At 38.8% G+C, this 288358-nt stretch overlaps 1 protein-coding gene across 1 annotated transcript; it reads right to left on the bottom strand.

Moving 5' to 3' along the window:
* Nucleotides 1-60018: 60018 nt before the first annotated feature.
* On the bottom strand, nt 60019-269902 carry LOC149183788 (phytochrome-associated serine/threonine-protein phosphatase-like). The gene is made up of 10 exons (XM_089417247.1): nt 269563-269902; nt 196049-196195; nt 195861-195928; nt 87576-87633; nt 61561-61671; nt 61209-61259; nt 60933-61076; nt 60717-60812; nt 60528-60599; nt 60019-60443 (listed from the first exon to the last, which is right to left on the bottom strand). Exons 1-10 carry the CDS (start codon nt 269641-269643, stop codon nt 60360-60362), a joined length of 912 nt encoding a protein of 303 aa, XP_089273373.1. The 5' UTR covers nt 269644-269902; the 3' UTR covers nt 60019-60359.
* Nucleotides 269903-288358: the final 18456 nt, after the last annotated feature.

Below are 288358 nucleotides of genomic sequence, written 5' to 3'. Positions count from 1 at the left end.
GCTAGTGTAGTAAATGGTGTAATAACCTAGCTATTAATTTATATAGACTCAAATATCTCATTTAGATTTGATGTCAAAATAAAGTATAATTAAATAAACATATTAGTTGTGAACGATCATCTTGTAAGTTGTGTTATGTTAGATGAAGATGAATACAATATTTTTTCATTGACATGTAGAACATGATATAGTTGAAATATATATATATATATATATATATATATATATTATTTTTATATTGTGGTTTATGAATGTTTTGCCATGTATATATATGTATTGTAACATTGAAAGGAACATAATGAAAAATCAATTTGGTAATCTCGATTTTGGGATCTAGGGGAAAATCTTTGTGTATATATGTTTTATGTTTTATTCTCTCGCTATTGTTTATTTCTATTTTTTAGAATTCATATGCAGGTAATATTTGTACAGGGTTAAAGCCTACATTTGGTATCAGAGTTGTTTTGGCTTCAAGGGGACACCTTTGTTGTTGAGGGGTTTTTTGCTTAGGCCTATGGTAGACCCTATTCAGTGGGAGATCTGTGCGATAGATTATTATGGTGAAAGAAGATGGTGAGCAGTGGAAAGATAGAGATCAAGAAATTTAATGGTCAAAATTTTAAGTTTTGGAATCTCAAGATGGAGGATTTGCTGGTGGATAAAGATTAGTGGATCGTGATAGATCTGGTTACTAAACCAACAACAATGTCCATTGAAGACCGGGAAAAATTGGATCGAAAGGCAAAGAGAACAATAGGATTGTGTGTCTCATATTCAGTATTGTTGAATGTATCATGGGAAGCTTCGGTGAAGGCTTTGTGGGACAACTTAGGGACTTTATACCAATCTAAGTCTCTAATGAATAAATTGTTCCTACGGAAAAAGTTGTATAACCTATGGATGAAAGATGGAGACTCAATGATAGAGCAACTGAACACATTTAATACTATGGTAATCTAGTTATTATCTGTTGATATTAAAATTTCAGATGAAGATAAGTGCATCAGTTTGTTTTGTTCTCTACTAGATTCGTGGGATATTCTGGTTGTTGCAATAGGTAACAATGCAACTGCCTTGAAGTTTGATGAAATAGTCTCATCCTTGTTGTCAGAGAAGATGAGACAGAAAAATATGGAGGGCCAGAATGGTGATTCCTTGTATGTACGAGGACGGTCCCAGAATAGAAACAAAAATAAGTCCTCGAGTAGGAGATCTAAATCTCTTGTAAAACCTATAAAGGTGTGCTGGAAATGTGCAAAGGAAGGGCGCTCCAAAAGGGAATGTAAATCTAAAGCTCCTAAGAAAGGAAAGGGATATCATGATGCTCCATCTGTAGAGATGAAAACCACCTTAGATGAAGGTGGGGATGTATACTGGACTTCTTCTTCAAGTACACATGTAGCTCATGAGGCACGGTTAATTAACTCAGGTGCATCCTTTCACTTCACTCTCCATAGAGAGTGGTTCTGCGAGTACGAGAAATTTGATGGTGGTGATGTCTTCTTAGGGAATGACAAGAAGGCTAGAATCGTTGGTTGCGGAAAATTCAAGTTGAAGTCGCAAGGTGGAAGGATTAGAACACTTCCGGGTGTTCTTCATATTCCTGCATCAGCCAGAAATCTGATTTTTGTAAGCAAGTTGGATGATGCATGTGTAAAAACAATGTTCGATAAATATACCTACAAGACGGTTCGGGGAGCAGTGGATTGATGTGGGGAATTCAGATTGGAACTTTGTACAAGCTTCAAGGTAGCATTGTTATTGATGGGTGCAACAGTTCTATGGTTCCTAAAAGTGGAGCAGAAAATCTAGTGGTCTCTAGAGAAAAGACCATGTTATGGCATCAAAGGCTTGGACATATTAGAGAGAAAGGCCTTCAAATACTTCATGGTAATGGTATGATAGAAGGTATGTCTAATTGCTCTCTAGATTTTAATTTCTGTGAAAATTGTGTATATTAGAGCTTGTGCACAGTGATGTGCTTGGACCTGTGTCGATTTAATCACTGGTAAGTTTGTGTACTATGTATAATTTATAGATGACTTCTCAACGAATACATGGATATATTTCCTCAGGAAGAAATCTGAAGTCTTTGACAGGTTCAAATAATTTAAGGCTCTAGTAGAAAACTAGACAAGGAAGTAGATAAAGGTGTTGAGGACAGATAACGGTGGAGAGTTTTGCAAGAAGGAATTTGAAGAGTTTTGTAAGAAGTGTTGTATAACACAGTAGAAGACTACTCCATACACACCTCAGAAAAATGGATTTGTAGAAAGAGTGAACAAGACGTTGATAGAAAAATAAAGAAGTGTGCTCAGTGGTGAGGGGTTAGGGAAGGAATTGTAGGCAGATGCAGTGGAGACTGCTTTTTACCTGGTCAACATATCACCTTCATCAACATTGAAGGATAAGACTCCACACGAGGTATGGACTGGTAAGAAACCTTCTCTTTCAGATCTGATGGTATTTGGATGTGATGCATATGTACATGTTCCAAAGGAGAAAATAACAAAGTTGGATAGTAAATCTGAAAAGTGCATCTTTATTGGGTATAAGGATGGTTTAAAAGGTTATAAGCTTTGGAACTCAGAAACAAGGAAGGTTGTGTACAGTTGAGATGTGGTGTTTAGAGAGGTGAAAGATGTTATTAAACATGAATTCCTACCAAAGGAACCTGAGAAGATAGAGTTTGAGCTAAAGGAGGAAGAATCAGACTCTACAACAGAAGAGGAATTAGAAGATGAAGAGCCACAAACTCCGACTATGAGAAGATCAGTTCAAGAAAGAAGGCAGCCAGAAAGGTATAGTCCATATGATTTATGTTCAAATTTTACTTTATCTATTACTGATGATGATCCCAGAACTGTGAGGGAAGCAATAGATTCAAAGGATGGAAAACTCTAGAAAGAGGCCATGGTTGATGAAATGGCATCTCTGCACAAAAATGAGGCTTGGGATCTAGTGGAGTTGTCAGTTGGAAGGAAATCCATTGGCAGCAAATGGGTGTTTAAGAAGAAGATAAATGCAGAAGGAAAGGTGGAGAAATACAAAGCTCGGTTGGTAGCAAAAGGTTATTCCCAGGTGTCAAGAATTGATTTTGGTGATATTTTTTCTCCTACTACCAAGGTAGCTTCTATTAGATTACTTTTATCTTTTGTTGCTACTTTTTATTTTGAGGTAAAACAAATGGATGTGAAGATAACATTTCTTCAAGAGGATCTGGAAGAAGAGATATACATGAAGCAACATGAAGGCTTTATGGTGAAGGGTAAGAAAGGACTGGTATGCAAGTTAAAAATGTCTTTGTATGGGTTAAAATAGTCACCAAGGATGTGGTATCAGAAACTTGATACATCTATATGGGAACTTGGCTTCATCAGAAGCAAATCATATCACTATGTGTATTTTAAGTTAATTGGTCGCCATGTTATTTAACTGGTATTGTAGGTGGATGATTTGTTGCTGGTTGGAAATGACAAAGAAATTATCTAGGATTTGAAGACCCAATTGTCCTCCAAATTCGACATCAAAGATATTTGTGCTGCAAACTATATTTTGGGCATCGAAATTAAACGAGATCGAGCAAAGAGGAAGCTCAGGTTAAACCAGAGGAAGTATTTCGAGACAATACTTAGACGTTATCTATTGAACAAAGTCCCAAGACACAAGAAGAGAAAGAGGACATGTCCCATGTTCCATATGCAGGTGCAGTCGGTAACCTAATGTATGCAATGGTCTATACTAGACCATACATTGCACATGCAATGGGAGTATTGAGCAGGTTTATGTCAAAACCAGGGAAGGAGCATTAGACAGCAATGAAGTGGTTTTTCAAGTATTTGTATCGCACTAGTGATTATGATTTGTGCTACCAAGGAAGACTAGGGTTGGACATATTTTTGGACATCCATGGCTTTGTTGATGAAGTTTGGGCTAGAGAACTAGATCAGAGAAGGTATACAAGTGGGTATGTGTTTAACCTATTTGGAGGTGCATTTAGTTGGATTCTTAAGATACGGTTTGTAGTGGAACTTTCAAGTACAGAGGCAGAATACATGGCAGCGACTCATTCAAGCAAGGAAGAAGTTTGGTTACAGAAATTGTGTTCAAGTATGGGGTTAGTACAACGAGCTATAAGGATAGACTATGATAGCCAAAGTGAAATTTTCTTGGCAAAGAACCCTAATTATCATTCAAAGACAAAGCACATTGATGTTTAGTATCACTTTGTGAGGGATATGGTTGAGGACAAAAAGGTGTTGCTGGTAAAGGTGGACACTTTGAAGAATATTGTAGATGCATTGAGAAAGTCTATGGGCAATGAGAATTTCTCTTGGTGTAGAGAAAAAATGCGCACTATAGGGATGGATCAATGACTAAGCTCTATTGTGGAAATAAAACAACAAGTGAGAGAATGTTGGGTTGCGTTATATTCTTTCCATGACTACCCCATGCATGAGGGGGTGACAAGGGGGGCATAAGCCCCCCCATACGTTGCACAGGGTTCTTCTAGGGGGTCACAGGGGGGGGCAGTTTCCCCCCCTGTTGGGGGGTATGCAAGGGGACCATAGCCCCCCTACATAGGGGCTGGGGCAGCACCCCAAAAAAAATGGACCCTATATTAGGTGAGCGGACCTACCTATAGTTTTGTGCATGGATTTTTCACACGGTTTTGGGCATGATGGTTTTTTGTCCATGGTATTTTGTAGATCCAATAAAGGGAACTACAGTAATGTTCTAATCCAAGGTTAGTGGATTGGGGTTTATGAATGCTTCGGTATGTGTATATATATATATATATATATATATATATATATATATATTGTAACATTGAAAGGAACATAATGAAAAATCAATCTGGTAGTCCCGGTTTTGGGATCTAGGGGAAAATCTATATGTATATATGTTTTATGTTTTATGCTCTCTCTATTGTTTATTTTATTTTTTTTAGAATTAGTATGCACGTAATTTATGTACAGGGTTAAAACCTACAAATTCTTTTTACTTCTTTACATTATGATCTTCTTTACTTAAGTTATTAATGTTCTTCTTCATCAAATAGCTACCAATGCATGAACATAAATAGACAAGAGACACAAAATATAGGCTATGAGCTAGGGCCAAAAACTCTCACTCTTTGAGAGGAAAACTGACACAAATTCTTCTTATAGAAATTCCAATTGACGAATACCAAGGCCAAGACCATTGACCTATTAGCCACTCCAAGACTAAGACACTAGTTCTCGGTCTTCTTCTCCTTTGTTCTTATTGAATGTTTCTCCTCTTCGACCTTCTTAACACTGAGATCATCTCCTCAATGAGTTGTAGATATACTAGAGATGGCACCGAAGCATGTCAATGTAATGACACGAATATGTGACCACTGTAGCAACATCAAAAAAACTGTGGTCTATCACTAAACTGTAGTTCCTTTATGGCATTGAACTACATTCTTATTATTGCCTTGAACTATGTTCTCTTCGTAGCATCGATTTGTAGTATATATACCCTTGACCGAATATTGTTCCTCTACTGAAGTACCAAGACTTTCTCTTAGAAATCCGAATTGTTATTTCTATGATTAGCCCTAGACAAAACTGCGTTGTCCCTTCATCTCTGCTCGTTGTCCCTTCCATCTGAACTATGTCTTTTTTGTGATTTGAATTTCAGAGGGATCTGAATTCCCTTGACTAAGAGACAGCACCAAATTGTAATCTCCTTTCCTTTCCAAAATGTGTCATTGTAGTTCTCCACATAGATATTTGAACTAGGCCACACAAATTCAAAGAGTTCGAACTTGAAAACTGCCTCTGCCCATCCAAAAATCTCATAGATGTATCTAAACTTCACTATGTAAATGTGAAGACCCCAACCATGTATATATAGTTGTTGATTCGTATAAATAAGATGACATGTGATCTTGAACTAGTGTGTCTTCAAATAGGTGAGCCAACATGATTTTGTTACTTCATCTTGAAATCGACTTGCAGAGGAGAAACAAGTGCATGTCTTGTAGGGATATTTGACAATCTATTGACTCATATACATTATTCATACATGACATTGACTCTATATGACTTTTATGACAAATCCTAAAGGCTCTTAATGGGGGCCATCTAAAATAAAACCTTTGTCATGAAACCCATGAAGCAAGGCATTACAACAATAATTTTATTTTTCCTCTTCACATCATTTACAAAAATCAAATTACATGTCATTATGAAGACAGAACCTAGTTACACTTTTCAACACCCCATAATCCAAATGAAATGTAACAAAACCAAAACCCTTCATAATATAAGTAGAGTTGTCCCCAAGAATCATCTTCAAATTAGTCTCCCTCTCAACTAGGTTTAAGAGAACTTCATGATACTTACAAAATTGTCTAGAGGCCCCATTGTCTACCAACCAACTATCAAACAAATTTGAAGGGGAGGAGCTAGAAAGTGCAGAAATAAGAAAATAGTTAAATTGAGTGGTAATAGAATTATTTCCATACCTTGTACTACTTGATCACTATTTAGGACAGCGACCTTCATCATGATCATAAAAACCATATATTCTTCTTCTATTAGTGAACCTGTTGTTATTGAACCCATGATTGTTTTTGTATGACCTAGGAGCATTTTCATAATCTATGAAATGTTTAGAAAAGTGTCCATACATATGGAACTAGAAACATTCAACTTGGTCCTTTTTAAATCTTTTTTGAGAGTCCTTGGATGTTGGTTCTAACTTTCTTTAATTAAATTATCTTCCTCTTCCTTTCCTCTTCTTGTCTTGAGTAGAAAAGTTAGAGGGCTCTCCTTCTTCATGGTTTTGAATTCTCCCTTTGGAAGTAATCCTAGTTTCTTCTTGAATGCACTTGCCAACCAGCTCATCAAATGTTGGAAACTTGTCATTGTTGCTAATAGTAGTAATGAATGTCTTCCAAATTGGAGGAATACCTTGAAGTCTAACGAGTACTAGATCTCTATCAGACATAGATTCTCTAGCATTTTGGAATTGATCCTTGAGTTGGGATATCCTCATGAAGTATGTTTACACAATCTCCCCCTTGTTCATTTTGATGTCCATGAGTTGATTCTTCAAGAAAACAATGTGGTTCAAATTTTTGACCTCATACATCCAAACTATATTATCATAGATGTCCTTGGACTTCTTCAATTCTGAAATATAAGAAAATGATCTCTTAAAGAATCAACAATTATTTTCTTGGATTTAATCTCACCTTTGTTATACTTGGCCCTGGCAGTGACAGGAGTATTTTCTAGAGGCACAAGTACCTTTCCTTCAACATATTCCAAGACATCATTCTCATCCAAGGTCACTTCCAACTTGATCTTCCAAGTAGCAAAACTAGATGAATCATTCATCTTTTCTGCATCCTTGAAGTATGAGGTAGACATCGTGACCAAGTAAGCTTCTTCCAATCAAATTCCTTCAAAGGTGAATTCTCTTGTCTCTTGTCTCCTTGGACTTGTCTTCAACTCATATTTGATACCATGTTAAATTTCTAGAGTTCTACGCTTAACACAATCACTTATTCCAAAATCTTCTTTAATTAGAAATCAATTTATCTAATATAATTCAATATTCCAACAATAATAAGAAATTGTAGATAGAACAGTAAATTTAATACACAATATAAGTCAATCAAGAACAAGAGAGACACAGTATTTGGTCAAACACCAGGGGGAACCCCACAAGGGGGAAATCACCTTCAAAATTATCCTTTTATTAGATTGTCATCAAATGTTCAACAAAGAGATACAATGTTCCAATTCATCAACAATTAGTCAAAGTAAAACCTTTGACTATCCACGAATCAAGTAACCAATATCCAATCTAGTGATGAGCTCAAAAGTCAAATTTGGTCAACAAGTCAAATCAATCATTCTGGTCAAAATCAACAACGGAAGCAGTAGCCCTAAGCAGTTAATGGTAAACGGTCAAACTTCCTCTAAATTAGCTCGGTTAATTAACCTTCTTTGCTAGTGAATGTCCAGTCAAAATAGTCAACAAAATTTCAGTCAAAGGAGAGAGAATACCTGCATTCAAACTTCAACAAATACGTCACCAACCTTGGTCAAACTGCCCACAAAACTTTAGCCTCTTGACCAATCAATTTGGCCTTCCAAAACAAATATTTTCTAATTCAAAACAAGTCAAAGATTTCAAATAATAAAGTCAGTGCCCTAAATATAAAGCTCCTTCTCTTCGCACTTGTGAAAACAAACCTATAATTTCAAATGTACTATGAACTATTCAAGAGAAGAGAGATTTGTGTGATGATGCTCCAAAGTGATGTGACATGAGATCTATTCATATGTGACTCAAGGGGTCCAATTAGCTTGCCCAAGTCAACTTTGTACTTTTGTGCACATGTGGGATTTTCATCAAAAATAATATTTTTCTTTGACAAAATTAAAATCTTCCAAGGGCTAGTAGGGGTTTCTCTGGATGAGGAAAGTTTTCCAATGGAAGGAATTTCTCCCTGAGCTACCAAACCTAAACATCACAAGTATCGTTGTCAACATGTATCATAGTCATAACTTCCATAGATCTTGTCCTTCATCACTATAATAATTACCAGAGTTATTATCTAAACAAAACAAAGGAAAAGGGGTACATATGCAAGCCGCTAAATATAATGTGAGCCACAAATAGATGCGAGCCACTAAGAATAATTTGAGCCATTGTGAATACAATACGAGCCACAAAGAGAGACCACGTGAGCTTTTTCACAACCTGACACAGTGAAGGAGCTCTAATGGCGGCACCCATGGAGGTTTAGGGGCCCAACAGCCCTAGACATGACGGTCTGGGTATCCCTCCTGGCTTTTCTGATCTCTAACTGTCTACCCTTCCCAACCCTCTGCGACTCTCAACCTTTCACCTCGCAGTTACCTGGTCTACTTTAGCTCTTCATCTGGCAATTACCTGCTTTCCTCACTGTCTCGTTTTTTTTACCTCGACAAAATTAACTTCCACCAACCATTTACTGTCGGTTACTATGGAGTTGGATGAGCTAGACTATGAGGAGGACCCTCATCCCCAGGAGGTCATATGGTCTCACCAATGCTCCGTGGCGGGCTCTGGTCCTTTCGCTGCAACAATGTGCCCTTTGTCAGTTGTACCTTCTGTCTAGGCACGCCCAGGTCCTTCTGCGCCTCATCCCTCACCCTCGGTTCACATCGACGGTGCCCGTGTTCTAGATTTCCCCCCACTGTCTCCGCTACCCTAAACCTACTTGGAACCTGCCTCCAGCCCTCGCCCAGTTTTGACGCTCCCTTACCCCAGCTCCCCCACATATCTACTCTGCAATGCACCCCGTACACCTCTCGCATCCATTCATCTGGGCCTCCCTCCCTCAATAACCCTGTCCTCTCTAGTGCAACCCTAAACCTAGGCGGCCCTAACCCTAAAACCCCTAGCTGCTCAGGCTGCTTCAGCTCCCTGATACCCAACCCTAAATCTACCCCTTCCACCCCCCAAACTGTAAATCAGGGATGTCGTGGTCTCCTCAAGGATTATCTGACTGCATGTCGCTCGGACAAGCCCAAGAAAGGTAAGTGCCTAAAAACAATGGATAAGGACATTAACCTAACACTAGGTGAAGACATTTCGATGGATGAAGTTGCAGAGACTACAAAGAAGGTACTGGTTGGTCGTGTGCATGGCAGAAACTACTCAGTTGAACGTCTTCGTCTATGGACCACTGAGATCTGGGGCTCCTTGCTAAAAGAACTGCCCATCATTCAGTTACTGGATCGAGGGTCGTTTTCCCTGCGCTTCCACAAGGAGGAATACACAGACTGGATCTTATCCCGGTTTTGGCACATAGAATTTTCTCCAGTCCTGCTAAAGAGATGGGATCAACTCTTCGACCCGGAGAGGGAACAACTGGGAGCTGGGTCGATCTGGGTCCGCTTTTCGGGCCTTCCGATGCAATTTTGGACCCTTGTGGTCTTCAAATGCATTGGAGATGCTTTTGGCACATACTTGTAACACGATCAATCCTTCGAGAAGACTGGAATCATGACAATGGCGCTTATTCTGGTACATTTGGATATAAGGGAGGGGCTAGAGGAAAGGATAACCCTCCATTGGAGACATTTCTCGCGTCGTCAAAACCTTGACTATGAAGGTGTTCCATTTCGTTGCAGAAGATGCCATAAGGTCGTCCACCTCTACAAGGATTGTCCTCTGCTCACTCCTACTACACAGATTGCTACAAGGGGAATGAAGCATCGTCAGTCAGAAGACCCAATTGTGGATGAGCAACCCACAGGTCTGGATCACTCAAAGGTTGCAGATGGAGTCACTGCACAGCAAACCAGTGCTCCAAAGATACCACCTATATCCCCTCCACTGACTCGATCCCGGTCTGCTGCGGAGGTTGCTCCTACATAGGGTAATGCTTCTATTTCCTCTCCCTCTGCTTTGTTTTTAATAATTTAAATGTATCTCTGGCTCATTCTACATCCATCTCTAGCATGATTACCCCCATAAACTATGTGCTTGATCCCCTCTCCCCCATTTTTTCCACCACTCTGTCGATTGTCCATGGACAGAGCCACCTTCACCATCCCCCTCACTCCCCTATTGTCTCAGGCTCGTACTCCTACAATCTCCACTCCCGTCAACTGACAAACCCTAATCTGCTGGGTCTGGGCATCCCTCCACCCTCCATCGATCTCAAACCCACCTGGGGTAGACCTTCAAAGATTTCCAAATCCATCAAATCCGCGGGGGCAGATGTGGGCCAGGGACGCCAGAACACCATTTAAAGGGCACTTAGAGAAACCGACACCCTTGACTATGTTCCCTGATGAAGTGGCTTTCATACAACTATAGGGGTTTGGCCAACCCCTCCAAAAAATTGGCCCTCAAGCGACTCTTTATCGTATACCCTGTGACATGATACTACTCTAGGAAACCCTAGGTCCATCTGAATAGATTGTTAGCACCCTTCAAGACATCTTACCTGGCTGTCACCTCCAAGCTCTGGATGTAGTAGGAAGATCTGGGGACCTAGCCATTGGGATAAACCCTCTAACTATAAAGGTGATTTCCTCATGGGGAGGCCACAATTTCCTAGGCATGGACATGTTCTCGACAGAATTGGGCAAGAAAATTCGTATCATTAATATCTATGTCCCAAATAAAAATAGACTAGCCTTATGGCAATCCTTTCTAGAAAATCCCTTGATCAGCAAATCTACAATTCTAGGGGTGACTTGAATTTCTCCATTGGACATGAGGAATCCTAGGGACACCACTCGCATCTAGACCCCCTCTCAGATCATCTGAGCACCCTCCTGGAACAATATGGACTCATAGATGTCCCCATGAACAAGAAGATGCCAACATGGCATAACAGACGGACTAGTGAAGTAGCTCTTAGCCGAAGGTTAGATAGATACCTCATTCAGGAAGACCTCCTGCAACCCCTCACCATCTACAAGCAATGGGTGGGATCAGGGGGAATATTGGATCACTCCCCCATATACCTAGAAGTGGCTGGCACATCTAGTAAACATAGGGTGCCTTACAAATTTAACTCCACCTGGTTAAAGGACGTTGACTACATCAAGATGGTCTCGGATTTTTGGCAAGCTCAACCACCACCCATGGACTAGAGGAAGGCTGAAGGGTTTTGTCGCAACCTGAAATAGCTAAATAGATTAACCATTGAGTGGGAAAAAATAAAAAAGGCTAAGGATGAACACACTCTGGCTGGCATTGAATCACAGTTGGCCTCCTTAACGGATGAAAGTGGTCAAGGTTTCTTATCCATAGAAGCTAAGCTACATCTAGTAGATCTGGAGGCACAGAGATCTAAGATCCTACTTGACCAGGAAGAAACATGGAGACTCAGAAGCAGGGCTATCTAGCTCCAAGCAGGGGATGGCAACATAAAGTTCTTTCATAAATATGCAAATGGAAGGCAAGCTAGCAATACCATCTGGTAGATTCCCTCAGGCCTAGATCAGATTGCCAACACACACCCTCAGCTTGCTCAATTGGGTATCTCACATTTCAAGCAGCTATTCAAAGCCCCTCATGGAAAATCACTTGCTGAAATCATTAGCATTGTAGGCCATTTCCCCAGCTTTGTGGAACCTGATGGGATGGAGAACCTTATCAAACTAGTCTCCATGGGGGAATTAGAGAGCACTCTCAAGTGGTTCAAGAAGGACAAAAGTTCAGGACTGGATGGTTGGTCTGTGGAGTTCTTCCTTGCTTTATTCGACATCATTGGACCAAACCTACTAGGGATGGTGGAAGAAAGTCGGATCCTTGGCCGCATATATGCCCCTATAAACTCTACCTTTATTGCCCTCATCCCTAAATCGAACTCCCCGCTCTCCTTCAATGACTTCCACCCTATATCTCTCTACAATTGTCTCTACAAAATTATTGCAAATCGCATCAATCCAATCCCATCTGAACACATCTCACAAGAGCAATTTGCTTTTCTTCAAAATAGACAAATCGATGAAGCCATAGGATCTGCCCAAGAGGCCCTCCACTCCATCAAGCTAAAGAAACAGAAAGGGGTTTCACTTAAAATTGACCTCTCAAAGGCTTTTGACAAGGTTAGTTGGTTATATTTTAGAATGATACTCACCCATTTGGGGTTCCCATTGGTATTTATCAAATGCATTATGGGGTGCATTACTTTAGTTTCCTTTGCAATTCTAATTAATGGGTCCACCTCCAAAACCTTTCAGCTGGAGAGGAGAATCAGAAAGGGTTGCCCCTTATCCCCCTTACTTTTCCTACTGGTTATGGAAGGACAGAGCATACTAATAGCGACGGAGAAGAGAGCTAGGAGACTTTTGGGCCTCAAGATCTTGGGACAATGCCTTATAACACATATTTTATTTGTTGATGATATACTCATATTCCTAGATGGGGGAATACAAGACAGCATCACCCTCACAGAGATATTGAAGCTTTTCAGTGTTGCTACAGGCATGGAAATAAATGGGGAAAATTCTACAATTTCCTTCTCTAACTGCACACAACAAGAAACTCAACTAGCACTACAAAATTTCCCCTTCTAAACCTTGGCACTGAAGGATGGACTTAAGTACTTGGGCTTCAGGATAAAAGAAGATAGTTATAAAATTGTAGACTGGACCTAGTTGATTGCAAATATGGAGAAAAGATTAAATCATTAGAGCCACCGCTTACTCTCCAGAGCTGGTAGGTTGGTGCTCATAAAAGCAGTGCTGGAAACAACCCCAGTTTTTTGGATGTCCTTGGCATGGATCCCCAAGGGATACTACATAGGATTCAATGAGTCTGCAGTCATTTTCTATGGAAGGGACACAAAGAAGGAAATCCCTTTACATGGTTCAAATGGAGCAGGATCACAACTCCTAAAAAATGGGGTGGTTGGGTCTTAAAACATCTCCCTGCTTTCGCACGGGCACTGGCAGCAAAACTTGGTTGGCTCCTCCTGAAGCACAAGAGCCTTTGGTCGGAGGTGGTCACACACAAATACATATGGTCGAGCATTGCCTTGGACTATCTAAGATGACACTCATGGAACAAGAAGGGTATGTCAGTAATCTGGAGGGTTGTAATAAACACTCTTCCCATCTTTAGAAGGGGCCTCATCTGGAGGATTGGAAATGGTGGGTCTGTCCGGATTGGGATCGATCTATGGATAGGCAGTGGAAATTCCTATCAACTTCCACCGGATATGATTACCTTGCTAAACCTCAATCGAGTACACTACATCACACATCTTGGAGACCCTCACATCACAACCATTGCTTCATGGAAAACAGGGGAGGCATGGGACATCCTGGATCAATGACAAATATAGTGGAGAAATTATTTGCAGGAATTAATAAAATCCCATGTTTTCCTAAGAGACAAGGAGGATGAATTGATCTGTGGATTTTCAAAGAAAGGGCACCCCTAAGGAAGGGTATGATATCATACATGCTGACCACAAGCCGGATAGACTAAAGAGTTGGTGGAGTCATCTATGGAAGTTAAAATCCCCTCCGTGCACCAAAATTTTGATGTGGAACATTATAATGGACAAAACACCTTCAGGAGAAAACCTTAGAAACAGGCATTTCCAAGCCCGAATTGGTGTGTATTATGCCATGCAGAGGAGGAATCGAACCACCATTTATTCCTCTCATGTACCACAACTCAACATACCTGGACTCAAGTCCTTCATACACTAAGAATCCCTCATTCCTGGAGTGGTGACGACATCCCAAACGCCTGGGAAAGGTTGTAGGCATCATCAACTGAACTGAGAGCTCAGAACCTACCACTTTTGGTATGCTAGTACATATGGATGTGCCTGAAAAACATTATATTTAGGGACCGAAATATAGTCTGGCCATTGATCCCCCCAAAAATCTATATGAGCCACGGGGAAATCACGACAAAGGAACAAGCATTTAGGACCTGGAACATCACATAGGAACTGATAGAAAAATAACACCCCTAGGCCTACTTCGATGGTGCAGCACAAGCTAAGGGTTGTGGTGGAGGCATAATCCTTCATCTGTCTGATACACATTTCTTTCATATCTACATGGGGTTGAGAGAGGGCACAAATAATTTTGCAGAGCTGCTTACACTTCAACACCTCCTATACTTTGCAATACACAAATAGGGCAGACACATACAAATATTTAGAGACTCAAAAATAGTCATAAATGGGTTCAACAACTCAACAACATGTCATGCATATGCACTCAAAACTATTTTGGATGATATTATTTTTCTTAAAACATTTTTTGATCATGTTTCATGCACTCATATTTACAGGGAACGTAATGAAGGTGCGAACAAGCTATCGAAAGAGGAAACGCTTCATCCTCGAGGAGAATGGATGATTATAGAACACTCACCTGAGCAGACCTATCGCTTTTTCCACATACCATATATGGACCAGGAATTACAGAGGGCAGACATGCCCTAATTTCATCAGTCTCTTTTTGTTTATATTTTTTTTTGGAAACAGAACAATAATCACTAATGCTGAAATTTTGAATATGTAATTGATTTGCATATGAACAGCAGCCATCAGTACACCCAACACAAGGTCATTTTATAGAAATTTACAGTCTTGTTTTTTATAAACTCTTCACAGCTAACTATGGTCACGGTACTTGCATAGCCTATGGCATTTACAGCATGTAATTTTCACAAATTAATGGAAATTACAATATTTTCTCCCCGGGAAAAAAAATACGAGCCACAAAGAATACAATGTGAGCCACTTTAACTTCATCTAAAAGAACACAAAAAAACCATTCACTCTCCTCCACCTCAGATTGACTCTTATAAGTCTTGGTTGCCTCAGAGAAAAGATGCCTAAGAACTCTGATTTGAATGTATCAAAATGGGAGGATAGGTGTCCAATTTATAGTTGTTTCTTTGAGAGAAAAGTCACAACCATTGGGGTAAATCGACATGATGACGCTGATTTGTAACTTGGAGAGAAAACACAAATTTATATTTTCTTTAAATATATTTACAAATTCCATGATGTTGCTTGCCCAAATAAATTTGTGCCACAATAAATAATGGAGAGGAGTGTTAAATAATCATTTTCTTTTATCCAAATTAAATTATCTTTTGGGGCAAGATGGATTTTCCTTGGGGTAGTTGGGTTCCTAAGGTAACATTCATCCCATAATTGCCCTAATTTTCAACACTCCCTCTCAGCTAGGGAGGAATTTTCATCTTCATCAGAAGTCTCATCTCGAATGTACATGTATTGATATAAAAAAAAATCTCATCTCATCTCATCTCATCTCATAAAAGAAGAATACTCCACAAATGATAGTACTGGATATCAATCTACAACAAGGGTAGAGATCCTCCAAACCCTACTGATCTCTAGTTCAAGCTCCATGACCTCATCTCAGCTGAACAATGATCTCTCGATCTAAAGAAGAAGAAGAATCATAAGGGAGATCAATTTACCACTAGGATAAAGATCCTCCAAACCCTATATTAAAGACAATAGGGGAGATTGATTTACCACAAGGGTAAAGATATTCCAAACCCTATGTCCACCAGTTGATCCTCATCGACCATAAGGGAGATCTGTTTACCACAAGTGGTAAAGAGCTTCCAATCATATGTCATATCCAACATAGTCCTTAGTGATCAAGTGGTTGAACACCATGCATTTCAGACTTAGGGAGATCAATTTACCAAAGGTGTCTGCCATAGGTAAAGATCCACCAAACTTAAATCTCCTCACAAATTGCCTAAATGAGTGGCACTCAAACAAGCTCAGCTTATGGGAAGGATGTATGTTGGGTCATGTACTTTGTCGAGTCCAAAACTTGACTAGGGGATATCAACTTATCAAAATGATAAGGATACTCCAACCCTGTAGCTCCAAGGAGTACCCCATGCCCCTAGGAGCTCCCAAAGCTTAGTGTTTGTGATAAGCCAGGATCCCTTCCTAGAAAGGACACTTTCTCCACAATTCCACGTTTCTCTCTGAAGACCAAGAACTTCCCTTTCAACAAAGGCTTGGTAAGAATGTGAGCAACTTGCGCATATATTGAACCTTCATTACTTCAATTCCAAAACAAATCATTGTTCGAACCTCATTGTTTCCTCTATGCTATGTTGTAGCATTTTTTGGTTTAGGTAAGTTAGAATCAATTAGCCAAAAAATGAAAATATGTTTCAAAAAATGTTAAGCTAGGATATGGACAAAAGAATATTGAATAAAAAATGTTACGAAATATTTTGATAAATATGTCCTTATCAAATAAAATGTTAGAATAGATTCCCTAAAAAATGAAGGCAAAAATAAAATGTTAGGCTAGAAAGAAAAGCAAAAAACAATGTGCTCTAAAAGTGTTTCAAATCTAAATGCCACTACTTTAGTCTAGTTTACTTCTGCAAATAAAAGTTGTGTGCAGTTTGTTTAAAATGCCAAACTAGTTTATACCATCCAGTTATACAGTCTAATCGTGATTGAATTTGTATTAATTTTTTGTCAATAGGTAGCAAGTAAAATTGGCTCAACAGTTTAAACTGAGCCAATGGAGGAAATAAGGGATAGAGGTAGATTAGGCATAAAAAAGAAATGTTGAGTTGCTAGCTTAAATGCACTCTGAAAAATAAGTGAAAATGTTAGGAGTAAAAGGGGTAGGTAGACATATGAAATGTAATTGGAGCATCAAATGTTTTTATCCTAAGCTATAACATTGGAAAAACATACATTCGATGATGGGTTTTAATTAACCTAAATTTTTAAAAGTTGCAACGTTATTTCATAAATATTCCCATTCATCCATTTATTCGCCATAACCTGCAGTTTTCACATCTGCCCTCAAAGTTGTGACCCCACCATCACTTCTGCTTATGTGTTAAATACCCCCCACCTCACCTTTCATCCCGCATGTGCACCCAAGATCTGATGGCCCACATCCCTCCTCGGCCCTCATTCACTGTCCGAACTTTATCAGTGGTGAGGGTCTGAAATGGGCAGTTTCCAATATCGCTGACATAAACAACCTTTTCCGCTTTTTAGTGTTTCAAGACTTAAAATCTTGAAACTACTTACCACCCCACCTTACCCCCGAACGCAATATATCAAGTGATCATTTACCGTTGCTCCACATCACACTCCACTTCATGCCTACCATCCAATTAACTACTGCCTATCTGTTATCCTTTCAATGTCGCTCCTGTGAATTTATAATTCAAAGACCCATTAATTAATCTCATTGGGTTATTAATGCAAAATTCAAATGTTCATTGCCACCCCCACTCCATTTTTTCATTTATAAACCATGCTAATTCATGAGAGCAGTTACACAGTCCATTTCTGCAACTAAACTGATCATTGAAGGTTTCTTGCCTACAACTCAACCACTATCCGACATTAAGTAATTATTTGTCCTATTCGAGAAGCCGACATCCAAGTCCACTTACCTCTTTCTCAATTATCTGTTTTTACTATAATCACTCTATTTCACACCAATTTCTGTCATTTTCAGTCTAAAATTTGTTTGACAAAATGCCTCCCAAAGGAAAAGACTTACAGAAGTCCCAAATCCTCTGATACATCCACAGGTCGACTTCCATCATAACCCATTAGTCGATAGAGATTGTAAAATCATTGAGAATTCTTCTCAATTTGATTTATATGAAATCTATTGTTGGATGGAAGATCAGCTAATTGACCAAACAAATGAAATAGGACTCTCGGATTCCCAATTGCTTCACTACATTTTCACTTAGATACACAGAGCACCTAAATTTGTAAGAAAATGCCATGAATCCTATGATCCCAGCCAAAGAGAAATTATTTCACCCATAGGACAAATCCTCTGTTCAATTAATTCTGATTCCATTGAAAAAATGTTGGAGGCCCCTACTACTACACCAACCCATCCTTTTTCCTACAAAAACCTGATAGAAGCCTATCAAAAACTAGACTTTACTAAAAGATCCCAGACCCTTGAACTCTTTCTAGCTATTGATAGTTCTCTGCCTAAAAGAAACCCTCCTTATGATCCAGCCATGTTCCCTGATAGAACCAACCAAATCACCACTATTTTGTCCTATCTTCTTGGTTATAACTCTTATCAAAATGTCAATGAAGCCATCCTTGGTTTCTTATAAATATTTTATGTTGATTCCAAACCCACTGTTATTTATGATTTTAGTCATTTCATAGCTAAATCTATACATGAGAAATTTTTCAAGTTTAATACTAAAGAAGTATTCAAGTATGCTTCAGTACTTGTTCACCTTTTTATATATTTTCAAGGAGACGAATTCCCATTTTCTTTACAGAAGCTAGATGAGGAAAGAAAACAACAATTAGTGATACTCTAGACTTCAATGGGGATGAAGGAGAAAGAAGAATTTATATATAAACAGTTCATAGAATTGTTTATTCATCTAGCTATTAGTCTTATGAGTAGCACTCCAGTACCGAGGATCAGTGAGGATATTATCAAGGTGTTACAGTTGGTTGATCAAGCTACAACAGGGGATTGGATTGCTATCAAAACTACACAGAGATCATGGTTTATGGTTGTGAGCTTCCACCCTACCAAGTACCTCCCTATCAGAATATTTTCACTAGAATACATAAGTTAGAGGTTAAATGCAGATGAAGTACACTTTGTGGCTACAAAGAAGAAATCACAATTCAAGTTGAAATCCCAAGTTGGTCCATTCATCTGTAACACCAGGGCTACAGGAGAGGAAGCATACAAATTACTATGGAGATGAAGTTTGGTCTCAGCTTCAATTGGTCTTATGACCCAATGGGAGTGGTTTCCAAGCTCAGGGTGAAGAACAAATTTACAGCATATCATCACACAACCAGGCCTAAGATAGAACAATATAAAAATCAATCAGAGAACACCTTCCAAGAGGCTGAAGAGAAGGCAGTCTCTACATCAAACTTGCAAACTCCACTTGCACAAGAAAAGACAGCCAAGAGAGGGAGGGAAGAACAGTCATCCCCTACAATTGAAGCATCGAGCCAGGGTTTTAGGATTATCCACAGAAAGAAGAGACCTAGAATCTCTATGATTGCAGGTGGAACACATGAGTCTCTGAAAACCACATTCAATAGACTTGGAGAGGCTATGCTCCATACACAATTGGGTGCATAGTCTACACAGTACCCAACTCTTTCCACTACTTCTCAAGAATAGCAGGTAATTCAGATTAGTGGAAGCACTCAGAAGGACAAGGAGGAAGAAATCTTTCATGTTTTCGGTGAGATCAAAAAGAATAATGAAGAGTTGAATTTGAACACCTACACACAGTTCTGGAAACATTCCTCCAGCTCTCATGCCAGACTTCTTTTAGTCTTTGACTCTAAGAAGGGTAAAATGCAGTTGGCTTATCTGCAGGCTCAGGTTCCACAATCTAGGACTGTTGCTCAATATCAAAAGCAGACCTCTTTTGAGTTAAATGTGGAGGATGTGCATCCAAATGATCAAATTGAGATGCACAAACAAACTGGGCAGATGATTGCTTCCACCTTGACAAACACTGCCATGAGTTTATCAAAAATGCAGGTTACCTTGGCCAACACTCAATAAAGTCTCCTCATTAGCAAAGGATACCAAGATTCAATCCTTGGAGAATCTAGTGTTGAATATGAGATATGATCCCTCAAACATGAATGTTGCAAAAGATCTTATTAAAAAAAAGAATGTTAGAGTTGCATCATTCAAGAAACAGCTGAAATTGCCAACTTCTAAGGACCCAATGGCCAAAGAAATTGAGGAGACAGAAACTCAAAAGTCCGACATGATGAAGCTCAACATAGAACAAAATCTGCAGATAAAACAAATGGAGGCGCAGATGGAAAAATTGGTCAAGGAGAAAGAGGAAGCTGTAAAAAAAGGTTCAAATTCAAACTCCAATGGACATGGTACCCCTTGCAGTAATCCCTATAACCAAAGTTCCCACCTCAACCACAACAAAAACTACAGGTGCAGCAGAAGGAGCTGAATATCTTACTGAAGTTGTTCAGACCCTGTCTATCCAGACAGGGGAAATCAAGAAGCTAAAGGATGAACTCAAGGAGTTACAACTTATGAAGTCAGAAGTAGACAGTTCACATGCAGCTGAGTTGAACAGGATCAAAGGTCATATTGAAGTACTACAAAGGGAGCTCAAGGAATCTTTCATTGGAAACAAATTGGGTTTAGCAAAGGAAATTTTGTGGGAAGAAATTATTTAACCAATCAAGAATATTTGGCCCTACATCAAGATAGTGTTTGATCAGAAAGATCTCTTAGAGAAAGCCCAGGAAGCAGTTGAAACCATTACTAAAGAGCTTGAGGATATGCCAGAAATTGCCTCTGATATAATCAAGTTCCTAAACTCCAAAGACAGCTATGAACTTGAGGAATTAGGCATCAGTGACAGAAAATCAACTATATTGGAGGTAAAGAAGATAATCACCAAGAAAAACCTCATCCTTTAGCTACAAGAAAAGTGCATCAATGTCAATACCATAGTTCAAAGGTTTTTCAGCAAGATAGAACCCTTGACCAACAACGGTTTACCCTCCATGCTTGTCATTAATGACAAATTGATGCCAATTGAAGATTATGTTCAGAAGTTGATAGAGGTGGGGCAAACATGCAGCTTCATTTTCAAACATAAGAGGTTTAGCAACACCAGCACTTATAGTAAATACACTCAGGGATACTTTCTTTATTTTGAATGATATCAGACACATATTTTTAGTAAAACGCACTTTTACTAAATATACAGAGATGGATGAAGTTTAAAGGAGGGTAACCAAGATTTCTATCATAGATAAGAAACACTGGGAAGAATTAACAGATTTACTCGACTAGAAGGTAATCAAACAACATTCAGATTTTGGAGGAACAATCAATTAGCTTCAACAGTTTTCAATTTTTCCAACGACAGTGATCAAAACCTCAGCACCAAAATAGTGCCATATCAACTAGAAGTTTTTATTTTTGATTTTGTAATAATATATTTTTGTAAAAATAGTTTAGGATATTTTCTCAGTTCTACTGTTGTATAAATAACTCTCTCCGCGAGTTATGAAGGGTTGCACCCTTGAAGAAGCATTTTTAAGCATCAAATGTACTTGACTTTTCTGGATCATTAATATATAAGCAAAGGATTCTGAATTCTAATTTACACAATTTTTTGTTTCCTGTAAGTTTTTCCAGTATTATTTATTATGTTTTTCTTCATATTCTTATGTCTTACAAAGATGCCTAGGTAGGAATAATTGGGCTTCAATCTATTCTTATAAGCTTCTGAAGTGATAATCTATAAAGAGAATGAATTAATGAATTGTTTGTTTAATTAATTCCCTCTAAATCAATAAATCATCAGCATCTCTTGTAAGCTTAAGCATATTTTGTTAAACCTTCCGAACATAGTTTAAAGGTTTTCATACTTATTATTATTTAATTTTCAATCTGAAGACTGTGATAATCATATCATTTCTCTATTTCTGCTCACCACCATACAAGCTTTATCACTATGTGAATTTTAATAGCAGCCCTCTGTTTTAATATTAATATTATTCAAAAGGTTAGGCATTATAGTGTTACATTTGTTTCATACATTGGTCCTCCAAATTAAAACAAAACCCCCAAAACAATTAATCTTAGATTCCATGGCATGATAGTTGACCATTATCATCTCAGAGATACAACATCAATCTGGCGTCGTTGTTGGGGACTCGAATTTCATTAAGTTTTCCCTATGAAAACGATATTAATCCTATTCCTTTAAGGTGACTAAAGGTTTAGATAGCTCAAAATCCTTCACCTGGAGACTCCACTGTGCCAAACTAGCACCTTTTAAGCACACAAGATCCCATTCTAAGTCTAACAAAGTTAATCCTCTGTCAGATCCAGAAAAACTTCTGAAAAGGACCAGTTCCAAAAGAAGACATCGACCATCTTCTTGCACTTCAACTTTACACACTGAATATACTATACATTTTGATCCCTATAATAACATTCCATATGATCCAGATACCACTCATTTATCACCTACGGTTGTTGAATTGTTAGATAGGGGAGTTGATTTCAAAATAGCTTTCCTTATTCATTCACTTGAATCACTTTGTTTCACACCAATTTCTGTCATTTCCAGTCTACAATTTGTTTGACAAAATGCCTCCCAAGGGAAAAGACTTGCAGAAGTACCAAATCCTCTGATTCATCCACAGGTCGACTTCCATCATAACCCATTGGTCAACAAAGATTGTAAAATCATTGAGACTTCTTCTCAATTTGATTTATATGAAATCTATTGTTAGATGGAAGATCAGCTAATTGACCAAACAAATGAAATAGGACTCTCAGATTCCCAATTTCCTCGCTACATTTTCACTCAGATACACAAAGCACCTGTATTTGTAAGAAAATGCCATGAATCTTATAATCCCAGCCAAAGAGCGATTATTTCACCCATAGGAAAAATCCTCTGTTCAATTAATTCTGATTCCATTGAAAAAATGTTGGATGCCCCTACTACTACACCAACCCATCCTTTTTCCTACGAAAACCTAATATAAGCCTATCAAAAACTAGACTTTACTAAAATATCCCAGACCCTTGAACTCTTTCTAGTTATTGATAGTCCTCTGGCTAAAAGAAACCCTCCTTATGATACAGCCATGTTCCCTGATAGAACCAACCAAATCACCACTATTTTGTGCTATATTCTTGGTTATAACTCTTATCAAAATGTCAATGAAGCCATCCTTGGTTTCTTATACATATTTTCTGTTGATTCCAAACCCACTGTTATTTATGATTTCAGTCATTTCATAGCTAAAGCCATACATGAGCAATTTTTGAAGTTTAATACTAAAGAAGTATTCAAGTATGCTTCAATACTTGTTTACCTTTTTTATTTTTTTCAGGGAGACAAATTCCCACTTTCTTTATAGAAGCTAGATGAGGAAGGAAATCAACAATCAGTGATATTCTGGACTTCAATGGGGATGAAGGAGAAAGAATAATTTATATATAAACAGTTCATAGAATTGTTTATTCATCCAGCTATCAGTCTTATGAGTAGCACTCCAGTAACAAGGATCAATGAGGATATTATCAAGGTGTTATAGTTGGTTGATCAAGCTACAACAGGGGATTGGTATTGCTACCAAAACTACACAAAGATCATGGTTTATGGTTTTGAGCTTCCACCCTACCAAGTACCTCCCTATCAGAATATTTAGACTAGAATACATAAGATAGAGGTTAAATGTAGATGAAGTACACTTTGTGGCTGCAAATAAGAAATCACAATTCAAGTTGAAAGCCCAAGTTGGTCCATTCATCTGTAACACCAAGGCTACAGGAGAGGAAGCAGACAAATTACTAAAGGAGATGAAGTTTGGTCTCAGCTTCACTTGGTCTTATAACCCAATGGGAGTGGTTTCCAAGCTCAGGGTGAAGAACAAATTTACAGCATATCATCACACAACCAGGCCTGAGATAGAACAATATAAAAATCAGTTGGAATGGGTAGAGAACACCCTCCAAGAGGCTGAAGAGAAGGCAGTCTCTACATCAAACTTGCAAACTCCACTTGCACAAGAAAAGACAGCCAAGAGAGGGAGGGAAGAACAGTCATCCCCTACAATTGAAGCATCAAGCCAGGGTTTTAGGATTGTGCACAGAAAGAAGAGACCTAGAATCTCTATGATTTTAGGTGGAACACGTCTTTGAAAACCACATTCGATGGACTTGGAGAGACTATGCTCCATACACAGTTGGGTGCATAGTCTACACAGTACCCAACTCTTTCCACTACTTCTCAAGAACAACAGGTAATTCAGACCAGTGGAAGCACTCAGAAGGACTAACAAATATATTTAAGAATCAATGGGGAGTGAATAAATATGCTCTTTAACTTTTAAATGAGTTTGATGAACTTAAAATAAAGTATGGTGAACCTTTCTCTGATCTTATCAAAAGGTTCAACAAACTTTATCATAAGATGCTCACTGATTGTAAACCCCCTTTAGCAGTGGCCAAATCAAGATTTTCAAAAGCTTTTGAAGATGATTTTGTTGTTATGTTAAGAGAAAGAACTTCAAGAAATCTTGAAGATATGAAAACTAATGCTATAGAGGTAGAAGCAAATAGAGCTTCCTCAGCCACTTTAAAGGCTAAAGAGGAAAAGACAAAGAGAAAACGTAAAACTAGTCAAGAGGCCTCTACTTCCTCTAAAACTAAAAATGAAGATTCTAAAATATATGAAATAACTTCACTTCTCAGAAATTTGTCCAATAGGATTTCCAAGATTGAGATTCAACCTAGGACAGTTCAACAAATAGTTACTAGACCCCAAAATCAAAATCAAGGTCAATATAAAACAAATCCACAATTACAAATTCTTCAGAGACCTAGTAATGATAAAAAGGTTCCAACTCCTTTATTGATAGATGATCAGCAGCCTGATGACAATACTATGACTATCACTAAAGATATTAATAATATGGATACCTTTTCTGGTCAAACTGCTATTATTCCCCTCTCACAACAAAAACAGGTTCAAGAAGATCCAGAATCCTCACAGGTTTCTAAATATCATGTCTTCTCTGAATTTCTAATTGCAAAGTTAAATAAAAGATACGATCTAAGGCCTAGACTTGGACCTGGTAGACCTCCTAAGGAAACTCCAATAATTGAACCTTGAACCAAAGCTATTGAAACTCAGACCACTATCATTCGACCATTAAATCAGTCATTTGATACTATTCAAAATGAAAAAATTGTTTTAACTTCATTTAATGTTGAAAGGGAATTAGAAAGAGTTAAAATCCCCATACCACTTTCAGAACTTTCTAAAAACCCTGGATATAAAAATCAAGTCTCCAAATGGATACAAAACACCTCGGTTGATGTTGAAAGTGATATCATTAGTCTGCAAGATGAAAAACCAACAATTGTTTTTGGTCCTAGCTCAGATATGATAGATGAGATAGTACTCCCTTTTTATGTGACTCTTAAGACAAATGATTCCATGTTATCAATTGTATGCTTGATTCTAGAGAATCACATAACCTCATGCCAACAACTATCATGGACCATTTAAAACTTGACATAACTAGATCCTATCATGATTTGTACACTTTTGATTCCAAAAGTGTGCCTTTCTTAGGATTGATTAAGGATTTAGTAGTCACCCTTGCCCAAATTCCAGTGAAAAGTGTGGTGCTTGATATAGTTGTCATAGATATCCCTCCCAAATTTGGAATGCTCCTTTCTAGGTCTTATTGTGCTAAATTAGGGGGAACTCTTCAAATGGATATGCCTTGTGCCACTATTCTAGTTTATGGGGGGGAACGACTAAGGTTATATAGAGAGGTGAGATTTGTGCACACTGTCTGCAAAACAGACCAACCTAGGAACCATCCTATTTATGCAATTGATCAAGATTTTGGTTGTTTTCAACTCTCTTCAAACCAAACACATCAAACTCAAGTTAAAATTGAAGATGTAATTGAAAGTCTTGTACCAAATCAAACTGATGTATGGAAACTATTCTTTGATGGTTCTTGTACAAAAGATGGAGCAGGAGCTGGGGTAGTTTTAATTTCACCAGAAAAAAGAAAATATTACCCAATCATGCAAACTCGACTTCGAAGTTACAAATAATGTGGCTGAATATGAAGCTTTCCTTTTAGGACTGCAATTAGCCAAAAGCTTAAAGGTTCAAAACTTAAGTGTTTTTACTGACTCGGAACTTATTGTCAAACAAGTAAGAAATATTTTCCAGACCAAGCATCCTAGGCTTAGGTCTTACTGAAATGAAGTTTGGGATTCAGTTGATAATTTCTTTAATGATTTTAATTTGACTTATATTCCAAGAGATCAGAATATTCATGCAGATTCCTTAGTTGTTTCTGCTAGTTCATTTAAAATTCCTTATCAAACTAATGTACTCTATCAAATACAAGTCAAATAGAGACCATCCATCCTAGATAATCTCAAATATTGGCAGATATTTGAAGATGATGAACAAATAAAATCTTTTCTCCAAGTTATAGATGAATTTTCAGTTCTACAAATTGATGAAGATAAAACCAAAACAAATGAAAATGATATTTTGAATTTTAATTCAAAAATTGTTGATCATGATATCATTCAATTATCTAACAATTTCATTCCCAAAGGTCTAATTCCTTTAGAGAAGTTGTTTGATCAAAATGATGTCCTCAAAAACCCACAGTCAATTTCTTCATCAGATGACATAGAGGAAATTAACATTGGAACAAATGATGATATTAAAAACATCAAAATCTGTGCATCTCTAGATCCTGAAATCAAAACTCAATACCTTAAGTTACTTGAAAATTACAAAGATGTTTTTGCATGGACTTATGTTGATCTAAAGACTTATGACACTTCATTAATACAGCATAAGATTCCTTTAAAACCAGAAGCAAAACCTTATCAACAGAAACTTAGGAGGATTAATCCTGCTCTTCTACCAATTGTAGAAAAGGAAATTAAGAAAATTCTAGATGCCCAGATCATTCTCCCTCTTAGGTATTCTAATTGGGTTGCTAATTTAGTTCCTGTTAGAAAGAAGAATGGAGAAATCAGACTGTGTGTGGACTTTAGAAATTTGAACAAAGCATCACTAAAAGATAACTATCCTTTACCCAAAATGGATCAGTTACTTCAAATGGTTTTAGGAGCACAAAGACTTTCTATGCTTGATGGTTTTTCAAGTTATAATCAGGTAAATGTTGATCCAGTAGATAGAGAGAAGACAGCCTTTACTACACCCTCGGGTACATTTATGTACTCTAGAATGCCCTTTGGCTTATCTAATGTTGGAGCAACATTTCAGAGGGCTATGGACATAGCTTGGGTTAGGTAAATAAATTTGTAGTTATTTATCTTGATGACATAAATGTTTTTTCTAATTCTGATCAGAAATATTTTAAGCATTTGAGGAAGGTTTTTGAAAGGTGTAGGAAATTTGTGATATCACTAAATCCAACAAAGTCTCTTTTGCTATCAAAGAAGGAAAATTGTTGGGCCACATAATCTCAAATGAAGGAGTGGTGATTGATCCCAAACATGTATCTGCCATTAAAACATTGTCCCTACCTAGAAATAAGAAGGAGATTCAAGCTTTTCTAGGCAAGATTAATTTTTTAAGGAGATTCATCCCTAATTATGCTGAAATTGTAAAAGACATAACTGATATGCTCCAAAAGGACCATGAAGTTAAATGGACTATCTCTTCAAGATATGCATTTGATCAGATCAAGAAGGCTATCTCTGAAGCTCCAACCTTGGCCAGCCCTGATTATACCAAACCATTCAGTATCTTTTCCTTTGCCTCAGAAACAACCCTTGTTGTTGTTTTATTACAAAAGAATGAAGATTCCCATGACCAATCCATAGCCTTTTTCAGTAAGGTTATGAGAGATTTCGAGCTTAAGTATGAAATAATTGAGAAGCAATCCTATGCCCTTATTCAAGCCCTGAAATCATTTAGGATGTATGTCCTACATTCACCCATTACTGCTTATGTTCCTAACAGTGTTGTGAAGATTGTTTTAACCCAGCTTGACTATGATGGGAAGAGAGGTAGATGGATCACTCAAATTCTGTAGTTTTATCTGACTATCAAAACCACAAAGCTAGTAGAGGGTCAAGGATTAGCTAAGCTTCTAGATGAATCCAACTGTAAAGTTCTCGAAATCAATCATGTTTTCGAAATACAAGGGAAGAATCCACAAGAACCTTCCCAAAATTTGAATGAGAAGAATCCACAAGAACCTTCTCAAAGTTTAGATAAGAAGAATACATAAGAACCTTTTGTTCTTGCAGAAGGGGAAATTCCACAAGAACCTCCCCTTCACCCTGAAGAAAGAAATCCACAAGAACCTTTACCTTCAAATCATATCAGCCCCATACACATTGATGATAAATTTCTATTATCAAATTGGTATCAGGATATTGTAAATTTCTTGATCCATTTTGAATGTCCAACATCATTCTCCAAAATTTAGCGTAAAACTCTCAAATTGAAAGCAGACAAGTTCTTTATCATAAATGAAAATCTATACTGCAAAGACCCACTTAATATTTTTCTATTGTGTTTAACAGAATCAGAGACTAAAGGAATCATTGACTAGTTTCACACAAAATTTTGTGGAGGGAATTATGCTTGGAGAGCAACAACATATAAGATATTAAGGGCGGGGTTTTATTGGCCCACATTATTCTTACAGGTAGGAGTAAAGGTCAGAAGTTATGTGCCCTGTCAAATGTGTTAGAAATACTGAAGGGGGGGGGGGGAGAATCAGTATTTCGCTTTTTTTTAATTGTTCTAGTGATTGCCAAAAGTATATATAGATATGTATATGTATACACAGAATATAGAAATAAATAGCTGGAATTAATGCTTTTATTAAAACTCAAGAAAATGCAATGAAATAATACAATATCAGTATATATCTGATTGTGAATAGTTCCCAAGCTCCAACTTGGACTTCAGTGAGGCTCCAACCTCAAGAGCACCAACTGTGTTTTGCAGTGGTTCTGCACTTAGGAGCACCTACCCCCAATGACTTCAGTCCTGTTGAGGCTCCAACCTCTTGAGCTCCAACCCAACCTTGGTATAAATTGATATGCTGCTACACTCTATTCAGCTGAGGTCCTCTCACTCCTACTCTACTGCCTCTTCTGCTTCTACTACCTCTACAGCCTCCGCTGCTTCTGCTACCTCACACTCTGGTTCTTCACCTTAACAATAGCTCAAACAGTTCTCTGTTTTTACTGTTTTATACATTCCCATGCCTCTGTCCATTCGTTTCCGCTTACACCACCTCTTAGGCTTCCTCCTCGGTTGCTACGGCTTCCTTTGCACTGTGCAAGTTCACTGACTTTCTGGGGATATGTAGATTCATTAGACTGGGCCAAATGATCCGCGGAAAACACATCCTCTCGGTTTACTGTAATAGTGCTCCTTTTGGCAATGATTGCGGCATACACAAAGTTCTTTCAATTAAACGGAGATGTTTTTTCCCGATTGCAATCATAATTTCCATGATTCACCCCTTTTCACTGACGTTCAGCCTTCTGAACCATCGAAACAGCCATCGTAAGCCTTTCGGCTTAAAACACCCCGCACAAGCTAGATATTCCATTACACAGAGAATATGAGAAAAAACAGTCAAACAGACTAAAAGGAAAACTTCAGGAAATATTACAATCGCACCTATTCTTGTATCGGGTCGGTGCTTAAATCACAATCGGTGATTCGTGACTCCCAGGGGTCCTTTATATATCGAGCACCGACAGTCGATCCTCCACTGCTCCGATGGACTGGATGCGATATGGTATTAAACCATAGTTAATATGCCCGTTAAGTCCACAGCCTATCGCAGTCGGTGCTTCCAATGTGGCAAGGCTTTACGGCTTGCGATATGTGACGGATGCGATCATAGATTAAGTCATATTTGTAATGTGCAGTGGATCCGCGTGGATATGCATTGCAGTCAGGAGTTCCCCTGGCGGAGGTCTGGTGCGATATCGCTATTGGTGATCACAATGGACTGCTTGACATATTGTAGCTCCCACTTCCGAAGTGTCGATGCACCCATTTCTCCTCTGATGGCTCTGTCTACTTCCTTATAGCTCTACTTGTTCCTCTATTGCTGCGATGGTTGTTTGCATCCTATGTTCTGCTCCTCTTGGCTCCTTTTTCTCATCGAATATTTCCATATTGACATCAATGACAATCTGTGTCCAACAATCTCCCCCTTTGTTATTGATGGCAATATTCTTCTGCTCTCCCCTTTTGACATCAATGGCAAAGGAATGCATATGGACTCCCCCTCTCAAACTGCTCCCCCTGTCCTGCTACATCTTTATGAATGAACTTGAGTGATTATAAAGAAATAACCCCCATCTTTTGACGCAGATGTTCGAATGCTTCTCAAGGAAGAGGTTTTGTGAAAATATCAAATATCTGCTCCTTAGTACTGATATATTCCAAGACGATGTTTTGTTCAGCTACTTGCTCATGGGGGAAATTATACTTGATTGGTATGTGTTTGGTTCTTGAGTGCATCACTGGATTTTTGCTGAGACTAATAGCACTTGTGTTGTCACAATAAACGGTAATCAGTTTATTTGTACATATGTCAACATCTTTTCGAGCTTCCTTCATCCATAGTATCTGAGTACAACAGTCTGTTGTAGCAATATACTTGACTTCGGCTGTGGATAATGATATGGATGACTATTTTTTGCTGAGCCAGGATACTAAACAGTCTCCTAGGAAGAATGCATTTTCACTAGTACTTTTCCGATCATCTATACTTCCAGCCCAATCAGCATCGGTGTATACAGTGACAGTCAGTGTTGAGCTCTTTGGGTACCAAAGACCAAAATCAGAAGTTCCTTTCAGGTATCTGAGAATTCTTTTTACAGTTAATAAGTGGGATTTTTTGGGAGTGGATTGAAATCTTCCCACCATTCCTACTGCCTGCATTATGTCTGATCTTGTAGCTGTTAAGTATAGAAGGGCTCCAATCATTGACCTGTAATGAGTTGCATATACTAGAGGGGAGTCATCATCTTTGCTCAGTTTGCAGTTTGTGGTCATAGGTGTGATCATGGGTGCACAGGCCTCCATTCCATATTTTTTGAGCATGTCTTTTAGATATTTGGAATCCTGCTCTAGTTTGAGATACTCGAAGTCCAAGGAAGTGGGACAGCTCTCCTGTCATTGACATCTCAAACTCTTTTGACACGCTTTGAGAAAATTCATTGCTCATTTCATCATTATTACTAGCAAAAATCAGATCATCGACATAAACAAAAGAAACTAGTAACTTACCTTCATCTGTCTTTATGTATAGATTACTTCCAGCCACTCCATTTTTGAAGCCTTGTTGTTGTAGATAGTGACCCAATCTTGCATACCATGCTCTAGGAGCTTGTTTCAACCCATATAAATCCTTTTTCAACTTACAGACTAAGTTCTTTCCTTCTGTTAGATCAAAACCTTCTGGCTGCTCCATGTAGACTTCTTCCTTGAGTTCTCCATTTAGAAATGTTGATTTCACATCCACTTGAAATATTTTGAATCCTTTTGAGCAAGCAAATGCCAAGAACATCCTGATAGCTTCCATATGGGCTACTGGTGCAAATGTCTCTTCAAAATGGATTCCTTCAATTTGTGAATAGCCTTTACAGACAAGCCTTGCCTTGTTTCTGATGACACGCCCTTCCTCATTCATTTTATTTTTAAACACCCATTTGGTCCCTATTATGTTTTTGTCCTTTGTACGAGGTACTAGCTCCCATGTCTTGTTCTTCTCAATTTGGGACATTTCTTCTTCCATGGCTTTTACCCAATGAGGATCCTTACTTGCTTCTGCAAATGTTTCTGGTTCTATCATAGATAGAAGGGCAATGACTTTTCTCTTGGGTGTAATTGTTATCCTTCTTCGGGTCTGCACACCTTCATCTCTGTCGCCAATAATCTCCTCTTCTGGCTGATCTCTTTGGAAAAACTTCATCTTTGAAGGGGTATGAGGTGGTTGTTTCTCCTCTTCTTCTTCCTTATCTATTTCTTCTTCTTCGGGTTCTTCTTCTTTAGGTCCTTCTTCTTCAATGAAAAAATCATCTTCATATTCTTCAATTTCTTTTTCTGGAAGTCCTTCATCAACCTTTACATCAATGCTTTCCACTATTTTCTTCAGTCGAAAATTGTAGCACTTGTAAGCCTTGCTCCTTGTAGAGTATCCAAGAAATATCCCTTCATCAACCCAAGAATCAAACTTTCCTGGTGAGCTATCATTGATTTTTATGAAGCACTTGCTTCCAAATATCTTGAAGTACTTTACTGAAGCTGGTCTTCCTTTCCATAACTCATAAGGTGTTTTTTCACAGTTTGGTCTCAATAGAGTTCGATTTAATGTATAGACATTCATCCCTACTTCTTCTCCAGAATTTCAACTGCAAGTCTGCTGCTAGTAACATTGTTCTTGCCATTTCTTGCACTATTCAGTTTCTTCTTTCAACTACCCCATTTTGTGAGGTGTTCTGGCAGCAAAGAATTCCCTTTTAATTCCATGAATATTACAGAACTTACTAAACTCGTTTGATGTGAATTCTCCCCCTTTGTCTGTTCTGAGGCACTTAATTTTTGAATCCTTTTCATTTTCTACAAGGGATTTTAGATTCTTAAAACATTCAAAAGTTTCATATTTATACTTTATAAAATATATCCACGTCATTCTAGTATATTCATCAACAAATAGCACAAAGTACCTTTCTCCTTGGAGTGCCTGATTTCTAGTTGGTCCACATAAATCAGCATGGATGATCTCCAAGGGCTTTGATGTAGAGAGCTCCTTTGTCTTGTGGTTGGTTCTAGTTTTCTTTCCATGTTGACGTGGACCACATACTCCTTGATTTGGTTTGAACAGCCTTGGGATGTCTCGTACAGCTCTAATCTTGCTAATATTGACTAGATTTTCGAAGCTTGTATGTCCAAGTCACTTGTGCCACAACCAACTTTCATCTCTCTGACTCAGGTAGCATTTATTTTCCTTAATCTTGTTCAGAATGTAAATGTTGTCTGGTGTTCTAACCCCTTTCGCCACAAGTTCCCCTGAGGAAGAGTTCCTTATTTCACAGCCTTTGGTGTCTTTGGTGCTGAAGACAACCTTATGTCCTCGATCACAGATTTAGCTGACACTCAGGAGATTGTGTTTGAGCCCATCTACTAGCATAGCATCTTGAGCTTTTCCTTTTCCATTGATTAGAGTAACAGTTCCTTTTCCCACAATTCTGGCAGATCCACTTCCAAAGGATACATTTCCTTCCTTTTTGCTCAATGAGACAAACTTCCTTTTATCTCCTATCATGTGTCTGGAACACCCGCTATCCACAAACCAATGATTTCCATTATTTTTAGCGTATAGAGCTAGGCCGCATTTATCCATGTTGGAATTCTTACTACTCGTCTTTCTTCCTTTGAGTGGGCAATTTTGTTCATAGTGTCCATTATTGTTGCAGGATGAGAAAATTAGATCAAATTTGGTCAAGGGATCAAATGAATTGAAGATTTTGATTTGTCCCTCCCTTTTGGGGGCATGTGAATTGATTATTCAGTCCTTTAGCTTAGGTGTTTCACTTCTGCAGGCCATGCAATGTCTGGCTTGATGACCGAAGTTTTTACAATGAAAACAGTGTCCAAGAAAGATGGTTTTGTACCTATTGAAGTAGCCATGGTTTGAGTCGATTTTCTTCCTGGGAATTACTCCTGCCTCATTCTTTGGATTTGAGATGGGCCCTTGGTGGAGTACAAGTTTGTATTTGCTGTAGTATCCATGATATGACTCCACATTCTTCTTTGGAGTAATTCTCTCTTCATTCTTCGGATTTGGGATGGGATTTTGATAACATACTTTTTCTTCTTTTGGATTGCAGGAAAGTGCATTAGCATAGCTTTTCGCCCTATTCTTAGTGCTTGAGTATTCTCCTTTGAAACCTATTCCAGACTTGTCATGTTGGGGTTTTTGAATTTTTAGGATAGTCTCAAGTATTTGAGAGCTTTTACAGCCATTTTTAATTTGCTCCAACTCCTTTCTCAGAGACACTATTTTGGCCTCACGTTCTTCACAAGTCTCTTCTTTTTCTTTTAGCTTTGCTTCTAGGAGATCTTATCTCCTTTTTGTTTCCTTGTTTTCCACCTTGAGAGAGATTGTTTTATTCCGTAGTTTTTCATTTTCTTCAATGGCACTAATTAACAGTTCATCTATATTTCCTTCCAACCCTGAGTCATCATCATTTGTCAATGCCATGAATAATGTTTCTTGGCTTTCATCATGGTCACTTTCCACATCTGATTTATTTTTGATGACCATAAACTCATCCTCATCGGACTCATCTTGCTTAGAGAAGAAGTTCTTCTTATTGAACCCTTTCTTTTTGTGTGCCATTCTTTTAGAATTTCCTTCATCATCACTATCATGTTTATGAGGACATTTTGCTGCATAATGACCTATTTTTCCACACTTAAAACAAATAAGAGGGTACTTGCCTTTAAGCTTAGATCCTTTCTTAATATTTCGTACAAATTGAGCCAATTCGGATTCCACATCGAACTCATCACTACAGTGATTCCTTTCTTTCCCCTTCTTTAACTTTGAAGCCTTGAATGCTGCATCTTTGGGGCTAGGGCCACCTTTCCTCATCTCATAGGTAGTGAGGATTCCATGGATTTCATCCATCTTGAGGGCATCTAGATCCTTTGCTTCTTCTATGGCGCTTATTTTGGAGTCAAATCTGTCTGGAAGAGATCTTAATACTTTTTGAACAATGGTACTTTCTTCAATTTTTTCGTCCAATCCTTTAAGGGAGTTGACCACTTCAGCTACTCGGAGGAGGTATGCTGCAATATATTCTTCATCTTCCATCCTCAGGCTTTCAAATTATCTTCTGTGAGTTTGAAGCTTTTCCTTCTTGACTTTTGAGTCTCCATCGTATAAGCCAACTAGTTTGTCCCACATTTCTTTGGCGGAGTCACAGTTCATGACTTTTGTGAACTCGGAATTAGTGATTCCACTAGTGATGGAGTTTAAGGCCTTTGCATTTACAATGTAGGATTTCCTCTCGTCTTGATCTATTGGAAGAGTGGTAGGCATATGATACTCATTTTGAACAAAATGCCAGACTTCAGGTCCAAGGGACATTAAATAGTAGGTCATTCTCTTTTTCCAAAAACCAAAGTTAGTGCCATCGAAAAGAGGAGGTCTTCCTGATGCTTCATGATTTCTCATCATGGTTGTGGATCCTTCTTTAAGCTATTAGGCTAGTATGAAGAAGCTGGCTCTGATACCAATTGTTGGAAATATTGAGAGGGGGGTGAATCAGTATTTCCCTTTTTTTTAATTGTTCTAGTGATTTACAAAACACAGAAATCAACAGCTGGAATTAATGTTTTTATTAAAACTCAAGACAGTGCAATGAAATAAATACAATATAAGTATATATCTGATTGTGAATAGTTTCCAAGATCCAACTTGGACTTCAGTGAGTTTCCAACCTCCAGAGCACCAACTCTATTTTGCAGTGGTTCTACACTTAAGGAGCACCTACCCCCAATGACTTCAGTCATGTTCAGTTTTGAGGCTCCAACCCAACCTTGGTATAAATTAGTATGATGCTACACTCTATTCAATTGAGGTTCTCTCACTCCTACTCTCCTGCCTCTGTTGCTTCTGCTACCTCACACTCTTGTTCTTCACCTCAACAACAGCTCAAACAGTTCTCTATTTTTACTGTTTTATACATTTCCATGCCTCTGTCCATTCGTTTCCACTTACACTCCCTCTTAGGCTTCCTCCTCGGTCGTTGTGGCTTCCTCTGCGCTGTGCAAGTTCATTGGCTTTCTGGGAATACGTCGATTCATTAGACTGGTCCAAATGATCCACGGAGAACACATCCTCCCGATTTATTGTAACAGTGCTCCTTTTGGCAATGATTGTGGCATACACAGAGTTCTTTCAATTAAACGAAGATGTTTTGTCCCGATCGTAATCATAATTTCCATGATTCACCCCTTTTCACTGACGTTCAGTCTTCTGAACCGTCGGAACAGCCATTGTAAGCCTTTCGACTTAAAACACCCCGCGCAAGCCAGACATTCCATTACACAGAGAATGTGAGAAAAAATAGTCAAACAGACTAAAAGGCGGACTTCAGGAAATATTACAATTGCACCTATTCCTGTATCGGGTCCGCACTTAAATCGCAATCGATGATTTGTGACTCCCGGGGGTTCTTTATATATCGGACCCATGACTCCTCTGATGGCCAACGCCCGATCCTCCACTACTCTGATGGACTAGATGCGATATGGTCTTAAACCATAGTTAATATGCCCGTCAAGTCCACAACCTATTGTAGTCGGTGCTTCCAATGTGGCAAGGCTTTATGGTTTGCGATATGCGATAGATGTGATCATAGATTAAGTCATATTTTGTAATGTGCGACGGTTCCGCGTGGATATGAATCGCAGTTGTGAGTTGCCCCTGGTGGAGGTCCGATGCAATATCGCTATCGGCGATCGCAATGGACCACTTGATATATTGTAGCTCCCACTTCCGAAGTGTTGATACACCCATTGCTCCTCTAATGGCTCTGTCTACTTCCTTATAGCTCTGCTTGTTCCTATGTTGCTACGATGGTTTTCTGCATCCTCTGTTCTGCTCCTCTTGGCTCCTTTTTCTCCTCGAATATTTCCATATTGACATCAATGACAATCTATATCCAACAAAATGTTTGTTGGTAAGCAAAAATTAGCAGCTCTTCCATTGATCCCAACTATAGTTTCAACACCTTTTCTCCAATGGGTATTAGATTTTATTGGAGAGATTCATCCTACTTAAAGTAATCAGCATAGATGGATCCTCACTGAAACAGACTACTTCACTAAATGGGTAGAACCAATCCCAGTAATAAATGTTATTGATTCAATAGTAATCAAATTCAATGAAGAAAACATCTTATCTAGATTTGGTTGCCCGACTCAAATTGTTACTGATAATGCAACAACATTTTCTAGTGTCAAGATGATTGAGTTTTTCCAGAAATATTAGATATTGTTGCATCTTTCAACTCCATATTACCCTCAAGGTAATGGCCTTGCAAAATCCTCAAATAAAAATCTGGTGAAGGTAATCAAAAAAACTTTAGCAGATCATAAAAAGAGTTGGGATTCTCACCTAATTTATGCAGTATGGGGAAACAGGATTACTCCAAAGAGATCTACTGGAAAATATCTTCTTCAGTTAGTCTATGGGAAAGATGTAATCTTCCCTACCAATTTGGCCTTCCCTGTTTTGAAATTCCTACAGGATTCAACAGATGAACCTGATGATTTTTCAAGAAGAATAAATCAGATTATTGAACTAAATGAAAACGAAGATGAATTTCAATACAAATTGAAAAATTATCAGAGCAAGATGAAGAACCTGTTTGATAGAAGAGCCAGGGAAAGGGACTTCAAGGAAGTTGATCTAGTTCTAAGATGGGATTCCAGAAGAAAAGATAAGGAAAAACGTGGCAAGTTTGACAACCTGTGGTTTGAACCTTTAGAAATTGCTGAAGTGAAGGGAAATAACACTTTTGTGCTACAAAATCTTGAGGGGTTGTATTCCACTTATCCTATTAATGGAAGGTTCCTCAAGCATTATATTCATTACTAACAAGTTGATGTAGATTTTATTACTATCAGTGTAAAATCTCCGATGTGTTTTACTTCTCAAGATGTCAGTGTCACCTTTTACAGCAAAGACTCCATAGCCCGAGAAGGCACGTGGATCAGTAGGTTCTCTACATTCTACAGGAGAAAGCAATCCCCAGTTGGAGCCAATGTTGTAGCGTTTTTTGGTTTTGGTAATTAGAATCAATTAGTCAAAAAATGAAAATATGTTTCAAAAAATGTTAAGCTAGGATATGGACAAAAAGAATATTAAATAAAAAATGTTAGGAAATATTTTGATAAATATGTCCATATCAAATAAAATGTTAGAATAGATGCCCTAAAAAATGAAGGCAAAAATAAAATGTTAGGTTAGAAAGAAAAGAAAAAAACAATGAACTTTGAAAGTGTTGCAAATCTAAATGCCACTACTTTAGTCTAGTTTACTTCTGCAAATAAAAGTTGTGTGTAGTTTGCTTAAAATGCCACACTAGTTTATACCATCCAGCTATACAGTCTAATCACATGATTCGATTTGTATTAAATTTTTGTCAATAGGTAACAGTAGGTAGAAAATAAAATTGGCTCAACAGTGTAAACTGAGCCAATGGAGGAAATAAGGGATAGATGTAGATTAGGCATAAAAAGGAAATGTTGAGTTGCTAGCTTAAATTCACTCTGAAAAATAAGTGAAAATGTTAGGAGTAAAAGGGGTAGGTAGACATATGAAATGTAATTGGAGCATCAATTTTTTTTTCCTAAGCTGTAACATTGGAAAAACATATATTTTATGACGGGTTTTAATTAACCTAAATTTTTAAAAGTTGCAATGCTATTTCATAAATATTCTCATTCATCCATTTATTCACCATAACCCGCAGCTGTCACATCCGCCCTCAAAGTCATGACCCCACCATCACTTTCGCTTATGTGTTAAATACCCCCCACCTCACCTTTCATCCCACATACACGCCCAAGATCTGATGGCCCACGTCCCTCCTCAGCCCTCATTCACCATCCGAACTTTATCAACGAGGGGGTCCGAAATGGGCAGTTTCCAATATCATCGCCATAAACAGCCTTTTCTGCTTCTTAGTGTTTCGGGACTTAAAATCCTGAAACTATTTACTGCCTCACCTTACCCCCAAACGCGGTATATCAAGTGATCGTTTACCGCCACTCCACATCACGCTCTACCTCATGCCTACCATCCAATCAACTGTTGCCTATCTGTTATCCATTCAATGTCGCTCCCATGAATTTATGATTCAAAGACCCGTTAATTAATCTCATTGGGTTATTAAAGCAAAATTCAAACGTTCATTACCACCCCCACTCTGTTTTTTTTTCATATGTAAACCATGTTAATTCATGAGAACTGTTACACAGTCCATTTCTACAACTAAACTGATCATTGAAGGTTTCTTGCCTACAGCTCAACCACTGTCCGACATTAAGTAATTATTTGTCCTGTTCGGGAAGCCGACATCTAGGTCCACCTACCTCTTTGTCAGTCATCTGTTTTTACTGTAATCACTATGCTTCACACCAATTTCTGTCATTTTCGGTCTGTAATTTGTTTGATAAAATGCGTCCCAAGGGAAAAGAACTTGCCGAAGTCCCAAAACCTCTGATTCATCCACTGGTCGACTTCCATCATAACCCATTAGTAGATAGATATTGTAAAATCATTGAGACTTCTTCTCAATTTTATTTATATGAAATCTATTGTTGGATGGAAGATCAGTTTATTGACCAAATAGATGAAATAGGACTCTTAGATTCCCAATTGCCTCACCACATTTTCACTCAGATACACAGAGCACCTGAATTTGTAAGAAAATTCCATCAATCTTATGATCCCATCCAAAGAGCAATTATTTCACCCACATGAAAAATCCTTTGTTCAATTAATTCTGATTCCGTTGAAAAAATGTTGGAGGCCCCTGCTACTACACCAACCCATCCTTTTTCCTATGAAAACCTGATAGAAACCTATCAAAAACTAGAATTTACTAAAAGATCCCATACCCTTGAACTCTTTAAAGCTATTGATAGTCCTCTGCCTAAAAGAAACCCTCCTTATGATTCAACCATGTTCCCTGATAGAACCAATCAAATCACCACTATTTTGTCATATTTTCTTAGTTATAACTCTGATCAATATGTCAATGAAGCCACCCTTGGTTTCTTATCCATCTTTTCTGTTGATTCCAAACCCATTGTTATTTATGATTTCAGTCATTTCATAGCTGAAGCCATACATGAGCAATTTGTCAAGTTTAACACTGAAGAAGTATTCAAGTATGCTTCAGTACTTGTTTACCTTTTTATATATTTTCAGGGATACAAATTCCCATTTTCTTTACAGAAGCTAGATGACGAAGGAAATCAACAATTAGTGATATTCTGGACTTTAATGGAGATGAAGGAGAAAGAATAATTTACATATAAACAGTTCATAGAATTGTTTATTCATCCATCTAATGGTCGTATGAGTAGCACTCCAATACCGAGGATCAGTGAGGATATTATCAAGGTGTTACAGTTGGTTGATCAAGCTATAACAGGGGATTGGTATTGCTACCAAAACTACACAAAGATCGGGGTTTATGGTTGTGAGCTTCCACCCTACAAACTACCCAAGTACTTCCCTATCAGAATATTTGCACTGGAATACATAAGGCAGAGGTTAAATGTAGATAAAGTACACTTTGTGGTTGCAAAGAATAAATCACAATTCAAGGTGAAATCCCAAGTTGGTCCATTCATTTGTAACGCCAGGGCCGTAGGAGAGGAAGCAGAAAAATTACTAAAGGAGATGAAGTTTGGTCTCAGCTTCACTTGGTCTTATGACCCAATGGGAGTGGTTTCCAAGCTCAGGGTGAAGAACAAATTTACATCATATCATCACACAGCCATGCCTGAGATAGAACAATATAAAAATCAGTTGGAATGGGCAAAGAACACCCTCCAAGAGGTTGAAGAGAAGGCAGTTTCTACATCAAACTTGCAAACTCCACTTGCACAAGAAAAGACATCCAAGAGAGGGAGGGAAGGACAGTCATCCCCTACAACTGAAGAATCAAGCCAGGGTTTTAGGATTGTTCACAGAAAGAAGAGACCTAGAATCTCTAACATTGTAGGTGGAACACATGAGTCTCTGAAAACCACATTTGATGGACTTGGAGAGACTATGCTCCATACACAGTCAGGTGCACACTCTACACAATACCCAACTCATTCCACTACTTCTCAGGAACAGCAGGTAATTCAGACCGGTGGAAGCACTTAGAAGGACAAGGAGGAAGACATCTTTCATGTTTTCGGTGAGATCAAAAAGAAGAATGAAGAGTTGAATTTTAACACCTACACACATTTCTGGAAACATTCCTCCAGCTCTCAGGCCAAACTTCTTTCAGTCTTTAACTCTGAGAAGGGTAAAATGAAGTTGGCTTATCTGCAAGATCAGGTTCCACAGTCTAGGACTGTTGCTCAATATCAAAAGCATACCTCTTTTGAGTTCAATGTGAAGGATGTGCATCCAATTGATCATATTTAGATGCGCAAAAAAATTGGGCAAATGATTGCTTCCACCTTGACAACAATTGCCATGAGTTTGTCAAAAATGCAGGTTACCTTGGCCAACACTCAATCACAACTTAAGTTGGAGAAAGTCTCCTCATTAGCAAAGGATACCAAGATTCAACCCTTGGAGAATCTAGTGTTGAATATGGGATATGATCCCTCAAACATAAACGCTGCAAAAGAGCTTATTAAGAAAAAGAATGTTGAAGTTGCAGCATTAAAGAAACAGCTGAAATTGCCAGCTTCTAAGGACCCAATGGCCAAAGAAATTGAGGAGACAGAAACTTAGAAGTCTAACATGATGAAGCTCATCATAGAACAAAATCTGCAGATAAAACAAATGGAGGAGCAGATGCAAAAACTGGTCAAGGAGAAAGAGGAAGTTGTAAAAAATTCTCAAATTCAAACTCCAATGGATATAGTACCCCTTGCAGTAATCCTTGTAACCAAGGTTCCCACTTCAGCCACAACATCAACTACAGGTGCAACAGAAGGAGCTGAACAACTTACTGAAGTTGTTCAAAATATGTCTATCTAGATAGGGGAAATCAAGAAGCTCAAGGATGAACTTAAGGAGTTACAGCTTATGAATTCAGTAGCAGACAGTTCACATGCAGTTGAGTTGAACATGGTCAAAGGTCATATTGAAGTACTACAACGAGAACTCAAGGAATCTTTCATTAGAAACAAATTGGGTTTAGAAAAGGAAATTCTATGGGAAGAAATTATCGAATCAATCAAGGATATTTGCCCCTACATCAACATAGTGTTTGATCATAAAGATCTCTTAGAGAAAGCCCAGGAAGCAGTTGAAACCATTACCAAAGAGCTTGAGGATATGCCAGAAATTACCTCTGATATAATCAAGTTCCTAAACTCCAAAGACAACTATGAACTTGAGGAATTAGGCATAAGTGACAGAACATCAACTATATTGGAGGTAAAGAAGATCATCACCAAGAAAAATCTCATCCTTCAGCTATAGGAAAAGTGCAGTAATGTCAATACCATAGTTTAGAGGTTTTTTAGCAGGATAGAACCCTTGACCAGCAACGGTTTACCCTCCATGCTTGTGATTAATGACAAATTGATGCCAATTGAGTACTATGTTCAGAAGTTGACAGAGGTGGGCAAACATGCAGCTTCAATTTCAAACATAAGAGGTTCAGCAACACCAACACTTATAGTAAATATACTCAGGGATACTTTCTTTATTTTGAATGAGATCAGACACATATTTTTAGTAAAACCCACTTTTACTAAATATACAGAGATGGATGAAGTTTACAGGAGGGTAACTAAGATTTCTATCCCAGATAAGAAACGTTGGGAAGAATTGACAGATTTACATGACTAGAAGGTAATCGAACAATTAACTAAGTTCAACAGTTTTCAATTTTTCCAACGACAATCATCAACACCGTAGCACCAAAATAGTGCCAAATCAACTAGCAGTTTTTGTTTTTGATTTTGTAATAATCTATTTTTGTAAAAATAGTTTAGGATATTTTCTCAGTTCTACTGTTGTATAAATAACTCTCTTCACGAGTTATCAAAGGTTGTACCCTTGAAGAAGCATTTTTAAGCATTAAATGTACTTGACTTTTCTGGATCATTAATATATAAGCAAAGATTCTAAATTCTGATTTACACAATTTTGTGTTTCCTGTAAGTTTTTCCAGTATTATTCATTATGTTTTTCATCACATTCTTATGTCTTACAAAGATACCTAGGTAGGAATAATTGGGTTTCAATCTATTCCTATAAGCTTCTGAAGTGATAATCTATAAAGAGAATGAATTAATGAACTATTTGTTTAATTAATTCCCTCTAAATCAATAAATCATCAGCATATCTTGTAAGCTTAAGCATATTCAAACCTTCTGAACATAGTTTAAAGGTTTTCAATTTTATTTTAATTTTCAATCTAAATACTATGATAATCATATCATTTCTCTGTTTCTGCTCACCACCATACGAGCTTTATCACTGTGTGAATTTTAATAGCAACCCTCTGTTTTAATATTAATATTATTCAAAAGGATTTGCATTACAGTGTTACATTTGTTTCATACATTGGTCATCCAAATTAAAACAAAACACCCAAAACAATTAATCTTAGATGCCCTCGCATGATAGTTGACCATTATCATCTCAGAGATACAACATCATCCAGCTATCAGCCTTATGAGCAGCATTCCATTACCGAGGATCAGTGAGGAGATTATCAAGGTGTTACAGTTGATTGATCAAGCTATCATGTTTAAGATGAATTTTCAGTTCTACAAAGACAATTGGTTGATCAAGCAAGCAATTTGTTTAAGATGTAAATTTTCAGTTCTAGAGCCTAGTTGCTCCCCCCATGTTGGATCCTCAATGCTCCATCAAAAATCCTTATTTTTCACAATATGATTAGCCATGGCTTGGACTAAGTGCAATAGAAGTTTGTTACCTACCTTTCCAAGGAATCCATTAGAGAAATTGAGGTCTAAAATGTGTCTTCTAAGTAATATTATAAAATGATAGTGGAAATAATAAAATAAGATTAGATTACTTCATCAAGTTTTGGAGGAAAAAAACAAAAATTACTATTTCAACTTAACTCCCTACGATTTTACTCAAATTTTGAGTGGAAACACTCGTTGGATGCGGAATTTAATTTTGCATCCAAGGAGTACCCATGTTGCATACTTTTGATGGAACCCACTACACGAAAAATGTGAAATACAATATATTTAAAGAAAAAAAAAAAAAGATTGCAATAACGTTTTTTCATGTATTTCACATTTTCCGTGTAGTAGGGTCCATCAAAAGTATGCAACATGGATACTCCTTGGATGCAAAAATAAATTTTTCATGCAACAAGTACTCTCACTCTAAACTTGACTAAAATTGTAAGGAGATAAGTTGAAAAAATAGTTCTTTATTTTTTTATGTTTTTGTCTTTTTACATTTTTACTCCAAAAATGGTGGATCATTCCCCATGCTTGACATCATCATATTGAATCATATTAGTTCTTATAAAGTCGATTTTTGTTGTACATTTTTGTTTTGAGGCCCATTTTTTACCTCAAAATTTCTCTAATGAAAACAAGATCCATATTGAAGCAACACCTCAATGTGTTCTTCATGTTCACAACACTCCTAGTTCACTTGGAACTGACTCAATCCATGACTTATTGTATCATATAGGTATCTCAATACCAGCTTTGCAGCGTCTCAATATATATGTCCAAGCTCTCTCTAGCTCAGAGTACACGATGCAAAGCAAGGAGGCTCTATCTGGCTCAAAGTACACGATGCAAAGCAACGATTCACTTGGGTACCTTCTCATCGTGGGATCCACCAAAACTGAATCTGAAGAGTCACTCAGCTAATTCAGTGTAATCCACCATGTCAAGCCTTTGACAGCATACATCCCTTAACAAGGAAGTCATGATCATCTCTCTGTTACATACCTGATCTCAAGAAGTGGATCATGAGGGCTCAAAGGTCAACTCCCTTTAGCACTGAACACAGAGATGATTTGATCGTGTCAAAAATATATTGTTAGCATCTATAAAACCAAACATCAAAGACATACCTTCAACCTTGGAGAGGTTGGAGTCCACATCAAATGATCATTAATCGAAGAATTAAAGCCTAGGGGACTTGCTTAAGTCAATATGGGGATTTCTTTAGTATGAAAACTCGAGTCTCTTTCTTATGTACCTCAAAGCTTTGATGTAGCACTAAGAATGCGTCTTCCTTAAATACATCATGGAAGAATCCAATTTCATATACATTTGAAATAATACATTTGGCAACATGTGATAAGATCTTATCATACTCTTCTCCCTCTGAGAGCATTTTCCTTATCATTGTTGAACTTAATATCGCAAAAGCATTTGACACCACTGCATCTTGTCATCTAGAATGGTCCTTGCATGGACACATTTCTCTCATCATCTCATCATCTCATCAAAGTATTGCATTCAACATTGCAGTTTACTCCGTCTAAATAGGAAGCCTCTTCAGTCATAATCATTAGCCTGGAAGACAACAAACCTTCCTTCAAAATTTGAGCTCTTGGTCATTTCAAGTGCCATTGTAATCATGGGATGTTTCTACATCCTCCTCAATCTCGGTATTGAGGATTGGGTCCTTACATCCATCTGATGTACCTATAGACCCTAGAACAAGAGCAAGAGCAATAATAGAAAAGTAAATAAACATAATGAAAATGTATCTAGTAATGAGGCATGACTATCTTTCTTCTCTAAATATGAGAGTGGCTACTTCATTTTACTGCACTAGCTCCCTCTTGGAACTAACTCTTCCTGCAATACTCTATATCCTAATGACCCTCAAGAAGGATATGTTTTCCTTGATAACACCCTCATCCAAGAAGTTAGAAGCATCAAATACTCTTGCAGGGAGAACAAACAATAGCCTAAAATGATAAATTTAAACAAGAGCAATGTCACAAAGAAATATCATGAGCCTGTATTCTCATCCCAGATTCTTCCAAACCCGACTATCAATGTACAATACTAGCCCATTTAGGGTTACACTGAGGCTATCATCATAAAAGAATCCCTAAGGTTTCCTTCACACCCTACCATTATTTTAGGTCTCTAATATATTCATCCCTTTCTATCTATTTGATCAAAAAATTCATCACAGGTGTCTACATGGGGGTGATCTCAATGACTTTTCTTCAGCCCAGCTTTGATCCCATGTTAATTTTTTAGGGCTAGATTGTTCTTTGTTGTATATAATTGAAATTTAAAAAAAAACAACATTTTCACATTATATTCACCCCATAACATCATATCATCATTAGCAATTATGTAGACAAAACAAAAACATCGACAATGCAATAGAACAATAAGGAACAATAGAAGAAAAGCATAAACAATAGAGACACCAAGATTTAGGTCAGAAATCAAGGGAAAACCCAACCAAATTCTTCTTCTTAGATATTCATCAAATGTTCAGCTGAGATGCAATGTACAAATAAAAACGAGACACGTTTTTCATCATCAATCACATTAGGCCACCTAGGGTCAATCCTGGATCATGGTAGATCCTCGTAAGATAGTAACAATCATATCACTTAAGGAGGTATCATAAGCATCATTGGCATATACATCATGATCATAGTCATCACTTCATTGTCAAATACACTGGTCACATTGTACAATGTCATATATATGGACAAGTATCATTATGATACATTGTCATATCATTGATATTAGAACACTACCATTCATCAATGTCACATCACTGCCATATATATATATATATATATATATATATATATATATATATATATATATATCATCCATTACTATCATATAACCCAATCACAGCTCATCTATCTATCACTTCCATTAGCCCATCATTGTCATGTAGCATTGTCATACATTATTATTAATAATCATTAATATAAAGCTACTACCATTTATCACTCTCATAAGCATAGGTATGATTATCACATGTCATTATCATGTATAATAGGTCACTATTATATAGATCATTGTTACTGTCATATATCATTATGTCACTATCATAGAACAAGGTCATTATCATGTCAAGGTCACTACCATATCAAGGGGTCACTACCATACAAGGTTACTGTCATGTCAAAGGGGGTCATTGCCATACAAGGTTACTACCATATCAAAGGTTACTTTATCATATATCATTATCATAGCCATAATGTCATCACTAGTATCATTGTCAGCATATGTTATTGTCATATCCAAAGGCATCACTACCATAGATCTTTCCCTTCATCACTGTAATAATTACTAGAGTTATTGATCAAACAAACAAAGGAAAAGGGGTACATCTACGAGTCACTGAGATAGATGTGAGCCAGCCACTTAAATACAATATGAGTCATAGAGAATAATGTGAGCCACTGAGAATAATGCAAGCCACAGATAGATGCAAGCCACTATGAATACGAGCCACGGAAAATACGACGTGAGCCACTTTAACTTCGTCCTACAAGAACACTAGAAACCATTTGTCCTCCTGCTCCACCTCAAATTGACTCTTATAAGTCTTGGTTTTCTCAAAGAAAATATGACTCAAAAGTCTAAATTGAATGTATCAAAATGGGAGGATAGGTGCCCAATTTATAGTTGTTTCTTTGAGCAAAAAGTCACGACCATTGGGTAGGACGACATGATGAGACCGACTTGTAACTTTGAGGGAAAACACAAATTTAAATTGCTTTAAATATATTTAACAAATGCCATGATGTTACTTGTCCAAATAAATTTGTCTAGATTAAATAATCATGATGATTATTAAATGATAAAAAAAAAATTATCCAAATTAAATTCTATTTTGGGGCAAGATGGATTTTCCTTGGGGTAGTTGGGTTCCTATGGGGAAATTCATCCCATAGCTGCCCCAATTTTCTACAAATTAGATATTTAAACAAGGCATGTGGTATGCCTAGGAGATCATCTCTCTTTTCCAAGTGTAAACCAACCAAGACGATGGACAATTGGAAGTCAGTTGGCTTTGGTGATGCAGGTTCCCATGGTGATGTATTGATGAAGCACGGTTGATTGTTACTCCGCCCACAAGAGATCATAAATTCTCTGCAAGGAATGTTGGTATGGTCCCTCAAGAAGGATAAGTTTGAGAATGTCATAGAGATCAGGGGGGATTCACGTTTAATGGGCGTAAAGTAGCGTGATGGTGGGAGTTTGGAAGGCAGGGCTCTATATATAATAGTCTCTCTGAGCCTTTAGGTACCCATTCTTCATTTCCCCTAGTGTTAGTCTTGTATTTGTTTGTTGTTAAATTGCAGATTGATGGCGTCGAAAGGATCCCAAACTTTCGAGGTCAATATGGCAAGGTGGAAGGAGGCAGAGTTTCTCTTCAAGTTTCTCATGGGTCGAATTGATATTTTGTCATGCAAGATCGAACTACTGCAGAGCGACAAAGAGGCAAAGGAAACCATGATAGAGGCAAATTTTGAAAGCTTAGAGGCACGGGTGGAAAGGAAATTAATCAAGTTGGAGAAGGAATGGATGTCATGCAACACCTAGCCCACCAACAATGGTCTATTTGTTGAGGTTTGTGATCTTCAATCTAGGAAATCAGCTCTCGAGTCCAAGGAGGCATAATAGCCTTATGGCGTAGGTGAGGATGATAGAGTGAGTAAAGGAAAAGAAATCTTCTAGGTAGATAAGGATGAAGTCAAACACTCTAAGCCTGCTTAAATTCACTGTTAATTTAAGTATGGAAAATATTTTTTTGTTGTGTCAAATTTGTCAGACATATGGAAGGTTCTAGTGTGGAATTTTAGTTCAAAGAACTCGTAGAAGCAACAAGACCCAACTCTAGATCTATTGGAATATGGAAGTTGCAAAAATCACGAAGTCAAGTTTTTTAATTTCTGATGTAAATGGTTCTAGCCATGTAATACAAACTTTAAAATATAAAAGTACATATTTCGGTAAAAAAACTTAAAATAAAAATAAAAATAAATCCTTAGTAACATCAAAAAAAATTAATGTACAAATTGTACCTATTAGCTCTCCAGGAAACTCTCCTAGGTTGTAGCTCGGAGATACCTGGTAACATATAATCTTCGGAACTTATTGGAATGGGATGGTTTGGTTCAAGCCAGATAACCACTTCTACTCAGTTTTCACTCTAAACGTGCATGAACACCCTCAAACTACAAGGCTTTAGACCATCAATGCTCAACAGTTTGGGAATTAGATGAATAGATGAAGAATACTAATCACACCAGCAAATGCATACAGAATGTATGATGGCCAGCTACCACTAGTAAAGAAACTTGCAAATCTAATCTATCAATGCAGAGATAAGACGACAGTTATCTTGCATCAGATACAGAAGAAGCCTGAGTGACCTACTCACTGATACATTCAATTGTCTAATCCAGAGATGGGATGACAGTTATCTAGCATTAGATGTAGAATAAATCATGAATACAACACTTCAGGCACAAGTTTAGAACAGAGGAGAAATGGGCATTGAGTAATTAACAGCAAAAAAAGCTTGCATTACTGAAAATGAAGATGAGACGCTGCAAGTTACAAACTATCTACAGTCTCCAGAAGTTGAACCAAAGCACAATTTCCAACCCCGATTACCTCTATCTTCTGGCTATTTATAATCTATCATTACAATGGCCTTTAGCGGCTTAGGGATGGAGGGGTCATAATTGACCACCAACCACCATTAACTGTCTGATAGTGTCTTTGAACGTAGCATTCTTCACTATGAAAACCTGATCGGTTCTGGTACTGTGTTGTCCTCCAGGTGGCTGGATTAATTATGGTTGTGGAGCTCCATGACTGTTTAATTCGGTTGCTGAGTCGTGCGGTGTCCTTTTCTCCCTCAACCATGCTTTCCGTTAATTTAGTTTCATGGTCAGACTATCACCAGACCGACAGAGTCGGCCATCTTCTCCTTCGTGGAACAAACAGGGAGTGGAGTATGGAGTGCATGGGCAGATGAACGGTTGGGAGTGATCGTGAATGGTGGTCATTGGATCAAAGGAGATGTGCAGCGGAGATCATTTTTGGAGGCTAGCGGTCGTGGTGGGAGTGGAACATGTCCGGGTCGTTGGATCTTCAGGCAGGCGGATCGGACGGTTATCAGGCTGCGGAGATGCGTGGATGGTAACGTATAGGGTGGTTTGATTTGAGTGGTAATGGTTTTTATCGCACGGGCATCGGGCGGTAAGCGATAAGTGTCAGAACGCGCCCGATGCCATTCAGTGGATTACACATAGCGGCGAGGAAAAAGAAAAACCACCCTCATCGGGTGGGTATCCGTCGTGCTTGATGTATGCGCAATATGGGCACTGACGGTTAGATCTGGTGGGGGTGATCTAACGGCAGAGGAGTGACGAACAAGTTGGTGTATCAGATGGGATGTGAACCGTTGGATTGGCGAGGAAAGATCAACGGTGAAGATGTCGTGAAGGTACAAGATGTCTTCGGGAAATGTGCAATAGGCGCGTAAGGTATATGGGTGAGGTTTTATGGGGATTTTGGCTATTGCGCTTGGGGATATGGCCAAAGGGGAATTTTTCGGGGCGCGAAGGTTAAGTTCGGAAAGAGAAAGGGTAAAGTGGGAGCGGATTAAGGTAAGGGGTAGGAAGTGGCCCGTGTGGGACCCCTTTTATGAATAGCAAAGCAGACCGAATTTTCCTATTGACCTTCAAAAAGTCAGCATTGCACCTCAAGGCTAACACTGGCTCCTTCTGGGGATGAAATCGTCACTGTAAGGTTTCAAGAACCGTAGACCACTGCCTTTTACATAAGAAACAAGATCAGAAATATTACCTAGTATTCCATTGGGCATGGAGTCTATCTAAGCCTACAGTAAAACTTTGAAAAAATAACATATTTACAGTACTGAGGCTTGAAAGCTTTAAACAAAATAAACTTTCAAAAACCGCCCATTCACTGGGCCATCAAAAACAGTTTCTCCTTCCAAACTTTGCAGCACGAAAGTATTGTTTCCCTGAACCTGAGAGATGACAAATGGTCATGTCCAGAGGGCATCAAATTTACCATGATTGCTTCAATGCATCCCATTTTAGAACTCAGTCACCAACCTCAAAATTGTCCATCTTTGCCTTCCTGTCAAATGCTTCCTTGATTTTCCTTTGATGTATTGCAGGCCTCTCAATCAGTTGATCTCTGATCTGATGGACTTCAGCCAAGTCACTCATCCTCCTTCCCATGTCGTTTTCCTCATTCTACTCTTCTTGCAAGAATTTGGCCACAAGGAGAATCAATTGGATTGGAAAAATAGCTTCAATGCCATATACCAAGTTGAATGGAGAATTCCCTGTGGACTTCTTGATGGTTACCCTGTCAGCCCACAATGCAAACTTCAGTTTGGAATCCCAGCTCCACTTGTTGTCTTCCAGCATCTTTTTTATTATCCTCACTAGGCTTTTATTGGATGATTCTACTAGGCCATTACCTTGAGGATAATATGAGGTGGAATGCGCTAATTTAATGCCCATTGACTCACACATGTCCACCAACTCTTTTGCCCTGGAAGTTGTTACATTGTATGTAACCAATTTTGTTGGGCAACCAAACCTGATGAAAATGTTTTCTGTCAAAAATTTCATGACAACCTGGTGATCAGCTTTCTTAGTGGGGATGGCCTCAATCCATTTGGTAAAATAATTAGTGGCTACTAAAATCCATCTATGATAGCCACTGGAATGTGGATTAATCTCCCCTATGAAATCCAAACCCCACTGCTGGAAAGGGCCATTAGTGTGTACTAGTTTCAGGGGCAAAGATTTCAGCCGTTGTCTTCCTGCAAACCTTTGGCACTCATCACAAAATTTCACAAACAAAAACACATCAGAGAATAGAGTGGGCCAATAATACCCAGCTCTCAGGATCTTGTGGGTTGCGGTTTTCCAATAATGATGTCCTCCACAAATGATGGAATGGAACTGGTGCATAACGTCCACAGTTTGCTCCTCGTCTAGACATCTTAAGAGAATTCCAGTTGGGTCCTTCCAATAAAGCAGGTTCTCATTGATGCAAAACTTGGTTGTTTTGAGCTTAATGGTCCTGGCTTGACTTGAGCTAAACCCTGGAGGGACTTCTAGCTTCAACAGGAAATGAGCTATTCTAGAATACCATTCACAAGAAGCCAAATTTTCAGCCAAAGACTGGTTCTGCCTTCGTTCTTATGTTGTCTCCTCTGCTTGTTCAACCTCTAAATCTGCACCTATGCAATTTATGTCCAGCAGACTGCAATTTTCCTCAGCCATAAGCTTAGCCAGGCCCTGGCCTTTGAAAACCTTGGTGAGCTTCAATTCTATGTTGAACTCAATGAGCTTTGCAATCCATTTAGCCCTTCTTCCATCAACATTTGGCTGAGTTAGGACATCCTTTACTGAGGTAGAGGGTACATAGGTAATTACGTTGGAGTGCAGAATGTAAATTCGGAATGCCTTCAAAGACTTAATGAGAGCATAAGCCTGCGTTTCAATAATGTCATATCTTAATTCAGCATCCCTTAAGGTTTTGTTGAAAAAGGCCACTGGGTGCTCTGTTCCTTCATCATCCTTCTGCAACAAGACTGCTGCAAGGGTGTCACAGGAAGCAAAAGAGAAGATATGGAACTCCTTGTTATGATCTGGGTTGATTAGAGTGGGAGCTTCCATAATAGCTCTTTTGATGGCTCAAAAAATTTTCTTGCTGCATCGGTCCATTTAATCTCTGATCCCTTTTTCAACATGGAGGTGATATGTTTCGCTAGTTCTGCAAAATTGGGAATAAACCTCCTCACGAAGTTGATCTTGCCCCAAAAGGATTGAATGTCCTTTTTTGATCTTGGGACAGACAATGCCTGTATTGCTTTAATTCTTTCTAGGTCAATCTTGACACTTGTAGCATAAATAATGTGTCCTAAAAGCTTGTCTTCTTCTAAAGTGAATTGTGACTTCTTGGGATTTACTGAAATCCCAAACCTTTTGCACTTCAGGAACACTTTCTTTAAATGCTGCAAATGATCCTGATGACTGCTGGAGAAAATTGTTATATCATCAAGGTAGATAAGGACAAACTTGTCCTTCTCTCCTACAAAAGCTATATCCATGGCCCTCTGAAAGGTGGCCCCTGCATTCATTAGTCCAAAGGGCATCTTGGAGTACATAAAAGTGCCCCAAGGAGTGGTGAAAACAGTGTTTTCTTGGTCCTCCGGATGCACAGCAACTTGGTTATACCCTGAAAATCCATCCAAGAAAGACATGACTCTAGCCCCTAAAACCTTTTGCAGCAAATGTTCCATTTTGGGCAGGGGATAGTTATCTTTCATAGAGCATTCGTTCAGGTTCCTAAAGTCAACACAGCCTGATTTCCCCACTTTTCTTCCTCACAACTATCAGGTTGGCTACCCACTTTGAATACCTCAGGGAAACTATGATCTTGGCAGCCAACAATTTCTTAATTTCCTTTTCAATCAAAGGGAGTAGCAGAGGGTTTATGGGTCTCAGCTTCTGCTTGAAAGGGATTGTGTCTCTCTCCAGTGGGATCTTATGTTGAATGATGTTTTCGTCATAGGTCTTAAGGTCACTGTATTCCCAGGCAAAGACATCGGCAAATTGCTTCATTAGGGTGCAGTATTCAGAACTTTGGGCAGTAGACAAGTGGGTGGACAAATGTATATACTTTGAATGATCTGGGCTCCCTATGTTATGTCTATGGACTGCAGACTTATTTTCTTTTTGGGCAGTCTTATAGGGTACATCATTATAGTCAAACAACTTCTCTAGAGGCACCAACCCTTTAGGTATATGCTTACTAGGTAATTATACAATGTTGTCTTGGCCAATTTTGTTTCTTCGCTGAGACTAGTGACGTTCCTCCATGGCTTCATTCTCTTGATCAATTTGTATTTCATAGAATTCATCAATGACTTGCAGAAACCTATTGACTTCATCATCATCCTCAAAAACTTTCCAGTATTTGACATTATCAGGCAGAGCTGGTCTTTTTTTTACCTGAACTTCATAAGCCAATTTAGGAGGTATGGGAGGGATGAACATGCTAGCAGACACAGCAAGGGAATCAGCAAGCTGATTTTTTACTCTGCGAATATATGAGATACAAAAGCTACTAAAAGAATCTTTGAGCCTCTATACCTCATCTCTGTATGCTTTCAGCGTGGGGTGTTTTGCTTGGAACATTTTGTTCACTTGTTGAATGATGAGATCGACATCTCCAAATACCTTTATGTCTCTGATTCCCATTTCTTTAGCGGCATTTAAGCTCAATATCAAAGTCTCATACTCTGTTATATTGTTGGTGACCTAAAAAGTCAGCTTGAAAGACAGATGTATGCATTCTTGTGTTGGGGATATCAACACTACACTTACTCCTGTAGCTTCCCTAGAGCAAGTTCCATCAAAAAACATATCCCAAATCTGTGGCCCTTCCTTCTCCATGACCTCGCATACTGGTTTCTTGAGTTGCACTGAGGCCAACTGGGATTCTTCAATTTGGAGAATAAATGCTCCAAAATCAGTGTCCACAGCATAAATGGGATGATTAGTGGGATTCTTTTCGTCACTGATGATATAGGCCAATTGGGCTTCCCTGTATAACCTTCTTCTTTCTCCCCCAAAAACTGGCACAGTGGCATAGGACAGGTCATTTTGCAATGTCCCACCCAATCTCTTAATCCATCTTCTAGAAAGTAGCATGCCAAACTTAGGGGGGACATCTGCTACTACAATATCCATCATCATGCTCTTCATGGGCAGCTAAGATAAGGTGATGGCCAAGTCTTTGATTAACCCCAAACATTTCACCTTTCTAGAATCGAAAGAGAACAAGTCATGATAAGGTCTGGTGATATCAAGGTCCAACTCATCCATAACAGCCTTGGGCATTAGATTATGACTGACACCTATGTCCAGTAGGCAATTGTGGAGGATTTTGTCATGAATGGTCAACGAGACATAGAATGATGGGGAATTGTCATCAGCGGGTTCAGTCATGGTACTAAGAACAACTAGAGGTTTATCATCTTGCAAATTGACAGTCATTTGATGCTTGTGTGGCTTTGAGCCCAAAGGCATCAAGGATGGGTTTCTTAAAGGCCTCATTCTTTACTAGTTCTATCAAAGGTACAGATATTTTCAACTTCTGGACTTCTGATTCAAAACTAAAAGGAGAAGGGAACTTGTCATGACCTCTTACCTCTTGCGCTGGTGCTTTGAGGATGTTGGGATCAACTATTGTTCGCTTATGCTTGCTAGCTTGTTGTTCTACAAGGACAGCAGCTCTTTGGACAGGGCTTTCTTTGACATTACTCATCCTTACCTCAGGTTATATCTCTGCTGATCTTCAATTTGCAGAACAAACTCTCTATCCCACTCGTGGCTGGTCTAGTCCTTGAGTAATGACTCCTCACAGGTGGCTAATGTCAAAAAGGAAGCACTGCCTGTCTTCCATGCAGTGGATCTCATCCTCTTCATCACTGCTCCTCCACGACTACGTTCTAGAAGGGAGTCTTCACCCTCTGTTCTTCATTGACCTCTTTGACCCTTTGCATGATCTGCAATTGTTCATTTGCTCTCCTATATTGATTTGGGTTTCTAGGAGTGAATGTGTTAGGAGCCCTTCCTTTCCCTGAATGCTGCTCAACTTTTAGCTTAGAGATTTCTGAGGCCAATGACTCTATCATCTTGGTCATTTTGTCTATCTTGGGGTCTGAAGATGAGGAAGATTCACCCCTCTGTCTCCTTCGGTCAACATGCCCTTTGAGTTTTTCTGCAGCCATGATGTTGGATTCTACTTCCAAGGCTACATCCTGCATCTCAACCAGAGAAGCACATCTTCTTTCTCTCAATAGCAGGCAGAAATCAGAATCAAAGGCATTGGCATAGGTGAGCTTGGCAAAGGTGGGGGTAGGTTTCACTTCAGCCAGTATCTTGTTGTACATGCAGTTAAACCTTTTATTGAAATCAGACAATGACTCCCCATTTTCCCTCTTTAAGTTGCCAAACTCAGTATGAAAATAGAGCAGATCTTTCTTATCCCCCCAATGCTTTAGGAACACATCATCTAAGGCCTCAATTTCTGTTATAGACCTAGGGGTTAATTCTCTAAACCATTTTCTAGCCTCTCCATCTAGGCTTTGGACAAATACTCTCATCCACACATCATCTTCACTAATGTCTAGATTATCAGCATCGCTATAGAATGACTCAAGATGTTCCTCTGCTGTGACTCCTTCTGTCCCAGTGAACTTAGGCATGTACTTCTGATATTCTCCTACAGGCATGGCATTCAAAGGAGTAGGCAATACCAAGGGCCCATACCTAGCAGCTATGATTCTTTCCATTTTGGTGGGCTGCTTGTGGGCGTGCCATAACTGGGGTAGATGAAAGAGTGATGGCAGTCTGAAAGGTAGGGAGTTGAGAAATGACTGACAGGGTTAAAGGAATATGATGGACAGGAGGGGAGGTTTCCTTTGGGCTAAAATCCAAAGGAGGACCTAAAGGATAAGGAGCTTTATGAATCTCTGAAAATTTTTCTTCACTGCTAATGCTAGAGGCTATATTCTCAACATGTACATGCTTTGTTACAGGGCTTTCTTGCAGAGATGCATAAGATTGTTTAAATTTATCTGATCCTGATGCTCCCTTTTGTGATAACTTTCTTCCTTTGATAATCTTTTCAGGGTCAAGTATTGGGTCAGCGGGTGATTTCTAAGGATTTCTCCGAGTGTGCCTCACGAACTGAGCCAGAACTGTGATGTGGAGTCGCCAGGAGGTTCGGGCTCCAGTAGAGTCACCAGATAGATGATTACAACCAAAAATGTGTCTAGACTATGTCTATCATCAAAGTTGGATCTGTGTCGTCTCCTAGGGAAGTTGAGCCTCAATCTCCTCTCCTTGGCAACGGCGCCAATTATGTTAGCTCTCCAGGAAACTCTCTTAGGTTGTAGCTCAAAGATGCCTGGTAACATATAATCTTCAATATGGTTCTAGGAACTTATTGGGATGGGTGATGGTTTGGTTCAAGCCAGATAACCACTTCTACTCTGTTTTCACTCCAGACATGCATAAACACCCTCGGACTACAAGGCTTTAGACCACCAATGCTCAACATTTTGGGAATTAGGTGAATAGATGAAGAATACTAATCACACCAGCAGATGCATACAGAATGTATGATGACCATCTGCCACTAGTAAAGAAACTTGCAAATCTAATCTATCAATGCAAAGATAAGATGACAATTATCTTGCATTAGATACAGAAGAAACCTAGGTGACCTACTCACTGATACATTCAATTGTCTAATCCAGAGATAAGATGATAGTTATCTAGCATAAGATGTAGAAGAAATCATGAATACAACACTTCAGGCACAAGTTTAGAACAGAGGAGAAATGGGCATTGAGCAATTAACAGCAAAAGAAACTTGCATTGCTGAAAATGAAGATGAGACACTGCGAGTTATAGACTATCTACAATCTCCAGAAGTTGAACCAAAGCAAATTGCCAACCCTAATTACCTCTATCTTCTAGCTATTTATAATCTATCATTACAATGGCCTTTAGCCACTTAGGGATGGAGGGGTCATAATTGACCACCAACCACCATTAACTGTCTGATAGTGTCTTTGAACGTAGTTTCTTTTTTCACTATGAAAACTTGATCGATTTTGGTACTGTGATGTCCTCCAGGTGGTCGGATTAATTGTGGCCGTGGAGCTCCATGATTGTTTAATTCGGTTGTTGATTCGCGCGATGTCCTTTTCTCCCTCAGCCATGCTTTCTGTTAATTTAGTTTCATGGTCAGATTGTCACCAGACTGACAGAGTCGGCCATCTTCCCCTTCGTGCAATAGACAGGGAGTGGAGTATGGAGTGCATGGGCAGATGAATGGTTGGGAGTGATCGTGAATGGTGGTCGTTGGATCAAAGGAGATGTGCGGCGGAGATCATTTTTGGAGGCTAGCGATCGTGGTGTGAGCAGAACATGTGCGGACCATTGGATCTTCAGGCAAGCGGATCGGACGGTTATCGGGCTGCAGAGATGCACGGATGGTAACGTACAGGGTGGTTTGATTTGAGTGGTAATGGTTTTTATCGCACAGGCATCGGGCGGTAAGCGGTAAGTGTCAAAATGCACCGGTGCCATTCAATGGATGACACGTAGCATCCGGGAAAAAGAAAAACCGTCCTCATCGGGCGGATATCCGTCGTGCTTGATGTCCACATGATATTAGCACTAACCGTTAGATCTGGTGGGGGTGATCTAACGGTAGAGGAGTGACAGACAAGTTGGTGTATCGGATGGGACGTGGAACGTTGGATTGGCGGGAAAAGATCAACGGCGAAGATGCGGTGAAGGTACAAGATGTCTTCGGGAAATGTGCTATAGGCGCGTAAGGTATATGGGTGAGGTTTTATGGGGATTTCCGCTATTACGCTTAGAGCTATGGCCAAAGGGGAATTTGTCAGGTCGCGAGGGTTAAGTTAGGAAAGAGAAAGGGTAAAGTGGGAGCAGATTAAGGTAAGGGGTAGGAAATGGCCCGTGTGGGACCCCTTTTATGAAAAACAAAGCAGACCGAATTTTCTTGTTGACCTTCAAAAAGTCAGCACTGCACCTCAGGGCTAATAGTACTCAAAACTTTTAGATAAATAATTAGATCCAAAAACCCAATTAATTTTTTATTCATTATTTGTAACATCAAAAACATTTAAAATTATATATATATATATATATATATATTCAAAACTTTTAAATAAATAATTAGATCTAAAAACCCAATTAATTTTTATTTAACTATTTGTAATCTCAAAAAACATTTATAAAATATATATATATATATATATATTTTTGTAATCTCAAAAAACATTTATAATATATATATATATATATATATATAATCCCAAAATTAATTAAAAAACAAACTAAATTTTTAATTGAAGAAAAATAAAGCAAAACATTTACCATTTTAAAAAATAAAAAACACAACTATGTCAAAATATTAAACTAATTCTCAATAATATCAAGATCCCAGTGTACAGCTCCAAAATATGCATGTTATTAAACCAATTCTCAATAATATCAAGATCCCACCGTACAGCACCAAAATATACATGTTATCAGCATTTGTTCATAATATGCACTGAGTTGAGACTTGTAACAATTTAAATTACCAAAATAAATCATGATAATTTTGTTAAAAATTTATTCATGTTAATTATGGCATTTGTTCATAATAACTTGTAACATATTTGATTCAATTTAAATTACTAATAATACAGGTTAAAAAATTTATTGAGATACCACCTTGAAGAGGAGCCACGATAGCCGTGTAAAATCTAATATCTGCACAAAGATATACACATGCGAATATATGCATCTGTATACTTGAATGGATTTATCCAAAGGTCTCATATCAGATATGTCCACCTCTCTTTCTCACATTGTGGTGTTGATGGTATCAACCATTAGTGTTGGTTCCAAGGTTTCATGTCAGACATGTAGTCCATTAGATTTATAGTGGGTTGTTGAAAGGAATGATTATTATCTTCCTTATACAAGTTCAATATACAAGTTCAATTCCAGCCAGTAATATGTTAAACTAAAAAACAAAATAGTGGGTTGTTGAAAGGAATGATTATTATCTTCCTTATCCAAATTCCAGCAAGTAACATGTTAAACTAAAAAACAAAAAAGGAATGATTATTATCTTCCTTATACAAGTTCAATTCCAGCCAGTAATATATTAAACTAAAAAAACAAAATAGTGGGTTGATGAAAGGAATGATTATTATCTTCCTTATCCAAATTCCAGCAAGTAACATGTTAAACTAAAAAACAAAAAAGTCCATCACTTGAAATATGTCGTGTACTTATGCACTAACACTTCCAACTGTACTCTTAAGGCCTTACAAAATAGAAGTTTATTTGTAAAAAAATTGCACTGATTTTTGGCCATGCTCCCCTAACAATACGGTACTTAATGCACCCTCTTTCTCTCCTACTGGATTTAGCAGCTGAACTCAAGAGCTATGGAAGCTGCATTACCAACAGAAGACGTTTTATACATGTACATCGGTGTTTACAAGAGAAAATCCCTGATACATTAAATGATGAATAGACGCGAATGTTGGCTGGACATCCAAATTTGAACTTTCAGGTGTTAAAGTGTAATTTAATTTTCTGTACAGAGGAGATTTGTTTGGACATATTATTGACAAAGCTCAAGCATCGAGAATCTTAGCATTTTAAAAAACTTTGTACACAATTATCTATCCAACATGGACATCTGCATTATCAAACAACTATATGTAGCACAAAACTTAATGAATTCGTATCAAGAATCCCAATAATTTGCCGGGCTTTATAACATACAACAGGATGCAAAATTTCCATCTATATCCTCTACAGGTGAAAAAATGCAGCATCGTTTACAAATGATACAATGCACCAACCAAATTTATTGATTTTCTATAAGAAATATGCACCGGCAGTCCGAGAACCCATCATAGAATTGTTCTCCTCGGTTTCAGTGAAGAATTTCACATCCCTTTCCTGCATTCGAAAGATAACACATATAAAACAGCTGTGATCAAACCGCAGTCAAAATTTGCACAAGATCAAACGGTTCCTGCATACCATGTTCTCGTTAAAGCTCAAAATTGAAGCTACATTGCCACATCGGTAGCAGTAATTTGGTGCTGACCAAACCTGTCAATGCACAAAATAAATTTATTCAGTACGACTCGGGATCAAGAATATATATGCTTCACCACTTTCAAAGACGACAGTCGCATAAAAATTTATATCAAAGGTGCATTTACATACCGTTACTAAGCTTTTGTCTTCGAACATGTACTTCAGGCCTTCCTGCACCAGTTGATGTGCTCGGCAGACAAGTTCCAAGTCATTAATGTGATTGAACTGCACAAGCAAGTCAATTTTAAATGTCTAGTCAGCTAAAATTTCAAATTAAAAATCTGTAATACACTATGCAACTGTCCTTGACATACACATAATAATTAAAATCATACATGCGCTCACCTCGGAAGTTACTCTGCACCCAAAAAGCCATCCAGCACCACGAGGACTAACCGCCCAAGTATCAATATCTTCTGGATCACTCCACATCAAATCACAGAAGGGTCCTTCATGTGGTATTTCACAATGCCTGTCAATAACTCTGATCTGGAAAAATGAGAACACAAAGACACAATATCATAAACCGGCCATCCCATTCTAAGATCAGCAAATTTAACCGAAAATTATTTCTCCAAAATGGTATGATTTCACAGGCTTCTGAGGAAGCTTTATACTAGCCTGATCGATTGCCCGGATGTCAGGTGAGAGACCCCCATGGACACAAAGGACCTACATTTCAATAGCCAACAGACGGTTAAGACGCAATTATTTGCTTCACAACAATATCCACCCCTTTATCTAGCCACCTTCCTCAGGAAGCAGACATCTTAGAAGAGGATCAAATAAAGTTCATGCACTGTTAGAAACACTAATGTTGCAAAGTGAGGCAAGATATCAATTATTGATATGATGATAGAGGGATTTATCATTTTGCCGAGTATAACAGAATATAACATGAGAGATGACATCGTTAGAAGTCGTGTAAAACTCCTCTGAACTCTAGGGAAAATTGAATGATGTACAAACTTACTCGTCTATCAATGATTGCTGACAGTGTGAGGTAATCAAATACATCAGTGCAAAAACGCCATGCATTTGCATTCCCGTACTTTCGCTGGCATTCATCATAAAATCCATAGACCTCATAGACAACCATAGAAAAATCTGTTAGAAGAGCTTGATAGTATGGACTCAACACCTTAAAATAAAATAAAAAGATACATTATGTATACAGTATAGCTTAGGCCTTGATCCTCAGTATCAATTTGCATTTTCAAAAAAAATGAAATTGCAATATGTATTAACGTCCAGTAAAGACCAAAAAAAAATAAAAAGTCAAATGGACTAGTGACTACAAATAGCAATAACAGTCAAGCAAGAGGGGTGCAAAAAGCACCCTAAAAGAAATGAAACGAAGAGTACAAGATTAGCACAAAATTAACTGACTTATACATCTTGTTTCTTCATCTAGTGGATTAGGCTTAGCAAGTCACTCATCGAGCTTAGGACTTTCTAACTCTTGCACCAGGCTATCCTTTGCCTCCAATGCTCGCACAGAGATCAGCTCCTTTAGACCATAATGAGCTGCCCACCTGGCAGATTTCCTTGATCAACTTTTCAAGTCTGAGCTTATCCCTTCAGCCCACACACTACTTGCTGTCAACAGAAAACTCCTCAATCAGCCCTAAGTATTGTTGTTCAATCCCTTCTTGGATCTCGGTAAGCTGTTATAGCTCTGCTAATGATCACTGCACTACCTATGTTGTCTTTACACATACAGCAGCATGTCAACACACTCTCTATATCAACAACAAGCCATTATCTTTGCTCATCAAATAGATCAAACCCTAGCTGCAATATATTCTCACTCAGACATACTCTTAAGACTCATCAGCATGCTATGGCCTTAATAGAACTTTATGACAACTACAGTATATTGGAGCAATACAATACATCAGTAGCACAATATATGAGTGTCTACACAATACGCTGTCCAGCAATATGCTACTCGAGACTTCTGCAACAGTGATCCTCAGCATCAATACACTCTTGCTAACAAAGCCATACAAAGTTCTTGGTCAAAATCCATACAATAGACAGCAGCATACATACAACAATATCAGACAAACAGTCTGTTTCTGACATTAACAATGCATCTCAACTCGGCTGCTCAGTGAGACTTAAGAGACTAACTTTTTGCAATTGATTTTGTGTTCAAGTTTACTTCAAGCAGGCCAAGGATGTGGACAGTGCTCATTAGTCCATTGCGTAACTTATAGTTTCAATTAATCTGAAGTGTCATAATTTGATGCATTATTCTTTCCTCCGGCTCATACACTGTCTACGAAGCTAAGACGATAATTGATCCATGATTGATCCTGAGTTGTAGTGTCACAAGGTTCCTGTGTGTCAGTTACACGACCAATCAGATTCTGCTCTAAGAGCTGCTTGTTTCGCTGCCGCTAAGATTCAAAACCAAATCCAGACATTAAAGATTTCTCTAATCTTTACAAGTTTCTGTTTGACCGTGTAACCCACAGAACCGAGAAATTGGCAGTGCCATGAAATATTTTCTTTTGTTAACAGTCGACAGCAATTACGTACTCTGTGAGGTTTTAAGAATTAAAAAATAAAATAGAACGATAGCGAACATTTGATCTGTTGCAGGATGTTGCAAGTAATAAAATAAAATGCAAGATATCACTTTGTCTAGTTGGAGAACTGGTATTTTAAGTGCAACATATACAAGCACAAATTTCTGAAATAGTGATAATTACTTCTAATGATGTAGAACTTCTTTTAACAATTCCAGTTTTATCATTAAGCAATTGCACTTTAAAAATTCAACCATAAAAACACGAAGACAATAGAGATTACAATACACAAAGAGAACACAAGATTTACCCTATGAAAACCTACTTGGGGGGGGGGGGACCCAGCAACCTTTTCCTTGGAGAAATTCTTCAGTTCAACAAGAGATACACCTAATGCAGCTAGTCAACTATGAGGTCGAACTGACCAACAATGCTATGGTCAAACCTAGTCAAGCAGCCCTCTTGTCAAGCCAAACTTCTACCCTTCAACTTCAGCGCTCTCTGATATACATAGAACGAATTTCGGCCTCCCAGAATATACCCAGAAACTCAGCCTTGCTACCCAGACATTCGACCTACTGCCCAAAAACTGCCTAAAAGTTCACACGTGCAAAGTCAAGAAAGAGAGAGATAAATGCTAAAGATGAACTCATCCTTCTTCTTCACTAAGATGCCCAGAATATTACTTGTCTTGTGTGAGGTCGAATGGTGCTTTGTGGAGGAGGTTGAATTCTCTATATATGGTGTTCCTCCTGTACGAATAAGTGTGTCTCTTCACTGAGGCCGACTTGACTTGAGGGAGAGCCGACTTGACCAGTTTTGAGCCAAAATTTCAAAATTTTCTCTTTTAAATCCGACATGAAGAACCTGTCTTATAATATTATTTCAAGGTCTAACCAATGAGAATGACATGAAGAACATCTTACAAATACATTATATATTTCAAGGGCTAAAATATAAATTACGAAGACCAACCATAGCTACAAAAATTCAAACACTCCCTCTTGGCTAGGGAGGTATTCATAATGACTAAACATGTTTTTTTGTTGACAAATTTCTCTAAGAAAAGGTTATAATCAATCATCACCATAATCAGATCAACAAAAATGTGACACATGGTGAACCAGTAGCATCAATCAGTTACCATAATCTAGCCAAACAACTTTGACACATGGTAAGTCAATAGCATCAACAAGTTACCATAATTTGGGTCGGTACCTCAGAGCTATGGTATATCCTCACCATAATCCCAGTAGATACTCCAGACAAATGGTACATCATTTAGCATCAACTAGTCACCATAATTCAAGTCGGTCCTTGACACAAGGTATCGAGACTAGTCTTGGTTCACCATCATTCGGGTCACTTTCTTTGACACGTGTTGAATCTCCAAAGGCCACACTCTAACTGAGTAATTCGGGGCCTCATGGTTAAACAAACCTGATGCTCCAGGACCAAACCTAACATGTCTTTCTTCATCTTGCATCTGATTTTTATTGTTTTTTATTTTATCTAGATCACCTTCAATTAACCACTTTTCAATCGAACCAATGACCTCCTCATAATAAGATGGACCCTGTTGCAGCAGATAAGGAGGCTTCTGATCTGTCGGCATCTCCTTGTTTCTTTCATCCTCTGACCGATGCTGAAATTTTTGTACCTGTATTGTAATGGCATCCATCTGGCTAGAGTGTTCAACCTTCATAACACTGATTTCCCTGGCATGGTCTTCCTCCATGGTCAATAACTTATTCTGAAGACATATCTAACTAACTTCCATATCTTTTATTACTTTGTCATTATTTGCCTTTATGGTCATCAAGCAATGTTGCATAGAGTTAATCTCTTTCTTATCATTTCCTTGCATGGTAGCCAACTGATTATTATAATCGAATGTCATGATAGTCATTTCTTCATCCATAGTTAATAACTTGTTTTGCATAGAGTTAATTTCCCTATCATGATTAGCTGATAACTAGTTATCTTTGTTCTTCTTCTTCACGAGATTAAGTCAGAGATCTTTGTCACTGTGAAGGCAACCCTAAAACATTTCATCTTCCACTAATTGTATTACACTAAAACTTCACTGAAATATATCTACTATGACATCAAACGGAGGTCACTTAATTCCATTGAAAGTCATCAGAGCTTATATAGCGAAGTTATATCTTTATTTGTGTCTTCACCAAAAATGTCCATACTTTGCCTTTACGAAAAATGTTAAGACTCCATTTTGGAAAAGATCTAAACTTCTTTCTCCTTCATACTTGATGTCTTCATTGTTGTAGCACTCAGCCTGTACCACTGTAACTTTAAACTTAGACTGAACCATGATTACTGTAGTTATACTTTTCCTTCATTGTTGTGGAACCGAAACAGAGATATTGTACCTGTAGTAATTTGAGCTTCATGTCAAAGATATCCACACTTCATTTTAGGGAGATCCGAACTTGTCATTCTGTTGTTACACCGAAACTTTCCCTCTGAAATCCTTATTTAAGTTCTGTGATTGTAATGTGAAGTCCTCATCCTTGCAATGGCATCGAACTTGTATCATTGTGCCTTTCAAGATGTTTAGAATTCCTTTAGACTTGATCTTTAGCACAGATGCACCCAAGTGATTTTCAAATTGCCCTTAACGATAGCTCTGATACCATGTTGGGAAATCCTAGGAGTTGGCAGTTTAAGCGATTTCCCTTATTATGACATTAACTTTTGATGTTTTCATTATTTGTATTAGATCTCTTAATTATTTTTTCTTATCATCAAGATTAATGCTAAACAACAAAAGAAGAGAGCACAAGATATAGGCATGCTTCCAAGGCAAAACCCCCCTCGAGGGGAAAACCCAGTCACAAATTCTTCCTTCAGTAGATTCAAAAGATGAGACGACCAAGACCCTTACAATATAGACTTGAGACTACCTCCATCAAGTCACCCTTCTTCCTTTCACTGTGTTAGCATCGAATACTTGCCATTGAGTTTTCACTGAAACATCATCACTACAATATCTCTGAGGTCATAGCAACGATAGACTTCAGTTTTGTGATGACACCAAGCCCACCATATTGTACTTACACCAAGGCAATATTGGCACCGAGACTGAAGTATGTGATAGCATCAAAATGTGGAAGCACAGAAGTGTGGTATACTAAACAATCTGCATTTTCTTAACTGTGATAGCACCGAGGGTATGTCTCACTGACATCCAAACTTCTCACTGTAATTAGCACCGAAATTGTCTCTGAGATTTCACCGAAACTTCCTCTGAGATGCACCGAAACTTCCTCTCTGTGATCACCAAAATTTGTCTAAAATTGCAAGCTCTAGGTTGATGAAATGCGAAGATCCCGGACTGGTATATATAGTGGTTCATCCGTCCTAAATGAGCCGACATGTATCATGAAGAAATGTGTCTTTTAATTGAGCTGACATATGTTCTTTTGATAATAATTCTTTTGAAGCCGACTTTGAAGAGGTTGTCTTTGATGAGTAGATGACTTGATGGAGGAGTCAAACAATAAATGACTTTGACAATAACCTAAAGCCTACAATGGAGGCTTGACCTATAATTGACCCAAGCATGAAACCCATGCTTTAATAAGTCAATTCAATTTAATAATAAAATTATTTTCACTTTCTTTTGACAAATAAATTACATTTTGACTCAATTACAATAATGAAGACCGAACCTAGTTACATTTTCCAACATGGTCAAACCTGGTCAAGATTCCCTCTTGTCAAGTAAAACTTCTGCCCTTCAACTTTGGCCCTCTCTGATATCCCTAGGCTGAATTTAAACATCCCAGAATATGCCCAGAAACTCGGCCCTGCGGCCTAGTATAATCTGCCCAAAATTTCAGTCTTGTTGCTCCAAAATTCACACATCTGAATTCAATAGAGAGAGAGAGATAAATGCTAAAGATGAACTCGACATTCTTCGTCCTACTTCATCCTTCTTCTTTGCTGAGATGCCCAGAATATTACTTGTCTTGTGTGAGGTCGAATGGTGCCTTGTAGAGGAGGTCAAATGCTCTATATATAATGTTATGCATGTCTGAATGGGTGTGTCTCTTCATTGAGGTCGACTTGACTTAAGGGAGGGCCAACTTGACATGTTTGGAGCCAAAAATTCAAAATTCAAATTTTGAAATTTTCCCTTTTAAATTTAACATGAAGAACATGTCTTATAATAATTCTTTCAAGGGCTAGTCAATGGGAATGACATGAAGAACATGTCTTACAAATACATTATATATTTCAAGGGCTAAAATATAAATTAGGAAGATCAGCAATAGCTACAAAAATTGAATAGAGACTCGACAAAGATGGAAACCAATATTGGATTCATTACTTTGTCATGATTCACAAAGATTTGCATTTGTGTAATAGATTTACTTGTTCCAAAATAGTAATATGTAGCGTTGGCATCTAGCTGTCATTTATTAGAAAAGGTCACTCACTGTATTGTGACTAGATCATACCAAAACCCTGCAACAGGTCAATCACTATGCTATAACCAAATCAAACGAAGTCTCTGCTCAGGTCAAGTTCCAACAAAATTTTGCAGACAATTGTAAACAACAAACTATGAAACCATGACAATGAGACCGCAGATAATTATCACTGCCCCGTGTATTTGATTGTTCTCTGCAATCAACCCTTATCTAGCTCGATTCTCGAAGAGAATGTCACCACAGGGTATATGGCCTAAGCTAGGGCATAGACCAACCCTAAAAAGACCTTCCTTCATTTATCCAGCAACACGGATCCAACCAGAACCCTCAGCCTTTTCTAGTTGTGGCTATGTCGTTGTAGCCATCACAACTCTCAGAATTTGGCCTCTCTAGCTACTCTCGCAAAATCGCTCGGATACCATGTTGATTTTTATACAATAAACACAATAGAAACCATTTTTTTTATCTCATAATTACTTCAAATGATCTTCAATTTTTTATTTTTTTTAAGGTGGTTCACAAACACTGGGTGGCCGCTACATCCACAGAAAAATTTGGGCAGATCAACCTCGAAGGGAATCAAATCCTATTAGCCAAACTAGCAGGGCCTAACCCCAAGGGCATCGAGGAGAATTGTCACTGTGACCTCCCAATTAGCGAGGTACTTAGCAACGCAAACTTGACCAGTTGACTAACCATTGGGGATTCTAATGATCTTCAATTGATTTATCTTGTGCCACATATATCATTAAGTAATTATACAAAGAAAATCTCAATTGTAATACGGCGAAAACAGTAGAAACAAATAAGATCATAAAGAGACAACAATGTTTCCCCAAACTTGGGAGAAAACCCAGCAACTCTTCTAGGAGAAATTCTTCTTCAACAAAGTTTAAAATAAAACATCTAAAATCTGTGCCAAAAACCAAGTCCAAACTTTAGCCATTTCATCATTTTTCTGCTCCCACGAGTGTCTTCTATATAAGAGAGATGATGAGGGAGTGTGACAAATGAAGTGTCACATTATATATATCCATACAAGTCGAATGGTGCATTTACCCCAAGGGATGCACTATTAATTTTAGATAACAATGGTATGTTCTATGCTTGTATCAATTACTTCAATGTCTTTTTGTTAGCCCAATGATAATTTCCACTCTAATTTCCAATAGCTATCACATTAACCATTAATTCACATTGACAATAATTAAAGATAGAACATGAACAATAAAATGTAGAAGACAAGCCAAAACAAGAGAACACAAGAATTCGGCTCAAACCAGGGAAAAAACCCCAAGATCGGGGAAACCCTTAATCAGTCCTTCTGATTATCAAATATCATATGTTTAGTCAAGATATATCCAATCGAATACAATGATGAAAATCGAAGTCAAAGTGACTTGACTTTTGTAAAGTATCCAAACGAATTGCAAATCTGATCTGCTTGATAGGGGTCTGCAAATCTAAAAAGTTAACAGCAGTCAACTTGCCCTAACCAGTCAACAGGCAATGGTCAATGCAGCAATCAAACTTCTCCTTCTTGAGCTCAATCAACCTTAGTTAAACTCGACCTTCCTTACTGGCCAAAGTCAGCCAAAAACAGTCCTCCAAAGTCCAGTCAAATTCTATCAAAAGAGAGAGAAAGTCTTCTGTAATTTTATGCGATCAAAACAGCAGTCAACGCTGGTCAAAGTGCCCAAATTTCCTGAATTTTTGTGCCCCACAACTCGGCCCTCCAAGATTGAACATTTGGTGGTCAAAGTAAGTCAAATAAAGAATAGAAACTCGGTCAAACAAAGTCAAATTGTCCTGTTGGAGAAAGTCAACCCAAATAGTCAAAGATGCCTCCAAAAATCTCGCACATGTGAAGAAGAATACACTTCCCTCTAATCTGTACGAACCAATCAATGTACGAGAGAGAAGGAACGATGTGTTGTGAATGTGCCAAATGAGGATGAAGGTCTCTTCTATTTATATGTGATGGAGAGGGGTTCAATTTGTCTAATTAACCCCAAGCCGACCTTGACCAATTGCACATGTGTGGGCTGACCTTCAAAATCATATTTCTCCTTGTCCAAATTCAGTGAGCCTTAGGTCAATTTTGGACCTCTTGGAAAGAGGAATTCAATCCAATAATCATCTTCTTCAAATGAGCTGCCCAAAGTGGAATTTGGCCCTAGTTGCACATTTTAACACTCCCTCTCAACTAGGGAGAATTCCACCTACCAATATCCATCCATCATCATGCCATTCTGATCATCATGTACTATCTTTGCATCTCGTCTCATCTCTACAGAAGATTGATATAGATAACAAGAAGGATCGATCAAAAGTGAGTCACAAGACATTACCACTCTCCACTAACAAAAACCAGTCCACACAACCAGGGATAGAACCCCAATCAAACTTGATCCTGAGCGATGAAGTTGTTGAGCACCATGCTTCCTAGACATAGGGAGTACGGCAATACACGATGCGTCCATCTATAGTGCGTCCATCTGTAGTTTGCACAGCGGCAACAGAAAATCCAGCCCGAGGGCGGACGTGACCAGAGCGCAGGGCAGTATGGGTGTCAGTGAATGCGGGGGACAAGGGATTAATGAGAAAAGAGGGAATGGCAGTAATGAATTGAACTAGAACGTTTTATGAGTTGCACAACGATTCGCCGGAGGACCAAGAGGCTCTGATACCAATGAAGTGAAAACTTCTTGATAAACAGAAATATATGTATAAATATTTTATTAAAAAGATGAATTGACAAATGATGATTGTTTACATTGGGGTTCCTGGCTTATATATCGCCATGGGCACCCTTTGGGGAAAGGGCATGATCTTATGATCGTGCCCTTTCGTCTAATTTAACCTAAAATTAAATAATAAACCTAAAACTAACTAATTTTTTACATAACATTGCCTTCCTCTCGAAAGAATGCTTTGTCCTCAAAGCATACGTAACGACGGATGTTGTTGACAAAATGCTTCATTCTCCCAAGAAGCATCTTCTTCGGTAAGTTCTTCCACTTGATCAGATATTCCAAGATGATCAAAGTCCCACACTTTAAAAGGTCTTGGATTAATCTCTCAATTTCCGTTTTTTGGTGATGTGAATATCGGTATGGCTTGATGTTGACGGGGTCTGATCTTGCCTTGACTTCTATTGTATGCTCAATTTCCCTATTAGGTGGCATCTTCATAGGTAGGTCTTGAAATACTTTTTCATGCTTCCTAATTAGATCTTGTATCTCTGGTGACTCTTCACTAGTCATATTTGCAAATAACATTTCTAGCTGGTGACATTGTACTACATAAGCAGGTGCTCCTTTTCGACTCATCTTCATCATCTAAGATGATGATACAATTTGATTCTCTGGTGCTTGGAATCCGTGTAATTTGTACTTCTGACCTCCCCATTTGAATTTTATAAATTGTACTTGATGGTTAGTGGCATAAGTACCTAAAGATCGTAGCAATTGGATACCTAAGACTACATCTACTCCTCCTAACAATACCGTGAAGAACGGAGCCTCTAAATTAAAGTCTTGAATCTGCAATTTGACCTTATAGCATTTCCCCACCTTTTCAATCTTCTTACCGTTAGCTACCATCACTTTCTTGTTTGGTAAGGGAAATGAAAAAATATTGAGTCTCTTTGCCATGGTTGCATCTAAAAAATTGTGTGCGCTACCAAAGTCGATGAGAACCACCACATTGTTCTTCTTTATGTGTCCTTTTAACTTTAAAGTCTGAGGTTGTGATATACCTATCATAGTTGATAATGACACTTGTGGAAAACTTCCGTCATCTAATTCTGGTGAGAATTCTGGGGCATCTTCTATTTCTTCTATTTCAGAATCTTCACTGTTTGACTCATTGGTTGCTTCACAATTATCTAGGTTCTTTGGTTCTTTTCCTTTAGCACACCTATGTTTGGGTCCCACTTCTCACCACAGCGCTTGCATTTACCCTCTTTTATCCTTTGCGTTTCCACATTAGATTTTTCATCTTCACGACGATGTGGTGGAACATATCTTGTATTATTTGAGTCCACATACTGGGGTATTCTTCGTCTTGAATATGTTTTTTCCGCTTTTGACCAAAATATTGGTTTGAATTTCTTTTTGGCTATTTTTGCTTTCCGTCTTGCTACTTCTATTGATGTAATGTCATGCATCTCGAGTTCTACTTGTAAATGGGTTTTGAGTCCCGAGATGTATGATTGAATTAGACGAGATTCTGATAACCCAGGTACTCATGTTACTAAGGTCTCCCATTCTTGAGTGTATTCGTCCACACTTCCTTTTTGTCGTAATTTGATGAGTTTTGAAAAGAACTCTTCTTCCTTTACACCTTGGAATCTTTTAAAGAATGCATCTTTAAATTTTCTCCAGCTAATGACGTGTGTTGTCTTTTTCCACCACATATACCAGTTATATGCTTCTCATTCCATTTTCATGGATGTGTGCCTGAGCTTTTCGTTATCGTCATTGATGTCATATATCCCAAAGTATTCTTCTGCTTTATTTATCCATGCAACATTGTTTTTTTCGTTTCCATCGAATTTAGGCATCTCGACTTTTACCCTTCACTGGTATGTCACTAATGGTTGAGCGAAAAAGGGTTGTTGATTGGTAAAGGTATCCCAGAGTTGCTTGTTTGTAAGGGTTGCGTTACTCACTTCTTGGTGGGGTGTCGTTGATTTTTTTGGGGATTCAACTTTTTCATGAGAGTTTGTTGACTTTGTTGAATCTGATGAGATGTGCTCTTGATTCTCTTCATTTTCTTTTAGTGGTTGTGCGGGTGTACAATTCGCCTTTTTACACAAAAGTTTCAGCATTGTTAAGGCCTCTCCGATTTCTAACTCTGTTTGGACATGTTGGTTTTCCATCTTTATTTCTATTTGATTTGTTGTATCCTGAAGATTTTTTATTTTGTCAGCCTGATTTTTGATATCGTCAGCGCACCTCTCAAGCTTGATATGGAATTCATCTAATCTTTTATTGACCTCATCGTGGTTGTTATTTATCTTATGCTCCGCATCAACCAATTTTTTTTTAAATCCGCCATTGTCATAGTCGACATTGAGCGAGTTTGTGGGGGGGTGTATTTATCTGCCAGCTTAAAATTTTAATAATAATTTTTTTAAATAATTAAATTAAATTAATTAATTTAATTATATGACATAAGTTTTTTTTTAATAAATTTAATTAATTAAATTAATTATATATATATATATATATATATATATATATATATATATATATATATCAGTTACGTCCCCCTGCCATAGTCACGTCTTTTGACTGTTCATAAAAACTTACCGATTTTTTTTTTATTAGTCGCTATATGTGATAACCGAGCGAGCGAGGGACGACGTTAGGGTGGAGAGCGTGACTGTTGTGGAACTCGGTGTTCACCGGGGACAATGGCGGTTGCAATAAGGATGACTAGCAAAAGGGCGGAAGCGAACAGGGTAAGCCCACCACCGGACGGATGGTAATGGACGGTGCGGAGGCAGCGGTACGATGGCAAATAGGGTCGAGCGATAGCTGTGTAGTCTGCACAGAGGCAACAGAAAATCTAGCCCGAGGGCGGACGTGACTAGAGCACAGGGCAGTATGGGCGTGAGTGAATGCGGGGGACAACGGATTAATGACAAAAGAGGGAATGGCAGTAATGAATTGAACTGGAGCGTTTTATGAGTTGCACAACGATTCGCCGGAGGACCGAGAGGCTCTGATACCAATGAAGTGAAAACTTCTTAATAAAAAAAAATATATGTATAAATATTTTATTAAAAAGATGAATTGACAGATGATGATTGCTTACATTGGGGTTCCTGGGGATTCAACTTTTTCATGAGAGTTTGTTGACTTTGTTGAATCTGATGAGATGTGCTCTTGATTCTCTTCATTTTCTTTTAGTGGTTGTGCGGGTGTACAATTCGCCTTTTTACACAAAAGTTTCAGCATTGTTAAGGCCTCTCTGATTTCTACTTCTGTTTGGACATGTTGGTTTTCCATCTTTATTTCTATTCGATTTGTCGTATCCTGAAGATTTTTTATTTTGTCAGCCTGATTTTTGATATCGTCAGCCCACCTCTCAAGCTTGATATGGAATTCATCTAATCTTTTATTGACCTCATCGTGGTTGTTATTTATCTTATGCTCCGCGTCAACCAATTTTTTTTTTTAAATCCGCCATTGTCATAGTTGACATTGAGCGAGTTTGTGGGGGGGTGTATTTATCTGCCAGCTTAAAATTTTAATAATAATTTTTTTAAATAATTAAATTAAATTAATTAATTTAATTATATGACATAAGTTTTTTTTAATAAATTTAATTAATTAAATTAATTAATTATATATATATATATATATATATCTTACGGACAGTTACGTCCCCCTGCCACAGTCACGTCTTTTGACTGTTCAGAAAAACTTACCGATTTTTTTTTATTAGTCGCTATATGTGATAACCGAGCGAGCGAGGTATGACGTTAGGGTGGAGAGCGTGACTGTTGTGGAACTCGGTGTTCACCGGGGACAATGGCGGCTGCAATAAGGATGACTAGCAAAAGGGCGGAAGAGAACAGGGTAAGCCCACCAGCGGACGGATGGTAATGGACGGTGCGGAGGCAGCAGTACGATGGCAAATAGGGTCGAGCGATAGCTGTGTAGTCTGCACAGAGGTAACAGAAAATCCAGCCCGAGGGCGGACGTGACTAGAGCACAGGGCAGTATGGGCGTGAGTGAATGCGGGGGACAAGGGATTAATGACAAAAGAGGGAATGACAGTAATGAATTGAACTGGAACGTTTTATGAGTTGCACAACGATTCGCCGGAGGACCGAGAGGCTCTGATACCAATGAAGTGAAAACTTCTTAATAAACAAAAATATATGTATAAATATTTTATTAAAAAGATGAATTGACAGATGATCATTGTTTACATTGGGGTTCCTGGCTTATATATCGCCATGGGCACCCTTTGGGGAAAGGGCATGATCTTATGATCGTGCCCTTTCATCTAATTTAACCTAAAATTAAATAATAAACCTAAAACTAACTAATTTTTTACATAACATCATCCAAGAATATCCATGTAGCAACATCCTAACGTGCTCTTTCTATCCACCACACTGTCAACCCAGTCAGTGCCATAATATCCATGTAGCCTCAAATTCTCGGCAATGTATCTCAATCCATAGTTGATAGTGCCACAGAGATATCTTAAGAGATTCTTTGCAGCAACCCAATGTATGTGATGAGGCTCAACCATAAATTGAATCAAAATATTTACAGTAAAGCATATGTCAGGTCGAGAGTTTACCAAGAACATCAGGGCCCCCACAAGTTGTTTATATTCAGAAGGATTTTCCAATTCGGGACCAACAGCACTTCCACATAGCTTCTTGAAGTTTAGTTCCATCGGAGTAGACACAGACTTGCATTCCACCATCCCACATCTTTCTAATAGCTTCACAATGTATTTCCCTTGAGAAATGAAAATCTCGCCTAGCTTTTTCCAGACATCTAGGTCTAAGAAGTAATGCGTCAATCCTAGGTCCTTCATCTCAAATTCGGGTGTCAACTCCCTCTGGCATTGATAAATGAGAGGGTGTGCACCAGTTAGAAAGAGATCATCAACATAAAGGACCAAAATAAATGGCATGTCCTTTTCTGTGAAGTATAGGTTTGGATCAACATAGCTCCTTGTAAATCCCAACTTCATAAGATAGCTATCAATCCTTTCGTACTAATCCCTAGGGACTTGCTTTAACCCATAGAGAGCTTTCTTCAACCTGCATATATGATACCTTCGATCTTGTACTTCAAACCGCTGTGGTTGCTCCAAATAGACTTCTTCCTTAAGAGAGTCATGCATGAAGGCAGTCTTCACGTCCATCTGATGTAGGCTCCATCCTTGATTGGCAGCAAGAGAAATCATAGAATGGACAGTCATATATTGGGCAACCGATGCAAATATTTCATCATAGTCCACTCCTTCCTTTCGAGAGAAGCCACAAGCTACGAACCTTGCCTTATACATTTTAGCACTTCCATCAGCTCCACGTTTTATCTTGTAGATCCATTTAGAAGTGACCACAAACTTGTCCATGGGTCTAGGCAGCACTTCCCAAACATCATTCTTCATGATTAACTCATCCTCCTCACTGATCGCATCTTCCATACCTGGCGTTTACAGCTTCTTCGGATGTTCAAGGTTTAGATTGAATAATAGTACTCATGGCAACCAAGTACCCTTGATACCTATTAGGCTTCTTACTTTCCCGAAATATCCCTCTTGGAGCAGTATGTTTTTCAGCATCTTGAAGTGTATCCTTGAGCCATAGTGGTCTTTTCCTTGAGGTAGAGGGATCACCAGGAGGTGGATCAAGAGGATCCATCGGGCATAGACTCATCTATCGAAGGTTCTTCTTGTCTTTTGGCAATATCATCATCGTCCTTCCTTGAGATGGGGAGATCTTTGGCTTTCTTGAGGGAAGTGTCTTCATCAAAGGTAACATCTCTACTTACTTCTACATCTCTTTGACTAGGTACATAAATTCTATATGCCTTTGAATTTTCACTGTATCCAACGAATAAACCTTTCTTATCGAAATCTTCCAACTTATTCCTTTTTTCTTTAGACACATGAAAATACACATGACAACCAAAGATTCTAAATGAGAAACATTAGGTTTCTTACTAGTGAAGACTTCCTCGAGTGTCTTGAAATTCAAGGCTTGATTAGGGCTCCTATTTTGAACATATACGGCAGTGTTGGCAGCTTCTCCCCACAAGAATTTTGGTAGACCTTGCTCATTTATCATGGCATGGGTAGCTTCCATGATTGTTCAATTCTTCCTTTCAACAACACCATTCTGCTCTACACTGTATGGAACAGTCGTCTCCCTCTTAATGTCAGTCTCTCCTCAACGTCTTGATCTTCTTCCCAGTTTGATTCTCCACCAGTGCTTTGAAAGAACGGAACCATTTGAACAGTTCATCCTTCTTCAAGAAATAAATCCATGTTTTACGTGAGAAGTCATCCACAAAGATTGCATAATGTGGATCCTCCTGATGAAGTTATGGGCAAGGCACCAGACAGGTCAGAATGGATCAATTGAAGAATATCAATTACCTTGCTTTCACTAGAAGGGAATGGTCCCCTTTTATGTTTACCAACTACACATCCCTGACATACTCCTTCATGGTTCATGTTAAACTCAGGCATCCATGTGACCATCTTCCTTGCCCTTGGTAAAGCTTTGTAATGTAAGTGGGCAAATCTCCGGTGCTATAACTCACATTGAATAGAAGTATCACTTGCCAAAGCTCCCAAATGACTTACACCAACTTGATAGAGACCATCAACCCTAAATCCAAGAGTAAAAGCATCTTTAGGGGTTTTATGCCATATACATACCTTTCCATCAATGAAATCTACCTTGAAGCCTTTTGTCTTCCATTGCAGAAATAGACACAAGGTTCCTCTTTAAATCGGGCACATATAACACTTCTTGTAAATGTATGGTTTGAACATAATTTAAGTGAAGAGTGACAACTCCTATCCCTTTCACGGGATAGGTGGCATTATCTCTAAGTATAATCTTTAGATTAGTTTTCTTCTCAACAAAATTTGAGAGGGCCTCCTTGTATCCAGTGAAATGCCTTGAGGCTCCACTATCAATTAACCAATGATCCAAAGTATCCTGAGGAGAGGCAATAGATAAAGCATAAATAAGACAGAACTCATCTTGTTTTTCTACAACATTACGTTTATCATATCTAGCATTGCTTATCCTCTTAAGAGGTTGATTATTTCCTTCTCAGGCAGCGGGAGTATTCCTCTTTCCTTTGTAGTGATACCTGTTGTTCCTTTGATTGCCATTGCTTTTGAAATTGTTGTTGTTGTTATTGTCATCCCTTGGAGGATTTTTCTTGTGAGGACACTCTCTAGCATAGTGGTCGAACCTATTGCAATTGTAGCATCTTCCTTTGCCTCTTCCTTTGAATCCCTTCTTAGATCCTTGAACCTATCTCCTTGGACCAACATCATTCTTCCTCTTATCATGTGCAGAGAAAGCAGTAGGTTCATTTCCATTGTAGGATTTATCTCTCTCCATCATCATTGTTTACTCTTGAGTGCATCTAGCCAATAACTCATCAAAACCAGGTATCCTATCATTGTCGAGCATGGTGGTGACAAATATATCCTATGGTCTTGAAATACCTCCTAGAGAAATGACAGTGAGTTCCCTGCCAATGATAACTTCTCCAATAGATAGCAATTCATTCTTGATTTGAGTTATTCTCATGAAGTAGGATTGATAGATTATCCTTTATCAATCTTGATATCCTTCAACTTGTTCTTGAGAAAGATAATTTGACTTGCATTGTTCACTTTGAACATCCCAACCAACTTATCATATATTTCCTTAGAAGTTCCCAAATCATAAATATATGCAACCAAATGCTTTTGAATGGAGTCAATTATAATTTCTTACCTTTAACCTCACCTTTTCTATACTTCGTTTTAACAGTAGCATGTGCATTTGAAGGAGGCTCCACCACTTTTCCTTGCACATAGTCCAATACTTCATGCTCTTCCAAAGTCAGGTCCAAAGTCATCTTCCATGCATGATAGTTAGATTTGTCATTGATGTCAGGCCAGGCAGTAACTCTCCAAAGGCAGAAAAAACTGATTCGTGTATATTCCATAGGTAACCCATTGTTATATACAATAGGGAGTGATTGTTCAGTTCATCTCCCAATGACTGTTCACCTTCCCAATTTATTTATTTACATAAAATTCCCAATCATGAAGATTAGGTGTCAACATTCCGCCCCTAATCTGAAGGGGTGTTGGTGAGTCCAAGCATCATTCTGAATCGTTCAAGCTTTTCCCTTCCAAGTGCTTTGGTGAAGATGTCTGCAATTTGCTCATTTGTGGAACAATGACGGAGATGGATTGTTTTGGCCTCAACATGATGTCGAATCAGATGATATTTAGTATTGATATGCTTTGTTCGATCATGGAACTTTGGGTTCTTGGCCAACTTTATTGCAGAGGTGTTATCAATCATGAGTGGAGTTGACTGTACTTGTTTTACCTGCAAATCTTCAAGAATTTTCCTGAGCCACACAATTTCTTTCGTTGCTTCAGCTGCTACCACGTATTCTGCTTCTGTTGTGGAATCTGCTGGAATTGATTGTTTGCGTGATCTCCAGAAGACAGCTCCTGATCCAAGACTCATAGCATATCCTGAAGTAGATACCCCAGTTTCTTTGTCTCCATCGAAGTCTAAATCAGAGTATCCAATCAAGCTGAAGTCGTCCACCTGTGTATACTTGATTCCAAGGTCTTGAGTTCCCTTCAAGTACCTTAGAACTCTTTTTGCAGCAGACCAATGTCCCTCACAAGGCTTTTGCATGAACCTGGAGAGGATTCCAACAATAAATGAAATTTCGGGTCGGGTAGTAGTGAGGTAGATGAGACTTCCTACAAGATGTCTATACTTTGTTGCATCCTCAAATTCCTTTCCTTCAATAGATGTGAGCTTTAAGTTTTGTTCCATTGGAGTAGAAAGAGGATTGCATTCTGTCATGCCAAATCTGTTTAACAAATCTCCAATGTATTTCTTTTGAGAAAGAAATATGACTTTTGGATGTTGGGTTACTTCAATGCCAAGATAGTAATGAACATAGCCCAAATTAGTCATTTCAAAACTTTTCCCCAATTCCTTCTTTATGGATGCAATGTAGCTTTCATTGTTCCCTGTCATTAAAAGATCATCTACATATACCACAAGATACACAACTGTTTTGCCAACTTTCTTGACAAACAAAGTTGCATCATCAAGATCAAAATGATTGAAGTTGAGTTTCAGAAGATGCTCAGTTAGTTTTCATACCAGGCTCGCGGTGCTTGTTTGAGGCCATACAAGGACTTCAGAAGTTTGCATACTTTATGTTCATGTCCTTTCACAGCAAATCCTTCAGGCTAGGACATAAAAACATTCTCTTTTAGATCTCCATTCAAGAATGCAGTTTTTACATCCATTTGATGGACTTTCCAACCGTTCTGAGCTGCTAGTGCAAAGAGTGTCCGGATGGTGGCCCATTTTGCTGTGGGGGCAAAAGTTTCCTCATAATCGACCCCTTCCTTCTGTGCAAAACCTTTTGCCACAAGCCTAGCTTTGTGCTTGTCAAGTGAGCCATCAGCTTTGTACTTGTTCTTGTAGACCCACTTGCAGCCAATTGGTTTGGTTCCAAACGGAGGATCAACCAGCTTCCAAGTGCCATTCTTTATGAGAGCATCATACTCCTTTTGCATCGCTTCTTTCCATTCATCATGAGAAGCAGATTCTTTGAAGGAAGTTGGTTCAAAATCTGTAGACAAGTTCAATTCACAATCATAAGTAACATCCATATCAACAGGTGAATTAGAGTCATCTACATCACCTCCATTTTGTCGGTTTGAATTTCTAGTTCCTGCTTTTCCAATTTCATCAGGATGAACACTTTCAAGTGTCTTTGTCAGCCATTTTGGGGGACCTTTCTGAGATGGTCCAGGCTGCTCTGTTGATTGAGTTGGGACTGAATCAAGATTGAGTCTCCCAATTCTATCAATTACATCACTTAAAGCATCATCCGTTGTTGGAGTTTCATGCAGGGGAGATTGTTCTTCAGAAGAAGATTCCACATGTTGATCTAGTATAGGAATCCCCCCTTCAAGATGTGGAATCTGATTATCAAATTCTTGAAATGATTTCGTTTTTGCGAATCTATCCAAGCGATCAAGTTGCCGCTCAACAACATTGTCAGATTTGGATGATTCAAGAAAACTGACATCTCTAGATACAACAAACTTTTTATTTACTTCATCATAGAGGCGATATGCTTTAGAGGTGTTTGAATACCCCAGGAAGATACACTTACGACTTCTAGCACCAAGTTTGTTTCTATGTACCTTTGGTATCAAAGCATAACAGGTGGAACCAAAGATCCTGAGATGTTTTACCGAAGGAACATGTCCATACCACAATTCATAAGGAATCTTGTTTCTTATAGCATTAGATGGACATCTATTCTTTATATATGCAGCACATAGAACAGCATCAGCCCAAAACATTATCTTTACATTTTTAAAGAAAAGCATGGATCGTACCATATTCAAGATTGTTCTATTCATTCTTTCAGCTACATCATTCTGTTGGGGATTATAAGGCACAGTTGTTTGATGTTTTATCCCATGTTGGCGAAGATAGTTTTCAAATTCATTTGATGTATATTCTTTTCCATTATCAGTGCGAATAGACCCAATATGAGATTGTGCATCATTTTCAATCCATTTATGAAAATTCTTGAATGTTTGAAAAGCATCAGATTTGTTCTTCAATAAATAAACCCAACACATTCTCGTGTAATCATCAATAAATGTCATGATATATTTATTTCCATTTGCAGAAGGAACAGGCATTGGACCACATAAATCTGAATGAATGAGTTCAAGCTTCCTATGTGCTCTTGAATGTGAATCATGAAAAGATTGTTTGCTATGCTTTCCTAGAATGCAAGCATCACATTGCTTATGTTTCCTAGGAATTGTAGGCAAACCTACAACACCATTTTTCTTCAATAAGCGGAGACTGTCATAGTTTAAATGTCCAAATCTAGCATACCATAATAAACTTGATGGAAGTGTACCTTCTTCATGATGAGAAATATATGAGAAATGTTGTGCATGAGCAGAGGTTCCTTGCAGTTTGAGAAGCCTTTCTTCTTCTATTCCCCTCATGACAAGTGAGTGGTCAAATGCTTTTCTTACCTCAAGCTTGCCATCAAACATATGAATGGAGTGACCTTGCTGACGGATGTGGACCAAGGACAGCAAGTTTCTCTTGAGTTGTGGGAGATATAGAACATGATCCAGAAGAAAGTCTGGAAGACCAGGCAATTTAAGCCTGATTGTGCCAAGCCCTGATGGCTTGATTTTTGACTAATCTGCAAAGTATACTGCTCCATCAACATTGTCAGTAAAATCTTCAAAAAAATATTTTCTATGAGTCATATGACAGGTTACTCCTGAATCAAGCAACCAATCATTTTTCGAAGAAGCAAGTGAAGCATTAAACAAATATTCATTTACTCCAATGTTACATTGTGCCTCAATATAGTGAGTGGATTCAGGTGCTTTACCTTTGTCTGTATCATCAGCTTTACCTTTCTGCTGGTTTCTTTTCTGCTCAATTTTGTCCCATGGTAGCTTGCATGTAGAAGCGTCATGTGATCCATTTCGTTTGCAGCGAATGCAATGCAGATCTGCCTTTTCTCCTTGAGAATGTCTGCCCCCCCTGCCTCTGAAGTATCTTCCTCTTCCTCTTCGTCCACCTCTTCCTCTTGTAGAATCTTGAGCAGGATGCTTTTCTTTATGAGCAAGGCACACAGTCTCTTCAGAAGATTCAGGAGCTGTCTTCTTTCCAAAGGCTTTCTCTCTTTCAGCAAACTTTTTCACAAGAGAGTCAAAGGTTATATCTTTAAGGTTTCCATTTGCTTGTAAAGACTCAAGATAATTGGAGTAGGTAGGATAGAGTGCCTTGAGAAAAGCAATAAGAGGGATATCCAGCTCAACCTTAGTGGATTTAATATCATGCATTATAGACTTTACTTCAGATGCAAGAGCAAGAGGATCATTATTTTTCAGTTCAAGAGTGAAGAGTTTAATCATGAGCTGAACAACTTCAAGTGCAGAATGTGAGTCGTAGAATTCTTTCAGCTTTTGTAAAGCTTCAAAGGCAGTTGAATATGATGAAATATGGCGACTTACTTCTTCATTTACAGATGCTGCGATTAATGCATAGGCTTTGTTGTTCTTGTTTTCCCAAATGACGATTTCTTTGTCTGATGTAGGCTGCACTGGGTCATTGTCTCCTTCTCCGACACACACTCCCTTCCACAACTCATTGAAGATGAGGGTGTGTTTTATCGTCCGGGACCATTCAGGATAGTTCTCCTTGCCAATGAGAACTATTCCTACCATAGAGATGATTGAATGCATTCTGTAAAAAATACTTCTGCTGATAAAAAAAACTTCTGTTGATTAAAAAAAAAACTTTCTGCTGATATACAGTGAAGTTGTACTCAAAAGGGCAACAGATTTCAAATTCTTTATGCACTAAGTTTTCTTCAAATGTCTCCAAAATTTATAAAATATCCTCCCCTTTCATTTTCTTTTAAACAAGAAAACCATTCAATATATATATACCACAGACTTGGACAATATATATATATATACACCAACAATGCTCAGCATTAATACCCACAGTGTTTTCCCCGGATGCCCTCAGCTTTAATACACATTCAATACTTGAATATAGTGAGCGGATTCAGCTTTAATTCAACAAGGTTAATAATGCAAACGCATTCAAACATTAATGCAAACGCATTCAAACATCAATGCGACTTCAGTTTTAATTCAACAGCGCATTCAAACGTTAATATGACTTCAGCTTTTCAAAGGAGCCTTTTATCTTTCACGGAGTTCAGAGAATTGAATAAAATAGCCGATCAGTGTTTCAAAGAATCCGTTGCCTAATGCAGAAATCGACAATGAAGTAGGTTCAAGGAAGCAATCTTCAGCTACTGTTCGTGAAAAATTTCAAGGCAGCAAATTTCAAAAAAGCCCTCACCATTCAGAAGCCTTTGTCATCAGCTTTACAAAGAAGTCTCTGAATTGAACACAATAGTAGATACCAGCGAATTGGGAGACTCAAAGAAGTCTCTGCGCATTCAAAATTCAAAACGTAATACCACGATAATACCACTATAATACCAGCTAATTGGGAGACTCAAAGAAGTCTCTGCGCATTCAAAACGTAATACCACGATAATACCAGCTAATTGGGAGACTCAAAGAAGTCTCTGCGCATTCAAAACGTAATACCACGATAATACCAGCTAATTGGGAGACTCAAAGAAGTCTCTGCGCATTCAAAATTCAAAACGTAATACCACGATAATACCACTTTTCCACTGCGCATGGAATCCCTGAGAACGGCGATGGCTCGCCTTCGAGCTCGAGATCAATTACCAATACTGTCAACGGGTCGCACAATTTCGCAATACAGGGTTATTCCTTGGCCAAGGGCATGGGCGTTGGGTGAGAGCGAAATGATGCTTGGACAGGTCTGCATAGAGGCACCAACGCATCTCTGGGCATGTCAGGCCATCGACAGAGGCAGAGCAGCACTCAGCACTGAGGCAGTGGCAGACTATTTCAGGACAGAGGCAGTGGCAGAGATGAAGGGAGTTACGACTATTTTTAGAACTGGCTCTGATACCATGTCAGGCCAGGCAGTAACTCTCCAAAGGCAGAAAAAATTGATTCGTGTATATTCCATAGGTAACCCATTGTTATATACAATAGGGAGTGATTGTTCAGTTCATCTCCCGATAACTGTTCACCTTCCCAATTTATTTATTTACATAAAATTCCCAATCATGAAGATTAGGTGTCAACAATTGAGCCTGTCCTCAGTCTTGAAGTAAGATGTAGACGCCATGGAGACTTGTCCAATAATCTTTGTCCAATAGACATCTTAGTGATTGATTTTCTCTCTTGCTTGGGCTTATCCTCACCTAGGCTCTGATACCATGTTAATTTTAGATAACAATGGCATTTTCTATGCTGGTATCAATTGCTTCAATGTCCTTTTGTTAGCCCAATGATAATTTCCACTTTAATTTCCAATAGAAATCACATTAACCATTAATTCAAATTGACATTGGGGTGGCAGGAGGTGGAGGGATTCTCATCAATCCCGAAGGAATAATTGTTTTTCGTTATGCCTAGGGCTACGGATGGAAGACCAACAACCAAGCAAAAGCCTATGCATTATATCATGGCCTCATTTTAGCACATCAAAAGGGAATTAAGGAATAAAAATTTTGGGCAATTCACTCTTGGTCATAAAGCACATGAGCTCTAACTCTTTAGCCCAGAATAACAAGCTCAATCAAATCCTCAAAAGATCCCTTGGCATGCTCCCTCCCTTTGTGAAACTGCAATTTTTTCACATTCTAAGAGGCCTAAATAAGGAAGCAGATACTCAAGCCTATATGACATGGCAAATGAAAGAAGGTTATAACACGGTCAATGAAATTGAAGGTTATTTACCCATCCCTTAAGTCTTTGAATGAAATTCTCAATTTCGATGATAAAATTCCACTCCTCCTTCAAAGATCTTTTCCTAAAGTCGCAAAGCATGGTAACAAGGGAACTTATAATTTCAAAAGTCTCACCCTCCCTCCCCGTATGCTCTTCACCCTCACCCCCCCCCCCCCCGCCTCCACATCATCCTCCACCTCACCCCCCTGACCTTTCCCTTTCAGCCTCCACGCCTTCATTTCATCCTCCCAACCCGTGCCCCGTGTGTGTCCCCACTCTCCCCTCCCATTTGGCATCAATCTATTTAAATCCTCCCTCATCCCTTGACACGAGGTTGTAATCCTGGGCACGAAAGGCCACTTGGCGTAGTGGATGTGTTAAGTGAGGGAATGCCTTAGTTCGTACCTCGTATTTGGGTCCATTGCCTAAAGAATCAAGCAAACTCCATGTGTAACCCCTCAGTGAGCGAGCCACATTTACTCCTCTTGGTTTGGATCGGATGGTTCCTTGCTTGAAGGTTTGAATGCATGAGGTGAAGGTTGTTTTAGGCAACAAGGTAATCATGGAAGCTTAGTGGGATCTCAGAGGTAAGCAAGCCACCTCTCAATGCCACACAAGGCTTTTGTTCGGACCTCTCTATAAATTGTTGGATAATTATTTGAAACTATACAACGTGAAGGTGTCCAACTTTGTCCAATGGGTCGTAGGAGATAGGTTTCTTTGGCAGGGTTCGGGTTGTCAGTAGATGGTCTCGGTAGTTGGGGGAAGCTCAATCCCCCAGTCTGTATTTATGGTATGGCCGGGAGAGCGAAATTGGAAGAGAATATTGTTAAGCCCCACTGTGAAAGGTCCTACGGTTTCGTTGTGTCTATTGTCCCATCGCGTCAATGGTCTCACTGTGAAAGGTCTCACTGTGTCAATTGTCTCTTTGCATCAACTGTCTCACTGCGTGAAAGGTCTCACTATATCAATTGTCATGGATGTTGGCTCCTAGGGATGTCGTCGCCCACGCTCAGGGAAGGTGGCTAGCCGCATTGAACTTAAGAGGGAAAAATGCCCTCCTCTGGCCTCTTACTCCCCTCCCGCCTATGGAATATGTGAAAGGGAACACACTAAATTGTAAGCGAATATGGCCGAACTGCAGAGAATTCTTCAACAACAAAGGACTGAGGCATGCGAAATGCAGGAGATGAATGTCAACAAGAGCAAGAAAATTCAGCAGCTAGAGGATGAAGTCGATGCACTTAGAAGCAAGATTGAAGACCTCCAAATTTGACTAGTTATGCAAGATTCCCAGTGAGCAAAAGAAATCACTAGCTTCGATCTCAACCGACCCAGAGGATTAGTTTGCCTCAATATGTCTGTTTAAAATGTCTAATATTAAATGTATTTTGCTAGTATCGCAATATTGTAAAGTTTACACTAATACATTAGTAGTCACTCAGTTGTTTTTTGTAATTTTGAAGGAAATTTGGCCTTGGATAGTCAGTTTGTAGCTTATGAAGCCTATCAATGGTAATGTATTGAAATTGTAAATCTCTCGTTTTTAGCCGCGACCGGGCACAGATTTATACATATACAATACTCTTTCCTATGAAAAAAAAAAAAAAAAAAATCAAATTGACACTAACTAAAGATAGAACATGAACAATAAAATGCAGAAGACAAGTCAAGACAAGAGAACACAAGAATTTGGCTCAAGCCAAGGAAAAAACCCCAAGATGGAGAAAACCTTTAATCAAGCCTTCTTATAATCAAATTTCAAACGTTAACAGAGAGAATATCCAATAAAGTAAAATGATGAAAGTCAAAGTGACTTGACTTTTGTAAAGTATCCAAACCAATTGCAAATCTGATCTGCTTGATGGAGGTCTGCAAGTCTGAAAAGTCAACAGCAGTCAACTTGCTCTAACCAGTCAACAGTCAACAAATGCAGCAGTGACACTTGTCCTTCTTGAGCTGTCAACCTTAGTTAAACTGTCTTCCTTACTGGTCAAAGTCAGCCCAAAACAGTCCTCCAAAGTCCAGTCAAATTTGGTCAAAAGAAAGAGAGTCTGCTGTAATTTTCTACGACCAAAACAGCAGTCAACACTGGTCAAAGTGCCCAGATTTCCTCAATTTATGTTCCCAGAAACTCGGCCCTCCAAGATCAAACTTTTGGTGGTCAAAGTAAGTCAAACAAAGAAGAGAAACTCGGTCAAACAAAGTCAAACTGTCCTGCTGCAGAAAGTCAACCCAAACAGTCAAAGATGCCTCCAAAAATCTCATACGTGTGAAGAAGAATAGGCTGCCCTGTAATTTGTACGAACCAATCAATGTAGGAGAGAGGAATGATGGAGAGGGGTTCAATTTGTCTAATTGACCCCAAGACAACCTTGACCAATTACACGTGTGGGCTGACCTTCAAAATCATATTTCTCTTTGTCCAAATTCAGTGAGCCTTGTGTCAATTTTGGACCTCTCTGAAAGAGGAATTCAATCCAGTAATCATCTTCTTCAAATGAGCTCCCCAAAAGTGGAATTTGGCCCTAGTTGCACATTTTAACACACCCTTTCATGGTGGGGCCCACTTGTCCCTTTTGAGCCTACATGAAACCCAAAAATAAATTTTATTTTATTTTAATTTCCATAAATTTTCTAGGTCGACTTAGGAGGCCTCTTGGCATGCGGGAATACCTCCCAATGCTACACAAAAATCAACACACCCCACATCACATAAAGACACCCCTAGCAATGTGTAAACATTTTAGGAGCAACCAAAAAGCTAACATCTAGTAGAATCTATCTTATGACAATAATTATATAATAGAAAAGAAGAATACCTGAGTTATCTGTCTGCTTTCATGATTCCCACGCAAAAGAGTTATATGAGCTGGATATCTGTAGACATAAAAGAAAATGGTATCAGGCCATTACCTTGATTGAATAAAAAATTAGCTTCTTGTTTTTGGTCCAGCAATTTTACCTTGGCATGTACATAGTGTTCTATTTGTTCCAAATTAAAATAACTTTGTATTATATATCACATCAATAAGGTCTTGTTTAAGAAGTTTACATAAAAACTAGGCACAATTTAGTAATTTGTGACAACTGTATTTGGTTAAGCTTTTTCAAGATGTTGAATTGTGCACAGTATCTAAGGGAGAGTTTTGAAAATTGTACAGCATCTTGTAGATAAACTGTTTCCTGTAGCCCTGAAATATACTTTATATACAATTTCGAATGATCTTTGTTTAGTGTTGACCTTGTTATAACTTTGCTTTTGTTCATGACCTTCCTATATCACACTTGCATTCCTTCAATTCTTTCTGCCGTTTTTGCAAGATTTGCAGAGGGCCTTCTGTTTTCACTTTGAAATTCACAACATCCAATTGAATGGGAAATGAATTGAAACAATACATTAACATGTAAGGCAGCATGTTTGATGTGTAAAAACTGTTATCATAAACATGTTTGTTGTGTAAACACAGTTATTATATGGGAATACCACACATTATGATTTTCTTCCGAATCCTTTTTCTTGAATGCTACATGTGCTTTTAACATACCTTCTGTAGTTTGATTTATTTGTTCAGTTTTCCAATCTGTCTGGAGGTGATTTCCAGTATCAAGACCTATTTGTCATGAAGAGTTTTTTCCAAAAAAAATCTGTTAATTGTGAACTCACACACACTCATTCAGCAAATCAAAATTGGTAAACACTTTCATGAAAGGCAGATTGGTGATGGCATTTGCTTTGTGACACAATGTAGGAGTAATAAATCTTGCCCTTTATGTAAGACTACATAATAACAGTAGAATTTGATTGGCTAGCTTTGCAGTTTTTCATAATCTTTATGGAAGACATATAAGATTGTATTTCATATAATCAGGATTATTACTGTGTCAATGTGCCATAAGGTGTAATCCTTTATTTTGTGCACAAGAATACCATTTCTTTGTTTAACAACATTATTTATTACATTCTGTATTATTGTTTCCCTTTCTTTTCTCCGATAAGTTCCTATGTACCAAGGATACTGTATAGAATCTAAATAGTGTATCGACCACTGCAATTTTTTGCCTGTTTCATAAGATAAATTTGGCAGATTTTTTGTGGCCATCTATGTTGTGGATTTTGATTAATTTCACCTTCCCATATGAAAATGAAGTAAAGCTCCCTGACATGTTATAATTTCACAATACAAACAGTGTGTTCCTCAGTATATATTGTACAGACAGCTTAGAGAATATCTCCTTCATTTTTAGATAGCTTTCAAGCTTTACTGTCTACATCTACAGAGTACAGTAGATGGCAGCGTCCTCATGGCATTAGTTACCCCATTTTTGCACTATGCTCCTCCTAGAGACTTGCATCCCTTGGTCAACTATGTCAGCAATCCATTTAGTTTCTAACGCATAGTTCCATTTCTAATTCTGTACAAACAGTGTGTTCTCTGGCATGCTAAGACACCAAGCCTATACAGAAGACCTTCTGAAGCTACCACAAGCTTCAACACTTCCTCCTAGAAAAGAAGGGATTCTCCACTACCCCCAGCTTGTCTTTGTACTTCACAAACTTCCCTTTCGTCACTAGAGGCTTAGTGAGAATATATGCCACATGTTCCTTTGTGGAAATGTCCTGCAAATCACAGCACTTCTCTAGACTTTGTCGCAAATGAACTAATATCTGAACTCAATATGCTTGGACCGATCATGAAACACGGGATTCTCAAAGAGTTTAATGCAACTTTGATTATCAAATTGTGTCATTGTTGGCCTAATCTCCAAACCAAATAATCCTGCAAGCATCTTGTGAAGCCATATTGCCTCACAACTCGCCATACTTGCTACCATGTACTCTACCTCTACTAAACAAAGTGCCACTAACTGTCGCTTCTTGCTATGGCACGAGATTATGGTTGATCTTGTTCAGAAATCAATGCATGTAGTTATTAAGATTTCAATTCCTCTTTCCTTGACAATTGCTTGCGATATGTGTTGGATGCTTTACTTCTTTATTATGTTATCTTGCATCAAGCAATTACCAAATCAAAAATATATGAAGATCACAAAAATAAAAGACGCAAGATGTAGACACTCACCCAGGGACAATCCCCTCTCCTAGGGGAAAACCTAATCAAAGTCTTCTTTTCTAATAGAACCAAGTCAAAGTGATACAATCAATTACCTTATGACCAAGACAAAGACCTCCTCCAATCACCAAGTCAGCCCTCCTTTCAAGTAGACAAACTTTGTCAAAGTCAACAAGAGTCAACACCCTTCAAATTTGTTCTAACTAGAATTTCTGCACCTTGAAACTCAAAATTTATGATCTGCAGTCACTACAGAAATTTCAGCCCCTACAACTTGCCCAGAAACCCTAGAAAAACTCGCACGTGTGAGAGAGAGAGATGCCCAAAACTTCGATTTTTGTTCTTCATTTAATTTGTCCTTCTTGTCCTTGACTTCGCGCTTCTTTTTCTTCTCGCTTCACTGCAGATCGAACCTGTGTATGGATGGATATTGTTAATCGTTTTTCACCTATACCTACCTACAAGTTAGTGAGAAACACCTTTAACCCCACAAGGTGTGGTTGGTGGCAAAAGACTAAGAGGAGGGGCTATCGCACTGATCACAACTCTCTCTGTTTAAGCTATCTCCTAGGTTAGCTATGAGGGGTTGTCAAGATATGAGGTTCTATGAGAGTATTATAGTGAAAATAGATTATTTTTAAAGATTTATATGCAAATACGATGTGATCAACTTAAAATAACAATGACAATCATAAAAATGAGAAAACTATAAAACCAGTGCCTTATAAGGAATTTGCTCAACAATTTAAAGATATATTTGCTCAAAGTAAAATGCAATGCTCTCAAAATAGAAAACAAAGTAACACTGAAATGTAAACAAAAGATTGTTAGCACAAGATATTGCAAGATACAAAAATGTTTTGGAGATAATGTGAAACATATCTTGCTAGAACCCAACAATTAGTGATTAACTTGGACATGTGAAAAAAGAAATGTAAATGTTAAACTAGGACATCAATATGAAATTAGACTTCAAGCATGAAAAGTAAGCACTTGCTACAAAATTGAAAGGATTTCAATATTTGCATTTGGAATGGACTTTGCATATGAAAACTCAAACCATCAAAAGACAAGTAAAGTAAATGTAACGGAATAATGCTCTTGGTTAATTTTATTTGTTACCTCTACAAAAAGATTGCAATTGGCTTCTTCAATCCTCAGACCTCACCTTTGCCCAAAGATATGGATCTTACAGTGAGGAGTCATATTCAACCAACTTATGTTGGAAGCTAATTTTAGTGAGGCTTGGGGCCTTCTATTCTAATATGCCTAAATAAGATGCAAGTTGTGATAATTTCTCAATTAAATGTTAATTGCAATGCTTCAAAGTAAAAAAGAATGAGATAGTGCTCATTGCAATAACGATTTAAACTTGAGAAACTAAAGTGAAAATGAGTTCATATGTGTTGCACCAATTAATGAAAGGTATGCAAGTTAAATGGAATAAATTGCTTTAAGATGTCATTGTTTCAAGTGAAAGATAATGCTTCAATAGTTACCAAAACATATAACATAAATTAACCAAAAAGTAAAGCATGTGTCCAAGTAATTATTAAACAATAAAAAACTTGCCAATAAGATAAAGTGTTTACACATGAAATGAAATTGCTCAAGTTTGTCAATGTTGAAACTTATGCACATTAGAAATTGGATACAAAATTTAACAAAATGGACTGTGGAGTGAAGTTGTGTTAATTTTAAGCATGCAAAAATGGAATTTAGTGTGACCCACCAAGGTCCTTCCTCTAAATGAGGAAGGGGGATGCCATGGGAAAAATACCAAGCTCCCATAAGCAAAATTTTATCTTTTATTAATGATTACGATGAGTAGAAAAGCCTCTAAGAGGGTTGTCCAAGAAAAGAAGGAGATCTTTACAAAGATAAGAGCTTAGCAAAGCTAGGGTCTCCCTCTCAAATATGACAACAAAAGCAAATGGAAAACTCAATAAAACAGAACTTTGCAAGCCCCAAAAGGCTCACGACCTATGTAAGTTGTTGATGTCCCTTGGTGCTTACGGCCTCCCTTAGAAAACCAGTCCTCAAGTGTGTGGAAGGTCTTGCATGCACAATGGTTAGTAGTTTTCTAACACCTCTTCTTCAATATCCTTGTTGTCCAATGCTAGAATCTATGGGCTGCAAAACAAATCAAGGTATTAGTGTAAGAAGAGAGCAAAAGTAAACAAAACTATATTACAAATTAATATACAAAACATTAGCCCAAATAATAAGAATGAAACCCCATACTTGTCTAGCTTAGAAATTGCTCTTGAATAGCTTATATAACTTTAAAAGCTTTAAAATCAAAGAAACATTTAAATTTGAAATGAAATAGATCATCAAGTAGCTAGTGAGTAAGAAAACTCTCTCTTGCTCTTCTTTGGATGAAAGACTTGGGATGAAAAATCGTTGAGTCTTGAGTTGCTTTGAATCTAGGAGTGAGTTGATCTATATGAGACTTCTCCCATGCCCAGATGAATTCCTACACATAAACACAGATAGATCTTCCCTACACACTTGAACAAGTATTAGTTTGCAAAAGGATTAGAGCAACATAATAAATAAGATAAACCAAACATCCTTCCGAAAATGAATTGGCAAGCTTATTTCTAGAATACTACTCTAAATCAATGATATGTGCAAAGTAGCTTGCACACATCAATCCAAGCTAGATGGCAAATATAAACTAATATCAATCAAATATGCAAAAGAATTTAAACATAATAGCAAGATCATAGAAGGACATCACCTCATAATGCCAAGAGAACACCAACCAAATAGCCCCAAAGTCTTGATTATATTAGCAAGTATGCAAGTACAAAATGGCAGAGTTTCCTCAAGCCCAATAGCTCATAACATGATACAATATGAGAGCCCATGGATCTATTATATAGAGAGTTGGGAGCAAATCTCAAAGAAAGATAAGTCAAGTTCGATGTGGAGAAGATAGAGACACCAGAGCAAAATCAAATTCTATATGTGCACCTCAAGGGAAATCAAATTCCATACATGGCATAGTAAATTCATCCATGAGTGAATCCAAGTACCGTGATAACTGCAGTCAACCAATGCAAACTATAACTAAGTGATGCCACATCTGTAAATGATCCCAAGGTAGCTCTATGTAGGTCCCCAGAAACTGCATGATTCCTCCATGTGAAACTCATAGTTTGGCCAAGTGAAACTTGTAATCCTCGAGAGTGGAGTGCTAAGAGTAGAAGCACATGAGATAACTGTGAGAGGAGGCCCCACATAATCTTCAGTTCAAATATTCCAAGGAATATTCTTTCAGTGCATGAGCTCCTCTAATTAATTTGATTTTCCACATGTGCAATTGTTGCTTTATCTCTGGGAAAATGAAATAATGGTGTATTTATGATGCAGTGTGCTCGGTCATCCTCCACATGTCTCTTGACTCAACTTTTTGACTTAGGATAATTTCTAAGTCATTTCCATGTCATTTTGTCACATGGAATAATTTATTTCTCTCTATTTTATTTAATTCTAGCATAATTTAATGCCACAATTTCCACTAAACTTTAGAAACGTTAATTTTGAGGGTCTAGAATACATTATTAACATTTCAAAGTGTCATAGTAGAAAGTTGAGGGTGAGAGGTGTAATTTTTATTACTCATACCCCATACAACTTCTCTAGTCAACACTTAATACATTACATATACAATTTTTATTGTGATTTTTAATCTGCGGAAAATCTAAAAAATTAAAAAGTGACTACTTAGACCTAATAAAATTCCACGAAATTGTTTGTGTAATCTAGTATGGTAATATACATCGACCTTAAAAGAATTTGATATTTCTAGATTTTACACAAGAGGGAAGAAGACACGGAGCCGAAGATGAACCCTACCTGCAGAGTCGCCGCCTCCTCACATTCGGCCGCCGTCTGGCCTCTGGACGGCCCTGTTGATGCAGGCGAAACGCGTTTCAATCATGGACTTCCGCTCTACTGCATTTCTGATACGTCGGGCTTCCAATACATTCTGAAAGCACCCCTCCCCCTCTTTTGCTTCGCCTTCGGCCCTGAAGCTGCTAGATCTGGGACCTCTACTGCAGCATTTCGTGCCAGCCGCCTCCAGCAGAATGCAGATGCGGCAGCTGAGGAAGAACGCGCAGATTTTTCTCTCGTCTCTCCTCAGACGGCGGCCCCCGGGAGAAATCACTCTGTTCTAGAAGGCTGCTCACTCATTTCAATGCTTTCTCTGTCACCCCAGAATAACAAACACTCTGTTCTAAATCTTCAAAAATTTTCAAGTTTCCTGGTTCGGCCTGAATGGTTCTTCTGGAAGCCCTTCTGGGCGGAACGCATTGACAGATTCAATAATCTCTGGACCCTTTCCTCTGCTCCTCATATCCCCCTGCGGCAAGTTCAGGAGGAGAAGACCCTTCAAAGCTTCAGCCTTCTCTCGCCTGGGACATGCAAAGGAAAGCAGAGCCCTGATCTTTCTGCTGAGTTCCAGATCCAGATCAGGCTTATCTCCGGCAAAACTCTGCTACATTGGGTGAGCCCGTCGAATCTTGTGCAGGACATCAAGCATGCTCTAGATCTCAAGCTGGGGATACCCTCAGCAGCTCAACGACTTCTCCATGAAGGTAAACAACTTGAAGATCCTCTCCCCCTGTTTTTTTACAGCATTAAAAGAAATGCATCCATTACTCTTTCCCTTCGCTTGAGAGGGGGAGCTGTTGGACAGTCATCCTCAGCGAAGACATTTTCATACAAAGACGCGGTCCATGCTCAGATGCCTAAGAAAACTGCTCCACCAATTCAGGCACCTAAGCCTTTTCTGGTGGACAAATTGGAGGAAACCCCCTCCATAGAAATCATGCATCCATCGCTGGATGAGCAAACCCAAACGTTTGAAGAACAAGCCATCATTTGCAGGTTCAATGGGCTATGGCCGCGCACAGCAGACCTCTACCAATGGATTCACTCTAACTGGACCAACAATTGCAAGGTGCTGCTATGCTCAAAGGGCTTCTTCATTGTAGTGTTTGTTTTAGATGAGGACTACCAGAAAGCTTTAACAGCAGGCCCGTGGTTCTGGGGCTCAGCAGGTTTATTCCTCACCCCTTGGTTCCCAGATTTCGATCCCTCTACAGCGGTCATCACCAAGCTCCCCATCTGGGTCAGACTTCCAAATCTCCCAGCACACCTATGGCATTTTGCAGTATTCCAAGGGATCGGAAATTCTCTAGGCCGCTTTCTCGACACAGACGTTTCAAGAGGGGAAAAAGGAATATATACCTTTGCCAGAATCTGTGCAGAGATAGACATGAGCAAAGGTCTTCCTGACCAGATCAATCTCAAAATTGGAGACTTTCATTGGACTCAGACCCTGGACTATGAGAACACAGCATTTCGTTGCCGTAACTGCCATCACACAGGGCACCTTAAGGGCTCTTGTCCCACGATGCCTGCCCAAAAGAAGAAAGTCAGTCCCAAGCAGAAATCCAAAAGTTGGAAGCCTCATGATCCTCCCCCCATGGATGACTTCGATTTCAGCTCGGATGAAGAGGAAGAGGTTGAGGAAGGAATGGAAGCTTCACCGGCACAGGATCCGCCCTTGACTGATCCTGAGGTTTCGTCTGTCCCTCCATTCTCACAGAAAAGAAATCATGAATCCTCCACTTCGGATTCAGACAAGGAACCCTCCCCGTCAGCTCAGCTCAATGTGCAAATCATACCGGTTCAGCAAAGTCCTCTTGATTGGGTCAAAGTGGGTAAAAAGAAAGGGAAAAAATGCCGTATAACTGATTCTACACATGTTGGGTAGATTCCTCTGTTCGGCTCTGGCTCAACTGTTCTCCTTGTTTCTTCGTGCTCAGCATAGCTTTCTTCTCTTTTCCTTTTTAGGGGCCGAGGTGGATAGCCTATCCTTTCCGGCAGCCTGTGTTCTTGCCTCTCTTGGCTGTATCTTCTTATTGTACCATATTTCCTCTTAATAGATTTAGTTTTTACTGAGAAAAAAAAAATATACATCGACCTTAGACACTAGGACCCACCCAAGGTCTCACCATCAAGCCATACTTCGACTTTGTGATAAATTTGGAGGAAAAACTCAATTGTTTATTAACTCCTAGTAGGGAAATGATAATTAAACAAGTGAAAAAAAAGAAACCTCCCAGAGTAATACTCACTTGTTGGCAAGGTCCCAGGCTACCTAGGCCTATTACAGACTCAAAACACATCACATTACTAGCATCACTTATTACAATTACCTGTAGGGCGTGGAATCTGGGTACAAGAGAAAATGATGAGAAGTAGAAGTAGAGATTAAAAACTCTGGTGATTTGATGATGACTGATGGTACAACCATCCTTTCGTACATCCTTGGGCATGGAGTCTTCAGATAATCATCAAGTGCCACTCCAGTGGTCAACAGATACCAAATAGGTTGAATTTTCCTTCTATTTAAACTACTTCCACAAGGTCAAATTGCCCCAAACAAGGTCAACTTCATCAATGCAAGGCCGACTTGGTGAGGAAGTGAAATATAATTGTTTTGACTCAAAATATTTTTTCTTGACATGATACAAAAGCCTAAGAAGGGTCAAATAAATATGACAATGAATTTTATGACTCAAGAAAACCCTCGAAACCTTCAATGAAAAGAGCATGAAACCCATGCTTCAAAATAATATTTCTTTTTCTTCTTTTTTCAATTTTACAACAAATACATAATTATGAAGTACAATAGCAATTATGAAGACCGACCATAGTTACATTTTCAACACTCCCTCTTAACTAGGGAGGTATTCATTTTTGTACAAGAAGGTACAAGGATGAACTCAAATTGACATGTTCTCAAAAGAGTATCAGCATACGCAATGTTAGGGATCTAGATACCATAATTGCTGAGGTATCCTCCCAACAGTGACTAAGGTGTCATTAAGGCAACTTGCCTAGGTACCATTAGGCTACATCCCTGGTATCAATCCAGTTGGATATAGATAGCATCTAGGCCTCCATGCCAAGACACCAACCCTAACAGGGATCTAGGTATCATCAAAGTCAACTAAAAGGGAGCTCCAAATCATCAAGACCAAGATACCCTCCCACACAGGGATCTAGACATCATCAAGGCCAAACCATAATTGAGATCTCAATACCAACCAGGCCAAGATGTCCTCCCAAGTACCATCCCAAGGTGCTCATCTCTCCCTCACAACCAAATCAAAGATATCCGCCAATCCAAGCATACTTATAAAATATACAAACTTCTTGTTGAAAAGAGATTTCATCAACACAATGGCTACTTGTTCATCTGTCAGAACATATTGCAGCTTCATGACTCCATCTTGTACCAAACTTTTAATATAGTGGTACTTATTATTGATATACTTAGTCCTAGCATCAAACACGGGGCCCTCAGACATTTTGATGTTGCTTTGATTATCACAAATTATAATTGTGGGATCCAAGGGCCCTCCAAAAAAATCTGACAGAATTTTCCTTAACCAAACCATTTCTTTTCTGACCTCACAAGCAACAACATATTTAGCAAAGCAACCAAATCTTGTTTACGACTCATCCAATAAATCATTGCAACCACCAGTAGTGCTTCTTCCATCCGTCTCACTGCCACCCCAATTAGAATCGGTGAAAATTATCCATCGAATTTCCTTTCCATCACACTTTAGGCAATGATGAATAGTCCCACACAAATATCTCAAAATATACTTGGAAGCTATCTAATGATCATCATGTGGTTGCAACTAAAATTGACTTAGAACATTCACAGCACAACATATATCGGGTCAAGTATTCACCCAAAAAAATAATGAGCCAACCAACTGACGAGAACATGTGGGATCAACGAGGCTAGAATTTGGACTTCTCAATTTCTTTAAGTTGGTGATAATTGGAGTTGTCATAAGCTTGGATTCCATCATACCAAACTTTTGTAGGATCTTGATGATATAATTTTCTTGACCAAGATATATTTCTTTGGGTTTCTACCAAACTTCCAAGCCCAAATAGTAATGCATAAGTCCTAGATATTTCATTCAAATTTTGCAGCCAACATCTTACATTCTTGAATTCTATGCTCCACACCTGTAAGGAGTAAATCATCCACATATAATAGAATAATGATTGGTTCATTTTTTACTACTTTGATGTAGAGGTTTGAGTTTGTGGAGCTTTTGACAAATCCAATACTTAAAAGATAGGCATTCATTCTACCGCACCAGGCTCTAGGTGCTTGCATTAAGCCATATAGAGCCTTATTTAATCTGTAGACATGAGATTCCCTGTTATGTATCTCAAAACCCTTTGGTTGTTTAATCTACAATTCTTCATCTATGGTTCCATTCAAGAAAGTTGTTTTGATTGATATTCTTCTTGCATAGCTTTCTTCGATTCATCATGATTAGTGGCTTGTTCAAATGTGGTTGGTTCTGCTTCAATTAGTTTTGTCAAATATGTGCATATCCGGAGTATCTCATTTTTTTTTTTTGCTTTCCCTAGAAGTACCTTTAGTTGCTCCATGTCCTTTGGAATCTTCAAGTGCAACTTTTAACCAAGTTGGCCTCTTCCTTTCTTCAAGAATTATTGTGGGTTGAATAGGTTCACTTGGTCCTTCTTCTTCTTGAATTATAGGTGCTTTGTCACGTTGCTCTTCTTCTTCAAAGAGTGGTATGTTTTCTTCATCAGATTCAATGGGGATATCCTTGGACTTTTTGTATGCAAAGCTTTAATCAAATGTGACATCCCTACTAACTTCAATTCGTCGCTCTTCTTTGATGTAGATCCTATAAGCCTTTGATGAAAGGTTATAACCAACGAATATACCCTTCACACTAGTAGAATCTAACTTCTTTCTGTTATCCTTGTGAATATGAATGTAAGAAGGGTATCCAAAGACTCAGAGATGATCTACATATGCCTTCTTACCTGAAAATGCTTCTTTCGGTGTCATATTTTCAAGAATTCTATCAGGACTTCTATTTTGTATATTTACTATTGTCATAGTTGCTTCTCCCCATAAGAGTTTTGGAAGGTCTTGGTCAGATATCATGGTTCTTATGCATTCTTCAATGATCGTATTCTTTCTTTCTACTACTCCAATTTGTTCAGGATTGTAGGGAACTATGAGCTCCCCCTTAATACCTGCTCCCTTGCAAAAGGCTATGAGTTCCTTCGATGTATATTCACCACCTTTGTCGGATCTAAGGGTCTTTATCTTCCTTTCTATCAAGATCTCCACTTCTTATTTGAATTCTTTGAACTTTTCAAAAACTTCATTCTTAGATTTGAGAAGACAAATCTAAGTCTTCCTAGAGCGACCATCAATGAAGGTTTGATTCGGATTTAAACAAGAACGCAACAAATTACAGAGATAACCATAAACACAGAGATGCAGTGGAAATAATACTTCATTTCATTAATGTAAAATACTGAAATATGCTTATAAACAGAAATAGAAATAGATCAGCTAGGGCAATGGTAGCTTATCTCTGAGAAGAGATGTGGCGGCTACATGACTCTGAACTGAACTACAATGAGGCTCAAAGGCCTTTTTATTATTAAACAATAAGAGCAAACCCTAAACAACCAAAACCCTAACCCAAGGAGATGTACCACCAAGAGTTTATGGGCCCTGTTGGGGTGAGTTGGACAGATAAACTTCCTGGGGCTGTGACTTGGTCATATTATCTCCGTTTGACGCACATGTTAGCCCGCTGGAAAGATCTCTTCGAAGACTACGACTAAAAAGACAATTTTAAACACGGAATTACTGATGGTAGATTTCCAAAAAAACGTCATTTAGGGCCTCAAAACGGCTCCGGAAGTTTAGGACCCGAAAAACTGCTAAAAATAGTAAATTGTGCTACAATTAAGGAAACTGAAAAACTGAAAGAAGCAATGCTGGGGGTCCAAGTGGAATTGGCAGGTGGCCACCAATATCGACCTGGATCATTCCCCCCCCAAGGAAGCAATGGTCCCCATTGCGTTGAGTTCCTCCATGAGATGGGGAAACTTTTGTTGAACTTGGTCCTTGGTGAGCAACTTGCCCTGGTGAAGGACTTGGCCTGCTTTGACAACTCGATACAATTGGATATTCTGTTAGCGAGTGTGCTTGATCTGTGTGTCTATGATCCGATCAGCTGCAGCTTGTTCCATGCAATATGGATTTAACTCTGTGGGTGTCAGCTGTTCTGCAATGTCGGATGTGTCTAGTAATGGTGGAAAGTATGGCCGAAGACGGTCCACATTGAACACTAGGTGCAGGCCAAGGAATGGGGGAATGCTAAGCTCAAATGCATTGTCTCCCACAGCCTTGGTAAAAGTGTAACGACCATATCAAAGTGGTCTAAGTTTCCGATAGGCTCCGATAAGGCATTCCTTTTGAGAATGCAACCAGACTTTGTCGCCCACCTGAAACTTGTGTGGTACACGAAGTTGATCATGTCGCTGCTTGTACTTGGCATTTGATTTCTCCATAATGTCATGGACCTGCTGGCGAATATGTTGGATGTGCTCAATGAAGTTGTTTGCCTTATCTGTTTCGAACTGGACATGAGCCGAATCTACGTGAGTAGCTGCAAATGGCATGGCCACATCAATGGGACATAGTGGTTGGAATCCCAAGCCCACCTGTAAAGGGTTGTGACTAGTCAAGCTGTGGAGAGCCCGGTTGTAGCTGTGTTAAACATAGGGAAGGCTCTCGTCCCATGTGCGTGGATGCTTTGTGTTGTACATGCACAGAATGTGTACGATCATCTTGTTGACAACCCCTATCTGGCCATCAGTTTGAGTATGGAAGGTTGTGGACTTAGTGAGTTTAGTGTCCAGCATCGACCAGAGACTAGACGAAAATGTACTGAGGAACCTGTTGTCCCGATCTGAGATGATAGACAGTGGGATCCCAAAGTGTACCCACGCTCGTTCAAAGAAGAGTTTAGCAGTGGCTTCAGCTATGATATTTTTCTTGCAGGTCGCCATAATGGCCATCTTCGAGAACCTGTCGACGACCACAAAAACACAGTCGTTTCCATGCTTAGTGGAAGGAAGGCCTGACATGTAATCTATGGAAACGAATTCCCAAGGTCGACTAGGGATAGGCAGCGAGGTATAGAGGCCTTGCTTCTTGATGGTCGATTTGGCAATGGCGCGGGCAGTGCATGATCTAATGTACTTCCCGACATCCTGTCGAAGATTCGGCCAATAGAAATACTTCTGCAGTACTGCCACCGTTTTCTCGACCCCGAAATGCCCAGCAGCCCGACTGTAGTGTGCTTCCCAAATCATCTTGGCACGCTCGCTTGAAGGAACACAAAGGTGACCCAAGTGGCATAACAGGGCATCCTAGAGGTGAAAATCTACAACATGTTGACCCTCCAATAGTGTCTGGTATGTGTGGCCGAATTTTGGGTCGCTTTTGTAGAGAAGTGGCCAATCAGAAGTCTCGTGCCCACAAGAGTTGAGCACGATGGTTAACACCATGATCGGTGGTCGACTGAGGCAATCTGCAACATTATTGGTGTTGCCCTTCTTATACTTGATATTCAAATAGAACTATTACAGGTATGTGGACCACTTCTGATGGCGATCATTCTATAATTTCCCTTGGGTCTGTATGAACTACAAGGGTCGGTGGTCTGTGTGGATGATCGTTTGCTTCCCCAAAATGTAATGCTTCCATTGCCGGCAGGCATGCACAATCGAATACATCTCTTTGTCATAAGTGGGATACTTTTGGACTATGTCTGAAAGTGTCTCACTGTGATATGCCATTGGATGCCTGTGTTGAGTAAGGATTGCCCGAATAGCATAGTCAGAGGCATCTGTCTCGACCTCAAATGGTTGTTGCAAGTCTGGTAATACAAGCACTGGTGCCGAGCAAAGGCGATCTTTCAACTCTGTGAATGCCTTCTGTTGAGATTCAGACCAAAAGAATATTTCTTTCACTCCTCCCTTGGTGACTTGACTCAAGGACCAAGTGATATGAGAAAATCCCAACACGAACCTGCAGTAGAAGTTGGCAAGACCTAGAAATTTGCGAAGCTTTGTCAGAGTGGTTGGAGATGGCCAATCCCGAATGACTTGGATCTTCGCTGGATCCACATGCACCCCCTGTTCATCAATAATGTATCCCAGATACTGAACCTGGGTCATGCCAAAAGTGCATTTCTCCAAATTGGCACATAACTTGTGTTGCCGCAGTGTTTGGAGAACCTAACGGATGTGGTGGAGGTGCTCTTCGCAACTTTGGCTGAAGATCAGGATGTCATCCAAGTATACCACTACAAATGAATTGATGAATGGCCGCAAGATGTCATCCATTAGTCTCATGAAGGTTGCAGAAGCATTCGTCAATCCGAAATGCATAACCAACCATTCAAAAAGGCCCTCCTTGGCTTTGAAGGCAGTCTTCCACACATCGGAAGGTTCGATTGGTACCTGGTGATATCCTGACTTCAAATAGATCTTGCTGAAAAATTTTGTCCCCTTTAATTGGTCCAAGAGGCAATCAATCCGTGGGATCGGGTACCTATTATGGACAGTGATCTTGTTCAGCGCCCGATAGTCAATACAGAGTCTCCAAGTCACGTCCTTCTTCTGTACCAAAATGATCGGGCTCCCACAAAGCGATGAACTCGAACAGATCTGACCTTTCTGCAGCAACTCCTGAATCTGCCTCTTGATTTCATCGTTCTCTAAAACGGAGCGCCGATAGACTGGTACATTGGGCAGCGGTGCACCTAGGGTCAGATCGATGGAGTGCTTGACTTGACAGTGCAAAGGAACCCCTGCGGGGGAGGTGAAGATGTCCTCGTACTCCTCCACGACCTTGTCCATCTGTAGTTGTCGTGCGGAGGGGCCCTGTCTGGAGGTCGTGGTCACTGTCTTCTTCTTTCCTTGAGGGCGTATCATGAGGAAAACAAATTTCCCGGTTTTGGAAATGAGTTTACTGCATTGTTTTGCAGTAACCAAAGGGATGGCGGTGGGCGATGCTACCTCTGGTATCCTGTACAACTTATTTCCCAAAGTAACAATAACAGCACGGGGCCTTGATTCATACACAGCATGTCGCTTCCACAAGTATGGTTGTCCTAATAATACATCACAAACTTCAAGGGGAGCAATGTCACACAATACCTCATCCGTGAAGGGCTTGATGTTGTATGGAAGGCGACACTACTGGCTCACGTGAAGATCTCGTCCTTGGTGAAGCCACCCGATGGTGTACAGTTGTGGATGTGCTATGGTCGGTAAGCCTAGCCACTTCACAACCTCTGCCGAAATGAGGTTCTTTTGGCTCCCGCTGTCGACAGTGAATTGTAGCGGGGAGCCCTTTACCCACATCTAGGAGTGGAAGAGACGCTCCTCCTCTAGATCTTCAGGTTCCTCCTTCTGAATCTTTGTGGTGGCAATGGTGGCATTGGGCTCCGCATCAATAATCTGCTTCCCTTTGTCACTCCCCTTATCGGGTTCTGACTCAAAGTCGGAACATGCATCTGATTCTGAAACCTTTAGCTCGGCCACTAGTGACTGCTTGGCCCGACACTCACTTGTGTTGTGAGTGGAGCTCTTATGGAACTCACACCACTTCCCCGTGTCCTTTTTCGGCTTCGCGGCGTTGTTCTTTGCTTGCAGCTTTGGCGGGTTGTCTTGGGCCACCCCGCCTTGGCTTTGTCCTTTGTTCTGCGGTTTGGGAGCATCTTTCCCTTGCTTCGAATTCGCAGATCCAAAGTCTCGCTTCTTATGTTTAAACTTTTGCTCGACCTTGACAGCATAACGATATGTCGTGCCAAACGAGGAAATGTTCAGGAATTCTATTTCTTTCTGGATGTACTTGTGCAGGGAGTCGCAGTATTTGAGTACCAAATGCTATTCTGAATCCTTGATACCCAACTTTGTGTGAAGGGTATGGAAAATATTGGTAAACTCCGGCACGACTTGGTCCCTTCCCTGCCGCAGCATGGTCCACTTTATGTATTCATCCTCATAGCTTCCGACAGGGTAGTACTGCTCCTTGATGGCATCCTGGAATGAATTCCAAGTGGGTGCAGCTGAAAATAGTGAGCCTGTACTTTCATCCTTCTTCTCGCAGTAGGTTTCCCACAAATCCTTGACGTGGGGTGCTTCTTTGAGAAGAGCGAAAATAATCTTTTCCCGACTAGAAAAATCATGAACAGAAAAATAACCCTCTAGGAAATTTAACCATTTATCGACAGCATCTGCATCTATCTGACCCTCGAATATGGTGATTTCAAAATTAACTTGTCCCTTAAACGATGTGGCGTTTCCATAGTAGCTGTTGGAAGCCGATGCGTCGCCCCTAGGTAGCAGCGGAAGGATCTGGGCAAAGTTGTCCATCATCGCATTCCTTTGTCACTCTAGGGCTTCTTCGAGCAAGATTTTGATAGGATCTCCTGCCCCCTCATCTTTCTTTTCATCCGCCATGGGAGGCCGTCGGGATTTGTGAAGCTGGTCTTACAAAGGTTCGACCAGTTCAAGCCCTAACTCCTTATATCCCGACCTCATTGGGGACATGCAAAGAAAAACTGAGAAAAAAAAGCAGACCGCTCTGATACCACTGATCCGGATTTAAACAGGAATGCAACAAATTACAGAGATAACCATAAACACAGAGATGCAACGAAAATAATACTTCATTTCATTAATGTAAAATACTGAAATATGCTTACAAACAGAAATGGAAATACACCAGCTAGGGCAATGGTAACTTATCTCTGAGAAGAGATGTGGCAGCTACATGCCTCTGAACTGAACTACAATGAGGCTCAAAGGCCTTTTTATTATTGAACAATAAGAGAAAACCCTAAACAACCAAAACCCTAACTTGAGGTGATGTAACACCAAGAGTTTATGGGCCTTGTTGGGGTGAGTTGGACAGCCAACTTCTCGGGGTCATGACTTGGTCATATTATCTTCGTTTGACGTGCATGATAGCTCGTTGGAAAGATCTCTCCGAGGACTACGATGGAAAAGACGGGTTTGGACGGCATATTTTCCAAAAAAACGTCGTTTAGGGCCTCAAAACGGCTCCGGAAGTTTAGGACCCGAGAAACTGCTAAAAATAGTAAATTGTGCTACAATTAAGGAAACTGAAAAGCTGCAAGAAGCAATGGTAGGGGTCCAAGTGGAATTGGCGGGTGGCCATCAATATCCACCTAGATCAAGGTTGCATAATATAGATGGCCTCCAAGAGATTTATCTACCATTGGTCCACACACATCAAAATGAATGAGGTCTAATACTTCTTTAAATCTTGTGTCACTGCTTGTAAATAGTTTCCTTGTATTCTTCCCCAAAGCACATCCCTTGTTGAAAAGTGTAACTAGGTTCGGTCTTCATAATTACACGTAGTCATGATTTTATGTAATGATATGTAAAGAAGAAAAAAATAAAATTATTGTATTGCTTGCTTCATGGGTTTCATGAGCAAGAGGTTTTATTTTTGAGTCAAGACTCCCATTGAAAGTCTTTAGGAATTATTTGTCATCATTGTCATGTAATGAAGTCATATTACACTTTGTAAAAGGTCAAACTTGCCTATGTAAAGTATCCTCCAAAACCTTGTCACTTATCCTCTTCAAGTCGGCCTACAACAATGGAAGAACTTGCTAGAAGAAGTCGGCATAATTACTTGTGATCATGTCAGCGTAAGGGACATGTGATGAGGTGTATAAATAGCTTCACTCAGCCTCACTTGAAGGCAAGCAACTCGACAAGCATTCAGTGAAGAAGAAGTGCGAAGAAGAGGCTACAAAGCAGAAGTGTGAAGAAGGGAGAAGGATTATTTTGGGCATAGCAAAGGAGAGTTTCTTATGGGGATAGTGAAGGAAGAATTCTTTTGAGGATTCTTCTAGGGTACTTGTTTTGAGTAACCGAGATAGAGATCAAGACTAGAGACCGAGATTCTCTAGACGAAGCCAGCGAAATCATAGAGAGCGAGATTCTCTAGAGGAAGCCAGTGAAAACATAAAGACCGAGATTCTCTAGAGGAAGCCAAGAAGAAGTTGTGTGAAGCATAGAGACGGAGTTTCTCTGAAGGAAGCTAAGGAGAGCAGTTCAAGATCAAGAAAAAAGTCGAGAGAGGGAAGAGGCAGAGCATCAAGGTTAGTGACAAGGTTCTTGGGAGGATACTAGAGTCAAGGGTCTTTGTTATGGTCTTGGTACTCATCAATTGAAGATCTCAAAGAAGAATTTTGGTCGGGTTTTCCTCTTAAGAGGTGAGAGGTTTTGGCTTTGGCTGACAAGCCTACACACTGTGTCACTTGTCTTCTATTGTGCATATTGGTAATTGTCTTGATGAAAAGAACACAATAATAATATAACGAAGAGAAGAATATAAGCTAAGAAGTAAAACGTATATCACAAGTAATTATCAAGCAAAGAAATATTTTAACCATTCATGCCCTATATTTCTCAAATTTTGAGGCTTAAAGCACATCCGATGCTTCCAAAAATCAACATTCCAGGCCTGACCCAAGGTGGGGACAAGGGGATAGGAAGGCTGGCCCTATGTAGACCCAAAATGGAAATGTGGACCCAAGTGGGAGAAATGATGAATGGGAGTATAGTGAGTGGAAAGGGAGTAATATATGCGGATAAAGGAGTGGGACCACGCACCTAAAGTCGGGTTTTCCCAAGTAGTAACACCCTAGAACCAAATGGTCGATAAAGGAGATCCCACAGGACTAAGATCCAAGGGTAACACCCAAAAGAGATCAAGGGGACAAGAGAACAAACTAAGCCCACCCTTTCCACCAAATCCCCCCATCAATCCATACCCAGAAGTATCCATTAGAAGTAAACCCAATACTCAATTACCAAATGACAGGACATACCTTTAGATTCGGGAGGGCCACTTTCAAACATACGATCAATACAGGTGGGTGAGGGACCACATGGATGGCTCAGGTCGTAGAGAAATGGCACAACGAGCTAGCAGAAGGCTGCAAGGGGTTGTTGGTTGTCGACTAAGGTCCATCATGGAGAAAAAAATTCTCCTAGGGATATCACCCACGAAGTGGTGGGTAAGAGTATCAGAGCTTAGGTGTTGAAATCAGGGAGGGGCACTCAATCAAGAAGACATAAAGCCTTAAAGAAGGATTGTAGCAAATCCAAGGGCTACCAAGCGCAAAATCTTCAAACCCTAGATCAAAGAAATCTACACCGGCAAGAGTCTTGAAACCATCATCAAGAAGGAAGACTAGAACATTCAAGAAGAATCGTGAATCAAGCTCTCTCTCATCAATTTCTCAAGAATCAAATCCTCTGTCAACATCAAGATTAAGGAGGAAGCAAGCAATAATCACTCAAGTAAGTCTATGACTATCTCTGATAATACCAAAACGTCTTTTTGTAAGGAGAGCAATAAATTGGTTGGGGTTGCAAATTACCTTACATGGAAGAAAGGGACAGACCTAGAATCTTATTGAGAATGAGGACATTGATCACATCAAGGGGTCGATAACCCAACCTCCAAAGTAAGATACTCAAGCACATGATAGATTCATGAAAGGAGAAGTGGGAGCCCAGAGGATTCTTATAGAATCTATAAAAGACTCTCTAATCCCAAATGTATCGAAGTTGGAGACTGCAAAAGCTATATATGACAAACTGGTAGAGTAGTTTTATGTAAGTATTGCAGGGGAAATAATCTCATTGAGGTAAGAACTCTACAAATTGAAATTGTCCAAGGAAGAAGGAATAGCCTCATACTTCATGAGGATATCAAAAATTCGAGATCGACTACAAGAGCTGGGAGAAGTCATGTCTGATAGATGACCATAGTGGTACTAAATGCACTACCGGAAGAATGGGGTAACTTCACTTCAATTCTATATGGGAAGAAAGAGACTACCCGATTTCAAGATCTATGGTCACTATGTAAGATCGAAGAAACCATACTGAAGGAAAAAAGTTGATGTAGGATCAAATGAGAAAAATCAAGCATATGTTGTTATGACAAGAAGAAAAGGGAAATTTGGAAAGTTTGGTCCTCCAAAGAAAAAGAAGAACATGGCTAATAAGGTAAGATGCTATGGTTGTCAGGGACTTGGGGACAGGGAAGAAGCCCATATTACTAAGGAAGTGAAAGAACCTGAGGCAAAGAAGCTTAAGAAGTAAAAGATCGCTACTATGATTGAGATGATCTTCTTCACTAGAAAGTACTTTCCACTTGTAATTTATAGATAGGAAGTAATGTAAATAAGATAGAATGCATAAGATTAGAAAATAGCATCATGATAGAAGCATTAGAAGAGCTCTTGAGATGAGAAGCAGAAAGAATGTCTAGAATAAATTCTATTGATTACAAAGAATAAGGGCTCTTGCAAACCTCATTGAAATCTTAAGTGATACTTATAGAAAGAAGTAGAGGTCATCATCGATTGGGATCATCATAGAATAGTCAATAAGGAAATATCTGTTGAGTGAGGATATGTAAGATCCTCAAGTTTCTCTAATGGAATCCTTATCAAAGGATTCACCAATCTAGAAAGAAAGCAAGTATTTCATCAGGAATTCCAACTCATGGGATTCTAGGAATGACGGTATGATGACATAACAGTGAAGCAGGGTAAAACTCTTTTGTTCAAAGGAAGTTGCTACAAGAAGTCTAGATGACCCAAAGGAAAGATGATGTATGTATGCTTGCATAGGCTATTATGAAAGTCATGTCATATGGTTGCAGATAATATGGATCACTATTTCCATCTTGGAAAACATGATCAAAGAAAGAAGGGATCTCCTCCTCCGAAGGATTGCAAAAAGGCACAAGTCACACTAGATAAAATCATTATAATATGTTCTCATATGAAATATGAGGAAGCTAATTAAAATTGAGGAACTCTAATTAGAAGCTCCTCGGAATAAAGTATGTGAAAAGAAACGATGAGATCGTAAAATATGCAAGGTAGAAGGCATTCAACATCGAAGACCAAGAAAAGTTGACTAGAATATCTCCCAGAAAGATATGAAGACTCGGATAAGAATCGGAAAAAGATGGAGACCCTTGACAATGAATCTCTTTAGGAGATGTGTCAACATGCATGCAGGATGTTGATAACTACAAGAAGATGTCATGTTGAAAGATCATCACAAAGGCAATTTTGATTTAAGTGTTCATTTCTTATTTTTGAACTAATATCTAGATGGGCTTACGTAGGACTGCCAAAGGGAAGATTTGTGAATGACTTCCAAGAAAACCATATAGAAGGATGTAAGATCCTTCTGAAAATATGGCATGGAGAAAGCAACATGACATGAAGCAAAACCCAAATGGAAAACTAATGGATCACTTTCTGATAAAATAAAAACATGACTAACTCATGGATGAAAGTGATGGATGATCTGTACTCTCTGAAGAAGTCCCAAAGATGAAGGCTCCATGACAAAAGAAATTCATGACATCAAAGAAGAGAGGAGTTCTTCAATTAACTGGTTGTCCCATCATCTCCATCTAAGAAATCGTTGTTGGTCCCTAATTAAGAGGGAGCCTGGAAAGTTTCTTACTTGGAAGAAACTTGAAAATTCCTAAGCCAAGAGGGAGCTTAGGTACATTCCTTGTGTAGGAATGAGTAAATTCCTTTAATGGAATAGATATGTCCTCCCCAATTGAGAGGGAGAGATAGACACATCATTCTGGTCTTCACCTGGGAAGACAGAATGAGAGGATTGGATAATCATTTGGCATCTAATACTCTTTGAGGATGAGATAGGGCATCCAATAGAAGAGTAGTCATGGAGGACCGATATTCTTTGAGCGCTGGGGAGTCCAAGATAAGAATAGTCCTCATGGAACGCGCCCTGAGTACCCTAGTAGGGCATGTTCCGAGAGAGAAAATGATGAGAGTGTCTATAAATCATTGGTACTGCTAACATTGAGCTCAGATCTTGTGGAGAGAGAGTTGTTGGTCAAGGCCTTGCAATGTAACAATGTTGGTTGATATGATGCTATACAAATGAGTTACCAATCTGAATTCTTATTATGAGAAATTCTTCAGATTGAGAATAACCAAGTACCATTATGAATACCTCCCTAGTTAAGAGGGAGTGTTGAAAAGTGTAACTAGGTTCGGTCTTCATAATGACATGTAATCATGATTTTATGTAATGAGATGTAAAGAACAAAACAATAAAATTATTGTATTTCTTGCTTCATGGGTTTCATGAACAAGAGGTTTTATTTTTGAGTCAAGACTCCCATTGAGAGTCTTTAGGAATTATTTGTCATCTAGTTATAACTTGATAGAGTCATTGTCATGTAATGAAGTTGTGTTACACTTTGTAAAAGGTCAAACTTGTCTATGTAAAGTATCCTCCAAGACCTGGTCACTTATCATCTTCAAGTTGGCCTACAACAATGGAAGAACTTGCTAGAAGAAGTCAACCTAACTACTTGTGATCATGTCGGACTAAGAGACATGTGATGAGGTGTATAAATAGCTTCACTCAGCCTCACTTAAAAGTAAGAAACTCGACAAGCATTCGGTGAAGTAGAAGTGAGAAGAAGAGGCTATAAAGCAGAAGTGCAAAGAAGGGAGAAGAAGGATTCTTCTGGGCATAACGAAGGAGAGTTTCTTCTGGGTATAGTGAAGGAGAGTTTCTACTAGGTATAGCGAAGGAAGGTTTCTTCTGGGGATAGCGAAGGAAGGATTCTTCTGAGGATTCTTTTGGGATACTTGTTCTGCGTAACCGAGATAGAGATCAAGACTAGAGACCGAGATTCTCTAGACGAAGCGAGTGAAATCATAGAGACCGAGACTCTCTAGAGGAAGCCAGTGAAACCATAGAGACTGAGATTCTCTAGAGGAAGCCGAGAAGAAGTTGTGTGAAGGATAGAGACCGAGTTTCTCTAAAGGAAGCCGAGGAGAGCAGTTCGAGATCAAGAAGAAAGTCGAGAGTGGGATGAGGCAGAGCATCAAGGTTAGTGACAAGGTTCTTGGGAGGATACTAGAGTCAAGGGTCTTTGTTATGATCTTGGTACTCATCAATTGAAGATCTCAAAGAAGAATTTTGATCAGGTTTTCCTCTCAAGAGGTGAGAGGTTTTGGCCCTAGCTGACAAGCATACATATTGTGTCACCTGTCTTCTATCGTGCATATTGGTAATTGTCTTGATGAAAAGACCACAATTATAATATAACGAAGAGAAGAATATAAGCTAAGAAGTAAAAAGTATATCACAAGAAATTATCAAGCAAAGAAATCTTTTAACTATTCATGCCCTAGATTTCTCAACATCCTTTACATGCTCCTTCATGGTCCTCCTTCAAGCTAGGAATGCCTCTTACCATTCGACTTCGGGAGGGCAATATTTTATAATGAAGGTGCCCATATCTTCTATGCCAAAACTCAAAGGGATTAATATCCATGTGAACAAGAGCTTGAGGAGAAGGTGTTAGAAGTTTAAACAACCTTCCTTCACAAATCATAATAACTCTTGCTTTTTAAATACTAGAGTCCCTTCCCCAAACAAGAAATTTTCCATCTATAAAGGCAATCCTATCTCCTTTATCTTCTAGACAAGAAATAAAAAGTAAATTCTTCAAACCTGGGACATAGAGAATGTTGTTGAGATGAAGCTTTCCACCATCTTCTAGTTTCAATGAAGTAGATCCAAGACCTTTGACTACATAGCTATTGTTGTCTCCAAGCTCCACTGAATGAAATGATGATCCTTTTGATAAGGTTTGAAGTTGTCCACTTTCTCCTATCATGTTTCTTGAGGCTCCACTATCAATGATCCAAGCATTGTCATCATCAACTATTCCATATCAATGCTCCAAGCACTGTCATCATCAACTATTGTCATATCAAGTATTCCATCTACTATGGAACTTAGAGTTGGAAGGATCTTGAAATGTAGATGACCAAATCATCTATGCCAGAGTTCACAAGGGTTAATTTCAATGTGAACTAGGGCTTGGGCCACAGGCGATATTAGTCTGTAGAGTCTTCCTTCTCGAATGCCAATGACTTTAGCTTGTTCTATACTTGAGTCTTGTTGGAAATACTGAGAGGGGGGGTGAATCAGTATTTCTTTTCAATTGTTACTTTTACCAGTTAGATCACTTATATTTAGAACAAAAAATGAACAATAGAAGTAAACGCTTTTATTAATATAATCTTTATAATGAATCAAGTACAATACGGGTAAGGCTCCAACCCTTGATGAAGACACCAAGCTCCAACCTGGGATGTGCCAAGCACCTACTTGGACTTTAGTGAGGCTTCGACCTCTAGGGCTTCAACCCTATCTTATCCAAGGCACCAACCTTGTGTTTAGTAGCACTAACTCCAAGGACACCAATCCTCAATCCTCTAGCTTCCAACCTGTATTTGCCAAACACCGACTTGGACTTCCAAGACTCTAACCTTGTCAATATTGAGGCACCAACCTCAAGGGCTCCAACCCTATATCTGGTTCAAGCTCCAACCTAGTTTCTTGAGGACTCTGATCCTCTAGGGCTCCAACCCTATCCTCCACGACACCAACCTTGTCTTTTTCGAGGCTCCAGCCTCTTGGGCTCCAACCCTTGCTTTACTTCGTCAAGAATATATAGTTGTACTTCACGGCTCCCAATGTCTTCTTCACAGAGCCCTGTCAATCTCTTCAGCAATGCCTTCTCCAAATCACTTCATAAATGACAACCTTGTCTTCTCAGAAGGTGTCACCACAACTCTTCATGGTGCCCAAACAAAGATCTTCAAGGTTACTCCATGAGGGCTTCAGCAAAGCATCATGTCTCCAAGTGTGCCTTCAAAATCAACTACTACAAGGTCTCTTCACTGCTTCAAAATATTCTCAAATAGTCAAGTTGCTTTTACAAATATTCAAGCTATGCTTGAAGAAGATTTTCCACACGCTGCCCCAAGAGCTCTCCACAATATTAGATCTTCAATGTGACTCAACAAGGCCTCTAATCAATTCTTCAAAGGATTCTTCAAGAGGACTGCTCTCAAGTCTGCACATCAATTTTTCAATAAGCTGCTTTAAGAATCCCCTCAAAAATATGCTCAAAAGCGTCAACAACTCTGATTCAGAAGAGGTCAATTAAGTCTGACCCAAATCTGAATAGATCTGCTCATAAGGTAGGCTTGTAAATCTGTTTTATTGCTGTAATTGTTGTTGTTGGTTAGGGCTAGTAAGCCACTGCTACAGCCCTCTTAAACTTGCCCAACCAGTCCTTCCACAGCTGTAGCCTTGCTCCAAGATGATGTTGTTTCTACTCACTGCTCCTAGAATAACCTACAGCCTTGTTTCAAGCCCTTTCAATTGTTTCCGAATAGGTTGTAGCAGCCTGGCCTTCTTCCTATAGCTGCACCACCCTACAGCAGCTCCAAAACACCCACAGGAAACTCATACCTGTCCACTGCTATAGTCCAAGCCTTTCTATTCATTGTTTTCTGTGATAGTCCACAACAAAGATAAGCTACAGGACTGCCCAAGAATTCCCTCAAAAATCTGCCATAGGTTTGTTCCAAGCCTTCTCAAAAATTGCTTTAAAAGACTGATCCAAAATCCCAAAAAAAATCTGCCCAAAAGGATATACAAATGCTGCTTTAGGTCACTGTTTATGAGACTGAAATTCAGTGCAGGAGACTGTGGTTTGCTTGCCAAGATCAAGTCTGTTCCAATAGAAGAAAGTCGTGCTTTATTTCTGCAAAAACCAAGGTCTGCAATCAAGGTGACAGGGGTCTGAAATTACAGAGTTGCAGGGGCCCGAAATTACAGAGTTGCAGAGGTCAATTATCCCAAAAATATTCCAGAAATGCTTCTTAAGCTCTGCCTTAGTCCTGTATTCTTCTTTTCCTCAGCCTCCTGTACCTTTTCCTTCTCTACAAACTCGACTTCTTATTTTCTCCTGTGATTCTTGTTTGAATTCTGTGTTTTTCACCGTAATTTTGATGATGGAATGTCAAGTCTAGACGTCATATATATACTGGTTTTGATCATACATGAAAAGACACGTCCCTTAGTGAGACATGTCAGCCTACACAAGTCAGCTTAGGTCGGCTAGGATAAGATATATAATATTTTAACTTAAAAAATCATTTTCTCTTCAACGATAGGGAGTTAGAGGGCATGTAATAGCTCGTTAGAAAGAGGAAAAAATCCTCTACAAGCCTATGCCAATTCCACAATTAAATTAGGTCATTTTTCATCAATAAATTTATTTTTTGTGAACTGTCATCATTAATTTATCCATGGCAGCCTTAGGATTTTATGTTTTGGATAGTGCTAGGGCTCATAGATTTTAGGCCTTCAAACTTTTAGGATTATGGCATCTAAGGTTAAAGGCTCCTTCAAGGCTTGACATTAATGGACATCTTAGGGTTAGACTGCCTTCATGTATGTGAAGGTCTTCTTCATAGGCTTAGAGTTCCATACACATAGGCTTCCATTCATGTATCTTATGGGCATCATAAGTATATCCAACAAGGCTAGAACATCATATGTCATTATTATGCATGCATGTACCTAGGAGGGCTTAATGGTAAGGAATTCTTCATCCATCATTAGAGCATGCGTCATCTTCATGCTTAGGGTTTTCTCCTAGGGTTTGCATGAGTTTAGGGCATGTATCACAAGAATATTTGCCATCTCCAATAATGTCATATTGACATCAATGATAACCTTGCCATCATCAACTATTCCATATCGATGATCCAAGCACTGTCATCATCAACAATTGTCATATCAGGTATTCCATCTACTATGGAACTTAGAGTTGGAAGGATCTTGAAATGTAGATGACCAAATCGTCTATGCCAGAGTTCACACGGGCTAATTTCAATGTGAACTAGAGCTTGGGCCACAAGAGATATTAGTCTGTAGAGTCTTCCTTCTTGAATGCCAATGACTTTAGCTTGTTCTATACTTGAGTCTGTTGGCATTATGATACAAGTGTTGTCCTTGATGGCAACTCACTTAGAGGTATGATACAGGGGATGGCAACTCAATCAAAGAACAGATCTTAGTACAGCAGGTCAAGAGAGAGATATACGCAGGTTAACCTTGATGAAAGCACGTATACACGCGGGTGAGAAGAACAAAAGGCGCGTATGCGTACACACGCAGGTTCACAGAAGGAAAGGCGTGTACATGTTGGAAAACTAAGTATTGGTCCGTGGTATTTGGTCCATGGTATTTCGGTATTGGTCCGTGGTATTTGGTCCGAAGTGTTGACCCCAGGTATTGGGTCCAAGGTATTGTTTCTACATGGTTTTGGACCATGGTATTGAGAGAAGCCTAAACCTATATAAGGAGAAGATCATTAGGCCAAGGGAGGTGTGGAAGTAATGAATGTCTGATGAAGTGTGGAGATCCAGTATGCTGGTTATGGGTTTGTGATGCTTGGCTCGATCTAAATCAAGTTGGAAATGGTAGCGAAGGTATAAGTAATTATCTTTAGATCTGTACGCGGGTTCTCTCTGGTGAAAGCGTGTGTACACGCGGTTTTGACACAGTCAAGTAGCGTATGCATTATGAGATTTGATGTTTCAGGTTGCTGTTGGTTCTAGTGGTTGTTGCAGAGTTCTGGGCTCTGGTCTGTGTTCTGGTAACTGTGTTTTGATGACAAGGTTTCAGTGATTCAGTATTGGGTGATTTAGAGATTGATGATGCAGGTATAGTTGATGATTGTCTTACAGTGGTGATTGTTTTGTATTTATGGATCCAGTCTGAAAATTTATGAAACGTGGTCCCTGGAAGAAAAGAGAAGGTTGTAGCCTTCTGTAGGCCAGCACCTACGTACTAGTACTTCAGCTAGTACAAGAGCTAAGGGGGTCGTAGCTCCTTTCCAAGATGTTGGAAATAATACTGAGAGGGGGGGGGGTGAATCAGTATTATCACATTAATAAAACTTTTTCATTTCCATAATCAGATTCATATATGCTACTTCCACAACTTCTTATGATTAAGTTAATTGATCTTCAACCAGTGCATTAGAACATTATCAATCATATTATCAGTTAACAGATGCAGTAACATGGAATAGATCATCACACATAAGGCACACACATGAACACCATGATATAAGGTGGAAACCCAATGCGGGAGAAAACCACCTGCTGCAATTCATCTCAATCTTCTTCTTAATAAGAAAATCCTTTTACAATGTTTGTACTGGTGCAGTCTTATACCAGTACGGGAGCTACAACCCCCTTTGCTCTTGTACTAGCCGATTCATTTACTAGTACGCAGGCTGCTACCTGCTACAATGCTCCAAAGATTTCCTTTAGCTCTTGTACTAGCTTAGATACTAGTACGTAGGTGCTGACCTACAATCTTCTCTCCTCCAGGTACCACGTTTCATCAATTTTCAGACTGGATACACTGAAGCACAACACATAATCTGAAAGGCTACATTTCATCCAATTTTCATACTGGACCCAACAACAACATAAACAAGCTTCTGAATCACCCAAGCACTAGATCCATACATATACAAGTGAGTCATCAACCAGATCTAGTCCATCAGATCACATGAAGATAAGTCATTATGAACCCGATCCATTCATCTATAAAAACTGAAACATACTCTATCACTTCAGAATACTGTCATAATATCAGAAACCAGACATCACTTCAAAACCCAGAACACAGCAATGATAAACATGGACAGCTAAATATATTTCAAGAGAAGTACGCAGCTTCACCCATGTAATGCCTACGTACAAGTACGCACTGCGCCTTCTGTGGCGCCGCGCACCTCCGCAGCTGCGCCTTCTGTGGCGTCGCGGACCTCCGCAGTTGCGCCTTCTGTGGCGCCGCGCACCTCCGCAGCTGCGCCTTCTGTGGCGTCGCGCACCTCCGCAGCTGCGCCTTCTGTGGCGCCGCGCACCTCCGCAGCTGCGCCTTCTGTGGCGCCGCGTACCTCCACAGCTGCACCTTATGTGGCGCCGCGTACCTCCGCAGCTGCACCTTCTGTGGCGCCGCGTACCTCCGCACCTGCAGCGCTTCTGCGCCTGCGTATCTCCGCGCTTTTCTTTCACTGCACTTGCGTACCTGCGGGTATAGGTAATTTCAAGACTTCAAGAATAACCCAGACTCTCAGATCTACAGATCTGATCATGCGCCGAAGTGATCTCAACCCATCAGTAGATTCGCCTTATTTAGATCTAGACATTACTCCAAGAGATCATAGTATTTCAGATCTAGCTCTCATAAGATGTTCAACTCAAACACATGCACAAGTCAAATGATCTCCTTTTCTTTATATAGGCAAGCTCTTCCTCAAATCATGGATCAATACCACGAGCCAAAACCATAATAACACAATACCGTCGGCTAAATACCAAGGGTTAAACATAAGAAACCCCACGTGTGCTTTTCTCTGCCTTAAAGTAAGTGAACTGGGGGTACGCACCTCCTGAACGGGATAACTGCGGGTATGTACACACTTTATGTAACACCGGCCCGCGTGTACGCACCTTCTGTAAGGTGTACCTGCGTACCCCTTATTTTCTTCAATAGCTGATCATCAATCTCTGCTGCTGACTTGAAGTACTGTGATCTATCACCTGAATGGGTTGCCATCAAGGACAACACTTTAACCATAATGCCAACAATCTCCCCCTTTGGACTTGATGGCAAAGCTTACTTGTGAACTGTCATCTGATCCCTTTGTGCTGTCCAGTAACCCATGCACTCTGTCACATCTGATATTTCTTCTGTAGATTCATCTGAATGTATACAAGTGAGATGATCTTCTATGAGAGGGTTGCCATCAAGTACAACACATGCATCATAATGCCAAAACAGGAGAGTCTGGAGAACGAGAGAAGGTTGTAGCCTTCTGCATGTAGAAGCTTGCGTACTGGTATAAGACTGCACCAGTACATAAATATTGTAAAAGGAAGTTTCTTATTAAAGGAAGAAAGAGACGAGTTGCAGCAGGTGGTTTTCACCCACATTAGGTTTCCACCTTATATCATGGTGTTCATGTGTGTTGTTTATGTGTGATGATCTGTTTTGTTATACTGTTTTTGTTTACTGTTCATATGGTTAATAATGTTCTGATGCACTCATTAAGGATCAACTAACTGAATCATAAGTCTACTTGATATACGCTTGTTGCATTACATACAGTTGCGTATACACGCGGTTTGTCTTAACTGAAGTAGCGTATATGAATCTGAGTATGAAAATGAAAAAATCATATTGATTTGATAATACTGATTTACCCCCCCCCCCCACCTCTCAGTATTATTTCCAATAGAGTCTTTACTCCATACAAACAACCTTTCCATCAATGAAAGCTACTCTATCACCCTTATCTTCTAAGCTTGAAATGGAAAGTAAGTTCTTATGCAAACCCGGAACAAAGAGAATGTTGTTAAGGTGGATGTTGCTTCCATGCAACAGCTTTATAGATGTTGATTGAATACCTTTTATGGGATAGCTCTTGTTATCTCCAAGTTCCACTGAATAAGTGGATTTTCCTTTTGATAATGCCTTCAATTGTTTGGAATTGTCAGTCATGTGCCTTGATGCACCACTATCAATTACCCAAATATCTTCTTCTTGGAATATGCCAGAGAGAGCCGAGAAGAGACCTTCATCTTTTTCCTTGATCGATACCTTTTTTGAAGAAAATAAGAGACTCCATGCTTTCTTGATACCTTCCTTGAGATGGCTTGCTATCTTGGAACACTTCTTGATGAGCTTCTTCATTGTAGAGGAGATCTTCATGATGCCCTTTGCTAACCTTAGCTCTGATACCATGTTGAGAATTCAATAGGGCAATGAATATGTTAGTTCTCTTTAACTTGATAACTGCTTGTGATACCTTTCTCTTTATTAGCCTTGTTCCTTATTATTATAATGTGAGATACATCAAACAGCTACCAAAACAATAAGAACAGTGACACAGTAAATAGGCTGTAAATCAGGGCCAAAACCCTTCCTCTTGATTGGAAAACCCTTAAATCTCCTCTTCTTATAGATCCTTCAATTGATGAATACCAAGACCGAGTGACTAAGACAAATAGCCTCCAAGATCAAGATCAACCACTAACTCGGCTTCTTGCCGCAAGAACTTCGACCTCCTACTGCAAATCCGAAATCTTGTCTCCCTGGCAACTACTGTTGCCACACTAGAAAACTTCGATCTTCTTCTTGTAGCCTTCCTCTTCCCTTCGCTTGCCTTTCCTTGAGACTTAGGGCTAGAGAGATGCCCTAAGTAACCTTCACTTGACTTCTTTCCTCTCCTCCTTCCAAGATCGAACCAGAGATGACCCTTGCACAGAAACCCTAGCTTTGACTTGCACGTGGGAGAGAGAATTAGCCCAAACACTTCGACTTCCTTTGTCCTCTTCTTCGTCCTCTCCTTTGACCTCTTCTTTGTCCTCTTCTTCGCATAGAATGAGAGATGAGTGAGTGATCCTTTGGAGGACGAGTTCCTCTCTATATATAGGCCTCTTCAAGGGGAGAGGTGGCTCTTCACTTAGGCGGACTCGATAGCTCCTAGGCCGACTTGATCTTTGAGAGCATTTCGACACTTTAAAGGCAAAAAATATTTTTTCTTTACAAGATACAATGTGCCCATTGGGGTCTTCATTATAAGACAGTGACTCTTAGACCTAGGACAAAACCCTAGAAGCACTCAATGGGTGCTTGACCTCTAAAATAAAAGAACTTGAGCATGAAACCCATGCTCCAAATTTACAAGAATACATTTCGTATTTATGAAGACTGAACCTAGTTACACATTTTTCAACATCCACCATAGTAGAGAGCAGATTTCCACTTCATGGATCCCTAGGCACCATTCATTGATTGCTCCTATTCCACCTTTTGGATGAAGATGATGCACCTGGACAACCATGCATAGCCGACTTCACACTTGCACCATACACTTGGCAAATGTTCCAAGGCCCAAATAAAGATGTGTCTCACCATGGGAGACAGAGGGAGGGCTTATGTCATCATTCTAACCCTTACCGATGGTATATAGGCATTATCGATCAACTTGGAGAACCATGAGGATGTCATTGTGCCCCCACACCCACTTAGGGACACCACATTTGATTTACTTGGATATCAAGGGGTCACCCCATTGATCACTATGTTTGGAGCAATGTTACTTGGGAGCGGGAGCGAAAGCGGGGGGCGGGAGCGAAGACGGGAGTGGGAGCGACATTTTCAGAAGCTCCCAGTTTGGGAGCGAATCTCGGAGCGTTTTATATATATATATATATATATATATATATATATATATATTATTTTTTATATTTTGATACATATATGTCAACAAAATCATGTAGAATAATGAATTAGATATAAAAAACATAGATTGAACCATATAACAACAATCATCATTGATCACCAAAGTTGTACTTGTAAGCTAAGTGTAACCATTACAACAAATAATATCTAACATGAAATGAAATGAAACAACTTTCAACTTTCATGAAGCATCATATTCATAATTCATTACTAATGAGTTATAATTGCCAACTTCAAACTTAAATTGTCATATATTGTTTAAAGAAATATCATAATAAATATGAAAGAGTCAATAGTTATAAAAACTACTAGAAACTAGAAAAGAGAAGTAAATCTATTATCTATTTCTTATGCTTGGGGCTCTTGCCACCACGAGAAATGTCTAATCTTTTAGTCTTGTTGGAAAATCAGGATCTTTGTCATTAATATCACCCTCTAAGCATTAATATCCAGAGGTATCTTTGTCATTACCTCTGTATTTGTATAGGGATTTTTGTCATTATTATCACCCTCGAAGCATTAACATAAGATAGAAAAAGCATAGCATGTCAAGTCAAGATTTTGTTTGAGTGATGCGTACATTTTTAGGAGGGTCATGATAGAGGAGTTCGACAACCAATGTCACTAACATCAAGGTACATAGAGGGATTGGTGCTCTTGATTAAATACGAGTTCCATACCCTAATACATGACAAAATTCAATGGAAACATTGCAATCCCCCAATCCTGAAACCCTGAAAAACTGATAAGTCTGCTGGATTTTGAATGAAATCTAAAATTCTACTTTCTCCATATGAAATCCAATGAGGCCGGAACCACTCTCAAACATCCTAAGTCATTTCATGGTAATGTTAAAAATTTAAGTAAAAGGATGAAAATGAAGATTAAGGAGAATGCCACTTTTACTTTAAGAATTTAACATTACCATGAATAGCATATCAATACTAGGGACATAGACTTGATCATTACGCTGCCCCACTCAAAAATTATTTGTTTCTTTCAAAAAAAATTGCATTTCGAACATTACTACAAAAAAAAATGCAAAAAAGGCAAAACGTTCCTGAAAAGGCAGGGAGTGAAAAAAAATTTAGGGAGCGCGCTCCCTACCCGCTCCCACCTGGAGCGCGGATTGGGAGCGGGATCTAAAGGGGGAGGGGGGCCGCTCCCCCGCAACACTGGTTTGGAGTCTATTCTCTCACTGTGGCACACTTTGGACTCCACTAGGCCTCTTCAATGGCCCAGCGACTCATTGTATCTACTATTTTTCTCTCTTGAGAGACCTCTTCAATGGCCCAGCGACTCATTGTATCTATTATTTTTCCCTCTTGATAGGCTTAACTTTGTATTATTGAGCTATCTTGTGTTGAGAATTCATTAGGGCAATGAATATGTTAATCCTATTTACTTGATAACTGTTTGTGTTACCTTTTTACTTATTAGTTTTGTTCTTTATTATTCCAATGAGCAATACATCAAACAGCTAACAAAAAATTAAGAACAGTGACACCATATATAAGTTGCAAGCCAAGGCCAAAATCCCTCCTCTTGAGGGAAAACCCGAAAATCTCTTCTTATCTTTCAGATCTTTCAATTAACGAATACCATGACCTAGACTCAAACAAATACCCTCCAAGATCAAGTCTACCACGGCCTCCTGCTGCAATATCGTCGACCTCCCAGTAGATCTGAAATTTTGCTCCCCAGTAATTGCTGCCACTGTTGTTGCTTCTCTAAGAGACTTCGACCTCCCTCTAATAGCCTTCCTCTTGCCTTTGCTTGCCTTGACTTGAGTCCTAGGGCTAGTAAGATGCCCTAAGAGACCTTCGCTTGCCTTCCCTTCTCTTTTGCTTCAAAAATCGAACCCAGAAGATCCCAACACAGAACCCTAACTTCGAACTTGCCAGAAAATAGATGAGACCCTAGCACTTCAACTTCTTCAACTTCTTCTTCTTCACACTCCCTTTTTGACTTATCTTTCTTTTGCTTCTTCGAATAAGAGATGAGTGAGTGAGAGATCCAAATGGAGGACAAGCTCCTCTTATATATAGGCTTCCTCAAGGGTGGATGTGGCTCTTCATGTAGGCCGATTTGACAGCTCATTAGGCCGACTTGATCTTGGAGGTATTTTGACATTTTCAAGACAAAATAAATTTTTCTTTACAATTCACAATGTGCCCATAGGGTCTTCCATTTATGACAATGACTCTTATACTTAGGACAAACCCTAGAAGCACTCAATGGGTGCTTGACCTATAAAATAAAAGAACTTGAGCATGAAACCCATGCTTCAATAATAATAATAATTTCTTTTTCATTTTACATTTACAAGAATACATTTCATACTAATGAAGAGCAAACCTAGTTACATATTTTCAACATCTTGGTGGGCTTGTCACCAAGTTTGTTATTCATGCACACAATTTTATTATTAAGGGGCATTATTAGGCTAATATGATATTTGAACCCCCTTATGGATTGTATAAATAAATGAGAGGTTCATTCATTTCTGTCATCACATTTTTGGATTGGACTATCTCTTCTTGGGAATTTTGCCTAGCCTTGTTGATGGATGAACTAGAAGTATAATGCATTTTTTATGTTTGGAAAAGCTTATCTTTTGTCTTGGAGCTTCAATATTTTTGCACATTGAAGTTTGGAGGATTTTCACTATACTTGTAAGTGTCATTTTCAAGTTTACTTTACATGTATTGTCACTTGTGTAACGTATAAATGTTTTCACTCATGAAGTTGGTGCAGCTGCCTTTAAGAAATGCAAGTTTGTCAAAAACATGTCTTTGTGAGGGTTTTTCATATGTTCCACGCTCAAGTATGATGAATAAATGTCCTAGAGGCATATGATTGTCATTATTACCTTGATAAGTCATCAATTGCAACACCAACGAAGTATAAACTTTCCTAGTGACCTAGTTGTTGCTTCTAGGCCATGTGAATTTGCTAGGAGACACCTTGATTGGGTATGAGTTACCTCTAAAATTTGGATTACATTAACTCCATTCTCCCATTAGGCTAGGCACTGGTCTAGTCCAAAGGTGATCGCAAAAAGAAAACTCTTCTTTCACCTCCTTCCTTCTTTTCTAAGCCCTAACCTAGTAGGCCTCCTAGGACATCAAGTAAAATCATTTCTAGCCATTGAAAATCCTTGAAAATTGGTCAGCGACTGCGTTGGGGTCTTCTTGAAAGATCCTCCAAATTTGAGGTTGATCCCACGATGGAATCACGATATATTCCAAGCCCTAGCTTGAAGACTGTTCTCCTCCCTAGGTATCCTTTGGTTAGTGGCTTCATTTGCATCACTGCACTTAAATTCCAAAAGAAAAAATCTACTTTGATCCTATTCTACTCCCTAACCTGGTCAAGTTTATCTATTGTTGATTAATTCTACACCCCTGACCTAGTTAGGGCGCACTAGGGTTCTTAGTGGCTCTGTTTTGAAAAACGGTCGACTCAAAACCGACTCAGCCGAGTTGGTTCGAGTCATGCCCCCACCGGGTCAACTCGGCCTTCGAACCGGTTCGGTCGAACAAGTTATTACCTAGCCAGCCTTCGAACCGGTTCGGTCGGACAAGTTATTACCTAGCCAGCCGAGTTGTCTAACAACTCGGCCGGCTTGGTAGTAACCCAGCCGGCTCAGCCAAGTCCGAGCCTACTCGATCAGCTCGGTGACAGCAGAAACATGAATTAAAATCTACATGTTGCGAAAGTGGTCTAATAGATTTTTCATATATATGCAGCAAGAGAAATCCATTAATGTGTTCTGATGCATCCAAATATATCTTTTGGGATGTGTTTCATCCCACGGAGGCGGCGTATGAGATAGTTGCTGAAGACATACTCACAACCTCTATTCATCAACTACTATAACATCTAAAGCAATCATGGACTGCACTAGACTAGCCTCCATATTCCGTTTTTTCACACAAATTTATCTAAAAAAAAAAAAAATTATATGTTGTTGAAGTTAATCTGCTTGCAAGTACATATTATTTTTTACAATTTTTAAGTTGAATATGTAAAAATTTTAAACATCGTTGATGATCCAAGTTCCATATATGTTAGTAGATATTATTTTTGACCATTTTTAACTTGGATGCTGCACAATTTAGAAATATTAAAATTTCATCGTGATTCAACTTTTATATAATTGGATGCCGCGAAATTTTAAAATATTAAAATTCCATCGTGATTCAAGTTTTATATGATAGTCTCTTTTAAAAATGTAAACTTATTTTAAAGTTATTCAAATTTTATTTTATTTTTAATCTAAAATTTTGAATTAATCAAAAGTTTAATTATTTTTTAAATAATCTAATTAGAAACATTTATAAACGCATAGAAAGTGTTTTAGTGAAGATTAATTTTTGAAATTTCATGCTTTATCCATGTTAAAATGTGATTAAGATTTTGATTATTTTTAAATATCTAAAGATTTTTTTAAATTTAAAGTTTAAATTAATAAAAAAATCTATTAAATTTTTAAATAATCTATTTTAGATTAAAAAAAAAAAAAATAGATTAATTTATTTATTATATTTATTAACTATCTATATTCTAATGTTGTGTGTTTGGAAACATGAATGAAAATATTTAAAATTATGTTTTTTTATAAATAAAAAAAATATTCAATGTATTTTTTACAATGACCGAGTCATTGAAAAATCAAGTCGGCCAAGTCGATACTGAGTCAGAGTCGGAGTCAGAGTTGACCCTCGGCCGAGTTAATACCGAGTCGGAGTCGAAGTTTTAAAACATTGCTTAGTGGTCCCACAACTTTGTAATTCAAATTCCACAAGTATTACATAGAAACAATTTCTCCTTTGGGACTCTTAGGTCTAGGATACCTCTTGTTAAAGGATGTTCTTCAAACCTAGGTCTAGGTATCCCCTCAACCCTTCTTAAAAAGACAATCACCTTGCTTCCTATTGTCACTCGGATTATACAGGCACTACGACAATGGGTCAGGGCAGGGGTTGTCACTCAAATCCCCGCCCACTACATTCTCGTTGTCTCCCAACAGCAAGCTATGGAGGGGAGTCCCTATGGAAATAAGATGATGAGAGACAAGTTGGGAACCAACTTTTCTGGGAGACAGTTGAGTGGCCTAGCAACTTGGTAAAATTTAGCAAGATTCAAAAATGAGATCAGTGCCTTATGGAGTCAAAATTCTTACTTGTTACAAATTAAGACCAAGTAATTGGATGGACAACCGCTGCTAAATGATCAACTAACCTATATGAGATGCAAGTCCTAAGATCTAAGTCTGATGGAAGGATCTTGGTTACTTTTAAGTTATATGCCTAGTCTAAACGGAACCTTCCCCTTAAATGTTTTGAGACTAGTCTTTAGAGTAGGTTGTGGGATGGAAGCCAACGTGAAGCAAGCAAAAGCTTGATTAACGATACCTCCCCCTGTGTTCCAACCACCTATTGAATTTCCACAACCTTGGGTCTAGGTTAGAGTCTTAAAATCACTGACGCTACCAAACCAAGAATCTCAACCATAAACTACTTTGCACTACGGAAATATCAAGCAGTAAATCACATATGCACAATATACACAATTTTAAACAAAATTGTACAATATGTACAATCCCAATCTTCGTTAAGTTAAACCAAATTCTGAATAATACAACAGTCTTTGGTATACATGATACAATGACAAACGTCATTGTAGCTTCTATGTCATATCTTGTCATGTCGGTCCTTCGCTTCTGTATTTCTCACTAGTAGTGCCTTAGTCCATCAAGGCCTCTACACATCGAGACTTCAAGAGGGTTGCCTCCTATCACTGCTGCAAGTCACGTCTGCTACAATGAACATGGGCTCATCAACTGCTCTCTGGGTATGCCCAATTCTTCAGTTCCAATCTACCAATCTAGCAGTCACTTTAGTCCATCAATGTGCTGCTCTTTAGGCTACAAACTTCACCCAATCATGCACCAACAACATCCTTCTTGTCTGCTTCTCTAGGGCTACTTTGGGTAGCCAACTCCCTGCCCTCCAACCAGCTCTATGACACCCAATCTCGTCCCTGCTGAATATGCTCCTAGTATGATGCTTCGTGTTAAGTTTAGGTATGTTCTATGCTTAGAGCAATTTATTTCAATTTTCATAGTTAGCTCAATATCTTTTCCAGATTAGCAATCACATCAACATTAAAGTAAACTACAAATAGAACATAAACATAAATTGCAGAAGACAAGCCAAGACAAGAGGACACAAGATGTGGCGCTAGCCAGGGACAAACCCCAATGTGGAGAAACCCTTGATCAATTCTTCTTATATGTTCTTCAATAGTTCAGCAAAGAGAGAGAGAGAAAGAGAGATAGTACATTTACAACTGAAGTCAACACTTTGACTTATCTAGATGAGAGCATAGATCATCTCTAAGAAGATGATACATGAGATCAGTTGAAGACATGTTGCTTCAACTGATTCTCTAAGGTGATTTCTTCACCTATCATTGTGTTGCATCTCCTCATCATGCTACACCTCACTGTGTTGCACCATGCTGCACCCATCATCACAATGTTGGACCTCATGCTGCTGTTGTCCCAATGTTTAGCGCTGCTATACATAGTGCCATTGTTGCACCATGCTTCCTGCTGTCCAAATGTACTTGCTGCACTATACTTGCTGTTGTCCATGCTTTAACATGTTGTTGTTGTTCATGCTTTAAGATGTTGTTGTTGTTCATGATTCTTCATGCTTGCAGCTATCCCATGTTGCAGTTGTCCTATGTATAAGCTTACTGCTGCATGTAGCATCCAACCATGTAGTTGCATCATACATAGTGTTGTACTATGCATCATATCATGTTGCACCCTTTTTACATTATGTTGCATTGCTACCCATCACTGTATGTTGATAGCACTGAGTTGTACTATGTTGTTGTCCCATAATATGTCCAGCAACACTGAGTTATCAACCTGTCCAAATAGTCTACAATTAGGCCATGCTTTCACCTACAGCAATGTGGTATTATGACAGAAGTTAAAGTGACTGCAACTACGTCTCTTTGAGCCGTGAATAAGAGTCTTCACAAGACTGCTAATGGACCTCTCTTAACAGCAGATTGGGGCTGCCACTCAAACTGTATATAGAGCTTATATTCCACTGTTGGTCAGTCCTCCCATTGTTGTGGATATGGCTTCACCACAATTGTGAATAAGGGCATTCATGACAGCAGATAGAGTTCCCTTTTGTCTGTGGATTTTGGCCTTCCTTAATTGTGGAATATGAGCCTTTATATAACTGCGGCCACAACTTTTCTTTAGCCTCCTTATGATAGCGTATAGGTCTCCTCTGATCTATGGCTAGGACTAGCTTTAGAGTTGCGGCTAGGGCTTGATATGACAGCAGCTAGGTCTTCTTGAGTTCTTGGATAGGCCTCCTCTATACAGCGTATAGGAGCCTTTCTTCAACTGCAAATATATGGCCGCATTAGACCTTCTTTTGTTGCGGCTAGGGCATGACTAGATCCCCTTCAATTGTGGCTAGGTGTTCCTCCCTTCAACTGTGTCTAGGGCACCTTGATTTGCTGCGTATAAAACACTTTCTTAACTATGGCCAAATTGTCTTCTTGCATGACTGTGATTAGGGCTGCGTATAAGACTCTTCCATGATCCTCCATGACTGCGTCTAGATCTCATTAGGGCAGTGAATTAGTCTCCTCTATGGCAGCGTATAGATCTCCTCTTACCTGCAAGATGATCTCCTCATAAGACTGCGGCTAGGGCGTCTTAGGTTCAACGTCTAGGGCTTCTCCCTCTAGATCTCTCTAGCCACGAAACCCAAAACAATTGGAGAGAGATCATGAGTGAAGTGAATGTGAGAAATGACTCTCAAGTCATCTCCTTTTATACTAAAACGTTGAGCACTTGTGGGGTTTATTTGGTTGCTGGCCGACCTTGACAATTTGTCCAATAACACAAATAAATTCATATCTCCATGAATACTTATCGGAATAAGATGATCTTTAGATCAATCCTACACCTCTTGATGAGAGGGATCCAAGAAAAATATCAGCTGCCATCAATAAGATGACCCACATGGAGTTTGGCCCTAGCTGCGAAATTTAACATTTTGCCACTTCGGAAGGTCATACACTTGGCTTCAGCAAGCTGCTCAAAACATGATCCAAACTGATCACACCTTGATCCAATACACCTCCAAGTACTGTTGTTACACCTTGTTGCAATGTTGCACTGTTGCACCCCTGGTTACAGCACAACACGCTGCCCTCAAACTCCGCGCAGCTCAGCAACTAGCCTCCTTTTTTACTACAGTCCACCTTATGGAGACTCCTCTTGCCTTACAGGGTTGTTGTCGACCCTGAACATAGCTCCTATAGGTTCCACTTGTTGGCTATGGCCTGTGGCCTAGCCCAACAATGGACTGCAGTAGTTGTCTCATCCACACAATCCACAATTCTGTCTTCAAAACAACAGCAATTCTATCTTCAAAACAGAGCTTAACACAAGCCCAAGCAACCCTCCAAATGCCATGTTGTCCCCTACAGCACTGGGGCTCAATCACAGAAATTCCCATGATTTTTTTCAATCTCCTCCACATTGTCTTGTGCTCCCTTGTTGCAGCTTCTTCTCCACGAAATTTCAGAGATATTCCTTGAGTGTATTGCTCACAAATGGATGCCTCAAATAGCCTCAAATCATCCTTAATTTATAGGCTTTTAAGGCTCAACGTCTCATTTGAAGTGACCCGTCTATTGGCTCTCTTTAACATCAAGTCGACCTACTTGACAACAAATAATTAAATTGTCAACTTCAAAAATCAATATCCCTCTAACAACAACTCGGATTCGGACGATTTCATTGCGTTGGAATTGTCTTTCTAAGCACTATCATCTTCATCCATCACATATCTTAAATCCATCATTGTTTTGTCTCAAATATTGATGGGTGCCAAAACCCCACACTTGGGCTCCAAGCCAACAAGCTTCCCTTGTGGTGCTTTTCCCTCCAAACCCTAAACCCTAGGGCTTGGAGTACTTGCCAAGCTACACAAATCAACACTCCCTCTTACTGAGGGAGGTACTTCCAAGACTAGGAAGTATCTCGTCATCATCATCATTGCTCGCAACACTTTCCCAACTCTTGGCACTCACAATCGCAGCAATCCTCGTACGATGAACTACGCCCTTCTTGGAAATGTCATTGTCACTGCTAGAAGCAACTTGCTTCTTCTTCTTATCCTGTAACGTCTTCCACTCTCTCCATGATTCATTCTTGGCAATTGTAGGAACACCCTTGCTCACCACTGACCACGCGCTCTTCTTGTGTTGTAGAGTCTCCCTCTGAATCTGCAAGCTCCCTCTCAAACTAAATCCCTCTAAGTCTTTGGAACTTGGACCTTCTCAAGAAAGTGTACCTTCTTCTCAAGAACCTATACCTTCTCCTCTGAAGCCTGCATTTGCACCTACACCTGCTCTTGCTTCTCTAGAACCTGTACCTGCTCCACTAGCTTCTTTCCATGATCCACAAGCTTGGTCGTCAACCTGTAGAGACCATGCTCTCTAACTCTGAGTATAATCCCATCGGACTTAGAACCTCTAAGCTTGAGTCTTTCCTTCCCTAATCTGAAAATGAGATCTTAAATCAATATAAAGGTATTACAGACTCATGTGCAGGAATGCCTATATTACTTAGTGCAATGGATCGAAAAGATTGCAAATAATATAGACAATGAGCAGTTAGAAAACATAACAGACACACACATTAACACAGCAAATAATCAAGGAGTTCACCCGACTTCCTGGCTACGTCTCCTGGTCTATCTTTCTGTGTCGACCTCTATATTATGTCTTCAAGAGCAGATTATTACAAGTGTGAGCTCAAACCGAGTCTCAACACAACAGTGACAAAAAAACAGGGATTTACTTAAAATTCTCAAGTCTACAAAGTACATAGACTCTCCCTCTTGCTCTCTGTCTTCTGCTTTCTCTGTCTCGACAACTGCCTCCTCTGTCTCTACCATTGAATGGCTTTTAAGCCCATCAGCGCTTGTCTGTTCGTCTCCCCTTTCGGGCTCGCTGGCTACCGATCGTTGTCCCTTCCTCTCCTTTTGGAGCATTTATCAATCATTGCTAAACGCCCTAAGGTATGGTGGCCACCTGTTCATAACAGAAAGGACCACTAGCGCGGGTGAAATCCCAAAAGGTCGTTTCTCTATTTACACAGAAAAATACTCAGAAACACTGAAAAATCTGACAAACCGCTTTCTATCGGACTTCAAATAATATCGAATCCACCCTATAATCCTATCGGGTCCACCTTTGATCGTTATCGCAAGCCCACCGTTGATCTGCGTGATCTCCGATCCAATGGCTAATATCCATTTTCAGGTGGCTTATGTGCACGGCTAAGTCACCTGACACAGGGATTCGGGATTCGTAGGATTCGGGGATTCGAGTGTCGGATTCGGACACGCTGACCCCCCGGAATAGGACACGTAGGATTCGTTATATATTATTTTATTATATATATATATATATATAAGTAGATATTTCTTACACAAATTTTAATTAATGATACAAATTTCTTGATTTCAAACATAGATCATCATCTATAGCATGCATAGTACATACAAAATTCAAATACATGTCAGTGGTCACATAAATCATGATTCATAATTCATAAATGAAAGACAACTTACAACTACAAGATAGTAAGATAAACACACTGACAACTGTAGTTTTCTCATTAAGTCATCAAATCAAAATATGTTACATAGGTAGTGCTGGTGCAATGCTAATGGCAAATAGAAATAGAAAATATAAAACAACTACAGGTATACAAGCCTCAAGGCATCAATCCTCATCATCAACATCAAAATTAGCATCAATGTCCTCATCATCATGGTCCCCACTGCTCTCCTCTGCATCCTCCTCCTCCCCTGTATCCATAGTCGTCTCTGCATCTGCTAGTGTGGAGGATGACCCCTCTAAGTCATCAAATCTAACAGGCTCTAGCACTCGATCATTGAGATCCATGTTGGCCAATGCCAACTCAACACTGTTGTCTAGACCCATATCATCAGGAAAGACATCTCACATCTTTGTCTTTCCCCTCAACCACTCTTCCCTCTGCCTGTAAATAAGACGAAAGTTGGTGTGCACATACACCATTATCTCTGCCCTGGACTGCTCAAGCCTGCTCTTCTTCACACTATACAAATTCCCATATGTGCTCCAATTCCTCTCGCAACAAGAGGATGAAGTCACCTGAGAGAGGAGCCTCATGGCTAACCGCTGAAGAGGAGGGCTTGTCGCCCCATGATTTGCCCACCAAGAATAGGGCTTCTTAGCCCCCCTGTCTCTAATCACATCATAACCTCCAAATCGACCACTGCCAGTGGAAAACTCTGCAAAGGCATCATCCACCTCATCAAGCAATGCACTATCCTGAAAAATCCGTCAGAATGCCTCTTTCCTCCCCTGTGAGATTTCACCATCCATGTGAGAAGGGAATCTGTGGGAAGGTCCACCATTCAGCCACTCACGGTTGTAGTATTTGGAGTTCAATGAGTAAGCCAAACAATGTAAAGGTGTACAATTCTTGTCCCATCTACTGACAAGAATATCCTGTATAGTATCACAGAAGACCTCTGGTGATGTCTCATACTCGGGGCACTCACTCTGTAGAATAATGCTCCTCACAGACTCAATCATGGAATCCCATCCCTCATAAACCTCTCCTAGGATAGGTTTGTTTGTATCTGCAAATCGAAGCAAAGAAATGATAGGGTTCATGATCTGAATAATTAGATCTACCCTCTCCCACCAAGCATCATCTAGCACTGTGTCCTTCACTCTTTTAGAGGCTACCTGATTTGTCTTTCTCCAAAAAGACCAAAACTCAGAAATAACCATGGACCCAAGAGCGGTCTTGACCTCCCTTAACCTCTTCAACATCATGAATGAAGAGGCAAACCGTGTATTAGCAATCTTCAACAATGATAGATTGGTGTACTCCTTGTAGATAGTGATGGCATTTGTATGATTTTGCACAAAGTTACGGATATGTCGTGCATCCTCAATAATGTTACCATTCCAAAGCACATCAGAAGCAATGGATTTCAGTGCTAAGTTCAATGAATGGACAATGCAAGGTGTCCAAAACACTTGTGGGTATTTAGCTTCCACAATCATGCCAGCAGCCTTGCAAACAGGTGCATTATCTGTAATGATTTGCACACAAGAATCAACACCTACATCTTCAATAACTTTAATAAATAACTCACCAATAAATTGTGCATCCTTGTATTCTCCAAGTGTATCCACTGCTTTCATGAAAACTGGACCATTCAAGGAAGACATCATGAAGTTGATGATGGGGTGTCGTGCTGGATCTATCCATCCATCAGAAACAATGCTAACCCCAGATGCTAGCCATGATGCTACAATAGGCTCAAGCATTTTTTGCACCTCTTTTTTTGCCTTCGTTAACAATGTGGTTCTAAGCTTCTCTGAACCAGGAGGCACATACCATGATGGACACCTGTGAGTTAGAGCTCGACACATCTCAATAAATAAAGGTGAGCGTGCAACATTAAATGATATGAAGTTTTGATAGAAAAAGAGGGCAATGGTGAGATCAAGCTCTTCCCGTTTCTCTTTCTGAAAAATTTTGTCCATTGGACCAAGTGTAATTGCTCTTCCTTTTGCTGCTTGTCCCCCAATAGAACTCTCAAATGGAAATTTGGTGGTGGCCTTCCTCAAAAATGGAAGGGGGTCTTCATTCTTGGGTTTTCTTGATTTTGAAGCCACATTTTCCATACCAACAGTGGACTCCTTTTCCAATTCTTTTCTCTTTTGTAAAAGAACAGCATTACAAGCTCCGATCCCACAACCCGGTAAAGCCAACAAATGGGCTTTCACATGGAAATATGTGCTTTTGAAAGCAATGTGACAAAAGTTGCATCTCCATTGCACATTGCCTCCTCCCTTCCCCTTGGTGCTTGTCCCATCCTCTCTTGTGACATATTTCCACAAGGGATATTTCTCAATGTTGTCTTTAGGTCCTCCTCTTCCCTAAACATTACTTGCAGCAGACTCTGATGATATTGGGGGCAGAGGGGCATCTCCAATGGAGACATTCTTGCCCTTCCTTTGCCCCCTAATCGCTGCCTTTCATTGAGCCATGAATACCGTAAAAAAAAATGAACAAAACATGCACAAAATTGTAAACAAAAAATCATATACAAAATGTTGTAATAGAATAAGAAATGCAAAAAAATGGAGTTGAAATGCACTTACCTGGTGCTTGAATCTCCTTGCCGAACGCTCTACTCCCTTAGCTCCTTGTTCCAAACCCTTATCTCCTTGCAAACAACTCAAACAATGCAAATACAAATGACAAACAACGTGAAACAATAAAGGAAATGCATGCTTTTTAACCCGCGGGAGGCAATTTTATGGGATATGAATCCTAAAATCATGATTTGTTGAGCATGTACGAGATTCGTACAGGATTCATACGAATCCTAGTCGGACTCGTCGAATCCGGTTTTGGGATACGATTTTCCAGCGACTTGTATCGTATATGCGGGATTCGTATTCACCAGGGTATATCAACAAATCCGGTTACTTAGGTGCATGGAGATTACCCGCCCGAAAAGGCAGTTTTCTCTCTCCTGCGCCAAGCCACATGTTGGTTAGTGTATGGGATCAAGCGGAGCCCGTCCAATACCACTTACCGCCTGAGGCCCGCCCAAAATCCCGCTTACCACGGAACTCGAATAATATAAAGCCGCGTCTTTAAATCTTTCGGGTCCAGCTTTTATCGTTTCAGGTCACTTCCTTTGTATTTCGGTTTTTATACGAAAATGCACTAATACACAAAAAAAACCCGACAATTTCTTTTGTATCGGAACTCAAAACTTATAGAGTCGCATTTATAAACCCCATCGGGTCCGACTATCGCCAGTCGCATATTGTATCGACCCCGCTCCTTTGTATCATTACGATGAGATATTGCGATGCAATATATCGTAATCGCATATCACATTGTCTTCGGCCTCCGGTAAGTCTTCCCTTTGTGTTATATCGATGCGATATTGTGATTTGATCTGGGTCATTGATCTGCGCGCTCGATCAACGATCCTCGTTAAATCGCGTTGATCGCTATCACGATTTCCATAGGGCTGCCTCCGATGTACTCCGTTAGTTTCTCCCGATTGCGATATCCCGATTTGATCTAGACCGTTGATCGGTCCGACCTAACGGCTCTTGTGCATCCGGGCTGCGCTTTCGCTTTCCTTTGGATTTTCGGGTTTTTCCGCCATTCTTTCACTGTTTTCCCTTCCGATAGTTAATGTATATGAAGACTTAGAGGTTTTAGGATCCATTTTGGATCATTCCCATCCTGGAACAAGACCTCAAACCCTTTCCTCTCGATCATCGACTCGGAAATCACACTATATTTAAGTCCTGGTACAAACAGTACATCACGGATCCGCATCATACGCCCTGTCTCCATCCTGAATGGCACAACACTCGATCCTCGTATCTCCAACTGACTCTTGTTGCCCAACACCATGTGCAACTTCGAGTCCCATCCAACTAGAGTCTCAAAAACCTCTTGTTCATTGCACCACTGTCCACGTACCATCCATCCTCCGTGATAGTACTTTGCGAGAAATGAGAAATCATAGCAAAGTCCTCCTCTTCCAATCTCCTGGAGAGATCGTCCATCTCTATTGAAGTGGCAACACAAGCGACCTTCTTTCCTTTCTTCTTCTCATCATTTCCCTTCTTCTTCATCGGAAATCTCGACGAAAAATGACCCATCTCGCATAGTGGAAACACTTGACTTTACTCAAGTCCTCCTTTTGCTTAGCCTTCATTCGTGATGCAAGTGCCATCTCATCATCTGAAGCTTTCTGCTTCGGCTGAAGATCCTCGTCTCGCAACTCTTCCTGAATGAAGTCATCCCACAACCTATCCCACGCTGGCAGCTTCACTCTGGCAACGATTCCTTTGATGAAGTGCTTCCATTCCTCGGTGAACCCTTTCAAGGCAATCCTTACCATATCTCCATTTGAGACATTCACATTGATGGCAGTAAGCTCATCTTTGACCTGAGACAATCTCGTTAGATACGAGGTCACGCTTTCACCCCTTATCATCTTGGTGGACTTCAACTTATCCTCCAATACCAATACTTGGTTCTCGTTCTTATTCTGGAACAAATTCTGAAGAGACACCCACATCTCATGTGCGGTGTTCTTCCCGGACAAATGAGGTATTAGGGCATCCCTCACACCATCTAGGATGATCAGTCCCACCCTCACATCCAAATCTTCCCATATTATCAGCTCCTTAGGGGCGGTTGGCTTCTTGATCCCTTTCTCGGCAAAATTCTAGATCCTGTTGACTTGCAAGATCAACTTGATCATTTCCCTCCATGGACTATAGTTGGACAACCCCTCCAACCTATCCTCATATTGGATACTTGCATGCAACTTCGACATTGTAGTGAACCCTTCACTCACAATCTGACCAACTCCCTCTCATGATGTACTTTGCTACGCACAACTCTGATTTACTTACTTCCAAAGTAGCTCAGACACCCTCTGATACCATGTTGAATTTCCACGACCTTGGGTCTAAGTTAGAGTCTTAAAATCACTGACGCTACCATACCAAGAATTTCGAACATAAACTACTTTGCACTACGGAAATATAAAGTAGGAAATCACATATGCACAATATACACAGTTTTAAACAAAATTATACAATATGTACAATCCCAATCTTCATTATATTAAACCAAATTCTGAAAAATACAACAGTCTATGGTATACAAGATACAATGACAAACATCGATGTAGCTTCTATGTCGTATCTTGTCTTGTCGGTCCTTCCCTTCCGTATTGCTCACTAGTAGTACCTTAGTCCATCAAGGCATCTACACATCGAGACTCCAAGAGGGTTGTCTCCTATCAATGTTGTAAGTCACGTCTGCTACAATGAACACGGGTTCATCAACTACTCTCTGGGTAGGCCCAATTCCCAAGCTCCAATCTGCCAATCTAGCAATCACTTTAGTCCATCAAAATGTTGCTCTTTAGGCTGCAAACTTCACCCAATCACGCACCAACAACATCCTTCTTGTCTACTGCTCTAGGGCTACTTTGGGTAGCAAACACGCTACCCTCCAACCAACTCTATGACACCCAATCTCATTACTGTTGAATCTGCTCCTAGTATGATGCTTTGGCACTTTGGAAGGTCATACACTTGGCTTCAACAAGCTCCTCAAAAAATGATCCAAACTGATCACACCTGATCCAATACACCTCCAAGTATTGTTGTTACACCTTGCTGCAATGTTGCACTGTTGCACCCCTGGTTACGGCACACCACGCTCCCCTCAACCTCCGCACAGCTCAGCAACTAGCCTCCTTTTTTACTGCGTCCACCTTAGGGAGACTCCTCCTGCCTTATAAGGTTGTTGTCCACCCTGAACGTAGCTCCTATAAGCTCCACTTGTTGGCTATGGCTTACGGCCTAGCCCAACAGTGGATTGTGGTAGTTGTCTCCTCCACACAGTCTGCAATTCTATCTTCAAAACAAAAGCAATACCCTTCTCTTAACTGCGGCTCTCCTGCCCTGCAAACACACCAAGAACAACCCTTAGCACAAGCCCAAACAGCCCTCCAAATGCCACGTTGTCACCTACAACATTACAGCTCAATCACAGGAATTCCCACGCTATTTTCCAGGCTCCTCGACATTGTCTTGTGCTCCCTTGCTGTGGCTTCTTCTCCACGAAATTTCAGAGATACCCCTTGAGTGTATTGCTCACAAATGGATGCCTCAAATAGCCTCAAATCATCCTTAATTTATAGGCTTTTAAGGCTCATCGTCTCATTTGAAGTGACCCATCTATTAGCTCTCTTTTACATCAAGTTGGCCTACTTGACAACCAATAGTTAAATTGTCAACTTCAAAAATCAATCTCTCTAATGACAACTCAGATCAAACGATTTTCATTGCGTTGGAATCATCTTTCCAAGCACTATCATCCTTGTCCATCACATGTCGTAAATCCATCATCGCTTTGTCCCAAATCTCGATGGGTGCCAAAAACCTACACTTGGGTTCCAAGCCCACAAGCTTCCCTTGTGGTGCTTTGCCCTCCAACCCCTGAATGCTAGGACTTGGAGTACCTCCCAAGCTACACAAATCAACACCACCCAGTGCCTCCAGTGATGCAGAGACTATGGCTCCGACCACTCCAACGTCATTGTTTTTACCACTAGAAAGGGTTGAATCCTTCAAGCTAGGTGAGAAAGGGTTGTCTTAGGAGTCTATCAACCAAGCTTATGCTTGGAGGTAAGTTATTAGTGTAAGCTAAGCTTAGAAAGCTTATGCAATGATTGTGAGTGAGATTCTTAGTTTAAGATTTGCTTAAGTATTTTAAATTATGATGGATATTTAAATACAAGAGTACTTGTAAATCAAAATGCAATCTTACAACCAAGAAAATGCCAATTAACTTAGTGCCAATGTCAAATCCACAAGATGCCAATTACTCAAGATAGACAATTAACAATCTTATGCCAAGATTATGTCCTTAGACAATGCTATTAATGAAAGATGCTCAAAATAAAACTTAAGATATCGATTTCTCAAGATAGACATTAAAATTACCTAAGCTTCTTAAGAATGTGAAAGAGCATAGAATTATGAACTTAACATAGAGCACTTATTCAACAATGTTTCAAGTACAATGTCAATTAGAATTTAATGCCAAAGTGACTTGGTTCATCAACAAGATTAGAGGATAAATGTTTGAGTGATTTTAATGCCAAGTTAACAAATTTTCAAATCTAACACAAGACAAGCAATTGTTAGAGCTTAACAATATAAACCACCATGAACCAAATAAATCATGAAAAAGTCACTTATGATGAAGTATAGAATAGCAGTAAATATGTCACTTCAAACCACGGAAATTACCAAGCATGTGAAACATAAAATGACAAATGAGCTGCCTAATGCCTTGCCAATGTAAATTTATGAATTCTGGCTCACTTAAGATGTTATGTTCAGCGTTATATCAGATCTGAAATCACTTGTTACAATAGTAATAAAAGTGAACAAACAGTGAACTATTGATGCAATAACATGTGCCAAAATTAGCCAAATGCTAGAGTAAATTTGCCAAATTGAATAAATTGATTTTTAAGCCCTTCAAGATGTGATATTCAGAAAATATCAGATCTGATTATGCCTTTTACGCAGAGATATCAGCCACTAGAAATTAGAGATCTATGCCCAAATTTTGATGCCAAAGACACTTAGATGCTATCATAGTATGCTAGAGGCCACACCAATCAAATTTATGTCCTTTAGACTGTTATTTTCAGATTTATATCAGATCTGATCTATTCAGTTATGCAAAGATTTTCCAGCAAGCAAATGACTAGATCTAGGCTAGATACTCAATGCCCACGTAGCTAAAACACTAGCAAAAATTCACCATGAGATTATTATAGTGTTTAAGCCACTTAGATTTGATTTTAGGGCATTTAATTCACTATTATAAAATGAATATGATAGCTGAAGCAAAACAGTGGTAAGGTTAGGGTTTAGAGAGCAAACCCTAGGCCCAAGGCCCTGTAGCTAAGTTGCAGGAAACGCTGGCAGCGGAGGAGTTTAAGTATGGAAACGGAAACAAAACGCAGAAACGTGTACAGTACGGCGCAAAAACGCGTTTCTGGCCGTACTGGCAACTGTTCTCGAGGTGGAAACGTGGCCAGTACGGCCAGAAACGCGTTTCTGGGCCATACGACGCCATTTCCACATGCAACTTGACTTTTTTTTAATTTTTTTTTATTAAGTTGTTTTCTAATTTTTAATTAGGTTTTTCTAATGCCTTCTAGTTGCCTCTAGACGTGTGTCTAAAGTTATAAAAGTGAATTTTTGCTTTAGTGTTGATATGCAGTTCATCAGGGAGTTTGAGGCATATGCAGTTCATGGTAATGTTAAATTCTTAAAGTAAAAGTGATATTTTCATCCTTTTACTTAAATTTTTAACATTACCATGAAATGACTCAGGATGTTTGAGAGTGGTTTCGCTCTCATTGGGTTTCATATGGAGAAAGTAAAATTTTAGATCTCACTCAAAATCCAGCAGACTTATCTATTTTTTAGGATTTTAGGATTAGGGGGATTGTAATGTTTCCATTGGATTTTATCATGTACTAGGGTATGGAACTTGTATTTAATCAAGAGAACCAAGCCCTCTATGCAAGGGAGACTCCCAATAATCAAGAGCATGTAGGGTACTAAGGTATGAAACTTGTATTTAATCAAGAGCACTAAGGCCGTTCGACTATGTAGGAAGAGACTCTCAATCAAGCACGAGACAAGAAATTAGAAATTTCTCGTGGCTGATTTTGGATATTTCTATTTTCATTATGTGATCATTCATGAGTAAATGGGATGTAAATGTAGAGACTTATAGTTTATGCATTGACAATTGACAATTTTATCATAATGTAATAAATTAGAATATCATATATGATTTATGATTGCAAATATTTCTTAAATGTCCTAATATATATATTCGTGTTTCCCCGTTTCCAAAATTTGGGGGGGTCACGTTTCGTACCCATGCCCGTTTCGGAAACTCGTACATGTTTCCCCGTTTCGTGCAACCTTGCCCTGTAGAAAACTTGCCCAGGTTGCCAAAATTTCCCCAATGTACTTGGCACTTGAAAACACAAGATTTGAGCCAATTTCTCTACAAAACATACAAGTATTTAGTCCCAAAAATTTCAGAGATGCGCAGAGGTCAAACAAGGGCCAAAAGAGGGCAACGCTAGGCCCATTAGGGTTAGCATTGGGCTACAAAAGGCCTCTAAGTCCCAGCGGCTAGGGTTTGAGGCTAAAGGAGGGATGAAAAGGGCCAACGACGGGGACAAGAGGGAGGCGAAGGGTAGAAGAGGAGGCCGAGGCAGGAAAGAGGGAAGTCGAAGCAAGGGAAATGCTTGGAAATCCCATGGCAAGCCTAAAAAGTTGTCGTCTAGGATAAGGGAGGGTGTTTGAGGCCTTCTGGGCCCACATCCAGGCCTAAAAAGGCCTTAAACCCTCAATGTTGGGGCCACAAAGGGTGACGTAGGCCCTAAAAAGGGTGACACAAGGCAAGGAGAGGACAACTTTGAGCTTGGAGAGGGAAAATCCGAGCTTAAGAGCCCTAAAACTTGAAACCCCAGCTCTTAAAAAAATTATTTACTTCAGATCTTCAGTTTGCTACAAATTCTTCAATGGTTGGCCCTACAAAAGATTTTAGAAGGCTAGATCTTACCCTTAAGGGCCTAGATCTAGCTTCAATCTAGCTCCTCTCGCTTGATCTCACCTGCAAAATTGGAGATAAAAATACCCAAAACCCCAATATATACAAAAATTCTCAAAACCTCAAAACCCTAGCTAGAGAAAAAATAATTTACAAATATATTATAGAAATTTATTTACAACTATAAAAATATACAAGGCTTTTGAGAAATAAATTTTTTATATTTTTTTTTTATAAATGGCGAAAGTGTATTTCGAAGAATAAATGCAAGCTACAGCATTAGCAAAGTTAAATAAACCATAAAAATATTCGAAGTCCAAATAAGGTCAACCTATGTCCACAGTTTGTTAACTTGGAGCCCAAGGACTGAGAAACCTACCGACACTATATATTTTCTTCAAGAAAGCCTGTTAGACATATGGTGAATCAAATCACTTAAGATAGACCCAAAATCCACCAATAGAATGTTTTTATCACCATCCAATGAAAAACAAACTTTAAAAAATTCAAGCACAATATAGGAAAGCCTGTACCCATCACATACCACAAATCAGTAGACAATAAACACCATGAACTACACCCCAAAGTCTTTGTTACGATTCACAAAACGTTCACAGTGGAACAGTAGAGTTACATCAACTTTTCTGCAGAATTTTCTTAGCCAAAAATCAAATGGTTTTTTACACAAATGCCTCTCTAATTTATAGATAAATCCTCCAAGTTGAAAAATAACAGCTAGTTAGCTTGATCCTCGTCAAAATATCTCGGTCATCGAAAGATATTTGGATCATCTTTTAATCTTCACCGTTGAAAATATTTATTTTGAAGAATTTTCGAATTGCTCATTAAATCCATTTTTTATTAGCTCAAAAATAATTATTTTGAGCTAATTTCCTCAAAAAATTGACTTTGACTTAACCACCAAAGTTCAAGGGTCCATTTTTTCTTGAAATTTCCAATATTCCCTTGATGGGGGACCTCCAAAAATTAATTTCTTTGATACCCACGAATTTTTCCACTAGGAGAATTTAATTTCTCTGAGACTCTAATTTAGACTCTAATTAATTATTTTTTGACTTTGGATTTATTTAATTTTTGCCATAAAAATTAATTAATCGACACTTGAGGGAATTAAATATTTTTTCCACCCTCTAATATTTTAACCATGACGTTTAGGTATGAGGGACCTGTTGTCGCACGAAGTGTCTAGGCACTGCGACAATGCTCAGAGTAAGGGTTGTCACTTTTAAATCCTTACTCACTCTGTTTAGACTCTCTCATAGACAAGTCAGGGGGGGTAGTCCCTAGGTAAATGGATGAGGATAGCCTGCAAAAAACAGACTCTAAGAGATTTTAATGACGGACAACTTGGTGAATCTAAACGATTAAATCAGACGAATAGATTAAACGCCAACGTAAACAAGACACGACCACAAGATAGAAACAATCCTAGACCAGTGCCTTTAATTTGAATTAACCATCAACTAAATAAAACAAGTTATCCAGAACAGTCTTCAATATGTGACAAATAATGACAATCATGAATAATCAATATAAACGCCCAACACTGTATCACACAAGATATTCCAGATTTAAGACGATTATCATTAATGACCAAGATCTAGAACTAATTAACCCTTTCCAAAAGTCAGTATGATTTATCGCACCTTGACCATAGAAGAATCATAAAATTTAAGATTTAGCATTTAACATCAATTATTCCTTGAAGAATGCTTTAATGTGAAAGAAAATAAATCAAAGGGCTAATGAATCAAATTTTTAATGGGCGGTAGGCCACACTAAAAATACTTAATGTGAAAACGTAAATCCTTCAATTTATTTTATTCCAAAATCTAAAGTCACATAAACAAAACAACAACGAAAACAAAAAACAAAAAACTTTTTAAAATTTTAGATTTTTAAATGTTTTTTAAATCTTTTAGATTTTTTTTTTAATTTTAGAAAATTTTGATTTTTTTTATGATTTTTAATGTTTAAAAATTTTTTAATGTTTTTAGATTTTTAACTTTTAGGAATTTATTTTTTTATTTTTATGATTTTGTATATTTTGAGAAATTTAAATTTTTTTAGGATTTTCAAATGTTTTAGATTTTTAGTTTTTTAAATTTAAGTGTTAATCAAAAATCAAATCGAAAAAAGGGGAAATAAAAAAAAATAAAAAAATTTTAAAAAAAATGAACTAAAATCATTTGGATTAAAATCTAAACTCTAAAAAAGATCATGCCTAAAACCTAACACATATACAAACCAAATAATAAAAAGAAATCGAAAGAAAAAAAAAAAGAAATGAAACAGAATAAAACAAACTAACCATAAGGAAACGAATATATCACAATGAAAAATAAAAGTCAAATAGCTTGAGTTTGTTGTCGTTTGCAGGTTTACGGGAGGCTTGGACAACAGCGGCAGAGGAATGGAGTTTATGATGGGGGGATGGATACAGTGGTGCGGAGGGATTGGCAGCGGATGAATGAGTTCGATGAGCAGGCAAGGAGGAAGCGGAAGGATGAGATGGAGGCTGCAGGTGTGTATGGCTGCACGTTGCAGGTCATAGGTCGAAGGTTCGAGAGCAGCATGAGGAGCTTGAAGGGATGCGTATGGAAAGCAGTGGGAAGAGTTGGGGTTGTGACTGGAGGAGAATAATGGATGCGGGTTGAGGGACGCAGAGAGGATGGAAGAGTAGCAGAGATGCATGTATGGAGGAATAGGACTGCGAGCTGGCAGTTTGAGGCCCCACGCAGATGGCAAAGGCAGAAAAAACAGCGATAAGGGATACGTAAGAGAGCAAATGGATGGACTATGGGCATCGAGAAGAGAACCACGGGAAGAAGAGAAAAAAAAATTCGAATTTGCACAATGAAACCCAAAAACCAAGGAACAAATCCCAGAAACCCTTTGAAATCTTTCTGGAAATTTTATTAAAATTTCCACAATTTACCTGCTACGAAATTCCCAGATCTTATAATAAATTTAGATTTAAAACTCGAAATTTTTTGCTCAGGAAACCCCAGGCAACAGAGAAATTGTAGCCCAGGAACTAAAAAAAATTCACAGACTGTAATGTTATGCTTAAAATTTATCAATGAAACCCTCACTGAAAATTCTCCAGATTTAAATAAAATATTAAATCCACCTACTTCAAATTTGACTTTAAAACCTTCACAAAATTTCTAGATCTGAAAATAAATAAATTTAAAACCCTTGGACTGCAAAATGTCTAAATAATATCTCTGGAAAATAATGTTATTGAACCCAGAGATCCAGATCTTACCCTCCAGGGCCTAGATCTGGACTCTGCACAGCTTTCAGCTTCAAATCTGCAGCGACAGGACAACAAGAAACACCCAAACGATACTTACAATGACCTCAAAAAACCAAGTTAGAAAAATGAAAATAATTACATATTTATGTACATGAATGGCAGACCTATCAGATCTAGGGAGTGTGAGTCCAACTCCGCTCCCAGATCTGATAATCTGAGGCTCTCAACAGCAAGATCTATCGATTTAGCACAAAAAATTAAATATTTTGAATTTTGCAAGAGGCACTAAGCTCAAAACCCTTCATGCATCACCCATAAAAAATATATCTTATGATAAGCCCAGGATCAAATTAATGTTGGGCTCTTCTAAAAACATGGATCGGGAGTTGGTTGGTTCAGCCGAAAACTTCCCCGAACGCCCGATGATCTAATAATCAAGGATTTCCTGCAAAACTCAATTTAACCATCAACATAGAGCGAGAAAACGATAGTAAAATTCAGATAAATAGAGATACCTGTTATTATATTCAAAACTTCAATTATCATTCAAACCCCAGCGACTGAGCAAGATACCTGTACTCAAATCACTCTTCAGAAAGCAACATCAATGGCTAAAAAGAAATCTGTACATGAAAATAGCACATCTTATAGTATTTCCACGAAGAGTAACACCAGCAGAAATCAACCCCAAAGTCTTTCTTTATTGCTCATAAAAAGATTACAAGAGAGATTTTCGCTTAGTACATGATCAAAAAATTGGATGATCCTCACTGACAAATGACCTCCTATTTAAAGATAAATCCTCCAACGGCTAGTTCAAGTGATCCTTGTCAAAGTAATCTCGACTATTGATGAGGGTCAAAATTTCTTTTAATCTCATCCGTAGAAATTTTAAATATTGAGGAAATTTTGAATTTTTCAATTAAATATATTTTAATTAATTCAAAAATTAAATTTTTGAATTAATTTCCTCAAAATTTTGGCTTTGACTTAACCCCAGAGACCAAGGGCATAAAATTTAGCAAAATAATCAATTAACCTTAGTCCATGGACCTCTTAAAATTTTATTTTTTAAAGGACCCACGAATTTCGCCTTTGGAAAATTTAAATTCACTTGCGACCTACAATTAATCAAATTTTTGGCTTAGGATTTTAATTAATTTTGGCCATAAAATTTAATTAATTAACCTATGAGGGGATAAACTATTTTTCTAACCTTCAAGACACTCTACATCATGATTTTTTACATTTTTTACATCTCAAGGGAAAAAAACCATTTACAAAAGACCCTCACAGACTACTTAGTTCTGCGACACAAAATATAATCTAGCAAATCAAGCAATTTGTAATAAAATAACCTAACCAAATAGTTAGGATTATTCCCAAATCACTTTTGCATAGACTCGATCTAGAACACTAGGACTCCCCTAAGATCCCAGTGACAAAATCCATTCCGACGTTGGGGTAAGGCTGAAGGAAAACTCTGTCGACCATCCGAAAATGGATCGGTAAGACAAAAAACCTCTCGGAATGTAGATCATCACCAGAAAAGTAGGTTTACCTAGGTGATTACATACACGACACGGATCTGCTGAGATTATCTATATTATACATATGTAGACTGGGTTTACATTATAAGATGATCCTCAAGCTGATGATAATAGCTGGATGGCAAGAACACATCGATCAAGCGTTATCCCTTTTGCGAAAAAAGGGAATGTATAGCATGGGTCGTTGACACGTAGTGGTCAACATCTGGCTCTACTTGGGGACATGTTGCTGCACTGGAGGAATGTGAGAATCCAGAATCTGCATCCACGCAACACACAACAAAACATAAGTAGCGTCCATCCAAAAATCATCATATAACGTTAAGCACAGAAAATATATAAGCTCTTCATTTATTAACTATTCTAAGTTCTAACAACATGAAAAATCAAATCTAACTACAAAATGAAATACTAAAATAACAGGGCATAAGGTTAGGATTACAATACAAAGATGCCCCATGGCATCAGATGCGTTTAATATAGCGCATACTGAGCATTTACCTACTTTCAGGCAAGTCCGTCGGCTGTTTCTCATATGTGCCATGTCCAATTCTGCATATGGTAGGACCTTTTCCTATCCGAAAATCAAGCTGCTCGCAGCCACCTGATGCATCAAATCGCTTTCTCATTCTCCTTCTCTTGTGCTTTTTCTTTGTGGTAGGTTGTATCACTGACGATGTGGAACATTTTGTTTCAAAACTCTCAGATGAAGTATGTAAGATATGCATGACATGTCTCTCTTCATTCTGCATCTGCTCTGTCAAGAATGATGGATCAGTCTCACAGGTGTCATGAGTTATAACTTGATCTTCTATGACTGGTGGATTAACCATGTGAGCATCAACCTGATTCTTATCAATTTCAATTTTATCCGAGTCACCTTCAATTAACCACTTTTCAATGGAACAAATGACCTCCTCATAATAAGATGGAGCTTGTTGTAGCAGATAAGGAGGCTTCTGATATGTTGACGTCTCCTTGTTTCTTTCATCCTCTGACCAATGCTAAAAATTTTGTACCTGTATTGTTATGGCATCCATCTGGCTAGAGTGTTCAACCTTCATAGCACTGACTTCCTTGGCATGGTTTTCCTCCATGGTCAATAACTTATTCTGAAGACATATCTAACCAGCTTCCACATCTTTTATTACTTTTTCATTCTTTGCTTTCATGACAATGAAACAGTTTTGCATATAGTTTATCTCTTTCTTATGATTTGCTTGCATGGTAGCTAACTGATTATTATAATTGAATCTCATGACAGTCATTTTTTGATCCATAGTTAATAATTTGCTTTGCATAGAATTAATTTCTCTGCATTGACTGAACTGCATGTCTTTAACCAACTGCTTTAGTTCTTCTATAATTTGTTTATCATTTTGCCTTTCATTGTCGACACTGATTTGACAACTTGTCCCTGTTTTTCCACTGTCATGGATTTGACTTGCAACAATACAAGTGGATGGCACATTCTGATGTGGAAAATTGTCTTGAAATCTTTCATTAACAGCTGGATCCTTCACAAGATCACTTTCATTCTGTTGCATAATTTTAGGGGCACAAGGCGAGCTACCTTGATAACCATATCTATCTGTAAAAACATTGACGATGTCTTGCAAAGAAGCAAAAGAATCTTCAGCACAATTATCAAACCAATTCAACGCATCACCCTCTAAAGAAAAGGCAAATAGATGCATTTTGACATCTTCATGATCATATTGGGGAGAACTACAATATCTAAGTATTGTATGAGTAAACCTGCATAGATGCTTTCTAACAGCGACTGAATCACCACTCGAGAACAAAGACAATTTATGAATGGCCACTTCTGGAATATCATGGAGAACATCAGTAAAATGACACGGGGTAAATGAATCATCCATGATGACTTGCCTGAAGGAATAATGAGGGACCAAATGGATGCTAGAGAGAGACCTCTGCTCAAGAAAATCAAGAGATCCACTAGAAGCGAGCTTCTAGTAGAAATTCTTGTAAGAAATGAAAGAAGTGGAGTCGCCACTTGAACATGAATCTAACTCTAGGATCCAAAAGGCAACAAACAACCGGATATAAGGGAGGGCTTCTTGTCTGAGAAATAATAAATGGAAGAAGTGGAGTCGCCACCCAAACAAGAAATGAACCGAAATGTCTAGGTGCTAAAGGTGCAGATGAAACGATTAATGAGATTGTCAGACCAGGAAGTAACTCCTCAAATCAAATCATATTATTCATTCAGGTTGTTCATTATTATATACAAGAGGGAGTCACTGTTCAGTTCATCTCCCGGTGACTCTCCATCTTCTCTATTATTTATTTACACTAATTACAATTGTTCACCCAATCCCTATGATTAGGTGTCAACATTCCCCCCCTTAATCTGAAGGGATGTTGGTGAGTCCAAGCATCGTTCTGAATCTTTCAAGCTTTTCTCTTCCAAGCGCTTCGATGAAGATGTCTGCAATTCGTTCATTAGTGGAACAATGGCGGAGATGGATTGTTTTGGCCTCAACATGATGTCGAATCAGATGATATTTAGTATTGATGTGCTTCGTTTGATCATGGAACTTTGGGTTCTTGGCCAACTTTATTGCCGAGGTATTGTCAATCATGAGTGGAGTCAATTGTACTTGTTTTACCTGCAAATCTTCAAGAATTTTCCAAAGCCACACAATTTCTTTTGTTGCCTCAACTGCTGCCACATAGTCTGCCTCTGTTGTGGAATCCGTTGGAACTGATTGTTTGCGTGATCTCCAAGAGACAGCGCCTGATCCAAGACTCATAGCATAACCTGAAGTAGATACCCCAGTTTCTTTGTCTCCATCGAAGTCTGAATCAAAGTATCCAATCAAGCTGAAGTCGCCCACCTATGTATACTTGATTCCAAAGTCTTGAGTTCCCTTCAAGTACTTTAGAACTCTTTTTGCAGCAGACCAATGACCCTCACAAGGCTTTTGCATAAACCTGGAGAGGATTCCAACAGCAAACAAAATGTCTGGTCTGGGAGTAGTTAGGTAGTTGAGACTTCCTACAAGCTGTCTATACTTTGTTGCATCCTCAAATTCCTTATGTTTCCTAGGAATTGAAGGCAAACCAGTGACACCATTTTTCTTCAATAAGCGGAGGCTGTCATAGTTCAAGTGTCCAAATCTAGCATGCCATAATAGACTTGATAGAAATGTACCTTCTTCATAATGAGAATTGTATGAGAAATTTTGTGCATGAGCAACGGTACCCTGCAGCTTGAGAAGCCTTTCCTCTTCTATCCCCGTCATGACAAGTGAGTGGTTTGATGCTTTTCTCACCTCAAGCTTGCCATCAAACATATGAATAGAGTGTCCTTGCTGGCGGATGTGGACCAAGGACAGCAAGTTTCTCTTCATCTGTGGGAGATATAGAACATGATGCAGAATAAAGTCTGGAAGACCAGACAATTTTAGCCTAATTGTGCCAAGCCTCGATGGCTTGAGTTTTGATTTGTCTGCAAAGTATACTACTCCATCAACATTGTCAATAAATTCTTCAAAAAAATCTTTTCTAAAATTCATGTGGCAAGTTGCTCCTAAATCAAGCAACCAATCATTTTTCCAAGAAGCAAGTGAAGCATTAAATAAGCCTTCATTTACTCCAATATTACAGTGTGCCACAACATAGTGAGCAGATTCAGGTGCTTTACCTTTCTCTTTGTCATTAGTTTTACCTTTGAGTTGGTTTCTTTCCTGCTCAATTATGTCCCAAAGCAACTTGCATGTGGATGCATCATGTGATCCATCTCTTTTGCAGCATATGCAATGCAAATCTAACTTTTCTCCTTGAGAGTGTCTACCCCCCCGCCTCTGAAATTTCTTCCTCTTCCTCTTTGACCACCTCTTCCTCTGGAAGAATCTTGAGCAAGATTCTTTTCTCTATGATCAAGGCACACAGCTTCTTCAGAAGACTCAAGAGCTGTCTTCTTCCCAAAAGCTTTCTCTCTTTCAGCAAATTTTTTCACAAGGGAGTCAAAGGTAATATCTTTGAGGTTTCCATTTGCCTGCAATGACTCAAAATAATTTGAGTAAGTGGGATAAAGTGCCTTGAGAAAAGATATCAGAGGAATATCCAATTCAACATTAGTGACTTTGATATCATGGATTATAGATTTTACTTCTGATGCAAAAGCAAGAGGATCATTATTTTGTAATTCAAAGGTGAAGAGTTTAATCATGAGTTGAACAACTTCAAGTGCAAAGGGTGAGTCATAGAGTTCCTTCAGTTTTTGTAAGGCTTCGAAAGCATTTGAAAATGGTAAAATATGGCGACTCACCTCTTCATTTACTGATGCTACAATTAATGCATAAGCCTTGTTGTTCTTATTTTCCCAAATGACGAATTCTTTGTCTGAGGTAAGTTGTTTTGGCTCTTTGTCTCTGTCTCCAACACACACTCCTTTCCACGGCTCATTAAAAATGAGAGTGTGTTTGATTTTCCGCGACCATTCAGGATAATTCTCCTTCCCATTGAGAACCATTGTAGCATAAAAACTATGGCTGAACAAAAACACTGATAGCTTGTAGATTTAATTGTTAAAAATACACACAGGTATTTAATAATGATAATTTATTATATATATAATTGTATAAGATGATATAAGATGATTTGAATGTTACAATGAGGCCATGTTTTTATACCTCAACAGGTGACATTTCGTGAATGGGCATATCTTTTAGACATGCCTTTTCACCTAACTTAATGACTATTTAACCTAATTAATATTTAATTATTTAATATTTATATTTATTTTATTTATTTAATTGTTATGAATTATATTCATAACAACCACTCCCACAATAGATATTAATGAATGCATTGTAAAACCTGTGTACTATGGGAAAAAAATACTTCTACTGCAAAATTTTACTCCTAAAAAAAAAATATCTAATTTTGATATATGAAGACAAAGGTATTATGCAATGTTGTGAAAAGTATGCAGTGTTGTGAAAAGCACGATTAAATTGCACTTTTTTGAAAAAATCGCGCTTTTTTCCCCGCGCCGATTTAATCGCGCTTTTTACACGAAAAAAAATCGGCTATTTTTGCCGATTTTTTCCGAAAAAAGCACGGGGTTGCCGAGACAGCACGATTTTATAATTTTTTTTCTGGTTTTTCATTTGGTCATTTGGGTTTTTTCATGCCATTTTCTTGAAAGAAACAAATAATTTTTGAGTGGGGCAGCTTAATGATCAAGTCTAGGCCCTAGTATGGATATGCTATTCATGGTAATGTTAAATTCTTAAAGTAAAAGTGACATTCTCCTTAATCTTCATTTCAATCCTTTTACTTAAATTTTTAACATTACCTGAAATGACTCAGGATGTTTGAGAGTGGTTCCAGCCTCATTGGATTTCATATGGAGAAAGTAGAATTTTAGATTTCATTTAAAATCCAGCAGACTTATCAGTTTTTCAGGATTTCAGGATTGGGAGATTGTAATGTTTCCAGGTGACACCACCTGCTCGGGCTACCCCTGCCACCAGTAGAGGACGTGATCTACCTCCTATAGCTCCTACTTCTAGTTCTTCAGTTTCTAGAGCACATCAAACTCCACTGCCATCTCCACCAGCACAGGCACCAGCATCTACATCTAGAGGGAAAGGGAAAGCTGTGGCATTTTCTCGCAAGAGGGGCAGAGGAAATCAATAGGATTAGACCTCATTTTATTGTATATGACATTATGACATGATGAGATACATTATCATATTTTTTGTTGATACTTTGAGGCTGAGTTGGGACTCGAGAGTCAGGACTTACTATTCAGGACATGATTCAATGTTATGTGTGATTTTAGCGCTAGAAATGATATTAAACATCTTATATATTAGTTTTTTTATCATATTTATGTGTCAATGTATTTATTTTATGTTGTAGATGGTTTAGATATTAAAAAAATTGAAAAAAATGAATATTTTTGTACCAAACGATTTTTTCCCGCTTTTTTCCGATTTTTTCCCGATTTTTTTCGATTTGTTCCCCGCGCCGATTTAATCCCGCTCGCGCTTTTCACAACATTGGTATTATGTGGGGAAGGTGTTATTGGAGAGGCACATGCACTATGGAAGGTGGTATGTGGGGACGGTGTGCTTGCCTCTATTGCCTTCACAATATCGAACGCAATGTATTCCTCTACCTTGTTACAACATGCAAAGCAGTGATTTGCATTCACGGACCAATATCGAGTGCTATATGATGAGAGTATCAACGTAGCAAAGAAGTACTATGCATCGAGTGGATATTCAAACGAATTGCTATGGGCAGCATCATGGCTATTTCAGGCAAGAGGAGAAGATATTTACCTCAACTATGTGGTGAAATGATGAATATCCCTGCCATTCAGAACCTTATGAACAACCCCGATTTGATGTAAAACTTGATTATGAGTAATCCGCAGATGCCAGAAATTATTGACAGGAACCCAGACCTTGCGCGCATACTCAATGATCCTGGCACTCTTAGACAAACTTTGGATGCAGCAAGGAATCCTGAACACATGCGAGAGATGATGAGAAATACTGAAGGCTTTAACATGCTCCGTCGTATGTATGAAACAGATCAAGAGCCATTTCTCAATGCGACAACAATGGGAGGTGATAGTGGGAATGACTTGGGCTCTGTTTGGTAAGCGTTATACTGGAGCGGATTCACATATGCCAAGGTAAGGCGGAGGGCCAAGCGGGTTGGTGCCAGCATATAGCCAATGGATGTCAATCTGCAAAGGATGCATGACAAATTTCTGAAAAAATGGCAGAAGGGAGTTACAATGGCAGAAAGCGATGCTAAAAATGGACCTGGCTTTGATACCATGTCAGACCAGGAAGTAACTCCTCAAATCAAATCATATTATTCATTCAGGTTGTTCATTATTATATACAAGAGGGAGTGACTGTTCAGTTCATCTCCCGGTGAATCTCCATCTTCTCTATTATTTATTTACACTAATTACAGTTGTTCATCCAATCCCTATGATTAGGTGCCAACAGCGATGACGAAAGATAGGGCGATGAAAAGATCAAATGACGCCAGGGAATGTTGTGCCACTTGACAGGCTAATGAATGGCAGAAAAAATGAGATGATTAAAATGATGTCGAAGAAACCAAGGACATAAAAAGCTCTGTCCCCAGTGGCAATGCCAAGGAGCGTTGACTTTGCCAACTCGAATGAGAGATGAGAAAGATGAAAGATGAATGTCGAAGAGCCAAGGCCCAATAAATCGATCCCTGGCAATGGCGCCAAAAAATGTTGTCGTTGTCAGCCCAAATGAAAAGATGAGACATGAAAAGTCGTTGAAACGCCGAGAACAAAATATCCCCGGCAACGGTGCCAAAAAATGGTGTCGTTGCCGACTTAAATGAAAAGATGAGAAATGAGAAGAATGATGAGGAAATGTCGTTGAAACGCCGAGAATAAAATGTCCCCAACAACAGCGCCAAAAATGTCGTCGCACGAAGTATCTAGGCACCGCGACAATGCTCAGAGTAAGGGTTGTCACTTTTAAATCCTTACTCCATTTAGACTCTCTCCTAGACAAGTCAAGGGGGGTAGTCCCTAGGTAAATGGATGAGGATAGCCTGCGAAAAACAGACTCTAGGAGATTTTAATGACGGACAACTTGATGAATCTAAACGATTAAATCAAATGAATAGATTAAACGCCAACGTAAACAAGACACGACCACAAGACAGAAACAATCCTAGACCAGTGCCTTTAATTTGAATTAACCATCAACTAAATAAAACAAGTTATCCAGAACAATCTTCAATATGTGACGAATAATGACAATCATGAATAATCAATATGAACGCCCAAGACTGTATCACACAAGATATTCCAGATTTAAGACGATTATCATTAATGACCAAGATCTAGAATTAATTAACCCTTTCCAAAAGTCAATATGATTTATCGCACTTTGACCATAGAAGAATCATAAAATTTTAGATTTAGCATTTAACATCAAAAACACCAAAGGACTTTAATTCTAGCATTTCAATTATTCCTTGGAGAACTATTTAATGTGAAAGAAAATAAATCAAAGTGTTAATGAATCAAACTTTTAATGCGCGGTAGGCCACATTAAAAATACTTAATGTGAAAGCGTAAATCCTTCAATTTATTTTATTCCAAAATCTAAAGTCACAACAAACAAACAAAAAACTTTTTAAAACTTTTAGATTTTTAAATGTTTTTCAAATCTTTTAGATTTTTTTTAATTTTTAGAAAATTTTATTTTTTTAATGATTTTTAATGTTTAGAAATTTTTTAATGTTTTTAGATTTTTAACTTTTAGGACTTTTTTTTATTATGATTTTCTATATTTTGAGAAATTTAAATTGTTTTTAGGATTTTCAAATGTTTTAGATTTTTAGTTTTTTAAATTTTAAGTGTTAATCAAAAATCAAATTGGAAAAAAGGGAAATAAAAAATAATTAAAAATTAAAAAAAATAAATAAATAAATGAAATAAAATCATTTGAATTAAAATCTAAACTCTCAAAAAGATCATGCCTAAAACCTAACACATATACAAACCAAATAATAAAAAGAAATCGAATGAAAAATAAAAATAAAATGAAAAAGAATAAAAGAAACTAACCTTAAGCAAACGAATATATCACAATGAAAAATAAAAGTCGAATAGCTTGAGTTTGTTGTCGTTTGCAGGTTTACGGGAGGCTTGGATAACGGCGGTAGAGGAATGGAGTTTACGATGGGGGGATGGATATAGCTACGCGAAGGGATTGGCAGTGGATGAATGAGTTCGATGAGCAAAGAGGCAGTGGAAGGATGAGATGTGTTGTCGCGCGGATTGGCACGACAACGCTCAGACCGGGGGCTGTCACTCTGATCCCCGATCCCTCCGTTTAAGCCTGTCTCCCGCGGCTAAGGGGGGTAGTCCCTGTGAGATGATGAGACCAACTGTTGACCAGTTGGTTGGGAGACACGAGATACGATATAAAAAGCACTTGATGGATTTGATTAATTTAACAGACCAGTGCCTTAAGAGATTGTGGTTAAAACGATTACTTATTAAATGATATAAAAAATATGGACCACGAACAGTAATCATCTATCATCAGCTAAATCACAATGCTCTTGGAATGACCAAAACGATATTCAGCGATTGAGAATTTTCAAGAAAATGATGAGTACTTTAAACCACCACGAATCATAAACCATTAACCAGATACCAACTTCGCATCCCGACTTGAAAATTCAGCATGAAAGATATAACATGATAGACAACTGAAACTGGATCCGGAAAAAGAAAATTTTCCAATTTTTTATATTCTTTATTTTTTATTTTTATACTAAAACAAAAATTTTAAATCTAAACTAAAACCCTAAAAAATCCCTTTAAAAAATATTTTTATTTTTTAAATATTATGAAAATGAAAATTAAAAAGTTTAAAAAAACTTAAAATCTAAAATCTATTCTAAAACTAAACTATAAATAAAAAATTAAACTAAACCAAAAATGATTTTATTTTTTATTTTTCATAACAAAATCTAAATATAAAAATCTACTCTAAATGCAAACTAAAATTTACACTAAATTAAAATTTAGGACTAAATTCAAAACTTGAAGAACTAAAAGATCTAAATTCAAATAACCTAACGTAACTTAAAACTAAACTAAAATAAAAATGAATTTAAATCTAAGTTAAAATCTATGCTAAACTACGATGCATAAAACAAGACATTGAAAAGAAAACTAAAACGTGACCATGGCTATAGCTTGCGCATAAGAAACTTAGACGCATACATCACAGTAAATAATAAAAAGAACGCTCAGCGTAAATAATGCATCCTGGCTTTAACCCGATGCCTGAAGGAAAAGGCGTGAAACGATATTACCTCAGCCGCCGGATCACCTGGAATTTTCGATGAAGCTCTTGACTGATACCCTCGTGATTTATTGGCCCGGAACGAAAATGTGAATGAATGCAAACCGATCCAGTGATTAAAGCATACCAACGCGTGAAAAACATGACTCGGCCCGTATTATTTACTGTCTTGCACAGGTTCTGGTGGCGGAACGCTATTTTCGTAGTGCAGGCTGGCCCGTAGAAAGAAATGGCGGAGGGCAAACACATGAATCAGTTTGAAACCTTACCTGAATACTGCATAGGTTATGCTTGCGTACACATTCGCCGCCGTTTTGACGCGTGAAATCTCCAGCAACCGAATCACCACTGATGAAAGCAACGACATTGAAACCTGGTGTCCACTGCGTGAAGGCTAACCTGAGATTTCTGCCTGCGGATCAGATACCTTCGACGGCGGTGCGTTTAACCGCAAGTAGAAAAACGACATTCGATGCCTCGTTTTTTTTTTTTTTTAAGAGCCGCCAAAAGAAAAAAAAAAAAATTTACCCAGCCGTCAACTGATTTACGGCTTCGAAGATTTATATGCACGCAGATAGATCAAAATAGAACCTAAGACAGAGGATGTTGCGCTGAGGGTCTTTGATAAAAATCGATTTTTTTACCAGGGTTTGGAGATAAATGCATATATATTTTATTACATAATGGATGAAGGCTGGACGCATGGATCCAAGGAAGCTATGCCAATGTCTGAAACTCAAAAACCTGACTTCAAAATATCAATTTCTCCTGATCCAGAAACCCTATACCTGCAAATACAAGAAAAACCAAAACCCTAATTAAAACTGTGTAAAACAAAAATTTGAAAAAACCTAGATCAGTTATTTTAATGTACAGATTTGGCCCCTTAACAGCCAGATTTCAGCAATAGGCACAGAAATATTTTAAAGAAATAAAGATTCTCAGATTTTCACTGTGAAGAACTTCAGAAAATCTCTCATGCAAATTAAAAAAAAAAAAAAAAAAACCGAATGATAGACCCAGGATCAAATCCAACTGGGCTCAACACAAAATGCTTGCGGGAGTTGGCTGGTTCAGCCGAGAACTTCCCCGAACGCCCACAAAATTTCCTTCAATGATGTTTTCTGCACAGCTCAAAACAACTGTCAATAAAGAGGGCAAAAATACTGCTAGATCTCAGGAAGTAATGGAGATACCTGCCATTACTTCAGAAACCCTAACAGCACCCAAACCCCAGCAAGTGAACAAGATACCTGTGCTCACAATACTCTACAAAAAGCTATTATTAACGGCTGAAAATAACATATGCAGAAAAATGAAACAATCTCACAGCATTTTAAGAGAGTAACACCAGCAAGATATGGACCCCAAAGTCTTCTTTTATTAACCAGAAACAGATCTACAAGAAAGCTTCTTCAGTATCAGACTCACAGATCCAATGATCTGAACTGACCCCTAGCACCCTACTTAAAGGAAATGACTCCAACGGCTAGTTCGAGTGATCCATGTAGAAATGATCTCGACCGTTGATGAGGATCAAGACATCTCTTGATCTCATCCGTCGATTTATTCACTTAAAAAAAATATTATTTTATTAGTTAGGGTTTTTGCTTTATTTTTTAACTTTTTATTATTTTTTATTTATTTCATTTTTTTAATTTTTATTTCATTTTAAAATGGATCATCGAACTAAGCCTTCGGAAACATCACCTAGGACCTAGGACTTAGGACTCATGAGGGGATTTAAAACATTTTTCAACCCTCAAGACACATTTCATGATGACTTTTACAAATTTACATCTTAAGGGGGAAAACCCCTTTAATACAGACCCTCATAAACCACCCAGTTCTGCGACACAACTATAATCTAGCAGATCAACACACTAGGATTCTCCTAAAGTTCCAATGACAAAATCCATCCCGGCTTTAGGGTCAGATTTGAAGGAAAACTCTGCCGATCCATGGATCGGTGAGACGAAAAACCTTCTGGGACGTAGATTACCATTAGGAAGTTAGGTCCACCTAGGCAATTTACATACATGACTCATGTCTGCTAAGATTATTTACAATTCATACATGCAGACTGGATTTACAATCAAAATGATCAAGTTGCTGATGACTGCAGGATGGCACGAAAACGCTGATCAGGTGTTGCCCCTTTTTGCAAAGAAAAGGGGGGTGTACTGCATGGGCAGTTGACCGGTAGAGGTCAACATCTGGCTCTACTTGGGGACACGTTGCTGCTTGCAGGAATGTGAGAATCCAGAATCTGCATCCATACAACACACAAATAAGTAGCGTCCATCCAAAAAATCATCATATACATTAAGCACAGGAAAGATAAAAGCTCTTCATTTATTAACTATCTAAAGCAGAAATAAAAATGCGGAAAAAACAAGGAGTAGGGTTAGAAATACGATACAAAGGATGCCCTACAGCATCAGATGTGTTCAATAAAGTGCATACTGAGCATTTGCCTGCTTTCAGGCAAATCTGTGGGCTGCTTGTCAGATGTGCCATGTCCAATTTTGCATATGGTAGGAGTTTTTCCTATCCGAAAATCAAGTTGCTCACGGCCGTCTGATGCATCAAATCTTCTTATTTTCTTTCTCTTACGTTTTTTCTTTCTGGCAGGTTGAATTACTGATGACCTGGAACTTTCTGTTTCAAAACTATCAGATGAAGTATGCGTGATATGTCTTTCTTTATCCTGAATCTGATCTTTATCATTCTTAAGTCTATCCGGATCACCTTCAATTAACCATCTTTCAATCGAATCAATAACCTCCTCATAATAAGATGGAGCTTGTTGCAGCAAATGAGAAGACTCCTGATCTGTTGATGTTACCTGGTTTCTTTCATCTTCCAATTGCTGAAACCTTTGAACCTGTATTTTAATGGCATCCATCTGTCTAGAGTGTTCAACATTTATATCACCGATTTGTCTGGCATGATGTTCTTCCATGTCTTTTATCACTTTATGGTTCTTTTCCTTTATGTCCATCAAGTAATGCTGCATGAAATTTATTTCTTCTTTATGATTCGCTTGCATGTCAGCCAACTGATTATTATGATTGAACGTTATGATAGTCATTTCCTCATCCATAGTTAATAACTTGTTTTGCATAGAGTCAATTTCCTTATCATGATCAGCTTTCATGGTCACCATATTTTCCTCTAACACTGACATCTTGCTATGCATGTTTCCAATTTCTGTTTCATATTTAGTTTTCATGGCCTCAATTTCCTTAGCATGCTGATTTTGCGTGACTTCAATCTCCCTATTACGTTTTTCCAGGTGGGTGCATAAAGTTTTCACATCATTGACATAATTAGTTTGATTGATATCCATATTTCTTACCAGCATCATTAGGTCTCGTATAATTTGCTTTTGCTCTTCTTTTTCATTGTCATTTGTCCCTGATTTTCCACCATGATGATCTGCAATATTTCCGGTTGATGACACATTCTGACATGATGAATCGTCTTGGGATCTTTCAGCTGGACCGCTTATCAAATTACTTTCATTCTGTTGCACAATTTTAGAGGCAGTAGGCAAGTTGTTTGGGTAACCATATCTATTTTCAAAAGCATTTATAATGTCTTTTAAAGAAGTAAAAGAATCCTTAGGAAAATTGTTAAACCAATTCAAAGCATCATCTTCTAAAGAAAGGACAAATAGACGCATTTTGATATCATCATGACTAAACTGAGGGGGTCTGCAATATATGATCATGATGCGAATAAACAAGTCTAGATGCCTTTTAGCAGCGATTGGATCACCATCTGAAAAAATAAGTAATTCAGGAATGGCCTCCTCCGGAAGATCATGGAGACGGTGAGTAAAACGACATGGTTTAAATGAATAATCCATGATGAACAATAAGGGATCAGATGGATGATAGAACTAGCTCTTTGCTCAAGAAAATCAAAAGATGAAAGAAGTGGAGTCGCCACTTGAACAATGAATCTGATTCTAAGATCCAAAAAGGTATCCGCAAGCAGATATGAGGAAGGCTTCTTGTCTGGGAAAAATGAGAAAATGGAGTCGCCACCCAAACAAGAAACAAAACCGAAGAGATGCTGCTGATATGTGATGAAAAGATGCCAAAATATTGAATCTGCCAGCTCAAATGAGAGATGAGAAGATGAGAAGATGAATGTCGATGAAACCCCAGGAACAGAAAAACTTTGTCCCCGGCAACGGCGCCAAAAAATGTTGGCGTTGCCGGGCCAGATGAAAAGATGAAAATGAGAAGGAAGATTGTCGTTGAAATGCCGAGAAAACAATTTCCCCGGCAACGGCGCCAAAAAATGTTGGCGTTGCCGGCTCAAACGAATGATAGACAGATGAACGATGAATGATGAAAAGATGTTGAAACACCAAGGACAGAAAAACTCTATCCCCGGCAACGGCGCCAAAAAATGTTGGCGTTGCCGGGCCAGATGAAAAGATAAAAAAGAGAAGGATGATTGTCGTTGAAACACCGAGAAAAAGTATCCCCGGCAACGGCGCCAAAAAATGTTGTCGTTGCCGGCTCAAACGAATGATAGAAAGATGCACGATGAATGATAAAAAGTCGTTGAAACACCAAGGACAGAAAAACTCTATCCCTGGCAACGGCGCCAAAAAATGTTGTCGCGCGGATTGGCACGACAACGCTCAGACCGGGGGCTGTCACTCTGATCCCCGATCCCTCCGTTTAAGCCTGTCTCCCGCGGCTAAGGGGGGTAGTCCCTGTGAGATGATGAGACCAACTGTTGACCAGTTGGTTAGGAGACACGAGATACGATATAAAAAGCACTCGATGGATTTGATTAATTTAACAGACCAGTGCCTTAAGAGATTGTGGTTAAAACGATTACTTATTAAATGATATAAAAAATATGGACCACGAAAAGTAATCATCTACCATCAGCTAAATCACAATGCTCTTGGAATGACCAAAACGATATTCAGCGATTGAGAATTTTCAAGAAAATGATGAGTACTTTAAACCACCACGAATCATAAACCATTAACCAGATACCAACTTCGCATCTCGACTTGAAAATTCAGCATGAAAGATATAACATGATAGACAACTGAAACTGGATCCGGAAAAAGAAAATTTTCCAATTTTTTATATTCTTTATTTTTTATTTTTATACTAAAACAAAAATTTTAAATCTAAACTAAAACCCTAAAAAATCCCTTTAAAAAATATTTTTATTTTTTAAATATTATGAAAATGAAAATTAAAAAGTTTAAAAAAACTTAAAATCTAAAATCTATTCTAAAACTAAACTATAAATAAAAAATTAAACTAAACCAAAAATGATTTTATTTTTTATTTTTCATAACAAAATCTAAATATAAAAATCTACTCTAATTGCAAACTAAAATTTACACTAAATTAAAATTTAGGACTAAATTCAAAACTTGAAGAACTAAAAGATCTAAATTCAAATAACCTAACGTAACTTAAAACTAAACTAAAATAAAAATGAATTTAAATCTAAGTTAAAATCTATGCTAAACTACGATGCATAAAACAAGACATTGAAAAGAAAACTAAAACGTGACCATGGCTATAGCTTGTGCATAAGAAACTTAGACGCATACATCACAGTAAATAATAAAAAGAACGCTCAGCGTAAAAAATGCATCCTGGCATTAACCCGATGCCTAAAGGAAAAGGCGTGAAACGATATTACCTCAGCCGCCGGATCACCTGGAATTTTCGATGAAGCTCTTGACTGATACCCTCGTGATTTACTGGCCCGAAACGAAAATGTGAATGAATGCAAACCGATCCAGTGATTAAAGCATACCAACGCGTGAAAAACATGACTCGGCCCGTATTATTTATTGTCTTGCACAGGTTCTGGTGGCGGAACGCTATTTTCGTAGTGCAAGCTGGCCCGTAGAAAGAAATGGCGGAGGGCAAACACATGAATCAGTTTGAAACCTTACCTGAATACTACATAGGTTATGCTTGCGTACACATTCGCCGCCGTTTTGACGCGTGAAATCTCCAGCAACTGAATCACCACTGATGAAAGCAACGACATTGAAACCTGGTGTCCACTGCGTGAAGGCTAACATGAGATTTCTGCCTGCGGATCAGATACCTTCGACGGCGGTGCGTTTAACCGCAACTAGAAAAACGACATTCGATGCCTCGTTTTTTTTTTTTTTAAGAGCCGCCAAAAGAAAAAAAGAAAAATTACCCAGTCGTCAACTGATTTACGACTTCAAAGATTTATATGCACGCAGATAGATCAAAATAGAACCTAAGACAGAGGATGCTGCGCTGAGGGTCTTTGATAAAAATCGATTTTTTTTTACCAGGGTTTGGAGATAAATGCATATATATTTTATTACATAATGGATGAAGGCTGGACGCATGGATCCAAGGAAGCTATGCCAATGTCTGAAACTCAAAAACCTGACTTCAAAATCTCAATTTCTCCTGATCCAGAAACCCTATACCTGCAAATACAAGAAAAACCAAAACCCTAATTAAAACTGTGTAAAACAAAAATTTGAAAAAACCTAGATCAGCTATTTTAATGTACAGATTTGGCCCCTTAACAGCCAGATTTCAGCAATAGGCACAGAAATATTTTAAAGAAATAAAGATTCTCAGATTTTCACTGTGAAGAACTTCAGAAAATCTCTCATGCAAATTAAAAAAAAAAAAAAAAAAAAACCGAATGATAGACCCAGGATCAAATCCAACTGGGCTCAACACAAAATGTTTGCGGGAGTTGGCTGGTTCAGCCGAGAACTTCCCGAACGCCCACAAAATTTCCTTCAATGATGTTTTCTGCACAGCTCAAAACAACTGTCAATAAAGAGGGCAAAAATACTGCTAGATCTCAGGAAGTAATGGAGATACCTGCCATTACTTCAGAAACCCTAACAGCACCCAAACCCCAACAAGTGAACAAGATACCTGTGCTCACAATACTCTACAAAAAGCTATTATTAACGGCTGAAAATAACATATGCAGAAAAATGAAACAATCTCACAGCATTTTAAGAGAGTAACACCAGCAAGATATGGACCCCAAAGTCTTCTTTTATTAACCAGAAACAGATCTACAAGAGAGCTTCTTCAGTATCAGACTCACAAATCCAATGATCTGAACTGACCCCTAGCACCCTACTTAAAGGAAATGACTCCAACGGCTAGTTCGAGTGATCCATGTAGAAATGATCTCGACCATTGATGAGGATCAAGACATCTCTTGATCTCATCCGTCGATTTATTCACTTAAAAAAAAAAAATTATTTTATTAGTTAGGGTTTTTGCTTTATTTTTTAACTTTTTATTATTTTTTTTTTATTTATTTCATTTTTTTAATTTTTATTTATTTTATTATTTTTATTCATTTTTTTAATTTTTTAATTCATTTTAATTAATGGATCATCGAACTAAGCCTTCGGAAACATCACCTAGGACCTAGGACTTAGGACTCATGAGGGAATTTAAAACATTTTTCAACCCTCAAGACACATTTCATGATGACTTTTACAAATTTACATCTTAAGGGGGAAAACCCCTTTAATACAGACCCTCATAAACCACCCAGTTCTGCGACACAACTATAATCTAGCAGATCAACACACTAGGATTCTCCTAAAGTTCCAATGACAAAATCCATCCCGGCTTTGGGGTCAGATTTGAAGGAAAACTCTGCCGATCCATGGATCGGTGAGACGAAAAACCTTCCGGGACGTAGATTACCATTAGGAAGTTAGGTCCACCTAGGCAATTTACATACATGACTCATGTCTGCTAAGATTATTTACAATTCATACATGCAGACTGGGTTTACAATCAAAATGATCAAGTTGCTGATGACTGCAGGATGGCACGGAAACGCTGATCAGGTGCTGCCCCTTTTTGCAAAGAAAAGGGGGGTGTACTGCATGGGCAGTTGACCGGTAGAGGTCAACAAGATGGAGGTTGCGGGTGTATGCCTGCACGTTGCATGTCACAGGTCGAAGGTTCGAGAGCAACGTGAGGAGCTTGAAGGGGTGTGTATGGAAAGCCGAGGGAAGAGATGGGGCTGCGACTAGAGCAGAACAATGGATGCGGGTTGAGGGACGTAGAGAGGATGGACGGACAGTGGATTTGCTGATCGAAGAGTAGTAGAGATGCATGTATGGAGGAATAGGACTGCGCGCTGGCAGTTTGAGGCCCCATGCAGATGGTAAGGCAGAAAAAGCAACGATAAGGGATACGTAGGAGAGCAAATGGATGGACTATGGGCAGCCAGAAGAGAGCCACGGGAAGAAGAGAGAAAAAAAATCGAATTTGCACAATGAAACCCAAAAACCAGGGAACAAATCCCATAAACCCTTTGAAATATTTCGGGAAATTTTAATTAAAATTTCCACAATTTACATGCTACGAAATTCCCAGATCTTATAAAAAAATTCAGATTTAAAACTCGAAATTTTCTGCTCAGGAAACCCCAGGCAGCAGAGAAATTGTCGCCCAGGAATTGAAGAAAAATTCACAAACTGTAATGTTATGCTTAAAATTTATCAATGAAACCCTTATTGAAAATTCTCAAGATTTAAATAAAATATTAAATCCACCTACTTCAGATTTGACCTTAAAACCTTCACAAAATTTCCAGATCTGAAAATAAATAAATTTAAAACCCTTGGACTGCAAAATGTCTGAATAATATCTCTGGAAAATGATGTTGTTGAACCCAGAGATCCAGATCTTACCCTCCAGGGCCTAGATCTGGACTCTGCACAGTTTTTAGCTTCAAATCTGCAGCTACAGGACAACAAGAAACACCCAAACGATATATACAATGACCTAAAAAAACCAAGTCAGAAAATTGAAAATAATTACAAATCTATGTACATGAATGGCAGATCTATCAGATCTAGGGAATGTGAGCCCAACTCTGTTCCCAAATCTGATAATCTGAGGCTCTCAACAGCCAGATCTATCGATTTAGTACAAAAAATTATATATTTCGAATTTTAGAGGAGATACTGAGCTCAAAACCCTTCATGCATCACCCATAAAAAATATATCTTATGATAAGCTTGAGATCAAATTAAAGGTAGGCTCTTCAGAAAACACGGATCGGAAGTTAGCTCGTTCAGCCGAGAACTTCCCCAAACGCCTGATGATCTAATAATCAAAGGTTTCCTGCAAAACTCAATTTAACCATCAACATAGAGCGAAAAAACGATAATAAAATTCAAATAAATAGAGATACCTGCTATTATATTCAAAACTTAAATTATCATTCAAACCCCAGCAACTAAGCAAGATACCTGTACTCAAATCACTCTTCAAAAAGCTAGATCAATGGCTAGAAGGAAATATGTACATGAAAATGACACATCTTACAGTGTTTCCACGAAGAGTACCACCAGCAGAAATTAACCCCAAAGTCTTTCTTTATTGCTCATAAAAAGATTACAAGAGAGCTTTTCGCTTAGTACATGCTCAAAAGATCAAATGGTCCTGACTGACAAATGACCTCCTATTTAAAGATAAATCCTCCCACGGATAGTTCGAGTAATCATTGTCAAAGCAATCTCAACCGTTGATGAGGATCAAAATTTCTTTTAATCTGATCCGTCGAAATTTTAAATATTGAGGAAATTTCAAATTTTTCAATTAAATGCATTTTAATTAATTCAAAAATTAAATTTTTGAATTAATTTCCTCAAAATTGTGACTTTGACTTAACCCCAGGGACCAAAGGCATAAAATTTAGCAAAATAATCAATTAACCTTAATCCCTGGACTTCTTAAAATTTTATTTTTTAAAGGACCCACGAATTTTTCCTTTGGAAAATTTAAATTCACTTAGGACATACAATTAATCAAATTTTTGGCTTAGGATTTTAATTAATTTTGGCTAGAAAATTTAGTTAATTAACCTATGAGGGGATAAACTATTTTTCTATCCCTCAAAACACTTTACATCATGATTTTTTACATCTCAAGGGAAAAAACCCATTTACAAAAGACCCTCACAAACTACCCAGTTCTGCGACACAAAATATAATCTAGCAGATCAAGCAATTTGTAATAAAATAACCTAACCAAATAGTTAGGATTATTCCCAAATCACTTTTACATAGACTCGATCTAGAACACTAGGACTCCCCTAAGATCCCAGTGACAAAATCCATTCCGGCTTTGGGGTAAGGCTGAAGGAAAACTCTGTTGACCATCTGAGAATGGATCGGTGAGACAAAAAACCCCCTGGAATGTAAATCGTCACCAAAAAAGTAGGTTTACCTAGTGATTACATACACGACATGAATCTGCTGAGATTATTTACATTATACATATGCAGACTGGGTTTACATTATAAGATGATCCTCAGGCTGATGATGATAACTGAATCGCAGGAACACATGGATCAGGCGTTATCCCTTTTGCGAAAAAAGGGGGTGTACTGCTATGGGTCATTGACACGTAGTGGTCAACAGGACCATGCACTAAAATATTTTTACAATTCAACCCTCAAAGGCAAAACACTCTTTCAATATAGACCCTCAAAACACACACCTAATTATGCGACACAATATGATCTAGTAGACCAAGTGATTTGTAATAAAATAATTTAGCTAACTAGCTTAAATTATTCCCAAACCGCTTTTACATAAGACTCAACTAAAACACTAGGACTCACCTAAGACTTTGATGAAGAATTTCACCCTAGCTTTGGGGTGAGTTTGGAGAGAAAAACTTTGTCGATCATCTGTTTTTAGAAACACAAAACAATCAGTCGGAAGAAAAACCTCCTCGAATGAAACTTTTGCAAAAATAATAGGCTTAACTAGGTTGTTACATACATACATGGTCTGACTAGCATCATTTCCATTACAAATTTGCAAAATGGGCTTACAAAGACTCAATAAACTGATGTTTGATGATTCGCTCCTTTGAAAAAAAATTGGCTCCATATGGGGGCACGTTGCTTGCATGAATTAATGTGAGAACCCCAAAATCCTGCATCTAAGAAAACAGAATTCCATCAAATAGATATCCATTCAACATCAAAATCATCATGCATACATAGTAAATCCTGCTGGAATAGAGAAAATCTACTCTAACAAATTGAACTAAAAAAGACATAACATAAATGGGTGAAATAAAATTATCTAATGACATGAAATAAAAAGGAGTAGGGTTAGGGATACTATATAAACGATGCCCCATGGCATCAGATGTTATCAATGTGGCACTATCTCGGACATCTGCTTGCTGACTGGTAGATCAATAGGCTGTGTTTCAGATGTCCCTTGCTGAAATTAGACCCTCTTTGGTCGATGTAATTGTCCATCACTGTGTTGCATATCTCTGTCAAACCAAAACCTGATTCTCTTTCTGCTCGGAGGAGGGGATGGGCGGTGGAATGAAGAAAAGTGGTAAACTGGCTTGACAAATTCTGACTCAAAATGTGGTGGATGACACTGTGGCACAACTTCTTCATCATTCTCTAATTCCTTTGGAACTTCCAGGTGATACCTTCTTTCTACTTCCTGTATAATTTGACCATGACACTAGTTGTTGCAGGAATAATGGCGAAAGATAGATCCATTTGAATAGAACCACTTAAATTTGCTACAAAATTTCTGGAAAGAAGCATCCCCATACATCTAGTGCATCAATTATTGCTATGTCCATGGTGATGATCCTATATGGGTAATCAGCCAAGGATACTTGTAGATCCTAAACCACATCAAAAATCTTCAACCATTTTAGAATCCATCGAACAAATGTTATGAGAAGGTTTAGAAATTCTTAAGTTTAATTGTTCCATAACTTTCTTAGTCATAACATTTGTAGATGCACCGGAATCAAGCATGCAATTGTGGAGCAAACGGTCATTTATGTCCAAAGTTAGGAAGAAAGGTTGATGATCTTCATTTGTCATGTAGCAGTTTAAATCTTTCAACTTAATTTCCTCATCCTTAGAATCATTATCAACATTACCCTACTGAACCATACCCAAAGCCTTGAAGAAAGATGCCCTCTGAGATGGAATTTTTAGAAGTTCAAGCACTGGGACAGACATCTTAATGCTATTAATCCATGTAACCCAATCCACTTTCAATCCTGACTTGTACCTTTCAGAAGCAACTTGTTTATTCTGATTCTGATCTTTACTTTTCCTTTGATAGGTGTATCCCTTACTTTTAGCAATTTCTAAAATTTGCTCTTGAGATGGTTTTTTACCGTATGCTTGAGTGATGGGGTCTTTTTCTTCACTGAAATTATTTATGGAAAATGATGAAGAAATCATATCAGCACACCGACTTTCCTTAGGAGTGTCAGGCCTGCATTATTTGTTTGTTTACTCATTCCTTCCTCTAAAATTCTCCTAAAATAAGCACATGTACTTTCTTCATGGAAGCTTTCACAATGTCTACAGAAAAAGATAGGCTTGTCAACCATATTAGCAGACACAAGTGGTGTGGGAGGCCTTTGATCATTAGAAGGATACTTTCCCAGCCATGGATTATTGTTACCCCTGCTATAATTATTATTCCTAGGCAGCGTACTCTGCATTCAGCTTCTTTCCATCTGGGTCAATTTGTTAAAATTGGCAACTAGGGCCAAACTCCACATGGGTCAACTTATTTATGACAACTGATATTTTTATTAGATTCCTCTCTCAGAGAGGTGTAGGATTGATCTAAAGATCATCTGATTCTGACATGTACAAATGAAGATATTAATTTATTTATATTATGGACAAATTGTCAAGGTTGGCCAACAAGCTAAACAGAGACACAAGCCCCCAATTCATCCCCAACGTTGCATATAAAAATAAGGAGATCTCAAGTCATTTTCACCATCATCTCATCACACATATCTCTCTCTCCTCTTGTGATTGGGCACACTATCCGAGGTAGTGATCTCTCTCTCCACACGTGTGAACTGGGGTTTATGTTTGTTGTGTTGACCAACATTGACCGAGTTGTTGGGAGGTTGTTTGACTGCTTTGACTTGATGCATTCACCTGTTTTAATCTCGGTTTGGGTGAGGAATTTTTGTCTAAGCAGGCCGCAATTCTGGGCACGAAAATCGAGAATTTTTTACCAGCATTGACTATGGTTAGGGCTGACCGCAGGTTGACTATTTGACCAGACCTTGACTAGGCAGAATTCCACTGTTTTGAGGGTTGTTTCATCTTGTTGTTTGGAGGCCGAAGTTGACCGAATCTTTGATGGTCAAATCTACCCTGTTAACCAACGTTGACTTTTTTGCTTAGGGCTCTTTTGTTGTTGTTATAATTATTAGAATATGTAAATTGTACTCTCTCTCTACTGAACTATTTAAGACTATAAGGAGATTTGATCAAGGGTTTCCCCACATTGGGGTTTGTCCCTGGCTGGTGCCACATCTTGTGTCCTCTTGTCCTGGCTTGTCTTCTATTGTTTATGTTTACGTTCTATCAGCATTTTACTTACATGTTTATGTGATCGCTAAACTGAAATTGATATTGGCTCATAAAGAAATTGAAGTAAAATTGCTCTAAAGCATAGAACATACCATTGTTGCCTAAAATTAACACAATTGAACTTGCATATCACTTATTTGAATGGCGTGTTTGATTTTCATTTCTTTCATTACTCGGGTTAATTCCTTAACTGAATCTGCCTCTTCCTCCTTAATTTCCGTTCACTTAGATTTAACTGCACCTCTATCAAAACCTAAAACCTTTGAGTTAGCTGAAGCTTTTCTATCATTTTCCAAGTCTTCAACTGTACTCTGGGCAACAGCTAACGTAACGGGTTTGGCATGTCTAATTTCATAGTGTCACCATTAAAGGCTTCGAGATATTGTTCCAAAATTGACTTATCAGGAAGCCTATAATCATGAGTCATGTCTTTTAGAAGACCATTAAATCTTTGGTTGAATTCTTCCACTGTTTCATTTTCTCTTTTCTTTATAGTATTCAATTCTTTAACCAAGTACTTTCCTTCCCTCTTATCCCCATATTTATCTTTAAATGCATCGGTGAGAGTTCTCAAGCAGTCAAAGGCATTATTTGCTTTGTCATGAAACCAATCAAGTGCATTATCTTCTAATGACAAAACAAATAACTTCATCCTCACCTCTTCACAATTTTAGGCAATGGAATGAGTATATCTCTTGATGAAGGAGTTAAACTTTCTTATATGAGCCTCAACATTTATGGCATTATTTCCTTTGAAGATTGGCAGCTTGCTCATAGTAGATTCATTTTGCAAATCATGTGGATATCCTTGGATGTTGGTGAAGTTGCAAGGCCTGTGAAAATCACCCATTATGTCTTGATTTACGAGATTAATGAAAAGCAAATGGAGATCAAGGAGAGCTTCCTACCCGAGAAAATTTAATCGCTCTCTAGAATGTAATTTGCTTAATCGGGATCTTAGAACCTTTTCAGGAACGGGAGCAGGGTTAACCAAGCTACCAAGACTCCTAGAGTAATCTCTTGTGAATGGTTGAACAAGTGGAGTCGCCACCCAAATGGGAAACCAACTTAAATGTCCAGGTGCTAATGGTGTGGATGAATAAGATGAAAGGATTAGAGAGAGAACAAAGCATAAGCTGATGAAAAGATGAAGAATGATAAAAGGAAAGGTGCCAAAAAATGTTGTGTCACTTGATGGGCTAATGAATGGTAAAAAGGATTATAAGATTAGAAAGATTATTGTTGAAGAGTTGAGAATAATATATCCCCAGCAACAGCACCAAAAAAAGTTTTCGTTCAGATTGTACTGGTAACGCAACAACGGCTCAGGGCGGAGTTGTCACTCTGACCCCCGCCCACTCTGTTCTAGTTGTCTCCTAAATGCAGGCTATGGGGGGTAGTCTCTATGGAAATAAGATGATGAGAGACAAGTTGGGAACCAAATTATCTAGGAGACACAGTTGAGTGGCTTAGCTACTTGGTAAAATTTAACAAGATTCAAAGATTTGATTAGATTCAAAAATGAGACCAGTGCCTTATGGAGTCAAAATTCTTGCTCGTTACAAATTAAGACCAAGTAACTGAATGAACAATTATTGCATAAATGATCAACTAACCTATATGAGATGCAAGTCCTAAGATCTAAGTGTGGTGCAAGGATCTTGCTTATTTTTAAGTTATATGCCTAGTCAAAATGGAACCTTCCCCATAATTGTTTTGAGACCCGTCTTTAGAGTAGGTTGTGGGATGGAATCCAACGGAAAGCAAGCAGAGGCTTGATTAACGTTACCTCCCCCTGTGTTCCAACCACTCAGTGCCTCTAGCGCTACAGAGACTATGGCTCTGACCATTGCAAGGCCACTATTTTAACCACTAGAAAGGGTTGAACCTTTTAAGCTATGTGAGAAAGGGTTGTCCTAGGAGTCTACCAACCAAATTTATGCTTGCAGGTAACTTATTAGTGTAAACTAAGCCTAGAATGTTTATGCAATGATTGTGAGTGAAATTCTTAAGGGTACTTGTAAATCAAAATGCAATCTTACAACCAAGAAAATGCCTATTAACTTAGTGTCAATGTCAAATCCACAAGCTGTCAATTACTCAAGATAGACAATTAACAATCTTATGCCAAGATTATGTCCTTAGACAATGCCAATAATGAAAGATGCTCAAAATAAAACTTAAGATACCGATTTCTCAAGATAGACAATAAAATTACCTAAGCTTCTTAAGAATGTGAAAGAGCACAGAATTATGAGCTTAACTTAGAGCACTTATTCAACAATGTTTCAAGCACAATGTCGATTAGATTTTAATGCCAAAGTGACTTGGTTCATCAACAAGATTAGAGGATAGATGTTTGAGTAATCTTAGCATCAAGTTAACAAATTTTCAAATCTAACACAAGACAAACAATTGTCAGAGCTTAACAATATAAACCACCATGAACCAAATAAATCATGAAAAAGTCACTTATGATGAAGTATAGGACAGCAGTAAATATGTCACTAAAAACCAGGGAAATTACCAAGCACCTGAAACATAAAATGACCAATGAGCTGCCTAATGACTTGCCAATGTAAATTTATGAATTTTAGAACACTTAAGATGTTATGTTCAGCATTATATCAAATCTGAAATCACTTGTTACAGCAGTAAGAAAAGTGAACAAACAGTGAGTTATTGATGCAATAACATGCGCCAAAATTTGCCAAATGCTACAATAAGTTTGTCAAATTGAAAATTTTGATTTTTAAGCCCTTCTAGATGTGATAATCAGAAAATGTCATATCTGATTATGCCTCTTATGCAGAGGTATCGGCCACTATAAATTAGATATCTATGCCCAAATTTTGATGCCAAAGACACTTAGATGCTATGATAGTATGCTAGAAGCCACACCAATCAAATTTATGTCCTTTAGAGTGTCCTTTTCAGATTTATATCAGATCTGATCTATTCAGTTATGCAAAGATTTTCCAGCAAGCAAAGGACTAGATCTAGGTTAAATACTCAATGCCTAAATAGCTAAAACACTAGTAAAATTTTACCATGACATCATTAGAGTGTTTAAGCCACTTAGATGTGATTTTAGGGCATTTAATTCACTGTTATAAAATGAATATGATAGTTGAAGCAAAACAGTGGTAAGGTGAGGGTTTAGAGAGCAAACCCTAGGCTCAAGGCCTTGTAGAAAACTTGCCCACGTTGCCAAAATTTATCCAATGTACTTGACACCTAAAAACACAAGATTTGAGCCAATTTCTCTGCAAAACACACCAAGCATTCAGTCCCAAAAATTTCAGAGATGGGGCAAAGGTCAAACAAGGGCCAAAAGAGGCAACGCCAAGCCCACTAAGGCTAGAGTTGGGTAGAAAAGGCCTCTAAGGCCTAGCTGCTAGGGTTTGAGGCTAAAGGAGGGCTAAAAAGTGTCAGTGGAAGGGGAAAGAGGGAGAGCAAAGCACAGAGGAGGAGGACGAGGCAGGAAAGAGGGAGGCCGAAGCAAGGGAAAGGCTTGGAAAGCCCACGGTAAGCCTAAAAGGTTGTCGTCTATGATAAAGGAGGGCGGCCAAGGCCTTCTAGGCCCATGGCCAGGCCTTAAACCCTCAATGTTGGGGCCACAATGGGTGACGCAGGCCTTAAAAAGGGTGACACAAGGCAAGGAGGACATTGGGCTTAGAGAGAGAAGATCGAGGCTTAGGAGCCCTAAAACTTGAAACCCCAACTCTGAAAGAAAATTATTTGCTTCAAATCTTCAGTTTGTTGCAAATTCTTCAATGGTTGGCCCTACAAAAGATTTTAGAGGTTAGATCTTACCCTCAAGGGCCTAGATCTAGCTCTAATCCAGCTCTTTTCACTCGATCTCACCTACAAAATTGGAGATAAAAATACCCAAAACCCCAATATATACAAAAATTCTCAAAACACCAAAACCCTGGTTAGAGAAAAATAATTTACAAATTTATTATACAAATTTATTAACAAATGTACAAATATACAAGGCTTTTGAATATTCAGAGTCCAAACAAGGTCAACCTACTTCCACAGTTTGGGAAATTAACAAGTTTGGGAAATAATTTTTTTTAGAATTATTTTGATAAATGGCTAAGTGTATTTCAAAGAATAGATGCAAGCTACAACCTTAGCGAAGTTAAATAAACCATAAAAATATTCAGATTCCAAACAAGGTCAACCTACTTCCACAGTTTGTTAACTTGGAGCCTAAGGACTGAGAAACCTACAAACACTATATATTTTCTTCAAGAAAGCTTGTTAGACATATGGCGAATCAGATTACTTAAAATAGACCCAAAATCTACCAATAGAATGTTCTTATCACAATCTAATGAAAAACAAACTTTAAAAAATTCAAGCACAATATAGGAAAGCCCGTACCCAGCACATACCACAAGTCAATAGACAATAAACACCACGAACTGCACCCAAAAGTCTTTATTATGATTCGGAAAACGTTCACAGCAAGACAGTAGCATTACATCAACTTTTCTGTAGAATTTTCTTAGCCAAAAATCGAATGGCTTTTTACACAAATGACTCTCTAATTTATAAATAAATTCTCCAAGTGGAAAAGTAATGGCAAGTTGGCTTGATCCTCGTCAAAATAATCTCGGTCCTCGAAAGATATTTGGATCTCTTTTAATCTTCACTGTTGAAAATATTTGTTTTGAGGAATTTTCGAATTGCTCATTAAATCCATTTTTTATTAGCTCAATAATAATTATTTTGAGTTAATTTCCTCAAAAAATTGACTTTGACTTAACCACCAAAGTCAAAGTTCCAATTTTTCTTGAAATTTCTAATATTCCCTTGGTGGGGACCCACGAATTTATCCACTTGGAGAATTTAATTTCTCTAAGACTCTAATTTAGACTCTAATTAATTAATTTTCTGACTTGGGATTTATTTAATTTTTGCCAGGAAAATTAATTAATTGACACTTGAAGGGATTAAATATTTTTTCCATGCTCTAATATTCTATCCATGGTGTCTAAGTATGAGGGACCATGCACTAAAATATTTTTTACATAAGAAGTTTACAATTCAACCCTCAAAGAGGGAACACTCGTTCGATATAGACCCTCAAATTACACACTCAATTTTGCGACACAATATGATTTAGTAGACCAAGTGATTTGTAATAAAACAATTTAGCCAACTACCTTAAATTATTCTCAAACTGCTTTTACATAAGACTCGACTAAAACATTTGAACTCACCTAAGACTTGACGAAAAATTCCACCCTAGCTTTGGGGTAAGGTTGAAGGGAAGAACTCTGCTAACCATCTGTGTTTAGAAACACAAATGAATTAGTGAGACGAAAAACCTCCTAGGATGAAACTTTCGCCAAAATAATAGGCTTACCTAGGTTATTACATACATACATGGTCTTACTAGCATCATTTACACTACAAATTTGCAGAATGGGTTTACAAAGACTCAATACGCTGATGTTTGATGATCCAATCCTTTGAAAAAAAATTGGCATATCTGCTTCTTTGGAACTTTGCCAAAATGTGTACAACAATTCCAAAGCAAGTAAACCAGTTATTTGAGCCTCTCTTGTGAATAGGCTTGAGGAATCACTCCACATCCTATCATTGATCTATCTATCTTCATGATTCCTCTCTTATTGGGACTCCTCCCATTGGTGAAATTTCGTAAAGAACAAGGAGCTTTAGCTGAGGTAACAGTGGATTATCACTCCATTATTGTCACTTAACCTAGTAGTTGTTCGATAGGATCCCCTCCTAGGACCCTTGCTAGTTTGAGCGGTAACAAGTCCCATCTTCAAATAGCTTGCCATAGATGGGAGAGATCTACCTTTTAAGAGAGCTTTCCTTTCTTCAAATGATAGCCAACGAAGTGATCTTCAAATAGTCTTTCCTTCACCTTAGCTTTGATACCATGTTGAGAAATCAATGCATGTAGTTATTAGGGTTTTGATTCCTCTTTCCTTGATAATTACTTTTGATATGTGTTGGCTTCTTTACTTCTTTATTATGCTATCTTTCATCAAGTAATTACCAAATCAAAAATATATTAAGATCAAAAAAATAAGAGACACAAGATCTAAGCACTCAGCCAAGGCAAAAGCCCCCTCCTAGGGTAAAACCCAATCAAACTCCTCTTCTCTAATAGAACCAAGTCAAAGTGATACAATCCAAGACCTTATGACCAAGACAAAGGCCTCCTCCAATCACCAAGTCAACCCTCCTTTCACATAGACAAATGTTGCCAAAGTCAACAAGAGTCAACACCCTTCAAATTTGCTCTCACTGGAATTTCATCTCACTACAACTCAGAACTTTGAATCTACAGTCGCTACAGAAATTTCAGCCCCTGCAACTTGCCCAAAAACCATAGAAGAACTCGCACGTGTGACAAAGAGATGCCCAAAACTTCGATTTTTGTCTTTCTTTGATTTGTCCTTCTTGTCCTTGACTTCGAACTTATTTTTCTTCTTGCATCACTGCAAATCGAACTTGTGGATGGACGGATACCAAATAGGTCAAATTCTCCTTCTATTTATATTGCTCGCACAGGGTCGAATTGCCACAAACAAGGCTGACGTCATCAAGGCAAGACCAACTTGGTGTGGAGGTGAAATTTGATTGTTTTGACTCAAAATAATTTTTTTTTACATGATACAAAAGCCCAAGAAGGGTCAAATAAATATGATAATGACTTTTATGAGTCAAGAAAACCCTAGAATGTTGATTTGGGGTAGCATCGGATGTGCTCTAGCCAAGAAATTTGGTGGAAAGGTTGGGGCACATGAGATCTCCAATACCCAAAAAGGGTTTGGGCAGATTCTAAACAGATCAGGAGATATTAAAATAATTAATATTTTTAATGGAGTCCCGAAGTCTAAACTTAGGAAAAATAAAATATTAATGTGTATTAATATGAATCTATATTAGAATTGTCCAAAAAGACATGGATCAAGCCAGATCTAATCTTAGCTATTGATTAGGGACTTAATCTCGACTGTTGAGATGTCAACAGAAAAGGTATAAGAGGAGGCTTGAGGGGCACTTGGAGAACACAATGAGGGAAACCACTCAATTCAATTTTTGGAGCGGGGTTTGCTGAGAAATTGAACCAGTGGTCTGGAGAGCAATCAGGAGGCAACAAGTACAGAACAAAGAGACTGGAGATCAGCGCAGAAGAGGCAGACGCAGAGCCAGAGGAAGCCACGCAGAGCCAGAAGGGCCTGCATCATCCACGCAGAGACTACAAGAGTGACACAGAAGCCCAGAGAGACTGCGCAGAGCCTCGGTAGGCTGACGCAAAGAGTTTCAGGCTGACGCAGAGGGTTTCACGCTGTAGCAGAGGTTAGTAGGGCCTACTCTAGGTTTAGGAAAGTGTTGGAAGTTTGTCTATCTGTAGGTAAGCTAGTTTGGCACCCTGTTGTACAAGAAACTCGCTGAATAATAAAATCCTCCCTTACTGCACCGGTTTTCCCACATTGGGTTTTTCCAGGGACATCAGCCCAAAATAACTGTCAATGTGTGCATATTTTTGTTTCCGTATTACAATGTGATATCTGCAGCAATATTTATTTTAATGTTTGTTGAAGTAATTTCATGAATAACTTATGATGAAATAAATAGGAAAAGTAAATCAGTTGCTGCAGTGATAGAATTTTCACATAGAAGCCTTCAATGGAGGTTTTGACCTAAAGAAAAAATGAAAAGAGCATGAAACCCATGCTTCAAACTAATATTTCTTTTTCTTCTTTTTTCAATTTTACAATAAATACATAATGATGAAGTACAATAGCAATTATGAAGACCGGCCATAATTACATTTTCAACAGATCCCAAGCTTAAACAACATCTATAAGTGTATTTTTTGTTCATGGCACTCCTTGCCCAATCAGAGTCTAAGTACCCATGCAACTCCATTCCACCAATTCCAACATATCTAAGCCTAAACTACATTGTACCTCGCAAGTATATCAACACATGCTTTGTTGCCACCCAATGAACCTGTCTCAACTTCACCATGAATTCGTTGAATGTGTTCATAGCAAAACAGGTATCTGACCTAGTGTTGACCAAATACATCAAGGAACCTATCAGTTGCCTATATAATGTGGGATCCACCTACTTTCCCTCACCTGCAATCCTCATTCTAAATCTCCTCAAGATCTCAACTACATATTTTCCTCAACCAAGGAAAATTTGCCCTAGTTGTTGCCACATGCCCAATCCCAAAACTTAGTATATCAAAACGATGTCTTTCATCTCAAACTCCAAAGAAAGATCCTCCTTACACATTTCTATGATCTTCTCAGATCATGTCAAGAAAAGATCGTCAACATAAATGACCAAGATGAGCGGCCCACACTCAACATGTACATAGTACAAGTTAGAGTTTGCTTCACTTAGTGAAGCCCAATCCAAGAATATATCCATTGATCTTAGCGTACCATGTGTGTGGAGCCTACTTCAGCCCATAAAGGGCCTTCTTCAACCCAGAAACATGAGACTCTCTCCCATGCACCACAAAGCCCTGAGCTTGCTCAATATACACCTCTTCCTCAATCACCTCGTTGAGGAAGGCAGTCTTCACATCCATTTGATGTTATCTACCACCCCATCCTTGAAGCAATGGACATGACTACTCTAATGGATGCATATCTGGCAACAAGCACAAATGTCTCCTCGTAATCTAATTTCTCCTATTGGGAGAACCCTCTCACCACAAACCTCGCTTTGTACTTCTTGACATTGCCATCAGTTGCATGTTAGATCTTACAGATCCATCAATAAGTGAACACTAATTTTCCTTCAGGCCTCAACACTATGTCCCACACATCATTCCTCGAGATGGATCTATACTCCGCCATGGCATCCCTCCAATCCTTCACATCTGCAGCCTTCTCAAAAGTAGAAGTCTCAGACTCACTAATGTTGCTCATTAAGGCCAAATAACTAGAAAATCTCGTTGATAGTTTGCTTTGCTCGAAAGTGTTGCTAGGAGCCTCCACATGCTCCTCCACATCTCTTAAGGACTATTCGACCCATCTTGGCCTCCTCCTAGTAGAGCTCCAAGGAACATCTCACTCCTTTACCAGATCTACAGGTTGTGTCCATGTTGTTGGTGTTGTCAGTCCATGTTCAACCTTACAAGTCTCTCACTTCAGATCCTCCACCCTGGTCGCCTCTCTCTCATGAGACCTCCTAAAGGTCATGCCCTCATCAATTTTGACATCCCAACTAACGATAACTCTCCTTTGTACTAGAATGTAGACTTAGTAGGCCTTTGAGACTTCGTTGTAGTTCACAAATATGCCCATTTCTAACAAGGACTCCAACTTAGCCCTTTTTCCAAAGGGGTGTTGATCTGAATTGGATCCTAAAACACTCTCTAAGTTTTCATAACTCTGTAAAATTCATGCCAAAGTTTCAAAGACTTACAAAGGTCGAGCTTCTCAGGAATACCCTCGGAACATTTGTAATTTGTGAGCAGCGCGGAGCAACGAGGACCCTCGGTCAAGCGCGCAGACCGTTGGCCCATGGTAACACGTGCTGTCATGAAACAGCGAAACGAGAGGTATTTTTGAGAAACGGGGGAGGTTTCTGATATGCAATTAGCGACAAGTCGCATATTGCCGGGCAAACCCCTTAGAGAAGAAAAAGCCCCGAGCTACCCAGACCCAAAAAAGTCAAAGACTGTACGGAATTCGCCGATTCCGTCAGAGGCAGGTCCCACACAAAAACCAGCAGGATATCGGAAGGGCTTCGAGCGGTAAGCGGTTTCAACTATGTCCAGCCTGATGCCACACAGTGGGTGCCACGCGTCCAGCGGAAGAGAGAGAAAACCGCTCACATTGGACAGGTAAACATCAGGCTACTTACCTGTCCGATATGGACGGAGACCGTAAGATTTGGAAGCTCCAGATCAACGGCGGAAATGTGATCTGACGGATGACCGGATTCAACGGGGTAAACAGGCCGAGTTGTATAAAGTTTGAAGTCCGGCATGAACGGTGAGTTGGCAGAGGAATCATATCCGCAGGCATTCTGGGAGTTAACGGAAATAACGGCAGTTCAAACATTTCCAAGAGAACTGACACTCAATTCGTTATGAAACAGGTGGCCACCTCCCTGTGAGGCGTTACACAGTGATGATGATGACGCAGAACAGAGGAATTCAAACGAACAGAGGCAAGAGAACCAAAAAGCCGGGAAGTGGAAACGAACAGTCAGAAAGCAGACTAGCTTTAAAGCCATGAACTGACAGAAGCAGAAGAAGAGTTAGTTAGACGCAGAAAGCTAAGAGTAGAGGACAGAGAAAAAGTCGAGCTGACCTGCAGAGCAAAGACAGCATCGAGACAGAGCCAGAGAGAGTCAGAGAGTCTGTGTGCTCCAAAGAAGGCCTGAGAGGTTCAAGCCAACTCCTCGGCATAGGCCTATCATGTATGAGTCTCAGATTGGGCTCATACTACTGTGACCAATAGAGGTCGAGTTTCAGTAAGGAGAGTCTGTGTACTCCAGAGACTTGGGGAATCCAAGTCCAATCCTACTGATTTATATCTGTTGCGTGAGACTCAAATTGAGCTCACTGTTGTAAAAATCTGCTTTGAAAAACATAATAGAGAGGCCACCATTGAAGGCTGGACCAGGAGACGTAGCCCAAGAGCATTGGGTGAACTCCTTATTAAACTTGTTGTGTTTACATGTTTGCCTGTTATGTTTTCTCTAACTACTTCAGTGTCTATGTATTTCGCAATCTTATCAATCTGTTGCATAAAGTAACATAGGCACATCCATGCACATGAGTCTGTAATACCTTTAATTCTTTGTCCTGGATAAATTCCAGATCAAGTGGTATTAGAGCTCTAGGTTACTAAGGTTAGACAAGCTTGTGTTGGATTTCGTTGTTGAATGCTAACTAGATCAAAGTTTAAATTAGGAGAAGGAGAGTTGGTTGGAACTAACCCAGAAATTGGAAGAGTCTACCCTAAGAGGAAAATGTCAGAAGAAAACCCCTTGGAATCAGACTCCCAGTTCATGGATGGTTTCCTGACCATGAAAGCCATGGTGGAGGAAATGTATAGGGAATTTAAGAAAGGTAGAGATGAAGATTCATCAAACTCCAAACAAGACAAAGGAGTAGAAGAATCTCTCCTCCATGACCACTCTAAAGGCAAAGGGAAAGAAGAAAAACTTCCCACACCTCCTAGTAGCCCTGAAAATAAAAAGAAGACATCTCTGATTAAATTAGATGTTAAATTTGATTTGCCGATATATGATGGAGAGTTGAATGCAGAGAAGCTGGATAATTGGATTAGACAAATTGATGTTTATTGCAAAGTGCAGAGCATCGATTCAGACAAGAGTAAGATTCAGTTGGCCAGCCTACGCCTTGGAGGCACTGCCTTGGTATGGTGGGAAGGCAGGACACAAGCTGACATAAAGAAACATGGTAAAATTATTTCTGTCTGGAGTGAATTTGTTTCTGCAATTAAAAAGCAATTCTATCCACTAGCCTATATGCAGCAAGCCATGATGAGCTGGCAAACTCTTCGCCAATTAAAACGGCAAAGTGTACAAGGTTACACCCAAGAATTTTGGAAAAGAGCTTTGATTCTAGGAATTTGTTTAGACTCACCTAAAACTCTGTTGGAGTATATAGGTGGTCTACATAGCTACTTAAGGCACACTATTCTCATGTTTAATCCCACTAGCATAGATGAGGTATCTGTTCAGGCTACACATCTAGAGGCTAGAGGTAAGAATGTGAACCCAGAAGTTGGGGGATCATCAAAAACCACTGCAAGCAAAAATAAGGAGAAAAGAAAACAGAAATAGAAAGAGAGGAAGACAAATACTGTACAAAAAACCAAATCTTCATGCACTCACTGTAAGAAGGATGGTCATGATGATGAACATTGTTGGATTCTGCATCCAGAGCTAAAACCCAAGAAATACAAGGGCAAAAAGAAGAAGACTGTTGCAGCTATTCAAAAAGATTTGGGGTCAGACTCAGGGGATGAAACAACAATCGCAGCCACAGGTATAAAAGGTAAAAATTCTGAAGCATCTACTAGTAATTCTGCACAATCTATTGATAATGAAGGAAATGAGAAGAAAAGACATGAGCTTTTTCATATTCAAGTTATTTCCAAACATCAAAAGATTGATACTTTGTTTGATAGTGGCTCACAAGTAAATCTAATTTCTGAAGCAATTGTAAAGAAGTTGGGATTACTAACCACACCTCACAAGAAACCATATCTATTAGGTTGGTTATGTGATAAAGCAAAGCTACAAGTGACTAGACAATGTAAACTTAAGTTTTCTTTTGGGGCGGCATTTGTAGATGAGGTTGAGTTAGATATGGTTACTTTGGATATATGTGGAATTGTTTTAGGAAGTCCTTACTTGTATGATAGAAAAGCTATTTTCTATAGAGCTGAGAACAAGTATCAACTCATTAAATATGGAATCGAATATATTGTAAGAGCTCATAAACTCAAGAATAATTATACTCTTATAAACTCAAGGCAGATGAAAAGAATTGTACATTCATGCAAACAATTTTTACTGATGGTTGTAAAGGAAAAGAAACCTGATAAAACTAATGTATTTGAGGGTTGTGATGCTAAACAACAGTCTGATTTAGAAAAAAAAGTTTCAGAATATGATATTCTAATTCAAGAACCCAAAGGTCCGCCACCCAAAAAAGAAATATTACATGATATTAATTTGCAGCAAGATGCTCCATTACCTAACATCGGAATGTACAGGTTGTCCGCTTTAGAGAATGCAGAAATCAAGAAGCAGGTACAGGAGCTGCTCGAGAAAGGGTTCATAAGACCTGGCACATCGCCATGTGGATCTCCAATTGTCTTGGTGAGAAAGAAAGATGGCTCATGGAAAATTTGCATTGATTACCGAGCACTGAATAAGATAACGATCAAATATCGTTATCCCCTTCCTCGCATAGATGATCTATTAGATCAGTTGAAAGAAGCTGTTTATTTTTCCAAATTGGACTTGCATAGTGGTTATCATCAGGTCAGAGTTGCACAGCAAGATGCATGGAAGACTGCTTTCAAAACAAAGCAGGGATTGTATGAGTGGTTGGTTATGCTTTTTGGCTTAACTAATGCTCCTACTACTTTCATGAGAGTAATGAATGATGTACTCAGACCTTTTATTGATCATTTTGTCATTGTATATTTAGATGACATTCTTATATTCAGTAAAACATGGGAAGAACATTTAAATCGTGTCAAGCAGACTCTAGATGTTTTGAAAAGATAAAATCTTTATGTTAAGCTCTCAAAATGTCAATTTGGCAAAACATCTTTGAATTATTTGGGTCATATTGTAGGGGGTGGTGAATTGAAGATAGATCCCTCTAAGGTTGCAGTCATTGTAAACTGGCCTAAACCCAAATCTGCAGCAGTTAGAAGCTTCCTAAGAGCAGCCCAATATTGGAGAAAGTTTATTTCTAACTTTTGTTTAATTGCAGCTCCCTTACATGCTTTAACAGGATTGAACAAGGTGTTTCAGTGGGGAGGCAAACAGCAAAAAGCCTTCGACACCTTGAAAGAAAATATTAGTACAGCACTAGTACTAGCACTGCCCGATCTTCAAAGACCATTTGAGATTGAAACGGATGCCAGTGACTATGCCATGGGAGCAGTGTTGATGCAGCACGGTAAACCCATATGTTATCATTCTGAGACATTTAATTCTGCAGTAGTTAACTATCCCACATATGATAAAGAATTGTATGCATTAGTACAGAGTGTGAAAAAGTGGAAACATTACCTAATGGGCAATGAGACAATTATACATACTGACCATCAACCACTTCAATATTTTCACTCACAAACTAAGTTGCAGCAATCAAGCCACTATAGGTGGATGGGTTTTCTACAATAGTTTCATCTAGTCATCAGATATAAAAAGGGCATACACAATAAAGTTGCAGACATGTTGTCCAGACCAATCATAAATGCATCTACTAAAGCGTAATTCAGTATTGCATGAAAGCTACATTGAACAATATGCTCAAGATATAGATTTTAAAGATGTATATGCAACTTTAAGTCATGGCAAACAAGTAGAAGAATTGGATTATCATGTTAAGGACCGACTCTTGTATCATTTTGGAAAGTTATGCATTCCACAAACTAAAAGAGTAAAGATAATTCGAGAAGCACACACTTCTCTAATATCAGGTCACTTTGGTGTAAGTAAAACAGTTGCACAGCTGCAAAGATTTTGTTATTGGCCAAAAATGAATGAGACAGTTTCTAGATATGTAAGAGGGTGTACTATGTGTGCTAAAAGCAAGCCCAGCAATAGAAAACTAGGCTTGTACACTCCACTACCAGCTCCTTCTCATCCTTAGGAAAGTGTTTCCATGGACTTTGTTGGAGGACTACCTAGATCTAGAAAAGGTCGTGACTATTTATATGTTGTTGTGGATAGGTTCAGCAAAATTTGTATTTTAATACCTTGTAATAAACAGATTACAGCTGAACAAACTGCAAATTTGTTCTTTCAGCATGTATGGGTTCATTTTGGATTACCCACTTCCATTATATCTGATCGAGATACCCGATTTGTTGGGAAATTTTGGTCGAGTTTGTGGGAATTGATGGACACCAGACTGAAAAAGAGCACAGCTTTTCATCCGCAAACAAATGGCCAAACAGAAGTGGTCAACAGGACAGTGATCCAGTTGCTCAGAGGCTATTGCAGCAAGCATCCCAAGCTTTGGGATGAACATTTATGTTATGTGCAGCATGCTTACAACCGAGCTAAACATTCTTCTACACAGAAATCTCCTTTTGAGACCTGTTTTAGTTTCACACCAAGGTCTCCCTTGGATTTTGTCTTTGGTAAAAACATAGCAGTTGATGGACACAGTGATGTGGACAGGGCAACCAAGTTCATTGAACAAATCCAAGAGATTCACCAGGCAATACAGGGACAGTTGGAAAAGAGCCAAGCCAAGTACAAGGCAAGGCATGATAAGCATCGAATTGAGCATAGTTTCCAAGTTGGTGATCAAGTCTGGCTGTATATCAGCAAAGACAGAATGCAAGGTGAAGGTAAGAAGTTGAAGCCAATAAGATATGGACCTTTCAAGATACTTGAGAAAATTGGTGAGAATGCTTTTTGCCTTGATTTACCAGCTTACATGCACATCTACTCAGTTGTTAATGCAAACAGCTTGAGACTATTTGAACCTTCATTAATTGAAGATCCCGAAGAGCAGAGTCAACTGCCTTCTATTGATGATCTGTTGCCTGAATATCTCAATGAGTTGCAGGAAGATACAGCTCTGGACAGGAAGGTGAGAACTGCACGCAGAGGGGATGTCGAGTACCTCAGGATTGGACCCAAAGGTTCAAATGGATAGAAATTGGGCAAGCGAGGAATCTATACCCTCACTTGATTGATGCTTAAAGACCAACTTTTGGTGGTCCAAAATATTTTTTCCAGTGGGAAGGTCGTGATCCGAATTGGATCCTAAAACGCTTTCTAAGTTTTCATAACTCTGTAAAATTCATGCATGCCAAAGTTTCAAAGACTTACAAAGGTCGAGCTTATCAGGAATACCCTCAGAACAGTTGTAATTTGTGAGCAGCGCGGAGCAACGAGGACCCTCGGTCAAACGCGCAGACCGTTGGCCCATGGTAACGTGCACTATCATGAAACAACGAAACAGGAGGTCTTTTTGAGAAATGGGGGAGGTTTCTGATATGTGATTAGCGACAAGTCACATATCGTCAGGCAAACCCCTTAGAGAAGAAAAAGCCCAGAGCGACCCGGACCCGAAAAAAGTCAAAAACCGTACGGAATTCGCCGATTCCGTCAGAGGAGGGTCCCACACAAAAGCCAGCAGGTTATTAGAAGGGCTTTGAGCGGTAAGCAGTTTCAACCGAGTCCCGCCCGATGTCACACACTGGGTGCCACGCGTCCGACAGAAGAGAGAGAAAACCGCTCACATCAGACGAGTAAACCTCAGGCTCCTTACCCGCCTGATATGGACGGAGACCGTAGGATCTGGAAGCTCCAGATCGACGGTGGAAATGTGATCCGACGGATGACTAAATTCAACGGGGTAAACAAGCCGAGTTGTATAAAGTTTGAAGTCCGGCATGAACAGTGAGTTAGCAAAGGAATCATATTCGCGGGCATTCTGGGAGTTAAACGGAAATAACGGCAATTCAAACATTTCCAAGAGAACTGACACTCAGTTCGTTATGAAACAAGTGGCCACCTCCCTGTGAGGCGTTACACAGTGATGATGATGACGCAGAACAGAGGAATTCAAACAGACAGAGGCAGGAGAACCATAAAGCCAAGAAGTGGAAACGAACAGTCAGAAAGCAGACTGGCTTTAAAGCCATGAACTGACAGAAGCAGAAGAAGAGTTAGTTAGACGCAGAAAGCTAAGAGCAAAGGACAAAGAAAGTAAGTCAAGCTAACCTACAGAGCAAAGGTAGCATCGAGACAGAGCCAGAGAGAGTCAGAGAGTTTGTGTGCTCCAGAGAAGGCTTGAGAGGTTCAAGCAAACTCCTCGGCATAGGCCTATCATGTATGAGTCTCACATTGGGCTCATACTACTGTGACCAATAGAGGTCGAGTTTCAGTAAGGAGAGTCTGTGTACTCCAAAGACTTGGGGGATCCAAGTCCAGTCCTACTGATTTATATCTATTGCGTGAGACTCAAATTGAGCTCACTATTGTAAAATTATGCTTTGAAAAACATAATAGAGAGGCCACCACTGAAGGTTGGACCAGGAGACGTAGCCCAGGAGCATTGGGTGAACTCCTTATTAAACTTGTTGTGTTTACATGTTTGCCTGTTATGTTTTCTCTAACTACTTCAGTGTCTATGTATTTCGCAATCTTATCGATCCGTTGCATAAAGTAACATAGGCACATCCATGCACACGAGTCTGTAATACCTTTAATTCTTTGTCCTGGATAAATACCAGATCAGGTGTGAACATAAACTGGACTACGAAATGCGCAAATGACTTACCTCTAGCTTCACACCTGTAAAAATCTGCTCATGATTCATATCCTCCAACATACTGTGAGGATTCCTATTCTCCAAATACATCGTTATAGTGCAAGCCTTCGCCCACAAAAACATAGGCAATTCCTAGTCATAAATCATTGCCCTCGTTGCCTCCATTATGGTACTGCTTTTCCTTTTGGAAGCCCCATTCTGCTAAGGGTTGTACGATAACGTGAACTCCTTGATACTTGCTTCCCAACAAAAATCTTGGAACTCATTGGAGGTATACTCACCCACATTATCTGATCTCAACACCTTAATCCTCTTCCCATCTAGTTCTCCACAAGAGCATTAAACTTTTGAAACCAATCAAAGACTTCACCTTTGGTGTTCAGGAAGTAAATCCAAGTCTTCCAAGAAAAATCATCTATGAATGTCGCAAAGTACAATGACCTGGTGATTGATTCCACTAACATAGGACCACAAATCTCTAAATGTGCCAAAGCCAACACACCTTTGGACCTGGTCTCATTGTGAGGAAATGCGGCCTTTGCTTGCTTGTCAAGCGCACACCCCTTGAACACTCCCTCTTACTCCACCTTGATCTGTGGAAAACCTATAACTGTTCTTTGTAACATACGAAGAGCCCTGTAGTGTAGGTGTCCCATCCTCCTGTGCTAAAGATCACTCTAGCTATCACTCTCATGTACGAGAGGCTTCAGCAGTCGTCCTCTCAATAAATAGATATTTTTCTCCCTTCTCCCAATTACTCCCCTCTTGCTCGGATTAGCTCCTCTCGACCCAATAGCCACTTCACTTCCCATGAAGCTGACCTCTAGTCCTCTATCTTCCGAAGCCAAAACTGAAAGGAGATTCTTCTACAAACCCGGTACAAACAAGACTTCATTCACCTCCATGATACATCTTGAGTTCATTTGAAACTCATTGCTACCGCTCCCCTCTACTGCAAACTTGAAATTATCACCAAGCTCTACACATATATTTCTAGGCTCCTTGGTCATGTTGGTGAAAATATCTCAGGATCTTGTTATGTAACGAAGCGCTCCACTGTCCACAAACCAAACACCTCTCATGACAGTTTGAGAAAGGCAAAATACCAAAACAAAGTTCTTCTCAAACTTTCCAGTCAATTCATCCATCTATGTAGTGGTTGTCGTGGTTGTCTTTCCCTTGCCCTTGTTCCTATTTGGACATTGTTGTCACACAGAGTGTCTAGGCACTGCGACAATGCTCAGACCGGGGGCTGTCACCCTGATCCCCAATCTCTCCGTTTAAGTCGTCTCCCTATAGCAGGCTAAGGGGGGTAGACCCTATGGGATAAAGGAAGACCAACTGGGAAACAGCTGGCTTGGGAGACACAACGAGGCAATCAAATACTTGATTAAGGCTTAGTGATGATTTAAATTCAATTTTAAGAGATTAATACCAGTGCCTTATGGAGTTAATGAAAACCAAGTAATTGATTAGCTACTGTTGCTAATGAAAAAATTAACGATTGCTTGAAAAATATTTGCAAAATATCTAACATGTGATGAGCATCAAATAATTCAAGCAAAACAATCAATTGCACAATGACTTAACAATGTTCCAGCGATTAAATTTCTAAAGTTTAAATATTTGAAACAATCATGAAATTTAAATGCTTACTAATTTCAATCCTAGAAATAAAAAATTTATGCTTGGAGAACTCAAATCTAGGAAAAATTCACCACTTTCAATAGTTAATCCTCAAATATTGCAATTTAAGCACATTTAACCATAGAAAAATGACAAATATTAATACCACAAAAATTCTCCTTTAAATTTTACTCTTGATGAATAAGGAAAAAAAAAAAATTTAAATGATTAAAACATAAATCAAAATCATAAAGAAAAATGACTAAATTCTAAAACTAGAAAAAAAAACCTCTTTGTGCTTTTGGGATTTTTTTATTTTTTTATTGTTTTGGATTTATTTTAAAATCAAAATCAAAATGGAACAAAACTAAAATTAAATATATCTAAAGCTAAAACTAAAACCTAAGCGTATCAAATATATACAAAAATGAAAATCGAATTTTTAAAATTTTTATATATTAACACACACTTCATAAAAAAAAAAAAGTACGTAGACCAAAAGATGCCTAACCCTAAATCAAAAATAAAACTAAAAAAAAATATTATGAATACCCTAACTTAACTAAAACCATCAAAAAAAGGGTCGAAATGTTTTATTGTTATTCTACAGGTCGACAACAGTGAAGGATGAGGGAGCAAATGAGGTTGCGGGTTGAGCGTTTGTGACTGCTGCAAGGAGGTAAACGCATCGATGGGAATGGAAAATGTGGAAAGGGATTGGGATCACGCAAATTTGGGCAACGTGTAGGCAGATTGGACATGGAATGAGGGGCTGCGTGCAGGCAGAGTGAGAAGCTGGGATGGAGCAGCGCTTTATGAATGCAGATTTGAGCAGCAGACAGCAGGGAAAGGTGAGCAGCATGGATGGATTTGACAGAAAGGGGGCAACGAGGGTTTTGAGTGGCTATGGACAACTGCGTTGAGGGATAGAGGACGACGCGTGGAGTTGGCAAACAACTGAAGCAATGGGTAAATGCAGGTCGATAATGAGAGCTTGATTGAGCAGTAAAAGAAAAACTTGGCACACTGAGAGCATTGGAGAGGTTTGAGTGATAAAGAATGCCAAGAGGAAATGCGTGGAGGATGAGGGTTTGGATGGCTGCGTTGAAAATAAATCTAACTGATTTGAAGCTTTGACGTTGGACGTGTGAATGGACAACAAATGAGGATGAAACGCAGGGCTGGAGGGGCGTTTGAAGATTTGAGAATGACGCAGCAGATGATGAGATATGCAGCCTCAGGCAGCGGGAAAATACTAATAATTACTGAGACAACAAGGGTTTGAAAAATGTAGGTAGGGCAGAGACTGGCCAGTGGGAGAAAACTGCGTGTAGGTTTGGCAACAATCCCACAACCTGCTTAAAAAATTTCAAAAAATTTTCTGTAACAAAATGAAACCCCAGGCAACAGCAGACAAATAGCCTGAAAAACCCTCGAATTTCTTCATAAACCCCCGCAAGAGCTGATCTTGAGGCCAAATCTTACTCTCCAAGGCCTAGATCTGGCTTCAAACAAAAAAATTTCCTCAGATCTGCAACCTGCAATGATAAAAATGCCCAGAAACAATATATGCAAGGATGAAACTAAAAACCAGCTAAACAATTACAATATCCACAAGTTAAAGGCTCTACGCAGCCAGATCTGTCATTATGCCTCACATATATTTTTAAAATTTTGAATTTAAGATGAGGTGCTTTAGAAAACCCTTCATGCATCCACAACAAAAGTTCTAATGATAAGCCTGGGATCAAAACCAACTGGGCTCTTCAGAAAATTCTATCTAGGAGTTGGCTGGTCTAACTGAAGACTTCCCTGAATGCCCGGTGATCTCAAAATTAAGGATTACCTGGACAGCTTAATTCAACCATTAATATAGAGAGAGAAAACGACAATGAAATTCAGATTTAATGGAGATACCTGCCATTATATTTAGAAATATCATTCAAACCCTATTAATCAAACAAAATACCTGTGTTTAAATCACTCTTCTTTAAGCTAACATCAATGGCTGAAAGTAAATCTATGCAAGGAAATAAAACATCTTACAGCATTTTTCCGAAAAGAAACACCAGCAGAGATTAACCCCAAAGTCTTTCCTTATTTGCACATGAAAAACGATTACAAGAGAGCTTTCACTTAACACATGACTCCAAGATCGAATGATCTCAACTGACCACTGACCTCCTATTTAAAGAAAAATTTCCCAACGACTAGTTCGAATGATCCTTGTCAAAGTGATCTCGACCGTTCATGAAGATCAAAAAATCTTTTAATTTCATCTGTCGAAATTAAAATAATGAGGAAATTCGAAATTATCATTTAAATGCATTTTAATTAATTCAAAATTTTAATTTTTGAATTAATTTCCTCAAAATTTTGACTTTGACTTAACCCTAGTGACCAAGGGCATAAAATTTAGCAAAATAATCATTTAACCTTAGTCCCTGGACCTCTTAAAATTTATTTTTTTTAAGGACCCTCGAACTTAGCCTTTGGAAAATTTAAAATTACCAAGGACCTAGGACTTAAGACTTAGGACTTATGAGGGGATAAATTATTTTTCTAATCCTGAAAACATTTTACATCGTGAGTTTTACATTTTTTACATCTCAAGGGGGAAAACCCATTTGACATAGACCCTCATAGACTACCCAGTTCTGCGACACAAATATAATCAGCAGATCAAGCAAGTTGTAATAAAATAACCTAACCAAATAGTTAGGATTATTCCTAAATCACTTTTACATAGACTCGATCTAGCACACTAGGACTTCCCTAAGATTCTAATGACAAAATCCGTTCCGGCTTTGGGGTTAGGCTGAAAGAAAACTCTGTCGATCATGGATCGATGAGACAAAAAACCTTCTGGAACGTAGATTAACACTAGAAAATTAAATTTACCTAAGCAATTACATACATGACACGTATCTACTAAGATTATTTACAATTTACACATGCAGATTGGGTTTACAATATAACATAATTACGCTGATGATGATAGTCGAATGGCATGGACACGACGTTCAAGCGTTACCCTTTTGCGAAAAAAGGGAGTGTACTGCTATGGGTCGTTGACATGTAGTGGTACTGGAAAAATGTCCGAACCAATATGACAAGGATGATCCTTGTGATTTTGAACAGATACTTGGAAGGAAATGATCTAGAATATTTCTGATTTTTATTTTAATTTTGATTTTAGACAGGTATCTGCTAACATAGCATGTTAGAGGTTTTAGACAATAATGTCTTCTTTTATCACGCCAACTGGTGCTTCACTTTTTGCTCCCCCATGCAATTTATTAGATATTTAATGTTGATTTTGTTTGGGAAATAGGGTATTCCATACAAGACGAACACTTTCAGTAAGTTAGTAGCCACTCACACAACCAAATCAAAGAGTATAATGATAGTATTTTTATGTTGTTAAAACCCTCTAAGAGAGAAATAGTCTATGGCCCCAACCAACGTGGCCATTTGAGGCAATTGTATTCACGCAAAAGAAAAAAATACATAAGGGAATTCTCATAATCAAACAATAGCCACGACCCTCTATACTCTTTAAATAGAGATCATGGACCAATCAAGTGTTAAACCACTAATCAATAGCCATTAGTATCAAGAAGAATACGAGCCATCAAATCACTGTATGTCTGGAACATATCGTGGCCATCGGATTACAATACAACTACTACGAAACACACTTTTATCTAATAGGACACATTAGACCAAGTTGAACTTAACTAACTCATAAGTATCTAAATATCATAACAGTTTCTTAATTTTAAATTGCATCCTAACTGAGGCCTGTTCTGGCAACCCATTTTTTGGTATCTAAATGCTCATAAATACTTATAATTTATTCCTTACTAATATAAGAAATTAAAAGCATTTCTATAAGATAAAGGTATATAAACAGGTAAAATTATAAATACTATGATTCTAGATGAGAAGTCATTATGAAGGAGAATAACAAAGTTAAAAGATTCAGAACACCCACTTTGTTTATCATTGGATATAGTTCTAAATTGTAACTGAGATCCAAGGCCATTTGCTCCTATTGACTATTGATTATCATTAAATGTAGTATTCATTTATATCTCTTATATTGACCAATCTTGGACTTAAAATCTTAACCACCCAAATTGTCATTTTGACACTACACAATGTCATCTTATATGCAGTATTAGGCTAAGTCAACAAGTTTGGCGAACAAATTAATTAAATTCAAAGTTCATCGAATTTCATTCCTGGGCAAATTTATTTGATGAGGTTCACAAATATCAAGCCAAACACAAACACCAATAATATCAGGAAATTTGCCTAAAATTCTATTGAAATGTGTTTCAAGATCGTTATGAAATCACAGGAAATTCAAAGAGGTCTTTAATTAAAAAACAATAAAACCCTAAAGGCTAAAACCTACTCACTTTAAAAGAACAAATTCCAGGTTGCCTACACTAACGTAATGTTCTCTTTGAATGTCAAATTTGACAAAGAGGGAGAGACCAATACGATTTAAGTTAGCTTTGGGAGGACGTTGGGGTTCATGTTGTTAATTTACATAGAACATGACATTTTTTTAATATTTTTTGTTTCTATTTAAATAATATTTTTCATTTCTCGGGGAGGTAGGAGCAGGAGAGGTTATCCTTTGCCCGAACAAAGAAAGGGAGATTCAATTTGCCTGGGGATTAGGGATATCATCAAATCACCAAGTTGAATATTTAGCTCTATGGCAGGGCTTGGAATTGGCTTACTCCAGGGAATCGTCAATTTATGGTCTTTAACAATTCAAAGATTGTGATCCAGCAGGTAATTAAAATCAAAGGAGAAGAGGAGAAAATACCGACTCCTGTTTTACATTAGATCAAATTAGTAGCGGATAAATTTGATATAATCGAATTTTTTCACATTAAAAGAAACCTTAATTTAGTGGCAAATTCCTTAGCTAACCAAGGTGCACTCTTAGAACAAGGTAAGTTAAAAATCAACGAAGGGGGATTGTCCTTCAAAGCAATTCCATGATAATTTGAATCATTATTTTGTCTCTAATCGTAATACGCATTAAACATGGATTGAAGAGTCAGGGATTATCATATGCATCAGCTTTGTATTACTCTTTGTTGAAAAATGTGTAACTAGGTTCGATCTTCATAAATATGAAATGTAATTTAGGTTTTTGTATATTGTAAAATGAAAGAAAAATTATTATTATTATTATTATTGGAGCACGGGTTTCATGCTCAAGGTATTTTATTTTATAGGTCAAGAACCCATTGAGTGCTTCTAGGGTTTGTCCTAGGTTAAGAAGTCAAAAGACTCATTGTCATAAGTTGAAGACCCCATTGGGCACATTGTAATTTGTAAAGAAAATTATTTTTGTCATTAAAAGTGTCAAAATACCCTTCAAGACCAAGTCAACCTGTCAGCTGGTAAGTCGGCCTAATTTGAGGAGCCACATCCACTCTTGAGAAGCCTATATAAAGGAGGAAACTCGACCTCCTTGAAGCACATTCATCTCACACTCATCCAAGTGAAGGAGGAATAAGAAGAAGGCAACGAAGAAGGTAGAGGAGTAAGAAGACTTGGTTTTGGATTATTTATCTCTCCCACGTGCAAAGGAAGGCTAGGGTTTCTACAACAAATCTAGGGTTTTCTTCTACAAGTTCGATCTTGAGGAAGGGAAGGAAAGAAGGTCAAGCAAAGATCACAAGAAGCCATCCACAAACTCCAGCTAATAATAAAAAATAAAAAGAGAGAGAGAAAGCCAAGCGAAGGTCTGAGGGAGCCTTGGAAGGTTGAACGAAGCTCACACGTGTGGCAGCAGCGACTGCAGAACCGCTGAAAATTTCAATTCTGTGGTGGAGGCCGAAATTTTGCAACTAGGGGTTGAAGTTGTGCTACTGGAAGACATTTGACTGGGTTTAACTTGGAGAAGGAAAGCACATCATCCGGAAAGGTTGGACTTGGTCTTGGAGGGTATTGGTCTTGGTCTAGAGGTCTTGGAATTCGTCAATTGAAGGATCTATAAAGAAGAGAAGAGATTTACGGGTTTTCCTCTCAAGAGGAGAGGTTTTGGCCCTGGCTTGTGGCCTATATTTTGTGTTCTTGTTCTTCTTGTTTTTGGTAGCTGTTTGGTGATATACAAACATAATAATAACTGAAAAAGCTAATGAGTAAGAAAAAGTAAAAATACATCACAAGTAGTTATCATAGAAAGATAAATCACTCTAGTCATTTCCCTTTAGATTTCTCAACACTCTGAAACCTCATTAAATTCAGTATTATTGAAACAGAGACTTATTACCATGGAGAGTTGTGCCATTGCGGACATCTGGACAGCAATCATCATAGTTTGATGGGCAAAGGACAGATGGAAAAGGAAAGATGTGTTTTATAAGGTCATTCAAATGTACGAAGCCCATCCCTCTGCATGCGAAGCTCAAATTGCATATGTCAATTTCATGCTTTTATCCAAACTCGCCTTCAAGCGCAATCTTTTCATTATGGTCTCTGAATGTATGGTATCTAAGAGTCGAATCGACATTAATGTTTGATGCAGTAGACTCAATTCAAGGAAGCTAGGTTTGACGATATTTATAGAATGTTGGGGATAGCTTGGAGGCAAACAACCTTCAATCAAAGATTTAGTTTGTCGAGTTTGTCAACAGATCTCGCATAATATCAAAATTAGGGAGCGCAAGATGGGAAAGAAGAGGAAGAACTTGGTCTCATCCTTGCAAGGATGGTAGGTGTTCTGGAATTCGTCATCTCTTTGATCTCCAGGCACACAAAAATGATTCTGGATGAATCTATGGCTCAAAACGAATTGTTAGCCCAAATAATGGGAATATTGAAAGTCAAGATGGATTGTCTTCAGTCGGCGAATGAAATGTTGGAATTCCGTGTGGGGAAATTGGTTCAGGTCAAGGCTGGTAATGTCGATGTGGTTTTTGTTGGTAATGTTAATATGGTTTGTGTTGGAGCAAAAGTGGGTAATATGGAGCAGTCCAGAAATATTGAACAGCAAGAGGCAAGTAAACTCAATCTTGCAAATGACCAAGAAGACTCTACTCAACTCGAGACAGAGGACTTTGATTACCAAGTTGCTCCTGGAATGGAGAATATGTAGTTTTTTCATGCAGTGATTAATCTTTTGTTATGTTTTGCAAGTATGTAGTGTTTTTTGGGGGATATATGGAGAAAATCATATCAAAGTAGTAGTATGTAACTTAGGGATTAATAGTATCAGTTCTACATGGAGCTTTTCGACAATGGCAAAAGAATCTTTGGATTATGTTGTACAGGGTCGTGGCCTTCAAACCAGGTTTTTTTAATGAAATGCATAATCATTCCTTTAAAATATATATATACATATATTTCGTTTCTATTTGTTTATTTTTATCTTACAATTTTGATATGTTAACTTTTAATTATACCATACACATGTAAATTATATAAATTTAAATATTTATAAACAGTTATATTAAAAGTGTAATAATTCAATAAAATATAGAAGTTAAATATATAAAATTAACATATATAAATTAAAAAAATTATTTTAATCTTTAAATTTTGTTCACACACACACACTTAAATTATATAAATATTTATAATATAAACAGTTATAATAAGCCCCAAGGATAGCTCAATTGGTCGAGTTCCTGTTGCTAAGTACCTCACTTATTGGGAGGTCATGGGGTCAAATCTCCTCGACACCCTTGGTGTTAGGCCTTGCTAGTTTGGCTGACTAACAGATCCCTTTGGGTTGATCTACTTGGATTTTCCCGTGGAGGTAGCAGCCACTCAGTGTCTGTGAACCACCCTTAAAAAAATATAAGCAGTTATAATAAAAGTGTAATATTTCAATAAAATATAAAAGTTAAATATATAAAAGAAACACACACACACATATATATATTTTGTTGTTATTTATTATTTTTGAATATATATGTGTATCAATTTTTTATTTATACCATACACAGTTAAATTATATAAATTTATATATTTATAAACGATTACAATGTGTAATATTTCAATAAAATATTGAAGTTAAATATACAAAAGAAACATATGTACATTAAAAAAAAAAAAAGAATCTTTAAATTCTGTTGTCATTTATTATTTTTGAATATATGTAAATTTTTTATTTATACCATACACACTTAAGTTATATAAATTTATATATTTATAAGCAGTTATAACAAAAATGTGATATTTCAATAAAATATAAAAGTGAAATATACAAAGAAACATATGTAAATTAAAAAATTATCTTAATCTTTAAAAATTGTTGTCATTTATTATTTCAGAAATAGTAAATGACTACAAAATTTATAGAATATTCTATTTTATATATATATATATATATATATAACTCTTTTTTATATATCTTCACATTATATATAAAAAAGAGTTACAAAAAATTATATTTATGCATATAATTTAACTGTCCAATTTTTATCAAACTTTAAAGTCGTCAAACTCGAACACAAACCAGAAACAGGAGACTTAGGTATTAGGCTCTCTATGTACACTTCAAATAACTGACATGATAAACAACTTCATAATATATGATGCATCGAGTATAGTTGAAATAATGTCATTTGGCAGTACGAATATACCTTGCTTTTAATAATAAAAGAATCGTGAATACTTCAATGCTGTTGTATCCTCTATCGACAAAATCTCCCTGCCAAAATTACATCAAAGGTATGTCTGTACACTGAAACAGTAAAAGAAACAAACCGAAACTTTATACAGCATTATCTTAATACTGGAAATGTGATTTCAAACCTACTATGTCACTTACCATAAATATATAATTTGTATCCGGCACCTGACCTCCTGTCTGGAAAAGTTTCATTAGATCATGAAATTGTCCATGGATGTCTCCACACACTGTCACTGGACTATGAACAGGCTGTACATTAGATTCCTCCACCAGTATCTCCTTCACCTGCATTGAAATGCAATCCAAGATATTAAAGCACGGCAATAATCAAATTGTGTTTTTTCAGGATAATCTATAACAAATTCACTATAATCATCAGTCACTGATATCATTTAAGAACAGGGTCTGTCATATCGTGATTAAAGATGAAGGTCATAAATTGGATTGGTAGTAGACTTAAGTTCAATTTGCCCATGAACATAAATGTAAATAACATGTTTTATTAGTTAAACCAGTCTCCATCAGGAAGAAAGTCTTGCAAGGACATCGGAAAATATTGCTTAAAAGGAAATGACTAAAAAGCCAAATTCTGAAAAATAATTAAGCCATGAAGGAATAAAGAAAGCATCTTCTCATTAGTTTGTTGAGAAAACAAACTTGAGCTAGCAAACATAAATTGCATTGTTGCATCAAAGCATTTCTAATTGGTCGGACATAAGTTTAAGCCTGGACGCAAAGCTGCTCTATCCCACCAAAAGTCATTTCTTATGGAAGTCCGGAAAGTATGCGTCAGGCCTTCAGCCTAAGAATGCCTTCACTAAAAAAATATGCATATAGGACCAAAGTAAATAGAGTGGTGTTAGTATTAATGTAGAATGAAATCTCACACCAGGGATCTACCATTGGAGTAATCTAAGCTACCCAAGTTTCCGGAAAGAAGAAACAGGAAAAATATCAGAAATGGGTATCCAGAACAGCCATAAGCTCCTCCCATATTTCTGACAAATGACGGGTTGGGATCATCAAAAAGACCTATGAAAAAATATATAAGATAAAAAAACAAAAAACAAAAAAAAATTCCAAAACATAGGGAAGATTAACCTAACCATGATACATACAAATACCTTTCATGATTTCATCAATTTAAATGTTTCACAAGACATTGATCACAAAATGACACTATATTGACACTCAAATGAGTCCTGTTGCTGCAAATCTAGCAGGCCTAGCACAAAGTCCCACTAGGCAAACTAGACCTTATGGCGACAAAAGAAAGGGTTGTCATTGACACTTCAGCAACCTTTCTCTTGCTCTTTAGTGGTATTTGACCACAAGGGAGACTTCCCTAAATTCACCTTAAGGATATTCAATTACCATGGCTCAAGGTGATTGTTATGAGGTCTATAAGATGGGATAAAGTACAAGCAGAGCCTATAAGGCCTAAATGTTCTACGCCAAAATTCAAGTACTTAATTCCTAGACTAATTTGATGCCTGTTATAAGTTAGGGTGTTGCTAATTTTCAATGATAGGGTACACAATGTCATATAATAGCCAAAGGAAAAGGCCTCCCAATGGACAATCAACAAAGGGAACAAGGACTTCCAATGAACATCAAGGATTAGGGTTTTTTAATGGATTTCTATTGTTGAAAACATGCATAAACAGCAAATTAAAGATGACGTCGGCCCTAAAGAGGGGAGTTTCATCATGCATCAATGCTAGATATTGCTTTTGTATTATTTATTGATGAAATTCCTACTTTATGAAACATTCACGTCAAACTTAAATTCACTTTTTAGCAATTTTTAACATAAAAAACCCTAGCCACTAACCCTAGGTATCTAGGAAAAGATAGAAGAGGAATTTATTTAATTAAATGGATTATAAACACAATTATGATAAGTGCCTTATCCTAAATGGGCTTAATGGAGTCTTCTAAGGGAAAATTCACTGAGAATGATTTGGATAGAAAAAGGGGAATCACTAGGGCATCCACTCTAAAAACCCCAACTATTTTCCTCTTGAGGGGAGAATTTAAATATAAGGAATACACATTCAGAGTTTCCTTATAGGTTTCAAATAAAACAATTTTGCATGCTATAAAGGAGCAAGATTTCAACATAGATTTAGCATTTAATCATGGCACAAAATAGAAACCCTACTACACATGTATTATGCAAAATATAGAAAATAGGCATGAAACTTACAAAATTCTCCAAAGAAACACTTCATTCAATCCCAAGAAAACATATCCACACAAAATTCCATCTCCAAGAGAATTTGCACCATAGAAAAGTCACATTTAAGTCCAAGTAGAGAGGACTAATTTGCACTCTTGTGGAAAAGAAGAGTGATGTAAGTATGATCATCAAAAATGAAATAAGGAAGCCTCTTTTTATATGACATATAACAACCCTTATTTTCACAAATTTACAAGAAAAGACCTAAAACAAGCTTGCTTTAAGTGTTCAACAAGTGAGAGGTTTCAAGCCAACCTCACAATAGCTCAAAAAACATAAAAAAAAATGCCAAAATAGCCCACGCATGTTAGAAATAGGCTTCTCCACAATGACTTCATCCTCCATAAGTGCTCAGTATGCCACAAGCAAGTGATAAATGGATCATGAGTGCTCCATACTCCAAGTAAAAGCTTGACATATCATGGGTATGCCTCCAAAAATTCCTCCAAACCATGATGTCATCACCAAGGTGCCCTACATTACCCTTCTAATAGCAAAAGGGGCGATGTGGCACCATCATGCTCAAGCGTTGGGGCCTACTAGTGATGTGCAAGCCCTCCCCTGTCATCTCAAGGATAACCATCATCATTCAAGCTCCAGAACGAGCAACATCCATCAAGTAGTGTCAAGGGCAACCTAAGGGCATCGTGAATCCATCTAGGCAGATCAACAATAAATCTGACACCAATACTCAATGGCTCAATGTTTCAGCGATCTGGAGTACTCAAGGGAGTCTAATACCATGTGGAACCATCTCTTAGCCCAACGCTCTCCTCTAAATGGGAAACATTACATCAACAAGGTCAAAAGTTCAGAACTACTCTCTAGATTGGGTAAAAAGACTTCTAGAATGTTGTTGAATGGGATGAGAATCATATCTCAAGAGGCCTTTGCTGCTATGATAACATCACCTAATGAAACCCTCTCAATATCAAGTGAAATCAACAATCATTAGGGTCAATAATCATAGATGCATCATAGTGGACCATATCTAATGATTGGGCATAATAATACTTCACAAAAAGCTCACCTTCAAACGTCTAACTAGATCAGGATGCATAAACAATATACCTCACTTATATTAGGGATAATTAGGTCAACAACCCTATTAGGTGTTTCCATCCCCCAAGGGAAGTGACATGTCTCAGGTTAGTGCATCAATCCATAGGTGTGTGTGATAATGATGGTTGTGAAGTGGGAAGAACTTTGGGGCAAAATGCTATAGCCATGTGACCAACCGATGGGGTCCAACATCTTGAGTATATAGATGTAAAGAGTGAGCAATCATGGAGACATGAGATACCCTTTTCCTCGGCCTTCTCTTTCCACCGCTCTTGAGTGCCTTTTACTTCTTTAGGATTTGTCTTTGTTAGGGTGCATAGCTCTTGATTTTGAGATTTTCCATTGCCCCTTTAAGATGTGTTAATTTTCTTGAAACTCTGCAACTACTTAGATGAATTTACTAAAAAATCAAGGCAACTGAAAACTGAAACCAAGTTTAAATTTCACCAAGATACAGAGTTTCTTAACATTTAATATCTCGTTCAGTTGTTCCGAACTTTTTATCTGTTGAATGTTCATGTTTAATGTAGTTTGTGCCTTTTCTTGTCTCTTGTTTAGACTTAACACCTCTTCTTCCAATCTTTCACACTCCTGATTTTTCTCTTTTATTTGTTGTATCAAAATGTCCTCCACCTTCTTTGCTTCTTCAAGTTCAACTTTCAGCTTAATAATGTCTTCTGAATTTGATTCTTCTTTTACATCTTACAATAGGATCAATCAAGGCCACTGAAAACTGAAACCAAGTTTAAATTTCACCAAGACACAGAGTTTCTTAACATTTAATATCTCGTTCAGTTGTTCAGAACTTTTTATCTATTGAATGTTCATGTTTAATTTAGTTTGTGCCTTTTCTAGTCTCTTGTTTAGACTTAACACCTCTTCTTCCAATCTTTCACACTCCTGATTTTTCTCTTTTATTTGTTGTATCAAAATGTCCTCCACCTTCTTTGCTTCTTCAAGTTCAACTTTCAGCTTAATAATGTCTTCTGAATTTGATTCTTCTCTTACATATTACAATAGGATCTCTTTCTGTTTTTTATTCTTTAGTTTAAGACTTCCTATTTCATCCAAGGCACTAATCAACTCCCCCTCAAGATCTACTTCACCTTCCCCTTCTTCTTCATATTCCAGGCAATCTTTTTCAAGTTCTTCAAGGCCATCAAAATGAATTCACTGGTTCCATCTTCACTAGAGGATATGTTGGAGCTTTTAGATGCACTGCTATCTTCTTGAGCATAAATGTAATTTTCTTTTAAACCTTTTCTCTTTCTGCATTTTATTAGATTTGTTCTTCTCTTTCTGCATTTTATTAGATTTGTTCTTCTCTTTCCCTTTTGGCTGATTTTCTTCTTTCTTGTAGGGACATTTTGAAGCATAATGCCCCACTCTTCAACAATTAAAACACTTAAATAGAAGTTTTCCTTTGTACTTACCTGTACATGTCTTCAACCATCTAACAAATTTTGCTTCTTCTTCATCAGAACCTGCGCATAAACATTCATTTTCTTCTATGCACTTGTCTGCCTTGAAAGTTGCCTCCCTAGTGACTAACTTCCCTTTTGGAATTCTCATCTTGTGTGCTATCAAGGAACCAAGTAGTTGATCCTTGTTCAAAATCTCAAAGTTTGTTGTCTCTTCTATAGCTGAAACCTTAGGATTGAATTGAGATGGTAATGACCTCAATATTTTCTAAACTATTACACTTTCTTTGATTGTTTCCCCTAGACCTATCATGATATTTACAACTTCATCAACTCTTAAGAATAATTTGGCTATATCTTCATCTTCATTCACTTTTAAGGTCTCAAACTGTGTTCTATACACTCGTAATTTGGCCATCTTTACCTTTTTATCTCCTTCGTGAATATTTTCTAATTTAACCCACATAACTTTGGTTGTCTCACAATGCATTACTTTAATAAATTCAAATTCACATAAACCACTCAAAAATGCATTCATAGCTTTTGCATTAGCTACAAAATTCGGTTTGGCATCTTTGTCACTAATTGTTTCCTTTGGTTCTTCATACCCTATCATCACAGCAACCCAGACATTAAATATGTCTTCATTCTCACTTTCCATAAGGCATAGTTTGTACCAGTAAATAGAGGGGCTTTATTTGTTGAGCATCCTTCTTGACTAACAATTTTACTGACTTAGGACCTCCTTCCAATTGTTAGACAACTGTTGAAGGAACTTGGCTCTGATACCAATTGATATTTATGATTGGGAATTACTGAGGGGGGGAGTGAATCAGTAATTCATTTTTTTTTGCTTTTGCTCAACTTAATTTTCTTATTATGCAGCTAATGGTTTATGTCCGTGCTCTATTATTATTGAATTCCTTTTGCAGGTGTCAAAGAGAGAAATTTGCAGATTTATTTATCAAGAATTCAAAAACATTCACACAGCATTCAAGAACCAACACATGAAGACACCAGATATAAGTGGAAACCCCGAAGGGAGAAAACCACGAATTTTAGGCTGAAAGTGATGTGAAGGCAAGCTACTACTCCTTATTACATCAGATTTTTGTAGGCTCCAACCTACAAGAGGCTCCTACCTCAAAGGAAGCTCCAACTCCCACAAATTTTCTGCAGGCTATAACCCACAGGAGGCTCCTACCTCAACAGGCTACAACCTATTCTTTTTCAAGCTACAACATAGAAAGGGACAAAAATCTCTCAATCACAACATCAAGTCACAAATGTTGGTTACCTCATTTACAGTTTTGTTGTCAAGTCTATTGTTGCACTGCTTCTCCTTTTCACTTTGTATCTCTTCTCTTGTTGCTCATCATCTTTCTTACGCAGATTGTTTCCCTTCTGAAAAAAAGTTCTTTTACCATTCCAAGCCATCTTTTATAAGCAAGCCATCTTGGTTGTTTATATTCTTTGCAGGAATATGAAATGAAGCATTGTCTCTTGGAATTCCAAAAACTGCTCACAAACTTGTCTCTTTACTTTCAGTTCTGAAAAATAATTTGTAATATAAAATAGAGTTGAATTAAAACAGCTCAATCAATAATGATTACAAGAGACAAATCAGATTTTTATTGTCTACATTTTTTGTTCAATGAAACATATATATATATCAGCTTTTGTAATGTCTCATTTTAACAATGTTCAACCTTCACATTCAATATCATAACCTTTGTACTTCACATTTAACTTTCAATCTTTGCACTTCACATCACTTTCAGCGTTTTTCATTCAAGCTCACCAATCCAACATTTAACATCCAGCTCACCATTCCAACATTCAGCATGAATTATCACCAATGTGGTTAATGACATCAATGCGAATATTACCAACATGCATGAGAGAAATCTTTTATGCCATGCCTTCAATGAGTGCGTAAAAAGAATATGCCAAGCCTTTAATGAGAGAGTAAGAGAGAGAGTAACGTAGAGTCATCTGAGACATTAAGGAGAGAGGGGTGTGAAATATGAAAGCAAGGTGACTTGAATTTCTTTTTGATAATAATACCATAGTATCATAACGATAATGATAATATTGATAATTAAGTCAAAATTGAACTATTAGGATTGATTAATGATAAGTTGAGTGATTTTCCATCAAGTATACTTGATTACCAATTTACACAAGGTCATTTACTATTTTTGGAAAGTCATACTTGAAATGATAGACATGACTTTCAATTTTTTAAAAGTCACTCTAGAATTGTCAGAAACGAAATTTTATTTAAGGAAATTCATCCCTAAGTTGTCAATTTTCAACACTCCCTCTTAGCTAGGGAGGAATTTCTTTATGCAACAAAGATCTCAGCTTTCTCTGCTCATCTCTGTTCATCTCTACTTTGGAACAAGGATGTCTCAACCTAATGAAGAAGAATCATCATAGGGGAGATTCATCTATCACCCTATATCCACTGATTTTCCCATCTTGACACAAGCTTGGGGGATTATTACTTGTCAAAACATGACAAGGATTGCGCACAACCAAGTCTAACCTCTGCGAGGATTACCACTTGTCAACACATGACAAGGATTACGCTAAATCAAGCTTTACTATAACATTCAAGTGGTAGAACACCTGCATCCACAGACTTTGGGGGGGCTACCATTTGTCAACACATGAAAAGGATCTCACACAACCAAGATACACCCATTGGCCAAATGGGTGATAATCTCAACAAGCCCAGCTTGTGGGTAGGATGCATAATGGGGTATACTCTACGCACGTCTCAGACTTGATGGAATGGGGGATTACCACTTGTTAACACATGACAAGGATCACACACATCCTACAATCAAGAGTTCCCTCAACCCCAAGAGCTCTCCTGGCTCCATTCCCGACTTGTGAGCTCAAACAAGAGGGAAGAGCATAGCTTAATGTTCTAGATCATCCATGACCGCCCCCACCAAAAAGGGTCACATCTGTAAATCCAAGATCCTTTTTGAATACCAAGAACTTCGCTTTCGGCAAAGGCTTGGTATGTCTGTCAGTTATTTTATCATCAATTGCAATATGATGGATCCTCGCATAATGACTAGGTACAGTCTACATAATGACATGTGTAATTGTGATTTTATGTAATAGATGAAAAGAAGAAAAATAAAATTATTATTGTAATGCTTGTCTCATGGGTTTCATGAGCAAGGAATTTTATTTTAGTGATGGCTCCCATTGTGAGTCTTTAGGATTTGTCATCTAGTCATAAAAGTCAATTTGAGTCTATGTCATGTATGAAGGACCCTTCTTGGGCATATTACATTTTGTATGAGTCATTAGATAAGTATAATTAGCCCTCCAAGACCAAGCAAAGTCTCCTCATGTCGGCTTCAAAAGGAATAATAAAATCTCTACAAAAGACACATCAGCTCATCCTCCTGTCATGTCAGCTTATTATGATGACAAAAAAACTATAAATAGGGTTGTTCATACTCCATTACAGCGCAGAATTTCAAAGATGAATTAGGTCAAGGTCTGAAATAGCAGGACTGCAGTAAGTAGTGCAAAGTCACACAAAGGAAGCCTCTCTCCAAACGAAGAAGGAATGAATAAAAAACCAGTTGATTTGGGTTCTTTAAGGGTTGATATACATCACGTATGCAAGAAGAAGGATCATTTGGCCCTAGCTGATAGCCTATATTTTGTGTCTCTTGTCACTTTATGGTTTATACATTGGTAGTTGTTTGTTGAAGAAGAACACTGATAACCTCAGTAAAAGAAGATCCTAATCTAAAGAAGTAAAAAGTACTCACAAGCAGTTACTAATAGAAGAGAAATCACTTAATCTCTATGCCCTAGATTTCTCAAAATGGTTTCAGAGCTCAGGTGACTAAGTCAAGGAAGGGCATCTTATCAAGGGACACTCAAGGATCAAATTTCAAGGAAGGCATCAAAGCAAAGATCATCTTGAAGTCAAAGGAAGCATCATAACCCTAGATCAAAGAAGTCTACAAAGAAGTATTGGGATCATCATCAAGAGGGAGAAGGCCAAAACCCTACATCTACTCAAGTTAAAGTGTTTTGAAGACTATTCATCCAAAGAAAGCTAGATCAAAAGGCGGTGTCATCTCACTCTTTGTGGGATCAAGGATCATTCTTGAAGAAAACTACCTTCATCAAGGAGAAGTTTTCTATCCTCTATATCATCATCAACATCAAGAAAGCAGTAAGAAGAAGGAGCATCCTATCAAGTAAGTATATTTATGTCCACATCTGAATCTGTCAAAATGTCTTTTTGCAAGGAAAGCAACAAATTGGTTGGGGCTTCAAACTATCTTGCATGGAAGAAAAGGACAAATCTGAATCTCATTGAAAATGAGGTGATGGAACATGTCAAAGGATCTATCACAAAACCAGGAGAGGAAGATGCTCAAGCTCTTGCCAAGTATATGAAAGGGGAAGTTAGGGCTCAAAGGATTCTCATAGAATCCATCAAGGATCCCCTCATCCCATATGTATCTAAACTCGAAACTTCAAAAGAAATCTATGACAAACTGGTAGAGTTGTATTCTGTAAGCACTGCTAGAGAATTCATCTCATTAAGGCAAGAACTCTACAAGTTGAAGATGTCTAGGGAAGATGGAATAGCCTCATACTTTATGAGGATATCTGAGATCCGGGATCAACTACAAGATCTGGGAGAAGTCATGTCTGATAGTGAAATGACTACAGTTGTATTAAACGCACTACCTGAGGAATGGGGTAACTTTACTTCAAGTATTTATGTGAAGAAAGAAGCTACTCCATGCCAAGATCTATGGTCACTATGCAAGATTGAAGAATCTAGACTAAAGGCCAAATCTGATGTAGGAGTAGGTGAGCAAAGTCAAGCTTATGCTACAAAGACAAGAAGAAAAGGAAAATTTGGAAAGTCTGGTTCTTGGAAAAAGAAAAGGGACGTGTCTAAGATTCAATGCTATGGGTTTTAGGAATATGGGCACGACAAAAGAGATTGTCCTAAGGTCAAGAAGGCCAACAAAAGAGGAAGAGAAGAAGCCCATATCGGCAAAGAAGTAGAGGAATCTGAAAAGAAGAAGCCCAAGAAAGAGGAAGAGCTCTATATTACTAAGATAGTCTTCCTCACCTAAGTTCTTCTCAAATTCCGAAGTCTTCTATTGTAATATATGGCTATCACGATTCACTAAATAGGATGCATCAAGGCATCATAGAAGTATTGAAAGCAAGAGCTCGGGACATCATCAACGAAAAGCACAAAAGAGGGTTTGGAAGTCAAGGATATAGCTCTTAGGAATCTCATTGGGAACATAAGTGGCAAGGTCATCTAGTACAAGGTTCATCATACATCTATCAAAAGGAAACATTTGTTGATGGGGATACTTTAGATCCTCAAAATTCTCTGATGGAATCTTCATTGAAAGGTTCACCGATCATGAGGAAAAGCAAGTGTTTCATCAAGAATTCCAATCTTGTGGAATTCATGGGATGATGGTATGATGACATAAAAGTGAAGCAGATCAAGGGATTGAAGCTCTTTCAATCAAGGAAGTTGTTGTAGGAAGTTTGGATGACCCAAAGGAAAAATGAGGTATGTATGCTTACATTTGATATTGTGGAAGTCATGTCATATGGTTGCAGGTATCATGAACCAATGCTCTATCTTAAGAGCATGATCAAAAGAAAGGATCTCCTCCCTCAAAGGGATGCAGGAATGCATGGATCACACATTCACTAGATGAAATCAACATAATATGTCCTCATATGAAGTATGAGGTGGTTGACTACAATTGAGGAACTTTCATTAGAAGCTCCTGGGAATGAAATGTGTGAAGAAAGGAAGGAAAATATCATGGAATATGCAACCATGGTAAAGGCAATCAACATCCGAAAGACCACAAAGATTTGACTAGGATATCTCCATGGAGGATATGAAGACTCTGATGGAGTCTGAAAAAGAAAGAGACGCCTGACAATATATATCTTTGGGAGATGTGTCGATATGTATGCAGGATGTTGATGCAAACCAAAAGATGTCATGATGAAATACCATCACAAAGGTAATGTTGATTTTAATGTTCATTCCTTTATTTTTGAACAAATATCTAGATGGGTTTATGCAGGGTTGCTGAGGGAAGATCTATGGATGTCTTCCACCACCGATGCACATATAGTAGGATGAAAGATCCTTAAGTAAACATGGCATGAAGAAAGCAGCATGGCATGAAGGAAGACTAGATATGGATGGATGGATCACTTTCCGATGATGACATGGCTGACTCATGAATGAAGGTGATGGATGGTCGGTGCCCTATGTAGACGTCCCAAACATGAAGACTCCTAGATAACGAAAAGAAGTTCATGACATCGTGACAAGGAGTTCTTCAAGCAGCTGGTTGTCCCATCATCTCCACCTAAGGAGCTATTGCAGGTCCCTAATTAAGAGGGAGAGGGAGAGATAGACACGTCATTCTTGTCTTCACTTGGGAAGACAGAATGGAGGATTAGGTAAACATCTGGCATCTGATGCTCTTTGAGGATGTATTAGGGCAGCCAAGATAAGAGTAGTCGTTGAGGACCGATATTCTTTGAGGACTAGGAATCCAAGATAAGAATAGTCCTAGTGGAACACACCCTGAGAACCCCGGCGGAGTATGTTCCGAGAGAGATAATGATGAAGGGTGTTGCCAGCATTGTGCTCAGATCTCGTAGAGAGATAGAGTTGTTAGTCAAGGCCTTGCTATGTGACAATCCTGGTTTATATGATGTTAAACAGATGGGTTAACAATTTGACTCTTCTTATGAGAAATTCTTCAGATTGAAAATGACCAAGTACCATTATGAATACCTCCCTAGTTAAGAGGGAGTGTTGAAAAGTAACTAGGTTCGGTATTCAAAATGACATGTGTAATTGTGATTTTATGTAATTGATGAAAAGAAGAAAAATAAAATTATTATTGTAATGCTTGTCTCATGGGTTTCATGAGCAAGGAATTTTATTTTAGTGATAACTCCCATTGTGAGCCTTTAGGATTTGACATTTAGTCATAAAAGTCAATTTGAGTCAATGTCATGTATGAAGGACCCTTCTTGGGCATATTACATTTTGTATGAGACATTAGATAAGTAAAATTAGCCCTCCAAGACCAAGCAAATTCTCCTCCTCGTGTCGACTTCAAAAGGAATAATAAAATCTCTACAAAACACATGTAGGTTGATCCTCCTGTCATGTCAGCTTATTATGATGACAAACAACTATAAATAGGGTTGTTTGTACTCCATTACAGCGAAGAATTTCAGAGATGAATTCGGTCAAGGTCTGAAATGTTAAAATTGGCAACTAGGGCCAAACTCCATGTGGGTCTACTTATTTATGAGTCTTATGACATCTGATATTTTTCTTGGATTCCTCTCATCGAGAAGTATAGGATTGATCTAAAGATCATCCAATTCCGACAAGTATTCATGGAGATATGAATTTATTTGTGTTATGTGACAATTCGTCAAGGTCGGCCAGCAACCAAATTACCCCCACTTGTCCTCCACGTTTTAGTATAAATAGAGGTGCCTTGCAAGTCATTTGAGACTCACCTCTTGTGATCTCTTCTCTCCATTGTTTTGGGTTTTAGTGGAAGGGGAAGTCCCCAAGAGGATACGTTGTCCTAAGAAGAGGTCTACCATGCCCTAACACAATTCTACAAGGGACTAGGATACAGTCAAACAAAGGACTAGGACACAGTCAAGCAAGGGACTAGAACGCAATAAAAAAAGACTTATATGCTGGTTGCAATAGCCCTAACCGTTGAGATGAAGAAGCCCTACTTATAGTTAAGTAGAAGCTCAAACGTTGTCCTAAATGAGGGATGCCCTAACTATTGTTCCCATTGAAACGCAGTCATGAAGGATACATCCTATCGCTGTCATGAAGAGATCCTATCATTGTGACCTTAACGCTATCATGGAGGATCTATCCTACCCTAGCCGCAGTAAGGAAGTAAACACAGAGATCTAGCTGCTAACCTAACCCTAAACGTAGACCCTAAGACGTTGCCATTATATGTCCTATACGCAGTCATTTAGACGCAGAGTTAGGAGGGTCATATTATGCCCTAACCGCAAAGAATAGAGGGCTAATGACTGTATAAATGAGGACTAAAGACAGGCCCTAACGCTGTCATAGAAGTGAACCTAAACACTCTCATGGAGATAGCCCTATCACAGTCATAGAAGAAGGCTTAACGCAGGCATGAATAAAGGTACCCCATATGCAGTTCTAAGGAGAGGTCTACTCATTGTTACAAGAGACTCTCAAATGCAGCAAGAGGAAAACCCAGATCCGCACCGCTGGTTAGTCTCATGGTAGAAGGACGCAAGGAGGAATGTGCTTGTATCATTCTCAGCACACTTGTAATAAGATAGTCTTCAAATGGACGGAGCAGAAAAGAGGCACTATATTATCTCACAGTTTATGGATCTGCCTCCTTGCTATATTAATATGTATATCAGTGATAGGTCTCAGTATATATATACACGTGTATGGGTGCTCCTTCATGGTTTGTGTGCAATGAGAGGAAATAGTATCACATGCATTGGTGATGTTTTGAAGTCACTCTCTTCAGCGTTGCTATGTGCTAGGCCACGGGCCATAGCACCATAGCTAAAACTACCTTGGGGCTGTTGTCTTAGGATTGTTTGGAGTTTGTTTAGATCAGCCATTCAACACAGTGTTGGGTGCAGCTTGGTGTTGGGTGCAGCTTGGATGGATGCAGCATGGACAATGAATGCATTGACTGTTGGGTGCAGCATGAATGGTGCATGAATGCAGTACACTGTTGATTGCAGCGTGGTTAATGCAGCACACTGTTGGGTGAAACATAGTGATCATGAATGGTGCGGCATAGTGCAGCATGAATGGTGCGGCATAGTGCAGCATGGTGTAATGAAGTGCAGCACAGTGATGGGTGCAGCACAGTGATGGGTGCAGCACAGTGATGGGTTCAGCATGGTGATGGAATCACCTGTGTTCAAATCTGCTACCTCATGTATCATCTTCCTAGAGAAGATCTATGCTCTTATTTTGTCAAGTCAAAATGTTAACTTCTGATGTATACGTAGTATGCACTATCTCTCTCTCTCTGTTGAACTATTGAAGAATATAAGAAGAATTGATCAAGGGTTTCCCCACATTGGGGTTTGTCCCTAGCTGGCGCCACATCTTGTGTCCTCTTGTCTTGGCATGTCTTATGCGATTTATGTTTATGTTCTATCTGCATTTTACTATCATGCTAAATGTGATTGCTAATCTAGAATTGATATTAAGCTATTATGGAAAATTGAAGTAAATTTGCTCTCAGCATAGAACATACCTAAAATTAACATCGCAACACTGCAGTAAGTAGTGTGAAGTCACACAAAGGAAGCCTCTCTCCAAGCGAATAAGGAAGGAATAAAAGGTGAGTTGGTTTGGGTTGTTTAAGGGCTAATATACATCACGTATGCAAGAAGAAGGATCATCTGCTGCAAGGAAAGTCGAGACCATATCAGCCATCATAGAAGGACGAGTCATGCAAAAGGTCAAGTCTAAAGTGCAAATCAAAGTATAGTAGAAGTAGTCTCCATCCTATACGAAGGAATCAAGGGTACTTCTCACGTGCTAGGGCTTCTAAAGAAATCGAGAATTACAGATCTGCAACAAGAGGTCGATAATCTAAAGTATAGCCGAAGTGCAGAGGAAGGCAAGCATTTGGACCAAGTGTTAACTTGAGCACAAAGGAGAAGCAGTGGAAGAGAAGCTTTGTGTCTTGGTCTTGGAGAGGCAAATAGGTCAAGGGTCTTGATCTTGGTATTCGTCAATTGGAATCTCTATAAGAAGAATAATTTGTTAGGGTTTTCCTCTCAAAGAGTCAGGTTTTGGCCCTAGCTGATAGCCTATATTTAGTGTCTCTTGTCTCTTTATGGTTTATACATTGGTAGTTGTTTGATGAAGAAGAAGACTAATAACCTAAGTAAAAGATCTTAACCTAAAGAAGTAAAAAGTACTCACAAGCAGTTACTAATAGAAGAGAAATCACTTAATCTCTATGCCCTAGATTTCTCAACATGCAACACATCCCAGATATAGTGATAGTTAATCTCAATGTGCTTGGACTTGTCATGGAACACGAGATTTTCCGCACGTTGAATCACACTCTTATTGTCGTAGTATATTACTGTCGTATCTAGTACATACTCAAACAGCTCTCCAAAGAGCTTCCTCAGCCATATTACCTCACAGTTAGCTATGCTAGTAGCAATGTACTCGGCTTCAGCGATGTTAAGGGCTATAGACTTCTGTTTTCTGCTTATCCAAGATATCATCACAGATCCCAAGCTAAAGAAGCATCTAAATGTGCTCTTTCTGTCAACAAAGTTACCAGCCCAATCAACATCAAGTACCCATGTAGTCTCACATCTGTGGCAGTATATCTAAATCCAAGATTGATGGTCTATGCAGGTATCTCAGCACATGTTTTGCAGCAATCCAGTGTGAATGTGATGGCTTAATCATATATTGGCTAGAGTATTGGCTGCAAAACATATGTCCAGTGTAGTTTTCAATTGAACATCAATGCCCCAATCAGTTGTCGATACTCAGAAGGATTAGCCAAATCAAGTCCTGCAACTTCACTACATAACTTTTTAAAATTTATTTCCATTGGTGTATTCATGGACTTACATTTTGTCATACCAAATCTTTCCAGAAGCTTGACAACATATTTTCCTTGAGAAAGGAAAATCTCACCAGGTCTCTACCATACCTCTAGGCCCAGAAAGTAGTGCATCAAATGAAGATCTTTCATTTCAAATTCAGAAGCTAACTCCCTCTTACACTGGAGGATAAGAGGTTCTCCACCTGTCAAGAATAAGTCGTCAACATATAATACCAAAATCAAAGGCATACCTTGGACCATTTTGAAGTAGAGATTTGGATCAGCATTGCTTCTAGTAAAACCAAGCTTCATCAAGAAGTTATCAATGCGAGCATACCAGGCTCTTGGGGCTTGCTTCAATCCATAGAGAGCTTTCTTCAGTCTACACACGAGTTTTCCTGTCATGTACTTCAAAGCCTTGTGGTTGCTCCACAAATACTTCTTCCTTGAGGAAGCCATGTAGAAAAGCAGTTTTCACATCCATTTGGTGAAGAGTCCATCCCTAGCTAGCAACTAGAGCCACAACAGATCGGATGGTAGTATATTGAGCAACAAGTGCAAAATCTCATCATAGTCTATTCTCTCTTTTTGAGAGAAACCTCTAGCCACAAATCCAACTTTATATTTATCAATACTTCCATCCGCACCATGCTTAATTTTGAATAACCATTTAGAAGTCACAACAGACTTACCTCGGGGTCTTGGAACTACTTCCCATACATCATTATGTATGATTGACTCATATTCTTCGATCATTGCATCTTTCCATACTTGATTTTGCGTTGCTTCTTCAAAGGTTCATGGTTCAACCTGAATAATGTTGTTCATGGCTACAATGTATCCCTGGAACCAACATGGTTTCTTGATTTCTCTGAAGGTTTCTCTGGGGGAAGCATGTCTATCTACATCTTGTAGAGTGTCACAAAGCCATAATGTCTCTTTCTAGCGGGAGGATCACATGGAGGAAGATCCAAGGGGTCCATGGGTTCATCAGCAAGATCAGGCTTAGGCTCAAGATCTTTTTAAGCATGCAAGGCATCATCCTAACTTTCAACATTAGCAGGAGGAGAGTCTCTTGCCTTTCCAAGAGTTGCATCTTCATCAAATGTTACATCCTTGCTAAACTCTATAGTTCTTTGACCAGGCATGTATATTTTGTAAGCTTTAGAATTTTCACAATAACCAACAAACGTACCTTTCTTACCTGAAGCTTCCAGCTTGTTCCTCTTTTCCTTTGGCACATGAAAGTAGACAAGGCCACCAAAGATCCTCAAGTGCCCAACAGACTTTTTCAAGAGTCTTGTTGTTTAAGGCTCATTGTGGAGATCTAGTTTGGACATAACAGCGGTGTTAATAGCTTCTCCCCATAGAAACTTTGGTAGCTTCTGATCATGCACCATAGCATTGATTGCTTCCATGATAGTTTTGTTCTTTCTTTCGGTAACACCGTTTTGTTTGGGTTATATGGTACAATGGTCTCTTTCCTAATTCCATCTTCTTTGCAGAAGTCAATGAAATCATTTGAAGTGAACTCTTGTCCATTGTCAGATCTAAAGATTTGATCGGCTTTCCAGTTTATTTTTCTACCAGAGCTCTGAGGTCTTTGAACATGTTAAATGCTTGACACTTGTTTTCAAAAAGAAAAACCATGTTTTGCGAGAAAAATCATCTATGAAGATTATATAATACAAGTAGCCACCAAGAGAAGTTACAGGCATTAGTCCACCTAAATCAGAATGTATAAGATGAAATACCTTATTGGTTTTGCTTTTGTTTGAAGGGAATGGTCCTTTTACATGATTTCCACTCGTGCACCCTTGGCAGACCCCATCATGATCCACTCTAATCTTTGACATTCCAGAAACCATCTTTCTCACATGAGGCAATGCTTTATAGTGCAAATGAGCAAACCTTTTGTTGATTTTTGGTAGCATCGGATGTTGCTCTAGCCTTGAAATTTGGAAGAGAGGCTAAAGCACATGAGATCTCCAAGGCCCAGAAATCGTTTTGAGAAATTCCACCCGGATGAGGAGTTATTAAAATAATTAATATTTTTAATGGGTTCCTAAGTCTAAACTTAGGAAGATAAAAATATTAATGGGTATTAATAAAGATAAGGGTGAGAAGCTTTTAAGAGATGAGGATCAACTCTGTTTTAATCTTAACTGTTGATTAGGGACTTAATCTCGGTCGTTGATTCGTCAACAAGAAAAGTATAAGAGAAGACTTGAGGATTATTTGGAGACACACCAGCAGATACTCAGTATCTCAAGGAAAATTGATTCTCAAGTAGAGGAGATCGATTTCAAAGGGAGAGTTGCAAGGTGGAGGAAGAGCAGGGCATTAGCAGCAGGCAATGACTGAGGAGGAGGTGACGCAGGGACAGTGGAAGACATCGCAGAGAGAGAGACGTAGTCTAGAGAAGAGACGCAGAGCTGATGCAGAGGAACGCAAAGCCACTCAAAGCCACGCTGGGTTAATCAGAGTGATGCAAGGGTGGGAGCAAGGTCTCCAAAGTGTCAAAAGGTCTCAGAGGGAAAGCCTCAGGTGTTTTCTTTCAGTTTCTTTGTAAAATCATTCCTTGTAAAAGCAATTGCTGCTGAAGATTAATAAAACCCTCATCTGTTGCACCGATTTTCCCACGTTGGGTTTTTCTGGGGACAATTGTCCAAAAATAACTGTGTTGAGGTGATTGGTTCTTGTGCATGTATTTTTTCTTTGGGTAATTGTGTGATAACTACAGTAGAATTTATTTTAATATTTGTTGAAGGGATTTCATAAATAACTTATTGTGAATAATAAGTAGGTGAAATAAATCAGTTGCTGCAGTAGTAGGATTTTAGTTTAGAAATTTTCACATGGTATCAGAGCAGAGATCCGGCAACAAGAAAGGAAAATCAATTATGGGTCAAGAGCATCATGCAGAGGCATCCACTCAAGGGGACTCGCGCTGATTTCCAGAAGAATGCACAAGGGGCATAAATTACGATTATTCTATGTTAGCTTCCAGATTGGAAGAAAAAGTCGCTTGCTTAGAAAGCTCTACCTCCTCAGAGGTTTGGTATATAGACAGTGGAGCTTCCTGGCATATGACAAGAATCCGAGAGTTTTTTTCGGACTATCAGGAAGAAAGAATGAATTTTCAGATCACCATCGGCAATAAGGCAAAGTGTACTCCAATAGGAAGAGGTACTATAGTTTTTCAAACCGAAACAAGAGAAAGGCTTCGGGCAACCAATGTGTTGCATGTGCCAGGATTGGGGATGAACTTAACTTGCGTATCTCAACTTCAAAACAAGGGATATGACGTTTTCTTCATTAAGGAGAAAGTATATGTCAAACACCCGAGCTGGAAAAAGAAGGCTCAAATTGGAATCAAAAGTAACAGGTTGTACAGGTTGTAGCTAGAATCACCAATGGCACTAATAGGCAATAATGGAGGCAAAGATTTGAATGAGCTGCGGCACAGGAGGATGGGAGACTTACACCATGGGGCCCTGAGAATTCTCAGGAAAATAGTATCAGGAGTTCCAAAACTAATACTGAATGGAATGATGTATGCAGAGGGTGCGCTCTGGGCAAGTATGTCAAAGCAATGTTTTCCAGAAGTAACAATAGGGCTAAGAGTGTGCTAGGATTGATATACTCAGTCACCTGCGTACCGATGTCCACAAAGGCTCTTAGTGGTTCCGAATACATCATCACCATCTTCGATGACCATTCCAGGAAGACTTGGATCTAATTTCTGAAAACCAAGGATGAGGTTTTAGGATGATTCAAAGAGTTCAAGGCTCTAGTGGAGAATCTGACAAGAAAGAAGATAAAAGTGTTGTGCTCAGACAATGGTGGAGAGTATGTTGACAAGGACTTCACCGATTTTTGCGCTAAGGAAGGCATCAGAAGAGAGTGGACAGCTCCCTACAATCCGGAGCAGAATGGAGTAGTAGAAAGGAAAAACGGGACTATTGTGGAAGTAGCTAGGGCAATGTTGTATGATCAGGATATGCCTAAAATCCTGTGGGCAGAAGCATGCAGCACGACAGTTTATGTCCAGAACAGGACTCCTCACAGAGCATTGGGCAAAATCACTCCAAAGAAGGTCTTCACTGGGAAGACACCTGAAGTCAGTCATTTCAGGATATTTGGGAGTTTAGTGTATTGTCGTATACCCGAAGAGAAGAGAAAGAAATTAGATCAAACTACTAAGAAAGGATATCTTGTGGGATATAGCGAGAATGCTAAGGCATATAGAGTCTATCTTCTAGGGAGTAGGAAGGTAGTAGTTTGGCAGGATGTAAAGTTCATGGAAGACAAAGCTTTCAGGAAATCCCGAGAAATGCCTTCTGAGGAGCAGTGGAAAAACGAGTCTTTGGTCAAACCACTTCAGCCAGCAGAAACTAGTACCAGAAATTCTCTTGAAGACAAAGCTTCAGAACAAGAAGAATCTCAGGAAGAGGAAGAGTAGATAGATGTGCCTACTACAAGTGGAAGAACGAGTCGGGAACTCCGACAGATTCTACGAGATGCAGAAGACTTCATTGGTGCACCCAGGATTAGTAAAAGGGAGTGAAGACAGCCAAACACGTACCAGGCCTTAGTAGCTCGGGTTGGGAACCTTCTAGTTTTTAGAAGGTCGTTCAACATCAAGTATGAGCGGATGCTATAGTGGAGGAATACAACTCCATAATGATCAATGATGTCTGGGAAGTGGTACCTAGGCCTCAGGACAGATGAGTGGTAGGTTCGAGATGGATCTACAAGGCCAAATATGTTGTAGACGACAGTGTGGAGAAATACAAAACCAGGTTTGTGGCTAAGGAGTAGGCTCAGAAGGAAGGGATAGACTATGAAGAAACCTTCGCCCCAGTAGCCAGGTATACTTCTATTAGAACCGTGATATCTCTTGCAGCACAGATGGGATGGGAGATTCATCAGATGGATGTCAAGACAGCATTCTTGAATAGGGTAATAGAAGAGGAAGTATACATTGAACAACCATAAGGTTTTGAGACACATAAGAAGAAATCTCATGTATGCAGATTAAAGAAAGCCTTGTATGGACTTAAACAAAGACCTAGGGCATGGTACAGTTGAATTGATGGCTACTTGCAGAAGAAGGGGTTCGTCAAGAGTGACACAGACCCTAATCTCTACTATCTGGTCGTAGAGAATGAGCCTCTAATCCTAGTGTTATATGTGGATGATCTATGTGGATGATCTCTTCTTGACAGGATCATCCAGGCTCATCAAACACTGCAAGAAGAACCTATCCACAGAATTCGACATAAAGGATTTGGGACAGATGCATTATTTTCTGGGGTTGGAAGTTTGGTAGCAGAAGGGTGAGATCTTCGTGGGACAAGGGAGATATGCTACAGAAATCTTGAAGAGATTCAGGATGCAGGACTGTAGACCTATAGCTACTCCAATAATCACCAACTGGAAGAAGATTGATGCATCAAAAGATAAAGACGTTGATCCCACCTTGTACAGGCAGCTTATAGGGTCCCTGATGTATCTGGTCAATACTAGGCCAGACATTTGTTACGCTGTCAACACCCTCAGTCAGTTCATGGTGGAACCTAAGAGGGCGCAATGGGCAGCAGCCAAACATGTTCTCAGGTATATACAAGGAACAGTGGAGCATGGACTATTGTACACCAGAGGCAATGACATCAGGCTGAGTGGGTTCAATGACGAAGATTGGGCTGGAAGTTCAGTAGATCATAAAAGGACAATTGGGTACTGTTTCAACATTGGATCAGGAATGACCTACTGGTGTAGTAGGAAACAAAAATCTGTGGCTCTGAGCTCAACTGAAGCAGAATATATGGCAGCTAGCACAGCTTCGTGCGAAGCCATATCGCTTAGGAAATTGACTGTGAATCTATTCAGGAGGAGGATGGAAGCAACCAAGATCGTGTGTGATAATCAAAGTTGCATCAAGCTCTCTGAGAATCCAATATTTCATGATCAGTCGAAGCACATTGATATCAAGTGTCACTTTATCAGAGACTGTGTCCAACGAGGGGTAATACAGTTGAGATACACTCCTACAGGAGAACAAGTGGTAGACATCCTCACCAAGGCTCTAGGAAAAACAAAGTTTGTCTATTTCAGGGAGAATATGGGGATGGTAAAGAATCCATTTCAGTAAAAGAAATGGATGTGTTAGAAGTTACAGTGCAGCAATTAGTAGTGGCAGTGCTATGGGCAGCATGATGCAGCGTGTTGAGAGGGAACTGCAGTACAGGGGCAGCAATGGTAGTGGTAGTGTCATGGGCAACAGTACAGGAAGCAACAGCGTAGGGGATGTGAGGCAACAGGCCAAGCATCAGCACATGTACCGATGCGGAAGATTAGTGTGATGTTTTTTAGCGAAACATTGAGGGAGTGTTGATTTTTGGTAGCATCGGATGTGCTCTAGCCTTGAAATTTGAAGGAGAGGCTAAGGCACATGAGATCTCCAAGACCTAGAAATCGTTTTGAGAAATTCCACGTGCATGAGGAGTTATTAAAATAATTAATATTTTTAATGGGTTCCTAAGTCTAAACTTAGGAAGATAAAAATACCAATGGGTATTAATAAAGATAAGGGTGAAGAGCTTCTAAGAAACGAGGATCAAGTCTGTTTTAATCTTAGCCATTGATTAGGGACTTAATCTCGGTCGTTGATTTCTCAACGGGAAAAGTATAAGAGAAGACTTGAGGATCATTTGGAGACACACCGACAGATACTCAGTATCTCAAGGAAAATCGATTCTCAAGTAGAGGAGATCAATTTCAGATGGAGAGTTGCGGGGTGGAGGAAGAGGAGGGCATCAGCAGCAGGTAGTGACTGAGGAGGAGGTGACCCAGGGACAGTGGAAGACAGCGCAGAGAGAGAGAGACGCAGTCCAGAGAAGAGACGTAGAGCCTACACAGGCTGACGCAGAGCCACTCGGAGCCACGCTGGGTCAATCAGAGTGACGCAGGGGTGATGCGGAAGTGGGAGCAGGGTCTCCAAAGTGTCAGAAGGTCTCAAAGGGAAAGTCTCAATTGTTTTCTTTCAATTTCTCTATAAAATCATTCCTTGTAAAAGCAATTGTTGTTGAATATTAATAAAACCCTCATCTGTTGCACCGGTTTTCCCACATTGGGTTTTTCCAGGGACAATTGTCCAAAAATAACTGTGTTGATGTGATTGGTTCTTGTGCAAGTATTTTTTCTCTGGGTAATTGTGTGATAGTTGCAGTAGAATTTATTTTAATATTTGCTGAAGGGATTTCGTAAATAACTTATTGTGAATAATAAGTAGGTGAAATAAATCAGTTGTTGTAATAGTAGGATTTCAATTTACAAATTTTCACACCTTCGATGCCAAATTTCACATTGATGATTGTTGTTATGAATCAACACATGGATTAGTCTTCCATTGACTTTATAAAGACTTTCAAATATTGATCCCAGAGTGAAGGAATCTCTCATGCTAGATCTCATTGGCCACGTGAGGACTTTTCAATTTATGAAAGCAACTTTCATTCCTTTATCTTCCAAGGCAGATATAGATACAAGATTCTTTTTCAAACCAAGTACATACAAATATTCTTGAAGAGATATAGTTTTACCTTGATCCAGATGAAAAGAATAGAACAAAATCCCTTTATAAGATATGTAGAGTTGTCTCCAAGTATAATTTTCAGTATTGTTTCCCTCTCAACCAAATTTAAGAGAACTTCCTTATAACTAGTAAAGTGTCTTGAAGCACCACTATCAACCAACCAGCTATCACAAGAATCTGCAGGAGAGGAACTAGAAAGAGCATAAATGATAAAATACAATGATTGTGTCTCAAATGCATTATTATCATACCTTGGGTTCCTTGAAGTCTTGGAAGAATGATAGTTTTCTTTACGAGTAGCAGATGCTTCTCTTCTACTATAATCAGATCTGAAGTTGTTGCTATGATTGTTGTAGTTAGATATTGGTGCTCTTCTGTTTTTTGGACAGTCACAAGCATAGTGGCCATGCTTATGGCAGTTGTAGCATTTAACTTTTGATAAGTCCCTACTCCATTTATAGGAGTTGTTGGATCTGAGAAGCAAGCTTTTTTGAAAAGTGATGACCTCTTCTTCCTTTCTGCTTCTTGTCTTTAACAGTAAAGGCAATAGGTTCTCCCTCTCCATGCTTGGGAATTCTTCCTCTGGAAATCATGCTAGCCTCTTCTTGACTGCACTTCCCAGAAACTCATCAAATGTGGGAAACTTATCATTATTGTTGATGGTAGTAATAAAAGTTCCCCAAGATGGAGAAAAAGCTCTAAGCATAATCAACACTAGCTCTTTATCAGATACAATTTCACCAACTGTTAACAGTTGATCCTTGATTTTTGATATCCTCATAAAGTATGCTTGAATGGTCTCTCATCTATTCATCTTAATGTCCTTGAGTTGATTCTTCGAAGCAAAAATTTGACTCAAGTTGTTTACTTGATACATTCCAATCATCTTATCATACATTTACTTAGATTTCTTCAAGTTGGAAACATAGGTGATGAGATGGCCTTCAAGAGAATCAAGGATAAACTTTTTAGCCTTGACTTCTCCTTTCTTGTATCTGGCCTTGATAGTGGCATTTGAATTTTCTGGTGGATCTGCTACCTCACCTTCAATATATTCCAATACATCATGCTCCTCAAGAGTAATATCTAACCTTGCCTTCCATGGACCAACTTCTTATTAAATTCATCAATGGTCTTTTTCTCCTTTTTCTTGATATCCTTGATGGCTCTGAGTAAATATCTTCCTTCTCTCTTATCCCCATATTTATCTTTGAAGGTTCTAAAAATGGTTGGCAAAGAGTCAAAGGAATTGTTAGGCTTGTCTAAGAAACAGTCCAATGCATCTTCTTCCAAGGAAATGACAAAGAGCTTCACCTTGACATCTTTGTGATTATAAGCTACTCTATTGGCATGTTTCCACAAGAAAGTTGAATAGGCTTTGATATGAGCTTCAGCATTGGTTGCATTGTTCCCTTGGAAAGAAGGAATTTTGTCCAAACCATTCTTTGGAGGATCATAAGGTTGACCCTGTATATTAGCAAAGTTACAAGGAGCGAAAAAATCCATGGTGCCTTGCCCAACGATTTCAGGGAAAAGCAAATGGATATCAAGGAGAGCTTCTTGTCCGAGAAAGATAAGATGCTTACTAGAATGTAATTTGTTTAATCGAGCTCTAAGGGCCTTTTCAAGATCCGGAGCGGGATTAACCAAACTACCAGGATTTCTTCTAGTATATGCTCTTGTGAAGGGATGAATAAGTGGAGTCGCCACCCAAAAAAAAAACTAATCCAAATGCCCAAGTGCTAGAAAATGTGTCGATTAACGGATCAAAGGGACAATGATGAAAAGAAGATATGTCCTGAAAACCAAGGATCACAAAATTAATCCCCAACAACGGCTCCAGAAAAAGTTGTCACTCAAATTGTACACATGGATGCGACAACGCTCAAGGCAAGGGCTATCACACTAATCCCTGCTCTCTCCATTTAAGTTGTCTCCTAAATGTCGACTAAGGGGGGTAATCACTACGGATGAGATGATGAACAACTTGTTGGGAACCAACAAGTCAAGGATACACAACTGAATGGCCTAGCAACTTGGTTGAAATTAAGAGACAATTATGATTATTAAGCACAATTATTTTAGATTCCTTCAAATTATAAGTTAGAGACCAATGCCTTTAAAAATTTAATTACCTGCACAATATGAATTAAGTTCCAATTTACCGGATGAACAGTTGATGAAGGATGCAAATTCTATCCTAGATGAAATGCAAAACCTAAATCTACGTGAGATGCAAGCTCTTGGTAGATTTTAATTAGATGCCCTGTCTAAGTGAATCCTTCTTCTCGATTCTTTTGAAGCTAGTCTCGAACACAAGTTGTAGAGAGAAGCCCAAAGGAAGGAGTCTATGGCCTCATTAACGATACCTCTTATGGGGTTCTAACCACCTAGGTGCCTCTGTTCCTACAAGGGATTGCCCAGAAGGGAACTGCAAGGTCACTTATGTTAACTGCAAATGAGGGCCTAGAGTCCTCAAATTGTTTGAAGGTGGCACTATCTTCTTACAACCAAGCTTATGCTTGGAGGGAAATTTTAGGAATGCACTTCTAACTTATAATAAAGATGCAAGATGTGAATGATTGCTTCAATGAGATTATTAAATGTGTTAAGTACTTCAACAAGATTAGATTACTTGAAATCAAAGATGCTTATTCAACACAAGATGACGGGAAAAATTGAATGAAGCACTTAGAGAACAATTGAAAGCCTATCTCAATGAAACAAGATAAACAATTCCAATGAAACAAAATTAGCAATTTCAATTATCCAAGATACTTATTAGATTCCTCTTGTAAGATAAACCTTAGAGCACAATAATGAGAGCAATATATTCTTATGTTTCTTAGCAATTAGAGACAATATCCTCTCATTATTGAGAAATCAATGCTTAGGGTTTGATTCCTCTTTTTTGATAATTATTTGTGATTTATGTTGGCTTCTTTTACTTCTTTATTAGTTTATTTTTCACCAAGCAATTATCAAATAAAATGTATATGAATATCACAAGAACAAGAGACACAAGACGTAGACACTATGTCAGGGCAAAACCCCTCCAAGGGGAAAACCCAATCCAACTTGTCCACTAGTAGATTCAAATCAAGATGAGACAATATAAGACACTTTAGACCTAGACAAAGACCTCCTCCAATCACCAAGCCAACCCTTCCTCCTTGTAGACGACCCTTGCCAAAGTCTCCAAGTGTCAGCTTCCCAGTTGCAGGTTCAATCCAAAATTTCAGCCCCCAACAATAGAATTTTGGACCTGTAGTAGATTCAGAATTTTGGCCCTAGCTACAACCCAGAAACTTCACACATGTGGGAGATAGATTGCCCAAGAACTCAATTTAGGTCTTCCCAGCTTCTTCCTTCCTTCTCCAGCGACTTCGCTCTTTTTTTTGCTTCTTTCTCTTACAAATTGAACTTGATGAGTGAGTGCTCCAAATAAGTCAAGCTACCTCCTTATATATAGCCTTTCTACAAGGTCGAATAGCCCTAATCTAGGCCGACTTGGTGTGGAGGTAACAAATGACCTTTTTGACTCAAAAATAATTATTTTCACATGATAAAAAAACCCAAGAAGGGTCTAATAAAAATGACAATGACTCTATTGACTCAAGACAAAACCTAGAAGCCTTCAATGGAGGCTTGGACCTAAAAATCATTGACCAAGCATGAAACCCATGCTTTAATAAGTCATTTTCTTTAATAATAATAAAAAAATTGACAAATACAATTATGAAGACTGACACTTGTTACATTCTTCAACACTCATTACCTATGTTATGAACCAATTAGATACAAGAGAAAGATGAAACTTCTCTTAAGCACAAGTATAAGGAAATATAAGATTGCAAACAATGATTCTTTTGATATAACTAATGCAACTACCAAAAATGAGATGCCAAGAATGCTAGAATGACAATGCAAGGATGCAAAGGTTAGTATGCCAAAGAGAGTAACTACGTTATGCTATACAAAATGCAACTAGCACATTAAAAATTTGGAAAAGGAGATATACTCTAATGTCAATGCATTGTTTTGCGATGATGAAAGAAGAGATGTAAGAAATGCAATGGAAGGCTATTGTTAAGACACAAATGAAACTTAGGACATTCAAATATATCACTGTCATAACTCAACCCCCAAATTGCACAATATCAGTCCCAAAATCCACTTGAATACAATCACTATTCCAATGGCAAAGCTTTAAACAATTATAGAATGACCTTTAGGGATATTAGATTTTAAGTCTTAGGTAATTACTTCAAATGATATCAATCCAATATTTCAATTGCAAAGGTAAATAAAACAATGATAAATTTACTCTTTTAGTGAATCACTTTTAGGCTCTTTAGATTAGATTTAAGATATTTTCTTGATGATTATGTGCCACCACTTATGTCACTTACACCATTGTTATTAATACTTTAAATCTTATGCAAATTTTGACAGTGAAAAGAGGGCTATAAGAGATGCAAACCCTTAGAGGCCTGTGCCAAATTTGGGGACACCGCAGAGAGACTTCACTCCTCCAATGCCTGCACTCACAAAGGACTAGCTTGAAACACAAGGAGAAGACCTTTTGGACCACTACAACCACAAAATGCTAGCCAAAACACATGTGCAATTAATCGATCAGACTTGTACAAGACTAGTTAACAAATCTACGACTTAGATTTTTGATGTCTTAGCCTTGTAACCCTTCAAAAAGAAACTGCAACACAAATGGATCAGCCTCAAAACAATTATGTGTGATGGATTTAGCCCCCCAAAGGCTACGGCTAGGCTTAGGAAGCCCAATGAGGCATGCAGCCTAGTGGGAAAGACGCTTTAGGCCTCACGGCTAGGGATTTTAGCCTTCCTTGTGCTAGTGGCTAGGCCTCCAAGGGCTTGGATGATGAAACAAATGACTCTAAGCCCCTTGAAACCCTTCTTCAATGGATAGTGAGCTTGCAAAACCAAGATTAGTCTACAAAATCACAAGAAATACAATGAGAAACCCTTACGAACCCTTGCCAAAATTCACTTTAGGTCTGCAAAACAAATTGTTAGCTTTTGAAATCACTCGCAAAGGTGAATTTAAGCACTTCTAGGGTTACAGCTAAGGCTTCAAGGCCTAATTAGGCCTATGGCTAGGGTTCCTTGGCTGATTGGGTCTGTGGTCAAGCTGTTAAGGGCTAGAAACCCCTGCAACTAGGGAAAATTAGCCCTCTAAACCCTGCGGCTACCTTAAATGAGCAAAAAAATGATTTTTAAAGGCCAAATCAATGATGGAATCCACAAGAAAGACCTATGAAAAATCATAAATTTTCAATGAAAAATCCCTCCTAGGGCTAACAACCTCCTCTTCTAGGTTAGGCGTTGAAGCTTGGAGAGGTGGGTATGTTAGATCTACGCCTTTAGGCCCTAAATCAAGCCTCAAAGCCTGAACGACCTTGGTCTTCTTCTTGGAAGGCTCCATCTGATCCAGGTGGATATTGGTGGCCACCCACCTATTCCACCTGGACCCCCAACATTGTCTCTTTCAGTTTTTCAGTTTCCTTAATTGTGGCACAGTTTACTATTTTTGGCAGTTTTTCGAGACTTGAACTTTCGAAGTCGTTTTGAGGCCCTAAACGACGTTTTTAGGGAAACAGAGAGACAGAAAAGTCCCAAACCTATTCGCCGATTTGTTTTCGGCCTCCTCATCGAGATCTTCGAAACGAGGTATTATGGTCAAACGAAGATCGTATGCCAAAGTTACGACCCCGAGTAGTTGATGTACCAATTTACCCAAATGGGGCCGACAATTTTGGCGCTTCATCTCCTAGAGTTAGGTTTTTGGATGTTTAGGGTTTTCCATTATTTCTCAATAATAAATAGGCCTTGGAGCCTCATTTTAACACAGTTCAGAGGCATGTAGCCGCCACATCTCTTCTCAGAGATAAGCTACCATCGCCCGAGCTAGTTTATTTCCATTATGTTTGTAAGCATATTTCAGTATTTTGATATTAATGAAATGAAGTGTTATTTCTTTTGCATTTTTGTATTTATGGTTACATATGTAATTTGTTGCGTTCTTGTTTAAGTTTGGATCACCTTCTTAGGCCTATATGCCCTGAAAACCCTAGTCATTTAGACTAGGAGAGGACTAAGGATCTTCACAATCAAATTACCCTTGAAATCTTTGAGCCTTCACACCTACAAGCTAAGTAAATAGAGCCTAAGGCACAGGATCGAGAAATTTTTAAAATAAAAACCCCAAACTATTATTTACACATGAGAAAATAATATACAAGGGTTAGAATAATTTACAAATCATTTACACTATTTACAATTTAAAATAAGCTCTATTTAACAAATAAATCTTTATAGCTCAATTAGATATTGAAAATAATCGATAGAAATAATTTGTATTTGATTGTACAAACCCAAACTCTGCACAATAGATCGTTAGATAAGCTCAGAGTCCAAACAAGATGTGATCACCTCAAAGTCCATGAACTTGGGCTTTCCCCAAGGGTTGAATCACCTAAGAGAGATCTCTACACACTCGAAAGATAGATCATTAGTTTCATAGGGGTTTGATTCACACAAATAGACTAGAGATCTAGAGATACCTGCTAGATCTACCAACTTCAATGTGTTTACTCTAGCCCAAAACCTAAAGCAAGATACTTGTGCTAATAGATAGTCCAACCACTGGCTATGAAACAATAATCTTCAGTTAAAGCACAAAATTAGAGCATTAAACCCATTCAACACATACCATGAATCATTAAGCGAGAGACACCTTGAATTGAAACCCCAAAGACTTTTTATTAATGCAGAAATTCCAACAAAGCTTATTGTTAAGTTATGGTATGTTCTATGTTTAGAGAAATTTACTTTTCTTTCTTAATATTATTCATAGATTAGCAATCACATGAGTATAAGTAAAGTGCAGATAAAACATTAAACGATCAACAGAAAACAAGCCAAGACAAGAGACACAAGATGTGGTGGCTAGCCAGGGACAAACCCCACAATGTGTGGGGAAACCCTTTGATCAAATCTTCCTTTATCTTCAATAATTCAGCAGAGAGAAATAGTACAATAAATCTTATTTATATCAGCAGTAGCAAACCTTAGATCAGCGGCATCAGCATTAGCAGCTTCATCATCAAAACTAGGGCAGTCGATATCTCGCCAACCGACAATCGGATCAGCTTGATTCCAACACCAAAAAATGCAGCCTTCAGAGGAGGTCCAGATGGACCTACAGCGCAGTTCAAAGGAGGAGATCTGATGGTCAACGCTAGTCAAACTCTGGACCTGCAGTTGCAACTTCAAGTTCAGTAGCTTCCTTCCACATGTGTGAGAGAAAGTCTCTTTTCTGCACAGTAGGGAATAGCCTCTTTTCTGCACAGGAGAGAGAGAGAGAGATGTGATGAGATGAGTGAGTGCAAATGAGGAAAAGTCCTCCTGTATTTATACACAATTGTTGATGTTTGAATAGATGCGACTGTTGGGTTTCTGAGCCTACATGAGTTGTAGGTCGGCTTGATAATAATTCCATAATCAAAATAAATTCATATCTCCATAAATACTTATCGGAATCGGATGATCTTTAGATCAATCCTACACCTCTCAACGAGAGGAATCTAATAAAAATATTATCAGCCATGAATAAGATGACCCACATGAAGTTTGGCCCTAGTTGCCAATTTTAACACTCCCTCTCAACCAATGTTTTAAAACTCCGACTCGGCCGAGAGTCGACTCCAACTTCGACTCAGTATCGAGTCGGCCGGCTCAATTTAAATGACTCGGTCATTGTAAAAAATACATTAAATATTTATTTTTTATAAAAACACATAATTTTAAAGATTTTCATTCATGTTTCCAAACACACAGCATTAGAATCTAGATAGAAGACAACATATGATCAAAGTAGGCTCATGAATATATCCATTATATTAAAATGGCACCCAGTGCACTGTCCAATACATACACGATGATGATATAGAGATCAAAACAAAAACACATAACCAAGGAGGTTAGAAATGGCCTCTACAACAAAAGTCTGTGACCAGTACTACTGGCTACTGCTAGAGTTGCCAACATCATCTGGCTCAATGTTACTTGGGAGCGAGAGCGAAAGCAGGGAGCGGGAGCGAAAACGAGAGCGGGAGCGACATTTTCGGAAGCTCCCGGTTTGGGAGTGAATCCCAGAGGAGTTCGACAACCAATGTCACTAACATCAAGGTACATAGAGGGGTTGGTGCTCTTGTTTAAATACGAGTTCCATACCCTAATACATGACAAAATTCAATGGAAACATTGCAGTCCCCCAATCCTGAAATCTTGAAAAACCGATAAGTCCGCTGGATTTTGAATGAAATCTAAAATTCTACCTTCTCCATATGAAATCCGATGAGGCCAGAACCACTCTCAAACATCCTGAGTCATTTCATGGTAATGTTAAAAATTTAAGTAAAAGGATGAAAATGAAGATTAAGGAGAATGTCACTTTTACATTAAGAATTTAACATTACCATGAATAGCATAGCCTTAGTAGGGCAATATGATCAAATACTAGGGTTTGGGAGAGGGGAATGGACCCCAAAGACCAGCAAACTAATTCATAAACCCCTTTGGAGTCCCCCACGCTTAGAAAAATTAAAAAAAAGACGTGTTTTTATGGTTCACTGGCCACTGTCAGCTACCAGCCGAGTAGTTACAGATCCGGCCGAGTCATAGCCGAGTAGTTACAGATCCGGCCGAGTCATGCTATGACTCGGCCGGGTCAGACATAACTCGGTCGACCGAACTAAATTTTCTGTCGGGTTGAAATTTTTTTCCAGCTCGGACCAACTCGGCCGAGTCAGTTCCAAGCCGGTCGGATCTTAAAACAATGCTCTCAACTAGGGAGAACTCCATCTGCAATCTGTCTGTCGGTCGCTACTATTCATCCATCAAATGCACTGCCCTGTATAGCCTGACCCTTGCCCTGCTCTGCTCTACTTTGCCTGTTCTGCTTTGTCTTGTTCTGCCCTGTACTGATTTGTACTGCTCTGCTTTGTTTTGTTGTGCTCTGCTCTGCTTTGTTTTGTTCTGCTCTGCTTTTGTCTGAATTATGAAGAAAAAGAAATGATCGGGGATGTATCATACTGACTCAAAGTCAGTATCAGAGTATGTACCACTAATCCCAAACCAATCTCAACCAACCCGAAGTCAGCATCATAGTGAGTACAACTCCTACCACTGGTCCCAGACCAGTATCATCCTCCACTGACTCAAATTCAGTCTCAGAGCGCATACCACTGGTCCCAAACCAGTCTCAACCAACCCAAAGTCAACATCATAGTAGGTACCACTCCTACCACTGGTCCCAGACCAGTATCGCAGTCTCAGAGAGTGTACCATCAAGGTTGCACGAAACGGGGAAACGGGTACGAGTTTCTGAAACGGGAAGCGATACAAAACGCGACCTCCCCAAATTTTGGAAACGGGGAAACGCAAATATATATATATATATATATATATTAGGACATTTAAGAAATATGTGCAATCATAAAGCATATATGATACATTCTAATTTATTACATTATGATAAAACTGTCAATTGTCAATGCATAAACTATAAGTATCTAAATTTGCATCACATTTACTCATGAATAATTACATAATGAAAATAGAAATATCCAAAATCAGCCACAAGAAATTTCTAATTTCTTGTCTCGTGCTTGATTGGGAGTTTCCTCCTACATAGTCGAACAACCTTAATGCTCTTGATTAAATACAAGTTTCATACCCTAGTACCCTACATTCTCTTGATTATTGGGAGTCTCCCCTGCATAGAGGGTTTGGTTCTCTTGATTAAATACAAGTTCCATACCCTAGTACATGATAAAATCCAATGGAAACATTGCAATCCCCCCAATCCTGAAATCCTGAAAAACAGATAAGCCTGCTGGATTTTGACTGAGATCTAAAATTCTACTTTCTCCATATGAAATCCAATGAGGACGAAACCACTCTCAAACATCCTGAGTCATTTCATGGTAATGTTAAAAATTTATGTAAAATGATGAAAATGAAAAATAAAGGAGAATATCACTTTTACTTTAAGAACTTAACATTACCATGAACTGCATATCAACACTAGGGCAAAAGTTCACTTTTATAACTTTAGACAGGCATCTGGAAGCAACTAGAAGTCACTAGGCTAACGTAAGAATAGATTAGAAAACAAATAAAATAAAACAAAACACAAGTAAATGCTGAAACGTGGGCCATACGGCCCTGCAACGCGTTTCAGGCCGTACTGGCCACATTTCAGTTTCGTGAAACGTGGCAGTACGGCCTGAAACACGTTTCAGGGTCGTACCAAACGCGTTTCAGCGTTTCGTACCCGTTTCCGTACGGAAACGCCCTTCTGCCCCACGTTTCCTGCAACATAGTGTACCATTGGTCCCAAACCAGTCTCAACCAACCCGAAGTCAACATCATAGTATGTACCACTCTCACTGGTCCGAGTCCAATACTGCACTGACCCGAGGTCAGTCTCAGAGTATGTAACACTGGTCCCAGACCAGTGTCAACCGACCCGAAGTCAGCGTCATAGTGGGTACAACTCCTACCACTGGTCCTAGACCAGTGTCATTGATCCCAGATCAATGAAGGTCATCCTAGCGTAGGGAGTACGGTAGATATAGCGATGCGTCTATGGTACTACTATAGTCCCTAACTTCATTTCCCTGCTCAGTGATCAGATGAGAGGGACTTCCCATGAGTCCCTGACTGCATGGGTAGGATGCCTTAACAGGAGAACTTAATCAATCCCGTCCTCACAGGAGAACTAATCATCCTGCTACACAATCGCCATGGAGAAGACATCATCCGGGCCTCATAGGAGAACTAATCATCCTGCTACATAATCATCATGGAGAACACATCATCCAGACCTCATAGGAGAACCAATCATCCTACTACATAGTCGTCATGGAGAACACATCATCCAGACCTCACCGGAGAATCAATCATCCTGCTACATAGTCGCCACGGGGTGTACATGTATACCACCAGAAGATAGTGAATCACCCTGTGGTCATATGTCGCTCCAAGAAGTACCTCGCACCCCCCCCGGAGCTCCCAGAGCTCAATGCATCATACAGGTCCCTCACCAGAGGGTCTTTGAACAACACCAAGTTGTTCTCGGAAAGTCAGGAATTTGACTTTCCCTAAGGGCTTTGTCAGAATGTCGGCGACCTGTTCATCTGTACCGATATGTTGGAGCCTGATAGCTCCCCATTGCACCATATCTCGAATATAGTGATACCTGATATCGCTATGCTTGGGGCGATCATGAAATACGAGATTCTCTAACAGACGAATCCCACTTTGGTTGTCACATAGGATCACGGTGGTATCCAATGTAAATCCAAACAACTCACTGAAGAGCTTTCACAACCAGACTGCCTCACAGGAGGCCATGCTAGCAGCAATATACTCTGCTTTGGCAGTGCTTAAGGCCACCGACTTCTGCTTCCTGCTCATCCAGGGTATCGAAGCAGATCCCGAGGAGAAACAACACCCGAAAGTGCTCTTACGGTCCTCCACATTGCATGCCCAATCAGCATCAGTGTATCCAAGTAGTCTCACATCTCCTGGCAGTGTATCTTAACCCATAAGTAATTGTGCCACGAAGATATCTCAACAGATTCTTGGCACCAATCCAATGTATGTGGTGAGGTTCAACCATATGTTGACTTAACGTGTTGACTGCGAAGCATATATCTGGACGGGAGTTCACTAAGAACATTAATGCTCCGACGAGTTGCCGATACTCGGTGGCATTTCGTAAAACAGGTCCAACAACACTACCGCTTAACTTCTTGAAGTCAAGCTCCATCGGGGTAGTCACAGGCTTGCAGTCCACCATACCGAATCTTTCCAATATCTTCACCACATATTTTCCTTGAGATAGGAAAATTTCCCCTGGCTTCTGCCACACTTCAAGTCCTAAGAAATAGTGCATCAGTCCTAGGTCCTTCATTTCAAATTCAGAAGCCAACTCCCTCTTACATTTGTGAATGAGAGGGTCTGCACCTGTTAGAAAGAGGTCATCCACATACAGCACCAGTATGAGAGGTTTGTCATCTTCAACCTTAAAGTAAAGGTTAGGATCGGCTTCACTCGTAGTGAATCCCAGCTTCATCAAGTAGTTATCGATCCTCTCATACCATGCTCGGGGTGCTTGCTTCAGCCATAGAGAGCCTTCTTCAACCTGCATACATGAGATTTTTTATCATAAATCTCAAATCCTTCGGGTTGCTCCACGTAGACCTCTTCTTTGATCGAACCATGCAAGAACGCGGTCTTGACATCCATCTGATGTAGGTTCCATCCTTGTGAAGCTTCAAGGGCTATGATCGAGCGGATGGTCGTATATCTGGCAACAGGTGCAAATATCACATCATAGTCTATACCTTCCTTCTGGGAGAAACCACGAGCAACAAAACGAGCCTTATACTTTTCAGTACTTCCATCTGCTGCATGCTTTATCTTGTAAAGCCATTTAGAAATTAGAAGTGACAATTGTCTCATCCGGGGGTCTGGGAACTACTTCCCAGACAACATTCTTCATAATAGACTCATATTCTTCGATCATAGCATCCTTCCATACTTTATGCTTGACGGCATCTGAGAATGATGAAGGCTCATTTTGTATGATCGTGCTCATGATGGTCAGATATCCCTGTACCTGTTAGGTTTCTTACTTTCACGGAAGGTTCCTCGAGGTGCAGCATGTCCTTCAGCATCATCAAGTAGCCCCCTAAGCCATTTAGGCCTCTTCCTAGAAGAGGAAGCCTCAGGTGTATAAATAGGATCCATAGGTTCCTCCACATCAGGCATTGTTACACCATCTACCTATAGAAACTTCGAAAGTCTTTGATCATGGAGCATAGCACGGATAGCTTCCACAATCGTACGGTTCTTCCTTTCCGCCACACCATTCTGGTCAAGAATATGTGGTGTAGTAGTCTCCCTCTTAATGCCAGCCTCAGGTATGCCTGAGTGAACCAATTGTAATATATCGGAGGTCTTGCTTTGGCTTGAGGGGAATGGTCCCCTTTTGAACTTTCCTTCGGCACATCTTGGACATACACCTTCTTTCTCTACTCAGAATTCGAGCATCCCTGCCACCATTTGTCTTACATCAGGTAGAGCTTTATAATGAAGGTGAGCAAACCTCCGATGCCAAAGTTCGGACTGAAGAGATGTGTCATAACACATGACACCTAGCGGACTTCCATCGACCTGATATAATGAATCAACACGAAACCCAAGAGTAAAGGCATCTTTAACATTATTTTTCCATACATGTACCTTGCCATTGCTGAAGGTCACCTTGTAGCCTTTGTCTTCCATTGCCGAGATGGACATCAAATTCTTTTTAAGGTCAGGTACATATAATACATCCCGTAAGTGGATCATATTACCTTGATTCAATTTGAAAGAGACATTGCCTACATCTTTCACGGGATATATTTCATATTATCTCCAAGGATAATTTCCAGGTTAGTTTCTTTCTTTATCAGATTACGGAGAACTTCTTTGTAATCAGTGAAGTGCCTTGAGGCACCACTATCAATAAGCCAAATTCCCATTGAGTCCGAAGGAGCAGAGGTAGATAGAGCAGCTAGTAGATAATATTCATCCTGCTTATTTTCAACAATGTTGGATTCATACCTGGAATTTCTAGCCTTCTTGAATGGTTGTCTTCTTCCTCGATTTCCAGCATTCCTTTTACCTTTGCTATTGAATTTTCCATTCCTTTGATTGCCATGAGAGGTATTTTGATCATCATCCCAGTGTGAGTCCTTTCTATCCGGGCACTCCCTTGCATAGTGACCTGCTTTATCGCAAATGTAACATCGTCCTTTTCTTCCTCCCTTAGGTCCAGCCTTTCTTTTTTTCTTAGTCCCGGAATTATTTCTTTTCTTCGCATGAGAAGAAAAGGCAGCAGGAGGACCTTTAGGCATGGGCATTTCTTGCTCTTCTACCCTTGTTTTTTCTTGAATGCGTCTAGCCATTAATTCCTCGAAACCAGGAATTACATTATTGTTCAGAGGAGTAGTCCTGAACACATACCATTCGGATGGTAATCCTCCAAGAGTCGTGAGTGCCATTTCCCTGTCAGTAATAGTCTCCCCAATAGATCGGAGATCGTTCCTAATTTCGGTGATCCTTAAGAAGTATGCTTGCATGCTCTCATCTTTACCCTTCTTAATTTCAGCTTATTTCTAAGAAATAAAACTTGATTTGCATCATTAACTTTAAATAAACTCACCAGTCTATTGTAGATTTCCTTGGGGGTGTTCAGGTCGGAGATGTAGATGTAGGCCACCAAGTGCTTGTCAATAAAGTCCCGGACGATCTTCTTTGCTTTGACTTCTCTGGTGTTCCATTTGTTCCTGGCAGCAACGGATGCATTTGATAGAGACTCAACAATATTGCCTCTCACATGGTCCAACACTCCTTGATCTTCTGGGGTTAGATCGATAGACATCTTCCATCCGTGATAGTCAGCTTTCTCACGGAGCTTGTCCTCGGTGTTAGTGTCAGTCTTTTCAGCCTTCCTACAGTGATCAAATATGCTCTTACAAAGTGATTTTGGAGTGTCAAGGTCAAATTTTGTCATTTCAGTGAGTCTTCAAGCAAAATTTGGTCACTAGGCATTAGGTCTAGGGTTTGCCCAAATGTCAGTCCATGTCACCATTCAGCTGAGTTTATCATCATTCGTAGGGTTGTCATTATCATGTCAGTGTCTAATGAGTCATTTCACACCTTGTCCATGCTTCAGTTGCCACCCAGGCAAGGTCAATTCCCTCTCCTAGGGTTTTGAAAGCGATTTCTCTTGGGCGGCCAAATCACCGGAAAAACTTGTTTCCTGATGTTCATACACCTTCCCCTACCCTTCACCTACCTTATCAAACACTTCCCATCCCTTAGATCCGCCAAATTCCTCATTTTTGCACAAACCCTAGTTTCTAGCTACAACCTGGCAATTTTCTAGGTTTGGCCTGTGTTTTGTCCTTTTCGACCCCTTCCCCTCACTCAATCTCTGAGATTCCACTTTCCCCTGCTTCCTAACATCCCTCCCCACTCCCAAAAATTTCCCCAAGAATTTAGAAGCCCTCTATCCCCTTCATTTCGCTCCATTTCGACAAAATCTCTTGTTTCACACATCGGGACAAGTTTCACTCAAAAGCTGTTTCTGAGCAATCAAAGATGAATTTTGCAAAAATGAGAGAGGTTTTTGTCCACAACATGCCAAGGAAGAAAAACCTCTTTCACTTTTTACACAGGTGTCATGGTTTGAGAGAAATGTCAAAAATACCGGCGAGAACGAAGGTGCTCCAAGGACGGTTGGCCAAAGCACAAAAACGAAGGAAAACGCCCGATCCACTCCAAATTTTGGCCAAAGCCTCTTTGACTGAGCATGGTATTTGATTGGGGACTCCCAGCCCAAATTTCAAGAAATTTGGAGAAAATTTTGTCATTTGTGAATTTTTTGTGCAATTTACAGGTTTTGGCCATTGGAATGGTCTCACCCCGGGTGAGACCATTTTGGAGGACTGCTCGGAATTTTGAAAACTTGGCATTTTTGGAAAGGGCATGCAAAGAGAAAAATTACCAATACTTGGGAGAAGCCTGATTTTGAGATTTGAGCCTCCAAAAGCTCAAAATACATCAAAAAAATGACTTTCTGCCCACTTTTTGAGTTGCAGAAAGTGACCTTGGGAGAAATGGTTTTTGAGGGGGCAAAACAACTCCAAATTCAGAAATTCCACTTGGGATGGAAAGTAGACAGGCCAAGCTTTCCAATGAGCCATCTTGCACCTGATTTGGACCAGTGGAACCCACTCAAAAACAGCTGTGAAGGGGCGCGACCAGAACTTCCAGATTTGCCAGAATTCACATTTTTGGTCAAAAAACACTGTTTTGACTATGGTTGACTATTTTTACTTGTAGATGATGGATAAATGTAATATGTTCATGGCACTTTGGTAGATTTTATCTTTCTTTACCCTTCTAGAAGCTTCCATGACGTAAAAAGTGAAAAATTAATGCATGGATGAGTTAGCTAAGTAATAGAGGCAAGTTGTTTGGCTGCCTATTTTCTAGTTCTTAGTTTAGAATTTGTTCAAACTGCTCCTAGAAAGCTGAGCTCGACCCCTAGAGGTGGGGAAAGGAGTTAGATGGTCTAGATGGTCTATATTATGCTCTCTCCTTCTCATTTTGATGGTTGGACTCTTGTGTAAGAAAGCTTTATTGTATATTGTGCATCTATTTCTGCAATTGAAGGCAAGGAAAGCCAGGGTTTTACAGACATCTTTGAGGATTCTTGTGGATCTGATTGTTGATGGTGTGTTCTCTACATGTTCTTGTAAGTTTGTTTATGTGTTTCATATCTCTCTTATGCTTCTAAATTGGACAGATGAAGTGGTAAAGTTTGAACTCATGTTTTGACATGCTCAGCTTTTTAGTTTGTTCAATTTTAATGTTTTCTACTGTCTAGAGAGGATTCGAATTGTGTGTTTGCCCTCTTTAGCTTCTCCTCTATCATCTCTGATCATCCATCTCAGATTAAGACATCAGCACTCATTCCTACCTTGCCCCTTAGATCCCCCTGTGAAAACTGTGCTCAATCCCCGCACCTTGAATTGCACTTCCACCAATTGCCACCAAAAACCCCAAAAATCATTAAATCAACCCCCTTATCAATTTACTAGCCTAAAATCTTTATTATTAATTGTTCAGCCTAATCATATTGAAAGATCTATCGAATCTGACCCAAGAGAGCCTTCTCATAACTCGTAGGGCTAGCTACGAGGTGAAATGGTTTGATGTAGCCTTGAGAGTTTGTCTATCTCAGCCTAGGTGAATTCCAAGCGCTAACACTCGGCAGGAAAGAGCGATGAGGACCCCATAGTTCTTTTAGGATAGCCTTGCCAATCTTCTCTTCGGTGATTGCTCTTGCTCTTGCTCGGGCTTTGTCTTCACCTCAGCTCTGATTCCATGTTAAGTTATGGTATGTTCTATGCTTAGAGCAATTTACTTTTCTTTCTTAATATTATTCATAGATTAGTAATCACATGAGCATAAGTAAAGTCCAGATAGAACATTAAACGATCAACAGAAAACAAGCCAAGACAAGAGACACAAGATGTGGCGACTAGCCAGGGACAAACCCCACAATGTGTGGGGAAACCCTTTAATCAAATCTTCTTTTATCTTCAATAATTCAGCAGAGAGAAATAGTACAATAAATCTGATTTATATCAGCAATAGCAAACCCTAGATCAGCAGCATCAGCATTAGTGGCTTCATCATCAAAACTAGGGCAGTCGATATCTCGCCAACCGACAGTCGGATCGGCTTGATTCCACCACCAAAAAATGCGGCCTTCAGATGAGGTATAGATGGACCTACAACGTAGTTCAAAGGAGGAGATCTGATGGTAAATGCTGATCAAACTTTGGATCTGCAGTTGCAGCTTCAGGTTCAACAGCTTCCTTCCACATGTGTGAGAGAGAGTCTCTTTTTTGCGCAGTAGAGAAGAGCCTCTTTTCTGCGCAGTTGAGAGAGAGAGATGTGATGAGATGAGTGAGTGCAAATGAGGAAAAGTTCTCCTGTATTTATACACAAGTGTTGATGTTTGAATAGATGCAACTGTTGGGCTTCTGAGCCTACATGAGTTGTAGGTCAGCTTGATAATAATTCCATAATCAAAATAAATTCATATCTCCATAAATACTTATCGGAATCGGATGATCTTTAGATCAATCCTACACCTCTCAACGAGAGGAATCTAATAAAAATATTATCAGCCATGAATAAAATGACCCACATGAAGTTTGGCCCTAGTTGTCAATTTTAACACTTAGCTCTGTTGAAAAGTAACTAGGTTCAATCTTCATAATGACGTGTAATTGTGATTTTATGTAATTGATGAAAAAAGAAAAATAAAATTATTATTGTAATGCTTGTCACGTGGGTTTCATGAGCAAGGAATAATATAATCTCTCAAATGGACACGTCGGCTCATCCTCTTGTCAAGTCGACTAATTAAGCATGGGCAACAACTATAAATAGGCCAATTCGGATTTCAGTTAGAGACAAAATTTCAGAGCAGATTTCGATGGTCAAGTTTGCAATTCAGTCAAGGTTCTAAGGCAGAAGAAGAAGTGCGAAACGGGTCAAGGAAGGCATCCTATAATCAGCAAGTAAAGGGAGAAGAAGATCGAATTATTTCAGGATTGTTTTGGGCTTTATTTTGTCACACATGCACAGTAAGGAAGCAGCATCTATTGCAAAGGTAACTGAGAGTATTGCTAGAGGATCCAAAGTTGGCAAAGTCACTTATAGAAGCTGAAGTGGTCAAGCCGAAATATGTGAGAGAGTCTCCCCTCTAAGCGAAGAAGTAACAAGGTGTAGAAGTTAGTTAATATACTTCTCACATCCTGAAATTGGATCTGAAATACAGTGCAGATCTGAAGCAGAAGGAAGTCGAGATTGAAGGCTAGCCAAAAAGAAGGAAGAATAAGAACTTTGACTAGTATTGACTTGGGCACGAAGAGCAGTGGAAGGGAACTTGTGTCTTGGTCTTGGAGAGGCAAATAGGTCTAGGGTCTTGGTCTTGGTATTCGTCAATTGGAATCTCTATAAGAAGAAGAATTTGTTCGGGATTTCCTCTCAAAGAGTGAAAGGTTTTGACCCTGTCTGATAGCCTATATTCTATGTCTCTTGTCTCTTTATGGTTTATGCATTGGTAGTTGTTTGATGAAGAACAACACTAATAACCTAAGTAAAAGAAGATCCTAATCTAAAGAAGTAAAAAGCACTCACAAGCAATTACTAATAGAAGAGAAATCACTTAATCTCTATTCCTTAGATTTCTCAACAAGCTGAATACAAACAAACAAAAAATCGATCTTTGAGATCAAGATCTAGATACAGTGAGGAGCTTGAGAGCTTCCTTATATAGAAAAATGAAAGGGAATAACCCCTCCGAGTGGAAATAACAGCTAGTTGCATCAATCCATGACCTGATCCTGGAAGAAATATTTCGATCCCTTAATTAGCTAGCAAAAATCTCCAAAAAAATTTGAGTTCCTTGTTCACTGTGCTGGTGGGGTCAAACTTTGACTTTTGGACCATGGAGGACCTCCAAAAAATAGAATTTTTGTTACTTGTGCAAAATAATTATCTACTTAATGGCAGAAGTGTCCTCAGACACGTAATTTTATTAATCAAAATAAACAAATAAATAAAATAAAAATTACATAATTTAATTTTGCAAGAGTTTACACCCAAACAACCAAACACTCTTGCAATGAGCTATTTATAAGCTCAATGTCCTAACTACCTCTAATTATAGATCACTTATTAAATAAAAAGTGTCCATTTACAATAAATGCTATTCAAACCATCTAGCTAACAAATCTCCTAAAATAGAGCCTAAAATACGACACTTTTGGAGAGTCATATCTTGTTACAACAATACACTAATTCTAAATGTCTCCATTAAATAATTAAACATTCTAAAATAATAATTATTAATTTAATATCTTAAATTAATAATTATTTTATTCCAATTTTATAACCTATGATAATATTGTATTTTTGGATCATCTAACATTCCCCCCATGATCCAAAGATACATTACAACAGATACCAAGTTCATCCCTGAACTTAGTAAATTTTATTCTGCTAAGTGGTTTTGTGAAAATGTCGGAGATCTGATCTTCGGAAGGACAATAAAATGGCTTGAGGACATCTTTGGCAATGAGAGATCTGATATGATGATACTTGGTGTCCACATGCTTTGTCTTTGAATAAAAAACTGGGTTCTTGGCAAGTTTGATGGCTGACTGGCTGTCAATGAATAATGATGTAGCTTCTGCCTGAGAAATACCCAAGTCCTACAAAATTCTGCGCAACCAAACAATTTCACATGCTGCTTCCCATGCTGAAACGTACTCTGCTTCTGCTGAAGAAGTGGCCACTGTAGGTTGTTTCTTACGACTCCAAGATACTGTTGCTGACCCCATGTTCATTAAATAACCTGATGTTGATGCTCGATCATCAATACTTCCGGCGAAGTCGGCATCGGAATATCCACCAAGTACAAAATTTTTAGTCTTTATGTAAAGAAGACCAAAATCTTTTGTTCCTTGGATATATCGAAGAACTCTTTTCGCTGCATTCTAGTGGTTGTCTCGTGGCTCCTGCATAAAACGTGAAAGAACATTGACTGCATAAGATAGATCAGGATGAGTATTTGTCAAATAAATCAAGCTTTCAATCAACTGTCTGTAAGTTGTACTGTCCACCTTTTCCCCCCTTCAAATTTTAAAAGTTTCAAGTTTTGCTCCATGTGGGTGAGAACGGGCTTCAACTCCAAGATAGTAGTGAAGTAATCCCAAATCTGTCATCTTAAAACCTGCATGTAACTCCTTTTTCACCTATGCAATATGATCATCATGGTTGCCAGTAATGATCAAATCATCTACATACATAACAAGAATTACCAGGTATTTTCCCTGTTGTCGCACATACAAAGTATAATCAGATTCACTTCGTTGAAAACCAACTTTCTTAAGGTATTCATCCATCTTTGCATACCAAGCTCGGGGAGCTTGTTTTAATCCATATAAAGCCTTGATCAATTCGCAGACTTTATGTTCTTGTCCTTCAATTTGAAAACCTGGCGGTTGGGTCATATACACTTCCTCCTATAAATCCCCGTTGAGGAAAGCACTTTTCACATCCATTTGATGAACTTTCCATCCTTTTTGAGCGTCCAATGCGAGTGTTATTCGGATGGTGTTCCATTTAGCTGTTGGAGCAAAAGTTTCCTCATAATCAATGCCTTCCCGCTGCACAAAACCTTTTGCGATAAGTCGTGCTTTATACTTTTCAAGTTCTCCCTTTTGATTATACTTAATTCTGTAAACCCATTTGCATCCTATGGGTTTAACATTTTGTGGACAATCAACAAGTTTCCAAGTGTTGTTATCAATTACTGCTTGATATTCTTCAACCATAGCCTGTTGCCATTCTTTATGTTTTAAACTTTTACTGCTTCTTTGTATGTGGAAGGTTCAGTAAAATCATGTGCTATCAAGGCAAAATTGCCTTCACTTCTATGTGCCCTTCTGGTGCTTGTTTTATTCTGCTCATCAGGCTTTACATCTTTCAAAAGTTGAACTGCCCATTTCGGTAGTTGGTGCTCACTTGTTTGTGGTTCTGTAAAATCTCCATCATTGTAAAGAGGATTGATATAAACTGATGTTCTTCGTTCAGGTCAAGAGTCTGGAGAATCACTGTCAGAAGAACTGCTGCTGCTTGGAGATGCGGATGAACTGCTAGAAGACCCAAATGATGTTGTTGAAGTAGATGGACTGGATGACTCATCTTCAGAGGAAGGAAAATCAAGTTCATACCTATTTGGTGAAGTTGGTTGACTTTGCATTTTTCCATTTCTTTTACTCCCTTAGTTTCTAACTTGTGAAAAAGATTTTCGATTTCTTGAGCACTCTTACTCTCAGTTTCATCAAAAATTACATTCCTGCTCACAATGAATTTTCCATTGGCCAAAAGACGATACCCTTTCTTCTCATCAGAATAGCCAATCATTGTGCATTTTAAACTTCTCGAGTCAAGCTTAGTTCGTTTTTCTTTCAGAACTAAGGCATAACATACTGATCCAAAAACTCTAAGATGTTTAACTCGAGGTTTGAAACCAAACCAAGCTTCATAAGGTGTGATTCCGTCTAAAGAAGCAGTTGGAGATCTGTTTCTTAAGTAGACAGTTGTATGTATTGCTTCTGCCCAATATGTTGGACTTAACCTCTTGAAAGTTAACATGGATCTCGCCATTCCTAATAAGGTGCGATTCATTCTTTCAACTACTCCATTTTGCTGAGGAGTGTAAACATTAGTAAGATGTCGTCTTACGCCATTTTCACTGCAATAAGTTTTGAATTCATTTGAAGTGAATTCTCCCCCATTATCTGTCCTGAGAGTACCTATCTTTTCTTTGACTTCATTTTCAACAAGTTGGCGAAAAATTTTAAACTTATCAAATGCTTCTGACTTATTCTTCAAGAAGTAAACCCAAGTCATTCTGCTGAAATCATCAATGAATAGTAAGAAATATTTGCAACCACCAAAGGAAGTTTGTAGTGGTCCACAAACATCACTATGAACTAGTTGTAACCGCCTGTTTGCACGCCATGAACTTGTTGGAAAACTTTCTCGACTTTGTTTGCCATAAATGCAAGCTTCACATTTTGCATTTTCCCTTTTGAAAGTGGGAAGTCCTTTAACCATTCCTTATTTCTGCAAATTGAGAAAGACTGTCAAAATTTAAATGTCCATATCTTACATGCCATAGTCTTACAGGTGAAATACCTGCAGTCACTACCCCTGCAAAATCATAATGCCTTGGAATAACTGTCCCTTTCATCTGTAACAGTTTTCCATCTTCATAACCTGTCATCACAGTTTTCAAGTTCTGTTTGACTGAATTAATCTTGACTAAACCATCTTCCATAATCACCTGATGTCCTGCTTGTCGAATCGTGACTAAAGAGAGCAAATTTTTCTTAAAAGTTGGTACATACCATACATTGGAAATCATTTTTTCTCCATTGCCAGGGAGAAAAACTTTAACTGCTCCTTTTCCATAAGGAGTATGTTTTGTATCATCAACAAGAAAAATGGAATTGAGTTGGCAATCTTGAAAATTCCAAAAAAAATCACGTCGACAAGTCGTGTGCTGAGTTGCCCCAAAATCTAAGATCCAGGCATCTTCAGAATCACTTCTAAGATGGGATGAAAGTTGTGATGCTGGCGAGGAAGTAAAAACATATTCTGAGTTATCATCATCTTGATCATTTGCAAATTGCGCTGAGTGCTGCTGAAACTTGGTGCTAAGTTATGGTATGTTCTATGCTTATAACAGTTTACTTCTTTTTCTTATTATATTCCACTGATTAGCAATCACATGTACATAAAGTAAAGTGCAGATAGAACATTAAACGATCGACAGAAAACAAGCCAAGACAAGAGACACAAGATGTGGCGGCTAGCCAGGGACAAACCCCACAATGTGTGGGGAAACCCTTTGATCAAATCTTCTTTTATCTTCAATAATTCAGCAGAGAGAAATAGTACAATAAATCTGATTCATATCAGCAGTAGCAAACCCTAGATCAGTAGCATCAGCATTAGCGGCTTCATTATCAAACTAGGGCAGACCATATCTCACAAACCGACAGTCGGATTGACTTCATTCCACCACCAAAAGTTTCGGCTTCCAGAGGAGGTTCAGATGAACCTACAGCGCAGTTCAGATGAGGAGATCTTCTAGGCCACGCAAGTCAATCTTTACTTCTGCAGTTGCAGCTTCAGTTTCAGCAGTTTCCGGCTTCAAACTAGGGCAGTCGATATCTTGCAAACCGTTCGTCGGATTGACTTCATTCCACCACCAAAAGTTGCGGCTTTCAAAAGAGGTTCAGATGAACCTACAGCGCAATTCCAAAGGGGAGATCTTCTAGGCCACGCAAGTCAATCTTTACTTCTGCAGTTGCAACTTCAAATTCAACGACTTCCGGCTTCACATGTGTGAGAGAGAGAGACCCATTTTAGCGCAGTAGAGAAGAGACTCATATCTGCGCAGTAGAGAGAGAGAGATGTGATGAGATGAGTGAGTCCAAATGAGGAAAAGTCCTCTTATATTTATACACAACGTTGGTGGGTGAATAGAAGCGACTGTTGGGCTTCTAAGCCTACATGAGTTGTAGGTCGACTTGATAATAATTCCATAATCAAAATAAATTCATATCTCCATGAATACTTATCAGAATTGGATGATCTTTATATCAATCCTACACCTCTCGACGAGAGGAATCTAATAAAAATATTATTAGCCATGAATAAGATGACCCACATGAAGTTTTGCCCTGGTTGCCAATTTTAACACTCCCTCTCAACCATGGAGAACTTCATCTGCAATCTGTCTATCGGTCGTTACTATTCATCCATCAAATGCACTGCCTTGTACAGCCTGACCCTTGCCCTGCTCTGCTCTATTTTGCCTGTTCTGCTTTGTCTTGTTCTGCCCTGCACTAATCTGTACTTTTTTTGTTCTGTTCTGCTCTACTCTTGCATTGTTCTGTTCTACTCTGCTTTTGTCCGAATTATGAAGAAGAAGAAATGATCGAGTATGTATCATACTAACTCAAAGTCAGTCTCAGAGTATGTACCACTGGTCCCAGACCAGTCTCAACCAACCCAAAGTCAGCATCATAGTGAGTACAACTCCAATGGTCCCAGAGCAATATCATCCTCCACTGACTCAAAGTCAGTCTCAGAGTATGTACCACTGATCCCAGACCAGTCTCAACCGACCCGAAGTCAGCGTCATAGTATGGTACAACTCCTACCACTGGTCCCAGACCAGTATCATTGATCCCAGATCAATGGAGGTCATCCTAGCGTAGGGAGTACGGTAGTTACAACGATGCGTCCATCGGTACTACTATGGTCCCTAACTTCATTTCCCTGCTCATTGATCAGATGAGAGGTACTTCCCATGAGTCCCAGACTGCATGGGTAGGATGCCTCGACAGGAGAACTAATCAATCCTGTCCTCACAGGAGAACACATCAATCCTGCTACAATTGCCATGGAGAACACATCAATCCAGGCCTCACAGGAGAACACATCAATCCTGCTACAATTGCCATGGAGAACACATCAATCTAGGCTGCCATGGAGAACACATCAATCCAGGCCTCACAGGAGAACTAATCATCCTGCTACACAAGAGAGCGAATCATCCTGTTCCACAAGAGAGCGAATCATCTTGTCCCACAAGAGAGCGAATCATCTTGTTCCAGTGTGCACCACCAGGGGAGGGTGAGTCACCCTATGGTCATATGTTGCTCCAGTAAGACCCACAAGCCCTCAGAGCTCCTAGAGCTCAATGTATGCAACATGCTGGACCCTTGCACAAGGGTTTCTTGCCGACTCCAAGTCATTTGGGAAAATCACAGATTAGATCTTTCCTCGGGGCTTTGACAAGGTGTATCAACCTGTACATCATCTTAATGTGATGGAGCTTCCTTGCTCATCGACTTACCATATCCCAGATGATGTCTATCTGCTGGAGCAATTGACGAATACGGGATTCCTCAATAATCGAATCCCACCTCTGGTTGTTACAGAGAATCACAGTGGTATCCAATGTAAATCCAAACAGCTCACTGAAGAGCTTTCGCAACCAGACTGCCTCACATGAGGTTATGCTAGCAACAATATATCTTGCTTCGGCGGTGCTCAAAGCCACCGACTTCTGCTTCCTGCTCATCCAGGATATCGAAGCAGATCCCAAGGTGAAACAGTACCCGGAAGTGCTCTTACGGTCCACCACACTGCCTGCCCAATCAACATCAGTATATCCAAGTAGTCTCACATCTCCGGCAGTGTATCTTAATCCATGAGAGATTGTGTCCCGAAGACATCTCAGAAGATTCTTGGCATCAATCCAGTGAGGCTCAACCAAATATGAGCTCACAATGCTAACTGCAAAACATATGTTCGGACGGAGGTTCACCAAGAACATCAATGCGAATGAGTTTTTGAAACTCAGAGGCATTTCCCAAGTCTGGTCCGACATCACTACCATATAACTTCTAAAAGTTAAGATCCTCGAGGTAGTCACAGGCTTGCAGTCCATCATACCGAATCTTTCCAATATATTTACCACATATTTTCCTTGAGATAGGAAAATTTCCCTTGGCTTCTGCCACACTTCAAGTCCTTGGTCCTTCATTTCAAATTCAGAAGCCATCTCCCTCTTACATTTGTGAATGAGCGGGTTTGCACCTGTTAGAAAGAGGTCATCCACATACAACACCAGTATGAGAGGCTTGTCATCTTCAACCTTAAAGTAAAGGTTAGAATCAGCTTCACTCCTAGTGAATCCCAGCTTCATCAAGTAGCTATCGATCCTCTCATACCATGCTCGGGGTGCTTGCTTCAGCCCATAGAGAGCCTTCTTCAACCTGCATACATGAGATTTTCAATCATAAATCTCAAATCCTTCAGGTTGCTCCACATAGACCTCTTCTTTGATAGAACCATGCAAGAACGTGGTCTTAACATCCATCTGATGTAGGTTCCATCCTTGTGAAGCCACAAGGGCTATGATCAAGTGGATGGTCGTATATCTGGCAACAGGTGCAAATATCATAGTCTATACCTTCCTTTTGGGAGAAACCTCGAGCAACAAAACGAGCCTTATACTTTTCCGTGCTTCCATCTACTGCATGCTTTATCTTGTAAAGCCATTTTGAAGTAACAATTGTCTTGTCCAGGGTCTGGGAACTACTTCCCAGACATCATTCTCCATAATAGACTCATATTCTATGGTCATAGCATCCTTCCATAGTTAATGCTTGATGACATCTGAGAATGATGAAGGTTCATTTTGTATGATCGTGCTCATGATGGTCTGGTATCCCTGATACCTGTTAAGTTTCTTACTTTGATGGAAGGTTCCTCGGGGTGCAGCATGTCCTTCAGCATCATCAAGTAACCCCTTAAGCCATGAAGGCCTCTTCCTAGAAGAGGAAGGCTCATATGGAGGAGGATCAATCGGATCCATGGGTTCTTCTACATCAGGCATTGATTCATCATCCTTTTCTTTCGGTTCCCTGGTGTCGACTTCTTGAGAGCTCCTCAAAGTCAGCAGATTGTCCACCTTGCTGAGAGCCATATCTTTGTCAAAGGTGACATCATGACTAATCACGACTTCCCTTTGACCGGTGGTGAACATTTCTTCAGGAGTTTAGGAACCCAATGCTTGATGAGGGCATCGATTTTGTACATATACGGCGGTGATTGTAGTTTCAGCCCATAGAAACTTTGGAAGTCTTTGATCATGTAGCATGGCCCGGACAGCTTCCATCATCGTGTGGTTCTTCCTTCCCACCACACCATTCTGCTCAGATGTGGTGTAGTAGTCTCCCTCTTAATGCCAACCTCAGGTATACCTGAGTAAACCAATTGTAATATATCGGAGGTCTTGCTTTGGCTTGAGGGCTAGGAAACCGGATTCGTCCTAAACCCCCTGCGAATCCCGAATCCGGCGAATCCGACACGATTTGGTCCGGATTCGTGTCCAAATCACAAGACACGTCGTGTCCGAGGGCGTGTCGCGATTTTCAGGGGCGTGTCGCGATTTTAGGACACGTGTCCGGTTTCCAGGACTCGCTAAGCTCAGCGCGGGTATGAAAAGGGCGTGTTTGCTCATTAATATTTTCATTTGGTAAGTGATTTGTGCTGTTGCAGCAAGGAGTAGAGCATTTTGGCAGCTTCATAATCAAGTCTAGGCCCTAGTATTGATATGCTATTCATGGTAATGTTAAATTCTTAAAGTAAAAGTGACATTCTCCTTAATCTTCATTTTCATCCTTTTACTTAAATTTTTAACATTACCATGAAATGACTCAGGATGTTTGAGAGTGGTTCCGGCCTCATTGGATTTCATATGGAGAAAGTAGAATTTTAGATTTCATTCAAAATCCAGCAGACTTATCAGTTTTTCAGGATTTTAGGATTGGGGGATTGCAATGTTTCCATTGAATTTTGTCATGTATTAGGGTATGGAACTCGTATTTAATCAAGAGCACCAAACCAAGAGCTTCTGAATATGTCGCTCCCGCTCCCGTTTTCGCTCCCGCTCCCCGCTTTCGCTCCCGCTCCCAAGTAACACTATTCCTGATGATATGGGTCTGGACACCATTGTTGAGTTGTCATTGGCCAACATGGATCTCAATGATCCAGTGCTAGAGCCTGTTAGATTTGATGACTTAGAGGGGTCAGCCTCCATACCAACAGATGCAAAGGCGACTATGGATACAGGGGAGGAGGAGGATGTAGAGGAGAGCAGTGGGGACCATGATGATGGGGACAGTGATGCTGATTCTGATGCTGATTGATGCCTTGAGGCTTGTATACCTGTAGTTGTTTTATATTTTCTATTTCTATTTGCCATTGGCATTGCACCAACACTACCTATGTAACACATTTTGATTTGATGACTTAATGAGAAAACTACAGTTGTCAGTGTGTTTATCTTACTATCTTGTAGTTGTAAGTTTTCTTTCAGTTATGAATTATGAATCATGATTTAAATTTTTAATAGATTTATCATTTATGTGACCAGTACCAACATTTATTTGAATTTTGTATGTACTATGCATGCTAATAGCTATAGATGAAGATCTATGTTTGAAATCAATAAATTTGTATCATTAATTAAAATTTGTGTAAGAAATATGATAATATCTAATTGTTAATATATATATATATATATATATATATATTTTTATTTTATTTTTTTTAAATATATATATATATATATATATATATATATATATATATATTTTAATAAAATAATATATAACGTGTCCTGTTCCGGGGGGTCAGCGTGTCCCGAATCCGACACCACGAATCCCGAATCCTACGTGTCCCGAATCCCCGTGTCAGGTGACTTAGCTTGAGGGGAATGGTCCCCTTTTGAGCTTTCCTTTGGCACATCCCGGACATAAACCTTCTTTCTCTACTTGTTATTCGGGCATCCATGTTACCATCTGTCTTACATCGGGTAGAGCTTTGTAATGAAGGTGGGCAAACCTCCGATGCCAAAGTTCGGACTAAAGAGTTGTGTCACAAGACATGACACCTAGCGGACTTCCATCGACCTGATATAATGAATCAACACTAAACCCAAGAGTAAAGGCATCTTTAACATTATTTTTCCATATACATACCTTGCCATTGCTGAAGGTTACCTTGTAGCCTCTGTCTTCCATTGCCAAGATGGACACTAGGTTCCTTTTGAGGTCAGGTGCATTTAATACATCCTGGACTTTCTAGCCTTCTTGAATGGTTGTCCTCTTCCTCGATCTCCAGCTCTCCTCTTACCTTTGCTGTTGAATTTGTCATTCCTTTGATTTGCCATCAAAGGGATTTTGATCATCGTCCCGGTGTGAGTCCTTTCTTCTCTTTGCATGAGAAGAAAAGGCAGCAGGAGGACCTTTAGGCATGGGCATTTCTTGCACTTCTTCCCTTGTTTCTTCTTGAATGCATCTAGCCATTAATTCCTTGAAACCAGGAATTACATTATAGTTCAGAAGAGTAGTCTTGAACACGTACCATTCGGATGGTAATCCTCCAAGAGTTGTGAGTGCCATTTCTCTATCAGTAATAGTTTCCCCAATAGATAGGAGATCGTTCTTGATCTCGGTGATTCTTAAGAAGTATGCTTGCATACTTTCATCCTTACTCTTCTTGATTTACCTCAGCTTATTTCTAAGAAACAAAACTTGATTTGCATCATTAACTTTAAATAAACTCACCAGTCTATTGTAGATTTCCTTGGAGGTGTCCAGTTTAGAGATGTAGGCCACCAAGTGCTTGTTGATAGAGTCCCGGATGATCTTCTATTGTTTTGACTTCTCCATTTTTCCATTTGTTCCAGGCAGCAGCAGATGCATTTGATGAAGGCTCAACAATATTGCCTCTTACATGGTCCAGCACTCCTTGATCTTCAAGGGTTAGATCGATAGACATCTTCCATCCGTGATAGTCAGCTTTCTCACGGAGCTTGTCTTCGGCAGGAAAGAGTGTTGAGGACCCCATAGTTCTTTTAGGATAGCCTTGTCAATCTTCTCTTCAATGATTGCTCTTGCTCTTGCTCGGGCTTTGTCTTCACCTCAGCTCTGATACCATGTTAAGTTATGGTATGTTCTATGCTTATAACAGTTTACTTATTTTTCTTATTATATTCCACCGATTAGCAATCACATGTACATAAAGTAAAGTGCAGATAGAACATTAAACGATCGACAGAAAACAAGCCAAGACAAGAGACACAAGATGTGGCGGCTAGCCAGGGACAAACCCCACAATGAGTGGGGAAACCCTTTGATCAAATCTTCTTTTATCCTCAATAGTTCAGCAGAGAGAAATAGTACAATAAATCTGATTCATATCAGCAGTAGCAAACCCTAGATCAGTAGCATCAGCATTAGCGGCTTCATTATCAAACTAGGGCAGACCATATCTCACAAATCGACAGTCGGATTGACTTCATTCCACCACCAAAAGTTTCGGCTTCCAGAGGAGGTTCAGATGAACCTACAGCGCAGTTCAGATGAGGAGATCTTCTAGGCCACGCAAGTCAATCTTTACTTCTACAGTTGCAGCTTCAGTTTCAGCAGTTTCTGGCTTCAAACTAGGGCAGTCGATATCTTGCAAACCGTTCGTCGGATTGACTTCATTCCACCACCAAAAGTTGCGGCTTTCAAAGGAGGTTCAGATGAACCTACAGCGCAGTTCCAAAGGGGAGATCTTCTAGGCCACGCAAGTCAATCTTTACTTCTGCAGTTGCAGCTTCAAATTCAACAGCTTCCGGCTTCACGTGTGAGAGAGAGAGACCCATTTCAGCGCAGTAGAGAAGAGACTCATATCTGCGCAGTAGAGAGAGAGAGATGTGATGAGATGAGTGAGTCCAAATGAGAAAAAGTCCTCTTATATTTATACACAACGTTGGTGGATGAATAGATGCGACTGTTGGGCTTCTGAGCTTACATGAGTTGTAGGTCGGCTTGATAATAATTCCATAATCAAAATAAATTCATATCTCCATGAATACTTATCGGAATTGGATGATCTTTATATCAATCCTACACCTCTCGACGAGAGGAATCTAATAAAAATATTATTAGCCATGAATAAGATGACCCACATGAAGTTTTGCCCTGGTTGCCAATTTTAACACTTGGGAATTTTATTAAGAGGTGTTCAACAATCTTCAACATAATGGCCAACTTTGTTACATCTTCGACACACAATTTGACTTAAGTCTCTTCCTCTTCCTGAAGATTGTCCTCTGCCTCTGCTTTGACTTCTATGTTGAGATTGTCCTCTACCTTGATTATTATCTCCTTGTCCTTGAAAATTGCCTCTTCCTTGGTTGTTTCCTCTACCTTGAAAATTATTCCTTCCTGAACTGTTGCCTCTATTAAAGTTGTTTCCTTTGTTTTGGCTTCAACCTCGACTTTGTACAATATGTGCTACTTGATTGAAATTCCCTCTGCCTCTGCCTAGAGAATTGTCTGCTGATGATTTACTAGTACTGGCCTCTGTGAGAAAAACATCTTCACCAACTTTCTTCTTCTTCCCAAAGGTTTTATCATGTTGGGTCAACATTTCACAGAGCTCATCAAACTTTAGTTTTTCTAATTTCCCAATTAATTGTAGAGTCTCCAAAAAATGCGTGTAGGAAAAAGGAAGTCCAGCAATTACAATGGTTACCATAAAACTATCATCTATTGCTGGAAAACCAGCATTAATTATTTCCTGCCTAATATTCTTAAGTCTTGATATATTCAAGAACATCACCTCCTTCAATCAATTTTTGTTGCAACAATTTTAATTGTAAATCAACTTTCTTTGATTCAGGCTGAGTATCAAAGAGGTCTTTAAAAGTTTTCAAAGCAGACCATGCATCTGTAGAGCTAAGGCTTTGGCATTCTTAACTTCCCATTTTTCTAGTGCAGCTGCATCTGTGGGTTTATTCGGCTTAATATCTCCATCACATATACCCTGCCATAATTCCTTGTAAATGAGAGTGCTTTCGATGAGACGATGCCATGTTTTATAAGATTTTTTGCCTTCAAGTTTGTCGGTATCAGAAAACAAATTAATCAACTTAGACATTATAGCGTTGAAGCTTCGCACCAAGAATCAGAACAAAAATGTCAAGATGGGCAACACAACACACCACGCAAAAAACACGATCTATCGGGGCTTGGCCTTGACCCTCGTATAGTCGTTGAAGCAGGAGAAAAATCACTGAGCTTTGCACTTGGCTCTAGTCAATTTCTCAAAAATTACAAGGTAACTTTCAAAATTTGACTTTTACAATGATGCTCTTGCAAAACTTGGTTAAAAAATAAAAAAAATTACCCCCCCTCAAAGTAAAATTACTTTGAGTTACAATGTGATGATCCCAATTGAAAAATAAAAAATAACTTCTTAAAAAAAGATTACCCAACACACCTTATTTCTCCAAAAAAAACATTATTTCAAATAATAGTAAATTCCTTATCTCTCCAATTTATAAATTACAAACAAGGGAAAAATCCTTATCACTCCATTAAAATTAAAAAATATTTCTTATTGCTGGCACGTTGGCTTGTTGCTGCCAGGCTGGCTCATGCTGGCTTGTTGCTGGCAGGCTGGCTCATGCTGGCTTGTTGCTGGCAGGCTGGCTCACACTGGCTTGTTGCTGCAAAAAAAACAAACTGCAAAAAAAATCGCCGCAGATACCCAATTGGACAGAGAATCCTCTATATTCAACTTTGTCGCAGCATCTGAAAGATTGACTGCAAAGTACTATCCTCCTCGTTTTGCTTCAATTCAGCAGCCATTTCGCAGATCTTTAGCGGGGTTTGAGGCTGTTGGAGGATCATTTCTTTAGATGCTGTGATCCAAATGTCTGACTGAAAATATTTTAATTGTGGTAAGGCCTCGTCTAAACAAATGATCAATGAAGTTAGAGGAACAAGTAGATAAGATCAAGTTGTCTCTTTGCAAGAGATTGGAACAAATAAATGCGAATATATAGTGTTTGCAGACTCATCGAAAACGATTCCACAATACCACAATCTCTCAGAAGCACCGCCTCTGGGTGCTGATGTGCATCATTAGCGTTATTCGAATTTCAAGCGCATTCACCCAAAACATACAATCAGACGAAATTTGACGCTTGCTTTTTGACGCTACACAATTAGAGAATTCGCCTGATGCGACCAGCAACAAAAGTAATTTCATTATTTGACGTGGATGTGTATGGGGCCAGCACGTCAGCTTGGACGGCAGCTTGCACAGAAACTTATTTGTTTGATGACAGATACATTCCCGAGCTTGTTCGAATGCTGCAGAATTTACTACAACAAAACTGGTTGCTGCGGCTAAGAAAAGCCCGACGTTGGCAAAGAATGGTTCAATTTCAGCAGATTCTTCACATTCTTCAATTTGCTGGAGAAAATAATCTTTAGGGTCCAACGAATTTCTAGATTGGGTCCTTCTACCTTGGAAATGAGGCATTTAATGTTTGAATTGAATTATTTTCCCTTGAAAATAGCCTCAAATATTATTTTGATGAATTTTCCACTTGGAGGGTAATTAATTTTCCCTTCATTTTATTTTTTTGATAATTTCAGACTAATTTTATTTTTATTTCTGTCAGAAATTAAAATTAAAAAGACTCAAGAGGGGATTAATTATTTTTCCACCCTCTAAGTGTATCTAGAAAATAATTTGGTAATGGTGTTCTAATTATAAGGAACCATTCACCAAAGATATTCCTAGATAACACTTTTGCATCATAATATTGCAATTAATTCAACCCTTATAATGGGAAATACACATAGACTCAACCAAATTCTACGACACAAGACACATGATCTAGTATGAGAAAATACATAGACTCGATAACACTAGAACTCGCCTAAGACCTCGTCAATAGACTTCTGTTAAAATTGGCAACTAGGGCCAAACTCCATGTGGGTCATCTTATTTATGGCAACTGATATTTTTTTTGGATCTCTCTCATCGAGAGGTGTAGGATTGATCTAAAGATCATCAGATTTCGATAAGTATTCATGGAGTTATAAATTTATTTGTGTTATAAGACAATTCGACAAGGTCAGCCAGCGACCAAACTGCCCCCACTTGTGCTCAACATTTTAGTATAAACAGAGGTGGCCTTCAAGTCATTTTCACACACTCACACTCTTGTGATCTCTCCCTTCATTCTGTTTTGGGTTTTGATGAAGGAGAGATCTAGAGGGAGTGCCCTAGGCTCTACGCTGCCCTAATGAAGAAGCCTTAACGCAGTCATGGAAGAGACTTCTATAGCACAGCAAGAAGAAGTTCTAACTGTCCTAAACGCGGATCTAGAAGAGACCCTAAGCAGTTGTCCTTAAAAACCCTAAACATTGTCCTAGGAAAAGACATTTAATCGCAGAGAAAGGAGGGTCATGTTGTGCCCTAGCCGTAGAGAATAGAAGGACTAACGCAGCACTATAGACGCAGATGAATGATGTATAAAGGAGGCCTCAACGTGCCCTAGCCGCAGCCAAGGATGAGGCCTAATTATATGTGGAAGACAGGCCCTAAATGTTGATGTATGAGGCTAAATCCGCAGTTCAGTTTGTGCCCTAGTCACTGTCCAAGTGTTCCCTAACCGCAGGCCTTATGCCGCAGCAATAAGGACTGTTTTAGGATCATTTGGAAGAGTGTTGGGCTGCCGCAGTCAAGAGGAGACTTGATATAGCAAGCCACAGCAAACAGAGGAAGGCCGAAGTTGTTGATGAGGGATAGACTGCCCAGAAAATGCAGTATAGGGTCTCCTCCTCTCTTAGAAGGGCAGTCGCAGTAAAGGAGGGCATTTCTGGGCAGATTGAAGAGTTGTTGGAAGTACCCTAACCAGTCCAAGATTGCTGCAGTCAAGGACCCTAGAACTGTGAGCTGAAGGAAGTGTTAAGGGCTGCCATATGCCCAGAACAACAGTGTTTTGGGCATGACTGTTAGGTACAGCTGTTACAGCAGTAAAACTAGGACAGCTAGGCAATGGTACATACATATTTAGAGCAGCGTAAGTATGTTGGGACAACAGCAATGTTGGGTTGCTGGGATAACAAGCCATGATGGGACAGCAGTACTAGCAGCAACGATATTGTGCCACAATGTTCAATGGGACAGCGCAATGATGAGGCAGTGGCACAATGGGACAGCAATGACCTTGTGCAGCAATGGCACAATGGGACAGCAATGACATTGTGCAAGCAGTGGCACAATGGGACAGCAAGCATGGACAGCATGGTGCAACATGGCAAGCATGGTGCAGCATGGCAGGCATGGATAGTTGTGGCAAGCACATGAGACATGTTGTATGACAACATGGTTCAACAATGGCACATGGGACAGCAGTGCAACATAGGGTGCAGCATGGTGCAGCACGATGAGGTGCAGCATGATGACGAGATGCAGCACAATGATAGGTGAAGGAGTCACCTTGGAGAATCAATTGAAGCAGCATGTCTTCAACTGATCTCAAGTATCATCTTCTTAGAGATGATCTATGCTCTTATCTAGATCAGTCAAAGTGTTGACTTCTGTTGTAAATGTACTATCTCTCTCTCTCTGCTGAAATATTGAAGAACATATAAGAAGAATTGATCAAGCGTTTCATCACATTGGGGTTTCTCCCTGGCTAGCGCCACATCTTGTGTCCTCTTGTCTTGGCTTGTCTTCTGCGATTTATGTTTATGTTCTATCTGCAGTTTACTTTAATGCTGATGTGATTGCTAATCTGGAAAAGGTATTGAGCTAACAGTGAAAATTGAAATAAATTGCTCTAAGCATAGAACATACCTAAAATTAACAACTTCACCCTAACTTTGGGGTATATTTGGGAGAAAAACTCTACCAATTATCCATGTTTACAATCACAGATAATTTGGTGAGATTAAAAAACTCCCTAGAGTGAAACCCTTTGAGAAGAATCATAGGCTTACCTAGGTGTTGTTACATGGCTTAATAGTATACTAGAATCATTTTTACATACAAAAGCGGAATTTGGGATTATAATAATGATATTGACACAAAAAGTTTGTTCCACTGTTGTATACTCTACTTCTTGGATTGTTGACATGTACATGGTCGACAGGGCTAAACAACGTTTTTAGATAGCAAAAAACCATGACAATTGCTTGTAAGACGCAAAGTATTTTCCAAGCTACAACTTAAGTCAAGATACCATCAAGTAAGAATTAAACTACTTTTAAAATCAATTATGGGATGTTTGAATGGTTGAAAATGTCATTTCAAGCTCGTTAAAACACTAGCAACACTTATGAGGTTGATAAATGATGTTCTTAGATCCTTCATTGACTCCTTTGTAGTTGTGTATTTGGATTACATCTTAGTCTACAAGACATGGCAAGAACACTTGAACCATTTAAGGCGAGTACCAAAAATTCTCTCAGAGAATATTTTGGAGTTGAATATGAAGAAATGTGATTTTGCAAACACATATTTATCTATCTAAGATTCATGACAGGTAGAGGTCAACTTAGAATCAACTCAGGAAAATTGCAAACCATTTAGAAGTGGCCCAAGAATGTCAATCTGAGAAATGTAAAAAGTTTTGACATACTTTTTAGTATTTGCAAAAGTTTATTTCATATTTTTCAGAGATTTCTACACACTACATTCTTTAACAAGAGGAGAGAGTCACTTGTTTTGGACGAAAGAACAAGAGAAAACATTCAATGAAGAAAATTTGTGAAGCACTTGTGTTTAGGGCTTCCAAATTGTTAAAATTGGCAACTAGGGCCAAACTCCATGTGGGTCATCTTATTAATGACAGCTGATATTATTCTTGGACTCCTCTCATCAAGAGCTGTAGCATTGATCTAAAGATCATCCAATTCTGATAAGTATTCATGGAGATATGATTTTATTTGTGTTATGGGACAATTCGTCAAGGTCGGCCAACAACTAATATGCCCCCTCTTGTGCTCCATGTTTTACTATAAAAGGAGGAGGTCTTCAAGTCATCTACACACTCACTTCTCCTAAGATCTCTCTCCACTCGTTTAGGTTTAGTGGCTAGAGAGGTCAAGAGGGAGAAGCCCTAGACACAGTTGAAGAATGCAGCCCTAGCCGCAGTCAAAGGAAGCACAAATACACAGCCAAAAGGAGCCCTAACAGATGTCTAAAGGAGGCCCTAATATGCAGCCAAAAGGAGCCCTAACAACTGTCTAAAGGAGGCCCTAATACACAGCAAAGAAGGAGCCCTCTACGCAGCCAAGTGGAGGCCCTAATCCGCAGATCTAAGGAGCCCTATACGCAGCCAAGTGGAGGCCCTAATCCGTAGCAAAGAAGGGAGATCTACCCAATGTTTAGGGGAACTTCTACACGCAGCAAGGCAGCCCTAATCCGCAGACATGAGGAAGCCTTAAAGGAGCCTTAGCTGCATATCTAAGGAAGGGTTAAACGTGCCCTAGATGCAGTCTATACATGGCTGAACACGGGCCTAAACGCAGTCACCTTAACAATATTCTAGGCTGCATTTGTGGAGGGTTTCATGTGCCCTTAGACTACGGTGAGAAGGGATCTGAATGGTTCCTTATATGCAGTCTCATGACTGCCCTAGCCACAGGAAAAGAGAAGGTTACAGAAGTTCATTTGTGGGACGATTTGGGAGGTCTACTATATCAAGAAGGACTGTTATGATGCAGCGTGGAGGGCAGCAACTCATTGGAGGACAACCACAGTCATTAAGAGCAATTATGGGCCAGCTTAGATGGGCTGTTAGGGACTGTGGTCAGTACCCTAATCAGTCCCTAAATTGCAGCATTACAGCATGTTCAAGAGTTGACATTTCTATAGACTAAATGTTGTTGCGTTAATAATGATTGGACACTATCTGGGATATGTTTGTTGCTATGTGCTAGGCCGCAGGCCATAGCACCATAGCAAGAGTTGTTATGGGCAGTGTATCAGGGTGTGCAGCACAAGTGTATCAAGGTGCAGCATAAGTGTATCAAGATGCAGCACAAGGGGATGCAGCATGATAGGCACAGTAAGGTACAGTTTGAAGATGCAGCACAAGGAGGTGCAGCATGATGATATGGTGCAGCAGCATGAAGATGAAGAGCAACAAGATGGGTACAACATGATGAGGTACAACTCAGCAGTGATGCAGCATGGTGCAGCTCTGTGATGAGACATGGTATGATGGTGCAGCATGGTGCAGCACTGTGATAGGGTGATGGAATCACATGAGTCCATATCAGTTACCTCATGAGACATCTTCTTAGAGAAGATCTATGTTCTTATCTTGTCAAGTCAAAGTGTTGACTTCTTATGTATATGTACTATCTCTCTCTCTCTCTCTCTCTCTGTTGAACTATTGAAGAACATATAAGAAGAATTGATCAAGGGTTTCCCCACATTGGGGTTTGTCCCTGGCTAGCGCCACATCTTGTGTCCTCTTGTCTTGGCTTGTTTTCTGCGATTTATGTTTATGTTCTATCTGCAGTTTACTTTAACGCTGATGTGATTGCTAATCTGGAAGAGATATTGAGCCAACTGTGAAAATTGAAATAAATTTCTCTAAGCATAGAACATACCTAAAATTAACATGGTATCAGAGCTGAGGTGAAGACAAAGCCCAAGAAAGAGTGAAAGAGCAATCACCGAAGACAGTTGGGAAAGGACAAAAGGATCAATGGATTCCTCATCCCTCTTCTAATTCACCAAGGGTGAAGTCGAAGCAGAGAATATTATCAGAATGGCGCAGCGGAAGTTTCTGATGGCCTACCTGAAGATCACTTCTATGGGAAAACCGGATCTAAGGGTGGAAGGAAAGGCAGATGCCTTGGTTGAAATAAGTTCGGCCATTATGTGAAGGAGTGTCTGACTGGCAGGGACACATCACTTGATGATGATAACAATCATTCCAGGGACATCTTCAATGATCAGAGGAATGATAGGTAATGCAGGTCATCAAGGATACGGCCAACTCTTCAGAGAAAGCAAGGAACCTCAGGTATGAAGAATCAAATGTTGTTTCTGATAAGATAAAGAAGTGTTATCTTGTATTGGCCCTCTCCTTCAGATTCTTTGGGAATCTGGCTTATTGATTATAGCGCTTCAAGGCACTCCATCGGATAGAAGGGTGCTCTCTCTCTAATTGGTAGAGATGGAAACATTCGTGGGATTATACTTGGAGCCGATGCCGCCTATCCCGAAAAGGGTGTTACCCCTCAATTGAATGAGGGTAACTTGATTCATTTACAGAATCGCTTTTATGTACCTGATCACAAGAAGAACCTGGTGTCCATTTCGGCAATGGAAGTCAAAGGTTTCAAGGTGGCATTCATCGATGGAAAGGTACGTGTTTGAAAATGAAATTTTCAAAGATGTTTTTACTCATGGGTTCAGGGTTGGCAATTTGTGTCAAGTTGCAAGATGGTCCATTGGGGATCATGACATATCTCATCTATAACACCTGAAATCTACTTTATGAGGCCCTAACCGATGTGAGTCAGATGGTGACTCGGATACCTAAATTCAAGAAGAGCATGAAGGTACATGTCTGAGATGTACCGAAGGAAAATCTTACAAGGGGACCATTCCCCTCATGTAGCAGGTCCACAGGTTTGGAACAACCCGAGGGGATTGAGATTCATGATTAGGAATCTCATGTATACATGTGGAAGAAAGCCCTCTATGGCTTGAAGTAAAACACCCTGGGCCTAATATGAGAGAATTGATCGATGTCTGATGAAGCTGAGATTCACTAAAAGTGAAGCCGATCCAAACCATTGTTTGAAGGTTGTGGTTGATAGACCTCTCATACCAGCACCTTCTGAGAAATGACCTATTTCTGTCAGGTGCAGACCCTCTCATTTGCAGAAGTAAGAGGGAGTTGGATTCCAGATATGGAATGGTAAACTACAAGCCCATGACTACCTCGAGGATCTTAACTTTCAAAAGTTATATGGTGGTGATGCCAGACCAGATTTGAGAAATGCCTTTGAGTTTCATAAACTCATCTACATTGATGTTCTTGGTGAACTTCCGTCTATATATATGCTTTGCAGTTAGCATGGTGAGCTCATATTTGATTGAGCCTCACTAGATTGGTGCCAAGAATCTTCTGAGATATCTCCAGGGCACAATCTCTCATGGATTGAGATATACTGTCGGAAATATGAAGCTGCGTGATTATTCGAATGTTGACTGGGCAAGCAGTGTGGAGGATCGCTAGAGCACTTCTCAATGTTGGTTCTCTCTAGATTCTGCTTCGATATCATGGATGAGCAGGAAGCAGAAGTCAGTTGCTATAAGCACCGCCGAGACCGAAAACATAGCTACGAGTATGATCTTGTGTGATGCTGCCTGGTTGTGGAAGCTCATCAGTGAGTTGTTTGTACACATGATGAATACCATTGTGATTCTTAGTGACAACCAAGGGGGATTCGATTATTGAGGAATATCGTATTCGATGATTGCTCCAGCAGATAGACATCAAATACTACCTTATCTGGAATATGGTAAGTCAATGAGCAAGGAGGCTCCATCGCATTGAGACTGATGTACAGGTTGCAGACACTTTGTTAAAGCCCCCGGGAAAGGTCAAATCTGTGATTTTCCCGAACGACTTGGAGTCGTTAAGAGACCTTCGTATAAGGGAACTACATGTTGCATGCATTGAGCTCTGGGAGCTCTAGGGGGCTTGGGGTACTTACTGGAGCGACATACGACCACAAGGCGACTCACCCTCCCCTGGTGGTGCGCTATGTACAAGATGACAAGTTCAACCTTTCCCTGTGATACCTCGTGGCAACTATGGAACAAGATGATTAGTTCTCCTGTGGGCCAGGATGATTAGTTCTCCCATGGCAACTATGGAACAGGATGATTAGTTCTCCCATGGCAACTATGGAACAGGATGATTAGTTCTCCTGTGGGCCAAGATGATTAGTTCTCCCGTGGCAACTATGAAACAGGATGATTAGTTCTCCTGTGGGCCGGGATGATTAGTTATCCCGTGGCGACTTTGGGACAGAATGATTAGTTCTCCTGTGAGACAGAATGATTAGTTCTCTTGTCGAGGCATCCTACCCATACAGTCTGGGACTCATGGGAAGTACCTCTCATCTAATCAATGAGGGAGAAGCCCTAGACTCTAGAGAGGTCAAGAGGGAGAAGCCCTAGACGCAGTTGAAGAATGCAGCCCTAGCTACAGTCAAAGGGAGCTCAAATACGCATCCAAAATGAGCCCTAACCGCTGACTAAAGGAGGCCCTAATACATAGCCAAAAGGAGCCCTAATAGTTGTCTAAAGGAGGCCCTAATACCCAGCAAAGAAGGACCCCTATACACAGCCAAGTGGAGGTTGTAATCCGCAGATCTAAGGAGCCCTATACCCAGCCAAGTGGAGGCCCTAATCCGCAGCAAAGAAGGGAGATCTACCCACTGTTTAGGGGAACTTCTACACACAGCAAGGCAACCCTAATCTGCAGACATGAGAAAGCCTTAAAGGAGCCTTAGATGCATATCTAAGGAAGGGTTAAACATGCCCTAGACGCAGTCTATACATGGCTAAACACAGGCCTAAACGCAGTCACCTTAACACTATTCCAGGCTGCATTTGTGGAGGGTTTCATGTGCCCTTAGACTGCTGTGAGAAGGGATCTGAATGGTTCCTTATATGCAGTCTCATGACTGCCCTAGCCAAAGGAAAAGAGAAGGCTGCAGCAATTCATTAGTGGGACAATTTGGGAGGTCTACTATATCAAGGAGGACTGTTATGATATAGCATGGAGGGCAACAACTCATTGGAGGACAACCACAGTCATTAAGAACAATTATAGGCCAGCTTAGATGGGCGGTTAGGGACTGTGGTCAGTACCCTAATCAGTCCCTAAATTGTAGCGTTACAACATGTTCAACAGTTGACATTCCTAAAGACTAAATGTTGTTGTGTTAATAATGATTGGACACTATCTAGGATACGTTTGTTGCTATGTACTAGGCTGCAGGCCATAGCACCATAGCAAGAGTTGTTATGGGCAGTGTATCAAGGTGTGTAGCACAAGTGTATCAAGGTGCAGCATAAGTGTATCAAGATGCAGCACAAGGGGATGCAGCATGATAGGCACAGTAAGGGACAGTTTGATAATGCAGCATGATGATATGGTGCAGCAGCATGATGTGTGCAACATGAAGATGAAGAGCAGCAATATGGGTACACCATGATGAGGTACAACTCAACAGTGATGTAGCATGGTGCAGCTCTGTGATGAGCCATGGTATGATGGTGCAACATGGTGCAGCATTGTGATAAGGTGATGGAATCACATGAGTCCATATCAGTTACATCATGAGACATCTTCTTAGAGAAGATCTATGTTCTTATCTTGTCAAGTCAAAGTGTTGACTTCTGATGTATATGTACTATCTCTCTCTCTGCTGAACTATTGAAGAACATATAAGAATAATTGATCAAGGGTTTCCCCACATTGGGGTTTGTCCCTGGCTAACGCCACATCTTGTGTCCTCTTATCTTGGCTTGTCTTCTGCAATTTATGTTTATGTTCTATCTGCAGTGTACTTTAATGCTGATGTGATTGCTAATCTGGAAGAGATATTGAGCTAACTGTGAAAATTGAAATAAATTTCTCTAAGCATAGAACATACCTAAAATTCACACAAATCTACAAAATCCTTTTGAGGTTGAGGTTGATGCATCTAGTTATGTTATAGGGAAGGTCCTCATTTAAAACAAAGATAAGTTGTTTACCATTTGAAAACCTTGAATGCAACAGTGTTAAGATATCCTACCTATGACAAAGATCTACTAGCCTTGCATTAGGCAAATGAAACATTGGGGAGTTGATGTTCTAAAGAAGGAGACAATGATCCACACCAGTAAAAACCTTTGCAATTTTTGCATACACCAAGCAAGTTGTAACAAGATAGGCATATGAGTGGATGTCTTATATACAATTTAACCTCGTCATCAAGTACAAGTAGGGGGTTACAAATAAGATTTTTGAATTAGTAACTAGATCCCTCAAGTCATCAACAACGCTCACAATGTTTGTGCAACTACAACCTTTTCCATTTGAAGATATGGAAATTCAATACGAAGAGCATATAGGATTCCATCTAATTGTATTCTAATTGCAACAAGGAGTGAAGGAGAATAACTACCATTTGAAAGATGGCATGTACAAAAATTACAAATTATTTATACCAAGTAGAGAATGTATAACCATGTTATTAAGAGAAGCCCATACTCTTGAAGTTGCTAATCCTTTGGAGCTAGAAAGACCTTGTTAAACTTACAATGATATATAGCTCAAACATGTCAACTAATGTGGCAAAATTTATTCAACCATGTGTGTTTTGTTGTACATTGAAGCTTGCCAACAGGAATCAAGATTCTATTCTCACTTACCTATATTAGACCAACCATGGGATAGCATTTCAATGGATTTCCTTAGAGGATTCTCGAAGACCAAACAAGGGCATGGTTACCTATTTGTAGTAATCAACAGATTTAGGAAGATGGTGCAACCAATTCCTTGTAAGAATATTAGTTTCAAGGCTAGACAAAAAACCGAACTTGTATAGGATGTAACTCTAAAATTCTAGTGAATAAGATAATGACATTTAGAGCAAAGAGTCCTTTTTCTAACCTTACAAGTCCATGCCATTCCAACATCACAACAAAAAGTCATAACGAAAATGGTAAGGTGACTAATTTAAAGGAGCCAAACAAAGGATCTTTGTTCTAATACCAAATGGCATGTACCCAATTCTTAAAGTCAGTGAAGACAATATTGTTGAAATATCGCCGATATTCGCAAATATTGCGATATTGTCAGGGAGACGAGATATCGTCGAAGAAATATCGCGATGTTTTGTCTCCATGAAAATATCGCGATGGAAAATACTGCGCTACGACCCAAAATATCGTCAGGTGTGAGAAAAAATTCGTTGCCGCGGTTAGAAAAGGCTAAAATCGTTTTTTTCCTCATTCTTGTTTTCTTATTGCTAGAGAAGGAAGGGGAGAGCATTGTGATTGCTATCAAGGAGGATTCGAGAGTTGAATAGCCATTATTGCCACCAACAACGAATATTTTGTTGATCAAAGATTGAAGAACAATGAGACAATCTTCATTTCTTCCATTAACAGGTATGTTCTAATAAACCCCTATGTTAATGATTTTTTTGATAGATTTAGGGTTATTCTTGCTTGCCTATTTGCCTACAAACATTTTGCTTTCTTTTTTTTCCATTTGCTATGATTTTCATGCCCATGAGCAAATGCAAGGGTTTTCTCCATATTTGGACAGCAAACTCCATTTTTTTTAAACTTTCAAATGCACCCTCTTATTGTCATTTATGATTTTTCATTGAATTCACATTGCAAATAATGTAGCAAAAAAAAAATTTCGTAAAATGAGGTGGTTATTACTTATTAATTCCAAATTTTTTTGGTGCCATAGGTTTTGAGTTAGCTCACTACAAAATTCAAATATGCCAAAAGCCTTGGACCCATTTTGGAAGTATGGGGAGCCTGATGGTGGGACAAATCGGGCATATCTATCATGCAAATTATGTGGGACCAAGATGGCAAGAGGGGTTATGCGATTGAAATACCATCTGGCTAGACTCATTGGACATGATGTTGGGATTTGTACAATTTCTAGTCCGGAGCTTATACAAAAAGCTCTTGAAGCAATTGATGAAAATGATAGAAAGAAGGAAGAGGCAGAAAGAAACAAGGTTGAACGTGCAAGCAGATCTTTCGGGATATCTTCTTCTGATTTTGATGATGAGGGTAGTGGGAGGGGTTCCACAGCATCACCTACTACTGCTAGTGCGAAGTCATCATTTTTTGTTCCACGAACAGGACGTGGAGCACAACCCGGCATAAAATCAATTAATAAAAAAAAGGAGAGGCAAGAAGCAAATAAAGTCATGGGGAGGTGTCTTTTATGGAGCGACTTACCTCTCAGCATCACCAAAACCAATCCATTTTGGCAGCCAATGTGTGATGTTATTGTTGTTGTGGGCCCAGGGTACAAAAGTGCTACATATGAGGAGTTGTGGGGGCCAATTCTTCACGCAGAAATGCAAGACATCAACTCTAGATTGGCAGAGTTGAAAAAAACATGGGAAGTTTCTGGATACACAGTGATGTCTAATGGTTGGACAGATAGGAAGGGTAGGACCCTTCTAAATTTCTTGGTACATTGTCCTAAAGGTGCCATGTTTATTAAATCAGTGGATGCATCAGCACATATCAAAGATGCAACAACGATATGTGAATTGTTAGATGGGTTCATTCGGGAGATTGGTGTGCAGAATGTGGTGCAAGTCATAACAGACAATGCAACTAATTATCTGTCTACCAACAAGATGCTTATGGAGAGGCATCGCACATTGTTCTGGACTCTATGTGCAACACATTGTATCGATTTGTTGCTTGAGGATATGGGGAAACTCTCCTTCATCAAGGAGGTGGTTGATATGGCTAGGAGCGTCCCCAAATTTATTTATAACCATGCTTTTGTTCTTAGCCTCATGAGGAGGTTCACTAGAAACAAGGAGTTGCAGCATCCTACAATCACGCGTTTTGCCACAAACTTTATTACTCTTCAGTCTTTGCTTTGATGCCAGTTCAAGTTGAAGCAAATGTTTGTTTCTGATGAGGGGCATAATTGTACATATAGCAAGAGACAGGACAGGAGAACCATTGCAAAAATGGTGTACTCTGACACATTTTGGCAGGGAGTAGAAGAAGCATGCTCAGTTAGTGAACCTATAGTAAAGGTTTTGAGATTGGTAGATGGGGAGAAGCCTACAATGGCTTATTTGTATGAGGCCATGGATAGGGCCAAGGAGGCCATTCGTTCTTATTATGCAGACAAGGGTTCTGCTGGCCTTGATAGGCATATGATGTTATGGGATGTGATTGATAGTCGGTGGACAAGGATGCTTCATCGACCCATTCATGCAGCAGCACTCTTCCTCAACCCCGTATTTTCATACAAATGCGCCTTTGATTTTGATGGCGAGGTGATGGAAAGGCTCCATTCTTGTATTCATAGGATGGTACCTGATCCTGAGCTTCATAGCAAAATCAATCGCGAGATACAGTTTTATCGAGATTGTGTTGGTGTATTTGGCTTTGATGGTGCTATTAGGGAAAAGACCCTCTTCATGCCACGTAAGTGACACATCATCACTCATTAGAAATTAGAATTTTCAATTTAGAATTTCCTTACTTATAATTCTAGATTTTTAAAATTCAATTATGTAACTTTTATTTGAAAGTTTAATTATGTTTTAAGTTTTTGAATTTTTTATTTCTTTATTTTGTTGTAGATATTTCGTGGCGAAGCTATGGTGCAAGGGCACCAAATTTGCAAAATTGGCCATAAGAATCTTGAGTCAAACATGTAGCTCTTTAGGGTGTGAGCGCAATTAGAGCGTATTTGAGAAAATACACGCAAAAAAGCGCAACAGGTATAACTTTGAGCTCCAACCTTCAGTTGAGCAATTACACTTATTGTAATTTTAAATTTTAAATTTAGGACCTTCAAGTGTCAAAAGTAAAGACTCAAGACTCATTAGTTTTTTTGACACTCTTACAGGTTGGAGTTCGCACACCTCAATGATTTAGTGTATGTGCATTACAATATCCGACTTCGAGTGAAGCAAATAGAAGCACCAATGGATCCAGATGCCATTTCCTTAGACAATATTGATGTATTGTCTCAATGGAGGGTAGAGTCTAAGGAGCCCATCTTGGAGGAGTCACCTTCATAGTTAGAGCCAGATGATCCATTAGAACAAGGGCAGCAAGAGGAGGAGGACTCAGAGGAGGAGCAACACGAGGAGGAGGAGTAGGAGTCAGAGGAGGAGGAGGAGGACATTGTGGGAGCATCAGCATCAACACCATCTGCTATAGATATAAGAGAGCACAGCTCCATACCTAGCACTCATTATTTCACATTAGGTGCAGGAGCAGGGCCAGGGCCTTCTACTACTAAGGGCAGGCTTGGCAAATAGCCCATCATGTTTTCCCGTAAAAGGGAGAGAGGGCAGTGATTTCAGATAGATAGTTGCTAGTTTTAGTTGTTTTGATACATATAACTTGTGATGATGAGATACTTTTATATATGTGATGTTATTTTGTATTGGTTCTCCACATTTGAGTCCTTGATTGGACAATTATCAGGGATCAGCAGGATTTGGTATCGCCTTTGATGTATCATTTCTATTTGACATCATATATCAGTGCTTTCTTCATATTTATGTGCTAATGTGTTTATTTCATGTTGTTATTGCTTTATATGTTTGAACAAAGAAACCAACAAAAAAAAATGAATATATTATGCATTTTTTATGCTTGCTGATATTTGCCGATATTTTCACCGATATTGCCAATAAGATGTTCTTTGGACCCTCGTTGATATTTCGCCGATACTGATATTATCAACACTGCTTAAAATAATATAAAAACTAGAATACTCAATGTACACCAAATGTGAGTGTGTACAACTCCTAGAGAGATAATAAAGATGAGTTACACAGTATCTCCTTATAGCAGTGTTCCATGGGGACGCGTTCCCCAGGGTCGGGCGTGTGCACCCCACGCACTCGGGACGGGGGGACGATTGGGGAAACGTTTCCCCACGTCCCCCTTTTGGGGAGACGCAGAGAGACGCGGGGGGGGGGACATTTCCCCAGTGTGGGGGACGCGACTCCCCAAAAGGGCGTCCCCCCTCAAAATGGGCTATGCGTCACCCCTTAAATTTGATTGTAAACAATGATTTATGACAGGGAAAACGTAGTATTTGACCATATTTCCCTACTAATGCTATGTTATTCATGGTAATATTAAATTCTTAAAGTAAAAGTGACATTCTCCTTTATCTTTCATTTTCATCCTTTTATTTAAATTTTTAACATTACCATGAAATGACTCAGGATGTTTGAGAGTGGTTCTGACCTCATTGGATTTCGTATGGAGAAAGTAAAATTTTAGATCTCACTCAAAATCCAGTAGACTTAACAGTTTTTCAGGAATTCAAGATTCGATGGAGTGCAATGTTTCCATTGCATTTTGTCATGTACTAGGGTATAGAATTGGTATTTAATCAAGAGCACCAAGCCCTCTGTGTACTTTAGAGTGACTTTTAGACTCATCACTCCATTGTTTTTGAGTTTTAATTATATCAATTTACTATTCCAGTCTTTAGATCAATTTTTTAGGAATTCAAGATTCGATGGAGTGCAATGTTTCCATTGCATTTTGTCATGTCGAAGGGTATGGAATTAGTATTTAATCAAGAGCACCAAGCCCTCTGTGTACTTTAGAGTGACTTTTAGACTCATCACTCCATTGTTTTTGAGTTTTAGTTATATCAATTTACTATTCCATTCTTTAGATTTCAGTATCTATTATAGTCTATGACTCTATTTTGCTTAGTACTAATTAGATTCTAGAATGATAAATGATGAATTTTAATTTTAAATCAATTTAGAATCTAGAATGGTGAATGATGAATTTAATTTTTAAATCAATGTAGATTCGAGAATGGTGAATAATGAATACTGAATATGGATCAGAGTATTTCATTATTGAATCTCATGGTTTATGGATGAATCGTGTATGTATTAGTAAGGATTATGAGTATGGATCAATGTATTTCATTATTTAATTCAATTAAGTATGTATCATTCTATTTATGCTTTCATTATTGAATATGAATTTGAAAAATATATATATATATATATATATATATATTAAAAAGGAAAAAAAATTATATACCCCGACGTCCCCCCGTCCCCCCCTAAATTTCCCTAAAATTTGAGGGTACTCCCACACATCCCCCTTGTGCGTCTCCCCGCACCCGCATCTCCCCGTCCCGAAGACTTGATGGAACATTGCCTTATAGGGTAGGAGAACCTCCTCCAAATAAACCCAATACATTTATATAGCCAAATCATAGGTTCATGTTTCCAATAATGACTATATTGACCTCTACATAAACCTATTCTCACTCATTGCATGTGTACACCCCTATTAGGTCAACCACTATTACATATACATTTAACCCCATAGGTGCCCCCTTAGGGTCACATGAAGCTCAATGAAAAAAGAATGACCATGGAGAAGTTCAGCAAGATGGAACTCTCCAAAGTTTTGATTTGTAAGAGATGAGCACAGAGTACCACAAAGTAGCTTCATTGTGCTAGTTGAGAGCACTATGGATTTCAATAAGATTGCACCATCAATGGGTTCAAGGATGACAGCAATATTGCACAACAACAACCAAGATTTTTTTATTTCGAATCAATGTAGTTCAAACTTCAAACACTTGATTCTTATTCCTGTATGCAATAGCCGAATGGAGAGACGGATGGGGCATTTCCATGAGCAATAATGCTCATTTTTTGTTTGACCTGTTCTAAGATCAGCTATCTTCAGACTTAAGTCTATATCTTCTAGGTTTTCTAAATGTTATGAGAAATACAATGGTGACAAGCTATTTGAGAATCGTGATTATTATGTTATTACATCATTACTTCTATCGTTTATACTTCATATGTTGCATGTAATTATGTATATCAATGGTGCATTCTGCATAAAATTTTGATGATTTATGTTTCAGCTTTCATATATTTTAATGTTCTTTTTTCAATATTTTGAGGCAAGGTCCCTTATGATGTTCCCTAGAATTTGGGAGTGCTTCCACGTGTCCCCTATATGTGTTGCCCCACACCCGCATACTAGAAAACTTGGTGAAACACCGGTTTTTTATTAAATTTGCATATTTTATGTATTTTTTTGTCCACCAGTGTTTCAAACCAATTTTATTCCGAGTTCTAGTCTAGTCCTAATCCAATTCAATATTTTCGATATTTTGGCCTTACCAGTTCCAAATTGGTTCCACTCTACCTCCAGTTATGATAACTTGCTCACCACTATGTTAGTGGAGAGGTGTTAGCATGAAATTTGTATTAAAATGGGTCCCTTCCCTCCCTCGAAAGAGTCCAATATATTATCAAACAACATTTTTGCTCATGTCAGTACTTTTCTTTCAATGGAGAATCACATCAAGATGTCTTCCTTCAACTCTTAGGACTTGAAGGTGCATTCCAACCCTAGGTAGTACATTCCAACCCTCGACCCTTCGTTATTGCTAGAAAGTATACAATTTACAAATTTTTGACATTGTCTCTGCCTTGTCACTAGATTTAGTTAAAACATTTCCATACTTCTGTTGTTCAATGTTGAAGTCTACTTTCGCAGTTATAAACTTATAAGCTATAATGAACCTCGGAAATTTAGGAATTTCAATTTCGTCTATCTCGTGGGAAGGCGTATCAATTGCGTCAAAATCACCCAGAACATACAGCTGGACTCGTCCTTTTCTCAGCATCCTATTCAGGTGAACAGACACCGCGAGAATGGAACCCTGGCACGCGGCTTAAAATCTGGAAAATCTTGCCAGTCAACCAAGGCCCCGTGGTAAACGTAAAGAGTTCAATGGATGAAAAAAAATACAAATTCCACATATACATATGTTTGCCAGATTTGGGAATATTGTAGAAATTATTCCTAGATATTACACAAAAACCCCAGGGTAGAAACCAAAAAAAAACACAGAACAAGCCCGGCACAGTGATAAAAACCCTAGTTGCTACACAAACAGGTGAGTTCAGCATTAGAATTGAACATCCGGCTGGCAAATGCCGGCTTAAAATGCATCAGAGTACAAAATATTTATTTTAAAAATGCCGTCCTAGAGTTATAAGTTGGATTTCCTGGTCTTGGTGGTAACCAAAATATGACTTAAATGTTTGAAGGCATCATAATAAGATTAGATAGAGCTCACATACGTAATCGCACAGAAGCTTGAGTTCGTCCTCTGTGAGGTTCTCCCCACCCCTAACCTTCTCAAGCCATAGGTCCAACTCCATCACTACTGAATTCCGGAGGACTGGACACGAAGAAATTTAGATTTCCAGCAACCCGCGTTCGAACCTCCAGATCGGATCGATCTGTATTTCTCTCGGATTGCAGAGGATCAATGAAAATGGAGACTTTTCAGTGCTATTCAGCTGTTTATGTTCAAAATAAAGTTAGAAAACTAAAAGTGGCGTCCCCTCACTATTTAAATTTGAATGGGAGGATCCATCTTCGTTATTTGGTTCGAAGGCGAAAATTAAAAAGGTGGATCCATGAAAACAAAAGAGGAAAAGACATCTTATGGTCAATTGCGGGATACCGAGAGGGATCATGGGGATTCACTGTTATGATGGAGACGGCTCATTTATTAAAAATTTTAAATTATTCCAACAAAAAAAATCAATGGGTGCGAAAATTTATTATAATTTAGTGGTCAAACCAGCAGTGAAGATAGTCATCTCTAGTTGTTAACATAGATGCAAGCTGATTCATCATTGTTATTAAGGAAAACCAGGCCACCCGGAATAATCCATTGGTGGTCTGTAAAGGAGCAGGCAAATACCTCTAGGTCATGGGTAGTCAACCTGTTTGATGACTGTAGGAGAAATCATATCTTTCAGAACCGAATTATACAAGATGAAAATCTCAAGGGAAGAAGGGATAGCTTCGTATTTCATGAAGGTATCTGAAAGTAGAGATCAACTACAAGGACTTGGAGAAGTAATGTCTGATCGAGAGATGGCCACCATTGTGCTCAATGCACTACATGATGAATGGGCAACTTTATGTCTAGCATATATGGGAAGAATGAAACCACTCCATTCAGTGATTTGTGGTCATTATGCAATATTGAAGAATCTAGATTAAAGGCGAAGAATGATGTTGGGCCAAAAGAACTGACTCAAGCATATGCAACATCAACAAGGAAGAAAGGGAAATTTGGGAAGTTGAGCCTCGAAAGAAGTTTCACAAGAGAATTGATATGTCAAATATCCAATGCTATGACTGTAATGAATATAGCCATTTTAAAAGGAATTGTCCTAAACTCAAGAAGAGAAAAGAAAGAAATGAAGCTCATGTCATCGAAGAAGTAGAGGAAGCACCCGAAATGAAGAAGTCAGAGAAGGAGGTAGTGATAGACCTCCATTATTAGAAGGTATCTCACACATTTTCATGTACATAAAAGTTGGCAAGTAAATGTAGGAAGCATCAAGTATGATAGATGCATTAGAGTTGAGACAGAGATGACATCATCATAGAAGCATGGAAGGATAGCTGAAGTAGAAGTATAAATGGTTGAAGCAATCATCATTATAGAAAGGAAGTAGCTCATGGAATCTTCACTGGAAGCATATAAGAACAACAAAAGTAGCAGTATATATGGTGGGAGGAAAGTCATCTAGCAAGATAAAAGATAAAGAGATCATCTACATCATCATCACTAGGAAGAAGCATTTGCAAAATGAGGATCATTAAGATCCTCCATTAAATAGTCATTGGAAGGTTAACCTCTACTTAGAAGAAGCAAGTGTCTCGCATATAGTCTACATTCCACTTTTTGTGGGATCCACTTGTTAAGAAGGATGATGGTATGATGACAAAGATGTGCAACATGTCAAGTCGATTGAAGTATTATCATCTTCAAGCAAGAAAAGGAAGTTGCCAAAGGAAGTCTAGATGACCAAAAGAAGGAAGAGGTATGTATATTTTTGGTAATAGATAGGTAAAGTCATGTCATCATATGATTACTGATAGTATGGGTTAAAATGCTCTATCTCATGAACATGATAAAAGAAGAAGAAACTCTTCCATTAAAATGAAGCATGAAGGCATGTAAACAATGTGCCTTGAACCCTTCTACATATTGATAAGATGAAATCAACATAATATGACCTCATGGAGAATATCAAGTGGTTAGCATCTATGGTTCCTATGATGAAGGAACTATATATGGAAGTTCCTGAGGAAGCAATATAAAAAGAAATATGAAAGAAGAGTTCGTGAGAAAATGAATCTAGTATCAAGTAAGATAAGATAAGTGATCAACATTTGATAACTAGAAGAATTAGGACATCACCATGGAAAAAGTATGTCAAAGAAAGAGAACTTTGGTAATGTTGACACCTAATCTTTGCGATTAGGAATCCTATGTAAATATTGTAAATAGAAAATGAAATACATTGGAAGACGAAGAGACATTGGGAGATGAAACCCAATAGTCTCTCCCTCCTTGTATATAGTCATATTCTATCTTAATGCAAAGACATCAATTCATTCGGACTTACTCCTGACCTGTGTTGAAAAATGGGAGCAAGAAAATCCTGATTTAATTTTCCCTTGAATTAAATTAGGAGAAAATCGAAATTCCACATCACAAGACAACTAGAATGAGTTAATTGAGTTGTTATCGCTCAATTAGCTTAGTTAATTCGAGTTGTGGGCATAACTTGAGTTGTGTACAATGATTCCTAAATTTTAAGAGCCTAGGTTGAGTTTAATTTTAGTTGTAACAATTTAATTCAGTTAAATTGATTTAGTTTAGTTAAACTAGTTCTAACTGTCATGAGGAACTAGTAGGAGGTATAGCACTGGGGTGCAACTTTAGTGTTTAACTAGTTAATTGATCAATCAACTAATAATTAACTCATGCACGCATGAAATTTGAGTTACCCAGTTGATATTGGAGTTAAAGGGCAGTGTACTATTAGTTGTATAATTATCCAATTTGTACAGGTGGTGCATGCAGTCAGATAAGGACCTATAGGGATTGCGCAGTTATGGATGAGGAATTACCCTAAATAATAGGGGCTAATTCCTAAGGAAACAACACAAGGAAATAGGAGCTTGGCAGGCAAGAAAATTGGCTAAGTTTTGGACAAAGTCAGTCTGTGACGCAGTGAGATATATTATACTTGTGTAGAGGTTTCTCATGCTTGAGTAAGCATTGTGTTTCTTCTCTATTTTTTGTCTAATGCAATTAGCTAGGAAGGGTTTTGAGCAGCTGCTTTCACCTAGATATATCCCGTGTATGTGTGTTAAATCTTGATGCATGTTTTTGATACAACTTCTCAATCGTGAATTGCTTCCACAGATGACTAGAGTATATTTGAGTCTTATGTTTTAGTACATTATGTGAGAAGTATTGAATCTACATTAAAATTCTACCATGTATCAGAGCTAGATTCACAATAGGGAAGAGAATTCAAAGTTGTCTTTGCAAGAGTTTTGAATTTAAAGATCAGTGTTGCAGGCTTTCTCCAGGACTGAGAAGATGACTTCCACCAGACTCAGGCTCGATTATGCTTTGGAAGGAACCACAATTTTTGTGGCATGGAAGATCTGCATGGAGGCAGTATTGGATGAAAATGGGCTACTAGATTACATCAAGACATATGTAGTAAAACCCCCAACATATGATGGCCAGGATATTGCTCAGTGGAAGAAGGACGTGGCTAAACTAAGGAGAATTGTATTGGAGGGAGTTCGAGATCATATTGTCTCGAATCTCCATGAGAAAGAAACTTCATTCACGATGTGGAAAACATTGACAAACTTGTTTGAGAACAATAGTGACCACAAGAAGTTGGCTCTCAAGGACAAGCTTCAGAGCACCCAGATGCAAAAGAGTGAATCAATACCACATTACTTGCACAAGTTTACACAATGTCGTGATGGACTTGGCAGAGTTGGTGTTACTGTTCTAGAAGAAGATTTGGTAGTTCTAACTCTGTTGGGTCTTCCCAAGGGCTGGCATAGTTATCAAGATTCCATAAATGGTAGAGACAAACTACCAAAATGGGAGCGGTTATGGTTTGATCTAGTACAAGAAGAAATAAGTTGGAGCAATAAATACAAGACTTCATCCAAGGTTGAGGATGAGGAGAATTGTGCCTTGGCTGGAAAGGCAAAGAAAGGGGAAGGGAAGAAATCCCATTCCAAAGCAGAATCTGGTTATGTAGGAAAGAAGAAAGACTTGTCGAAAATCAAGTGCTTTCATTATCATGAGCTGGGACACTATGCCACGAAGTGTCCACACAAGAAGGTTGGCAAGAAGCCCTCAGAAGGAGTGACAGGTGAAGCTTTAGCTTCACAATTTGAGTTGGGTTTCACCCTCATCGCCTGCATGGTGACATTAGTGATGGGTAGTGTGTGATATCTCGATAGTGGAGCCTCATTCCATATGACGAGAAACAAAGAATTTTTCAGTGATTTGGAGGAGAAGGACCTCCAAATGCACATCGAAATGGGAGATGATGGAAGGTATATCGCGACCGATATTGATACAGTTACTTTTCAGAGGGAGTCTGGCTCTCATCTCAAATTAAAAGATGTCATGTATGTTTCGGGTCTAAAGAATAAATTAGTTTCGGTTGCTATGTTGGAAGACCGTAGCTACGATGTGATATTTAGCAAAGGGGAGGCTTTTCCTTAGACACATCACCACGGTAAACTTGAAGTGGATAAGGGTTCAAGTGAAGAGCCTCTACAAATTGGATGTAGAAAATTGTGCAGCATTGAGCACAAAAGAAGAGAAGGTGCAGAGTCGAGACATCGGTGAATTATGGCATAGGAGACTTGGCCATTTGCACCATGGAGCCTTGAAGATCATGCATCATATTTCTACAGGACTTCCCAAGGGTGCACTAGAGTAGTAAGATACATGCAAAGGATGTGCATTGGGGAAATACACCAAAGACACATTTCATGATAAGGATAGTAGAGTGCAAGCAATCCTCGAAAGAGTTTACTCGGATGTGTTTGTACCTTTCTAGATAGCTTCCATGGCTAAGCATAGTTATTATGTTATATTTGTAGATTATTTCTCATGTAAGTGCTAGATTTTCTTCATGTAGAAGAATTACCAAACATTCTCCAAATTTGTTGAATTTAAAGCACTTGTTAAGAAAGACACTAGTAGAAAAGTGAAGGCTCTCAGGAGCGATAACGATGGAGAATATTTGTTGAATGAGTTTAATAACTTTTGTGCAAAGGAAGGCATTCGACGGGGGTTGACAACACCCCATAACCCATAATAGAATGGGGTGGATGAGAGGAAGAACAAAAGTATTATGGGAGTTTCACGGGCGATGTTACATGATCAGGGCCTACCGTTGCACTTGTGGGATGAAACATGCAACACAACAATATATGTGCAGAATAGGAATCCTCATTGGATTCTCAGGATGAGTATACTAGAAGAAGATTTTTCGGCAAAGAAACCAGATGTGTCACACTTCATGATCTTTTGTTCATCAATTTACTGTCATATTTCCAAGGATGCAAGGAAAAAGCTAGAGACGACAGCTGAGTTGGGCATATTTTTGGGGTACACTGATACACCTCACAACTATCGAGTGTACCTGCCATATCACAGGATGACAGGTGTTCGTAGAGATGTGAAGTTCGACGAAGAGAAGGCAATGAGGTGTTCCCTTGAGAGTGAGCTTCAGTTGCATGCAGATGAGGAGCTTTTTGCTCCAAAGGAAGAACCCGAGGATGTTGTGGACAGAAAATTTTAGGGGTGAATCTTAGCGCATGGGCGAAATTTAAGGGGTTTCCTATTTTGGAGGGGAAGATGTTTTAAATTACACCCTTTTACAATAGTTAGCCCAAAAAATATTAAAAAAAAAATAAATTATTATTATATTTGATCCCATCAAAAAATAGGGCGGATCAACATTCCAAGGCCGATTCGCCTAGTTTGTTTATAAATTTTTCTTCCAATCGCCCTGATTTCGAAGAATGTGACTGGTTATGGGCTATTTCGCCCTCTAGTCCTGTAAAATCAAGCCCAATGATGAATTTTCCCTAGATTTTAGGGCCTAGGGGTTGGCATTTTGTTCACGTAGTGTTCGAGGATTAATTCACATTGCATTTCAAGGTTAGTTTGGAATTGGGCTCTCTGCCATGGTGTTCGACTGGCCACAACCCGAGATTCAAGAGAAGTTAGTGGTTAGTTTGGAATTGGGCTCTTTGCCATGGCGTTCGGTTGGCCACAGCCCAAGATTCAAGAGAACAAAGGTAGTGGTCGTAAACCACATAAATGCGGAAAACGTGGGGGCTACATTGAAATGGATCAACGCTAGTAGGTTTGCATTGTGATTTGACCCCCTCTTCGTTGTTCGTTTACCCGTCTGGAGATGGCTACAAGTTGTATAAATTTGTGATACAAGTTATGTAGATTTACCTGTTTACGGTACTTTAATTTGTGGCTAATTGGGGATTGATGGTGGAACTGACGAGATTGGCTGCTTTGTGCTTGGACGCGCTTGTTGAAGCTTTGGAATAGCTGCAAGATTGGATTGACCTACGTTTTAATAGTAAATTTCTTTTTGGACTTTATGGCTTTACTCTATACGTGGGTGTTGAATTGAATTATCAGATTCTTCATGTTACTCAATTATTGGGATTCCCTAAGAAAGAAATACAACCATATATAGTAGGAGTTGGTTTGATGGTTGCGACTTACCTACTCAATTACTGGGCTTCCCTTATAACTTCCACAAGAGAGATATAAGATAGGTAGGGGGTATATAGGATCGAGTGATACAACAAAGTTTTATTGCTTCATTTTTTTTTTATCTAGACCAATGTACTCATCTAAATCGCAAGTTTATCTCATCGACTCAGATGTATAATGCGAAACTACCAAAACCTGTGAGTCAAAACCTACTTTTTAGGTTTTAAGGATCCATTTGCATCGTGGATATTACAAATATCTGGGTGTGTCTGTATCCATATCTGTATCGGAAACGCAAATCCATAGATTCAACGTCAAGAGCTTGTCGATTGGGTAACATAGCCTGGAATTTTGACCTTCTTGCCAACGTAGCTGCAGTGGACTCACTGACCTGATAATCGGGGTTGTAACCAAGTTTATCTGCCTATATGTCCCTATTTAGAGTTAGTTAATTAGTAGCCAATCTAACTTATTTTCTATGACACTGTCATTGATCTCCTAATATTATATTGCCAGTGGGTTATTCACCATGTATATTTTTTTTTATATGGAATATTGAAGCTTGCTTTAAACCTGCATTTTGTGTTTATGAGAGATTTCATTGGATTATCAATCATTATCAAGGGCATTCATTTTATATAGTCAAATAAATTCCAGTGTTTTGATTGGGGACCATAATATTCTCACTGCCAAGTGCACTAATGAATATTCTAAAATTTGGCACTCCAAAATGAGTGAAATGTTTTAATAAAACAATGTGCAACACGTGTCAATTGCTTAACTAATGTGTACCTAGTATTGTATATCAACATTTATCCATTTTATCTCAAAAGATAGCATACATAATGATTATGCTATTGTTGCATCAAGATAGTGGTTGGAAGTGGGTTTGAGTATCTTCTTCAGTCAATAATAGGCTCGTTAGTCATTCAAACTATGTCAATGATGTTTGGGTATCTCATCATCTAATCATCTAAGATTCTACCAATGATTATGTGATAAAATCTGTATATATTGATGGATGCTTGGTTCAAGTCTCTGAACTTGATGTCAGGAAATTTTTGTCTCTGAATTCCTTGGCTTCAATGTCCTCAGTTACTAATGCTTGGATGAATATAGCCAAGAAATTGATGCCAGAATGCCTCATGTGAACTTACATTTCCTTTGTTTGGAACCTCTAGCTCTGACAATCAATAAATTTAATTTTCTTTCTTTGGGAGGTATAAGATTTTTGCTCTGACTATGTCCCAGAATCCATCCATGGTAACAATCCAATCTTGATACTAGTGTTCTACCATGATGATAGCCTCGACTTAGCATATGATGATTGAGTAGATAATTTATGAGAGTATTTGGGATATAACTATTCATGATATAGGAGTGGCATAGAGCATACTTTATCATAATGCTCTGCAATTATTATAACCTTTTTGAATAACCTTTTAGTGAATATGATAAGGAAATTTTGCTTTGGAGGCATCTACATTACAAAGCTTGCAAGATGAATAAGGTACCTCATTGCAATGAACTTACATTTCCTCTGCTTTGAACCTCTAGCCGACATTGGTAATTTGAATATTCTTCTTTCTATTTGTAACCTATTATGTTAGGTAAAAGATTTCTACTTTGGTTGTGTTCTAGAATCCAACTACAAAACATGTTAGGAATCTACTAGTATGGCTTTCACAATAACAATCCATGTGTGATATAATATTCTGGAAACTCTAGCTTAGCATATATTAGACACTGATACGATCCTTTGAAAGCATCTATCATCACTATGTTTTAGACACGATATACACAGATCACACTATGTTATGTCTTGTTCAGATAAGGTTGAACAAGATTAAAACTCATTGCCCTCGTGCTGTGTATGATCTCATCAGTGGAATATTTTTGAAAGTAAAGTGGTTGATGCCCTCTTGACTAAGTATCAATTGATTGTTTGTTTATGTTCTTGGAAAGTGATATACACTCTGTTTCATGAGACCTTGATGTTATTATATTTGCATGATCATTAAATATTCTCTCGACAAAACCCCACATCTGTTAGACATAGGTCTTGGGGTGGAATCCGTAGAATTGTGTGGAATATTTATTTATGGTATAAATCTCAGATGAATCCATGGTAAATGGAGTTATATTATAGAATATTATTGAAGTGTATTTAATGTATGCCTTGTTATAGAGCTGGTAACTGGTATGGTTTCAGTCTCCATTATATTCTGAGCTAGCTGAATTTTCTTGAATACAAAAGGCTTGTTAACTTAACGGTTAATGTGCACAGAGAGGTGCATTAGGCTACTTAGGGGTCCGTAGTTTGGAATTTTGACCAACATGCCTTCAGTGGACTGGCTGACCAGTGACATGTAACTTATGGATAATAAGAACCATAATCAAAGCTAATCTATCTGCATGTCCATGTCCGGAGTTAGTTAATAAACAACCTAACTTATTCTTTCTAGAACAGTGAGGGTGTGCTCTGAATATATTATTGCACGTGCGTCATGCACCATGTAACTTTTTATATTGAACATTGAACCTCACTATAAATCTCTATTTATTATTTTCCTTTTATGGTAGATGGCATTGGTTTATTGATTATCACCATCAATAACCACTAAGCTATTGCAAAATTATAATATATGAAACTTCCAATTGAAAAAAAAAATGATTTTTAATAACATGGTATTTCGAGGAACAAGTGAAGTTGATAAAGATGAAACAAAGGTCCATAATACAAAATTGTAGTATTTGTATATAGTAGAATAATCTCAAGTAGTTTGATTGGGGGCAACAATACCCTCACCGCCAGATACACTGATAAAAATCCTAAAATATGACACCCCAAAACCTGGAGTCACAATGTTTTTCAATTTTTTATTTAAATAATGTGTAGGGTCATTTTAGGCAAATTTTTCATTTGTTTCATTATTGTGCACATAATAATTTGTATCAACAGATAACACGTGTATCTCAAAAGCTAGTTTACCTAGCAATTGTGCTACTAATACATCAAGATCACGGTTCAAAACGTGCTACTAATACATCAATAATGTTTGGGAAGGTCTCCATTTAAGATTCTCCATTGATTATGTGATAAAATAGTTAGATATTGATGAATCCATGCTTAAAACCTTCAGATGTTTGGACGAATTACTTATGTTTTCTTGTTCTCTCCATACTAGAAATTAATACGAGATTGTTTCCTGTGAACTTAGACTTCCTCTTTCCCAAACCTCCAACTGACATTGATCTATGTTGTTTGAGAAATCACCCTCTAAACAGATTAAAATTCTACTAGTGATAGTATTCAAAATAACAATCCAGACTTTATATTACCCTGATATAACATATAATGATTGAGTAGATAATTATTAGATTATTTGGTATACAACTATTCATTATATCAGAGTGGCATATAACATGCTTTGTCATATTGTTGTGCAATTATTATAACCTTGTTGAATAAACAATAGTGAATATGAGAATTCTTCACTTCGAAACATCTCCATAAGGAGCTTCCAAAACGAATAAGGTACATTGCTCTTGTGAACTTATGCTTTTTTTTTTCTTTTTAAATCTTTAGCTAACACTAACAAAATTTAAGTCTTTCTTCTGTTAGTTATAAGATTTCTGCTATGATTGTGTCACATAATCCACCTACATAACAGGTTAAAAATTTGCCAGTGATGACTTTCGCAATTACATTTAGTCCTTGATATTAGTACTCTATTACGATGATTGTGTAGATATATATAAGAATTTTTGTGATACTGTTATTCATGATATAGGAGCAACATATAACTTGCTTTTTCATAATGTTGTGCTCATATTTTAACTTTTGAATAACCATAAATGATAATGAGAAACCTTTGCATGAAATCATCTCCATTAAGGAGATTGCAAGGCCAATTGAGGACCTTGCACCCATATTTATATTTCCTCTGTTACGAACCTCTAGCTGACACCAATAAATTCAGTGTTCTGTTAAGGAGAATGTTCCTACTTTGTTTGTGTCTGAGAGTGCACCTACAGAACTAGTTAGAAATCTGCTCATGATGGCTTTCACAATTACATTTGATGTGTGATAATAGTATACTACCATGGTAATAACCCTAGTTAGCATATGATGACTAAATAGATAATTTTAGATACATGTATTCGTGAAATAGGAGTGACAAATAACGTGCTTTGTCACAATATTGTGCAAGTAATTTAACATTTTTGAATAACCATTGTGCAATTAAGCAGCTTGCAATACCAACAAGAGACTCTGCAATGCCTTGTGAGATCATCATAGATCTTGATTTTGAGCTTGTAAGTCACAGGGTTCGAACATAACTTGCAAAACCAATATTGAAAGTGTGAAAATGAAGGATTCAACAAATATGGGATACAATTATTCATGATATAGGAGTGACCTACTTTGCCATTATGTGTTGCATTTATTGCATCCTTCTGAATAACCATTAGTGAATATGGGAAATCTTTGCTTCCATTAAGGAGTTTGCAATAAAAGCAAAGGGCCTTCTTGAAACATTGCATCTTTGTGCATTCCTGAGGACATGCAACACTATGACGTTTGAAGCTTGGGGTTTAACCAGATCAAGTCTAATTTGCCTATACTATGCCTCTTCACTTGAAACATACCCATTCCATACTTGGAGTTATAGTAATGAATACATGGAATGACTTGCTGTAGCTAAAAATATTGTTCCTAAAATAAATGTGGTTGCATCTTTCCTTTATGGAGGTGGTGGGATCTAAAGTATATGCATGAATATTATTTTAGTTAAAAATTTTCCGAGAGTGAAATGCTAAGACCTAGGAGTCAAAACAAATGTATATAATAGAGGATAGAGAAAGGAGAAAGGTGTGCCCTTCAACATTAACTTTCTCATAACTCTCTTCAATGATCCCCTTCATTGCAGGATAGAAGTAAAGGGAAATATGTTGGTTTTTAAACATACTACAATAGTTGACTCTTGGGAGAATCTATCCTATGGGGGTTGGGCATTGAGATATAAAAGAAACTATAGTACAGGAAAACCATATTTAAGAATGGGCAGTGCTTATTTACATTTTTGTCTCTTTGATTTCTTTTCATCATTTGATGTTTACTTTACTATTGATGTTAAGTCTGTTAAATGATAAAATGAATCTAAACATGAATGTGTTTCCTCTCAAATCAATCTTCTTCTTCAAGTACATTTCAAAAATTGTACGGAATATATAATGCAAAATAAATAGGTAAATAAATATGAGTTGAAATTTCCTTCAATAATCTCTAGGGAATTAATATGTAGCTCTTGAGGTGATTTGCACATATTGAACTCCTTTTTTTGATGATACCTTAACACCACATGCTCCACCTAACCCCTAAGTTAAACTGATCACTAATTTATTCTCTACTACCAAGCATCCATTGTCCTCTAAAGCTAGGAGAGATTCCACCCTAGCATCACTTTAGCTCTATTCCCTTCTTCAAATATTAGTGGAAGCACTGAAATACTACCACGAATCACTCCCTAGAGGACCCATCAGCCCAGGCCATTCTCAAAGAGACATTGGGAGACAAGCTCTGAAAGTGGACATTGCAGTTTTTGGCTTCAAGGACGAAAGTGATTGTTCCTTTTACTTACAATCAATTCCTACTTTGAGAATGTAATTATAATAAGAAACTTACAATAATTAGGGTTTCTTATGGGTCTTCTATGTCTAGATTTCCTTTTGTACTCTTTGGGAGATAACTTTTCAACTTTGTACTCCCAAATGGTGCACCCAACCTTATGTACATTTTCATCTCTTTGATTTCTTTTCATCCTTTGATTTTTACTTTACTATTGATGTTAAGTATGTTAAGTGATAAAATGAATCTAAACATGAATGTGTTTCCTCTCAAATCAATCTTCTTCTTCAAGTACATTTCAAAAATTCTATGGAATATATAATGCAAAATAAATAGATAAATAAATATGAGCTGAAAATTCCTTCAACAATCTCTAGGGAATTAATATGTAGCTCTTGAGGTGATTTTCACATATTGAACTCCTTTTTCTGATGATATCCTAACACCACATGCTCCACCTGACCCCCAAGTTAAATTGCTCATCAATTTTCTCTCTACTACCAAGCATCCATTGTCCTCCTAAGCTAGGAAAGATTCCATCCTAGCATCACTTCAGCTCTAGTCTCCTCTTCAAATCTTAGTGGAAACATTAAAATATTACCATGAATCACTCCCCAAGGGACCCACCAACCTAGGCCATTCTCCCCAAGGGACCCATCAGCCTAGGTCATTCTCAAAGAGACATTGGAAGACAAGCTATGAAAGTGGACATTGCAGTTTTTGGCTTCAAGGATGAAAGTGATTGTTCCTTTTACTTACAATCAATTCCTACTTTGAGAATGTACTTATAATTAGCAACCTACAATAATTAGGGTTTCTTATGGCTCTTCTATGTTTAGATTTTCTTTTGTACTCTTTGGGAGATGACCTTTTCAACTTTCTACTCCCAAACGGTGCACCCAGTAACTAGATATTCACTTCACCTTATCTCAATAATTTCCTCAAGGTCCAGTCAGGATTCCCACTTATGAACAAATTTGGTGTTGTTTAACAAAATTTAATAAAATTCTAATGCAAACTGCATATGGAATTACAAATTCTCACATAGAATTCCCATTTAACATATGCAAATTTCATCGATTCACCCACTTCTTAGCATGCTAGATGGCTACACAAATGTAAAACAACAAGGGAATTCTACAACGGATCCATATGAAATTTACCCATTTAACAATGGATTTCATGCTAGATCATGCCTACATTTAAATCCATGAGGATTAATATTCAATTTTATGCATAAAATTCAAAGAGTCACTAAGATGGCTACACAAATGTAAAACAACAAGGGAATTCTACAACGGATCCATATGAAATTTACCCATTTAACAATGGATTTCATGCTAGATCATGCCTACATTTAAATCCATGAGGATTAATATTCAATTTTATGCATAAAATTCAAAGAGTCACTAAGATGGCTACACAAATGTAAAACAACAAGGGAATTCTACAACAGATCCATATGAAATTTACCCATTTAACAATGGATTTCATGCTAGATCATGCCTACATTTAAATCCATGAGGATTAATATTCTATTTTATGCATAAAATTCAAAGAGTCACTAATCTTTGTAATAAAATTTGTCCAAAAAACTGACTACATGGGAATGGGAATGATTCAAAGCCCAACCATAGATATCTAGCATGGATATTGACCCAAGCCAAACTAGTAAACCAAAAGGACTAAGATACACCTGCAAGGATGATGTTGTTTCAATGTTATACAAATGAATTTTTATATTTTATGTCTTAATAGTTTATGTTGTTTCAATGTTATACAAACGAATTATTATATTTTATGTCTTAATAGTTTCCCATTACCATTGTTAAACAAGCTTTTTTTGTGAAATTCCATTTTTCCTCAAAATTCAATTTCTGATATGTTCTTTCAATGTTTACTCAACGATTCTTTTGCAAAGTACAATTTTATTTTCTATGAACAAGTGAATTTATATGAAGCATATCTCATTGAAGCAATTTGGGTACAAATGGGTACACATAACTATGAAAGGAAAATGTAAATATTTTGCTTTAAAATCTTTGAAGTAGTAAAAATTTGTTGTACCCTAAGTGAGCTCAAGACAAAAAAGAAAACAGGGCATATAATGTATATTGGCTTTTTAATTGATGTTTATTTTTATTGGGTGTGATGAATTCCTTTTTTATTCATATGCACTTTTGAACTATGCCATATGGTATACTTTGAATACTACCCACAAATCTAGTAATTCTCAACTCTTGGAAACTATTGATGCAAGTTTGTAGATCGATTTGAAATTTTATTTTGTGGAATATTCAGTGAGATGTCAAAAGATAATCATGGGAAGAAACCATAAAGACAAATGGATGTATTATCATACTTTCAAAAGCCTCCATCCAAAAATACACATTATCTTCATGCTTCAAGCTCCTTTGAGCAATCTGTTACTGAGAGATATGTTAACTCTTATGGAAATGCATTTGATATCCATACGATGGTTGAAAGAATAGGTTCATCAACTAATAAGGGTGAGATAAATGCAGTTTCAACAGAATTTTTTTTTTTAGACAAAGTTCGGTTGCTATATATTGATCTGAAAAAGAGAAGAGGCAGTTTGCCATACATAGAGTACTTCCTGAGCATTCTGGATCCAAGGAATTACAAAAAGGGTTCCTTCCTTGATCCTTGTTCTAGTATTCCTGCCTCTGAGGCTTCTTATACTACTGTAAATCCTTACATACTGTAAACACCAAAATTTACAACTACATAACATAATTAATCTATCTCTATGTGACTGATCTTCCTTGCTGTGGACGCTTCTGGGTATGGGTCTGGCTCGTTCTGTTTAGCACTAGAAGAGGAAGGAGCATCTTTGAACTTTTTGTCCATCATGAACTTGAGGACAGTTATTGATTCTTCAGCATGGCTACATCTATTGGCCAAGCTGCTAAACTGCTCATGTAAGGAGTTGACTCTGTGTAGGAAAAGATTGATCTCAGCCCGATACTTCTCATTAAGAATTCTGTACTGATCTTCCAGTCTTGCTTCCAGACTTCGAACTTGATCCTCCAGGGCACGCTGTTGTGCTCGCAACTCCTCGAACTCTGCCTGTAGATCTCTGCAGTGGAAGCAGTCTTCTGGGCGATCCATTGACGTTGGATAGTTCCTATCTGTACTGTCCGCTTCCTTAGCGCGGGATCTCTGAGCTCTCTGCTTACTACAGGCTACAACCACAGCTCGCGCAGGGTTGTTGTGATTCTGTTGAACGCTGTGATAGCTACCTCGGACTGCTTGGAGATAGGCGGAAGCGGTTATACTCTGATGCTCGTGGGCACAAGCTTTCTCACTGAATTGGAGGATCATGCCACCCAGGATATATATAGAAACTATCCGCAGGCTGTGAGGGCGGGAAGAAGCCCGTCTACGTTTCCCAATGCTCCACCCCATGGTCAAATGCATATCTTGAATTACATAAGAGGTCTGTCTGGTAGGACGATTTTTTCCTACACTTCGCTTGATTCCCATGCGCGGAATAGATCTCCCAATCTTATTTCTGATCCAAATCCTGTCTACCATACTTGTTCTATCATCTGCACTGATTATTTGTCTGTTGTCATAGATTCTATCATCTACGGTACACCTGTTGTTGACTAGATGTGGAATATTCATGGTAACGGTTGGAAAGAGGGATTGTTATTACAGCACAGACTACCCTTGGAGCGCTCGCATGCCCTGTTGGCACACTTGTCAGCCTCCTTGTTCAGTCCACGAAGGATGTGGTAATAGATGACTTCTTCCATTGAAGCGTGAAGGGTCTGGTTCCTATAGTTTATCTGCTGTAGAAGGATGTTCGGCGTGCTCTGCCTCTGCGCCATGAGCCTAATGATTATTGCTGAGTCCCCAAACACTATTGCCTTCCTTATCCCTAACTTGATCAGCTGAGTGAGGCCCTGGTACAATGCCAATCCCTCTGCCCTGTTGTTGGAGATCTCTCCCAGCCCCCATTCGAAATGAAGTATTCTCTCTCCATTAGCATTGCATATTAGACCCCCTGCACCGGCTTGACCCGGGTTTGATTTAGAAGCGCCATCAAAGAATAAGTAGAACCTATTACAGTTTCTCAACCAATTCGCAAATTCCTCTTCCTTTAACCTCAGCTTCCATGCCCTGTTTGTTTCTTTCGTTTGTGTCCTTCCTTGGTTTAATTCCTGAGCGCTAGTTATATTCTCTTGGACATAACTGATCAGGTTTCTCTCTTCCATGCTGTAATTAGTTGCCTCGATCTTGCCTTTGGTGTGGTTTGTGACTATCTCCACCGCTAAGATCTTTGCATTGTGACACATAACTTTGATATTACAACCTTTCTCCTGGAAGACCTTTCCATTTCTTGCCAACCAGATGCGCCATAGAAGGGTTAGTGGTATGGTATTCCATATCCTTTGCGTCAATTTACTACTTTTCTCTTTCCATGGACAATTCTTCCTCCAATTGTGAATCGTTTCTGCAATAGTTGCTTGAGGCTCCCATGGAGCATCCCCGATTGAGGCCATCTTTCTCCAGCATTCATCAGCTACCGGGCAATCTATAAACAGGTGCTGTATTGTTTCCTCTGATCTACAGCAGTTTGGACATCTGGATGGTCCCATTATGCCTCTTTTCTTTAGATTTTCTGCTGTTAGTGTTTTCCCTTTCAGGAGCAACCAAATGAAAAATTTGACTTTGGGGGGTGCTTCTGCTCTCCATACCAGTTTCCATTGGCTCCATATGTCCTGTGGGAAGGTGCTGTCACATAAATGTTGGTGACCAGCTTTAGCCGTGTATTGAGTTCCGGTTGGGTCCCAACGATAACCATCTTGCTTGCCTTCTTGGGTCGGAGCTTTGCTGTGTAGGAGATTCTTTAGGGCAGCGAGACTAGTCTCTAGCTCTCTGGGGTAATCCGGGAATTTCCAACCTATCCATGCTTGAGAGTGATTGTCCCATTGTGATATTTGAGCCAAATACAATATTCCTTTACCATTGAGCCAATTTATGGCAGGGATTGCCTCCATTTTTTATCCAATTGGATGCTATCCTAGGATTCTGTCTGTGGAGAAATTGATGCTGCTCCCCCCTCCTGGGACCTTTGAAATATTCTGAGACATAAAGGATATGGCTTTCTTGCAGAGTTGCCAAATTTTTGTACTATCTCTGTTGGGAATATTAGTATCCAGGAGTTGTTGCCTTGTGCTGTTCAAGTATTTTGCCTCTAAAACCTTCTTCCACCATGCTGTGGGCCCTGTGATCATTCTCCAAATTATTTTAGCTCCAAGAGCTAAATTCAGCAGTTTTGGTGATCTTATTCCTAATCCTCCTTTTTCCTGTGACTGAATGACATTCTTCCAACTAACAAGATTGAATTTTCTTTTTTTCCGTTTTCCCTCCTTGCCAAAGAAAATGCCTGAGAGCTCTTTCCATTTTCTGATGGAAAACAACAGGAGCTTGGTATAAAGAGAAACGATAAATGGGAAGAGAGGCCAAACCTGATTTTAGAAGTACAAGTCGTCCTGCTGGGTTCAGCCACATGGTGCCCCATTGTTGGATTTTTCTCTTTATTTTGTCAAGGATTTCGTTCCAGGTGTCAGCTTTCAGCGGTCCCATACTTACTGGCATCCCTAAGTAGGTGAAGTGGTTCCAGACTAGTTTGTAGGAGACTCCTAATATACTTGCAATGCTATGGATGGTATGATTTGATGTGTTCCAACCATATATACAACTTTTTAACTGATTGACCTTCCCTCCTGAGTATTCCATGAATTGGTCTAAGATCTTCTTAAAGCGCCTTGCTATAGTGATGGACGCTCATCCTATTAGGAGGGTATCATCTGCAAATTGAGAGTGGTTGATGTTCTTTGTTCCTTGCTCAAATTTGATGCCAGTGAATAGACCTATTCTCCGATTGAAGTCCAGGGTTTGGCTAAGAGACTCGGCCATGAGGATAAACAAGTAAGGAGACAGGTGACAGCCTTGTCTAAGGCCTCGAGAGGATTGGAATGCAGCACACGGCCTCCCATTGATCAGAGGGGAGATCCAGGGGTCCGATATACAGGCTTTGATCATTGTGATGAAGGAGGAGTCAAATCCCATTTTGTGAAGGACAACAAACAGGAAGGAATGCCTAACCCTATCAAAAGCATTGGCAAGATCCAGCTTTAGGACAAACCCTTTCTCCTTTCTGCTTATGCTTGAGTGGATGACCTCTTGCACAAGAAGGATGGAGTCAAAAATGTGCCTATTGGGTAGAAAGCCCCCTTGGTTTTCTGAGATCAGAGAAGAGAGGTGAGGCTTGAGCCTGGTTGACAGAATTTTTGAAATTATTTTGTATGTTGAGTTGCATAAAGATATTGGCCGAAATCTTGAAAAAGTGGAAGGTCTATTCTCTTTTGGAATTAAAGCTAGATAGGTAGAGTTGGTAAATCCCCCCATTTTGCCTTTCTTTAAAACCCAGCGTATCATCTTTAAGAGATCTTTTTTGATCATCTGCCAATACTCTCTGTAAAAGCTGATTGGAAACCCATGAGGTCCTGGAGCTTTATCTGGGTGTAGACTCCAAATTGCTTTTTGGATTTCTTCTTCTTCTACTTCTTTCTTGAGACTGTTGTTCATTTCTTGTGTA

Source organism: Pinus tabuliformis, chromosome 3_2 (assembly GCF_031772625.1).
Source record: "Pinus tabuliformis cultivar Carrire ecotype Pingquan chromosome 3_2, CPIR1, whole genome shotgun sequence".
In the NCBI taxonomy this organism is placed as follows: domain Eukaryota; kingdom Viridiplantae; phylum Streptophyta; class Pinopsida; order Pinales; family Pinaceae; genus Pinus; species Pinus tabuliformis.
The sequence above is the reverse complement of the archived record's forward strand: the minus strand, read 5'-3'. Positions and strand labels throughout refer to the sequence as shown.

Coding starts and splice junctions, on each gene's coding strand:
- LOC149183788 (XM_089417247.1), bottom strand. CDS start 269,643: ATGGAGTTGGACCTATGGCTTGAGAAGGTTAGGGGTGGGGAGAACCTC. Junction 196,196..269,562: donor TCAAGCTTCTGTGCGATTAC/GTATGTGAGCTC, acceptor ATTTCAATGCAG/GTGAAGGAGATACTGGTGGA. Junction 61,077..61,208: donor ACATCCGGGCAATCGATCAG/GCTAGTATAAAG, acceptor TCATTTTTCCAG/ATCAGAGTTATTGACAGGCA.